The sequence below is a fragment of the Malus domestica genome, chromosome 06 (genome assembly GCF_042453785.1).
Source record: "Malus domestica chromosome 06, GDT2T_hap1".
Lineage (NCBI taxonomy): Eukaryota > Viridiplantae > Streptophyta > Magnoliopsida > Rosales > Rosaceae > Malus > Malus domestica.
This window is the reverse complement of record NC_091666.1, coordinates 33,917,005-34,190,871: the sequence shown is the minus strand read 5'-3', so window position 1 is coordinate 34,190,871 and position 273,867 is coordinate 33,917,005. Positions and strand designations below refer to the sequence as shown.

General features: G+C 38.9%; 38 protein-coding genes, 8 long non-coding RNA genes, 2 other non-coding genes and 1 pseudogene across 71 annotated transcripts in view; 28 read left to right on the top strand and 21 right to left on the bottom strand.

The window, feature by feature from the left end:
- Positions 1-2,462, top strand: part of LOC103438063 (actin-interacting protein 1-2-like) — a 3,536-nt gene extending 1,074 nt beyond the window's left edge. Inside the window, exons 3-6 of the mRNA XM_008376604.4 lie at positions 1-12; positions 140-562; positions 708-1,115; positions 1,714-2,462. The exon at positions 1-12 is cut by the window's left edge and continues 175 nt beyond it. Of these exons, the coding sequence (XP_008374826.1) occupies positions 1-12; positions 140-562; positions 708-1,115; positions 1,714-1,971 (1,101 nt within the window). The 3' untranslated portion in view covers positions 1,972-2,462. The remainder of the gene's footprint in view (positions 13-139; positions 563-707; positions 1,116-1,713) is intronic.
- Positions 2,463-2,740: 278 nt separating this feature from the next.
- LOC103438064 (uncharacterized) lies at positions 2,741-5,029 on the bottom strand. The gene is made up of 7 exons (XM_008376605.4): positions 4,609-5,029; positions 4,334-4,403; positions 4,032-4,087; positions 3,797-3,872; positions 3,642-3,678; positions 3,252-3,366; positions 2,741-3,173 (listed from the first exon to the last, which is right to left on the bottom strand). Exons 1-7 carry the CDS (start codon positions 5,010-5,012, stop codon positions 2,930-2,932), a joined length of 1,002 nt encoding a protein of 333 aa, XP_008374827.3. The 5' UTR covers positions 5,013-5,029; the 3' UTR covers positions 2,741-2,929.
- Positions 5,030-9,340: 4,311 nt separating this feature from the next.
- Positions 9,341-10,085, bottom strand: LOC139196727 (uncharacterized). The gene is made up of 2 exons (XR_011581839.1): positions 9,720-10,085; positions 9,341-9,628 (listed from the first exon to the last, which is right to left on the bottom strand). It is a non-coding gene; the product is annotated as an uncharacterized lncRNA (long non-coding RNA).
- A 1,793-nt stretch (positions 10,086-11,878) lies between these two features.
- LOC103438060 (beta-glucosidase 44) lies at positions 11,879-15,987 on the top strand. Its single transcript, XM_008376601.4, has 11 exons — positions 11,879-12,320; positions 12,450-12,508; positions 13,275-13,350; positions 13,432-13,503; positions 13,767-13,854; positions 13,991-14,243; positions 14,330-14,445; positions 14,532-14,749; positions 15,118-15,149; positions 15,245-15,347; positions 15,609-15,987. Exons 1-11 carry the CDS (start codon positions 12,074-12,076, stop codon positions 15,884-15,886), a joined length of 1,542 nt encoding a protein of 513 aa, XP_008374823.1. The 5' UTR covers positions 11,879-12,073; the 3' UTR covers positions 15,887-15,987.
- A 6,359-nt stretch (positions 15,988-22,346) lies between these two features.
- LOC139196952 (uncharacterized) lies at positions 22,347-23,478 on the top strand. Its single transcript, XM_070823317.1, has 2 exons — positions 22,347-23,108; positions 23,329-23,478. Exons 1-2 carry the CDS (start codon positions 22,347-22,349, stop codon positions 23,476-23,478), a joined length of 912 nt encoding a protein of 303 aa, XP_070679418.1.
- On the top strand, positions 23,479-24,186 carry LOC103438237 (uncharacterized). The gene has a single exon (XM_008376761.3). The coding sequence runs from the start codon at positions 23,479-23,481 to the stop codon at positions 24,184-24,186; it is 708 nt and encodes a 235-aa protein (XP_008374983.3).
- Positions 24,187-25,730: 1,544 nt separating this feature from the next.
- Positions 25,731-28,086, bottom strand: LOC103438059 (small ribosomal subunit protein RACK1). The gene is made up of 2 exons (XM_008376599.4): positions 27,055-28,086; positions 25,731-26,080 (listed from the first exon to the last, which is right to left on the bottom strand). The coding sequence occupies exons 1-2, from the start codon at positions 27,934-27,936 to the stop codon at positions 25,982-25,984; spliced, it is 981 nt and encodes a 326-aa protein (XP_008374821.1). The 5' UTR covers positions 27,937-28,086; the 3' UTR covers positions 25,731-25,981.
- Positions 28,087-29,336: 1,250 nt separating this feature from the next.
- LOC103428321 (peroxisome biogenesis protein 3-2-like) lies at positions 29,337-33,322 on the top strand. The gene is made up of 7 exons (XM_008366427.4): positions 29,337-29,688; positions 29,958-30,122; positions 30,233-30,423; positions 30,561-30,691; positions 31,734-31,861; positions 32,233-32,460; positions 32,759-33,322. Exons 1-7 carry the CDS (start codon positions 29,675-29,677, stop codon positions 33,006-33,008), a joined length of 1,107 nt encoding a protein of 368 aa, XP_008364649.3. The 5' UTR covers positions 29,337-29,674; the 3' UTR covers positions 33,009-33,322.
- A 617-nt stretch (positions 33,323-33,939) lies between these two features.
- Positions 33,940-36,582, top strand: LOC103428322 (pre-mRNA-splicing factor SPF27 homolog). The gene is made up of 7 exons (XM_008366428.4): positions 33,940-34,471; positions 34,573-34,748; positions 34,858-34,941; positions 35,409-35,478; positions 35,565-35,698; positions 35,783-35,841; positions 36,359-36,582. Exons 1-6 carry the CDS (start codon positions 34,214-34,216, stop codon positions 35,835-35,837), a joined length of 777 nt encoding a protein of 258 aa, XP_008364650.1. The 5' UTR covers positions 33,940-34,213; the 3' UTR covers positions 35,838-35,841; positions 36,359-36,582.
- Positions 36,583-37,440: 858 nt separating this feature from the next.
- Positions 37,441-39,258, top strand: LOC103428357 (uncharacterized). Its single transcript, XM_070823316.1, has one exon. The coding sequence runs from the start codon at positions 37,441-37,443 to the stop codon at positions 39,256-39,258; it is 1,818 nt and encodes a 605-aa protein (XP_070679417.1).
- A 730-nt stretch (positions 39,259-39,988) lies between these two features.
- On the bottom strand, positions 39,989-45,416 carry LOC103438058 (ABC transporter A family member 10-like). 2 transcript variants are annotated; one of them, XM_008376598.4, is made up of 17 exons: positions 45,281-45,416; positions 44,988-45,175; positions 44,522-44,873; positions 44,212-44,294; positions 43,972-44,113; positions 43,352-43,764; positions 42,825-42,987; positions 42,597-42,722; positions 42,398-42,481; positions 41,924-42,267; positions 41,620-41,820; positions 41,407-41,516; positions 41,197-41,281; positions 40,969-41,097; positions 40,746-40,851; positions 40,556-40,644; positions 39,989-40,449 (listed from the first exon to the last, which is right to left on the bottom strand). In XM_008376598.4, exons 2-17 carry the CDS (start codon positions 45,150-45,152, stop codon positions 40,147-40,149), a joined length of 2,895 nt encoding a protein of 964 aa, XP_008374820.3. In that variant the 5' UTR covers positions 45,153-45,175; positions 45,281-45,416; the 3' UTR covers positions 39,989-40,146. The 2 variants fall into 2 exon arrangements, with proteins under 2 accessions (XP_008374820.3, XP_070680319.1); XM_070824218.1 differs by lacking the exon at positions 45,281-45,416 and having other exon boundaries at positions 44,988-45,215.
- Positions 45,417-54,946: 9,530 nt separating this feature from the next.
- Positions 54,947-60,827, top strand: LOC103438057 (ABC transporter A family member 2-like). The gene is made up of 16 exons (XM_070823861.1): positions 54,947-55,438; positions 56,105-56,336; positions 56,439-56,608; positions 56,728-56,913; positions 57,006-57,101; positions 57,181-57,387; positions 57,502-57,661; positions 57,739-57,965; positions 58,583-58,700; positions 58,805-58,881; positions 59,151-59,240; positions 59,323-59,466; positions 59,543-59,848; positions 59,928-60,008; positions 60,108-60,284; positions 60,388-60,827. Exons 1-16 carry the CDS (start codon positions 55,070-55,072, stop codon positions 60,664-60,666), a joined length of 2,919 nt encoding a protein of 972 aa, XP_070679962.1. The 5' UTR covers positions 54,947-55,069; the 3' UTR covers positions 60,667-60,827.
- A 1,140-nt stretch (positions 60,828-61,967) lies between these two features.
- Positions 61,968-62,178, bottom strand: MIR159D (microRNA MIR159d). Its single transcript, NR_161587.1, has one exon. It is a non-coding gene; the product is annotated as a microRNA MIR159d (primary transcript).
- A 2,899-nt stretch (positions 62,179-65,077) lies between these two features.
- On the top strand, positions 65,078-71,931 carry LOC103438054 (uncharacterized). Of its 9 annotated transcripts, none has more exons than XM_070824213.1 (19): positions 65,078-65,254; positions 65,703-65,744; positions 65,859-65,927; positions 66,433-66,489; positions 66,648-66,743; positions 66,907-67,018; positions 67,362-67,407; positions 67,564-67,635; positions 67,745-67,807; positions 67,908-68,062; positions 68,186-68,250; positions 69,252-69,402; positions 69,849-69,954; positions 70,056-70,191; positions 70,689-70,753; positions 70,859-71,023; positions 71,170-71,242; positions 71,331-71,416; positions 71,617-71,931. In XM_070824213.1, the coding sequence occupies exons 1-18, from the start codon at positions 65,251-65,253 to the stop codon at positions 71,396-71,398; spliced, it is 1,545 nt and encodes a 514-aa protein (XP_070680314.1). In that variant the 5' UTR covers positions 65,078-65,250; the 3' UTR covers positions 71,399-71,416; positions 71,617-71,931. The 9 variants fall into 9 exon arrangements, with proteins under 9 accessions (XP_070680314.1, XP_070680313.1, XP_070680316.1 ...); XM_070824212.1 differs by having other exon boundaries at positions 71,509-71,931; XM_070824210.1 differs by having other exon boundaries at positions 65,113-65,254; positions 65,856-65,927.
- A 1,435-nt stretch (positions 71,932-73,366) lies between these two features.
- On the top strand, positions 73,367-77,323 carry LOC103438056 (loganic acid O-methyltransferase-like). The gene is made up of 3 exons (XM_008376594.4): positions 73,367-73,667; positions 74,038-74,700; positions 76,807-77,323. Exons 1-3 carry the CDS (start codon positions 73,425-73,427, stop codon positions 77,125-77,127), a joined length of 1,227 nt encoding a protein of 408 aa, XP_008374816.3. The 5' UTR covers positions 73,367-73,424; the 3' UTR covers positions 77,128-77,323.
- Positions 77,324-84,388: 7,065 nt separating this feature from the next.
- Positions 84,389-86,274, top strand: LOC103438049 (loganic acid O-methyltransferase-like). Of its 3 annotated transcripts, none has more exons than XM_008376585.4 (4): positions 84,389-84,527; positions 84,639-84,716; positions 84,886-85,560; positions 85,827-86,274. In XM_008376585.4, the coding sequence occupies exons 2-4, from the start codon at positions 84,645-84,647 to the stop codon at positions 86,154-86,156; spliced, it is 1,077 nt and encodes a 358-aa protein (XP_008374807.3). In that variant the 5' UTR covers positions 84,389-84,527; positions 84,639-84,644; the 3' UTR covers positions 86,157-86,274. The 3 variants fall into 3 exon arrangements, with proteins under 3 accessions (XP_008374807.3, XP_008374804.3, XP_008374806.3); XM_008376582.4 differs by having other exon boundaries at positions 84,394-84,527; positions 84,615-84,716; XM_008376584.4 differs by having other exon boundaries at positions 84,398-84,527; positions 84,631-84,716.
- A 1,692-nt stretch (positions 86,275-87,966) lies between these two features.
- LOC103438050 (loganic acid O-methyltransferase-like) lies at positions 87,967-89,883 on the top strand. The gene is made up of 3 exons (XM_008376586.4): positions 87,967-88,091; positions 88,209-88,880; positions 89,005-89,883. Exons 1-3 carry the CDS (start codon positions 87,987-87,989, stop codon positions 89,335-89,337), a joined length of 1,110 nt encoding a protein of 369 aa, XP_008374808.2. The 5' UTR covers positions 87,967-87,986; the 3' UTR covers positions 89,338-89,883.
- Positions 89,884-90,038: 155 nt separating this feature from the next.
- Positions 90,039-91,823, top strand: LOC103438051 (loganic acid O-methyltransferase-like). Its single transcript, XM_008376587.4, has 3 exons — positions 90,039-90,301; positions 90,525-91,181; positions 91,319-91,823. The coding sequence occupies exons 1-3, from the start codon at positions 90,197-90,199 to the stop codon at positions 91,658-91,660; spliced, it is 1,104 nt and encodes a 367-aa protein (XP_008374809.1). The 5' UTR covers positions 90,039-90,196; the 3' UTR covers positions 91,661-91,823.
- A 2,927-nt stretch (positions 91,824-94,750) lies between these two features.
- LOC103438052 (loganic acid O-methyltransferase-like) lies at positions 94,751-96,460 on the top strand. Its single transcript, XM_008376588.4, has 3 exons — positions 94,751-95,059; positions 95,145-95,801; positions 95,910-96,460. The coding sequence occupies exons 1-3, from the start codon at positions 94,967-94,969 to the stop codon at positions 96,243-96,245; spliced, it is 1,086 nt and encodes a 361-aa protein (XP_008374810.3). The 5' UTR covers positions 94,751-94,966; the 3' UTR covers positions 96,246-96,460.
- Positions 96,461-101,443: 4,983 nt separating this feature from the next.
- Positions 101,444-104,028, top strand: LOC103438053 (loganic acid O-methyltransferase-like). Its single transcript, XM_008376589.4, has 3 exons — positions 101,444-101,576; positions 102,795-103,442; positions 103,547-104,028. Exons 1-3 carry the CDS (start codon positions 101,481-101,483, stop codon positions 103,877-103,879), a joined length of 1,077 nt encoding a protein of 358 aa, XP_008374811.1. The 5' UTR covers positions 101,444-101,480; the 3' UTR covers positions 103,880-104,028.
- A 2,028-nt stretch (positions 104,029-106,056) lies between these two features.
- LOC108173597 (uncharacterized) lies at positions 106,057-107,537 on the bottom strand. Its single transcript, XR_001790285.3, has 2 exons — positions 107,072-107,537; positions 106,057-106,346 (listed from the first exon to the last, which is right to left on the bottom strand). It is a non-coding gene; the product is annotated as an uncharacterized lncRNA (long non-coding RNA).
- A 166-nt stretch (positions 107,538-107,703) lies between these two features.
- LOC103438235 (loganic acid O-methyltransferase-like) lies at positions 107,704-115,123 on the top strand. The gene is made up of 3 exons (XM_017333014.3): positions 107,704-107,828; positions 113,545-114,204; positions 114,597-115,123. The coding sequence occupies exons 1-3, from the start codon at positions 107,754-107,756 to the stop codon at positions 114,927-114,929; spliced, it is 1,068 nt and encodes a 355-aa protein (XP_017188503.2). The 5' UTR covers positions 107,704-107,753; the 3' UTR covers positions 114,930-115,123.
- Positions 115,124-115,307: 184 nt separating this feature from the next.
- Positions 115,308-118,308, bottom strand: LOC103438048 (ATP synthase subunit beta, mitochondrial). Of its 4 annotated transcripts, XM_070823860.1 has the most exons (9): positions 117,577-118,308; positions 117,325-117,400; positions 117,119-117,207; positions 116,661-116,778; positions 116,470-116,573; positions 116,226-116,384; positions 115,802-116,130; positions 115,523-115,668; positions 115,308-115,445 (listed from the first exon to the last, which is right to left on the bottom strand). In XM_070823860.1, exons 1-7 carry the CDS (start codon positions 117,655-117,657, stop codon positions 115,873-115,875), a joined length of 885 nt encoding a protein of 294 aa, XP_070679961.1. In that variant the 5' UTR covers positions 117,658-118,308; the 3' UTR covers positions 115,308-115,445; positions 115,523-115,668; positions 115,802-115,872. The 4 variants fall into 4 exon arrangements, with proteins under 4 accessions (XP_070679961.1, XP_028959919.1, XP_028959918.1 ...); XM_029104086.2 differs by having other exon boundaries at positions 115,308-115,668; positions 117,577-118,283; XM_029104085.2 differs by having other exon boundaries at positions 115,308-115,668; positions 117,666-118,254.
- A 629-nt stretch (positions 118,309-118,937) lies between these two features.
- LOC103438047 (uncharacterized) lies at positions 118,938-120,540 on the top strand. The gene is made up of 4 exons (XM_008376581.4): positions 118,938-119,357; positions 119,558-119,740; positions 119,830-119,889; positions 120,107-120,540. Exons 2-4 carry the CDS (start codon positions 119,720-119,722, stop codon positions 120,392-120,394), a joined length of 369 nt encoding a protein of 122 aa, XP_008374803.4. The 5' UTR covers positions 118,938-119,357; positions 119,558-119,719; the 3' UTR covers positions 120,395-120,540.
- On the top strand, positions 119,121-119,719 carry LOC139196951 (uncharacterized). Its single transcript, XM_070823315.1, has 2 exons — positions 119,121-119,357; positions 119,558-119,719. Exons 1-2 carry the CDS (start codon positions 119,121-119,123, stop codon positions 119,717-119,719), a joined length of 399 nt encoding a protein of 132 aa, XP_070679416.1.
- Positions 120,541-122,290: 1,750 nt separating the features above from the next.
- LOC103438045 (glutathione S-transferase U8-like) lies at positions 122,291-123,244 on the bottom strand. Its single transcript, XM_008376580.4, has 2 exons — positions 122,936-123,244; positions 122,291-122,719 (listed from the first exon to the last, which is right to left on the bottom strand). The coding sequence occupies exons 1-2, from the start codon at positions 123,242-123,244 to the stop codon at positions 122,363-122,365; spliced, it is 666 nt and encodes a 221-aa protein (XP_008374802.3). The 3' UTR covers positions 122,291-122,362.
- LOC139197145 (uncharacterized) lies at positions 122,407-123,423 on the top strand. Its single transcript, XR_011582279.1, has 2 exons — positions 122,407-122,548; positions 122,656-123,423. It is a non-coding gene; the product is annotated as an uncharacterized lncRNA (long non-coding RNA).
- An 803-nt stretch (positions 123,424-124,226) lies between these two features.
- On the top strand, positions 124,227-128,164 carry LOC103438044 (cyclin-dependent kinase D-3). The gene is made up of 8 exons (XM_008376579.4): positions 124,227-124,572; positions 125,151-125,449; positions 125,540-125,648; positions 126,173-126,298; positions 126,784-127,019; positions 127,107-127,412; positions 127,690-127,824; positions 127,914-128,164. Exons 1-7 carry the CDS (start codon positions 124,468-124,470, stop codon positions 127,745-127,747), a joined length of 1,239 nt encoding a protein of 412 aa, XP_008374801.1. The 5' UTR covers positions 124,227-124,467; the 3' UTR covers positions 127,748-127,824; positions 127,914-128,164.
- Positions 128,107-131,141, bottom strand: LOC103438043 (protein DETOXIFICATION 16-like). Its single transcript, XM_008376578.4, has 7 exons — positions 130,521-131,141; positions 129,574-130,118; positions 129,362-129,448; positions 129,199-129,255; positions 128,695-129,052; positions 128,509-128,595; positions 128,107-128,388 (listed from the first exon to the last, which is right to left on the bottom strand). Exons 1-7 carry the CDS (start codon positions 130,815-130,817, stop codon positions 128,329-128,331), a joined length of 1,491 nt encoding a protein of 496 aa, XP_008374800.1. The 5' UTR covers positions 130,818-131,141; the 3' UTR covers positions 128,107-128,328.
- Positions 131,142-138,449: 7,308 nt separating this feature from the next.
- LOC103438042 (beta-1,2-xylosyltransferase XYXT1-like) lies at positions 138,450-140,571 on the top strand. 2 transcript variants are annotated; one of them, XM_008376577.4, is made up of 3 exons: positions 138,450-138,812; positions 138,923-139,135; positions 139,223-140,571. In XM_008376577.4, the coding sequence occupies exons 1-3, from the start codon at positions 138,665-138,667 to the stop codon at positions 140,395-140,397; spliced, it is 1,536 nt and encodes a 511-aa protein (XP_008374799.1). In that variant the 5' UTR covers positions 138,450-138,664; the 3' UTR covers positions 140,398-140,571. The 2 variants fall into 2 exon arrangements, with proteins under 2 accessions (XP_008374799.1, XP_008374798.1); XM_008376576.4 differs by having other exon boundaries at positions 138,452-138,812; positions 138,923-139,150.
- Positions 140,572-142,488: 1,917 nt separating this feature from the next.
- On the top strand, positions 142,489-144,215 carry LOC103438234 (beta-1,2-xylosyltransferase XYXT1-like). The gene is made up of 3 exons (XM_008376759.1): positions 142,489-142,627; positions 142,739-142,957; positions 143,065-144,215. The coding sequence occupies exons 1-3, from the start codon at positions 142,489-142,491 to the stop codon at positions 144,213-144,215; spliced, it is 1,509 nt and encodes a 502-aa protein (XP_008374981.1).
- A 460-nt stretch (positions 144,216-144,675) lies between these two features.
- LOC103438041 (DExH-box ATP-dependent RNA helicase DExH3) lies at positions 144,676-152,701 on the bottom strand. The gene is made up of 19 exons (XM_008376575.4): positions 152,063-152,701; positions 151,533-151,687; positions 151,367-151,454; positions 150,911-151,156; positions 150,582-150,677; positions 150,295-150,483; positions 149,991-150,150; positions 149,781-149,911; positions 149,263-149,436; positions 148,912-149,184; positions 148,418-148,612; positions 147,988-148,191; positions 147,710-147,779; positions 147,473-147,621; positions 146,868-147,176; positions 146,434-146,493; positions 146,165-146,317; positions 145,961-146,071; positions 144,676-145,800 (listed from the first exon to the last, which is right to left on the bottom strand). The coding sequence occupies exons 1-19, from the start codon at positions 152,501-152,503 to the stop codon at positions 145,306-145,308; spliced, it is 3,699 nt and encodes a 1,232-aa protein (XP_008374797.2). The 5' UTR covers positions 152,504-152,701; the 3' UTR covers positions 144,676-145,305.
- Positions 152,702-153,904: 1,203 nt separating this feature from the next.
- On the top strand, positions 153,905-155,915 carry LOC103438040 (T-complex protein 1 subunit delta). Its single transcript, XM_008376574.4, has one exon. It carries the CDS (start codon positions 154,136-154,138, stop codon positions 155,738-155,740), a length of 1,605 nt encoding a protein of 534 aa, XP_008374796.3. The 5' UTR covers positions 153,905-154,135; the 3' UTR covers positions 155,741-155,915.
- Positions 155,916-156,983: 1,068 nt separating this feature from the next.
- Positions 156,984-160,036, bottom strand: LOC103438039 (probable protein phosphatase 2C 8). Its single transcript, XM_008376573.3, has 10 exons — positions 159,616-160,036; positions 159,402-159,510; positions 159,021-159,057; positions 158,866-158,910; positions 158,595-158,647; positions 158,232-158,393; positions 157,910-157,993; positions 157,545-157,634; positions 157,405-157,452; positions 156,984-157,295 (listed from the first exon to the last, which is right to left on the bottom strand). Exons 1-10 carry the CDS (start codon positions 159,909-159,911, stop codon positions 157,185-157,187), a joined length of 1,035 nt encoding a protein of 344 aa, XP_008374795.1. The 5' UTR covers positions 159,912-160,036; the 3' UTR covers positions 156,984-157,184.
- Positions 160,037-161,801: 1,765 nt separating this feature from the next.
- On the top strand, positions 161,802-167,295 carry LOC114825416 (nuclear poly(A) polymerase 1-like). Of its 2 annotated transcripts, none has more exons than XM_029104083.2 (12): positions 161,802-162,511; positions 162,622-162,699; positions 162,878-162,985; positions 163,600-163,662; positions 163,759-163,920; positions 164,050-164,163; positions 164,265-164,327; positions 164,417-164,746; positions 165,239-165,403; positions 165,497-166,531; positions 166,793-166,866; positions 167,023-167,295. In XM_029104083.2, the coding sequence occupies exons 1-12, from the start codon at positions 162,395-162,397 to the stop codon at positions 167,066-167,068; spliced, it is 2,355 nt and encodes a 784-aa protein (XP_028959916.1). In that variant the 5' UTR covers positions 161,802-162,394; the 3' UTR covers positions 167,069-167,295. The 2 variants fall into 2 exon arrangements, with proteins under 2 accessions (XP_028959916.1, XP_028959915.1); XM_029104082.2 differs by having other exon boundaries at positions 161,866-162,511; positions 165,230-165,403.
- Positions 167,296-167,732: 437 nt separating this feature from the next.
- On the bottom strand, positions 167,733-169,159 carry LOC139197238 (uncharacterized). The gene is made up of 2 exons (XR_011582450.1): positions 168,662-169,159; positions 167,733-167,798 (listed from the first exon to the last, which is right to left on the bottom strand). It is a non-coding gene; the product is annotated as an uncharacterized lncRNA (long non-coding RNA).
- Positions 169,160-170,046: 887 nt separating this feature from the next.
- Positions 170,047-172,370, top strand: LOC103409785 (uncharacterized). Of its 2 annotated transcripts, none has more exons than XM_008348575.4 (2): positions 170,047-170,286; positions 171,515-172,370. In XM_008348575.4, the coding sequence occupies exons 1-2, from the start codon at positions 170,125-170,127 to the stop codon at positions 172,058-172,060; spliced, it is 708 nt and encodes a 235-aa protein (XP_008346797.1). In that variant the 5' UTR covers positions 170,047-170,124; the 3' UTR covers positions 172,061-172,370. The 2 variants fall into 2 exon arrangements, with proteins under 2 accessions (XP_008346797.1, XP_070680310.1); XM_070824209.1 differs by having other exon boundaries at positions 170,059-170,282.
- A 686-nt stretch (positions 172,371-173,056) lies between these two features.
- On the top strand, positions 173,057-175,446 carry LOC103438036 (uncharacterized). 2 transcript variants are annotated; one of them, XM_017332696.3, is made up of 3 exons: positions 173,057-173,351; positions 173,823-174,376; positions 174,913-175,446. In XM_017332696.3, the coding sequence occupies exons 1-3, from the start codon at positions 173,184-173,186 to the stop codon at positions 175,052-175,054; spliced, it is 864 nt and encodes a 287-aa protein (XP_017188185.1). In that variant the 5' UTR covers positions 173,057-173,183; the 3' UTR covers positions 175,055-175,446. The 2 variants fall into 2 exon arrangements, with proteins under 2 accessions (XP_017188185.1, XP_008374791.1); XM_008376569.4 differs by having other exon boundaries at positions 173,059-173,351; positions 174,933-175,446.
- A 6,338-nt stretch (positions 175,447-181,784) lies between these two features.
- LOC139197144 (uncharacterized) lies at positions 181,785-185,488 on the bottom strand. The gene is made up of 2 exons (XR_011582278.1): positions 182,387-185,488; positions 181,785-182,199 (listed from the first exon to the last, which is right to left on the bottom strand). It is a non-coding gene; the product is annotated as an uncharacterized lncRNA (long non-coding RNA).
- Positions 185,276-185,455, bottom strand: MIR156AB (microRNA MIR156ab). The gene has a single exon (NR_120864.1). It is a non-coding gene; the product is annotated as a microRNA MIR156ab (primary transcript).
- Positions 185,489-195,320: 9,832 nt separating the features above from the next.
- LOC103420411 (uncharacterized) lies at positions 195,321-211,157 on the top strand. Its single transcript, XR_011582277.1, has 4 exons — positions 195,321-195,568; positions 196,759-196,956; positions 210,368-210,597; positions 210,701-211,157. It is a non-coding gene; the product is annotated as an uncharacterized lncRNA (long non-coding RNA).
- Positions 211,158-222,327: 11,170 nt separating this feature from the next.
- Positions 222,328-224,997, bottom strand: LOC103444619 (uncharacterized). The gene has a single exon (XM_008383575.3). The coding sequence runs from the start codon at positions 224,995-224,997 to the stop codon at positions 222,328-222,330; it is 2,670 nt and encodes an 889-aa protein (XP_008381797.3).
- A 167-nt stretch (positions 224,998-225,164) lies between these two features.
- On the bottom strand, positions 225,165-226,004 carry LOC139196950 (uncharacterized). The gene has a single exon (XM_070823314.1). The coding sequence runs from the start codon at positions 226,002-226,004 to the stop codon at positions 225,165-225,167; it is 840 nt and encodes a 279-aa protein (XP_070679415.1).
- Positions 226,005-228,232: 2,228 nt separating this feature from the next.
- Positions 228,233-229,022, bottom strand: LOC114825415 (uncharacterized). Its single transcript, XR_011582276.1, has 2 exons — positions 228,752-229,022; positions 228,233-228,488 (listed from the first exon to the last, which is right to left on the bottom strand). It is a non-coding gene; the product is annotated as an uncharacterized lncRNA (long non-coding RNA).
- Positions 229,023-234,647: 5,625 nt separating this feature from the next.
- LOC103428356 (galacturonosyltransferase 8-like) lies at positions 234,648-236,244 on the bottom strand (annotated as a pseudogene).
- Positions 236,245-246,452: 10,208 nt separating this feature from the next.
- Positions 246,453-250,566, bottom strand: LOC103438034 (geranylgeranyl transferase type-2 subunit beta 1-like). The gene is made up of 11 exons (XM_070824208.1): positions 250,363-250,566; positions 250,088-250,141; positions 249,796-249,946; positions 249,562-249,678; positions 249,273-249,339; positions 248,990-249,138; positions 248,487-248,653; positions 248,301-248,399; positions 248,097-248,172; positions 247,743-247,839; positions 246,453-246,791 (listed from the first exon to the last, which is right to left on the bottom strand). The coding sequence occupies exons 5-10, from the start codon at positions 249,293-249,295 to the stop codon at positions 247,745-247,747; spliced, it is 609 nt and encodes a 202-aa protein (XP_070680309.1). The 5' UTR covers positions 249,296-249,339; positions 249,562-249,678; positions 249,796-249,946; positions 250,088-250,141; positions 250,363-250,566; the 3' UTR covers positions 246,453-246,791; positions 247,743-247,744.
- Positions 250,567-253,708: 3,142 nt separating this feature from the next.
- LOC139197237 (uncharacterized) lies at positions 253,709-254,783 on the bottom strand. Of its 2 annotated transcripts, none has more exons than XR_011582448.1 (4): positions 254,650-254,783; positions 254,456-254,530; positions 254,084-254,125; positions 253,709-253,938 (listed from the first exon to the last, which is right to left on the bottom strand). It is a non-coding gene; the product is annotated as an uncharacterized lncRNA (long non-coding RNA). The 2 variants fall into 2 exon arrangements; XR_011582449.1 differs by having other exon boundaries at positions 254,084-254,109.
- A 2,056-nt stretch (positions 254,784-256,839) lies between these two features.
- On the bottom strand, positions 256,840-259,359 carry LOC103438032 (lipid phosphate phosphatase 2). Of its 5 annotated transcripts, none has more exons than XM_070823068.1 (8): positions 259,137-259,359; positions 258,334-258,699; positions 258,154-258,241; positions 257,933-258,042; positions 257,758-257,851; positions 257,469-257,657; positions 257,259-257,344; positions 256,840-257,179 (listed from the first exon to the last, which is right to left on the bottom strand). In XM_070823068.1, exons 2-8 carry the CDS (start codon positions 258,550-258,552, stop codon positions 257,060-257,062), a joined length of 906 nt encoding a protein of 301 aa, XP_070679169.1. In that variant the 5' UTR covers positions 258,553-258,699; positions 259,137-259,359; the 3' UTR covers positions 256,840-257,059. The 5 variants fall into 5 exon arrangements, with proteins under 5 accessions (XP_070679169.1, XP_028960126.1, XP_017188393.1 ...); XM_029104293.2 differs by having other exon boundaries at positions 256,840-257,201; positions 257,285-257,344; XM_017332904.3 differs by having other exon boundaries at positions 257,038-257,179; positions 257,285-257,344; positions 259,137-259,358.
- Positions 259,360-262,039: 2,680 nt separating this feature from the next.
- Positions 262,040-265,036, top strand: LOC103438031 (RAF-like serine/threonine-protein kinase PRAF). The gene is made up of 2 exons (XM_008376568.4): positions 262,040-263,381; positions 264,014-265,036. The coding sequence occupies exons 1-2, from the start codon at positions 262,198-262,200 to the stop codon at positions 264,903-264,905; spliced, it is 2,076 nt and encodes a 691-aa protein (XP_008374790.2). The 5' UTR covers positions 262,040-262,197; the 3' UTR covers positions 264,906-265,036.
- Positions 265,037-273,867: the final 8,831 nt, after the last annotated feature.

Here is a 273,867-nt window from a genome sequence, read left to right as displayed (position 1 = left end):
GATGGTAAACAGGTAGAACATTGGATTGTTCATTTAGTCACCGGAACTGTATTATAAAGATTGCAACTTTGTGTCCTTTTGTTTTGTCTGTGTTATAAACTTTCTTTGTGTTTGTTCCCTGATTGAATGTGCTGATTAGGTTCTGACTGTGTCTGCTGACAAATCGGCAAAAGTATGGGAGATATCTGAGGATAATAATGGGAAGCTGAAGAAAACGTTGCCGCCTCCTGGATCGGGTGGAGTGGATGACATGCTAGTTGGGTGTCTGTGGCAGAATGATCATATTGTTACGGTTTCTCTCGGAGGCTTCATTAGTATATTCTCAGCGAGCAACCTTGATAAAGCCCCTCTACTGATATCCGGACACATGAAGAATGTAACTTCATTAGCTGTTCTAAAGATTGACCCAAAACTTATATTGTCTAGCAGCTATGATGGTCTCATTGTTAAATGGATTCAAGGTGCTGGATATGGTGGGAAGTTACAAAGGAAGGAGAATTCTCAGATAAAATGTTTAGCAGCTGTTGACGAAGAAATCGTTTCATGTGGATTTGACAATAAGGTGACAAAAATTGTATACTCTTTTAGTCTCTCACAATTCAACAGTATATTCTTTACATTTTATTCTATATGAATACTGTTTTGCCTTGTTTGGGTTCACCTTATCTCAGTTTCTTTCCTCTTGCATTTTTCTTATGACTACCTAGGTTTGGAGAGTTCCTCTCCGCAGTGATCAATGTGGAGATGCAGAGGCTATTGATGTTGGAAGTCAGCCAAAGGACATAAGCCTTGCCCTTCTATCTCCTGAACTTGCTTTGGTTTCAACTGATTCTGGAGTTGTCATGCTCCATGGCACAAAAGTTTTGTCAACTATTAACCTTGGATTCACTGTGACTGCATGTACTATATCACCGGATGGAAGTGAAGCCATCATTGGTGGGCAGGACGGTAAACTGCATATGTATTCTGTAACAGGTGATACACTTAAGGAAGAGGCTGTTTTGGAGAAGCATCGGGGGCCCATTTCTGTCATACGCTACTCTCCCGATGTTTCTATGTTTGCATCAGGAGATTTGAACCGAGAAGCTGTTGTCTGGGACCGTGCCTCTCGAGAGGTAGTGTGCTCACTGTCCTCAGGCACTTTTTTATTTTCATCATTCTAATATTATAACCATTGTTCCGGTATTATTGACATTTATGGTGAAGAAGGATAAAATAAGACGTGTTTTTGTTTGTCAATGCATGCATGTGTAGAAGTTTTAGATGCATGCATCAATCCCTTATCAGCTGATCTTCTTTGTTTAACCAAATTTAGTCAAAATCAAACGGATGATTTGTAAGAGATATAAGTGTGATACAGGCAAATTGATCAAGTTCAACTGATAAAATCTATATCCCATTCGCTCTTGTCAGCAAGTATATCTTTCTTGCCAGCACACTTGTGACTTTCGCATTTGAGTATAGCTTATGAAATGATAGATGTGCATATTGGAATGTCAAATAAATGATTATATATCTTTGCAAATTTTGATGAGAACTTGGAACTTGATTTGTTAATAAATTAGGTAGTTGTGATGTGATCTTTCATCTTACCATAAAATTACGTTCAGATAGATTATGTGGTTGCATATGGGAACTTTAGAATGACTCCTGCCTGTTGGCTATCGTTGAACTTATTCATAGTAAACATTGTGCTTTATTTTCTTCCTCCAGATCAAGCTTAAGAACATGCTGTACCATACTGCGCGAATAAACTGCCTTGCTTGGTCTCCTGATAGCACGATGGTTGCAACTGGATCTCTTGACACGTGTGTTATCATATACGAAGTCGACAAGCCTCCAGCAAGCCGTACAACCATTAAGGGTGCAAACTTGGGTGGGGTGTACGGCTTAGCTTTCATTGATGAGCACACTGTGGTCAGCTCTGGTGAGGATGCATTTATTCGTGTCTGGAGGTTGACTCCGCAGTGAAGAAACACGGAGGGCTTCTTAGTGTCAAGGAAAGAATAAGAAAGATGGGAGTGTTTTTTTTCTTCTTCTGGATTTCATGGGTTTGCGAGTTTCCATACGACGGAAGGATGAGAAGGATACTTTCAATGAATTGTCAAGTATCAAGAAACAGTCTCTGTCGTCTGGTGCGTCACAAACGGCAGTTCATAGGCAAATTGGCCGTCTTTTTCCATGGCTCATGACCTTGCAGCTTGGAGTTGGTGGTTTAGTGATAAAAGTAGCAGCGAGTCGACCAGGTGTGTTGTTTTTCCTCGCGTGTCTAGTGTTTCCGCCGGCCGGCCAACGATCGGGCATGGGATTATCAACTGCAGAATCAGAAGATCAAGCTAAATTTCAGCTGTGTTTCTTTGTTTTTCACCTCTTATGAATCCTTTGTTTGCTTGGTTTTTGTGTGGGGAAGGTTCAAAGTATTTAATTATTTTTTTATTTATGGAATTACATTTTGTCATCAATTGTGCTCGGCAATGTGTTAAAAGGTTGAAAAAATTGGATTCGATGAGGATTCAACGAATATTGATTCTGAAATGATCAAAATCAATTATTGATGACAAATCAATAAAAATATTGATCACGATGGTCAAAAATTGACGATAAATCAATAAAAATTTGACAGCACATTGACAAAATTCAGAAAAGTAATCATTTTATCAATTAACATTTTTACTTTCATCATTTCAATCAATTTGTTCTGATAAAATTGGAACGATACAGAGAAGATTGTTTCAATCAATTTCCCTTAAAATTGCGAGATTGCTATTTCCAAATATGATAAAGAAAGAAAAAACGTCGTACATATTTAACGATGCTGGCTCCAAGAAACCAACATGAAAATAAGAGTGCAGGTACAAAAAATTAAGACAGAGAGACGTCCTAATGTCGTAATGGCAATGCGTAATCTAACACAGCTACAGACTCGAATTCATCGTAGTTCGTCGTGCATCACTCTTTCTAGTGGTTCCTCCACTTTATGAGCTGCATTGCCATAGGCCTGTGCATGATTTACGGCATCTTCAACAGCTCCAGGTCTGAGTTCTGCTCGCCCAACCATACCAGCCTTAATGGCAGATGTGACCTGCCTCTGCAGCGCCAGTAGACCAATACGCTTTGAAACGACATATAGAACAGCTAAAGAAAACAAGAAGAATCCTAGCACAAGTATCAACCTGTCCAGATAAAATTCAATGTTAGAATCTGCAGATGTAGATAATAGTTCTATGACAAAGGAAATTTTGCTTCTGAACCTGTCAATGACATCTTGTCGTTGCATTGTTGAGAGTAGGTTTCTGGTTCGCATCAACAATGAACGGTGTCCCTTGTATTCACTTTCAGCCTTCTTCAGTACTCCAGTAGATTCCTCTGCACAAACCGACATATAGTATTTATCTAACGATGGAAAACAACCTTTCGAAATCAATTGTGATACTAACATTCATATTTCAAATATTGCATACAAGCAGAATGGTCGTTCTAAATGGACCTAGATCAATGACGTATACATTATGTCTTTAACGTAGACAGTCTCTAAGGCACGTTGTCATTAGATAAGCTGTTCAAAGAAGTATAAAAAATTGCAGTGCCACACTCTAAGCACATACAAACTAATTTGACGTAGAAGAATGAAAGAAACTCACCGAAAGTCATGAGTGTGCCAGCACTTCGTTCCACTTCCTACACATGAAAAAATAAGAAAACCAAATATTTCATCCCACCAAAAGACTCATACAACAGATTCATAAAGATGTAAGCAATAAAGTAAATCGAAAAGAAAGAAAATACGGCAACTAACCTGAACCATCAGCTGACGAGTACGGCGAAGGCTCTCTGTGATGCTTTCTGCGGCAGATGTCATTCCAGCTTTTGTTCTGGAGAAAACCAATAAATCAAAGGCTTTTAAATAACAAATTCATCTAACAGTACGAGAAAACTGTAGTCAAGCTCATCAAAATTTTGCTCCAGAGTGAAAGCAAAAACAAAAATAGATACCAGTTTACTGAAAGCCATTTAGAATATTTGATACATACTGTAAGTTGCGTCTACGAATCGTGGACTCTTCTCCACCTCCCAAAAGAAGTTCTCTCTGCAACAAATACAGCTAAATCAATCACAATTCGTTCCAAACATCGTTTTCTCAATAAAGGACAATCCACCAAGAACCATCTCGTTTTGTCTCACATCAAGGGAATCAAACAGTATCCACATAAAAACAGTTTAACCCGAGGACTATACGATCTAGCGCACAACGATTCACAATGGTAATGTGAAGCATTATCGTCCAAGAGATTCATAAACTACCCGAAATTAGTCCAAAAAAGTAGTTCAATACCTCTTTCTGAGCAGCTTTCCTCATGTTAGCCTTTGCTTGCAAATTTGCATTCCTCAAACTCAACCGCAAACTGATCAGAAAAACCACAAAAACTAGAATTACCAAAAAAAATTCAATATTTGCATTTCAATTGAAGAGCTTTAATTTACCAAAAAATATATTAAAGAGCTTAGTTCGTCGCATTAAATTGAATAATATAACTGAACTGAAAGAACCCTAAATCAAAAATTCAATTCCTTGACTTCTACAGAAACGTAAACTGAGAATTCGATTACCTGTGGGATCGATTTTTCCAGGATTCGAGCAAGGCCTTGGCGGATTGGACCTGATCGTCGGTGGGCAACTGGGGAGCGAACAGATCGAGCTTGAACTGCAATGAATTGAGCAACGACAAGCCGTCTTGTGCGAGCCCGTTCATCCTGGGCAGCGAGTCCTTCTGCGACACCATAGTAGCAGCTCCAGTAGATTCACCGTACTCTTCGATCGCCTTTATTTGCTGTACGACGTTACTGTACGCTTCGTCCCACTCCTTCTTCGCCTTCTCCACCTCCTCCTCCACCTTGTCCATCGGCGCTTCCGATCGGTTTCGCCGGATCAGGGTGGGAAAAAAACGCGAGAAAATGATGATTGGTTGCTGAGAAAAATTAAAAATGAGATTCAGTTTGATTATTTCAGACATGAAACGCACAGCTTTGTATTATATCCTCAAAAAGTCTTGCGCGCCGATTTAAAGCCCGCCTTTTTTGGTATGATTTGGGCCGGCCCACTCCATCCGGCGGGATCAACTTAAGTTGGGTGACCCCCGGGCCCCGACTCACATCCTCATGAGCCCAATACACTCCTTTCCTTTTTTTTTTCTTTTGTGTGTGTGTGTGTGTGTGTTGGAATGATCCCAATACGTTAAAAACCCCAACTATTGGCTTCTTACATACAAAGTGTCGTTCTTTTACCTGCAAATCACAGTCGTAAATGTAAATCATTAAAATTAGCAAAAGAAATTTTTTTGACATTCTAAGATCTGGTTTGGTACTGAGGTAATTCTGAAAAAAGTGGGTATCAAAAAAAGCTGGGAGCTTTTTTGTGTTTGGTAAATATTCAGCTTCAGCTTTTTTTTCACAGTTTTGGGTAAAAAAAAGCCAAAAAACACAAAGCTGCAAAATCCAGCTTTGAAAAGGCGGCTTTTTTTTCACATATGTTTTACATAAAAGTTTACCAAGCACTATAATACTGCTTTTTTTTTTTTTCAAAAGCACTTTTACAAAAAAATTTACCAAACACTCTGTTGCTTTATTTCACAGATGCTTCTTTTCACAGCACAGCAGAAGCAGTTTTTTTCAAAGCACAGCAATACCAAACCAGTCTTAAGTCAAACTGAGCTCTGTTGATAAAGTAGAACGACTTCTTTCATATAAGGAGCGAGTATTTCTTGTTAGGAAATAGCAAAACTCGTTTTAATTTAAGTGCAACACTACTCAAAACGTTTAAGCTTTACCATATGAAGTAGTTTGCGATGTACCAAGTCACATCTCGATCCAAGCCCCTATCACATCTCGGGCACGACTCCGCCGTAGCACGATATTATCCACTTTGAGCCCCGACCACGCCCTCACGGTTTTGTTTCCGGGAACTCACACGAGAACTTCCCAGTGGGTCACCCATCATGGGATTGCTCTCACATAAACTTGCTTAACTTCGGAGTTCTGATGGAACCCGAAGCCAATGAACTCCTAAAAGACCTCGTGCTAGGTAGAGATGAGAATATACATATAAGGCTTACAAGATCCACTCCTTTAGACGATGTGAGATGTTACATACCAAGTATTTTATTATTATGCTATTAGTGATTTCACCTTTTGCGCATTTGTTTCTTCACATCTCTTTGGTGCGAATGATTCTGACACACCACTTTTCTCTTTCTGCACTCATCGGTTTAGAAAATGATGCGGAAAATTCACCTTTTTAAAATCTCAAGGGCCTAGGAATACTGATGCACTTAGTTATGGAATTTGTTGTGTTCCTCTCCATGGTCAATTATTGAAGCATCAAGTAGGGAGGTTGTCATCTTAGAATCCAAAATTCAAGTTCACGTGCTTCCACAATGTATGGTGAAGAAATTATTCACATACTTTTCAACCATCCCTCAATTGGGTCTCCTTGAAAACGGACAACTGTCTACAACACCAATGGCCAATCTAAGATCCTGCCTCAAGGATGAGGATCTTAAGAATCCTCATATTCTAGCTGTTCATCGTATATCGTGCGGTCAGTTTTCGTTAGGTACTATTTGTTGTTTAATTTTAAATAAAAAGATTCAAAATAATTTCTGACTGTATGATGTACGATGAACAACTACAATGTGAGGATCCCTAAGATCCCCACAATTTAGTTTCGGATGAGATCCAAATGCCTGCCGCAAATTCTACACTTTGTCATTCACTAGTCACTAGCATGTTTGCATAGAGGAGCGTCAAATCACTCTAGATACAAAACAAACAAACACATAAGGAACTATTTGAAAGTGTTTTTAGTGAAAATATTTTTTTTAAACCAATTAATAGTTAAAATTCAAGTGAACCTGAAAAAAACACTTAAACTCAAGATGTACATAGCTGATGTTCTTATAAGAAATATTTTAAACGCTTTTGGAACCAAAAAAATATTTTTTCTAAAAGTACTTTCAATCATTTTAAAAGAGAAACAAACTCTGAGTAAAAGCAAGAGGAATGATCTAAAAAAAATCAAAGAACAAAATCAAGCATTACTATAAAAAGAATTGATAACCACGCTTCTTTTTTCTCTTAAGCATTCTTGTTTATTTTCGATCATCAAATTGAATAATTTAAATGAAATCAATGAATACAATTTGGAAGAAAAAAAAGTATGTTACTGTCGATTCTCTACTGAAAAGCTCCACAGTAGCGACTTTCTTTTTACACCCTTAAGTGGTGGTCGGGCCCTTCGTATAACTAGGGACCAACGGTTGGGTTCACAAAAATGAATACGTACAGGGTCCATAACTTTATGTCATTTTAAAAATGACATTGGAAAATCGACATAAAAACATAAATGCAAAATAAATCACCTCCAATTTATGCTTCTGTTAATAGTTGATTGAATTTTTGTGTGTGGGAATACGTAATTTTGCTGACCAACATAAGATGTTCACCAATGCCAGTGTAATGATGAATGTTTTTACTTTTGACAAAATGATCATGGTAGTATGTCACTATCTCTTCAATTATTGTAGTTTTCATCTTTTTATACTAGCAAATTTTGACTAAAATGATTCCCTAGGTTTGAAAGAAATACTAATGAAACATTTTTATAGTTAAATTTTTTATTATCTCATGTTTTTTTTTGTAAAAATTTATAAATTAGCATGAAAATTAACATTAAATTGTGAGATGCATGCAAAGTCTAACTTTAAGAGAATTTTCTTAGTATTTCTTTTGCGTATATACTATGAAGCTACTTTAATCTCCTACGATAAGATTTCTTGATTTTTTTTGTTTTTTTTTTTTGGTCAAAGATTTCTTGATCTTAATCAAACGTTTTAGAAATTAGAACCACAACCCCACAGTGTCCTTTCTGGTAAATTCAATGCCTAGATATCACAAACAGAAGCACACTGCTGGTCCAAATTGTCAAGTTGCCTGCCGACGCATGAGAAAGACAATCCAACTTTACTAATCTACCCTGCCTTTCATTAGTAAATGACAAATCATGTCTACAACTCCATACGTTACTTGTCCTAATCAATCCTTAAATATTTTATCTGTTTCTGATAGTATAATATTATCCTCTTTAAAGGACGATGCAATTTTCGATGAAGCGCCCTGCTGTCTACTGATACTTTTGCTAAATGCTGATTACTTTAACCATCTTCAATTAGCATATGTTAGGCTTGAATTATTTTAAATTTGAAGAAAGTTGAGAGTAATCTTAACTTAATACATTGCGTGTGATGAATATTAGAGCAATATCAAATTTTAAGTACACAATCAAATTCGAAGGTAGTAAGAAGCTCTAGCTGATATGTTGTTAGAAAGAGGAGAATGGGGATCATATCAACTTTAATGTGTGGATAAATAATGATTATTTTTCACCACTACGGTAATGCGTCATATCCATCGATATTACAATTTAAAAGTATCAAATATCAACTTTGCCATCTTTAATGTAGAAGCATTGAGTGGTGAATAATTATTGGGATGAGTTGCGGATTAAGTCGCTCTTTTTAAGATATTTCGCGGCTCTACCCAAAGTGCGCAGGCAGTTCACAAACACCACGTCGTCCCCAGGTGTAACATCCCACATCACCCAGAGGAGTGATCCTTAAATGTATATTATCATCCCTACCTAGCATGAGACATTTTGGGAGCTCACTGACTTGAGTTGATTTATACCATAGGGAGATGGGGTTGATAGATGGAGGAAAGCAAGATGTCATGGTGATCAACCGCGAGATGAATTTGGGAGACGTGGTGGGAAGTGACGACCTCCTTCCCTCTCCAACCCCCCACTAAAAAAATGAGATACAGAGGGAGGAGAGAGTGCTCTAGAGTCTTCCCCATTCTTTTTTTTTTTTCTCTTCCTCCCCCCTTTCTCCACAAAAGTTGCATAAAAACTGCTTCGATCAACCAAGTTTAGGCTCACTTTGAAAGCACAAACCTAAACGAAATGGTACAAACTTAAATGGTTTTTGGAGGCTTGTTTTGTGCACTTTGAAATCATATAATATTGGTAGCGAAAGAAACTCTGAATGGTAAGTTATTCCAACTATGAAATGGAGTTCAAAAACTGGAATTACAGAACTTGCTGCTGCCTGGCAGCCCTGTGACTCAACTTTTGGACATGATTTTAATCTATCAAGACTCAACGCAGTTAAGTGAAATCATATGGGTTTTGATCATGGACATGTTTATTTCCAAAACACATAATATTAGATCAAAAGGAACTCCCAAGGACATGGAAATCAAGAGCCAAAGTAGGCGACATGAAACATAGTTTCTCTCCGCAAAATGAATAAGTTTCCTGTAATTTAGAATCCATACTCGTTTAATCAAATTTACAATTTCAGAGCACTTCCCAAACTATCAAGGAATCATATTTAACTTCTATTTCAATGTGTTAGCTTACGTATAACATGCTTAATTCTTCCTCTTTTAGCCAAAGTCTACAAACAATTCAATAAAATTAAAGTATATACCATTTCTTGTTCTTGTCCTGCCGTCCAAAGTCGTTCATCAATCTCCACTTAGCTATTAAGCTCTTGAATCAATGTTACCACCATAACTCCTCATCAAGAACACCAAAAATTCAAGTTAAACACATAAATCTCAAACTTGTGGGAAAATAAAACTTGAAATTCGAAAGATCCACTTACATATCCTGGAAGCGCATGAAGAGATGAGTATTATTCCCTCTTGGGTCAAGACCTATCTCCAGCGAGGTTAGCCGGAGTTGGCGAAAAATCCACAAAAGCCGTCGAAGCTTCTAGGCTTCAAAATATGGGCACGTTTGATTCCAGCATATGGGTTTGGTATCAATTTGAAGAGCGCTTCGCTACGAATACATAGGCTTCGACTGTGTGTGATTTCATTGCCGTACGAGAAAGTTATGATTCCCTGAAATTTTTGGAGTGAAGGAGAATTAAAGGGTAGAAAAATCAGCAGGCCTCCTGGTTTTTCACGCAGGAAAGAAGAAAAAAGGAAGTCCTTGGCTTCCAGAAAGTTCCACTTGAATTTACTAAAATGTCCATAACTATACCGTTATAATTCAGACTCGCAAACGGTTTTCGCCTAAACATTCGTGGTTTCAAGATCTATTAAAAAATATAAATTGTGACCTCAAAATGTCTACAAATTTTAAATAATTAATTTCCAAACTTCAAACTTCGTAACTGGTTTAATTAAAATCTAAATTCAAACAAATTAAAATAAGTTCTCGAGAAATAATATAAAATCTCAATAATACAAATACATAGATTATAACAGTGAAATCCAAGAACGGGATTTCACATTCTTCCTCCCTTAAACAAAACCGTGAGGGAATGGTAAGCCCAAAGTTGACAAAATGGTATTAGAGTCAATCCCTGGCCGGAAGTGTACCGACGAGGACGTTGGGCCCTTAAGGGGGGGTGGATTGTAACATCCCACATCGCCCAGGGGAGTGACCCTTAAATGTATATTCTCATCCCTACCTAGCACGAGACATTTTGGGAGCTCACTGGCTTCGGGTTCCGTAGGAACTCCGAAGTTAAGCGAGAAGAAGGCCAGAGCACTCCCAAGATGGGTGACCCATTGGGAAGTTGCTCGTGAGTTCTCAAAAACAAAACCGTGAGGGAATGGTAAGCCCAAAGTGTACAATATCGTGCTACGGTGGTGGAGCGGGCCCGGGAAGTGGTCGGCCCCGGGCCGGGATTTGACAAAAACTCTGAAGTTAAGCGAGTAAGGGGCCAGAGCACTCCCAGGATGGGTGACCCCACTGGGAAGTTGCTTGGGAGTTCCCAAAAACAAAACCGTGAGGGAATGGTAAGCCTAAAGCGGACAATATCGTGCTACGGTGGTGGAACGGGCCTGAGATGTGGTGGACCCGGGCCGGGATGTGACAAATTGGTATCAGAGCTAATCCCTGGCCGGAAGTGTGCCAACGAGGACGTCGGGCCCCTAAGAGGGGTGGATTGTAACATCCCACATCGCCCAGGGGAGTGATCCTTAAATGTATATTCCCATCCCTACCTAGTACGAGGCCTTTTAGGAACTCATTGGCTTCGGGTTCCGTAGAAACTCCGAAGTTAAGCAAGAAGGAGGCCAGAGCACTCCCAGGATGGGTGACCCATTGGGAAGTTACTCGTGAGTTCCCAAAAATAAAACCATGAGGGAATGGTAAGCCCAAAACGGACAATATCGTGCTACGATGGTGGAGTGGGTCCGGGATGTGACACCAGGATAAAACAGCTCATAACCTTCTTCCTTTGATAATTTCTTTCTTGCACAATGAAAGAACTTTCGAACTCACACTCTTTTTATATGTTGCTTTAGAACTCAATTTTTAAGAAAATATATATGCTATTGTTTCTTTGTATATTTTCTTCCATACAGGGAACCTATATATATATGCAAAAAGATAAAATATACGTTGCAAGTTTGACAGAATCATGGACTTGAAAATCTTAAAGAATCAAAGCGGACGAAATAAAAAAAGTAAATATTCTAAACGGAACAAAAAAAATGAATGAGGACCTGATCATCTTCTCTATTTAGAGAAGAAATTCAATCCAATTATTTAATGTGAGAAAGTTAGTGAAGAAGATTACTCCTTATCAAAAGATAAGATTAAAAATCAATTTAGATTATATACATTTAATGATTGTAATAAACCAAAATATAAAAACTACATCGGACAAAAACATAGCAATTAAAATATTTAAATAAAAACATATTTACTTTATTCCAGCGTGACACTAGATTACCTTTTTCATTATTGAAATGTGGATGGTCCCAATGCATGTAGATGTAGCCCCATGCAAGGAACAAGTGTGATGTGGATCCGGGGCCACAGTTCCACTCCATATCCGTTTTTGAACGTTTCTTTTAGGAAGCAAATGAAAATTATATTCAGCTCATCACTCATTCTTCACTCTCACTCACTCTTCTTATCTATAAAAACGACACTCTCCTCTCAACACCGTACTCTCTCTCTCTCTCTAAATTTCTTCTGTAGCTGTGCTGCTGGAAGATGAGTACTCCTTTGTGCATGCTTCTAGGTTTTCTTGTGATACAGTGCTTCGCGCATGCGGCGGAGCACAATGGAGCTTCAGTTCTTGAGCCGGAGAGTGTGAAATTGGACACAGGTGGGCTGAGCAGAGCCAGCTTCCGCAAGGATTTTGTGTTCGGAACGGCGACGTCCGCTTACCAAGTTGAAGGCATGGCCAACAAGGAGGGTCGAGGGCCCAGCATTTGGGATGCATTTGTTAAAATTCCCGGTAATTACATGTACCGGTTTTATTGAACAAATTTGTTTATTTAATTTCAGTTTACAGTACTATCAGAAAAATAATAGTTATATTTTTTTAATTTTTTTTGTTGAATATTTATTTTTTATTTGGATATAGGAATTATTGCAAATAATGGTACAGCAGATGTTGCTGTGGACCAGTATCACCGATACAAAGTAAGTTTGTTTTTCTCCCATCATAAATTTATCGAAAAAAAAGCGGCGCAACAAAAACGGTGTATTTTTTGGACCGAAACATTAAGGGTTTGAGTAGTGAAAATAGACTTTTTGCAAAATAAAGATAGATGTTCTAGCGAACTTCGCAAAAGTAAGGAGTTTTGTTTACTTAAGGTTGCCATTTTAATTTTATCGAAAAATAAAAGCTACAGTATTTTGTACGACAATTTATAAGAAAATAGATTATTTACAGTATAACTGGTGGATTTTTCATAATTCTTTTATTATTTTCTCTTTCCGCTTTAATTGATTTTTTATTTATTTACAAATTAGAAAGAAATTAAAGAGACTCATCTGCCTTTTGATGTATTCAACCTGCATATGTTGAAGCAGTTGTAAAAAAAACAGAGGATGCATGACAAACATGCACAGATCTAATGACCAAACCTCTACGGTTTCACAACAACCTTCACAAGTGTAAAAAAGCATAGGTTTAAAACACGACCAAGACATTACTTGTGATATCTCAATCTAATCACGCACTACATGCGTGTTAACTTCTTATGTGATAGGGCGTGATTAGTTTAAGATAATGGTGCAGTATTAATTGTTCAGTTGAATGAAAGTCCTTGTTGTGACATAGAGCAAAAGTGCCCGTTTTAAGTTTCAAACACAAAACCAAAGCAAATTCAAAGTAGATATTGATTGTGGTAGATTTTTTTAGGTCTGAAGTTAGGAAAATGAAAGTCTGGTTTTGTTGCGACAGGACGATATTGATCTCATGGCAAGCCTAAATTTCGATGCCTATCGATTCTCAATATCATGGTCCAGAATTTTTCCAAGTAATGATCTTAATCTCTTTCATGCCTCTTTCATTTCTCAAATTTATTTTGTTCTAAACTTCTGTTTCTTAATTTATGTAGATGGCACTGGGAATGTAAATTGGAAGGGAGTTGCATACTACAATCGGTTAATTAACTACTTGCTCAAAAGAGGTAAATGCCGTGAAACTTTTGGAACGGAGAGTTCTGATCATCTAGCAATGTATGACATACATTGCTGATCAAATGGTGGTCTTTATCATTCTATGCCCTGAGGGTAAAAAGTGAAGATGTCGCGTTTTTGTGGTTAAAAGCGCTGATGTATGACATGCATTGCTGTATGATAGAATTTTCTGTACGCTAAGATGGCGGTTTGAAGTAAGAACTACAATTTATGCAGCTATGGTCTTTGATTTTTATGTCTTGTTGTTCTGTAGGCATTACTCCATATGCAAATTTATATCATTATGATCTTCCCCTAGCTCTTGAGAAGAAGTACTTGGGATTGCTAAGTGACAAAGTGGTGTAAGTACTGTGAAAATTCTATCAAACTTTATCGTCATCCAAGATCGTATTTTCGAATAAATTGTTATACAAAAAAATGTTATGACAAACTAGCAAGAGTAGTACTGGAATCTGAGATGTGGTTCAATTTTGGCAGGAAAGATTTTGCTGATTATGCAGACTTTTGTTTCAAGACGTTTGGAGACAGAGTGAAGAACTGGATGACCTTCAATGAGCCTAGAGTGATTGCTGCTCTTGGATATGATAACGGATTCCATGCTCCTGGACGATGCTCCAAAGCATTTGGAAATTGCACGGCTGGAAATTCAGCAACCGAGCCTTATATTGCTGCTCATCATTTGATTTTGTCACACGGAGCTGCCGTTCAGAGATACCGCGAAAAGTATCAGGTAAAAGAAACTATTTTGTCTTAACATGCTGCTTTATATTTCTCCTTTGCAGTCTTCAAATGAAATGAGTAATGTGCATTCTTCAGAAAATACAAAAAGGAAGGATTGGTATTCTCTTGGATTTTGTTTGGTATGAGCCTCTTACAAGATCAAAGGCTGACAACCTTGCAGCTCAAAGGGCCAGAGACTTTCATGTTGGATGGTAACTATACGAAATGAATTCTATTCTCTGAAAATTTACAACAGAGAAATCATAACTAAAAAAATTGTTGGATTGGATTTTCGTAGGTTCATCCACCCGATTGTTTATGGAGAGTATCCGAAAACAGTCCAAGAAATTGTTGGTGACAGGCTGCCTAAGTTCACCAAAGAGGAGGTTAAGATGGTGAAGGGTTCAATGGATTATGTTGGAATCAACCAATATACTACTTACTACATGTATCACCCAAAACCATCAAAATCAAATGTCTTGGGGTACCAGCAGGATTGGAATGCAGGATTTGCTTGTAAGATGTTTTCCTCTCTCTACCTTAGATGCTTGTTTGAGGTTGCTTTTATAAGGAGTACTTATGCTCATACGCGCTTATGCTAGAAGTGGTTTCATTAGATACCAGTTGAAATTTTCTTTTAAATCCAAGTGTTTTCACAAAAGCAATTTGAAGTACTTTATGAAGAAGCATCTAACAAGTGTTTTTCCATAAAGTGCTTCTATGAACCCAAAAACACTTCTAACTCTTTTCTGCCAAATGCATACAGAATTGCTTTTGATTGTCAAACAAGTGTTCTCTCTTTCCAGAAGCAATACCAAGCTCATAAAGTACTTCTATAAACGCAAAAACACTTCTAACTTGTATGTATTTCATGCAATTTGCAGATGCAAAGAATGGAGTGCCTATTGGTCCTAGGGTAACTTAATTATGATCCAATCACAATAGTTCCTTTCACTTCAAATTTTCAAAACTATAGCATTATTCATTGAAGATAATTTGAACATTTTGCAGGCATATTCTTATTGGCTGTACCAAGTGCCATGGGGTTTGTACAAAGCTGTTATGTACATAAAAGAGCATTATGGAAATCCCCCAGTGATTTTATCTGAAAATGGTAGCACTACAAGAAAACTATAACTAGTTACTGATTAGTTTTCATTTTTCTTTCATAGTTGTGAAAGACTTGGTGCGATGGCAAGTGCCTACGCCCATGAGCGGTAGGTCTCGGGTTCGAGACTTGGGAGCAGCCTCTCCATAAATGGGGATAAGGCTAGCCGACATTCACCTCTCCCAGACCCTGCGTAAAGCTGGAGCCTTGTGCACTGGGTACGACCTTTTTTTAGTTGTGATTCGGTTGGTGTTCTTCGATTTGCAGGAATGGACGACCCTGGCAATGTGACACTTGCGGAGGGATTGCGCGACACGACAAGGGCCAACTTCTACAGGAGTTACATAACTCAACTGAAGAAGGCAGCAGATGACGGAGCCAATGTGATGGGCTACTTCGCTTGGTCGTTGCTCGATAACTTTGAATGGAGGCTGGGATACACTTCCAGATTTGGCATTGTCTACGTAGATTTCAAAACCCTCAAGAGATATCCAAAGATGTCCGCAAACTGGTTCAAGAAGCTACTTACCAGAAACAAGCATTAGCTTGCTTCGGGTCCAAGTTTGGAGAATAAAAATGTAACCTTTTGAGTTCTCTGCAGCTGTAACCTCCATTTCGATCAAGAAACCTAGCAAGTATTTTGGTATCTCACATTCTCTATATTTCTGGAAAATTACTATAATTTGCTTCAAACTCGAGTGATAAACTACTCTAATCTATGAGGGAGGACCTTCGAACTCGGCTATAAGCTATGTGCTCTAATCTATTTGGGAGGGAATTTAAACTGGGGTTACCAAATGAGAGGAGTTGGATTCGAGTATAAAGGTATAGAGACACTACCTAGTCAACTATGACCTAGAAGGGATTTTAGAAAGGAAACCCATAAAGCTCTATGACTAATACAAACACCCAAACACTTTTGTGGAGAATCATCAAACGCAACAAACAAATGTGCCGATTCCTTTACTATCAAAGCCGAAGACCATCCACCTCGTGAAACTCCTCATGATCTTAATTTGTTCAAGATCAAGTGGTGAGTTTTGGTTTGGAAGATCCAATTTCAATCCCTTAGTTTTTGGAATAGTGGAATTTTGACCAAATGATAATTAAATTGCTCTTTTTTGGAATTTGGCCTCATTAATTTGAATGGAACTCCTCATGAAGACATGTGTCACGTCTGGTGGCCCATTTTACCTTGGTGAATCATGTGCCACGTGTATTTTGTGTAGGCACACGACTCGTTCTAGTCAATTATGACTAGTTACATGGTCAAACTTTGAATTTCGACCAACAAAATTTCAACGTCTACAAATGCTACCAAAACCGCTTGCTTGTCTCCTGTAGGAGGTGTAGCTTGGAGTCACTCTTGATCTTTTTTTTCTTTTTTTTTCTATCCACTTATCTATCCCAAGAATATCTTGTGATTGACAAATCTTAAAATTTGATGTTGACATTGTACGTGTGCTTGACATTTGCAAAACCTGTGATTTGGAAATTTGGAAGTCATTCGAACTCTTTGAGTCTTCAGTGGATATGTGGATGCCAGACTTTGCTTTTTTCCCTCTCCATATTTTTCCTAATGGAATTGTAGTAAGGGTTGGAGTCTTGGACATTATGGTCGTGCTTGTTGATGCCATTCTCCAAACAGAAAGAAGATCTGTATAATCAATGTGATTATTTCCTACATACTTTATGCCACTTCGACACTAAATATCAGAAATTTAGATTGTAAGAATCATGAATTTCCATCATTTGGGGATTATTTATTTATTTATGATTTTTTATCCAAAATATCCCTTGAGTAAGAAAAAAATGACAAAATATACCCTCAATTTTGTCAAATCATTTTGACTCATTGTTTATTAAATTAAGAATATTTTTGTTATTTTGATCTTAATTTAACATAGATTTTTGAAATGACCAAAATGATTTACGATAGACAAATTCATAGACTATTTTTATCGATTTCAAATCTCAAAAAGACAAAAGTAAAAAATTATGTCAATCTCAAAGACAATTTTAGCTTAAAAAAAAGCCTTTATTTATTTATATAGGGCTTCCGAAAGTAAAGTTGGATTTGTTTACATATTGTTTACCGCCCCCGGTAACCCTAAACCCTAAACAGAAGATCGAAAAGGCAAATTGTTGTCGTGCGTGCGTTTATGATGATGATGAAAGTCGCAGTGAAAGTTGGGAAAATCCTCTCCCCAGTTGTGGTCAGAGCAAGTAACAAAAACCTCACAGCAAGAATTGCTTCTCTTTCCACCGCCACCGCCACCGCCACCACCTCATCCTCCTCCTTTGGTAACAACCCCTGCGTTGATCTGTATTTGGAGTCCTTTAATGAACCTTTTGACGACCATGAAGATATGTATTCCGATTCCTTGACGGATCCCTTTGGCTCCTGTGACCCTAACAAATGTCTGAAGTCATTGCTCCCGCTGGCCTGGTCCCACGATTCCCTTACTACCCTCAAGCTCATTTGCAACCTAGCAAACCGCTATGGAACAAGGGAAAGGGAATTCTTCCACACGACGCTGGTTTGGCTCCACAACAACCACCCCAAAACCCTAGCCTGCAACATCGAGGCTATTGCAGGCGGAGAACGTTCCCAGGTTTCTTTTGGCAGTTTAAGGGACTTCGTCATTATTCTGTACCGGCTTCTCCTTCCAGAAGGAGGCAGCCACAATAGTGTCATTGATGTTGCCATCCACAAGAAGGGTGTTCTTGAAAGGTACGAGCGTGACCCCAATTATCAGTTTTTACACAATCGTGTTTCGGATGTTTTTGCGGCCGACTTTAGGTCTGATTTTGAAAAGTTGAAGAAAAAGAAGCCCAATGAGAAAATAAATTGTGATGATTTTAGCAAGTCAAGTGCGCCCTTTGTCCTTGGACCCATAGCCAGAAACGGCTACACGTCCTACAATTACAATGCCAGCTGTATTGCTGTCACTACTATTCCACTGTGTGAAAGCATCGCGAGGAAGGTTTTTCCTCGCGGTGAGGAAGAGAGCGAGAACGAGGTTGATTACACACATAGAGTCCTGAATCGGCTAAGTAAAGAGGTTTTGGAGCCGGTGTGGGAGCATAGTCCATATTTTTGGGTGGGGTAACGTGAAAGCCGGCAAGTTCAATACTTCGGCAGATGTTCTTCTTCCCCATAAGATCATCTGCTCTGAACTTCAATGGAAGGCAATGGTGGAGGACTTGTCTAACAAAGGCAAGTTGAAGAATTGCTTGGCTGTATGTGAAGTCACGGGAACCTTGAGTTGGGTGTCGGTGGCTATGGGGCTATTGGTGTCTCAACTGAGTGATCACGAGCCCTGGAAAGGAAAGGTCATCCCTTTCACTCGTAATCCTGATAAGCTCCATCTCATACAAGGCAATGATCTCGAGTCTAAGCGCGCCTTCTTGAGCGACATGAAAGGCCTTGGAGATAGCACTACAACTCAAAAGGTGCTTAATTTGATTCTCCAGGAGGCCTTGAATGCTAATTTGAAGCCGGAACATATGATCAAGAAGGTGCTAGTTTTTGCCCACTTGGACTTTGATATGTCTTCCAGCCACGCGGATCACTGGCCGATTACTTATCAGGCAATGAGGAGCAAGTTTGAAGAGAAAGGCTATGTGGTGCCACACATAGTGTTCTGGGACTTGTCTCATGACAACAAGATCAAATGTTCACAACTATCAGGGATGACCACCTATAGTGGCTACTCCGATGATTTCCTCAAGTTGTTCTTGGATAGGGACGGGGATGTCGATCTGGATCATGTCATGGAAGCAGCAATATGTAGAGAAGAGTACCAAAATCTGGTTGTAGTCGACTGAGTACTACTCAATCGTGATTGATCATTCTTTTAGTTAGTTCAAGTCTTTTAAGTTATCATTTCTTCGGTCTCTGTTGGCTTTTTTCTTAATCTTTGTTCTTCTATACCTCTGTATGTTGGCACTTTTTTTAACTTTTGTGCTTGATCTTCATCGTTGGATGATGGCTTTTATAACTATTTTCGTTTTCGAAAAGAAAAAATGACAGTAAACATAACATTTTCGGAGAATGTTAGCAACCTTTCTTTTTTGTTCCTTCTCATTTCTCCCGTTTATCCTCTACATGTCCATTTTTTCTACAAAAGGTTAATTAAGTTTTTAAATCATTAGTTAATAAATGATTTAGGCTGAAAACACTTCATTAATAACTACGTTCACCACAGAGGAGGTTAAGATGGTGATCGGTTCCAAAGGATTATATTGTAAACAACCAATAATTTATACTGCAACCTAAGTTGCAAAATTTGGGGATAGGCTATTAAGTTTGCAATTTTTGAAATTTGGCAATGCACAAAATTAAGAGAAAGTCTGAAGATCAAGGTGAAACAGAAGCCCAGGGAAGATTGAAGATTAACCAAAATCACTAAGACATGGAACAAAATCAAACAGAAAACAAAAATAAATTGCAGGGAAAGCGAACCAGTTAAAGCAGAGCTAAAACCCTAATCACTGGAGTCGAGGCTACCGCCATTCCGAATCAAATTCAGAGTGCTAATAATTACATGTAAGACCACCAACATTAGAGCACTCCGTAATATATTTTAACGATCTGATCGCGTCTTCCCTCAAGTATTATGTCTAATCATCCAAAACAGAAACCTTATGACCGTTGGATTAAATGATAATCATTTTGTATTTCTTTCTTAACCGTATTTGTCTATTTTCTTCACTACAAAAAAGAAAAACAAGTCATTTTCAAAGAGAAAGTAATCACCAAATGGGTGTGGGATAGAGAGGGGGAAGCTAGCCAAATGTGGGATTCCATGGCTAGTTGTATCCGAAAAGTAGCAAAAGGGGTATTAAGAGAGTCTGAGGGCTTTGCTCCACACCAAAAAGAATCTTGGTGGTGGAATGAGGATGTACAAACAAAGGTTAAGGCTAAAAATGAATGTTGTAAAGCCTTATACAAGGATAAGACCGATGAAAACGGTGAAAGGTATAGAATAGCGAAGTAGGAGGCGAAGAAAGCTGTGAGAGAAGCTAAGCTAGCGGCTTTTGACGATATGTATAAGCGACTAGATACCAAAGAAAGAGAGTTGGATATCTATAAACTAGCTAGAGTAAGGGAACATAAGACAAGGGACCTAAACCAAGTGAGGTGCATCCAGGATGAGAATGGAAAAGTTCTTGCTATAGAGAACGCGGTCAAAGACAGATGGAGAGGTTATTTTCATAATCTTTTCAATGAAGGACGTGAAATGAGTACTTCTTTGGGGGTGAGGGGAATTGAGTAACACAGAAAAGTGTAAAAACTACTCCTTTTACTGCCAAATTAGGAATGAAGAAGTGGTTATAGCTCTGAAAAAAATGAAGCATAGAAAAGCAGTGGGCCCAGATGATATACAGATCGAAGTGTGGAAAGTCTTGGGAGATACAATTATAGCATGGCTCACAGACCTTTTCAATATGATTTTGAAAACGAAGAAGATGCCAAATGAGTGGCGAAAGAGCACTTTGGTGCCTATCTACAAGAATAAGGGCGACATACAAAATTGCATGAACTATAGGGGTATTAAGCTAATGAGTCATACAATGAAGGTCTGGGAGAGAGTCATTGAGTTACATCAAGGCTCATCTTTAAGTCCTTACCTTTTTGCATTGGTAATTGATGAGTTAACGGGACATATTCAAGATGATATTCCTTAGTGTATGCTTTTCTCAGACGATATAGTGTTGATAGATGAAACTCAGGAATGGGTAAATGCGAAGCTTAACCTTTGGAGATAAGTGTTGGAATCTAAAGGTCTTCGCCTAAGTCGGTCAAAGACAGAATATATATAGTGCAAGTTTAGTGCAAATGGAGGCCTAAATGAGTTAGGGGTGAGGATCGGAGACCAGGAAGTACCAAAGAGCGACTGCTTTAGCTACCTAGGATTTATCTTGCAAAAGAACGGAAAATTAGATGGAGACCTCAACCATATAATACAAGCTGGATGGATGAAGTGGAAGAGTGCATCTGGCGTGTTGTGTGACCGTCATATGCCACTGAAACTCAAGGGAAAATTTTATAAGACGACAATAAGGCTGGCGATGATGTATGGCACGGAATGTTGGGCGGTGAAGTATCAACACGTACATAAAATGGGTGTAGCGGAGATGAGGATGCTTCGTTGGATATGTGGGCACACGAGAAAGGATAAGATTAGGAATGAGGATATCCGAGGTAAAGTAGGAGTAGCCGAAATTGAAAGAAAGATGAGAGAAAATTGGTTACGGTGGTTCAGACATATGCAACAATGACCTACTAATGCTCCTATTAGAAGATGCGACTACGAAACAGAGGTCCAGGACCGAAGGGGCAGAGGAAAACCTAGGAAGACTTTGGAAGAAACTCTAAAAAAAGACTTAGAGTACTTGGATCTAACGGAAGACATGACACATAACCGAGTGCAATGGCGTTCTAGGATTCATATAGCCGACCCCACTTAGTGGGAAAAGGCTTTGTTGTTGTTATTGTTGTTGTAATGATCTATGAATGATGATATGAAATATAGATAGTTCAGATCCTTGTAAAAAGGTTACGAGTAGGCCTTACAAACTACAAAACGTGTGTCAAAAGAAGAGTATCCCTTGATTCGAAGTATATATACATATATTAATATACATGTTGCATGCGGCATAATATCTTAGTGGATTGAAATGTTGGGTATCCACCCATGCGTTCCGGATTCGAAACTTCTCCTCACTAAATAATAATAAAATCTGAAAAAAAAAAAAAAAAAAAAACCACCCTCTATACATTTGAGAAACCCAATAAAGAGGAAGAGGGGAGAGGACTTAGGGCTACGAAAGTGTAAAATTTCCCTAACGCCACTCTTTGCTTTCCTCATTATTATTGTGGTACGCGTCTCTAGGGTTACGAAAGTGTAAAATATGGATTTGTTTACCGCCTCCTGGCAACCCTAAAGCTAACAGGCGATCGACGAGGCAATTGTTATCATGATGAAGAGAGTTGCAATGAAAGTTGCCAAAATCCTCTCTCCAGTCGTGGTCAGAGCAAATAACAAAAATCTCACAAGAAGAGTAGCTCCTTATACATCTCTTGTTGCTGAATCATCAGTATCCACTGCCACGGCCACCGCCTCATCCTCCTCCTTTGGTAAGAATCCCTGCCTTGATCTGTACCACGAACTCGCGACGGCACCAAAGTCTTGTAAGAGATATCTAGACCCAATATTGCTCACGCTAGCCTGGTCCCACGATCCCCTTACTACCCTCAAGCTCATCTGCAACCTAGGAATCAGCCGTTATATCACTATCTTGGACAGCGGCTGGGAATCTTTCCACACAGCGTTGCTTTGGCTCCACCAAAACCACCCCAAAACCCTAGCCTGCAACGTTGAGGCTATCGTCGGCCACGAACATTCCGATGCTTCTATCGGCTGTTTGCAGGACTTTGTCCTGATTCTGTACCAGCTTCTTCTTCCTGAAGGAGCCAGCCGAGGTGATATTTTGTACAGGAGCACAATCGATGTCTCCATCCACAAGAAGGGTGTCCTTGAGAGGTACGAGAGTGACCCGAATTATCAGTTTTTACACGATCGTGTTTCGGATGTTTTTGCGGCCAACTTTAGGTCTGATTTTGAAAAGTTGAAGAAAAAGAAGCCCAATGAGAAGATGTATCATAATGAGTTTAGCAAGGCAAGTGCGCCCGACGTCCTGGGACCTCAAGCCAGGTACATAGGCAAGTGCGCCCGACGTCCTGGGACCTCAAGCCAGGTACATACCGTACGGTGCCAACAATACCGAATACGGCGCCAGTGTTGCGGTCGCTACTACTTTTCTGTGCGAAAGCATCGCGAGGAAGGTTTTTCCTTGTGAGTTGGACGTGGAAAAGGACGAGGCTCATTACACACACATAGTCCTGAATCGGCTGAGTAAGGAGGTTTTGGATCCCGTGTGGAGCATGGAGTATTGTCCACGTTTTTCGGTGTGTAAGGTTAGGCAGTATCTGGAGGACGTGAAAGCCAGCAAGTCCAAGATTGCGGCAGATGCTCTGCTTCCGCATGAAATCATCCGCTATGTGAATGATCCTCATGCAGATAACATGCATGATGTAAAATATTATTCCGATGTGGATGATTCCTAAATGGTTGATCGTCCGGATGTTGGGGACGTAGCTAAGCTTCAATGGAAGGCAATGGTGGACGATTTGTCTAACAAAGGCAAGTGGAAGAACTGCTTGGCTGTATGTGAATTCTTCACGGACCCTTCTGACGTGTCCGAGGCTGGCGTGCCCGAGGCTATGGGGCTATTGGTGTCTCAACTGAATGATAAAGAGCCCTGGAAAGGAAAGGTCATCCCTTTCACTCGGAATCCCAAACGGCTCCATCTCATACAAGGCGATGATCTCAAGTCCAAGCTCGCCTGCTTCAGAGGCACGGGCATCAGCGGAAATAGCGCGACAACTCAAAAGGTACTTGATTTGATTCTTCAAGAGGCTATGAATGCCAATTTAAAGCCAGAGCAGATGATCAAAAGGGTGCTAGTTTTTGTCCGCATGGACTTTGATATGTCGTCTATCCAGGCCGAGCACTGGCCGATCACTTATCAGATAATGAGGAGCAAGTTTGAAGAGAAAGGCTATGCAGTGCCACACATAGTGTTCTGGTACATGTACTCCCGCGACAGCGACATGGTCGTATCTTCACAAGTATCGGGGATGACCACCTTCACAGGCTACACCGACGATTTCTTTAAATTGTTCTTGGATAGGGAGGGAGATGTCAGCCCTAATCATGCCATGGAAGCAGCAATATGTGGAAAAGAGTACCAAAACCTGGTTGTAGTCGACTGACCACTACTCAATCTTCATTGATCATCCGTTTTCTTTAGTTTAATTCTTTTTACGGTGTCTTTTTTTCTTTGTTTTTTCTCTCCGTTGGATTTTTACTTTTGTGTTCGATCTTCATTGTTGGATGATATCTTTTTTTTCCAAAAGAAAAAAGTTGATATTTAGTAAAATTAACTAAATCATCCTCTAGTGTTTGATGAAGATCATCTTTGCAAAAGATTAACTAAATTGTAAATCATTTAGAACTCGTTTGAATGTGCTTTCAAAATGACTGAAAGCGTTTTTGGTATAAATATTTTTGAAAACAATCCTTAATAATAATGCTAGTAAATTCTGAAAAAAACACTTTAAAATGCTTCTTTAAAAAAACACATAATAAAACAGTTTAAATGCTTTTGAAACTTAAAAACATCTTTTTTCTAAAATCGCTTTCAATCATTTTAAAAACACATCCAAACGAGCCATTAGTCATCTAACTTGCTATCTAATTGTTTGGGCCCAAAATAATAGTTTGGGCCGAGGGTAGGATCACTCTCGGCCCAGGAGGCCGGGCGGCAAAAGGACCATGGATCAGTCAACCCGTGGGAGTCCAAACCTAGGGCGGTTAGGACGAATCCTAGTGCAATGGGGAGTCTCGACGGGATCGGATATCCAGGAAACTAATCCAGCTTAGCTAAGGACTAGGTTCATAGTCCTAGTAGGTGTAGGACTGGTTGAGGTGATCCGGAGAGGGAAACCTAGTCCGAGTAGGATGTAAACTCGGACTCAAGGTTCAGTACTATAAATAGGGGACGCTGTGCATCAGGAAAGCCCCCTGCAAATCAATACAAAATTGCCCTGCGCAAACTCTCACAACTTGAGATCTTTTCTTTTTCCTTTTTTCGCTGACACATCTTCCGTTGGCATCAACAGCACTGTGGAAGCAATCGGTGATATCTTAAGTCGGCATAGATAGCTCTGTCACCGTAGAGTCAGTCGGTCTTGCAGTATCTTCCGTTGGCATCAACAGCACTGCGGCGAGAACGATTGATTACCTATCCAAGTCTCGGTCGAGAAGGGTTTCTGAATCCTTATTGGTCGAGGTCATCTCATTAGCCTTTTCGGCGAAGTGAGGTGTTACAGTTATTATATTCGGCACGTTGAAAGCCGAATTCAGTTCGTGAACTTCGTAAGAATAGCAGCCTTGTCTTCAGGCTCGAGAACCCAAGAGGCCGAGACGTGTTCCTTTCTCGGCCGCAATCGCAAGACGCAGAAGTCAGTAGCGCGACCCAACGCAACATCAACAAATTTACTCCTCGGCCGAGCTCGGCCGACGAGTTGGCACGCCCCGCATTCACCGAATGACGTAGTTAGCTCATTAATTACTCGGCCTGCGCGCCACGTAGGCTTTGTAGTTTTTAGGGTCAACACTAATAAATAGTTGAACCAAGTTATTTAGTTAAACAATGAAGTGATGGCAACGTTATTGAACATCGATTAGGAAATATTCAATTTCTAAGAACATAGTTCATTCACAAAAGCTAGTGATGTTGAGGATGGACGGGAGATTCGACATTCAATAATTCATGCCATTCAGCCAAGGCAGTAATCAAGTAAATATCACAACTTAATTTGGAAACCGAAACTAAAATAGCTTGGCCTCAAAGCCAACATTGTCAAACAAAATGATTCAAATCCACCAGATCCAACATAGCAAAAACCCTAAATAAACATTTAGACCAACTACATTTCAAGAAGGTAACTCATTTGTCCTCGAGAAGACATGACTTCTGGCAAATTATCACTCAAAACTTCTGTTTCAACGACCGATACCCCAGACTCTGATAACTCCGTCGGTGTAGCCACTGAACAAGGTGCTGCCATCAGCGCTCCAGTTCAAACTCGTACAGTAGATAACCTGCAATTCAGATCACAAGTTAAACAAACCAAAACAATTAAAGTTCAAGCATTACTAATATGTACAAAGATTACGAACCAAATACAACCAGTCACCAAATGAAAACGCTAGTAATCATAAACCTACTATCGACTGACAACTTAATTATGTCTATGAATGCAGTGACGCAAAGTAAATACAGGCCGGAACACATTGTCAAGCACTCACGCAATGGAGTTCCTTTCCGCACTTTAAATGCAATAATGAATAAAAGGTCGTACCCAGTGCACAAGGCTCCCACTTTAGGCAGGGTCTGGGAGAAGTGAATGTCGGCTAGCCTTACCCCCATTTATGGAGAGGTAAGGCTAAACAAATATAGCAAGATTCGAGCAAAACACCAACACTAAACAAATATAGCAAAAACGAATACCACCAGAGTCAACAATACCAAAAGAACGTAAGTTCCATATTATGAGTTTGTAACAGGGGAAGAAAATATGACATCGCACAAAGCTCAGAGGCAATTCCAAACAAAACAGCATCATCAATTAGTGAGCAATGTGACTTTTCTTCAAAGAAAATATTTGTCGAAAGACTCAAAGCCAAGCAAAGCAGAAACTCTGTAGAGCAAAGTCAATGTGTATATAGGGAAGAAATGGCCAAGACAAAAACGATAATCTACCCTATAATCGATAACAGCACATATCAAATGCAAATTGCAACAAACATAGGAGCATTGTACCAACTATTTCGCGGTCAGCTACCATACTACTAATATCAATAAAACAGTTAAGATAAATAACATCTACGCACAATCGCTACATACCGCATTTGTGATAACAAGATTAGAGAAACAACAAATAGACGATATAATCAATAAGCAATTTCATCGAAACCCGAAATCACATTACAAAAGCAAATCACAATACAAAAATGAAAACAAGATATAGAACCAGTAATAAATCGAACAGAGCGAAAAAAAAAAAGAAGTATACCTTCTTCTTGTATGAAGTAGCAGCATGGGTATCCTCAGTCTTCTCAGCCTCAGTCTTCAGATCGACCTTCAACTCCTCCACAATGGACTTACTCTCCAAGTCCCAAATCTTGATGCTTTGCTCGGTTGCGGCACACAGCCAGTACCTGTTGGGACTGAAGCAGAGAGCGTGGATGATGGAGCCGGCCTCGAGATGATACAGCCTCTTGCCCTCCGCCAAATCCCAGAGCAGAATAACTCCGTCTTTGCCTCCGCTGGCGCACAATGAACCATCAGGAGAAACCGCGACGGTGTTCACATACCCATTGTGGCCCTCAAGGGTGTTCCTTAGCTTGCAGTTGGACAAGTTCCAAACTTTCACAGTCTTGTCCCACGAGGCCGAGACGATGGTGGGCTGCATCGTATTGGGGCTGAATCTCACACAGCTGACCCAATCACCGTGCCCATCCTGGTCCTGAATGGTGAACTTGCACTCACCGAGAGTGTTCCAAAGCTTGATCGTGCGGTCACGGGAAGCCGAGACGATCTGACGGTTGTCAATGGAGAAAGCAACAGACAACACATCCTTAGTGTGACCAACAAATCGGCGGGCGGAGACGCCGAGGGCCAAGTCCCAGAGGCGGAGCTCGCCGTCCCAGGATCCAGAGAGGGCAAACTGGCCGTCGGAAGAGAGAACAACGTCCTGGACGAAGTGGGAGTGCCCGGTGAGCCTTCTGCGGGGGACACCGTAGGTCTTCTCGTCTTTGTTGAGGTGCCAGAGGATGATGGACTTGTCGCGGGAGGCGCTGACGATCATCTCGGAGTTGTCGATTGGAATGGCGATGGCCGTGACCATGTCGGTATGAGCCCTCATGGTGCCGCGGAGAACGAGATTCTCACCCATGGTTGCTGGTGGTGGTGCGCGGCGGCGGGTGTGCTAGGGTTTTCAGAGCAGCGGGAGGCGTACGAGAGCGTGGAGAGGGAAAAACGGGAGAAAAGAAGAATATATAGGTGAGAGAGATAGGGTTTTGAGAGAGATGAGCCAGACCCAAAAACAGGGGTGGGCGTGTGGGTTTGGGTTGCTTTAGTTTGGTGACCCGGCCCGGTGTAGACGAGGCCCAATTAGATTCTAAAGTTTGGATCTAGTCTTGAAGACCAATTAGATTCTAAGGTGGGGCTTTATATTCTTTACTGGAAAATTTTATTTGAACCCATTTAACATTTTTTTTAAATTCAATTTACTCTCTTCAACCATATTGTTTTTTTTTTATTAAAGATTTAATATATCTTTAATCCCAAATTTATTACCTAAACTACCCTCTCAAACCCCAATTCAAAATGTAAAATTATATTTACACTCATTCTCTTTATAAAATAACATATCTAATTGATTTTTTTTTCTTTTCAAAGAGGTGTCATTTGGCCCTCTATAATTGCATATGCCATATAGGACTAGCATTTCCATTGCTGCTTTTTTTCTTTATGCTACCACAACCCATCCATGGACTTAGGATACAAGAGATCATTCCATATACTTGAATTTGCCAAGAGAATGTTATGCAAGCTCCAGTTCAATCCTTTTTAAATCGAGCATTTTCATGTGTTTTTTAAGATACTTTGAAGTGATATAGGACTGTGTGTTTTGCTGCTATGTTAATAAACAAATAAACAAATTGGAGCTATTTCGAATAAAAAAGGGTGCAAGACATGCCACCTGCTAGTTCGTGACTAAGGTTGTACAATCTTTATTTGCATCAAGAATCAAGTTTTATGTCTTTGCAATACTAATTAAAAGTATTTGCACTGGTGTTTTGGGGCGCATACGGACAGCAGAGAAAAGCAAATACAATATCATATAAAAAATATGAAATTTAATCCAAAAAAGAAGCAAACAAACAAAATATCCATAAATCGAGTCATACCGTAGTTGGAGGATTAAAAACTTCAAAATCACCATTCATCAATAGAAAAACTTATTTTTCTCTATCAAAGCTAACGTAGAATAAACAAAAGGTGATGCTAGGGTTTAATTATAGTATATGAGTCTATTGATAAATTTGATTTTTATTATTAATTTAATTTTGTACATAATAGTAATTATGCAATAGGATAAAATAAACGATTAACATTTAAAATTTAAATTATGTGTAAAAAGAAGTTAGACGAGTTTAAATAAAAATTTTCTTCCCTATTAAATTGGAACTAGGTACAACAGTGTGTTGGTTGTCCCATAACTAAAATACATTAATAAGAAAATACTGATGTCCCATAACTAAAATACCTAGAGAGTGGTTATTTCGTGTCAACGTATTATTTTTTTACGTAGAAAATTTAAGTATTTAAATTATCGCATTGAGAAGGAGACTGCTAAAATATAATATTTTCTTCTACGTATGATCGTATCCCACCGGTAACAAAAAAGGTAAATAAATAAAAATCAGCAGTTCAAATTTGTTTTTAACTTTTTTTATTGGACAATAAACTTTGTTTTTAATGCACCGCTTGCGGCTCCGCCCGAGAAACCACCGCTTCCAATTTCTATCGTTGCCCGTTTCCGCTCGGAATTATCTTCTCCGAATCATCTTCCTCGGAAGAGCTTCACTGCACGCTGATGGAGGTTTGCCTATCATAGCACCAAAAAGATGCTTTCTTTAAGGTTAGTTCTTCGTATTTTCCACTTTTTTTCATCTGGGTAATTGTTGTTTTCCTCTAATCTTGCTTCAGTTGTTCGTTTGTTGGAGATTTTCTTTGTTTTTTTTCGTGGGTTCTTACGTTTTGTTGGTATATTTCGATGTTAGTAAGTTAAATAGCTTGTACTTTGCTTTAATAATTGTTAAAATTTTCAATTTGGTAGCAATTGAATCTTGTATGTTCACCCACTTGGCCACTGCCTGCCTTTGATTTCGTGTGCCGGTTTGATACCAGGGGATTTTGGAGAAGGCATAAGAGGAAGGTTTTGGTTGCAACTGGTGTTTTAGGAAGTGGGTATCTTCTGTACAAATTATACAATGCTCACAGGCAAAGGCTTGCTGACCTGGAGACTGAACTCGAGCATGAGCGAGAGAAAAACGATGAGCTCATCAAGGCTCAGTTAAGAGAGATTCCCATTTCATTTTTGAGTAGTCGTATATTTTGTTTTCGATTCTTCAACTGGTTATTAGTTGGGTTCTAACGATATTGTTTTATGGTCGCGGTCATAGAATGCAGGCCCATTTTGAAAACATACAAAGAATTGCTGATACAACTACACTGCCGCATGCTATGTACTATTTAAGTAGTCGGATAGCGGAAGAGTTGGACCTTTCTCACCTTACTGAGAGGTTAATGCAAGTGAAGGGGCAACCGACATCTCAAGAGAAACTTGAGTTATGGGATAGACTGAAAATTCTAAGTATGTTTCTGTCATTCCTTGGTATTTATATATTTAGCATGTTTCAAGACCATAGTTTATGAGTTCTCTTGATTTGACTAAAATAAAGAGATTTATAGTCCGCTCACCTTCTACTACTGTTCTTGTATTTTTTGCAGGTTTCACGAGAATGGTGTTGTCGCTGTGGGCAATGACGATCCTTAACTTATATATTAGAGTTCAAGTCAATATATTAGGGAGACATTTATATATTGATACTGCACGAGGTCTTGGGAGCTCTCTTTTAATTGTAAGAGCTATTTCCTTTTCCACTGTATGCCAATGATTTCTACTCAAAATAGTTATTTCAGCAGAATTGATGGTGGAATTGTGTTTACTTAACTGCAATACCAATCTAGACAGCATTATTCTAAGTTTAAGTAGTCCAATGCAGCTGAAGGTTTGGACTTGCAAATTGTTGATTTATTTGGTTTGCAATGTATTGATGTGCCTACTTTATTACGTAGTATGAAATATCCTTGCCGAGTTTTACATTTGGTCAAGCAATCGTTAAAGGTTGAATTCATTAGTATGACTTTGAACTCTTACTTTCTGAATGTATTGCTGGAAAAAGTAACCTCAAAAGTGTGCGTATGCTTGTGAGTGTTACCAAACTTGGATATTGACATGTAGAGTATGTGTATCTTCTATGTTCATTTGAAGGCTATCCTATCACCAAAAATTTTGTTTCAAGGATTGTATATGATATAAAAGTGATTCAAATTATAGTTTTTTAAGAGTTATCATTTATCAAATATGGCATCAGTTTTGAATGTCACTTGTAGAAGCCTTCGTTCAGGATTAGGGATACCTAGTATTTTGAAATGATAACTAGGGTGGTGGTTGAGTGAACTCATCTTCACCGTTGTTGGGGAGATGTTATCGTTATATTGTGGGAGAATACTTCATTAGAATAAGTATAGTGAAATCTACACATAGTTCTATTTGAAGAGGTGGGATCCGTTTCTGGGCAGTAAGGCAGGCTGGATATCAATGAAACAGGTGGAGGGGTGCATGGTTATATATTTGAGAGATCAAGTTCCTGTTAACACTGCTTGTCAAAAACTAATATTATAGCTGATTGCTGCTTGGTGGCACTGTGATTGATGTTTTCTCACTAAAAGTATTGTTACTTTTGTTCATTTTCCCCAGGCCACTTGATAGACATTAGTGTTGATTTGCAATACCACTCACATCAGGCATGCTATGAAGTGTACTTTGGACGATACGATTGGTTTTGACATGTTACTTTAACTTCTCTGAATGCAATATAATTGTTATTATGTTAACAGGAGGATGCTGATCTCATTCATAGGGATGACCAGCAGAAGTTTCTCGCAAGTTCTGATTATCTCGCCAGTAATGCCTTGCCTGCTTTAATTTCAAATATCCAGGCAGCAGCAACAGAAGTTCTTAATGGGTAAAGCTTTGTCTGACCCCCTATTAGCATGTTGTATATTAGTCTGAAAAATAAAGTCAGGTTTATCTATCACTTCAGTGTTTTTCCTGAATTTTTCTTCTTAAATGCCGTGGTCCATGACAAAATGTCCAGGCTTTCGATAAAATGTCAATAAATGCTTAATACTCAGAAACTACCATAAGTTTGTCACTGCCCCCAAGTTTAATCTTGACCAGCTTCAATCTCTTATAGCACTGCGCGACCGAGAAGCTAAGGGACCTATATGGCTGAAGTTGCAGACTTCCGCTGAAAGAATGTAGCCTAACTCTGCCAGCCAAACTTGTTGACTATTAGAGGTCTTACTAAATAGTTTGGACGCTTTTCATTCGCAGAAAGCAGCTAAAGGATTCTTTCAACACCACAGTTCTTCATGCAACTATCATGGAAATACTTGAAAAGTTCATGAGCACAGGAGATCCCCATCACTGGGTGAACTACTTGATGCCTGAGGATGCTCGTTGGCATGAACTAGCCACTGCCTTCAGCAATGATAACATACCTCTTCCAGATGTCACCAAATTTGACCAACTTATGTTGGAGACACGGGCAGTAATATCAAGGTACGTCTGCGATGGTAGGGATGCAGCTTATGCTTATTCAAAAGTAACATCAATCGCACAACTCCTTTGCATGGAATTGCAAGTTTAAGATACAACTCCTATACATCGAGTTCCAAATCTCAACATTACCAACCGCAGTAATACTGATTTTGGTGTTACTTAATTCTATCATGCAACTTTATCTTGTTATTGTTATTCCTCGAAGGATCTTCCTGACTTTTTCTTGAGTAGTTTTTTGTTCCACTTCGGAAGGTGAAATTTGGAAGTCACTCAAATCTTTTCTGTCTTCTCTTTGCAGTGCTGAATTCAGGAGTGTTGCCGATACAGCGTTGAGAGCAGTGGTGGATACCGTGATAGAAGATATGAATGCTCAACCTGGAGGAGGCAGTCTAAAGTCAGGAATTCAACTTGCCAAAGTTTTAGCACGGGTTGCACAGACGGGTCCTTCGGTCCTCGAAGAATCAAGCAAGTTCATCCAGATCATTCTGAATGTACCACAAGTTGAGCTCTTTTTCACTCTCATCTACTCAAACATGAAAATAGACTAGAGTAGAGACTAGCGGCGGACCACATTATCAGAATTTCGGTTTTTAAGTAGATTTTTGATGCGTTACAATCAAATCCGGCAGCGGAAGAACGTGCTAATGATTTAGGGGCGTTCAAGTTGTCAAAATTCGAAAGTTTTAAAGGAATAACAGAGAAAGATGTGGAATGTTGCAGTGTAATTTAATCGTTGTACTAGTTCTTCTTCTATTTCTAATTCCACATCTCATATTTGTTGTGCTGTGCTGTAATATCTCTTATATCATGTAACATGGTCAAATAGTATATGCTTGCTCTATTAAAAAGCGCTTTTCCAAAATCTGGTTACGATTTATAAGTGCTTTCAAAATTTTCTTTTAAACGATGGTAGTAGCTTTTTTTGTTGCCTATAAGTGCTTCTAGCCATTCCACCGGTAGACCTTAAGAAGCCCTGAATGGAAAGAAAAATTTACAGACTGTATACCCTTTGAGATGCCACGTAGATGGGTCTTTTGACATTTGACTTGAACCAAAAGACCAAAGCATAGGAAAGATATCTTTTCCGGATCTCTTCTATTAAGGTTATCGGATCAAGTGATCTGGACCTTTCAAATTTTATCCAATGGTAAAAATCACAGCTTTTAAGAGGTCAAAACATGTGAGCTGTTGGATGAAATTTGGAAGGTCCGGATCACTTGATTTGATGGCTTTGGTGAAAAAGATCCGGAGATGATTTCTTTCCCAAAGTATAATTTGTCATAATTTCACCGACATTCCATTAGTGGAATTTTGTTGAGCCCGTTTGGAAATGATTGTTTCAGAAATACTTTTGTTTATCAATGCTTTTTATTAAAAACTTAAATGTTCATTAAAGAATCACTTGAAAGTGCTTCTTGGAAAAGCACGGAATAGGTGTTTTTTTTTACAAAAACACATAGCAAATGAATCCTTTTATTCAGAACAAATAATATCGAAAGCGTGTTTGGTTGTCGGAAAGATATTTGTTATCCCCAAATCTTCCAAACGTGCATGCCCTAAATCATGTTTCTGCCCCATCGAAAAACGGGTTCGGGTTCAAACGCTGCGTTTAAGTAACAATTCAGTTCAATTCACAAACACAAATCCCCCAATACTCCACTATCCGGGGTTTGCCAAAACAAAAAAAAAACTCCACTATCTGCGTCTCTGAAGCTCATTAGTATTACACACAGTGACCTTCTCGGGGACAACAATGGTGGACACCAATGGCAACGGCGGCAGCCATGAGGTCCTGATGCTTGAAGCTCCGCCGCCGGAAGGTCCGGCATGGCCGGGACCTCTAACCAATGCCGAAACCATCGACGCCTTGCCCTACATCGACGACGACTACGCCAACCCCGACGTCAAGCGCGAGGTCGACCGCATGGTGGAGGAGGAGTTGCGGCGCAGCGCCAAGAAGCCCGCCGATTTCCTCAAGGAGTTGCCGCCTCTTCCCAAGCCCAATTTCAAGGTCAGTCCCCAAATTCCTAGGGTTTCTCTCTTTTTAAGGGACTGTTTGGCTGCGTAGATAAGGATTTTTTTGTGCCTGACTTGTGGAATTTGAAATTGCAGGATCATCCGATGCTGGCTAGGGAGTACGAACGGGTGAGAGCGTCGCGGCCTCCGGTGGCGATTGATTTTTCGAGAGACAAAGTGGAGCCGCCGCCGGTGAATAAATTGAACGATGAAACTGCTTGGAAACTTGCTCTCCAGAAATCTCAGTGCTCTCTGCAGCACCAAGCCGTCAGGTAATCTATACATACAGATTTGCATATTTGTATAGGCAGTGTATATGTAGTATGGATATGTATATGTGAGTTATGTTTACTGTTGATGAAATGAGTGTCTGAATTGTAGGTTGGAGAATTTGGAGCTGATTGACAAGTATGGTCCTGAAGCCTGGATTCAGAACAACAATCGATTGCAATCAATTTTGTCGAGGTTTGCCCGTCAGATTTCATATGAAAAACTGCAATATTTATAGTTACCTCTTCATTGTGAATCGATTCATTCCATACTTGCCGCATTAGTAGTCTAGTAGTACCGCCCCCTTCGGGACTGTGCACCCCACATACATATGACACTGCTTATACCTGTTCACATACATAGTTCTCCCACATGTACCTATGCACATTGCACACACACGCATTTGAATGTATGCATTTGCACAAATTAAATTTTGCACATGTGCTTTATCAAAAGGTGTTCAACAATCTGAATTGTCTCCAGTCAGACTTTCTGTGTAAATGCATTCTGAAATGTTACATGATGTACTTAATTTTGCATTTAAAATCGATATTATTGCTGAAAGTTCTAATTTTCATGTGCAGTACTTGATAATTCTTTGAATAATGCATTTCATGATGCTTGACGTAATGTTATGTGTGTTATGCGTTTTTATTTTTCAGAATGCAGAAATTAGCTCAGGAGCAATATCAAAATATTGAAACAGTGAATCGTGAAAGAAAACATCATCAGGTGATTTAACCTATCTGCCTGCTGACTTTGTACTATTTCGATCGTAATGTTACTCTGATCTGATAAATTTACTTCATTGATGACAGCAAACCACTGCGTATGAGCTCAATGCTTTGTCTGCTCAATGGAAGGAGCTTTGTCAGAAGAATATAGAAATTCAATCTGCATGTGTTAATCTTGAAAACCATCTTGAAGGATTGAGGAGGGAAGCAGCCGAAAGGTTATCCACCTTTTCCTGTCTGGTGTGTTTTCTCTGGCACTCATTTTATTATTTTGGTCACTAATTAGCTGTTACTCACTTCAGAGGATGGAACCTGGAAGCCAATGCAGAAAATGGTTCTCTATTGAACGCTGAATGAGAAGGTATGCTTTTGCAGCTAATGCCATTTGGTTTAGCGTTGATGCTATAACTCTGCTATCTTGTTATACGATGCCATGCAATATTCTTTTACTTCACAGGATTTAGAGATGTTGTAATCTTTTTTAACCCTTTATCGAAACTGTATTCCCAATTCCTCTTTTGGGTTTAATTTTATTTTGAAGAATTAGTTCCTAGTGTTTGCGTTTCTACCCATTTGTGTGTTGTCGAAATTAGGATACTTTTCCTTTGAGGACAAGTCCCGAGTTATGTAATGCATACATGTCCAGGCATTGCCTATACGAATATATGATTATATGCTTTTATTATGATGAGTCGTCAATTCTTGAAGGGAGGATACGATAGACTTAGTATGATCTGCTTCATGGAATCAGTATCAGGCGGCTATATAAACCAGAGTTTATTCGAAACTAGACTTTATCATTTCTGTCCTAGACTACGTCATGATTAGCATTGCGGTGCTATTAGTTTTAATCGTTAAATTTTGGGTTTTCTAAACAGGATTTGGACGAAGATCTGGCAGAAATTGAGGTACGGGAATATTAGCGTTGATTCGACAACTATCAGCATGCAGCTGGATTGATCTTTGTTGTACTTTCGATGAGCGGCCCTTTTGTTAACGCATGTTTTCGGTTGGTATTAATGCGTTGAAACTGCTTATAACTATGTTCACAACTTCATACATTATCCATTTTTTGATGGCGTAGCCAATTATTTCGAGCTCACCATAGAATGCAAAATTACCCCATCATGATCCAATAGGTCCTACTTTATGCGAGAGCTGTTCTAATAGGAGTAATGTTTAAAATACCCATGAAATTGTCGATGTTTCTATCAAAATATCTGAAAAATCAAGGAATTGTCAATCAAATCACTGCTCGAAACCTATGATTATATTTTATCATCAATCCAATCACCATACACATTTTTCTTTTTTCTTATCAATGAATGTATCTATCTCTTTACTTGTACGACAGAGATGCATGCATACATTGTCTTACATTCCATTATGATACATGATAATTCAATGAAAGGGGTTTAAATGCAAACTTCACCCTATATGCGGGAAGATATAAGAAAATTAATAAATTTTGACGATATTTACCGATTTACTATAGAAATTTTGTTGAAATCTATTGAAGATTTCGAACTTTTGAATTCTTTTGAGAAAATTTTCTCTATTTTGGACTAAAATTTGAATGAAGAGATATACCAGTAGATATACGTACACTGTTACAAATTTCCATAATTTCCTTCGAATAAACCGATATCAGTATTGATATTTTCATAAATTTGCTTACCAATATTTCTATTTATATTGATATTTTAACACCGAGTAGGAGTACTGTACAAGAGAATTTTAAGTAATAGTTAACTCAATTATGTCATTTGTAGGACATTTCTCAACAAAGCACGAGATCCCACGCAACACATAGGATCCCAATTTCCTGTGTTGTCTTTCTTCTTAAAGTCTCGACCTAAATAAGTAAGATCCTTGGCGCGCAAGTAAAGCAAGACAACCCACATTAAAATCTAGGCACAAACATAACATCGCCCGGCCCCCCAAAATATTCACCAAAAAAATGGTTCTGAAAGTCATGAAAGCTGCATCAAAAATGGCGAAAACCCTCCCTCCACGACTTTCCAGTCCAAACAAAATCCATCTCAAAAACATTTCGCAACTCTCTCCGGTCGGATTTTCCGACCCGAAACTCGGAACCCTTTTCATTCACAGAGAAGAAGAAGACCCTGTTTTCATGGTCGCAAATTTCAACAACATCATCACTGATCATCTTTTCAACGTACTCCATTCGGATTCCGATTCCGATTCCGATTCCCCGCAGTTCTTCATTCCCTCCTCGTACAGCAATCCCTGCCTCGATCTCTTCTTCCACGTGCTTGTCCCCCATTCCGATTCCTACTCCCATTCCTACAGGTATCTCAAGCAGCTCCTTCCCTTGGCATGGTCACACAGTCCACTGACCACCCTCAAGCTCATTTGCAACCTCCGAGACTTGTCCAACGATCTCGGAAAGGCTGACGAAGAGGCCTTCTATGCTGCCGCCTTTTGGCTCCACCAGCACCACCCCAGGACCCTTGCCTGCAACCTCGCCTCCATTGCCAGTGAGGGAGAGTTTGGCCGCTCTGTCGGGCTTATGCAGGACCTCGTTGAGATTCTGTATCGGCTTTTAGAAGGGCAAGACGTTAGGAGGAGAAAGAAGAAGAATAACCAGCACAACCACCACCGCCAGGAAAAGGCTGCCGCAGCTGCGGCCAGGAAGAAGGCTGTGGAGAGGTACGAGAGGGACCTGAATTATCGATTCTTGCACGACAAGGTATCGGATCTTTTCGCGAAGCAATTGAAGTCCGACATTGAAAAGTTGAAGAAGGGGGACATTTGTGAGATAAGCTCGGTGCCGTATTTCTGCCCCTCCGTGGATTCTTCCATGGACCGCGCCACATTGCTGTGCGAAAGCATTGCGAGGAAGATTTTCCCGCCAGAATCTTCGCATGGTGGATGCAGAGTCCGAGACCGCCTTAGGAAGGAGGTTTTGGTGCCGTTGACGTTCGCCTTGGATTATTCTCAGGGCTTTGATTCTTCGGCAAAGCCCTGCGCAGTTAAGGAGTACTTGGAGGAGGTGAAAGCCAGTGGCAAGGCCAAGATTGCGGCATGTGCTCTGCTTCCGAATGAGATCGTAGAATATGTGAATAACCACGGTGTTGGGCAAGCAGCAGAGCTTCAGTGGAAGGCAATCGTGGAGGCGAAAGTAGGAAAGCTGGAAAACTGCCTGGCTGTGTGTGATGTGTCGCCTTCTTCCATGGTGGGGATCTCCGCGGATGTTTCAGTTGCGATGGGGCTGCTAGTGTCCGAACTGAGTGAAGAGCCGAGTTGGAAAGGAAAGGTGATCAATTTCAGTCCGAATCCCGACCTGCATTTGGTACAAGGCGATGATCTTAAGTCCAAGTGCGCGTTTGTGAGGAGATTGGACTGCGGTGAGCATATTGATTTGCGGAAGGTGTTTGATTTGATTTTGGAAGCGGCTATGAATGGGAATTTGAAGGCGGAGCAGATGATCAAGAAGGTGTTTGTGTTCACCAATACATACTTTGATTGTGCGTTGTTCAATAGTAACAATAGTACCCGTTGGGAGAGCAATTACGAGGCAATACGAAGCATGTTTAAGGAGAAAGGGTACGAGAATGCAGTGCCGGAGATTGTGTATTGGAAGGTTGACACCCTGGTGGCGCCTTGCACGAAACCAGGGGTGACCATCTTCGGCGGCTTCTCCAAGGATTTACTCAGGTTGTTCTTGGACAATGACGGGAAAGTTAGCCCGTACCATGTCATGGAAGCAGCATTAGCTCCCAAAGAGTATCAAAATCTTGCTGTAATGGACTGAGTACTGATTAGTTAATGCGAAATCATCATCCGTCATCACTCTAATTCCAAGGCGCATCGAATGGTTTAACTTGAGAGTTCTAATCACCAAAGCATTTTACGAACGCTCAAGTTCGATCCCTCATCCCCGATAATCATAAGTACACGAGTTGCATAACCAATGCTCAGAGCTCTTCTTCTTCGCGATCTTGCTTGAGCCTCCCATGACTTTCTTGACATTCTTCTTCTTCATCATCGTCTTCCTCTTCTTGCATTCCGAACGCGCCAAATCAGTACCATTTCCGTCCTCTTCACACATGCTTTGGCAATCCCTTTTCAAGGAGTTACGGATAGTCTGCATCATTTGTTCTTCCTTGATCAAAAAACGACTGGCCGCAGCCAGACAGTCGTACTTTCCCATACGTACATCGTAATCACTTTTCGTGCTCTCGAAGTATTTGCAATCGCTTGATTGGGGAGAGAGAGAGAGAGAGAAACTGAAGGGGGGGGGGGACACTGATACTTTCGAGGGCTCCTGTCTCTACAGTTTCCTTGCGTGCATAGTAAAGCTTGGGTTTCGGCAAATTACACCGAAATATTTTGTGTGAGCTCGGTGCATTGTACCGAACATTTCTTGTGCCTGGTGACTTTAATTTCATGAAAATTTCAAACAGTTTCCTCTTTTTTTTTTCTTTTTTTTTTTTTAAATTAAAAACAAAATCTCCTGCTTGAAGTGGTTCACCATCGCTTGCTTCCCAAGTAACATAATCATGCATACATTTTAAAATTTATACTAATCTCTGTCGAATTATATAGTTAATCAGTATATAAATCTAACAGCATACATATTGAAAACATCTTCTAATAATATTCAATAAATTATATTACATATTAATTAACTAGGTCGAGGTTATGAAAGTGTGGCGGACGATGATCCTGCAGTTGTAGCAACCTTGATGAACACATCCTCCAGAGTAGTGTCAGCCACACCCCACGCAAACACCGCGAACCGACACTTCGCACACGCGACTGTGCGGAACACATCTGCAATTCTAACCTCATTTTTGGGCAGCTCAAACTTCTGCGTCCCTGAGAGCCGGTATGTCTTGACGGCGTTTGGTGACATGGTCCTCACCATCCTCTCCACTTCTTCCTCATGATGCCAACTCGTTGTCATCGTAAAGATATACGATCCTCCATATCTGGCCTTCAGCTGCATTAGAATTAAGTGAGGTGAGAGGCATGTAACATGTAACTTAAATTAAGTGAAAGTGATTAATTTGAGATTTAAATTAGGACAACAAATTGCATTTCGCTACCTCCTTTGGATTTCCTATGCACTGCATCCTGCCATCTACGAAAATCCCCAATCGATCACATAGAACCTCTGCCTCTTCCATGGAATGTGCTGAAATGTACAAGCTTTTGTAAGTGAAAAGAAAGAAACACATATATAGATCGAAAATTAGTACATTAAACATGTAGTTGATACTGCGGGATAGAGATTACTGGTTAGGATGATTGCACGATCTTGTTTCGCAGACTTTATAACGTTCCACAGATGGTTTCTTGAAGCCGGATCAAGTCCAGTACTAGGCTCATCCATGTAGACAACCTACAAGTATACAGGAATTTGCAAAACACAGTGAGTGCAGTAAGTAGCATTATCTTGGGAAAACATATCGAAAATGACAAATCGAAGCAGCTTAAAGAGATGAGAACCAAGACATACTTTGGGGTCACCTATCAGCGAAATTGCAACGCTAAGCCTTCGCTTCATACCACCACTATACTTCCCGGCTTGTTTGTCAGGAACCCCTCCGTGAAACAGATTGACACTCTTCAAAGATTCTTCCACCGCCTTCAGCAACCAAATCAAACCATGGAGGAATTAGTCCTCCTACCTAGCTAAAAGTATCAACAGATTTGGATTCTACAAATTTTCGATATGTTGACTTACTTGCATTAAGGCAGAACCTTTTAGGTTCTTAAGTCTGCCATAAAATAGGAGATGCTCCCTTCCAGTCAGTGTTTCCCATAGAAGGCTAAACAACATCCACGAAAACAAGAAATTCATTTGCATCCAAGTAAATATTAAAAGAAAAAAACCATGAAATAAGAGTTTTTTCTTAGTTTCTTGACACATAAGACAAGAATTGCTCTAGCTTACTCGTGCTGTGGACAAAATCCCATGCTGCTATATATTTTGTTCATCTGCGTCCGAATGTCCATACCATGAACATACCCCGTGCCAGAGGTTGGTTTGGTGAGACCAATCATCTGTGGAATAATCGCGCAATGATCAATCAGAACACTCGTAACATGATTTTTCGTGTAATGTATAATGATAATCAAGGACTGGAAAGAAGTAGGGTGCACTCACCATACTAATAAAAGAGGTCTTCCCTGCACCATTAGGGCCAAGCATGCCAAAGCATTCACCTCTAGGTAAGGCAAGAGAACACCCTTTCACTGCAAATTTATCAGGGTTTCCATCTCTTCCTGGGTACACCTTTTGGAGGTTGTCACATACGATTGCGTGACTTGTATCCCGTTCCACTACCAACCTCTCAACCATCTCGATCTGAAAATTAGGAAGAGTTGGAAGCGGAATTTGTTTATATGTGTACAATTCATTGAGGTACCATAAGTTTTCATCTAAGTTAGAGAGAGACAAGAAAAGTTACCTCATGACAAACATCCGGTTTCTCCATCTGAATCGAACTAGATCCCTGCCCTTGCATACTAGGCCTCCGAATAGATGGAAGTTTCTTCTTCCTAAACCTTTGCAAGAAAACAAAAGGACTTTTTCCAGATGATACAAGTTGGTCAATGCAGTATGCAACAAGAAGCACCACAAACCACTCGATAACCATGATAATCAAGACCTCTCTCATCCCTTTACTCCCGTCACTCAAATCGCCCCATCGCATCCCTACTTTTTTATATTGGATGGGGTACTGTGCAAACTCGTAGAGTCCACGATACAGAGAGAAGCCAGGATACAGCTCTATAAGGATGATCACACGCTCTACGTACATGAACACGAAACATTAACTTGATAAAGAGTTGAGGTTATGAAAAGTATAGACAAAATCGAACAACATAAAACATAACTACACAACAAAGTCCTTGAACATTGCACAAATATTTCAACTTACTAGAGACGGATTCATCTTCGATAATGCTTCGAAATAGATTGTCTGCCAAAAGCCCAGTTCCGAAGACCAAAATGTAACCAATAACTGCGATCATCAAATCGATCATGGAAATCATGTCAGTTTACTCATCTAATAAGACAAAAATTAAAACAAAAATCTCTAACCAACTGCAAATAAATACAAACAAACAACATCCAACCTGTACAAGCCTTAACATTGGAAAACATCGAAGCTACTAGAAAAGCCACTGCAATTTGCAAGTTCAGATAGATGAAGTAGAAAACAAACTGGATGCTGTAGTCATTGATTGTGAAGAACTTTAACCCTGTAAAGAAGTAAACGAACTTCGATTTGTTAAAGCGACTCAGAGTGAAGAAACAGTTGCCAAGTAGTGAAGAGACAGTTATATACATGTAGATATAAGTACCTATGATGGAGCCAACTGCAATAAAAAATAGCATGTAGATTGAAGAAACTGTAAGAAAGTAAGCATAGGAAATCATCCAATATGGTGCATCACCAAGTCCATGCATTTTCATCATGATTCTCAGGTTTTGTTGTTTCTCATAAACCAGATACTTCAACACAACCTTCACCATCAACAACAAAATTGGTGAAATCAATTAATTAGCAAGCATCCATGGCATTAACAGAAAGCATTTCGATAAAATAAAAAATATAAAAACGAAGAAGAACACAAAAGAGCTATGTGAAAAGTACGGGACACTCTGTATTTTAGTCCCACCAACCTCACACGATCTCACTCAGGCGTGAGAATTGCCCTAGTCACGTAGCCCTGTTGAACATCTTATCATATGTAGTTAAAATTTTGAGATAAAATTTTGTCGTCTGAAGAGATGGAGCTTAGACAAGAGGGTTTACGACGTGAAAACAATTTAAAACCTCAAGAATTGAGTGTCAGTGTAACTAAAATCGATGAAAAATCATACTTACAGGGAAGAGCAATAAAATGATCCAAGTATAGAAGAGTGGACCAATCATAGAGGGAATATCTAGCATCGACATCCTGGCAGATAAAGGCTTGGGAAATTCTTTGACAAATTCGAACAACATTTTGGTGCTTGATCCTTTTAAAAACTGAAGGTAGGCATTGGATGCCAGATTCAGGGAGCGCCCAACCCGCAGCGTGCTGCTCTGGTCGTCATCCAGGTAGCCATCGTTTAAGCTTGAATTGTACCATACGGTTACGTCAAATTTGTTGTCATCGGAGTTGGAGAAATCGTAGGCCGCAAGTATTTCGTTAACCTTCCTCTCTGGATTGCCCTTTGGGTAGCCTTCGTATAGCTCATTGTTTATCTCAGATGAAGATTTACGCCATAATTGCAAAGCTTCAACGCATCTAACCTCTGCATATTAATTCAAGAGAAATTAAGTTAGACAATTGCATGCATGAAAACAACAAAAGTTGAAGTGCATTTGCACAAGTGATGAATATGCAAAATATTTTGTTTCTCGGATGATTCAATGCCGCTGATCGTGTTGACTTCGTCCAGTGGTCAATGCGATCCACGGAGAGATAGTAGCATTGGATGCATAGAGATAGAGATATTCACCTAGGTTAGACTCGGATGATGTCGATCCATATGGTGGAATATAGATTGTAGAGTTTGGGGAGCACTGCCGCTGCACTCTAAAAAGTGGATCATCGAATGCAGGATCATAAAAGTTGGGTGCGCTAGGGAGATCATACGTTCCCTGCACATTTAGAATACACATAAGTTCATAGAACAAATTAATTGATAACATGAAATTAATTAACAAGTAGATGGAAATAAAAAATAAAAAAAACATACCATGACATTATTGACTAGATAATCCATAACATCAGAGGAATTCAGAGGGAAAGGATCATTTGGAAACATATTTCCAGCCAAAACTATCCAAATTCAGCAGAGATTAAGGTTAGTATTTGATCGATTAGATGAGGAAAAAAATGAGAGAAACTTGCGACGAGGATGACACAGTAGAGGAATTCCAAACTAATATTGCAGTACTGTGTTTTATTTTCTAATGTAAATGTGAACCATCGATTTGAAATACCGTCGCATTGACATCATGTTGCAAAGAAGTTCTTCCCCGAAAAGTTAAATAAAAAGCACATACTTTGTCCGACAGACTGGTTGTCGCCGGTGACAAGCACAGTGAGAGGGCAGGTGACGTTGTTCTTGCTGTTCCGGCATGACGCGTCAGGCAAGTCTGTGAAGGGAAGAATCGAGTCGCTTCTCACGGCACGAAAAGCGGCATTGGAGATGTATAACAGCGGAGCCCATTCTGGTGGGTTAGGAATTGGACAAGGGCCTAAACCACTCCAGTCTGTATCGGTATGACTGCCGTCACACTTGTCACCGCCACCGCTGGCTTTTGCTTTGTTCAACGCAATTTGGATGCCAAGCAAAATCAAGCAGAGCAATCCAGGTATCAACACCAACGATATATTCGAGCACATATTTCGTTTCTGCAAAATAATCCATGTATAAAAATATAAAATTTAGAGTAGAATATCGCTCGTGTAAAATATGAAAAACGATAAAAAAATGAAACTAGGGCAAAAACTGAGAGATGTGTAGACCTGAAAAGTTAAGTTCTTTCGGAGCAAAGCGTTGGACTGAGCCCAGAAGCTCGCACGGCTGCGGCCGCTGCCGCGTGAATGATCGGCCATTGATGGCGGAAACCCGGGGAATTCCTCTAACTTGGCACTCAAGGAGCACGAATTCGATATGTCTCTGGCCACCATAGACTAAAAGCTCAGTTCAAAACCTGTCAAAGTTCCAAATTATTTTCGAATAACCACTGCATAATCCAAATTAATTAGCACTAATATAAATGAATATTGGAGAACTAGAAACTAGCAAGTTTACCAACCAGCACTAGGTGATCAAGTGACTGAGGACGAATTTCATACTCGTATTACAGACGTCACATTTTGGGTTAGATTCCTAGCGCTCGTGAATCACACAATAGGTGGATTGCCATAACCAAGTCACCCACTGGTCCTTCTTAAAAGAAGAAAAAGAAGGGAAGTAACAAGTTTACCCTTGACGCGGCTTATAAATTGTTGCCAGTTGCCGCCCTTCCCTATTTGTTATGTTTTTTAATTATTGAATTTTGGGAGTTACATAAATATGGAAATAATAATCTTGAAAATATTAATGAAGGGAATCAAAATAAATGGAACACGTCATATGGACTTAGGAAAAATTAAGATTAAGATTAATTAGAGTAGGATTATCCTAATCAAGGGTTAATGATGTATTTGTGTAGAAAATAGATTAGCTAGAGAATTAGAGTGGCACAAATGGAAATTAACCAATTAATTAAGAGGTCGTGTAGTTAAATATAGATGGCAATTAATTTTGGGATTTTTCCTGGAAATTACATAGGACGAAACAAATCCTAAATTTGTGATACTCCGTCATTCTTGATTAAGACACATATGATTTTCCACCATTTTATTATTGCATCCAGCTCAGCCTCTCTATTTCTCCACCATGTTACTCTTGTGTGGTTGGAAGAGCCTTCGGATTTTCTTAGGGATATTTTGTTCTTTACGCTTTGTAATTTTCACTTAAATTGTTCATTTGAGGGTATGTCCTTTTGTTGTGCATGACATTCTTTTTCTTAGGGATATTTTGTTCGATGACACTTTGTAATTTTCACTTATATTGTTCATTTGAGGATATGTCCTTTTGTTGTGCAGGATACTCTTTTTCAATTCGACCAATTTGAAATTTCGGCAAGGTTTTTATCGAGACCTATTAGCACACTATTCTTATTTTGTACATATTCTGATTTGCTTAATTAATATCGTACATTTTCTTTAGATGGAAGTTTTTTCTCCAACAAACAATAATAGCCGTTATTCATTACGTATAAATGAAAAAAATTACATTTTTCGTAAGAAGTGATTTGTTGTTGTTGTGTGAAAAATAAAGAGACCATATATCACTTTTAGTGAAATTAAAAAAAAAAAAACTACACCTACATAAACAGTTGTTAGAGCAGTGTGTTGGATTTAAACTTAAATTTGAATTTTTCTTAATTCAGATACAACAACAACAACAACAACAAAGCCTTTTCCCACTAAGTGGGGTCGGCTATATGAATCCTAGAACGCCATTGCGCTCGGTTTTGTGTCATGTCCTCCGTTAGATCCAAGTACTCTAAGCCTTTTCTTAGAGTCTCTTCCAAAGTTTTCCTAGGTCTTCCTCTACCCCTTCGGCCCTGAACCTCTGTCCCGTAGTCACATCTTCGAACCGGAGCGTCAGTCGGCCTTCTTTGCACATGTCCAAATCACCGGAACCGATTTTCTCTCATCTTTCCTTCAATTTCGGCTACTCCTACTTTACCTCGGATATCCTCATTCTCAATCTTATCCTTTCTCGTGTGCCCACACATCCCACGAAGCATCCTCATCTCTGCTACACCCATTTTGTGTACGTGTTGATGTTTCACCGCCCAACATTCTGTGCCATACAACATCGCTGGCCTTATTGCCGTCTTATAAAATTTTCCCTTGAGCTTCAGTGGCCTACGACGGTCACACAACATGCTGGATGCACTCTTACACTTCATCCATCTAGCTCGTATTCTATGGTTGAGATCTCCATCTAATTCTCCGTTCTCTTGTAAGATAGATCCTAGGTAGCGAAAACGGTCGCTTTTTGTGATCTTCGCTAAATTGCTCCGGTCATTAGTGTGGATAAGTATATAAATGGATAGAGATAGGAAAGCAAACACAAGATGTACGTGGTTCACCCAGATTGGCTATGTCCACGGAATAGAAGAGTTCTCATTAATTGTGAAGGGTTTACACAAGTACATAGGTTCAAGCTCTCCTTTAGTGAGTATAAGTGAATGATTTAGTACAAATGACATTAGAGTACAAATGACATTAGGAAATATTGTGGGAGAATGATCTCGTAATCACGAAACTTCTAAGTATCGGAGTGTGGTATCATCTTGACTTGCCTTATCTGTCTCATAGGTAGATGTGGCAGCTTCTCTGGAAGTACTCTTCCTCCATCCAGGGGTGGTATCTTTAACTGGTGGAGATGCACAAGGTAATGTATCAATTTCACTTGAAGCTTACTTGTAGTTTCAGGCTTGGTCAAGCGCGATACAAACCATGTAGTAGGAGTCCCCCAAGTCGCCGAGCTAGGGGATTTGCTGAAAGAGGTGACAGACAAGGTAAGCAATCAGAGCTCCGGCTGATTGTTCACCTTCTCCCCATCTTGCAGCAGCATGAAGGATAAAGAGAAGAAAAATGAGAAGAGATGATATGGGATACTTTTGCTTTTGAAGAAGTAACTTTCCACAGGCTTATTCTTGAACTGAGCTGGAGGGTTTTCTGGTTTCCTCCAGAGTATAAGGCCGACTGAAGAATTTGAGGGTCAAAACAAGTCCATCAAATCTAGAGTACGTTCGACCCTGCTGATATGGGATACTTTTGCTTTTGACAAAGTAATGGATGGATCGGCACGTGTGCTGTTACGCTTGTCTCCACATGCTTCCTTGTATCCTTCGCACTTGCCCTATCTGTTCCTCAAGCAGATGTGGTATCTTCCCTGGCAACATAAGATGTTGAAGATGAGTACTCGAGAGCAATGCCAGGTAAGTAATCAGGTAAGGGGTTCCAGGCTGTCAGTTCCTGGCTGGGAGCTTGATTTCAAGTGCTGACTGATTGCTCTCTTTCTCCTTGTCTTGCAGGTAAAAACAAGGCCAAAGGAAAAGACAGGGAAAAAACATGATATGGGATACTCTTGCTTTTAACCCTGATGATATGAGATATTCTTGCTCTAGTATAGCTTGTTTGCAGAGGTATTATCGGGGGGAAAGAAAGCTGAATATTTCGAAAGGCTTCGTTGGGAGTGCCCTCTCAGATATGAGGAAGGGTTGAGCATTTTTGCAGGTCTGCCTGTCCGTTGGGGATGGAGGTCGACATATATAGGAGTCTCCCTAACAACAAGTAGTAATGCTATTCCTTTACCCTGCTTGGTCATAGCACGGTAGTGGGAGCTGCCAGCTTCACATGTTTTAACTCTGTCAGAGCACTTTGAAAAAGTGGTATGTGCTCTCGAGATTCGGAAGGCGGTGCCTCTTCGATTTTGGAGTAAGCAATCTTGTTGGGAGTGTTTTCTCAGATGTGAGTAAAGGTTGGGCATGTTTGCTAGTCTACCTTGCCACGAAGCACGGAGGTTGACATACAGGGACTTTCCAATTATCCAGCAGTGGTACTGTTCATTTACCCTTGTGGGTAATAATATGGTAGCTAGACCTTCAAAATTTATGTGTCTAAACTTTGTTAGTGCTGTTTCTTTGCTATTCTTTTACCTTTCTTGGTCAGAGCGATGTAGTGGGAGCTGCAAGCTTCACGTGCTCAACTTTGGCAGAGACTTTGACAAAGTTATCTGTGGTACCCATGAGCTATTGTTGCGTGTGGGAAGTGGGTGATTGAACAGTAAGATTCATGTGCTTTCTACTTCACCAGAAGTCTTCGACAGAATGCCCATAATTTCCGCAAAGCTGAGTGTGCGTGTGACAGGTGCTGACAAGGCTAGAAAAGAAGGTGCCTCTTCGATTTCTGAGATCGGCCCTCGTGGTCTCTGAGCAGCCCAGCTTTTGAGAAAGCGAGCGCCTCTTCGATTGATTCGGAGAACGATGCCTCTTCGATTTTTGAGAAAGCAATCATGCTGGGGGTCTGGCTCTCGAGATTCGGGGAGCAGTGTCTCTTCGATTTTTGAGAAAGTAATCATGTTGGGAGTCTGGCTCTTGAGATTCGGAGGGCGGTGCCTCTTCGATTTTGGAGCAAGCAATCTTGTTGGGAGTGTTTTCTCGAATGTGAGTAAAGGTTGGGCATGTTTGCTAGTCTACCTTGCCACGAAGCACAGAGGTTGACACACAGGGACTTTCCAATTATCCAGCAATGGTACTGTTCCTTTACCCTCTCTTCGATTTTTGAGAAAGTAGTCATGTTGGGAGTCTGGCTCTCGAGATTCGGAGGACGGTGCCTCTTCGATTTTGGAGCAAGCAATCTTATTGGGAGTGTTTTCTCGAATGTGAGTAAAGGTTGGGCATGTTTGCTAGTCTACCTTGCCACGAGGCACAGAGGTTGACACACAGGGACTTTCCAATTATCCAACAGTGGTACTGTTCCTTTACCTTTGTGGGTAATAATATGGTAGCTAGACCTTCAAAATTTATGGGTCTAAACTTTGTTAGTGCTGTTTCTTTGCTATTCTTTTACCCTTCTTGGTCAGAGCGATGTAGTGGGAGCTGCAAGCTTCACGTGCTCAACTTTGGCAAAGTATCTGTGGTACCCATGAGCTATTGCTGCGTGTGGGAAGTGGGTGATTGGACAGTAAGATTCATGTGTTTTCTACTTCCCCAGAAGTCTTCGACAGAATACCCATAATTTCCGCAAAGCTGAGTGTGCGTGTGACAGGTGCTGACAAGGCTGGAAAAGTAGGTGCCTCTTCGATTTCTGAGATCGGCCCTCGTGGTCTCTGAGGAGCCCAGCTTTTGAGGAAGCGAGCGCCTCTTCGATTTCTGAGATCGGCTTTCGTGGTCTTTGAGCAGCCCAACTTTTGAGAAAGCAAACACCTCTTCGATTTATGAGATCAACCCTCGTGGTCTCTAAGCAGCCCGGCTTTTGAGAAAGCAAACGCCTCTTCGATTTCTGAGCAGGCGCCTCTTCGATGTCTGAAGCTCCGTCGAGTGCAGCTTTTTATAGGGCTGGCATTAAGTTCCAAAGCACACTTGAATCTCCACCAGTAGAAGCTCCATTCTTGCACTTCTAAGATCTTGATTTGTCCGACCTCTTCTCTCTTCAATACCTTTGAAAATGTCTGGCCCCTCCGACCGTCGTTTTGACTTGAACCTTGTTGAAGAGGCAGCCCCGCCTTCTCCAGACAACATATGGCGCCCATCCTTCGTCTCCCCTACTGGTCCTCTTACCGTTGGGGATTCCGTGATGAAGAATGATATGACCGCTGCGGTGGTGGCCAGGAACCTTCTCACTCCCAAAGATAACAGACTACTTTCCAAACGGTCTGATGAGTTAGCTGTTAAGGATTCACTGGCTCTCAGTGTTCAGTGTGCAGGTTCTGTGTCTAATATGGCCCAACGCCTATTTGCTCGAACCCGCCAAGTTGAATCATTGGCGGCCGAAGTGATGAGTCTCAAACAGGAGATTAGAGGGCTCAAGCATGAGAATAAACAGTTGCACCGGCTCGCACATGACTATGCTACAAACATGAAGAGGAAGCTTGACCAGATGAAGGAAACTGATGGTCAGGTTTTACTTGATCATCAGAGATTTGTGGGTTTGTTCCAAAGGCATTTATTGCCTTCGTCTTCTGGGGCTGTACCGCGTAATGAAGCTCCAAATGATCAACCTCTGATGCCTCCTCCTTCTAGGGTTCTGTCCAGTACTGAGGCTCCGAATGATCCCCCTCAAATGCCTTCTCTTTCTGGGGCTCTACCGACTGCTGAGACTTCTCCTAAGCAACCTTTGTGAAGACTCCATCTTGTTTGTTTATTTTGACTCATGTATATGTACATATTTGTAGCTTATCGGGGATATCAATAAATAAGTTTTCCTTCATTTCAACGTATTGTGTTAAATACACCAAAGCCTTCTTCGCTAAGTTCTTTGAATTTTCTTTTGTTGAAGCTTGTATGTTGAAGCTTTCTGAGTGGAGCATGTAGGTTGGGGTAGTGTTCCCTTAATTTTTCGAGTGAGGAAAACTTCTCGGTTAGAGACTTGGAAAATCCAAGTCACTGAGTGGGATCGGCTATATGAATCTTAGAACGCCATTGTGCTCGGTCCTGTGTCATGTCCTTCGTTAGATCCAAGTACTCTAAGTCTTTTCTTAGAGTCTCTTCCAAAGTTTTCCTAGGTCTTCCTCTACCCCTTCGGCCCTGAACCTCTGTCCCATAGTCGCATCTTCTAATCGGAGCGTCAGTAGGCCTTCTTTGCACATGTCCAAACCACCGTAACCGATTTTCTCTCATCTTTCCTTCAATTTCGGCTACTCCTACTTTACCCCGGATATCCTCATTCCTAATCTTATCCTTTCTCGTGTGCCCACACATCCAACGAAGCATCCTCATCTCCGCTACACCCATTTTGTGTACGTGTTGATGCTTCACCGCCCAACATTCTGTGCCATACAGCATCGCCGGCCTTATTGCCGTCCTATAAAATTTTCCCTTGAGCTTCAGTGGCATACGGCGGTCACACAACACGCCAGATGCACTCTTCCACTTCATCCATCCAGCTTGTATTCTATGGTTGAGATCTCCATCTAATTCTCCGTTCTTTTGCAAGATAGATCCTAGGTAACGAAAACGGTCGCTCTTTGGTATTTCTTGATCTCCGATCCTCACCCCTAACTCGTTTTGGCCTCCATCTGCACTGAACTTGCACTCCATATATTCTGTCTTTGATCGGCTTAGGCGAAGACCTTTAGATTCCAACACTTCTCTCCAAAGGTTAAGCTTTGCATTTACCCCTTCCTGAGTTTCATCTATCAACACTATATCGTCTGCGAAAAGCATACACCAAGGAATATCATCTTGAATATGTCCTGTTAACTCATCCATTACCAACGCAAAAAGGTAAGGACTTAAGGATGAGCCTTGATGTAATCCTACAGTTATGGGAAAGCTTTCGGTTTGTCCTTCATGAGTTCTTACGGCAGTCTTTGCTCCTTCATACATATCCTTTATAGCTTGGATATATGCTACTCGTACTCCTTTCTTCTCTAAGATCCTCCAAAGAATATCTCTTGGGACCCTATCATACGCTTTTTCCAAATCTATAAAGACCATGTGTAAATCCTTTTTCCCATCTCTATATCTTTCCATCAATCTTCGTAAGAGATAGATTGCCTCCATGGTTAAGCGCCCTGGCATGAACCCGAATTGGTTGTCCGAAACCCGTGTCTCTTGCCTCAATCTATGCTCAATGACTCTCTCCCAGAGCTTCATTGTATGACTCATTAACTTAATACCCCTATAGTTCATGCAATTTTGTACGTCGCCCTTATTCTTGTAGATAGGCACCAAAGTGCTCGTTCGCCACTCATTTGGCATCTTCTTCGTTTTCAAAATCCTATTGAAAAGGTCAGTGAGCCATGTTATACCTGTCTCTCCCAAAACTTTCCACACTTCGATTGGTATATCGTCTGGGCCTATTGCTTTTCTATGCTTCATCTTCTTCAAAGCTACAACCACTTCTTCCTTCCGGATTCGACGATAAAAAGAGTAGTTTCTACACTCTTCTGAGTTACTCAACTCCCCTAAAGAAGCACTCCTTTCATGTCCTTCATTGAAAAGATTATGAAAATAACCTCTCCATCTGTCTTTAACCGCGTTCTCTGTAGCAAGAACCTTTCCATCCTCATCCTTGATGCACCTCACTTGGTTTAGGTCCCTTGTCTTCTTTTCCCTTGCTCTAGCTAGTTTATAGATATCCAACTCTCCTTCTTTGGTATCTAGTCGTTTATACATATCGTCGTAAGCCGCTAACTTAGCTTCTCTGACCGCTTTCTTCGCCTCTTGCTTCGCTTTTCTATACTTTTCACCATTTTCATCGGTCCTCTCCTTGTATAAGGCTTTACAACATTCCTTCTTAGCCTTCACCTTTGTTTGTACCTCCTCATTCCACCACCAAGATTCCTTTTGGTGTGGGGCAAAGTCCTTGGACTCTCCTAATACCTCTTTTGCTACTTTTCGGATACAACTAGCCATGGAATCCCACATTTGGCTAGCTTCCCCCTCTCTATCCCACACACATTGGGTGATTACCTTCTCTTTGAAAATGGCTTGTTTTTCTTCTTTTAGATTCCACCATCTAGTCCTTGGGCACTTCCAAGTCTTGTTCTTTTGTCTCCCTCTTTTGATATGTACATCCATCACCAACAAGCGATGTTGATTAGCCACGCTCTCTCCTGGTATAACTTTGCAATCCTTACAAGTTATACGATCCCCTTTCCTCATTAGAAGAAAATCTATTTGTGTTTTTGACGACCCACTCTTGTAGGTGATCACATGTTCTTCTCTCTTCTTAAAGAAGGTGTTGGCTAAGAAGAGATCATATGCCATTGCAAAATCCAAGATAGCTTCCCCATCCTCGTTTCTCTCCCCAAAACCATGGCCACCATGAAAACCTCCATAGTTGCCTGTCTCCCTGCCCACGTGTCCATTTAGATCTCCTCCTATAAATAACTTCTCCGTCTGAGCAATTCCTTGCACCAAGTCTCCAAGGTCTTCCCAAAATTTCTCCTTCGAACTCGTATCCAACCCTACTTGAGGTGCGTACGCACTAATCACATTGATAAGTTCTTGTCCTATTACAATCTTGATTGCCATGATTCTATCTCCTACCCTCTTGACATCTACAACATCTTGTGTCAAGGTCTTGTCCACGATGATGCCAACACCGTTTCTCGTTCTATTTGTGCCCGAATACCAAAGTTTAAACCCTGAGTTTTCTAGATCCTTTGCCTTACTACCAACCCACTTAGTTTCTTGTAGGCACATAATATTTATCCTTCTCCTCACCATAACTTCCACTACTTCCATAGATTTTCCCGTTAAGGTTCCTATATTCCACGTTCCTAAACGCATTTTGCTCTCTTGAACTCTACCCTTCTGTCCTAGCTTCTTTACCCTCCCCCGTCTAATAGGATCAAAGTACTTCTTTTGTGTGTCCCGTGTAAAGTTGATAGGAGCATATGCTCCCAAACAACTTTGAGTGGAGTCGTTCGAAAAGAAGTTTCTACGGCCCCCTTGCTCATTTAACACTGCATCCGGGTGCCGATGGAGATACAGCGACCCTTGCTCACTTATCACTGTGCTCGGGCCACACAGCGCGCCACTTACGGGTGACGCCCTAGCTTTAGCGCGATTTTGTTCTGGATTCATTTTCATAAGGATTCGACGTGATCATGGAGTGCCGGCTGTCGACTACCTGACGCCCCCCCCCTCCTCCTTTATCCGGGCTTGGGACCGGCAATGTAAAATTACATAGGCGGAGTTAATTTTTCTTAATTCAGATGAATCCAAAAAATTTTAAAGCACTATGAATTAGATGAGATTATTTTATATGACAAAATAATAATACCGGTTATTCATTGAACTTAAATATGAATTTTTCTCACAGATGAATACAAAAAATATAAAAGCTCTCAAAACGAAAGTATTTTATTTGACAAACAATAATAGCAGTTATTCATTGAATACGAAAGAGAAAAAAATTGCGTTACTTTTTTTTTTTTTTTGTCGAAATACGTTACTAATTAGAAGTGATTCATTTTGTTGTAAAAAATAGAAATCATTGATCACTTTCAGTGAAATTCTGTAAAATACCAACTTTGGTAAACGAGTAAAAGCACTCGTACACAAAAACTCGGCGAAAATCCCGTTGCCGCCCGAACGCGGCAGTGGCAAACCCGTAAAACCAAGCCGAATCCAGCACTAATCTGGTAATTTCACCCCACTTCGCCTTCCCAAACGGGCAAAACCGCGCCTTTCCAAAAACAGAAGATAAAAACCGTCACTCTTGAGCGGAAAGCAATGAAACTCCGCCTCTCTCACTTCCATCACTAAACCCGAGAACTCACGTTCGGGTCCGGAAAACCCGAACCGATGGCTTTGCGGAGCGGCTTTCCGCTGCTGTTCCAGCAGTACAAGGCGCTGCTGAGGAAGAACCTCCTGATCTCGTGGCGGAGCAAAAGAGCCTCCTTTATCCAGCTCTTCGCCTCCTTCTTCTTCATCGTCCTCATCTTCTTCATCCAGGAGGGCCTCGAGGCTCGCAACAAGAAATCCGCCGACTTCCGGAGCGTCAGGGACCCCAAGCCTCTGGTTTCGCCGCCGATTCCGCCGTGCGAGCGCAAGTACTCTGTTGAAAAGCCGTGTTTCGATTTCGTGTGGAGCGGAAATGGGAGCGCGAGGATTAGTAGTATTGTCAGTGGGATTATGGCGAATAATCCGGGCCGGCCGATTAGGCCGTCGAAGGTATGCATGAGTTCGGATTGTTGCGTTGTGTTTGGTTACCAAGAAAGTTGAGGAAAATGCGGTTTGCTTTCTTTCTTTTCTTAGTAAACGTTTCTGCTCATAAGTGAATTTGTTAGATTTTTTTTAATTGGAAATTCATTGAAATTTTGATTGTAAAACCAAGTACTTGTTGAGAGTTGTCCCACATCGGTGAGGGACAAGGTTTGCTATGTGCTTATATGGTCTTGAGCTGCTCGCCTGCTCTTCATATTCCCAATTGGTTTTATGGTGGAACCCAATTTCATCAGTACTTTCTTAAGAAAGCGCTTCTACGACGAAAGACATATAATTTGTTTTCAGAATCACATTTGGTTCGTCATAAAGTGATTGTAGCCCTTCCAGAAGCCGTCTTAAGCCACACCGGCAATGTGATGGCATTTAGTTTACCTTTTGTTGCATAAATTTTGTTCAATTTATTCCGAAAACAGGAGGAATGCGTGGAACTTTTGTTCCACAAACTAAAGATGTGAGATTTCGAACTGTTCAGATTTGGTTGTTGACAAGTTCGACTAGTTAGATTTCATCGTTTTAGGCACCTCATAGTGAGGCAGTTTGATTTATGTTGTGGTCTGCGGGCTAAATTGATAGTGTTAGATTGTTCGTAATGAGGTGGTTTTACTTGTACAGGTCAAATCGTTTGGAACGAAAGAGGATGTAAATACATGGCTATTTAATAATCCTCTGCATTGCTCAGGAGCCTTGCATTTTGTGGAGAGAAACGCCACTGTGATCAGCTATGGCATACAGACCAATTCTACTCCTGTTAAAGCCCGGGGGCGATATGAAGATTCGACATTCAAGTTTCAAATACCGCTTCAGATTGCTGCTGAGCGTGAAATCGCTAGGTCTCTGATTGGAGGTACTATGTCTTGTTTCTCATATTCCTTTTCTGTTCGTTGAAAAAAGCTTCGCCTGCATTGTTACCATCATGACCTTAACATGCGTATAATGATATGTTCAGTTCCAAATTTTAGCTGGGATGTTTCACTCAAGGAATTCGCACACCCTAACCGGGAGGTTTCCATTGATTTGGCTCAACTATTACCACCCTTCTTTTTTGCTGCTGCCATGTTCAGTTTTGTGTTTCAAATGTCCTCTTTGATCACAGAGAAAGAACTAAAGCTTCGGCAGGTAATTTGGGTTTCTTCTTTTCCCTGCCGCGGAGTTCATTGTGTTTGTGTATGGCTAGTTTTGATTTCGTATATGCAAAATCAGGTTGTTATTCGTGTTTTTGTTCTTTTACTTTGCAGGTGATGACAATGATGGGCCTTTATGATACTGCATATTGGTTCTCATGGTTCACATGGGACGGAATTATGGTACTATTGTCATCACTTTTCACAGTTCTCTTCGGAATGCTGTTTCGATTTGATTTTTTCCTAAATAACAGTTTTGCAGTCGTATTCCTTGTCTTCTTCCTTTTCCAACTCAATATGGTAAGAATGTTTCAAGCAATTACTTCTTTTACTTTATTTCTACTATTTCCAATCTAGTAATCTCTGATCCACTTACTGCAATTTGTTGCCAGATTGGTTTTTCCTTTCTGCTGTCAACCTTCCTAAGGAACTCATCTTCATCCACAACTGTCGGTTTTGCGGTGTTTATTGTCGGCTCTATAACCCAGGCAAGACTTCCCTGATTCAAGATTTATAGATTGGGGTTTTTCTCGTAATACTAATAACATATTCCATTTTGTCTTGCAGATTGTTACAGCGTTTGGTTTTCCCTATGATTCAACAGACTTCAAGATGAAATATCGAATACTCTGGTCATTTTTCCCACCTAATCTTCTTGCCAGAGCTATAGTATTACTTGCTCAAGTAACAGCCAATCCACAAGATATTGGGATTAGCTGGAGTAGAAGGGCCAAATGCCCGGCAAATGACTATAGTGATTGTCTTATGACAATTGTAAGTAAACTCATTGATCCTAAAATTGAAAAAATTACCAAATATTTTATAAGTTCTTCGAATGTTTCATCCACCTTCCTGTTATTTCTAAAATTTTCATTTGAACTTTGACAGAATGGCATTTATAAATGGCTGGTGTCGACATTCTTCCTCTGGTTTATATTGGCTATCTACTTCGATAATATCATTCCGAATGTATCTGGTGTGAGAAAATCAGTGTTCTACTTTCTAAATCCCGGATACTGGACAGGGAAAGGTGGAAACAAATTGAAAGGTAAATACGACTGAAAGTTTGTGGTTGAGTTTCTCTTGTTGCATGGTAACTTAGCGGTGTTTCCTTTCTATTCATAGAGGGTGGCATATGTAGTTGCATCGGTTCAGCTCCACCAAAGGAGCATCTTACTCCAGACGATGAAGATGTCCTTGAAGAGGAGAACCTTGTCAAACAACAAACTAAGGAAGGCACAGTTGATCCGAACATTGCAGTTCAGATACGAGGTCTTGTAAAGACATATCCCGGTACCTTCAGTATTGGCTGTTGCAAGTACAGGAGAACTAAGCCTCACCATGCTGTCAAGGTAATCGTATCTGCCCCTTGGTTATCCTCCCTTGTTTTTTACCAAGTTATGTCTTATGAATTCTGTTGATGCACAAAATCCGGAGGATCTTGGACCAACGTAAATCCGGCCGTGAATCACACAAACGCACAAGAACACAAATATGTATCGTGGTTCACCCCAATGTTTGGGCTACGTCCACACTGATGTTGATTCCATTTCACTGTATGAATGTATGGATTACAATAGATCGGCAAGGGAGCTCTCTGTGGATGCAGCCCTTGCCATTTTGCTCTCTGTTTGGATGAGAGGGTATTGCCCTCTATTGTTGTGAGGGTTCTGAGATGTGAGACTCTCTGGTGAAGGTCAGGCTCTCTCTTAGTGAAGGTGAGACCTCTCTTATGAGGGTGAGGGAGAGTCCCTTTTATAGAATAAGGGCTCTCTCCCCTTTTACATTTGTCATGGGCTTAGGGATGATGCCCAAAGACGAGGCCCAAAGATGAGGCCCAATATATGGTACTAACAAATTCTATTTTTTTTTCCTGGTTGTGCCAGTTGCAGTATATATATTTCAGCCTTTCAGGTTTTTCGTAACGAAATAATATAGTAGCAACTGATTTATTTTGAATAACTTTCAGGGATTGTGGGTGAACTTTGCGAAGGATCAGTTATTTTGTCTACTTGGTCCGAATGGAGCCGGGAAAACCACTGCAATCAGTTGTTTAACTGGCATCACACCATTTACTGGAGGAGATGGTAATACTGTAGCGTCATTTTTCTTGAGTTCGTTGATTGAAAAATTTCTCACAAAGATGATCCCAATACGGAAATGTTGAAATAGTAAACTGCTTTGTTAACAGCTTTGATTTATGGAGATTCCGCCCGGAGCTCTGTTGGTATGGCAAATATTCGAAAAATCGTAGGATTTTGTCCGCAGGTGCTCTCTCTTTCTCTCTCGGTCTGTCTCATAAGTACATATGTTTATATAGGCATGTTGTCTTGGTCACCGTTGATCAAGAGCTTTTGTGGTCTACTATCAGTAAATCAAAAGGCGAAATCGGTTCTCACTGTTCTTTTTCAAGAAGACCATGTGTGTGGTAACCTGAAATTTTCAAAAACATACAAGTTACATAGTTTTTACCGCGTTGCAGCAACTCATTCGAAAACTTCGACTTAATTTTGTTTGTAAATTATCTCTATTGATAGTTTGATATTCTTTGGAATGCGTTGTCTGGGCAAGAGCACCTCCACCTTTTCGCTAGTATTAAAGGCCTCCCCTCAGCTTCAGTAAAATCAGTACGTGCTGCGCTAACTTGAATTTGGTTTTTCACATGAGGATTCTTCTGTTCTTTTTAAGATGAATGCTCATCGAGTGTAGGATGCTGAGAAGTTATTGGCAGAGGTGAGACTCACCGAGGCAGCAAAAGTCAGGGCTGGGAGTTACAGTGGAGGAATGAAACGTCGCCTGAGTTTTGCAGTAGCCCTTATTGGTGATCCGAAGTTGATTATCTTAGATGAACCGGTATGGAAATTTGTATTTCTCCCTTCATTAGTACATCTGCTATCTCTGTTTTTCTAATTTAGTTTATGATCTGTAGACAACTGGTATGGATCCGATAACAAGGAGGCATGTATGGGACGTCATAGAGGGGGCGAAAAGAGGCCGTGCAATTGTCCTAACCACTCACTCGATGGAAGAAGCTGACATTTTAGGTGACAGGATTGGAATAATGGCGAAGGGTAGGCTCCGTTGCATTGGAACTTCAATCAGGCTGAAGTCGAGGTTTGGAACTGGTTTTATCGCCAATGTGAGCTTCAGCGGAAGCACGAATGAACAAAGGCCTCCAAGCAGGGATGCAGTTGCTACATCTCACCATGAGGCTGTGAAGGAGTTCTTTAAATGCGTACGTTGGTTTTGAACTATTCGAACTTCTTTCATGCGTATAACACATTAGTTTCTAACCTGGGAAAAGTTTTATGCAGCATTTGGGTGTTGAACCAAAAGAAGAGAACAGGGAATTTCTGACCTTTGTTATTCCTCATGATAGAGAGGGGCTTCTGACGGTAAACATTTCATCGTCTGGCTAAAATTCTTTCATGCTACGTAGCATTAAAACCGTATACATGCAGAGCATTAAAAATTCTTTCATAACCTTTCAACAGAATTTTTTCGCGGAGCTCCAAAACAAAGACAGAGAATTTGGTATAGCGGACATCCAACTTGGGCTTACAACTCTCGAAGAAGTGTTCTTGAATATCGCAGGGCAGGCGGAGCTAGAAGCTGCCACGGCAGAGGGGAGGCTGGTCACTCTCACTTTAGCATCTGGTGACTCAGTTCAGGTAAACACAAAACAGTTCGCAATTCGATATGACATGCTTGCAATAAATTTATTTTTGCGCGATTCAACACGACTAGTACGTTACATACAACATAATCGTGCAGATACCGGTAGGAGCTAGGTTTGTGGGGATTCCAGGAACCGAGTCTGCAGAGCATCCAAGTGGTGTTATGGTTGAAGTATTCTGGCAGCAAGATGATTCAGGCGCCCTCTGCATTTCCGGCCACTCTCCGGAAACCCCAATACCTCCTAATGTTGAAATAACACCGTCACGCACAGACTCGGTCAGCCAGGGTCGGAGCCGGGGGCAGTCCCGACCAGTTCAGGGGATTGTGATTAACCCTGACCAAATTAGTACAAGACATTCTCGGTCGAACTTCTAGTCATAATTTTGCAGAACATTTATTTTTCACTTAAACAACAGTAGTAGATAGCCTTTAAAGGCAAAGATATAATTTTCGATACATTATGTTTAAATTAAAGTAAAATTATCGCTTGTATGAAAACATTAAATTGAATATAGTACTTTACTCTTTACATGCAACTCCTCAGGAAAAAATGCAGATAAAGATCGCTGAATTTTTCGTGTCATACTTGGAAAGAATCTATAATAAAAAATACTTGAAATTAACGAAAAACCTAACGCAAAACCAATCCCAGATGTTTTCCAAAACAAGAAATGGCATCTTGCGACTCACGAGATCGAAGAAATGGCATCTGCGTCCCCAAATGCTTTTCCAAAACAAGTGATTATCACACCTTTTTCTCCTCATATTTACTTTCTGCCTTTAAATTTAATAAATCAAATAAACGAACAATACTCCCCGTAGAATCGTTTAAGAAGTATACTCCTCGAGCAGCTCGAGAAATTCTAAATTATGTCTGTATAAAATCTTAATATCAAATAGATCCATAAAAACTTTAAATTCATTACAATATTGATTTTAATTTTTAAGTACGCTACAAATAATCAGGTTGTCCGGAAGGAAAAGGTGTGCAGAAATAATTTTTCTTTAGCAAAACTACTGGTACAATTATTAGAAAACAACGATTATATGCCCAAACGTATATTATAGCAACTGCATTAATGATCCAAAAAAAAAAAAAAAGCAACGGCATTGATACAGTGCCCTGAAATTAACAGTAGTTAAACCCAAAAAAGGGAAAAGTTTAACTGCTAGAACATATATACGGGGATTTTCTAGGTTGTGTATACAGTAAATATACTATACATACACAAAGATCCTCGTGAGATCCTTTGTCGTCATAACCCCGGGCTTCACAATTCACATCCTGTTCTTTCATCTGGTACACGTCATATATATATATATACACATACACATCGGATCATATGCTAAAATATTTATATATAGATCTCCAGAGTCATCTGGTATTTTTTTATATATATATACACACACATCGGATCATATACTAAAATATTTATATATAGATCTCCAGAGTCATCTGGTATTTTATATATATATATATATATATATATATATATATACACACATCGGATCATATACTAGAATATTTATATATAGATCTCAAGAGTCATGAAATATATAGATCTATCGACTGTAAAAGTTCATGTTTAAAGATAAAGCAATTAGAATCATAAAACATTTGGAATTTAAAGTATGTAAAGAATCAGTGGAACATCAGCAAGGTGAAACGGAAAGAGCGAGAGGTGTAGAGCTCCCTTCAATCCAAAAAAAGAGGCAGCGTACAGGTAATGCAGCTCCTGAGATATGCAAGCCACAACCCTATCATCCCTTCGGTCGATCCGATCTGATCTAACATAGGATAAATAGTACTGTGGGATCCATAGCTCAACAGCTCTATCCACCCAGCATAACCTTCTTTTGGACTTCAAGGAGCTCCAATCCTTAACCCTACCTACATATACATACATACATACATACATACATACATATAGTTAAATATAGCACCTTACTCATCACTGCTGAAAAACCCTAGATAGCAGCGTGTAATATCCAAAAACTCAGAAGAGCTTGCAAGGAAGAAGATTCAGATCAGACAAAAAAAAGCGAAAAACATTATATATAAACATATACAGCAGCAAGAAATCAAAACCCTAAACGAAAACATGTACTTCTCAGATCATCAGAGCCAAATCATGTAGTTTCATATCACATATGAAGTTAGATCCATGCATTGAACCTTCATCGATCAAAATCCCAGATGTTTTCCACTAACTTGCATCTATCTCAAAGATCCAAGGAACCACACAGAGAAAATTAAATAACTAAACCTACCCACATATATATATATATATATATATATATTCAACCGTATTTGTATTATATTAATATAAAGATTAATGATTAATAAGATGTGGCTAGCTACCAAACGTTCAAACCAAGCCTCTAAAATTCAAATAATGGACAGACAACGGGGACAACGGGGACGCGTGAAATATGAGGAAGGGCAACTTTTATATTAGGTTTAGAAAAAGAAGAAATAATAGTGAAGGACTGGAGGGATAGGGTCTCGGGAACCGGCCTCTGATTAGATTCCCTTCCCAGATATAATTAACACGAATCACGTACCTTGTTTGTCTTAAATAAGGAACGAGTGGATCACTTCGAGATGGCAGTTTATTTATTCAAGATTAAACTGACTCATAGAAATATTTTAATTTCTTTTTAATTACGATCGTGTAACTTATTAATGCAGTAATTTTGTTTTTAAGCGTATCTGTATTTTATATTAAGGGAAGAAGAGTTTGATAAAATCATACAATAAGCAGCCTAATTTGATACCGAATATGTTATCTACAAGATTCAAACTTTAAATATCTCGTTTTTAAGTAAAAATAAATATTACTAAATTATATTATAATATGACACCAACTGAATCCAAAATCTGTCACGTGAAAAACTACACGAAATTCGACCTTAACTTGAAAAGAAGAAGTTCGGGAAGCTGACCGACACGTGGCGGTGCTACGGGAAAATACAAAAAGTCTGAGGTGAAATGGGTGGTAGCTGTTAAGTTAGGAATTCCATTGTGATCAGACAAAAGCGACGTCGATGTGACGATACAGCTCAGCCTCGGGCCGGTGGGACCATCTGCTTTGTGCGCAAGTTATCCCTGCTTCGTGTATGCTTGTTAACGTGCGCCTCGTTAATCTGATTTTTGTCATACTATTCCGATTCCGCCTCGTTACAAGTGATCCGTCAGATGGCAACGTCCAAATGAATTATGGTGAGGGCTAATGTACACGAGCATAACCACAAAATCCACGGCCAGATCTCACTGTCCTGAATTAGGATTACCTTATCTATTTGTCATCTAGCTTTTATTTCTTTCATTTTTATTTTTTGACTCATTAACTAAAAGTTCGCTTGAATAAGTATTTAAAATGATTGAAAATGTTTTTGATGAAAAATATTTTTAGAATTAATTATTAGTAAAGATGCAAGTAAATCTTAAAAAAACACTTAAATTGCTTTCTGGAAGAAACACATAATTAGTGCTTCTTGCATAAAGCACTTTAAGTGCTTTTGAAACTAAAAAACATTTTATCTAAAAACGCTTTAAGTCATTTTAAAAACATATTCAAACGAGCCCTAAAATAGTTATTGTGATTGACATAACCTTATTCTAATCTATGAGATTTAAAATTGATAAAAATAATTCATGAGTTTGTCCTCAATTTTTGTCAAATCATTTTCGCTTATTACGTATTAAATTAATGATATTTGTATCGATCGTCATTAACAAACTTTTTTACTAGATGACCAAATGATTAATGATGGATAAATTTAGAAACTATTTATATTAATTTCAAATCTTAGATACTAAAATTGATCCTAACTAATAAGCCTTATTTTTTATTTTTTAATTCATAAACAAAAAGAATAAAATTTTAAAATATTAACGAACTGAGCCAGGCTAGAAGTAAGGAATGAAGAGACCACAGTCTAATCAAAATAATGGATTGGGCCGGAGTCAGATTTATATACATTCACCCAATTGCTATCTGCATTCGGCCTTGGGCCCATCTTTGGAATTGAACAATATGGCCTGTTGAAGAAGCCATCAGACCAAGGGTTAGCAACCCAAATAAAGAAAATCTTTAAACCTCTCGTTCTATTTTGTTTTTTATGCACTAAAGTTCGAATACCCTTCAACTGTCAAAGAAAGAAAACAAATTATCCCTCTTCCTGTAGTAATTGATGCATGTTAGCATAGTTAATTAGAATATCGCTCATATTTATTTTTTTTTCAAATTCATTAACTTCGAGCTAATTCAAATGTTGCGTAACAATGTGTTTGTTTCGTTGCACCGAAGTTTGATCTCCTCCGTATTATAGCTTTCAGAATATTAACTTTTCAAAGTTTGATTACCAAGCTAAAAACGCTCTTCTTGTTTGATTTTAAAGGCTTTAGATGTTTTCAAACTTCTCTTTTAATTAATTTCTTTATTTTCTAAAAAAAATGATCAAATTTAAAAAAAAATTCAAAAAATTCAAAGGAAAACTAACGAAAAGTTTTTAAAAACTTTAGTTATAATGAAAATGACAATATAAAGGTGTAAGTGAATAGTATCATGAGTGATTTTTTAAGGTAAAAATATCATTTTCGTTAAAAGTGAACAGTACCGAAAATGTTTTGTTAAGATTCTCAAAAATCAATACCAATATAATCGTATTGAATGAAAAATAAATTAAAATGTAAAAAATCATTAAAAAAAAAAAAAAACCCATTTGTTGGGTTGCAAAATTGGGTAATTTTGCACCAAAGAGGTACATAACGAACCGGGTTGGAGCCCAAACCATAAAACGAAAAGCACATTGATATAGGTACGCTACCAGTAGATTCCAGAAAGTACGCAGCACAAGTGTTCACATTTTATCACTCACTTCCTTCTTCGCTCGCCCGCTCCTCGTCAAAACCCTAGCGGATTGCTACAGAATCTCACAGAAGTCTCGCCATCCATGGGTACGCAACTCTAAATCCTAATCCTCTAATCTAATCATCTGTTTAGAAATCTCGGTTCTTGAAATTTCTCGAATTTTCGTGTCCTTTCTTTCTAATTTTTAATTTTTGGAGATTGTTTTTTTTCGGCGATTAAGCTCCGGTAGATCCAGGCGATTGTTTGGCGATTTTATGAGCTCTGATTTGAATCTTTTTTGCTTGTATTCTAGTTCGTCAGGAGTTTGGGAATTATTTTTTATCTGTTTCGATTCTCCTTATTTCTGGTAATTTGAGTGAAGGAGTTCAGGATAAAGTTTAGCGATCATGGCTCTTATTTGTGATGAATTATTCGAAATTAATGAGAACGTTTGGTGTTTTTTGTTTCTAAACCAAAATGGGGTGTTAGTATTTGACGTTGTGTTGAATTTTGAGATTTGATTATAATTACTTAATTGAATTCTGTGAATGGTAGATATCGAGGAGGAAATCCGATCGTTACAGCTTGATTCAGCAGGTAAATCTAAAAGAGAATTTGAATTATTTGTTTTGGTTAAGATAAATGATTATGATGGCTGTGCTATGGTAAGTTTTTAATTTCTGAGTCGATTATTTGGTTAAAATGTAGCAGAAGATAATGGGGTTGTTAATCCGGACGAAGCAAAGCCGGAAGTAGAGAATGATAATAAGATGGAGGAAGGTTGGTAGTATCGTCGATTACTTTATTATGTTATTATTTTGTTGAGTAGAGGTTTGGGTTGAGAGGGCATATTTTGATTGTGCTTTATTAACCTGTGATATGCTTACCACTAAATGCTCCTAGCTACTGCTTATAATGAGTAATACTACGAAGCCTAGAGTACCATTAAAATTGAAAATTTGGCAGGTACAAAATCACTTTCAGTTACTGGTTAGATATATCAAGAAAATGGTAGCATGATTGACGATGCTTGTTTAATTTTTCTATTGCTTTTGTTTACCCACTTCACATCTTGTTGGTTCAACTTATTTGACGCAATTAACTTGATATGTAGACTTAAATTTTATTCCTTTCTGTAATTTTCTACTTAGATTTTGTACGGGATCCTTTTGATGGGAAGTAGGGCATGTATTTTTAGATGCTTTTGCCTAGTAATTTGGCTTGATGGGAGATAGATATAGAAGACTAACTCTATTTTTCCCTCCAAATATTGTAACAATTTCAGATTCCAGGGAAGAGATTCATAAACAGTCTGATAAGTCAGTTGTAGTTGAGCATAAAGGTACTATTGAAGCTCAGTCCGTATTGGTTTTTGTCTATTATTATGTCTTTTGTTTTTTGTTTTTAAACAATAACTCTTACTACATCACACATAAGTTGCCGTGCCAAATTCTATTCCAATGTTCTTCTGGGAGATCAATGTTTGGCCTGAATTTGCAGGGAAGGAGAAGGAAACCCCGGATCCAGAAGAAGAACATGATGACATGGAATTAGATAAGAAGAGGCACTTGAATGTTGTTTTTATTGGCCATGTTGGTAAGTTAATTTTTATCACGATGTTTCTTTATCTATAAAATCTCGTTTTCGATTATTGTCCTGCCTTCATAACTTAGAACTATACACTTGCTGGTTGCCATTAATGTTCCATTTTGTTGTGAACCCAAACGGGGCTTCATATCGTGTCTTCTCTTGGTTGCAGATGCTGGAAAGTCCACAACAGGGGGCCAAATACTTTTTCTTAGTGGTCAGGTTGATGATCGTACAATCCAAAAATATGAAAAAGAAGCAAAGGACAAAAGTAGGGAAAGCTGGTGAGCATATCCTACCCCCTTGTCACCGAGATCCTAATCTTCCCTCAAAATATCAGTAACTTTTGACTTTAGCGGACACATGCAGATAACTAGTTAACAATTTCACAATCTAGTGAGGTTTGATAGGTTTTCACAACGTTAGAACATTTCTTTAGTGGTATCTCATAATGTTCTCTCATTCCTTCTCTTGGTTTTCTTAATGTGTTGTTCAGTTGAAATATTTTTTTTTAGTTCACAACTGCATTAACGCATCATCTGATGCAAAAATGGACCTTACTTATGCTGCATGAATTTTTGTGTTTTGATCACTGCCCATTGACTATGGTTATGTCATATCTGCTAGGTATATGGCTTATATTATGGACACCAATGAAGAAGAGAGAGTTAAGGTATGGTTTGATTGGTTTGAATACAAAGATGCTGCAATGTTATTGCCTATCTTTAAGTCATTGTCAAATGCTAACTAATTATGCTTACAACATCTAGTTTTGCCAAAAGAACAGCTTGTTGGGCTCTAATTGTTTTTTTGGGATATCTTATTGCAGGGTAAAACAGTTGAAGTTGGGCGGGCCCACTTTGAAACCGAGACATCAAGATTCACGATTTTGGATGCACCTGTAAGTTAATTTTTTTTCATGAATCACAAGACCTCACATTTTTTATTTTCTTGGACAATATGGTTTGGTTTGTTTTGGGTGATTATGAGTAGTACATGTTTGTTAACAGGGCCACAAAAGTTATGTTCCAAATATGATCAGTGGTGCATCTCAAGCTGATATAGGAGTACTGGTGAGTTACATCCGTGATGCTTAATTACTGCATCAATCCAGCAAAGGTAAATTTTGCATATTTAATAGCCTCTCGCTTTTCTCCTTCTCTTTCTGTTTAGGTAATTTCTGCTCGTAAAGGAGAATTTGAAACCGGGTATGAGAGGGGTGGGCAGACCCGTGAACACGTTCAACTTGCTAAGACATTGGGTGTGTCCAAGATGCTTGTTGTTGTAAATAAAATGGATGAACCCACTGTGAACTGGTCAAAAGAAAGGTACTTTACCCTCAGTTGGAGCGATATTTCGGATCTAACACCCTCCCTCTCTTGTATGTGCCCCTACTCCTATTGATTACTGATTAGTGATTTGTTATGCTTTTAATTTAATTATTTCTCCAGGTACGATGAAATTGTGACAAAAATGGTACCATTCCTTAAAGCATCAGGCTACAATGTGAAAAAAGGTACATGAATTATTTCTTTGAAAACTTATAGATATGTTATTTTATGGTTTTGGTATTTGGGAAGTCATATGTTAGTTTCTATTTTCTCTTTGTTTGGGTTAATGCCATCGACTTAGTAATTATGCTGGATTTCTGATTTAAGTTGTAATTTATACCTTCGGGGAATAGGTCAGAATCATTTTACTATTCTCAAACCATGATGACACTACGTTCGATAGAAGGATTGAAAAAAGGGACTAAAAACATCTCCAAAGGAGATGTCAAAATCCTAGGTGGAATGCCACTGTGCATATTTGACATCAAAAGTCTCTCCAACCGAAGTGTTATTTGCTAACTGGATTTGAAGACTTTGTGATTTGAAGTCAAATTTGACATCAATGTCAAATTTATTTTTAATTCATTTTAATGGCGGGTCCTTTATTCCACTAACATTTCAACCAATAAAAATTTTGTTTCAACATTCTTTTAATAATTACAACCATTTAAAACTCCATTTAAATAATAAAATAAAATTTGACAATTCGGTTGGAGAAGTACAAAATTTGACATAAGGCTTCAGATTGCCACATCAGCCATCGTTTGTAATTTGACATCTCCATTGGAGATGGTCTAACAGTCATGTTTTCCTTTGTTTGATATTATCAGAAGAATCAAGGAACAGTTGAATAGGCAACTCCTTTGGCCTGCAAAAGCTTACTCATATCTCTGAGAGATTGGAGAAAACAAAAATGGAACCTTTTATTTCAATGAAAATATGTATGATCAAGTCAGTACATTAAAATAGGGGTATAATTGAATCATGATTTTGTGCTTTTGTTTCTCTTGTTTGTGCATATGATGCCCTTTCTGTCACAGAAGTAAATGTTATGTTAGTGGATTTCTTCTTTCATTTTGATTTTTTTCTTTTCTATCTGAACTGATAATAATGGTAGTTTTGAGGCACTGTTTTTATTATGGTGTATTGACATAGGATGCCATTGGTTTCCACTTTGCCTTTGCAGATGTGCAATTCCTACCTATATCTGGCCTGATGGGAACAAATATGAAAACCAGATTGGATAAAAGTGTATGTTCGTGGTGGAATGGTCCCTGCCTTTTCGAAGCCCTTGATTCTATTGAAGTTCCTCTACGAGATCCTAAAGGTCCATTCAGGTACGTGGTCTGTTTTTTAACCTTGCCCTTGAACATCTTAAGTAAGCATCTGTATTGAATCTATCTTTTTTCTTTGAAGCAGTCTGATTGATGTACGTTTATATTTTTTTTCACTTGTTGAGGAGACATTTTCTGTACAAAATATTCTTTTCCCTTGAAAGGTACCAACGGTTACTAATTAGTGCACTCTGGTAGGAAGCATTATATTGTCAGTTTGTATGTGAGGAGTGGCTTGTACTCTAATTTCTTTACAATGTCAAGGTATTGTTTGAAAATGGAATTTCGGTCATTGGCACCTAGTGAAAATATACGGAGGGTGGATGATGAGGTGGGGATCATTGGCTCCCTAGAGATTTAGTAAACTGTCAGAGTAAACAGGAATTGGTGATTTATTGTTAAATGTATTCTCTTTAAATTTCTTTAATCCCCTGAATTCCTTTCTGTAGGATGCCTATCATAGACAAATTCAAGGACATGGGAACAGTTGTTATGGGCAAAGTGGAATCTGGGTCCGTGCGTGAAGGGGATTCATTGTTTGTCATGCCAAATAAGGTTCCTTCCTCTTCCTTTCAAATATTTTTTTCCTTTATAATTTTATCTTTTATCTATAAGGATTTTATACTAAAAATACAATTTAACACATTCGTTTGCAGGTCCCAGTGAAAGCTGTTGCTATATACATTGATGAAGATAGGGTGAAACGTGCGGGCCCAGGTGAAAATCTACGGGTTAGATTATCAGGCATTGATGATGAGGACATATTGTCGGGCTTTGTTGTGTCGAGTGTTGGTAAGTTCTATTTCACGGCGTTTCACTGGATTCTTTGTCCATTCTTAAGAGTTTTCAAGTATTTTATTCCTTAAAAGTAAAAAGTTGCATTGCTGCTGCATGTTCGTTTTTTCCCCTTTAAAGTTTGAAGCAATTATCTTTATTTGTTTACAGAAACTGTCATTATTTATTTTATTTCTTTATTTATCAGTGGGGGGTGGGGGGATCAAACTTGGAACGTCTCATGACATGGGAAAGAGAAGCACCACTAACTACTAGCTAGTTGGCTTTTATTAATTTTTAAGTGAAGAGATGTAAGAGAAGTGAGGACAAGAGGAGGGAAGATGGATGGAAATAAAAATAAGGAAAAAATTGAAAACTATTTGAAACTATTTTTGGTTCATTTTTGTTTCAAAAAATCAGGTATTGTATTATTTTATCTCTCCCTCCCTCTGTTGTCCTCAATGTTTATGTCATATATGTTTGCTCTTAATATACTTTTTTTTTTGTTAATGCAGCAAAGCCAATACCTGCCGTTACAGAATTTTTCGCCCAGTTGCAGATTCTTGAACTGCTTGACAATGTAGGAACTCTCTCTCTCTCTCTCTCTCTCTCTCTCTCATATGATCTTGGTTGGTGAACATGTGTGTATTTTATTTGAAGCCCTCCATATATTTCTTCTCATCAGGCAATTTTGACGGCTGGCTATAAAGCTGTCCTGCATATTCACTCAATTGTTGAAGAATGTGAGATTATTGAGCTTGTAAGTCAAATTGATCCGAAGACGAAGAAACCTATGAAAAAGCATATTCGTTTTGTCAAGAATGGTGCCATTGTTGTGTGCAAGATTCAGGTATGTATCGTCGTAATTTTGTAATTAACCCCCCCTAAAAAAAGAGAGGTGGTAAAAATTTTTGAACGTAATACAGTAGAGCAAATGATTTATGGACATCTATGTTACTCTTAGTTCACTTACCTTGGGCACATGTGCTCCTGCAGGTCAGCAACACGATATGCATTGAGAAGTTTGCGGACTTTCCACAACTTGGGAGGTTTACTCTTCGTACTGAAGGTACTAAATATCTTGCCTGGGCCCTTCTCTTTATACATCTAGGATGTTTCTGGCATGTTGTAGTAAAGGTTATTTCCACGTTCTGCAGGAAAAACTATTGCAGTTGGAAAAGTGATTGACCAACCATCAAATTACCGCAACAATTCAAGTGCTTAAAACAATTTTGGTCTGAAGGTAAGGCTTTTCGAATGCTATTTTCCCGCATACGTTGTCTCTCTTCCAAATTTTATAATTGTGTTTGCATCTAACTGCCCATATATTAACAGATTTTGCTACCAGCTGCTTTTGCATTTGCATCCAACACTTACTCAGTTCTTCTGTATTTTGGAATATTTCCGATCCCATGATAACCTAATGCTTGTTGATTGGTAAAGCTGGGTGAGTAGGACGGACTGCGCGGCAGCTTGATGGGTTTGAAGTCAGCGCAGCATTACCTACAACTCAAATTGTATGGACTCTGATACCGGGTTAATATAGTTCGTAGATTTACGCAGTCATATAGTGCTCTGGAGTGAGCTCTTGCAGGGTACGGCGACATTTTTTTAATTCGAAGGGTGTAAAGTAGTAGTATTGAATCGAGCCTCCCATTACTGGGTTAATAGATCTCGATGAAATTTCTGATTGATCAGTGGATTTTATTTCTTCTTTGTACCAACTCCGTAAGATCAGTCGATTTCGTTAGGTTTAAATCAAGTGAAGTCGGAGAGCCGTCTCCTATGGTGTGGAACATCGTTGGATTTCGGGGAAGAAATGGTGGGAGTGGACATTAATTTAAGCTACGTCATGGACGACTCCTATCTTGTAGCATCTTCGTGAGCGTAGATGCACCGGATCAAGGCGTATGTTGAGAGCCCTCGCGAAAGCGCGATGTTTTTGGTTTTTTTGATCTCACCCGACGCACCGCGAGGGTTGTCATAATCAGGTAGCTCGGCGCTAGTTTTTATCTAAATCATTTTCCGAGTGGTTTAGGATAGTGAATTATTGAAGTGGGTTTTTGGTTGGGAACCGGATCCAAATAAATTTGTAGCCGTTGGGTCAAAATTTTACAGTCTGGATCTTTTGACTGGGAGGCTCGATTTATTTGGGTCCGGAAGGGATACGGTTCATTTAGATGCTTGGACAAAGTAGAAGAAGGTTCTCTTATGACTAGCACTGCGCACTACCCATGATGGGTTGAATGGGCGAGGTCGGCTATTGGATTTTGCGTCATTTGCTTCACGACATAACTTGTCGTACACGACATAACTTGTCGTACACGACGACAGAGGGACTAAGTGTTTTCCACTCTATTCTTTCTTCTTGGGGTTGTGAAAGAGGATAACTGACACGCACTCGGATCTATAGAAATCTTACGTCTTGGTCTTAAGAGATAGAGGGAAAATATCTGAGAAAATGAGAGACGAAGATTGGTTAAAAGAAAGATGCAAGAGAGTCAAGAATTTGAGGTTTTGAGGTGTTAGTCGATTTCCTCCCCTGAATTTGTCATTAACGTCCATTTTTCTTCTTGAATTTTAATTTTAGTCAATTATCATCATGAACTCTTATAGTTAAGACAATTTTTCTTTTGCCGATGTATTTACGAATTTTTCCACTATGTCTGGTCACGTGGATATTACATTTTTTGTATATGGAATCCTACGTAAACTGAAGACTAAAAATAACTTGAAATTTATTTATTTTTTTTCCATTTCTCAAGATTTTGTTTAATTCGTTCTCTTTACTCACAAAGCTTCATTCATCTCTTCTCCTTTGAGAAGAAGAACGATATTCATTAATAATGAGGGAATACATACAATGCTAAGAATAGGGTTGCACGTTAAGGGCCTCAATAAAAACTTTGTCGCGGATTTCAACTCAGTCAAAGGGAAAAAAAGCATTTTGCACCAAATTACAAGATGGAGTTGCTATATCTGGCGGTTCTTCAAACCACATCAAAGGTTTGGTTATTGTCAAGCTATATCTTGCCTTGCGTCCACACTTATGTTTATTTTTATCTTTTGAATTGATTGAATAAGAAGACTAAAATAGTATCTGATATGATTTAAGGGAAGTGTTATTGTCATTTCAAAAATCTCATTCTACACTCCTCACAAGTGTATTTTTCTTTCCAAATATAGAAAGTTTGGAGTATAGAATGAGATTTTTGGAATGTCAATAACAATTCCCTAATATAATTTTCATCATGTCATTTGTGGCTAAATCCACGGAGAAAACCAAGTATCATTATACATACATATATCTATATATATACATGTTCACCTCCAATGCTTCAGTAGTTCTAAGCATTCTCTCAGTGACTACTTCATTTCCGAGAGAGAGAGAGAGAGAGAGAGAGAGAGAGAGAGAGAGAGAGATGGAAGATGAAATATTTCCTATGATGGGAGGAGATGGCCCAAACAGCTACGCCAAAAATTCTAATATACAGGTATGCCTCCGGGCAGTCTCCGGCGAATCGAGTCATGCTAACAATTAACATGCTAGCTACGAATTATTAATTTCTCATGTGTTTAAGTATCGATCATCAAACACTAGCTTTTCGTTTGACTGTTGTGTTTTCTCAACCATTCGGATCATGCATAAATACTTTACAAGACACGTACATAACTTAATGAAGTGAACATGTATGTATGAAAATCTGAGCTTAGCCAAGTTTGTTAGGGTTTGTGCTCCTAATCTGCACCAAAGTTCGAATTCTCTTCTCAATAGTTTAGATCAATGGAGTACAGAATGTTTCTTCAAAACTTATGTTGACTATTAAGAAACTAACTATTGTGTTAATTATCAATTTCTTGTAGAGAAAGGCAGCTGATGTTATAACGTCCGGAAGATTGGTTCCAGCAATATTCGAAAACCTCGACATTGAAAATCCGCAGCAGTCTTCCATTTCAACTTCATTCCGGATAGCCGATTTGGGGTGTTCGGTTGGACCCAACACATTCATTCAAGTCCAGAACATAGTTGATGCAGTAGCTCAAAAATATCAGCACACAAGAATTCAAGTACCAGAATTTCATTTATACTTCAGTGACCTTGTTTCGAATGATTTCAACTATCTTTTCGCCACTCTCCCCCGAGACAGGCAGTATTTTGTGGCGGGTGTCCCGGGCTCTTTCCATGGAAGGCTCTTCCCTAAAGCCTCCCTTAATTTTGTCTACTCGGCGTATGCTCTTCATTGGCTTTCCAAGCTTCCTCAAGAACTACGTGACCCGAAATCGCCTGCATTTAACAAGAAGAAGATTTCGTATGGCAGTGCGCCTTATGAAGTTGGCCATGCATATTCAGTTCAATATGCCAAGGACATTGAGGCATTTTTTAGCGCTCGAGAGCAAGAGCTTGTCCCCGGAGGATTGATGGTGCTTCTGATTCCGGGGCGTCCCAATTCTACGCTTCCGGCGGAGAGTTCTCCTGCCCCGGTTTTTGAATCTTTGGAGTCTACTCTTTCTGACATGGCGAATGAGGTAACATTTTAATAAGAGAATTATATTAGTACTTTAAAAAAGGTGATCTTGCATTCTTTTTCCCTTTGTTTTTTGGTAATGCTATAGGGAGACTAATTTTGTAAATAAAATTTATAAATTAAATGATGTCACTCATAAGAAATAAACACGTTAATCAACACTTAAGTAATAATTCAATCACCAACTTCAATATCATTATAAATTTAGTCTTCTTAGCATTATCTTTTTTTTTTTTTTTACATGTGATCATTTGGACACACAAAATTGATACTATTATTGACACTCTCTTATACAAGTGAGTTGCATGTGGGTCTCACTTTTAGACTTTGCCATCAAGTATATTAGTTTTGTTTTGAGTTGTACGTGGGACTCACTTGTATTAGATTGTGTCATTAAATATATCAGTTTTGTGTATTCAAATAGTTTTATTGTTTTTTTCATTACAAAAGAGTGCAAAATGATTTTTTTTGTAAAAACTCTAATAACAGTTTGTTAATTATGTGTCCACTATCAAAAGAATAATATTAGCACCCCCTACTTAGCATCTCTAAGATGCTGTAAAACAACCAAAACACCATTATAGTAAAATGAACGGTCACTTTTTAAATTTACAGAGTAATTATCTGTATTTTTTTTAATTTTAATTAAATTGTTATATAACATATAAATAAATATCTATTTATACTTTGAAAAAATACATATTGTGTTGGAATACATAAATTGCAAAATAGAATGACATATAGATTAAAAGTATTATAACATATTGAAAACAGAGGGAACAAGCATAGAATAAGTGCTCATTCAAGTATTGAACAAATCTCGTACAATATATTGAAAAATAAAGTACAAAATGAAAGTAATTTATTTTCTGTCTAAGTTAGAGTCGCGACCTAGGCGGACTAAGCAGGTGCCTAGGTAGGTATGGGCGCCATTTCTTAATTTTCAAACAACTAGGGATTAATCGGAGCCGTGGCCAAGCGTCTAATCCTAGGTAGGGTTTTTAGAACAGTGGCAATTATTCATCAACTAAATATTAATAAAAATAAAACTCAAGGGGTGGACCCTTGAGCAAAGAAAAAATGAAGAGAGAGAAGGTTTTTTAGAAAATGAGTAGGCTGAGTTTGAATTGTTAATATAAATATTCAAAGTTTGTTAAAATAGAGAGTGATGTTGGTGATAAAAAGTTAAACATAGTAGCTAAAATAGTTTTTTTTTTGTACACTATTCACTTGCTAGTTTAACAAAAATTTTGTTAAGTTTTTTTTAACACTGTTCACTTGCTAGCTTAACAAAAATTTAGAATTTCTCATGAAGATGGTGACGCAACATGAAGTGATAAAAAGGTTACCAGCGTAATCCCTTATAGAACAAAGTCTAGAGTCCACCAGAAAGTTGAGAAAATTCCAAATGATAATTTGATAATTGATTGAAAGATGAAAGATGCTTACAAATGAGAAGCCAAATGGCTTAAATAAACAAATTACAACCCCCTGGGGCATCTCAAAAGACTTAGGTAATTAAGACGAAAACTAGAAGACAGATAATAAAGCCCTTGGAATCCCAAAAGACAAATAATAAAAAGTTCCATTTATTAGTAAACTGTTGTTGTTGACAAGTTTCTACAAAACTGCTTTTGTAGTTGAATTGAACACCACTTCTATGACCGCGTCACAGTCCCAATTCTAACACCATAATATTTGTTGTTGCCTTTTATGTCGCCATATCGAATGAATCCAATATTTTCCAACTTTAATTCTTCTTTTTCAAAATTTGAAACATTTTATTTTCTTTTTCTTTCTTTGTTGGAAGTGACCCGTATCTGTCATGGTTACTCATTGTCATTTATGAACTTTCAGTTTGGTTTTTAACTCTTTCCAAACTTATCATTTTTTTGTCTCATAGCTAGTATTCTCAACTTGAATGGACGAAGGTAACCTACTTTGACAGAAAAATTACAATAGAGGCAAATTTTAATGTTTTAAAAGATTGCGGGGCATGCCAAATTGAAATGGAGAGGGCAAATCGAAAAAATACACTAAGTTCATCGGGGGCATTGCTAATATTGTATTTATAACGGTCTATTTGGTGATAAAAAAATTTGTGCAGGGGTTAATATGTGAAGATAAATTTGAGTCATTCAACTTGCCCATCTACTGCCCATCCGTGGAGGAGCTGCGAACCCTAATAGAGGAAAATGGTTGCTTTGATATACTGAAGCTGGAGCTCCAACCTCCGATGTCTATCAGCTTGCCTAGCGTGCAAGAATGTAGAGCTGGGATGGAGACCCTTCTCCAAAAACACTTCGGGGACGAAGCTAATATAGAACCGCTTTTTGATCGGTACTCGAAAAAAACTACTGCTGGAAATGTTGCTGAAGATGGCATGGCTGTTGGATTCTTCGTCCTTCTCAAGCGCAGATATCTTTGATTGCGTAAAATGTGCATGCTTATAGTTATAACCTGCTTAATTGGATAGGAAGTAAAAATTGACGACTCTTTTTCCATTCAAGGTGTGGATGGTTGCATGAAAACAAAAGAAGTAATGCTAGGTAGATCAATTGTTTAGTTTAAATTTGTAAACTATATGATTTGCCCATAATAGAAAATAAGCATGTTCATCAACACTTATAATTAGAAAAATATTTTAAAATGCTAGGTATTCAAGCGGGTATTTTACGTGTCATAATATAAGTAGAGAGAAACATAAAACAAAAATATCATTTTCTTTATTTGTATAAAGACGTGAAGTACCGCTTAAAAAATCTCTCCCATATTTGTTGGTATGACGATTGGACACCTAGGTGTATACGAAACTAGAAATGAGACACAAATGAGACACGTAATTGGGGACAGCAGACCCCTGGCCATGTTGTGGGTGGGGTGGTTAGCGCTTAGTAATTAACCTTCCGTGAATAAAAATATAATTTCAAAGTCATTAAATGTCTTGCTTTTTGTGTAAAAAAAAAACTAATGAAAATGGCTTAAAAAACTTTGAGTTTAACAATAAGGATAAAATAAAAGGTAAAGTGAATAATACTATGATTGACTTTTTAGTGTAAAAATGTGATTTTTCGTTAAAATAAACAGTATCAGAAGCTTTTTGTTAAAGTTAAAAAAAAAAAACTTGAACTTGACATTTAATAAAATAAAAATGTCCAAATTTAAAAGTTAGCGCATAAATTATTAGCATTTTTTATGAGGTCTCTTTTTCTTAATTGTACTGTATAAAATAATTAATAATATAACTCTAATTTTTTAAATACGTAGTCCTCAAAAGATCGGGGATATATTTGACTTTGATGAAGCTTTGAAAAGTTATATTATTTCTGAGATAAATAAATTAGAAAGTAACAAAGAGATGGGAGAGGAAGTGCCTCACAACTAATGCAAGTACTATTTTTCATGATGAGTTCTGCTAGTGCTCAGCCTTGTTTCATAGAGGAATTACTTTTCTCGATTGATTTTGTGGCAGCTTCGTCTTGCGTAATCGATTTCATGGCAGATTCACTTTGCTTGGCTTGTGGTAGATGCTGATCGCAATTGAGGCGGCTTTGGGCGTGGACGGTCTTGATAGGAGTATGGCGTTTCAGTTGCGGGTTGCGTTGGGTCACTCTCTCGCTTTGTCGACGAGATATTTTATGTTTGATTTGTCGTTTGGTTTGATTTATTGTGTGATGGTTCTGGATCCGGTTCATAAAGCTTAGGTTTTGGGAGCTTATCTATCTTGTTAGTTAGGTGTAGATCTCTTGTTGACGTTGGATTAATAAGCTTGGAATTTGATTCCTGGGATGTTCCTCATCAATTAATTAATGAAATTCTCACTAAATAAAAAAAAGAGTTTTCTAATATTTCATGGATTTTAAGTTGATTTTGCTTTATTTAATTAAATATTTTAAACCTTTGGATCTAATTTATTATAATCCTGTGACTAATATGCATTTGGTCCTTACATGTCCTCAAAATGACGATCTTAAGAGAACACAAATGTATTCTTCATTACATGTTGTATTCCCCACAAATATATCCTGTCCAACTAATAATAGAGATAAAAATAAAGGTTTGACAGCTACATGCTTTAATTCTCTCTTACTCTTACAGATTTAAAAGAGAACACAGTGCAACACTTGGTCACAAATCCAAACAGTAATCTAGAATTAATTCAAGCTTAAGGAGGGGTAAAGTTTTTGTTATTCCCTTCTTGTTTCTTGTGTTACGAGGAGTAGGGTTTTTGTCATCCATAATTAGATGTAACTTTTTTTTCTTCATATTAATAAATTTATCTCGTACCATCAATATTTAGAAGAAAAAAAATATACGTGGAGATAAATCAAAACATACTTGAGCACATAATGACAAAGAAACCTAAATCTTAATAGTAACTTAGAACTCTCTAATTCGACAAACTCTAAATAATTTATCCAACATATATATATATATATATATAATAACTTAGAAATCCCTAATTCAACAAACTCTAAATAATTTATCCAACAAATATATATATATATATAGGGATGTGATGTTCACACACTATTTTTTACTTTTCATACACCCTTATAATTTTCGGTCATCGAATAAGATGCAACAACAACAACAACAACAAAGCCTTTTCCCACTAAGTGGGGTCGGCTATATGAATCCTAGAACGCCATTGCGCTCGGTTTTGTGTCATGTCATCCGTTAGATCCAAGTACTCTAAGTCTTTTCTTAGAGTCTCTTCCAAAGTTTTCCTAGGTCTTCCTCTACCCCTTCGGCCCTGAACCTCTGTCCCGTAGTCACATCTTCGAACCGGAGCGTCAGTCGGCCTTCTTTGCACATGTCCAAATCACCGGAGCCGATTTTCTCTCATCTTTCCTACAATTTCGGCTACTCCTACTTTACCTCGGATATCCTCATTCCCAATCTTATCATTTCTCGTGTGCCCACACATCCCACGAAGCATCCTCATCTCCGCTACACCCATTTTGTGTACGTGTTGATGCTTCACCGCCCAACATTCTGTGCCATACAACATCGCTGGTCTTATTGCCGTCCTATAAAATTTTCCCTTGAGCTTCAGTGGCCTACGACGGTCACACAACACGCCGGATGCGCTCTTACACTTCATCCATCCAGCTCGTATTCTATGGTTGAGATTTCCATCTAATTCTCCGTTCTCTTGCAAGATAGATCCTAGGTAGCGAAAACGGTCGCTTTTTGTGATCTTCGCTAGATTGCTCCGGTCATTAGTGTGGATAAGTATATAAATGGATAGAGATAGGAAAGCAAACACAAGATGTACGTGGTTCACCCAGATTGGCTACGTCCACGGAATAGAAGAGTTCTCATTAATTGTGAAGGGTTTACACAAGTACATAGGTTCAAGCTCTCCTTTAGTGAGTACAAGTGAATGATTTAGTACAAATGACATTAGGAAATATTGTGGGAGAATGATCTCGTAATCACGAAACTTCTAAGTATCGGAGTGTGGTGTCGTCTTGACTTGCCTTATCTGTCTCATAGGTAGATGTGGCATCTTCTCTGGAAGTACTTTTCCTCCATCTAGGGGTGGTATCTTTAACTGGTGGAGATGCACAAGGTAATGTATCAATTTCACTTGAAGCTTACTTGTAGTTTCAGGCTTGGTCAAGCGCGATACAAACCATGTAGTAGGAGTCCCCCAAGTCGCCGAGCTAGGGGGTCTGCTGAAAGAGGTGACAGACAAGGTAAGCAATCAGAGCTCCGACTGATTGTTCACCTTCTCCCCATCTTGCAACAGCATGAAGGATAAAGAGAAGAAAAATGAGAAGAGATGATATGAGATACTTTTGCTTTTGAAGAAGTAACTTTCCACAGGCTTATTCTTGAACTGAGCTGGAGGGTTTTCTGGTTTCCTCCAGAGTATAAGGCCGACTGAAGAATTTGAGGGTCAAAACAAGTCCATCAAATCTAGAGTACGTTCCACCCTGATGATATGGGATACTTTTGCTTTTGACAGAGTAATGGATGTATCGGCACGTGTGCTGTTACGCTTGTCTCCACATGCTTCCTTGTATCCTTCGCACTTGCCCTATCTGTTCCTCAAGCAGATGCGGAATCTTCCCTGGAAACATAAGATGTTGAAGATGAGTACTCGAGAGCAATGCCAGGTAAGTAATCAGGTAAGAGGTTCCAGGCAGTCAGTTCCTGGCTGGAAGCTTGATTCCAAGTGCTGACTGATTGCTCTCTTTCTCCTTGTCTTGCAGGTAAAAACAAGGCCAAAGGAAAAGACAGGGAAAAAGCATGATATGAGATACTCTTGCTTTTAACCCTGATGATATGAGATATTCTTGCTCTAGTATAGCTTGTTTGCAGAGGTATTATCGGGGGGAAAGAAAGCTGAATATTTCGAAAGGCTTCGTTGGGAGTGCCCTCTCAGATATGATGAAGGGTTGAGCATTTTTGCAGGTCTGCTTGTCCGTTGGGGATGGAGGTCGACATATATAGGCGTCTCCCTAACAACAAGTAGTAATGCTATTCCTTTACCCTGCTTGGTCATAGCACGGTAGTGGGAGCTGTCAGTTTCACATGTTTTAACTCTGTCAGAGCACTTTGAAAAAGTGGTCTGTGGTATCTGGCTCTCGAGATTCGGAGAACGATGCCTCTTCGATTTTTAAGAAAGCAATCATGCTGGGGGTCTGGCTCTCGAGATTCGGAGAGCAGTGTCTCTTCGATTTTTGAGGAAGTAATCATGTTGGGAGTCTGGCTCTCGAGATTCGGAGGGCGGTGCCTCTTCGATTTTGGAGCAAGCAATTTTGTTGGGAGTGTTGTCTCGAATTTGAGTAAAGGTTGGGCATGTTTGCTAGTCTACCTTGCCACGAAGCACAAAGGTTGACACACAGGGACTTTCCAATTATCCAGCAATGGTACTGTTCCTTTACCCTCTCTTCGATTTTGAGAAAGTAGTCATGTTGGGAGTCTGGCTCTCGAGATTCGGAGGACGGTGCCTCTTCGATTTTGGAGCAAGCAATCTTGTTGGGAGTGTTTTCTCGAATGTGAGTAAAGGTTGGGCATGTTTGCTAGTCTACCTTGCCACGAAGCACAGAGGTTGACACACAGGGACTTTCCAATTATCCAGCAGTGGTACTGTTCCTTTACCCTTGTGGGTAATAATATGGTAGCTAGACCTTCAAAATTTATGTGTCTAAACTTTGTTAGTGCTGTTTCTTTGCTATTCTTTTACCTTTCTTGGTCAGAGCGATGTAGTGGGAGCTGCAAGCTTCACGTGCTCAACTTTGGAAGAGAACTTTGGCAAAGTTATCTGTGGTACCCATGAGCTATTGTTGCGTGTGGGAAGTGGGTAATTGAACAGTAAGATTCATGTGCTTTCTACTTCACCAGAAATCTTTGACAGAATGCCCATAATTTCTGCAAAGCTGAGTGTGCGTGTGACAGGTGCTGACAAGGCTAGAAAAGTAGGTGCCTCTTCGATTTCTGAGATCGGCCCTCGTGGTCTCTGAGCAGCCCAGCTTTTGAGAAAGCGAGCGCCTCTTCGATTGATTCGGAGAACGATGCCTCATCGATTTTTGAGAAAGCAATCATGCTGGGGGTCTGGCTCTCGAAGATTCGGGGAGCAGTGTCTCTTCGATTTTTGAGAAAGTAATCATGTTGGGAGTCTGGCTCTCGAGATTCGGAAGGCGGTGCCTCTTCGATTTTGGAGCAAGCAATCTTGTTGGGAGTGTTTTCTCGAATGTGAGTAAAGGTTGGGCATGTTTGCTAGTCTACCTTGCCACGAAGCACAGAGGTTGACACACAGGGACTTTCCAATTATCCAGCAATGGTACTGTTCCTTTACCCTCTCTTCGATTTTTAATAAAGTAGTCATGTTGGGAGTCTGGCTCTCGAGATTCGGAGGACGGTGCCTCTTCGATTTTGGAGCAAGCAATCTTATTGGGAGTGTTTTCTCGAATGTGAGTAAAGATTGGGCATGTTTGCTAGTCTACCTTGCCACGAAGCACAGAGGTTGACACACAGGGACTTTCCAATTATCCAGCAGTGGTACTGTTCCTTTACCCTTGTGGGTAATAATATGGTAGCTAGACCTTCAAAATTTATGGGTCTAAACTTTGTTAGTGCTGTTTCTTTGCTATTCTTTTACCCTTCTTGGTCAGAGCGATGTAGTGGGAGCTGCAAGCTTCACGTGCTCAACTTTGGCAGAGAACTTTGGCAAAGTTATCTGTGGTACCCATGAGCTATTGTTGCGTGTGGGAAGTGGGTGATTGAACAGTAAGATTCATGTGTTTTCTACTTCCCCAGAAGTCTTCGACAGAATGCCCATAATTTTCGCAAAGCTGAGTGTGCGTGTGACAGGTGCTAACAAGGCTGGAAAAGTAGGTGCCTCTTCGATTTCTGAGATCGGCCCTCGTGGTCTTTGGGGAGCCCAGCTTTTGAGAAAGCGAGCGCCTCTTCGATTTCTGAGATCGGCCTTCGTGGTCTTTGAGCAGCCCAACTTTTGAGAAAGCAAAAGCCTCTTCGATTTCTGAGATCAACCCTCGTGATCTCTAAGCAGCTCAGCTTTTGAGAAAGCAAACGCCTCTTCGATTTCTGAGCAGGCGCCTCTTCGATTTCTGAAGCTCCGTCGAGTGCAGATTTTTATAGGGGCTGGCATTAAGTTCTAAAGCACACTTGAATCTCCACCAGTAGAAGCTTCATTCTTGCACTTCTAAGATCTTGATTTGTCCGACCTCTTCTCTCTTCAACACCTTTGAAAATGTCTGGCCCCTCCGACCGTCGTTTTGACTTGAACCTTGTTGAAGAGGCAGCCCCGCCTTCTCCAGACAACATATGGCGCCCATCCTTCGTCTCCCCTACTGGTCCTCTTACCGTTGGGGATTCCGTGATGAAGAATGATATGACCGCTGCGGTGGTGGCCAGGAACCTTCTCACTCCCAAAGATAACAGACTACTTTCCAAACGGTCTGATGAGTTAGCTGTTAAGGATTCGCTGGCTCTCAGTGTTCAGTGTGCAGGTTCTGTGTCTAATATGGCCCAACGCCTATTTGCTCGAACCCGCCAAGTTGAATCATTGGCGGCTGAAGTGATGAGTCTCAAACAGGAGATTAGAGGGCTCAAGCATGAGAATAAACAGTTGCACCGGCTCGCACATGACTATGCTACAAACATGAAGAGGAAGCTTGACCAGATGAAGGAAACTGATGGTCAGGTTTTACTTGATCATCAGAGATTTGTGGGTTTGTTCCAAAGGCATTTATTGCCTTCGTCTTCTGGGGCTGTACCGCGTAATGAAGCTCCAAATGATCAACCTCTGATGCCTCCTCCTTCTAGGGTTCTGTCCAGTACTGAGGCTCCAAATGATCCCCCTCCGGTGCCTTCTCTTTCTGGGGCTCTACCGACTGCTGAGACTTCTCCTAAGCAACCTTTGTGAAGGCTCCCTCTTGTGTGTTTATTTTGACTCATGTATATGTACATATTTGTAGCTTATCGGGGATATCAATAAATAAGCTTTCCTTCATTTCAACGTATTGTGGATAGTACATCCCTATATATATAGTCCCTTATTACAAACAAGCTAGTAGTCTAGCTACTACAACTTCGCCGCCCTAGTTCAAAGATGACATGCTTTGACTTTCATGAAATATGAAAAGTCGTAGTGCGACATACGTACGTGCTTCTCCTTCATCTCAGGATGAAATGTTGATTAGTCCAAGAATAAAAAGTATAAATAAGTTAAGTAGGGTGAGAGATATGGTACTACTGAGCTGCGCATGCATGTAAACCCTTTGGAGCAGGTACTTTTGCCCTAGCTAACTAACTGGTTAAGTTCAATCACCAGTTTCCTTAATTCAAAAGGTATTAATCCTGTACGTTATCGGGTTTTTCTTGTCGCCAAATTTGTCATCTTATCACGAGTACTTGCTAATTATCTCATTAATACAGATTAATTTCTTGAAAGTTTTTCAGAGAAGGATGGATCAAGAATCATTTCCTATGGCTGGAGGAGACGACCAATACAGCTACAGTAAAAATTCCGGTGCACAGGTACATGTTTCCTACCCTAGTTAGTAACCTGCAGATGCTGCTGACCGGTTCTGTAAATGCATAGCTAGCTTTGCTAGTTGTATGTTTGAAATTTGTACTGTAAAGTTTTTCACACTTATCAATTTAGTTAAATAATTAATTAGGGGTTGATTAGTTATTTACCGTGCAGGGGAAGGCAGCCGATACTGTCAAGGGAATGCTGATTGATGCCATACTTGAAAACCTACACATTGGAAATCATCTGTCACAAGGAAATGTTGTTTCAAACTCATCATTTTCCATTGCTGATCTAGGTTGTTCTGTTGGCCCCAACACATTCATCGCGATCGACAATATTATGGAGACTGTGACACAAAAATTCAAGAACGAAGGCCAATCTTCTTCGCTCCCGGAATTCCATGTCTTCTTCAACGACCATGTTTCAAACGATTTCAACACTCTCTTCGTCAACCTTCCCCCGAATAGGCAATACTTCGCAGTTGGAGTTCCCGGATCATTTTATGGAAGATTGTTCCCCAAGGCATCCCTTAATTTTGTTTACTCTGCGTACTCCGTCATTTGGCTTTCTAAGGTACCTGAAGGCATAGCCGACTTGAATTCACCTATATTAAACAAGGGAAGGATGTACTATTCGAATGCGCCTGTTGAAGTTGGTCACGCATATTCAGTTCAGTATGCAAAAGACATGAAGTGTTTTCTGGATGCTCGAGCGGAAGAGCTCGCTCCTAGAGGCTTACTGGTGCTTCTTGTTACCGGTCGTCCGGATGGGACGCTTCCAAGGGAATGTTCTTGTGGCCCGCTTTACGAACGAGTTGAATCTTGCCTTATAGATATGGTAAATGAGGTAGGTAATCGTCAAATTTTGGTCCCATTTATTGGTCGTTTGAAGGTGCAGAACCGTGACTCAAATTTTATTGATCGTAGTCTTGGATTAGTTAATCGCTTCAGTTTTAGGTTTAGAGTCAAATGAAATACTTAAAACCCAGAATAAAAGCTCTAAGGGTCAATTCTATATCCTAAATGATCAAACCTGCCAATAATGTAATTAGTGGTAGACCGTTGACCCGTCTTTCTGAAATCTTAACACTTAAATTTGTATGGGCATTGCAGGGGTTAATAAGCCAAGACAAACTGGACACTTTCAACCATCCAACGTACAGCCCATCAATGGAGGAGCTGAGTGAGCTAGTACACGAAAACGGGTGTTTTGAGATTGCAAGACTGGAAAAGCAACCTCGGGCGTCCCCCTCTTATAGTACAACAGGAGAGGTTAGAGCCGGCATGGGAAGCCTTCTCACAAACCACTTTGGCTCTGAAATTTTAGATTCGCTTTTCGATCGGTACTCAAAAAAAATCGAAGCACAACCGCGTCCGGTCCTCACTGCTGGTGTTGATGATATGGCTTACACATTATTTGTCGTTCTCAAGCGAAAACATTGAGAAAATAAAGATACGTTGTCCATATTCAGTTGATCTGTTTTATGTTCTGTTCTTAGTTGTTGCTCTATTGCTTTCGTTGTAACTTGTAAGGAATAAAAGTTGGTGGTGGATTTGTTAATTTCTCTTCCACGTTGAAGGTTGGATTATGAAAACTAGTTATTGAGATTGTTATATAATTGAAAAATCTGAAGGCAATGGTGTTGTGATTGGCTCATATTTTGTGCTGGCAACGATGAAATGACCTGTGTTTGCTTTCGGTGGAAATATCACATGGTGTGGGCTGCATGAAAGTTGCAAACAAGTGCTGCAAAGTAAAAGCAAAAGTGGACAACAAACCAAATGCCTTTCGGCTAGTAAACTAAACAAAGAAAAGTTTGGTGGACATCATCATGAGTAAAGACACAATGCTTATGCTTGTAAGAAAATAGAAAAAGAGGGTTGCTTTTACTTTAATGATTATGAAGAAATGTGATGATGGCTTGTCCTTTATTTAATGCAAGGAAATGCTTGCATTATGTGTGCTTGCCGAGGGAGAAGGTCTGCATCAGGAAAGCATCCAAGGAGATGGTTAGAGCATTTGGCTCTACCATGAGAAAGGTTGAACATGGGTTGAGAGAAAATCAAGAGAGCTTGAGTGAAAAATATTCTAGTGAAAGAACTCTTGGGGTAGAATGAGGCTCTTAGAAAATTCTATAAGTGGGTGTGCAAGGGATTCGGGATTGAGTTATGTTGATTTAACTCATGTGTATCTTGTACTGTTATTCTCATAGTGAAGAACAATATCTCTCCATGGACGTAGGCAGGATTTTTGCCAAACCTCGTAAATTTCTTAGTATCTTTATTTCTTGTATTTTATTTTGTTCAACTGAGTGTGATTTAGTGAGGTTGTAATCTGAATCTCGTTTTCACACTAACGAACGGGCCAAGGCACAACAAATGGTGGTTGAGGGGATACTCGAAAACCCTAAACCAACACATTCATCGCAGTCAACATCATCATAAAAACTGTAACACAAACATTTCAGATCGAAGGCTAGAAATCTTCCCTACCGGAATTCCACGTATACTCCAACGACCAAGTTTCAAATGATTTGACTACTCTCTTTCACCACGTTCCCCAAACTTCTCGAGCGCAAATATTGATTAGAATGCGCATTGGGCAACTGTCTGTCTCGATCTTCCCTTCGGCTTGGGCAATGCGTCCAATTTGTGGTCGGAATCATATAACAAACAACAGTATGGTCTTTTTTTCGCAAATATTGATTAGAATGCGCATCGGGCAACTGTCTGTCTCGATCTTCCCTTCGGCATGGGCAATGCGTCGAAGTTGTGGTTGGAATCATATAACAACCAACAGTATGGTCTTTTTTTCTTTTATGTTTGGCTCATATTTTGCAATAGATGCCGCCTGCCGAGAGTTTGATGCTCAACCGCGGCGTAATGTTGGTTAATTAGCAGTTGTCCAATGGTTAAATTACGTAGTTTATGTTGTCTGCCTCTCCTTTGATGTTGCCTATAAGTTAAAATTCTACCTGGTAAAGTCAGACGGAACAGAATATGAAACAAAATGGATGAATTCCAATTGTGCAATGCTAGCAGTATAAAAAGTAAAAATTGGTAAAAATTCTTCCTTTTTAATTCATCGAATCGAATGGATTTCTGTCCTTGTCTTTAAAAAGAAACAGCTGACTGGAAAACGACGAAAAAATTGGTCATAAACAACGATGATTAGTCTTAATTAATTTAATATCAAGCAGCTGAACTAGATATGTTTATTATTTATAACAACCCCCAGGGGACAATACGTGCCATTACTCCAACCGCACGAAAATGGAGAGAAATAGAGAGATGGCTGCACCAAAGGAACTAATTGAAGCATTTCCAATGAAAAGTGGAGATGGTCCCAACAGCTATGCCAAGAACTCCACTTACCAGGTTCTTCTTTTGTTAATTTTGTGGACTGATGAATTTTCGATGTCTTTCTATACAAATTATGGTTCCAAAACAAAGTAACTGCTATATAATCATGCCTCACAATCTCTGGTTTTGCAGAGACAACTAGTGGATGCTGGCAAAGAAATTCTAAGCAAGACAATTGCGGAAAAGCTCGACGTAGAAATCTTGTTATCTTCCAATAGTACCTTTCGCGTTGCGGATCTTGGTTGCTCTGTCGGTCCTAATACATTTTCCGCGGTTGAAAACATACTTGAAGCTGTAGAGTTGAAGTATCAAAGCCGAGGGCTGAGTTCTCAAATCCCTGCTGGATTTCAAGTCTTCTTCAATGATCACACCTCGAATGATTTTAACATGCTATTCCGCTCCCTCCCACCAAACAGGCGGTACTGTGCAGCGGGCGTACCTGGTTCTTTCCACGGTCGCCTATTTCCTAACGCTTCGATTCACTTTTTCCACTCTTCTTTTACCATTCATTGGATGTCTAGAGTGCCGAAAGAGGTTGCAGACAAGAACTCCCCTGCTTGGAATAAAGGACGAATCCATTACCTAAATTCCACGGACGAAGTAGTAAGGGCTTACGAAGCTCAACATGCCGAGGACATGGAGTGCTTCCTCCATGCCAGGGCACAAGAGATTGTGCATGGAGGACTGATGGCACTTACCATTCCAGGCCTCCCTAGCCTCCCTCACGAAACCTCTTATCCTCGTGCAGCGCGAAACGGGACTCATCAACTAGTAGAATCTTGTCTTATGGAGATGGTTCGAAAGGTAATGAAAATATGTTGTGACTTCAAACATTATTATCCCATATTTAATATGTGATAGATGAAAAATTGGAAGATGAAATATCTTTGATTGAACTTTACTAACATTCTAGTTTTCCCTTCTGCAGGGCATGGTTAGCGAAGAGAAAGTAGATTCGTTCAACGTGCCGATATATTATATGTCTCTGGAAGAATTGGAAGCTGCTGTAGAACTCAACGGATGCTTTAACGTGGAGAGAATCGAAAATCTGCCATTTCCACAAGGCAGTGGCTCCATTGGCAAACTATTCATATCTCACATCAGAGCTGCCATAGAAGGGCTTATCAAGCAGCACTTTGGCCATGAGATTTTAGACGAGCTCTTCGACTTGTGTTGCAAGAAATTCGAAGAGCAACACCTCGAGTATGCGTTAGGGAGGCCGATTATCTATCTTGCTGTGCTTAAACGCAAGGCAAATTGATCGTTACGGTGTCTCCTCCTCGCCATCACCAGCCCTCCTCTCTCTTTCTTCAAACCCCCACACCAGATTAGTTATCATGGTCGTCGACTCGTCACCGTAGAGAATAAACGCTGATTCTTCCAACTTGTAGTAATTATCGGTCAAGAAATTGAATTAAACCTATCAAACAGAATTGGAGTCAAAGAATCACATTTGGTTTAATTTTTCATTAAGAATTAATTTTCAATGTTTATTTAATTGGTCACATCTGGAAAATTTGGTGGCCTGGTGGCCTGGTGGCCTAGTCACTTACTCGTCATCAATTAACAGCACACTTGACGGAAAGAGTAACAAAAGTATGAATATGTGAACAAAACGTAACTTTAGGTATAAAAATGAGACGAGAAGAACTAAAGGTAGCAAAAAAAGTGTAAATTTCTCGATACTTAGCTCAAGTGGCTTGGAAGGACGAGATGGAAATGTCGGATTCCCCTTGTATAACCGAAAATTCGCTGCCTGCAAAATATATTAAATCTGTAGCAAAAACAAAGTGTGAATTTCACGATACTTACCTCAAGTGGCTTGGAAGGACAAGATGGAAATGTCGGATTCCCCTCGTAACCGAAAATTCGCTGCAGGAGCGAGATACTCTCTAGCCTGCAAAATATATTAAATCTGTTTGAAAACCTTTGGATTTACATATAATTGCATTGTATTTTATTAAGCTAGCCGTCCAATTTGTCTTACACTGCTTCATTACCATTAACTATTAAATTTACTTTTAATTAATTTGTTTCTGTGTTTTGATTATCTCTATATATGCCCCTCAAGATACGATAATGACATAAAACCCCACTCCCAGAGAAAGAAACTGTGAGAGATGGCTGCAGCTGAGGAGGAAACCAGTAACTTCTCTGAACCCGAAGCACATCCGATGAGCGGTGGAGATGGTCCCAACAGCTACGCCAACAACTCAACTTTGCAGGTAATGAGGATTCAATTTCTTGTTTAATTGCGAAAACCGTTCTTTTGTAACGCTCATTCTGTTACTCAAGATTTTGATGATCTCTTGCGAAGCAGCAATTAACAACTCCGATAATGGTTTCATCTCAATGTTTACTAAGATTGACGCATTTTGTGTATGGTTATATTAACATGTAGCAAATAGATTAAAAAATATGTTGACGGGGGTTTTTGCACTTTTGCAGAAAGGAGCCGTGGATTCTGCAAAAGAACTTATAAGCAAGGCAGTTGCCGAAAAGCTTGACACAGACGTGTTGTTATCTTCTAACACCTTTCGCGTTGCCGATTTGGGTTGCTCGGTCGGGCCAAATACTTTTTTGTCTGTTGAAAACATACTCGAAGCTGTTGAACTAAAGTATCAAAGCCAAGGGCTGAACTCACAAATCCCTGAATTTCAAGTCTTCTTTAATGATCATACTCTCAATGATTTTAACAAGCTCTTCAACTCCCTCCCGCAGAACAGGCGATACTATGCTGCTGGCGTGCCTGGTTCTTTCTACGGCCGCCTATTTCCTAATGGTTCTATTAACTTTTTTCACTCATCTTATGCCCTTCAGTGGCTTTCTAGAGTACCAAAAGAGGTAGTGGACAAAAATAGTCCGGCATGGAACAAAGGAAGAATCCATTACTCAGATTCCACTGATGAAGTCTTAAAGGCTTACGAAGCTCAACACGCTGAGGACATGGAGTGCTTTCTAAATGCCAGGGCACAAGAGATTGCAGAAGGAGGATTGATGGTACTCATCATTCCAGGCAACCCCAATACTCTCCTTCATTCAAATTCAATGGGACATGTGACCTTTCAACTTATAGGGTCTTGCCTCATGGACATGGCTAGAAAGGTAAGCAATGATATGTGTTGTCATATGAAATAACTTCTATATAACTTAACAAGCAACAACAAGAAAAAATGATATTTCAATTATTGCGCTGCGTAGAATTGCGAAAGACATTTCCTTTATCGCTGCTATGTGTGCAGGGAGTAGTGAGTGAAGAGGAAGTAGATGCATATAACATACCTCTGTACGCCATGACTCCCCAAGAACTGGAAGCTTCTGTAGAAAGAAATGAACTTTTTAACCTAGAGAAGTTGGAAACATTACCTCAAGTGCCGATTCCTCGCACTGTCCCTTTAACCCAACTCGCATCACACGTAAGAGCTGCCTTTGAGGGAGTCATCAAGCAGCATTTCAGAGAAGAAATCTTGGATGAGCTCTTTGACTTGTACCTTAAGAAACTTGAAGAACAACCCTCTATCCTTACAGCGGGGACTTCAACTGCAATTAACTTTGTGGCCGTTCTTAAGCGGAAGGCAAATTGATGCGATGAAGTTTGGTATTTGTCAAGCTACAGTTAAACTTCCTTTGCCTTAAAAATTTGTTGGATTCGCCTTGTGAACGAAGAAATCGATGCTCTTGTTTAAATGATGTTTGTAAACCTTTGCCTCTAAATATAATTGATGGTATTCTATTAATTTTCTCCAATGGTCACACTCCAAATGATTTTAACATGCTCTTCCAATCCCTCCCTCTGAACCGGCAATACTATGCTGCAGGCGTACCCGATCTTTCTAGGTTCATATATATCCCAATGCTTCCATTCACTTTGTTCACTCTTCTTATGAAGAGTGAAAAAAGGACAAATCTTTTATTCTAATTCCACTGATGAAGTCGTAAGGGCTTATGAAGCTCAACATACTGAGGACATAGAATGCTTCCTGCATGCCAGGGCACAAGAGATTGTGAATGGAGGATTGATGGTGCTTATCATTCCAGGCCGCCCGAATGATACCCCTCGTACACTTTCTTCGTTAAACCAGGCTCATCAACTTCTCAGGTTTTGCCCCATGGACTTGGCTAGGAAGGTAAGAAAATGACCCCCTGATCTAAGATTGATTATATAACACCATAATGTATCCGACGGAATGACTTCTATGTGTTTTTCCTTTATGCAGGGAGTAGTTGGGGAAGAAAAAGTAGATCCCCTTCTTTTAATCTACCTTTGTATTACATGTCTCCCCAAGAACTCGAAGCTGCTGTGGAGAGAAATGGTTGTTTTATCAGAGACTCAGAGAGAATGGAAAACTTACGTCGTGTCCCAGCACTTGACAATTTACTAAAATTAGCCAGTTACTTGCATCTCATGTTAGAGCTGCCACTGAGGGACTCGTGAAGCAACAATTTGGAGACAAAATCTTAGACGAACTCTTTGACTTGTATCGCAAGAGAATCGAAGAGCAACCATCCATCTTTGAGTCTGGGAAGGCAATTAACCTTCCTGTTGTTCTTAAGCGCACGAAAAATTGATTTGAACACACTTTTGTGGCATTCGTCAAGCTGTCAAAAGACTTTCCGATTACAGTGAATCATCTATCACATCCGCAACGCATTGATAAGCCAATCAAAAGTTATGCTTCAGTTAATGCTAGACATTGATCTCCTCTAGAACTTTCGACTTTTAACATCCCTGTGCATTCTATGCATGAAGTTCATGTCACGTATTGACTTTTGCACATGAATCCGTGTTAATGATTTGGGATCAATGACTAAAATATCGGCAAAATATCGCCGATATTATCGTTTTTCAGAGAGACCGATATTTTCCCACGTATCCCCCTAATTGTCGTCAAAATATCGCGATATATTCGATATTATCGAAACAATCGTCGTGGCTCCGCCGTCAAAAATGTAGTCGAGGCTGCGTTGTTGCAGCTGCCCAGATCTTTCTCTACAATTCAGGCTCAGACCCAAGATCTGCGCCTCCGTTGTCGGAAATGAAAAATCCATTTTCTCCGGATCCCAAAACCCGCTCGAGTTTGAATCAAACTGTTTGATGGATCCCCTTGCCTGATGGTGGTCACCGGGAGGTGAGAAAGGGAAGAGGAACGGTCCACAGGTGGTGATGGTGCTCTCCGGAGTGTGCGCCACTGTGGTGCTCGGCGGGTGTGGGTGTGGTGGTCTGCGCTCCGGGGGAGAAGAAACAAGGACATGAATGAGGGAGAAGGTTCGAGGGATTGGGGAAGGGGGAAACACGGGGAAGTGGGGTGTGTGTGTGTCTGTCTGCTCTGGGAAGAAGACTTGCAGAAAAGAGATGGGGGGAGAACCGGAGATGAATGAGGAGAGGAATGAGGGAGAATGAAGTGGTCTATGCGTGTGTGTGTGTGTGGAAGTGGGGTGTGTGTGTGTGTGTGTGTGTGTGTTATCCGAGAGAAGAAAACAAAATCCAAACCTGCTTTCAAAATATCCAGCCCACGTGTCAGTGATCGTGAGGTTTGGTCTTCAATATATTCACCCTGCTTTTTGAAGCTATTGGAAATGTCTTCCATTTTGTTCCATCGTGAGGTTTAGTCTTCAATATGTTGGACCACCTCCCGGATTTATGAGCCCCTTCACTGGTGAGGCAAACTTCACGCATGCAACACAGGATGAGGACCATGGCAGTAGGCGGGCAGGACTAGGAATTAGTGTCATAGAGAAGGACTATACTTGTAGAGAAAGAGGCAAGGGGACTTTGTCAAGTCAAGAAGATGACTTGTTATCTATAACGTCGGACTCTGTTGGAGTGGGAAGTAGTAACTATGGTTATACTCATAACCAACCATTTCCCTACCCTTTATATCCCATTCCTGTTGGGATGGAATCGAGCGATTCATGGAAAGAATCTGAGACTCAATCTTCAAATGATTTTGCTTATGGACAACATCAACCAATCTCGGATCCATATGGGTGGCATGTTGACAATTACATGCAAAATTATTTTGGGGATTTATCATTTGATGACTACTCTTCACAATACACTTACTATACACATAGAGATGATGAAGATAGTCAAAATTTTGAACCTCATAGAAACTCTATGTGGTACTAAGTCACTCATGTATCTTACCATGCAATGTATAAAATGTAAAATATTATACTAATTCATTATATATAAATGATTATGGTGTGTTTAAATTTCTTTCATTAATTACTACATATTTTCTACACTCATAATGTTTGCCAGCTCGCTGTATAATCAACTTAAATCAGTTAAATCCATCATGCAATGCATTTCCTTCTAATTTTTTTGTGATAAACTAATAGATAATTGACTAAATAAACATTCTGCAAAGTTTCAATAAAAATTTCCAAGTTTTTCTTACAATTTCCATGGTTTTTATTCAATTTTTATCGATATCGATAATATCCCGATATTTCCATAGAAATTTCCGTGTTTTTGAACTACCAATATTTCCGATATCATCGATATTTAATACCTTGTTTGGGATACAACCACTGTGACGTACCTGTTGTAGGTAAGTCCACGTGGTATGAGTATGGAGAAGCAGTCCAGGGACGGAGACGCAATTCCATCCAGGAATTTTTCAATTGCTAAATATACCATAGATAAGATATTATTCGATTTTATGCATAAAAGTCTTTAACAACAACAAAAAAACATAGAAAAAGTTGAATAGTTGGTCTGAAATTGCATCACCACCATGGACTTTTGCAGTTGTACTTTCTTCTCCATTTCTTAATTAGTTTTGCTGTCTTTGATTGGTGTCAAGTAGCAGTGATGATGCAATACAAATATACCAAAACAACATCTCCCCTCCAAGAAAACACAGAGAGAGAGAGAGAGAGAGATGGCAGCACCGGAAGCCAGCACATTCTCAGAAGCATTTTCAATGAAAGGTGGAGATGGCTCCGATGGCTATGCGAAAAACTCAACGTTCCAGGTTCTTTTATAGCATTCTTAGATTGTATCTATGTGTGTATGCGTGTGTATTTATGTATGTATAAAAGTAATCTTCTGTTGTGCAGAGAGGAGTTGTGGATGCTACCAAAGAACTTCTAAGCAAGGCAATTGCAGAAAACTTCGATATCGAAATCTTATCATCGTCCAAAACCTTTACCATTGCAGATTTGGGTTGCTCTGTTGGTCCTAACACATTTTATTCTGTCCAAAACATACTCGAAGCCGTGGAGCACAAGTGCCAAACCCAAGGGCTGAATGCTCAAATCCCAGAATTTCAAGTCGTTTTTAATGACAATACTCCGAATGATTTTAATACGCTCTTCAAATCCCTCCCTCAGAACAGACGATACTGTGCAGTGGGCGTGCCTGGCTCTTTCTACGGTCGCCTATTTCCTAATGCTTCTGTACAAGTTGTTCACTCCTCATATGCCAATCACTGGCTTTCTAGAGTGCCAAAAGAAGTAGCGGACAGAAACAGTATGGCGTGGAACAAAGGACGAATTCATTACTCAAATTCGACCGATGAAGTACTAAAGGCTTATGAAGCTCAATACGCCGAGGACATGGAGTGCTTCTTAAATGTCAGGGCACAAGAGATTGTGTACGGAGGACTGATGGTACTTATCATCGTAGGCCGCCCTGATGGTACCCCTCATTCTCTTTCTCAGGCAAATATGACCTTCCAAATTTTAGGATCTTGCCTCGTTGACTTGGTTAGAAAGGTACACAAATACGCAATCGCGTAAACAGTCTAATATGTTATAAATCAGAAACGGAAGAGAACTTTGTATCCGATTTTACAATAATTGTGCGTTTTTTGTTTAATGCAGGGAATAGTTGATGAGGAGAAAGTAGACTCTTTTAACGTACCTATGTACTGCATGTCTCCCGGAGAAGTGGAAGCTGTGGTAGGACGAAATGGATGTTTTAGCATGGAGAGAATAGAGAACTTACCTGCTTTCGTGCCCCCGGACAATGTCTCTAAAGCCAAACTGCTTGCAACTCACATGAGAGCTGCAATGGAAGGAGTCATCAAACAACATTTCGGAGAAGAAATCTTAGACGAGGTCTTTGACTTATACCGCAAGAAAATTGAAGAGCAATCCTCAATCTTTGATGCAGGAAAGTCGATAAGCTTTCTCGTTGTGCTTAAACGCAAGGCTTAGAGATTGGAACTTATATTATGTTTGGAATCATGGGATAATCTTCCCATTAGCTTCTAAATGTAGTTTCCACCGTTCTGTTTTTCAATTCCTGTAGTAATCTTCATAAGCGTTTCTACTGTTCTGTCTTTCATGGGGTGATTTTGTAGGAAACACGTCTGTTCACGACCGTTTCTTCAATTTCCTAATTTCATACAAACACGTTGAACCTTTCACTGTGTTTACACTCAAAATATACCTATTTTTACTTATTTGGGCAATTTGGGTAAAATATGGTATTTGAAGGATTAATGTGCAAGAAAGCTAAATTGGAAAGATATTTGGTTGCAAGTGGATGGGTTTGACATTATAATATTGTTTTTCCCATTTGTTTTGGTGGTGGAGGTTTGCCAAGAAAGTTGTTTAATCAAAGACAAATGCATGTTTTTTCATGCAAGTGGATGAGAATGCACCATGAGAGCTTTCGAACAAGGAACATGTGAAAGAGCCAACTTGCTTCTTTTAAATGTTAGTTTATTACAAGTGGGAAAACATGTGATGAAAGTATGTGGTAGAGATGCAAGTTTCCCTTTTAATATTATTTCTCCATGCAAGTTGGCAAATGAAATACAAACTGCCCAAGTTTCTTTCGGGCAGATGCAGTGTCTTCAGCAGGGGGTTTCCTCCAGATCTCTATTTAAAGGAGCCCAAACACAAGGATTATAGACACTCAAACAACCAAACAAATACAAGCACAAACTCTGCTCAAACCAAATTGGCCAAAAACCTTCTTTTATCTAGTTTATTAGCTTTGCTGCTCACTTGCGGTATCGATCTCATTTGTAGCTTTTATGTACTAATTTCCAGTCATATAAATTACAAGCAATCTACAATATTAGTCATTCACTTTCCTTTGTCATTTACATATTGTTCTACCTCTCCATATAAGTAAAGTCCTTATTTTTAAGGCAAAGAAAGAACCTTGATTTGAGCAACTCCCACTCAAATAGGCACAATCTCTTGATTTGAAGTCAAAAGGCGCAACCTCAATCATTTAAATCCCATCTACTAGCGGCATCTAGTAGTGGCACGCCCGCACCCACCAATCTCGTATGTGAAGTAAATCATCGGCTTACCCGCAAGGCACCATGGCGGATTTAGGGAGCAAACACACTGAAAATCTACCTAACTGCTTCACCAAAAAAAGCATCTCACAAATGCTTCTTCAGAAAGCGCTTCTTACACCAAGTGACACGCCCCGACCCTGATATTCCCGAATACCAGGATAGACACGTGCTGGCCGACACCCGAGGGTGACGAAAACCATTAATTGATACAAAAGCTAAGAATAAGAAATAAATAAAGGTTATGAATTTAAAAATACAATGAATTAGAAATTTAGGAACGTGCTCAGAGCATACAACTAACTAGAGTTCTAAAAGAATTAATATAAAATTGAATAAATAAAAAGATGAGGGTCCTACACCGAGAGGACTCGAATATGCCAATGCGAAAACGTTGATGTCGGGATCGTATGCCTAGATTCTAAATCCTGAAAGGGGGCGCAAAACAAGGGTGAGTGGACCAAGTTCATATATATACATAATACAAAAACAGTTATGAACATACTAACCCCTAGGTTTATATATAATGAAAACTATTAACATAATAAGTGATAGGTTTTTCTGAAACTCTAGCATGCCAAAATATCTCAAAAGTCATATCGCAGAAATCAAAACAGTAAACGTCCCATAAATCGTCTCGTAAGCGTGGTATGATGCTAGAAGGATCATTGAATAAATATAACTCCCGGCCCAATGCCTGCTCTGTGGTCTCTGCGCCCGTAGTCAGAGATTACCAACTCCTGGCCCAATGCCTGCTCCATGTCCCTCAGCCCGTAGCTAGGGATTATTTCTCTCGGCTTATCTGCCAACACCAGATCCTCGCCCCAGGCGGCATAGTGTCCACTAGGTACGCACAAATAGTTACGCCTCTCATAAATAACCACTTTATAGTATAAAGTCATCTATTGTCTATACTATAAAAAGGGGTTTCGAAAACATGTTCTAGCATCCTATCGTCATCCATCAGATAGTCTACCAGTTTATGGTTTTTATAGAAAATACTATATATTAAAATATAGCTCAAAATAGGCCAATAATTAATTCCTCACCAAAAACACGAGACGAAATCAATATATTTAATAAACAGGCTTAACATAAAATCAAATCATAAACTCGTAAGCATGCTATTCATTTATGTAATTAAACTATAAAATCATGTAATTTTAGAAGGGGTCCACTCACAATACTTAGCCGTCAAAAGCTGCGTCACTAGCGAAGACAGAAGCGTCACAATAATTGCCCCTAAGCACATAAATAGCACATTTAGTCAAACGATTGAATTTGGGAAAACGGACATTGAAAATGGGTTCAGGACGTCGAATTACCCTAAGAAGGGTCTTGGACGAAAACCCAAAAAGTCAACGTTGACCGGGGGTCAACGGTCAAACTAGGTCAAATGGGTTTGAGGCTTGAATCCGGATTAGGGTTTAGGTTAAATAGGATTATGATATATTGGGTTTTGGTTTTAGATAGGCCTAGAAATAAAAAGGGTAGTTTGGGCTTAATCCCAAACCCACACACAACACACACACATGCTGCACAACACACATGTACACGTGCATAGCACACATGCACACTTACACACACACACAACATACCACACACGTGCACAACACATGCACACACACACGGTAACACGCACACACGTGCATACATATACACATACGCACATACACAATCATACATACACACACACACACACACTAAATATACATACACACACACGGACACACCACACAACACACACAGCCCAAACACACCCACAAGGCACGGCCCGCGGGCCTAGTTACCAAAAACCGGGCTTTAAGCCCCAAATAAAAGGAAAAGACCCTTAGGCCTGGTGCTCACCGGAGCTTCTACAGCTCCGACCAACTACACCCTAAGCTCTTATTTATGCATTAAATTAAAGAGAAAAGAGAGGGGAGTGAGGTTATACCCTTGGTTTACCTTGGAACGGCCGGTGGTGTTCAAAATTCGGGTTTGGGTGCCCACGGGTTCGCTGGGTTTTCCTGGGCTCCGTCAAGCCTCGCACGTTGAGAGAGAAAGGGACGACGAGATGATAGTGATGTCCTCGAGCAGCTGTGGGTGTGTGTAATCACGGTGCAAAAGAAAGAGGGAGGGATGAGAATGTTTTCAAGTGACAGAGGGATATAGAGTACATAGATAGAGAGAGAAGTCCCGAGGCTTACCTATCGTCGAAGCAACGAGGAACTCGCCGAAGGTCATTTTCTCTGCTTTCACCAATCACGCTGCGACGGAAGAGAGACCAGAGCAATGCTCGATGATGATGTTCTCGAGTAGAGTAGTTGCAGGTGTGGGTGTTCTCAGGTGTGGGTCGAAAGGTGAGAGATCGGGGAGTGAGGAAGAGAAGATTTCGAGAGAGAAATAAAGGGGAGAACACAGGGAAGGGCAAAGATGAGATAGACCGGGGGACAAAATAAAAGGGGTGGGCCCTTTGGCTCACCAATTTAGGTCCAAACAATTATTTTAAAATAAATGGGGTTGGGGTGTTTCACCAATGAGCACTTTTAGCTTTTTCTCCGACTTACACTATGCATGAAGTTCATGTGTCGCATAGTTAAAGCTTTTTACCTTGAATGCATGGATTAATGTCACGTATAGCAGCTTCTCATCCGTCACACTCACCAGTACATATAAATTACACACACACAGAGAGAGAGATAGATGGCAGCAGAAGAGGAAGCTAGCAAGTTCTGTGAAGGTTTTCCGATGAAAGGCGGAGATGGTTGGGACAACTATGCCATGAACTCTACTTGCCAGGTTCATTCTCATGAACTCTACACTTTACTTATTAGAACGAAGAAATTAACGACACTTCTTTATCTTTTGAGTTGCTTTCCTAGATCAAGGCGATATTTTGAAGGAAGAACAAATTACAAGCAATTTTCCTTCCTTGAATGTGATTTAGATTTGCTGTACCTTAATGTCTTGATTTGAGTTTAGTTAGGTGTGGCCCTTTTTTTCTATCCCAAAGTTCGGGTAATACTAGGGAGACCAATTACTTAGACTAAATTTTGTAAACCATGTGACATGGTTGTTGATGACTCTCGCCCTTTTCCCTCTCACTAAAATCATAAAAACCCTAACTCTCTTTGCCGCCAACTCCTACTTTTGGGTGTGGTCGATGGCCCTTCCAGCCTTCCTTTCCAACTCCAACTTCTCTTCCTTCTCTGTTTCCCTTTTAGTTTATGCCTTTCCTTACTTTTGATATGTGCTTCAGATTTCCTTGAGCTTTGTCCCAATTCATCTAAGCTTGTCTTAGATATGGGCTTTCACGCCTTTCTCTTGCTTTGATGCTAATTTCCATCATGCGTCCTCAACCACCACCCTTTGCTATTCAATCCGGGTGCTTTTCCTTGGCCATGCGCTTGGGTGTTGGGTGGATGTTAAAATGCTATTTGCACTCTTCGGTAGGATTATGGGAGCGTTCACTGTGCACTCGCTCACTTCCATTTTTCGTTGGTGGTGGCCTTGCGTTGGAGGCACATTTGACTTGGTGGTGGATGCTGGTTTCCTCTCTGATTTTAGGATTTTATTGTTATTTTTCAGTTGGCTCCTTTTAGGCCTTTCTTTTGCAATATTTTTCATGTTGGGCTTGTAATAGATTGTGGGTTGTCTTTTCGACCATCTTTTCTTTGTACTAGTTTTTTATTTAATGGAAATAACTATAACTAAGTTTGACAAAAAACAGGACATAAAAAAAACAAAAAAAAAAAGAAGATGAGAAACAATTAATGTAAAAGAAAAGAGAATTATTACTTGACACTCAAAAAATTTCATGTTGCTATCTAAACTTTCTACCATTAGAAAAACTTGCCAAAGGACAAACATATTAGAAGTTGATTGTTTAAAAACAAGATAAAAATATAAGGGTATTAGAGGAATTAGAGTATTTGGTCCAGAAGGTGAAGTGGCTATTTAGAGACCCGTTGGATTACATCAAATAAATCCGAACGGCTCAGATGAAGAGAAGAGGAGAGAGTAGGAGGATAGGAGGAAAGCCTTAGATCTTGCGAATTGGATCTGTCACTGTCAAAAGAACAAGAAAACGACCATCTTTTCACTTTACAAGTTTGGAGCAGAGACAGACAGAGAGAGAGAGAGAGAGAGAGAGATGGCAGCAGCACAAGACAGCAGTGAATTTTGCGAAGCATTTCCAATGAACGGCGGAGATGGACCCAACAGCTACGCCAACAACTCCACTGTCCAGGTTCTTTTTTACTATTTTTATTTTTACTTTTATTGTAAGTGAAATAGATGGAGAGATGGGGTTGGTCAGTCCATAGTAAAAAAAATTTGTAGAAATTTAATGTGACTAGCCAAAGATTTAATCTTTTCGTAGAAAGTCTTAATCTTGGAATTCCATTCATGAAATATTTATATTTATATAAAAAAGAGTTCTACGATATTAAGACGGCGTTTATTTTATAGTGTGTATGAATGTGATGTTGAAGTTTATCTTATAAAGTGTAGAATTATTAGAGAGACAAGCAATACGGCCCACTTTCAACAAGATAGATATTGTCCTTAATTTGATAATTACCATCTGCATAATTAGTCAAGTGTGCAATTTTATCACCAAAAGTCTCGATATTAGTTGAAATGAGATTGAGATATCTAAACTCTTATTTGTTTCTTTCTCTAACTGATGTGGGATTTTTGACATAAAGTTGTTTCTATATTAAAGAAAATGTAGGAGGTTTGAAAAGGATTTGGATCCCATCCGGATCCAAATTGTGAGGATCCTAGGGATCCTCACATCAGTACATCGTACAGTCAGAAATTATTTGACTTTTCTTATTTAAGGGGGGTGTATTCAATTAGGATTTTGAGGGATTTTAATTCTTTTAATGAATCTAAGGGTATTCAATCAGGAATTTAAGTGATTCTCTGAAATTCAATGTGTATTCAATCAAGATTTTAAGATAGTTTATGAAAATCCTTAGAAATCCGGGTGTATTCAATTAGAATTTTAAAGAAGTTTATAACATTCCAGGTGTATTCAATTAGAATTTGATTTTAAAGAATTTGAGAAAGTTGAGGAATTAGAGGGAATTGGAGAGATTTCGTAGTGTATTTTGAGCATCCACAAATCTCACCTCCCCCCAAGAGATTTCGAGGGAATTGAATCAAAATTTTACATGGAATCTCTACAAATCAATTAAACTCCATAAAAATCCATGGATTTATAAATCCATTAAAATCTCTCAAATTCTCAATTGAATACACCCTCCTAAAATTAAACACAAATAATATGTGACGAAAACTATCTGTACATTTTGTTGGTTGTGTGAATTGCAGTCCAAACCGAAACTAATTTACTCCTACATCTACAAATCTATTTGTAATTAGTGACTGCTAATCAGATGGATTAGGGAAATTATGAATCCCTTAAAATAAAATTAACATGCTCAGTCTCTATTTGTAGGGAAAATATGTGGATTTTGCCAAACAACTTACAGTCAAGGAAATTGCAGAAAAGCTTGACATAGAAATTTTTCGATCTTCCAACACCTTTCGGATTGCGGATTTGGGTTGCTCCGTTGGGCCTAACACATTTTCTGTGGTTGAAACCATACTCGAGGCCGTGCAGCTCAAGTATCAATCTAATATGATGAATTCCCAATTCCCCGAATTTCAAGTTTTCTTCAATGATCACACTGCGAACGATTTTAACACGCTCTTCAAATCCCTCCCTCGCAACAGGCGATACTATGCAGCCGGCGTGCCTGGTTCTTTCCATGGTCGCATATTTCCTAACGCTTCAATTCATTTTTTCTACTCTTCTTTCACAGTTCATTGGCTTTCTAGAGTGCCAAAAGATGTAGCGGACAGATACAGTCCTGCTTGGAACAAAGGGAGAATCGAATACTCAAATTCAACCGATGAAGTAGTAAGGGCTTACGAAGCTCAACATGCTGAGGACATGGAGTGCTTTCTGAATGCCAGGGCACAAGAGATTGTGCGCGGAGGACTGATGGTACTCATCGTTCCAGGCCGCCCCAATGGTACCCCTCATTTGGCAAGTGCGACCTTCCAACTTTTAGGAGCTTGCCTAATGGAAATGGTTAGAAAGGTAATACTAGGTGAAAGAAATTTGAGAATTTTATGTCACGTATTTGAGTTCATGATTTTTCTTTGTTGAGTTGCGCTATATGTTGATGTTCTTCCTCAATGCAGGGTGTTATTCTGGAAGAGAGAGTAGATTCTTTCAATGTACCTATGTATTTCACGTCTGCTCAAGAACTGGAAGCCGTTGTAGAGCAAAACGGATGTTTTAGCATAGAGAGAATGGAACATTTGCCTCACATGAACGTAGATGACAGTGTCTTGGCAAACTTTGCATCTCATCTGAGGGCAATCTTGGAGGGACTCATCAAGCAGCATTTCGGAGAAGAAATCCTAGACGAGCTTTTCGACTTGTACAGTAAGAAGTTTGAAGAGCAACGGTTTATGATTGAGTCAGGGAGAACAATCCAGTTTTTTGTTGCGCTAAAACGCAAGGAAATTTGATTTGAATGTGCTGTTGTGAATGTTATAATTTATGAACCTATAGCTGTATTTTCTTTGCTCATTATTATGCTTGGCGTTTTATTATGACTACCGGACATTTTGCTTATTTAAATTTGTAGAACAAAAGTTTGTATCGAATCTTCACCTGCTATTTATTTTTCCGTCGACCATTATCATATATATAATAGTTTGATGTGTTGCATTTTAGTGTACCACATATGCTTAACCTCTCAAACAACATGGATCAAAACTAAGAATCAAAAAGTGAAAAGGGAAGTCACTTAGTACTAACGGTCTAGTGATATTCCTCTTCACTTATAAGTGAGAGGTCTTAGATTCAATTATTGCCAAATGCAAATTTGAACCACATTATTGCTAGTCCATTGTGAAGCTAAGCACACTCCATTCCCCTTAGAGTAGATAATATCGTTTATTAAAAAAATAAAAATAAATAGTGAAAAGAGAAATGTTTTACTCTAGAAAGAAAAGCAAGAGATAATATCGTTTATTAAAAAATATAAATAGTGAAAAAAGAAATATTCTACTCTAGAAAGAAAACCAAGATAAAATGGTAGAGTTCCAAATGATTCTGTAAAAAAAAATGGTTATGTTGTTAATTTGTTATGCTTGGCGTTTTATTATGACTACCTCACATTTTGCTTATTTAAATTTGTAGAACAAAAATTTGTATTGAATCTTCACTTGCTATTTATTTTTCCGTTGACCATTATCATATATATTAGTTTGATGTGTTGCATTTTAGTGTACCACATATGCGTAACCTCTCAATCAACATGGATTATTACTAAGAAACAAAAAGTGAAAGGAGAAGTTACTTAGTACTACGGTCTAATGGTATTTCTCTTCACTTGTAAGTGAGAGGTCTTAGGTTCGATTCTTGTTAAAGGCAAATTTGAATCACATTATTGCTAGCCTATAATGAAGCTAAGCCCATTCCCTCCTCCTTAGTGTAGATAATATCGTTTATTAAACAAATAAATAGTGAAAAGAGAAATGTTCACTCTAGAAAGAAAAGTAAGATAAAATGGTAGAGTGCACATTCCCTCCTCTTTAGTGTAGATAATATCGTTTATTAAACAAATAAATAGTGAAAAGAGAAATGTTCACTCTAGAAAGAAAAGTAAGATAAAATGGTAGAGTTCCAAATGATTGTGTCAAAAGAAAAAAAGAAGGTTATATTGTTAATTTGTTATAATATTTTGCCAAAAAAAAAAAAAAAAAACGACTCTAATCTAATTGTCGTTATAAAGTTCGAGTTCCACTAATGCATCGAAGATGTTAGAGTGCACTCATATACAAAATTATATTTTTCTCAATAAAATTTAAAAAATTTAGAATTACACTTTGTCACCTCTACTCTTATAACAGGTAAGTGGGCTCTTACTTTTTTTTTTTTTGGAACTTTAACGAAAAGCTTTCGGTACTGTTCACTTTAACGAAAAACCACATTTTTACACTAAAAAGTCAATCATGATACTATTCACTTTACCCTTTATTTTGTCCTTATCATTAAAACTCAAAGTTTTCAAACCCTTTTCATTAGTTTTCCTTTTTTTTTTTCCGACAAAACGTTCCTACCATGACATCCCCTCCTGGAAATGAGAATCTGCATGGGTTGGCTTCGAAAATTGCATGACCAATCCACCACCACCTCTCGCCATAAGCAACTGCAGTTGCTCAAGATTAGGTTTTGACTGCTCTTGACTTCGTTCAGCGAACATGACTCCCAGCTTTGGGACGCGAGATTCCATAGCCTTACACGAAGCGAGACGCGTCATACAACGAGGAAATGATTGAGAGAAATCAAACAATTGGCTGATACCAATGCTATAACCCAACCCCGCTTCTTTCTCAATTGCACAACAACTTGTGTTACAGAGAAGATCTCTATTACAACTATTATAAAATCAACAACGCTTTTCCTCCCTAATCTGCCTATTTATACAACATATACTATTAATATGATGCTGACACGTGGCATCCTAACAATTTCACTTTTGCACCCCAAGAAAAGTTTATGGTAACTTTTAACATTTAGATTGTCTAGTAGATCTCAAAAATACTTGCACAGAGTTACAACGGTTAGTTTCCTCAAATATCTTTGATTGACAAACATATACAGAGAGATATAATTTAGGTATCTGTTTGGGTTCATATAGAGAGAATTGATTTGCAACAAATAAAGCATTGGAGAAGATAAATTCAATTTATACAAAAAAAGAATGAGATAGTTGCATAAGTATTGAACGAAAAATTCGTGAACTAGTCATCGACTTTTTATGAAACTATCACATTCCGTTCAACTATGTGTTGGGTTGTGAAAGTAGCACTAAACTGCAACATGCTACACGAGACCGGCAAGTAATAATGGTGAATCCTTTCGTTCGAAAAAATTTGTTGTCTCACCGAGATATATCTCTAGTCGTATTGCAGATTATCTTCGTCCCTTTAGAACCAACAAAAATTGCAACTCATTAATACAAAATTTAAATAGATCGAGAGCAACTAACTGGTTATAACCCTTTCGTAAGGAAATCGAAATACCCCGACCCGAGTACTGAAAAAGAGCACATACAAAGTCTAGTTCTTATTTAATACGACAAAAGCATCTCTTGCCTATATCTAAACTCTGAAAAACTCAAATAAACTCAAATGAAATCAAGTCAGGTAAATGAGCATTTCTCCGTAGCCTTGAACCGTTCGAGTGAAAAAAAAAGAAAAAGAAATTGTTGACGGTCAAGTATCAGGTAAACAAAATCAGGGACTTCTCCCGAAAAAAAAACGTTTATTTGCACATACAAGTTATGCGTTCTCACATACTTAGGTGTCAACAATACTTGCTGAGAGAGTTGCAACCATTGTTTCCTCAAACATCTAAATTTTTTTATTAAAGAAAACATCTATATAGGATATATATATATATATATATATATATATATAGGTATAAAGTATTGGAGAAGATAAGTCAAGTGATACAAATTATTTTGATATAGTTTGATTAATTTAGCAAATTTCATACTTAAATTAGAAATAGAGTAAGAATTAATACGTGACATTTGAATTCTTGCCAAATTATTAGTAATTGGACATAAGTCCTTGTTGTTATATGTTGATTTAAGTTGGGATTCGTGTTTTGCACAAATTAAGTCTACAATAACAGAAATTCTTTACCGTTACGTGTGACACGAGTTTTGCTTGAGCTAAGAACGCACAATCCTCTTCCATAGCGCCCATTCAGATCAACCTCCCTGAGCGTCACCTTTGGATCAGCCTACCTGAGTATCCCCTTCGAACGACAAACGACGGACGAATAACGCTCCGCGCCGCCGATTCTTAAGTAACTCAGGTGGCAGCACAGTTTGTTGTAGGCAGCATCTTAACGCTCCGACGGACGAATAACGCTCCGACGGACGAATAACAGTCCATACAATTTGGCTTAGATTTGACAAGTTTGAGCAACAACATCCATGACGCACGCGATGACGACATATAAAAGTTTTCTAGACTTGTCGTGCCAACATTTTATTCCCTTTGACCAAATTTGACCACGTAATGGCTATATGCATGCTTAAATTTATGACCATTTTCAAATGTTCAGATGTAATATATGATTTTGTAAATTATTGTAGTTTAGTGATTGGTTGTTTTAATTTCGGGTAAATTTTGACGACTAAAGGTGATGCATGCATGTGCTCATTTTAGTCTATCAATGTCTTAATTAATTTTCATTAAAAAATTACACTTTTGTTCTTTCTTTTTACTGGTCAAAATTTTCCGAGTGGTATAAATAGGGGACTTGATCAGGAGAGGATCAACGATTGATCCACAAGATAAGACAGAGAGAGAGAGAGAAATGGCAGAATTGGTGGCGTATCCGATGAACGGTGGAGATAGCCTCTACAGCTACAGCAAAAACTCAGCATTTCAGGTGTGTTAATTGTTAAGTTTTCTTAGAAATCTGATATATATGTGAATTGGATTTTAGAGGAAGCTGAAAAGACAGAGAGAATGAGAGACAAAGTTTTCACAACTGCAACTCTGCAACACAACAGAGAGCAACGTTTCATTCATATTCATTCCTTCCTTTTACATCAGCCATCATAACCGTTCAATTACATGAGCCAATGTGATTTTGACACATGGCAGAACAGAGCATATGAGCCATTGAAAAGATACCTGATCTAAGATCATAAACTTGGCATATGAGCACAAGTTATCACAACATAAAACAGCTACTCAATAGAACAAAGATAAAATAGATAAGTAAATCATTTACTAACTTGAAATTAGTAAGCAATTTACTTTTCAACACTCCCTTCTAAATTGTTAACTGATTTCACACCCAGTAAACTTCTCAATTTGTTGAATCTGTCTTTGGGAAGAGCCTTGGTAAAGATGTCTGCAATTTGCTCTTCACTCTTGCAGTAAATCAGATCAATGGTACCTTCTTGAATTGCATCTCGAATAAAGTGAAACTTCCTGCCAATGTGCTTGGTTCTTTGATGAAACACAGGATTCTTGGACATAGCTATAGCTGAAGTGTTATCACAGAATAGTGATGTTGCTGCAGCTTGCTCTTCTCCAAAGTCCTTAAGCACAAACCTAAGCCAAATGGCCTGAGATGTTGCTTCAACTGCACTAACATACTCTGCTTCTGCAGTTGAAAGAGCTACACTGTGCTGCTTGACTGAAGCCCATGAGAATGCCCCACTTCCAAATGAAAAAGCATACCCGAGGTGCTTTTCATATCCTCCTCAGATCCACTCCAGTCACTATCGCAATATCCAATCAGCAAGACAGATTTTCCATTCAAATATTCAATTCCAAAGTCAATTGTTCCTTGAATGTACCTTAGGACTCGTTTAGCAGCTCCATAATGTTTCTTGGTAGGCTTGTGCATAAATCGTGCAAGTACACTAGCAGAGAACATAATATCTGGTCTAGTTGCTGTTAAATACAGAAGACTTCCAACTATTTTCCTATATTCACACTCATCTGCAGGTTCACTTCCATCTTCTCTTCTCAATTTATCAGTTGCAACCAATGGAGTGCTCACTGGTTTGCAATCTTTGAGCCCAAATTTATCCAAAAGTGTTAGAGCATATTTTTTCTAATGTATAAATATACTCCCTTCAGTTTGAGTTACCCCCATTCCAAGGAAGTGATGAAGTAAACCCAAATCTGACATCTCATATTTGCACATCATTTTAGCTTTGAATTCTTCCATCATTTCTGCATTGCTCCCTGTGTACACAATGTCATCAACATAGATTGACACGATCAAGATGCCAACACCTTCCTTGCTTCTCACATATAAAGTTGCTTCACTTGAGCTTTTGTGAAATCCACAGTGAATTAAATATGTATCAATTTCACTGTACCAGGCCCTTGGTGCCTGTTTTAGACCATAGAGAGCCTTTCTCAGTCTATAAACCTTGTCTTCTGCCCCTTTAATCACAAAACCATCAGGTTGATCAACATATACCTCATCCTCAAGAACACCATTCAGGAAGGCTGATTTAACATCTAATTGCCACAGTTTCCAACCTTTCTGTGCAGCTAGTGCAATGAGTGTTCTAATAGTATCTAACCTTGCCACTGGAGCAAAGGTTTCATTAAAATCAATCCCTGGTTTCTGTGTGTAACCTTTGGCTACAAGTCTTGCCTTGTGTTTTTGAATGGAGCCATCAAGATTCAACTTTGTTTTGTATATCCACTTCACACCCACAACAGGTTTACTACTAGGTCTGTCAACTAATTCCCATGTGGAATTCTTTTCAATCATCAATATTTCTTCTGTCATAGCCTTTTTCCAAGCATCATCTTTGACTGCCTCACTGAAATCTTCAGGTTCAATGATGCTCATGTTGCATTGAGCATATACTTCACTCAAACTCTTCCATTTCTGTGGAGTATGATCATAACTTTCAGAGATTGGAACTGGAGAATCAAGTGAACCAGGTTCTTGAGATGCTTGCAGGTCTCCAGTTGATTGTGATCTCAGAGGAGACTGCATTGACTGAGGTGAATCACTTGAGTCTGGATCACACTCAGATATCCTTGGACTTATTTCATCATTCCAAGGACTAGGAACTTGAACTGATTCATTTGTTTCCCAGTCCCATATTACTTTCTCATCGAAGATTACACTTCTTGATAGTTCAATCTTTTGAGTTCTCAAGTTGAAGATTCTATATCCTTTTTCACAGTTTCCATATCCAACAAATACTCCCTTCTCACCAGTTTGCTCCAGTTTGTGTCTTTTCTGTGAAGGAATGTGTATATAACACATGGAACCAAATATCTTCAAATGTTTGACACCCGGCTTCCTCCCACTAAATGCCTCAAATGGAGTTATGTTGTTCAGAGCACTTGTTGGACATCAGTTTTGCAGATACACAGCTGTGTTGACAGCTTCAGCCCAAAACTTAAAGGGAATCTTCGTTTCAATCATCATAGTTCTTGCCATTTCAATTATTGTCCTATTCTTTCTCTCTGCAACACCATTTTGTTGCGGAGAGTAGGCAACAGTCAATTGCCTTTCTAATCCCATATCTTCACAGAACTTTGAAAACTCTAGAGAGGTATATTCTCCACCCCTATCACTTCTGAGTTTCTTGATTTGATAACCACTCTGCAGCTGAACCATGGATTTAAACCTTTTGAAAATGTTGAAGACTTGAGACTTGTGTTGCAAGAAAAATATCCAACACATCCTAGTGTGGTCATCAATAAATGTGAGAAAGAATTTGTTGCCTCCTAGAGTAGTTATCTGCATTGGGCCGCATATATCAGAATGAATAAGTTCTAGAGGTTGTGATGTCCTCCAAACTTTTCCCTTGTCAAATGATTCCCTGTGACCCTTCCCTGTAGCACATCCAGAGCAAACATGCTCAGAGACTTGTAGTCTAGGTAGGCCCTGCACCATTTCCTTCTCTTGTAGAAGCATCAAACTAGAGTAGTTTAGATGTCCATATCTTCTATGCCACAACTGAGCTGATTCTTCAACAGTTGCTCTATTAGCCATATGAGGATTAACATATTCCAAACTTAATGGAAAGCATCTGTTTCTTTTCATGGGAACACTTGCAATTAGATCTTCCATCTGCCTATCTCCATAAATATCAACCATGTAATCACCAAACACAAGCCAATATCCATGTTCTACCATCTGCCCTACACTCAATAAGTTTTCATCCAAACCAGGTACAATCATAACTTCTTTAATATACCTAGTCACACCTTTCATCTCAATCACCAATGTGCCTTTGCCTATTGACTGCACTAAATCTCCAGTGCCCATTTTAACTCTACACCTCACATTCTTATCAACATCAATGAGCAAGGATTCATGAGAGGTCATATGATTGCTACATGCACTATCTACATACCATATATTCATACTTCTTCCAATAGTAGCAGAATGGCAGGCATAAAACATGGTTGCAGATTCTGTTACCTGATTCGCATAGTTTACAAGTTTTCCAGACTTGTTTGGTTGATCACAATCCTTGATGAAATGACCGAAACGATTGCATCCATGACATTTCGGCTTCCCTTTAAACCAGCACTCACCATAGTGCAGTTTATCACAATGCTTGCATTTTCCCTTAGACTGATCAGATTTTCCTCCTTGATCATATTTGCCACCTCGATTAGCAAGATTCTGAGGTTTAGGATCCCATTTCTTTCCCTTTGATTTCCAATCCTTCTTTGGTTTAGAATTACCAAACGAGAGATTTGGTTGGGTTCCTTTCGAATTCAGATTCAGAGTACTGAAAGCTCTTTCAATGGTACTTTCAGCATGCCTATCAAGGCGTTGTGCAAACCCTCTCAAAGCTGCAATCACCTCTTGTACCTCTATAGTTTCAATATCCTTAGTTTGTTCAATTACATAACAAACAGGATCAAATTCCTTAGTTAAGCTTATGAGTAATTTCTGAACTAATCGTTCTCTGGGTAAATCTTCCCCATAACCCTTCATCTGATTTACCAACTCGAGAAGACGAGTGAGATACACAGACAGAGTTTCATCATCCCTCATCCTTGTGTACTCAAAATCACGGCGTAGACCCTGCAACTTGATGGATCTCACTTGCTTATCACCATGAAATTCCTGATGTAGTATGTCCCAAGCACCCTTTGAGGTCTCTTCGTTTGAGATTCTGGGAAAGATGTCATCCGAGACAGCTCCTTGGATTATACCCAGTGCCTTAGCATCCTTCATTAGCTTGTCGCTCAGAGAAACTCTCTCCGACTCCGATGAGCCTTCATCTCCAATCTTCTTATCCTTCGATTCTGAAATTTCAAACCCCTTTTCAACTAAATCCCAGATTCCATGTGATTTGAAAATAGTTCTCATTCAGATCTTCCAAAATTCATAGTTGTCACCATTGAATATTGGAGCCCGAAGATCACTACCACCAGATCCAGCCATTTGAGACTTGAATCGACAAACTGAGTCGGAAATTTCACGTTGGATTTCCGAGCACAGCACTCACAGATCTTACGCCCCGATTCCAGATAGAACCTGAGCTCTGATACCATGTTAAGTTTTCTTAGAAATCTGATATATATGTGAATTGGATTTTAGAGGAAGCTGAAAAGACAGAGAGAATGAGAGACAAAGTTTTCACAACTGCAACTCTGCAACACAACAGAGAGCAACGTTTCATTCATATTCATTCCTTCCTTTTACATCAGCCATCATAACCGTTCAATTACATGAGCCAATGTGATTTTGACACATGGCAGAACAGAGCATATGAGCCATTGAAAAGATACCTGATCTAAGATCATAAACTTGGCATATGAGCACAAGTTATCACAACATAAAACAGCTACTCAATAGAACAAAGATAAAATAGATAAGTAAATCATTTACTAACTTGAAATTAGTAAGCAATTTACTTTTCAACATTAATTGTCACAGTGTTATGCCCTATATCTTTATCGAATGATACGTGTAATGTGTTATATTATTACCAGTGCATGCCATTAAATAGGGATATAAAATTCTGACTATTCAACTGGTGGGGATCGAAGTATTATCTTTTTTACTTTATCTTTGAAAGATAGAAAAACTTCAATGCATATCGTTTTCATAGAAACAAATTGTGCCACATTCTATGTCAATAATGTCATTGGGAAAGATAGTACTCACTTCAGGGACGGAGGCAGCAGAGGCACACTAGGGGCAGTTGCCCACCACTAAAGTTTTGTGCAGACGAAAAAAAAAAAAGACGCTTGCATAACTTGAATTTATCACATTAAGTAGTTTAGTTAAAATTTTCACATAATATGTATAATAAGCTTATTATTTGGAAAAATGTCTACAAGTTGGCTTAATGAAATTTGAGAAGAAAATAAAAGCAATGAAATTATAGAAGAATCATGATTTTTTTTCCTCAAGTCTAGAGGTTAAGGTTGCTGCGCTAAAGAAAATTTCTAGCTCTATTCCTGACTCACTTGATTGATGGATAATAGAATTTTAACGTACAAGATGCACTAGATTTAACAATAAAAAAATTTCGACGTACAAGATACACTAGAGGGCAGTATAATTTTCACTCACATAATGGAAGCTTGTTTCACGTTGACGAGGAGAAAATAACTCAAGCTTCTCTTCTTTTTCTTTTCTGTAGAGAAAAGCCATAGAAGCTGGCAAGGAACTGATCAAGGAAGCAATTTTCGAAAAGCTCGAAAACAAAATCATCTCTTCGACGAACGCCTTTCGAGTCACGGATTTAGGCTGCTCTGTCGGGCCTAACACATTCCACGCAGTGCAAAACATACTTGATGCTGTGGAGCAAAAGTGTCAAGGCCAAGGACACAATTCTCATCAGCTCCCTGAGTTCCAAGTTTTTTTCAACGATCACGCGTCCAACGATTTCAATGAGCTCTTCAAATCTATGCCTTCGGACAGGCGGTACTACGCAGCGGGCGTGCCGGGTTCTTTTTACTCTCGACTTTTCCCCAAGGACTTTCTTCACTTTGCTTATTCTTCATATTCCCTCCATTTTCTTTCGAAAGTCCCGGAAGAAGTGGTGGACGTGAACTCGCCGGCTTGGAACAAAGGGAGGATTCATTACTCGAAATCGGCAAACCACGTCGTTAAGGCGTATGAAGCTCAGTATGCCAAGGACATGGACTGCTTTCTGAGTGCTCGAGCACAAGAGATTGTAAGCGGCGGGTTGATGGCGTTTGTCGTCCCCGGCCGCCCCAATGGAATCCCTCATGCTGAAGTTTTCCTCAACAATGCGAAAGAACTCTTTGGATCCTGCCTCATGGACATGGCCAAGAAGGTACGAAATGATCAGCTCAGTGTATTTGCATCATAGAACTTAATGTAGAGCTTTCTATGTAATACGTTGCCTTAAGCGCTGTTTGGGATTGCTTCTAACAGAATTAAAAGCGCTTTCTGACATTCAAAAGCACTCGTAGTTGCATTTGACAAAAAAAAAAAAAAGTGTTTATGGCTCAGAGAAGCATTTCCTAGAGAAACGTCCACCAGATTCTTCAGGAAACACTTCCAAATGTTTTTTAAGGAAGCACTTAGATTTGTAATAAACATTTTAACGTGCTTATGATAAAAGTACTTCTGGCTTATGAGCACAAGCTCTTTCTAGAGAAGCGATTTGCCTTGTTATTTTAAACCGGTGACTAATTGACCTTGGTATTTTTGTTTCTCGAGTAGGGTATCATTTCTGAAGAGAAAGTGGACTCCTTTAACATACCACAATACATCGCCTCGCTCGAAGACGTGGAAGCGATTGTGAAAGCTAATGGATGTTTCAGCCCAGAAACAATGGAAATCTTGAGCGGGGAAAAACCACAGCCCAAGGCATTCGCCACCGGAGTGAGATCCGGGATGGAGGGAATGATTCGGAAGCATTTCGGGGAGGAGATTGATCTGGATCATCTTTTTGACTTGTTCCGCAAGAAACTCGAAGAATCCTCCTCCGTCCTCGAATCGAAGAAATTTGTTAGCTTGTTTGTTGTACTCAAACGCAGATCAGCGACTGAGTAACAACAAACAATGCAACTAGTCGTTTGAAGATTTGAAGCTCCTCTGAAAGAATTTTAATTTGTAGCTTGAATTAGGAAGATCGTGAATAAAGAATGTACTTGTATTAGTACGTCAATGCAATTTTAAGATTAAACACCACACGAGTGTTTAATCACGAAAGAAAAATAAAATGATTTTTTTTTTTTCCGACTCAACTTTTCCCACATTTTCTCACCAGCCAAACAGATTTTCAGAGCGGAAGAAAAACCAACTCAATGAGTAAAGGTGCTAACTTACCACTTTGTTGAGAGCCGAGGATGCAGGATCGACCTTCATCCATTCGAGAAAGAAACCCTAGAAGCAGCTGAAAGCTTGGACCGACACCGGACGAAGAAAACCTTTGGTGTGGAACTCAAATGGTTATAGATAGATAGATAGATAAATAAATACACGCAAGTGCATACCTTATTGGACAAAAAAAAGGGACCTAATAGAATATGCCCCTTCCTGAATTCTCTTCCTTGTACAACCCTTAACCTACCAAAAATAATTCCCGGAATGACGAATCTATATATCTCCGAAAAGAAAATTTTGTAGCTCTTTGGTAATGTAACCTTTTAGAGAAGAGCCAACGTAATGTGAGTGATTATGCAGCTGAATCCTTAGCAATCTTCTCCACCTTGGCAATGACTTCTTCAATTCCGCCAACCATGTAAAATGATTGCTCAGGAAGGTCATCATATTTCCCATCCAAAACTCCCTGTAGAAATGAAATCCCGCAACACAACGTCAGAGAGTTGTAGGGCTAGCACATAAAGGAATCGGTTCTAGAAAAATCAAGGTGATGACTAATTCAGGACCAAGACAAAAAAGGAAATATGGAAGATGTTCACCTGGAAGCTGGTAAAGCTCTCCTTCAACTCAACATAAGGAGCAGACGAAAAAGCAGAAAGTCATTCCTGCTTCATAATTTAATGGAAAATAGAAGACTGCATACTTGTCGTGACAGCACAGTGGTGGCATCAAGATGGGCAAAAGTGGTTGCAGGAGCCGGATCTGTCAAGTCATCAGCAGGCACATAAATAGCTTGAACAGAAGTAATGGAACCCTTCTTGGTTGTAGTAATACGCTCTTGAAGGCCTCCAAGATCAGTAGCTAAGGTAGGTTGGTAACCGACAGCAGAGGGGATACGACCAAGCAAGGCAGACACTTCTGACTTAGCCTGGAGAGAAGATAAAGAAAAGGGCGGTATTTGGTCAGAAGAAGTTGAAAATATATCAACTGAAATGTGTGTGTGTGAGTGTAGAGAGAGCTTACTTGAGTAAAGCGGAATATGTTATCAATGAAGAGAAGCACATCTTGTCCTTCAGCATCTCGGAAGTGCTCAGCCACAGTAAGCCCTGTGAGCCCAACACGAGCACGGGCACCAGGAGGTTCATTCATTTGTCCATAGACAAGAGCACATTTACTCTCACTCTGCAATACAAGGGAGCGGAATTGAAAATAACATAATGCGAAGGAAAAGTAGGAAAGTTAGTACGTCATGTTGCAGTAAGTTAACCTGCTGATCTCCAAGCTTAATGACACCACTTTCCATCATTTCTCTGTACAAATCATTACCCTCTCTTGTACGTTCTCCCACGCCAGCAAACACTGAGAAACCACCTGCAGAAGGAGGATGAAACATTTTATAACCCGAGATATCATTACTCAACAGAGAAGATAGTTAAAAAGCATCTAAATGGAACCAACCATGAGCCTTGGCAACATTGTTGATGAGTTCCATGATAAGCACGGTCTTTCCGACACCAGCACCACCAAAGAGCCCAATCTTTCCTCCTCTTTGGTAAGGCGCAAGAAGATCAACAACCTTGATAAAGGTTAGACACAAATGTTATTTGTTTCGGTTGATGCTGAGATCACTTAATATGCAGAAAACAAAGAGCATACTATTATACAAACCATATGATAGCAATAGGACAAGTTTTCTTTTCAAATTTAAACAATACTACTACTTTACAGAAGAAAGTCTCTCTTCGAATCTGTTGCAGTCTAAAAATAGCCATGACAAACAAAAATAGACACCGAAAACCTTTCCAGAGTTTGGCAATCCGAATGTATGCATCCCCAACATTTAGCTTGAATTTTCGACTTTTTTCTCTCTCTTAGCATCTATTTATCTATGGATGGGAATTACACCGCCAATATACCTTAATTCCAGTGACAAGAATCTGCTGCTCAGTAGCCTGTTCAACGAAAGCCGGAGCTTCTCTATGGATGGGAAGAAAATGATCGGTCTCTGATGAATCGAAAGCAAAACAACATTCATTTACAACATTTATAACTTAATAATATTGACAAATTATACAAATGCAAAACAAATTAAAAAAAGTTGAGAGCTTCAGCTGCTGCTTACTTATATCACCCCTCTCATCGATCGGCTCTCCGATAACGTTCATAATCCGGCCAAGGGTGGCTCTGCCAACACGCACCTATTCCACACAAATTTTAGATACACAATTCATAAATTTCCAATACCCCATTATTCAAAAGTTTCAAAATTTAATCAATAAATTCATTTTTTAATACAAAATTAAATAAATAAACTCTTAAACACGAAAAAAAAATTGAATTTTGAGAAATAGAAAGCCAGAGAGTAGGATCTTGCAGTGATGGGAGAGCCAGTGTTGAGGACTCTCTGACCTCTAACGAGCCCTTCGGTTCCATCCATGGCAATGGTTCTCACCATGTTCTCACCAAGTTCTCACCAAGGTGCTGAGCCACCTCGAGCACCAATCGGATCGAGTTATCCAGGACCTCGAGAGCCGTCAGGATCGGCGGCAACCCGTCGTCGAACCGAACATCGACGACGGCTCCGATCACCTGGCAGACCTTGCCGACGGCGCCCTTTCCGGTGAAATCATCTGTGATTTTTTCACTCACTGACGGCGAAGCGGGCGTGGGAGGCGCGGTGGCTGCTGCGGCCGATGACGTCGAGTAGTGAGCGGCGCGCGAGAGGAGGTACCCCGACGGCCGCGTGAGGGGGGATCTAGGGGTTGCGGGTCTTGTGGCGGAGGCGGTTCGGCAGAGAGAGGTGCGTAGGAGAGTGGAGAAGAGCTTGCGGGAGGAGGACATTGTGGTGTTTTGGTAATTTTGATCGGAAATGAAGGTTGTTTTCTTTTGTTTTTGTGAAGGGTCAGCTGGCGGAGGAGATGACCGGAGCGGAAGCGTCGCTCATTGGGTGATCGCCACCTGCGATGGTGTGGTTGGGCGGAGGAGGCGGAGCAGGAGGTGGAGATGGAGAGGCGGAGACAGTGTGAGAGCGTGAGAGTGAGAAATATGTGGATTTTAACGTTGCTTCTCACCTGGAAATTTGGAGTTCGTTTTACTTTCGCGGGTTAAATCCGTTTTCTCCGATCGGGTCGCACATATATTCCATCTTTCCCTTCAATTTTCGTTAAAGTTCCTTTTTGATAATATGCCATATACATTTTATTTGAATTCATTATTCATTATTTTGTTAATTCACAAGAAAAATTATTCGAAGGAGACAATTATTTTTTAGTATCAACTTAATTACAAAAAAAAATTATGCATCAAATATATTGATAAGTCACATTGAACTATCCATAATAATAATTTGATTTGAATTCATCTTTTGTGAAATCAAAATTAAAAACGCTCACTAATAAATGAAGAAAAATATTACTAAGTCGTAATATTAAGTGTCAGTTTAACTACTTAATTGTGAATGAACAAAAGTGAAAATATTGACGTGTCATCCTTGCAATCTTAAATTTTGAAAATAATTGTTTTTTTTCCAAAATTGTTTTAAAATATAGAAATCTAATCCACTTGTAAAAAAAGTGAATGAAAGGATCAACAAATCCAATCGAGATCCTCTTGAAATCTCTGCGTTCGGAAGCCAAAGACTCGAAGATCCAAGCCGTTGAAAAGTGAGATTCGAATTTTAAAATTCAAATTCATCTAACGATGATAAAAATGATGGTAAAACATACACCATATTGAATGGTGGTGAGCAAAAATGCCCTATTTTTAATTTGGGTGAGGTGAAAGGGGCGTAAAATTTAAAATAAGTGGTACGAATTTTCTGAGTTCCGAAAGATCAGGAGAGAATCTCGACAGAATGAAAGACCCAAAAGAGGGAGGAGTTGTATGGTACCCCATAGGCACATAGAGAGTGCAGCAGCAATGGCCTCAGCCTCACACACAGTCACAGCAATCTCCTACTCCTTGGCTCTCAATTCTTCTCAATCATTTCTCAGACCCTCAAATCTGCCCCTCCAAATCCCACCTCAATCCAAGCCCACACATCGCAATCCCATCCTCAAATTTTCCACCACAAGAACCAGAGCAACCGTTGATGGCGGCGAACAAAGCGCCACCGCCACATCTCAGCTTGCCCAGGAACCACCACAGCCCACCAAAGTATGCTTTTCTCATTATTTTTTCTTTCAGTTGCAAAGATTAGCTAAAAGCGTTTTTGGACAACCAAAAACGCTTTGGACTGCATCATCAGCAGAAAAACTTAAAAGTGCTTCTTGAGTGAAGAAGCACTTCTTAGGGAAGCACATACTAATGAAAGAACTTATATTTTGATTAAGTTATGCTGTTATTGTTGTGTTAAGGAAGTGGAGGAGAGTGTGAAATTGCTCAAAAATGCCGCCAAAACAAGACGGGTTGCGAAGGAGGAGGTTCTGTCCGCTCTATCGGTCATTGAGAAGGGAAAGCTCGACCCTTCCGGGTTTCTTAACACGCTTGGCGGAACAGAATCCCCGGGGAGAACATAGATGCTCATATTTACTGCTGAGGTTAGTGTAAAGCTTTCACCTGTGCCATAACCATGTTTAATCTTTCGCCTTTTATATCAGAAATGAGCATTGTTTTGTGGTGTTTGCAGAAGGAATTGAAGGGCGGTCGCTACTTCCCTGTTACCGCAGTTCAGCGATTTGATGCTGCTGTAAGTCTTTTTATCTCTATTACGATCACTCGTGCCTAAATTTTGTAATGAGCCATCTCTTTGCAAAGTTGCTTGGATATTATTGTTGTTCAAAACTAAATAGGTGCTTTTATAAGTTCTCATCGTCAATAATAATCGGAAAACACAGGCACGAGTAGCATTTTCCTAGTTGCATTTCAACTTTTTGAGGCTAACAAATGTCTGCCGGGGTTATCAGGGAAAGAGAATTGAGAACGGAGTGTATTTCGGGCCATTTGGATGCTTAACATTTGAAGGAAGATTTTCCTGGAAGGAGAGAATACTAGCCTTCGTCTTTGAGTCCATCCGGATAAAAATTGGACCTTTGAAAACCCTAGAGATCGGTCTAGGCCAGAAAGACGACAGAGAGCCTAGCACGAAGGATCCATTCTTTATATGGTTTTACATTGATGAAGAACTAGCAGTTGGCCGAGGCAAACGTGGGGGAACTGCTTTCTGGTGCCGTTGTCACCGTGTAATGACTTAATTTTTGTTTCAGTCAAATATAGATGTTAGATTCACCTTTAAGGATCATATTATACATACACATATGTACATATATCGGGAAATATCAAGGCTGCGTGATGCTTCGTTTACATTATTTTAAGCCGAATCTGTGATCATTTTACTTTAGGTGTTTCTTCTTTGACATCATTCGGCATTCTGGTGATACCGGATGTAATTGATTAGATCTTTTGCCATCGGAATACTCTCTTTGTGTCAAACAGCTTTATGCCTGCAGATTCTTCTAAGAACTTGAGCCAGCTGTTAGGTAAAGAACCCACCACTAAGTCTAGGAAACCAATGATTTCTCCTCCGAATAATTTCTTGCCTTCAATGAGCTTGTTCAGAACTTTGAGTGATTCTTGTGCTGCCTCCAAGGGTTTCTCTTGTTCATGCCTCTTTGTACGGCTAGCAGTCCATGCACTGATCACACAATGAGTTCCATAGTGTTTGAAAAGCTCGTTCGCTTCTCTTCTTCGATATAATGTATGTATAGTTACATGTATAAGCATTCATACATATATATATATATACACACATATACGTGGAGTGCAGTGTGATGTTGTTTGTTTTCCTTCTCGTTGACCTACTTTGCCCAAAATCGCACCATTGTTTTTTCGAATGGATCTTCTGGCAACAGTGGGTTCTCTCTCCATGTTTCATCTCCCATTTTGAAGTCTGCAAATTCTGAAATCGAACCAAGTTTTCAATCTTTTGAAGCATTGGTCTGAAGGCGGGATTTCGAAAAGCATCACATTTCTTGCAGAGAAAGTTGTAAGTCAATCAACTCTCATGTTTATTACTCAAAAGTACTGTTTGGTAAGCTTAGATAAACTTTAATCTCACCTAATCTGTTGAACTTTCAAACTAAGCAAGTAAGGATAGAATTTGTTTCTTGCATCACGACCAATTGAACCCTCTTCTAGAAATGCAGTGATGTGTGTGACGCTTATGAGTAGTCAATACTTCTACCAAACTTTCCTTCTTTATCCCAAATTTGAACCGTCCACTTATTCCCTTCCTCGGTTGCTTCCTAAATTCTTTCGCTATTGTCTTTAGATTTACACAGTTAAGTTTCGATATTAGGTTAGTTGATTTTACAGCTTCTTGTTCTAAGTTTTGCTATAATATGCATTTTGTACCTGCTCTCTGTGGTTCATTAAACTCGCATTAGAACCGAGCAGCGAGCTATGTCTTAATGGAAGATCATCTAAATTTTTCCCTCCACATCAGAATTTCGGAGTGGTTTTGATACAATGTGGTGCTGCAATGTGATGATTGTTTCTGTTTAGTACATGATCGTTGTTCCGTCACATGATAACGTTAACTGAAATGCTTCTCTCTTCGTTGTTTCATTTATTGTAGCAGAATACATAGACAAGAGGAAGACTCATAACAGTAATCAGATCCGGAGGTGAAGAGATTGAGCACGTCATTGTGGTTTGTTGGCGGATATGGAACGAATGTAATTGATGTAAGACTCATGTTGAGTTGTCAATTATTATGAATCGAATTACTTGAAAGACAAATAACTTGATCTTCAAGATATTTGGCTTTTAATGTGATTCAATATTGGTTGGCAAGAATCATGGAACCAAGATATATTTAGTTGACTAATTGAAACCCTAATTAAGTAAGACATATTGTACATGCCTTGGTGGGACAACATTAAGAATAAATGGTGATTTGGTGTATTCCTCTAATTACTATAATAGGCGGAATTAGGAGAACCCTAATCACTATATTAAGGGTGTCCCTGCTTTCACAAAATACACGTTCCATTCCGAGCAAACCCTATTATTGCTGGAACACTTCTGCTTGTTGAAAGTAGAAGACTCCTTTGTCATCCGCAAGAGCTATGTCTTCCGTATTCCAAAGATAAGTAAATTGTAATTGATTTATTGTAATTTTGGTTTATCAAATCTGTGATCCTAATCTCTTGTTGTTGTTCTTATGATTTCAGAAATATCTTACAATTGATGGCATATTGGACGTAGGCGACAAACGCCTCTCTAGCCGGAATGCATTCTTCAATGAGTGGATTGTGGATGAAGTTCTGACCCCATTGGTGGAGAGATGGAAACATCTCTGCTTCAAGTACCTTGTTGCCTCCAGCTTCTTCCACACCACTTATCCAGTAAGATATCCACCCCAATACTAAATCTAGATACCCTATTTGTTCTCCGCCGAAAAACTTCTTCCCTTCGATCTGCTTCTCAAGAAGTGCTAGTGATTCTAACGCAGACTCTTTCGCCTTCTCCTGCGCTTCGCCTTCTCCCGTGCAAGCTGTCCACACTGGAGGCACAAGCTGGAACGTGAACATGTACAAGAAAATTAGTTTCAAGTCGGGAAAGCTTAAGAGATTCTCTCTCTACCATATAGGATCAAACACAGGCTATCTGCACTCAAAACTGAACGTTTTATAAGCATGCATGAGGCAAGAAAATAGAGTGTTAAATTAGCTAGCCGCGCACAAAAAGCATAGCCGTATCACTTGCATACATGTTTTGCACAAAAGGAGTACCTTTTCATCGTTGAACTTGGCCCAAAATCGAGCTGTGGCTCGGTCATATGAGTCCCGAGGCAGCAACGGGTGCTCCTTCCATGTCTCCTCGATGTACTCGAGGATCACAAGTGACTCGACAACGACGTTGTCACCGTGCACAAGCACCGGCACCTTCTTGTAGATGGGGTTGTACTTGAGGAGAAGAGGACTCTTGTTTGCCAAATCTTCTAATATGAACTCATACTCCACACCCTTGAGCTTCAATGCCCACTGAATCCTAGAACTGAAAAGGCTTTCTTTTGTTGCAAACAGCTTCACACCTCCCATTTTCTACCACACCTTTCAAATTTGTGTCAATATTTGCTTGTACCAACTTTTTGTGTTTATAAAGAGAGAGGAGAACACACTCTTTGACTAGTCATATCCTTAGTGGTAGATTTTGTATCTTGGATCTTATAATTTTTTTAATATAAGCTGAAAGCGAGGTTCGAACACAAGACCTTAAATATTGAACAATTCAACTTCAGATTCATGTCCAGATATAATATTACTATTTTTATAGTGGCGACATTGGAGATGGAAAAATCAAACTTAGACGTAAATACACCCTTAATCACTTGAGCTTTGTTTGTCGAAATATCGACAAATGATATTATTGTTTATCCATGTCACATAAAAGATAATAAAGCTACTTGGGGAGTGAGGCTAACCGATTCTACCACATGGATATTCCTTTGAGAAATGCTATAAACTCGGGAGCATTTTTGCTCACCATCATAGTGAGACTCTACTGATGTATGCTCATCATATATCTAAGCATTTGTCATGTGTATTTTCACTTATTTCTAGCTAATTTTCATGTTAAATATTACTTTTTCAATTTTGAGAAAAAAGTTAACCAAAGTTAAGAGGAAGGACACATGATAATAGATTAGGTGTATGGTGACCACCCATCAAAGTTTAGGGTCGTGAGCAAAAATGCCCCACAAGAACTCTGCCACCTCATCTTTGGCACAATATTTATAATGTTGGCACGAAAATTAAGGGTTTAGACAATATACTGTCAACTGGCAGATAGTTTCTACTTTTGACACTATCAAACATGCCATTCATGACATCATTGCTTACGCACATACGGGCAGCGGGTAGTCGGGTCTACTGGGCTACATATCTGTTGCCCAAAAGGTTTGGATATAATCTTGGACTTCCCTCAGCCCAAACCCGAATTGTAATATAGAACAAGTCAAAAGTCTAAAATACCCCCAAATAATCTTCAAAATTAAAAAGCGAACCACTTCCAGTGAAAAGCAGAATAATAAATAAATAAATAACGTTGAAATTGACGTTGCTTCTACGCGCTCTGTCTCTGTCTCTCTGGGGCTTCAACGGCTTTCTCGTCTGCGCCAAATGCTAAAACCCTAAAGAATTTTCCCGAGAAAATGATTTTCCCGGAAAATTCTCAATTGTGTAGAGAAAATTCACCCAAAAACTTCACTGTAAAAACGTAAATTGAATTAAACTTCAGTGAGGTGATAACTCGGAGAGTGACAATGGCAGAGGTCGATCTGACGAAGAAAGTGGCGGATAGGTATCTGAAGCGCGAGGTTCTTGGTGAAGGTACCTATGGAGTCGTCTACAAAGCCATTGATACGAAGGTAAAAGTCCTACCATTTCTCTTCAGTTGTGGAATTTTTGTCAAATTTTGAAAATTTCTTTTGCTTTGTGTAATCTTTCGACTTTTCTGGGTTGTGCATTTTTCGTGTTTGTGTGTATGTATGTGGAATTTGGTTTTTAAGGACTTGTTTGTTTGCTGAGAAAATTGAGTTCTGAATGTGAAAAGAATTTCACTTTATTGGATGTAATTATATAACATTATAGCTTAAAGTTTATTTATTTATCTTTTTTTTAGCTTTCCGCTGTACTTAGAAACTGGGTTGCAATCGATTTTCAGTGCGGACACCGAATACTTAATCGCCTTTGAAATGGAGTTCTTCAACACAACGTTGCATATACTTCTGTCGTTAGAAAAATGGAAATTGTTGTTATACTGACCCATAATCTGAGAATGGTTTTTCACCTTTCTGAGCTACCAAATGAGCAACTAACGAATCGGTATTCTTTTGAAGTGGTTTAAAGTTTCTTTTTCTTTTGCTTATAACTGAATGCACCGTAATAAGGTTGATGAGTAGTCTCTATCGATTCTGATTTCGGTTTCAATACATTCCTTGTGCAGACAGGACAGACAGTTGCTATTAAAAAAATTCGGCTTGGAAAGCAAAAGGAAGGGGTGAATTTCACAGCCCTCAGAGAAATTAAGCTGCTTAAAGAGCTGAAAGATCCGAACATAATTGAGTTGATTGAAGCATTCCCTCATAAAGGAAACTTGCATCTTGTATTTGAGTTCATGGAAACGGACCTTGAAGCTGTTATACGTGATCGGAATATATTCCTATCACCAGCTGACATAAAGTCATACCTTCAGATGACGTTAAAAGGACTTGCTGTTTGCCACAAGAAATGGGTTTTACACAGGTAGTCCTTTTGTGTCTAGAAAGCCTTCTTTGTAGATAATTATTTGGTTGTTATTATTTGTCTGAGATGTGTGCTAATTGTGCTTTGCAGGGATATGAAGCCTAACAACTTGTTGATAGGACCTAACGGGCAGCTTAAACTTGCAGATTTTGGTTTAGCACGAATATTTGGGAGCCCAGATCGCAGGTTCACTCATCAGGTATGTTTCTCCTTGTCTTGATGGTATTTTGAGTTAGATCTCTTTACGTATAATTTAATGCTTTTTACTGAAAGCAAACCTACTAAAGTGCCACTGCTTGTCCTGGGCACTGTGAGTTTGGTTTGATGCCAGTCTTCACCTGTCTCAGAAACCTCCTCTCCATGGTGGTATTGGTTGCTATGGTATCCTTGTGAGAGATATAAAACAAGTCTGGTGGGTATTTAGTAAATTGTTTAGAATGAAACACTTTCGAAATGGCCTTAAGATGTTAAGACTCCTGTCTTAATAGTTTTTCGATAGGTTGTACAACCACCAGTATATATGACCCTTTTTTCCTTTAAATTATTAATAGACGGCGGATTTGCTTGGGAAATTATATTCAAATATCTGCTAATTTGGTGCATTCCTTCAAACTCTACAAAGATGGTGTTTATTTTATATACCACTAAAAAGTGCATTTTCTTTCAGTGATTTGCATGCTTTTAGGTTCAAGCTCTTTATAACACCTTGACACATATGAATAGGTCTTTGCCCGTTGGTATAGAGCACCTGAGCTGTTATTTGGCACCAAGCAATATGGACCTGGGGTAGATGTTTGGGCTGCGGCTTGTATATTCGCTGAACTTCTCTTACGCAGACCCTTTTTGCAGGTAAATCCATATTTCATAATCGTAGTGAAACTCTTTTTATGTGGTTCCCATTAGCCAATATGTTTTTAGTGCTGTTATGGTTTTTGTTTTTTGTGGCTTATGTGTTCATGTTTTCAAATTCTTATTACAAGTACTCGTTTCTGGCAGTGGACAAAAAACAAACATGAGTTTGTTAGATATTATTTTACGCCAAGAGAAAAATCCTGTATTGGGTTACATCTTCATGAGCTCATTGTAATAGCCACCTCCAATTGTGTCTGACTTTTGAGATTTTACTTTACTACACATTTCTGTCATTTCTGCGGAATGTTTCTCCAGTTAAACATTTTACTGGATATTTTACTGACGTCTTCAATAAATCAACTTTGATCACCTTTGTCATGTGTAATTTTGTTATTGCTCTCCATGGGCCATGCATAAATGAAGTTTATACTGGGTGCACCTTTTTCTGACTATATATTGGTTTGATTTGAAATGTTTAATAGGGATCAAGTGATATTGATCAATTAGGAAAGATTTTTGCGGCTTTTGGGACTCCAACACCTTCTCAGTGGCCTGATATGGTATACCTCCGGGATTATGTGGAATACCAATATGTTCCAGCACCCCCTTTGCGTTCATTGTTTCCAGTGGCTGGTGATGATGCCCTGGATTTGTTAGCGAAGATGTTTACTTATGACCCCAAAGTTAGAATTTCCGTACAGCAGGCATTAGAGCACAGGTATTAGACTCTAGCTATTCAGTTGAGTATCTACACATTTTTGTTTTCTCTTTTTGATCTGTATGTGATATCTGTGGTACTCTTTAGGTACTTTACATCTGCACCTCTTCCTACGTATCCAGACAAGCTTCCTAGACCTGCTCCAAAGCGGGAATCTAAGGCTTCTGATTTTGATCCAAATGATGGTCCTACTGTGTTATCACCTCCTCGAAAATCAAGGAGAGTGATGCCAAAGCGTGATGGTTTTGAAGGAAATTCACATGTTGATAAGATTGATGATCGTTTCGGTGAAGCCAGACATGCTGCTGGTGAAAATACAAGCAGGAATGAACCAATGTCAGTTGATTTTTCTATCTTTGGAGCAAAACCTCCAACTAGACCTACTATTAATAGGTAATACACTTTATACATGTTCTTTCCTAATGCGTTTAAATTTCTGTACTCTCTCAAATTTGCTTCACAGTTGTACACTTTAGCTTGAAGTGATTTCAAAACCTCATAATACGATAACAATATAAAGTATACGAAACCAGATTCCAAAGGATTGGATTCTAGACTTAGCATCATCTCTCTTGGAATCAAACGGTCCAAGTGTATCCCGGTTTATGTGTTAGCTGTGTTATTGAGTAGAGTGGATTTTTTATTGTTTTCTTTACTCTTTCTTCTGCAGTGCTGACAGAACACATCTAAAGAGGAAACTAGATCTTGAATTTCAACATCCCGAATAAGAACTTTCTATGCACAGAATCATATATCTTATTTGTTTGAGAGGTGTAAGATTGCGGCGGGTCTCCACATTAATGAGGTATGTTGCTAATTTATGAAGTATATCTTCATTTCATTTTTACTTCTGCTTTCAAGGTTCTCAATGGCTTTCGTTTGTTGAAATTATAGGGAGGAGATTCAGTGAAGTCGAAGATAATCACGATGCAGATAACTATGTTTGGAGGTGTAAAAATAATTTTGATGACATTAAACCGAAAATTTGTACCTAGTCCATGTAAGGCTAAATTTTGAGGGCTTGTGTTGTGTTGCTTCATTTTTTCCTGGCCTAATTCTTGTTCATAAACCGAAAAGAAAACGCATATTTTGAATCATTTTAGCAAAAATGAATTCCTTGCAGGATAGGAATATATATTCTTGAATTTCTTCATATACAACAATGGTTTATTAATCAGCTGCATATTGTAAAGCATATCGAGTTGCACCACCATTGACACCGGCAAGATTTTTCCGGAGGTTTATTCATTACGCGTTTGCACCAAGCTTACGTGGAATCTGTTGTCCGTCGTAGTTCAGCTTCATGACACTATGTGACTACGTCCACGGGAACTGTTGATTCGTACACTCTTTCTGTAGCCTTATTTGCCTAACCAAATCCAACGATATATCAGTAATAAGAAAACATGATGAAGAGGAAAAGTATAATTTGTGTTTCGATCGATCGATTGATTGATTGATTGATTGATTGATAGAGAAAGAATGTAACCTCTTTCTCCCAGTTCGTGCGTATGGTTACGGTAAGAAGCAACAACACTTGCACAATCAGTGCGCAGATGATCCCCAGCCAGAGCCCCTACTCAAAACAGTTTGACAGACAAAGTTATATGGAAGGGAAGGAAAAGAAGAAAACTGAAAAACCCTTTTCGCTTCGTCATTTTTTTGTTCTCCTTACCTTTCCACCAACATGAAGGACGAAAGCCATCAAAATAGCCAAAGGAATTCCAACTAAGTAGTACGCCCCGAGATTCACATACGCTCCAATCTTCTGCCAGCCACATCCTCTAGCGGTACCCGAAAGAACACACTGGAGGCCGTCTAGAAAGTTGGATGTTGCAAGTATAGGCATCATGGTTGCAAGGTAATCGATAACTTCTCTTTCGTTGCTGTAAGCGTAGCCCCAGAAGTTGCGTATCAGTATCAGGACCGATCCCACCAATATACCCTCGGTAATGGCCATGACTAACACAACACACACTGCTAAGCGCGCTGTTTCTGGACGCCCTGCTCCTAATTCATTGGAGACGCGAGTGCTGCACGTCACAGAAACAGAACAGATATGTAAAGCCACGTTTTAATCTCAATGCCGGTCTTAACTTTCGAGTGCTAGAAAATATTGCCATGAAAGTTGTAAGAGCTTATTGACTTTATAGTTTAGATGTGTCATAACATAGCTCACCTCACAGCAGAACTGAGTCCGAAAGGGATCATCCAAACCATTGCCGCTGTATTCAAACTGGAAATCGATGTATTTGATAAGTAACAACGTTAAAAGTGCAGGATATATCATCATCTAGAACACGTAAACTATGGAAGAGCGATCATCACAGTTAGGAACTAACCTGATAGAAAGCACTGAGGTTTCCAACTCCGGGTTTGGAAGAAGACCGGATAGAAGAACAATCATTTCAAACGACCACATTTCCAAGCTGTTAAAATTCATGGTCAACTGCATTAGGAGCTTCGACTCTCACAGAACATATCTTAGTAGTACAAAAAATAACGTATGTAGCAACATTTTGAAACGTCAAAAAAATATAAATGAGAAAATTACCAAACCATGACGGCTGAAGGAACAGCAAGCCTAATGAATGTAGTAACGTTCTGAAAAGCCTCCTTCGAAAAGCCTGTCCAAGTTTTCGCACATGATGAAGAGAACTTGACATAAAGCGCCAATAATAACACATTGATCCAAAAGGAGATTGAAATTGCCAGGGCAGCTCCCCTGCCTCCAAGTCCGGATTTAAACACAAGAACCCAACAGAGAGGGATGTGAAGTAAAGCTGTAACCGCAGAGCTCAGCATCATCGGGAACACGATGTTTTGAGTTTGTAAGAATCTGACGAGGCACTGGAGGAGTCCGTATGCGAAAAGGGAAGGGATCGTGAAGTGCGCAAATTCCCCAGCTTCTGCTGCAATGGCAGCATTTTGGCCTAGAGCTGTTAGGATTGTTTTTGTGTTTGCGGAAATGATGGCGAGAGGTACGCAAACAAGTGAAAGAACAAGCATTGCTCTCTGCATGTGTATGCCCATCAGACGGTACTGCTTTGCACCATAGCACTGGCCGGATAATGTGTCCAATGCGCTTGACATTCCCATCTGTTTAAATCGAAAACCGAAAAGATTATCAGAAACTTATAGAAAGATCAACTAGTTTCAACTTGGAAGAAGGGTTGTATCTTCAACACAAACCCTAGTATCCATAAAGCTAAATGGGGGTGTAAGTCTTAACACAATTGTACCCTAGTATCCAAAGTATGAAACTCCAAGTCACATATACTATAAAATTAAACACTTTTCCATTTGAGTGAACTTCTGTAGAGTTAATCTTTCAGTGATGACCTAAAAAGTACGAGCGGATTGGACAATCATGCATATTACAACACTGTGTTAAGTGGGTCTAAATAGTGATTATCGATTAGCGCGGTATTAACTTACTATCTGGTAAGCGCTAAAGCGATACTGAACCAATAATCATAGCTGTAGAGGAGGCAAACTTACCAACAAGCTGAAACCGGTGACGGAAGTGAAGGAAAGGGCCATGGTAGCACCGGAGAGAGATAACTCACCAAGGTGACCTACAAACATAATAGCTATTATCTGTGTAGAGTACTGCAATAAGCTCACACAGATAAGAGGTCCTGCTAGCCATATCTGCTTCTTCACTTCTTCAACTATTTCCTTTCTCTTAAATCCCTTTATTCCATGGTTATTTCTCCCAGTCTCCTTAGTTACATCTTCTTCGCAAGCTTGAATCAATGGCGAGCTTAGAGATGGTTTGTTGTCTTCTCTCTCCATTTTCTGCTTAGCTTCTTGAGAGAGAGAGAGAGAGAGAGAGATTGTGTGTGGCAGAGGGGAAGAAAGACAGTAGATTGGATTATGTTACAATGGAGTTGAGGATCTTGTTTCTTTCTTTGTTTTTTAGTACATTACATATTATAGCAAGGTGTTCGTCACCTAGTTGGTTGATCACAGTTGAAGTTTTGAGTTCGAATCCTCTTTCAATATATTTATATAAAATGTTCATTTATAATGCAAAAATATCAATCATAAACAAAAACACTTGTAACTACTAATACATTATCGAATTACATTCACAAAAAATAATCGAAAAAAAAGAAACGAGAAAGCATCTTTTTTATAAAATAGTTGAATCTTCTTATAATCAACCCAATGAAAAGGTGCGCGTGATGCTATTTTTTTTTTTTTTTATTTTATGTAACAAATGATATTATTTACACTAAATGAGAATGAATGAGTTTAGTTTTACAATGGGCTAGCAGTAAAGTAGTTCAAATTCGCCTTATAAGACATCTCGCTTACAAATAAAGAATAATACTACTAGACCGTAGTACTAAAAAAAAACTATGTAACTCGGGTCCCTCAAGAGTTAAGACCTAGCTCGTTGATTGCAGTGAGCAAAATGATATAAACAAAAAAGATCTTGTGATAAAATAAGAAATCATGATAGTAAAGGGGTGGATTTGTAATTAGGAAAAATAATAATTGACGTGAAAACAAAACGACAACATTCGGCGGCTGGCAATTATTTCAACATGACGAAAAGCAATGCAAGGCTCCTCCCTACTAAAACTATAATTGTCTTCTTGTTAATCTAATCTTCTTTTTCATAATATGAATGGAATATATTGTTTTTTTTTCTTCCACAAATGAATGCAATATAATGTTAACAACACAAAAAAGTTAATAATTGGATCCCTGGAAGATACACGCATTTTCTTTCGTTTGCAAATAATATATCTTGACTAAATAAAATCAACGATTAGAATTGTTCAATTTGTTAATCTTCATTTGGAGATCAATCTTATAAAAAAAAAGCCATTCGGATTGAAAATCATTTAATAATCAAAGCATATCAAATAAATGAACAGTTAATCATGAATATGTTACTTGTATTTAGACCGTTTTATTCTATACATTTAAACGACTAAATAATTTTTTATTGAAATAGTTTTTGCAATGGTAATCTTCAACCGAAGATTTAAAGATTAAACAATTACGATTATAAAATTTATATAATTAAAATACGTTATTCATAAGATGAAATAGTATAATTCTCATATCCCATCTGATAAATCTATTTGGCAGTAGTAGTCAAAATTACCACGACATCTTGGGTTCAATAGCTTCAATTGGGCCATCAGAGTCCCGACAAAATCATAAACAAAACAACTTGTGTTTCTGAATTTGTCACTGTCCATTACAAAAAGATTCTTTTATATCGATCTCGTCCACACCAAAACATAAACACCAACTAGAAGACCCAAAACATGGACAAAAAAAACCCACAAATGATTCATATGTAAATGGAAAAGAAAGAGAAAGATGCATGGAATGAAGAAACAAATACGTTGATATAGTACTAGTCGACAATTTAATTCTACATCGTAATTAAGTAGACGGATACATGCGATGATGAATAATCTAATTTACATTTACATATTTTATTTTTTCTAACTGTCTAATTCACATATGTACATCTCAAAATAACGACATTCTTAATAAAGGTGATCGAAAATATTTCAAACATAATCAGTAGTTTGATTCATTGTATGTTAGACTTGGGATGCACGCAAGTATTGTATGAGACTTTCTTTCAGTCAAATAAAGTGGACAATGTGTATGAATTTAGCCTTATGTAATGTAAGTAACTACGGATTTGGATCCTCGCCAGATCCCCTTTCTGGAGATCCTAAGGATCAACACACGTAGACCGTTGATTAAAAATCATGAAGTTATATATTTTTTTCTTTTTTTATATTTTTCAGGCAAAACGAGGCTACTTTATTTTAAAAATATAAAAAAGTATTTAATTGAAGCCGCATAATTTTTTATCAACGGCTCACGTGCATTGATCCATAGGATTCCCAATAGAGGATCGGCAAGGATCCAAATCCAGTAACTACAAAAGCTTTGTGACTTTTTCTAGTCCTCTTGTCTCCCTCAACTCGTCCTAATAAATCAACTTATTAATCCATACTTTCCTTGACCAGTCCACATGGCTGACTAGACACCACCACAGAAAAGACAAACCACTTCTGCAAAATTGAAATTTGCAACTAGTTTATCTTTATGGCTTTCGACCCTACACTTGACATTCGGAGAATTCAATTCTCAGATTTGAATTCTAAATCGTTTCACGTCACATGTCTGACCATTTCATAGGTAGGAGCTCCATGTATTTGGTCTCACCCAATCACACGATGACACCTTTCAGTGTGGTGCCCTATACGACTGACGCACACAACTCCTCCTACCATCCCCTCCTTGAAGTGAAATCGAGTTATAAAGGCCTAAGACACATCAAATGTGCAGCTTCGTTTGCCTAAATGTAAATGGTATGGGCTAGTTGTGTTCTTTCACAAGGCTGATTGATGGGTTGTCACTTGAGATTTGATGGTTGGACTTAGTTGAACTCATACTAGTGTCCCTCATCCATACATTTTTGTTCTACTTGGCCCATAAAAATGGCATTGGGTTGTTAACGTTGATGGTCTCAAGAAACAAATAAGCCCAACTACCAAAAGTTTACAAGAATTTGGAATAAAATTCAATTGAAACTTAGATGAAAATCGATAGAAGTGGTCTCTGAGATGACTTTTCACATAACTCATCACTTTGATATCTGAGATTTAAAATCTATAGAAGTGATTCATGAGTTTGTCCACTTTCAATCATTTTGGTCATTCCGTGAAAAATCTCCGTTAAATAAGGACCAAAATGACAAAGATACCCTTAATTTTTTCAAATTATTTTGGAGTATTATTTATTAAATTGAGGGTATTTTTATCATTTTGATCCTTATTTAACATAGATTTTTCACGGAAGGATCAAAACGGTTGACGGTGCATAAACTCATGGACAACTTCTATCGGTTTCAAACCTCAGATACCAAAATGAGGAGTTATGCCAATCTCAGTTATCAATTTTGCTAAAATCCCAAAAGAAATTAACCAACATTAACAATCCGAATCAAGCATATGGGAAGATTATATATGTAGCCCAAATGTAACCTCGCAGTTGTTACAATAACATCAACATTAAGTCACAATAGGAATGCGATCATGGATTTTAAGCGGATTCGACCTTTTAAATTGTCAAATATATTTAGCAGATGAATCTGAATTAGTATAATCATGTAACTAAGATGAATTTGACGCTTACTAGCTCTTAATTTTTATTTATTAGGTACTTAGACGTTCATTAGCCCTTAAACTCAATCAGTAACAATTTTGTTTCATTAATTAATTTTTTTTTGTTGTCAAATGTTTCATTAATTAATTAATGCAATATTATTTGAAACAAACTGAAGCCATTGCTTGTTTTTCTCTTGCTAGAAGTTAGACTTTGGCAAACGAGCCATGATTGTCATGTTGTGTCATACTGATTAAATAAACAAATTGTGTCGTATTAAATTTATTATATTAACGAGTTTTTAACAGGTGATCCAATAACCAGCCAACTCATTACCATGTCGTATCGTTTCGTGTCGGGCTAATGAATCAGCAAGAAATTGTCATGCTTAATGTCTAGACCTGACAAACGGATCGTTTACGTGTCATACTGTTATACTAACAGGTGACCTGATAATGACCTGATTCGTTTGATGGGTTCTTAACGTGTTACCCAATAACGACACCTGACTCATTAACGATTTAACCTGAACTAGAAGTAGGTGGCCATACAAATAACGGATAGCACTTGAAGTAGGTGGCCATACAAATGTTGGTAATTAATTAATACAATACTATTTGAACAAAGACAAATTGAACTAAATAATGTTTTTTTGCAGTACACAATTGAATTCAGTGTTCACAACGACCGTGTACGAGCAATGCACCAGATACTCGCCATATGGAGGAGGCCTTACCGTATTTCATTGTCCAAGTCGTAATCGAACTCCCACCGATTCTTTAATTTCAATTTTTCGGTCAGGATGATATAATCATGCCTATAAAAAATAATTTCCGCATACTTATTCTGTTTTTGAAAAATCATGTTTATTTTTGTGTCTATAATTTACTTAATCTAAAGATAAAAATAAAGTGTTTGGATTTCACTTCCTCCTATAGTTACTGTTTTGATGAATATTGTTTTTGGTAAGGAAAATGACATGATAATTAAGGGCCAAGATTAGCCCAACTTGTCCATGGCAATAAGGCAGCTCTTTCTAATTAATTAGCCATAATACTATCATTAGGCCCCTCGCCAATTGTCATTATCGAATAATACGGTGCAATATATAATTATATTATTCTTAATTATAGGCATCAATTTTCCTACTACAGTAGCATAATAAGCTTGAGTGCTAAAGGTTGTGAAAGCTTAATGAAAATTGCTTGGAGGTGACTTTGACCAATACCAAACAAGACTCGTAAGCAGACATCACTGATTAATAATACTAATCATACTTATTAACAAAAATAGAATAGGAGCAGACACGTTTGGTTGCTGAAAGAGTGATCACTCTATGGTTATCACTGTAAATATGGTTTTATTGAAGATTTTTCTAGCCAGTCGTTCGTATGTGCATAATGGTGAAAAAGTTAAGATTCCATCATAAAATCAATTGGCAATAGGGGAAGTAGTTCACTTACTTATAAGTAGATGCAATGTCACTTCTTTCCCCGACGTGAGATCGCTTTCAACACGTCCCCTCATGTGTTACAAATTTTCAAGTTTAACACCCGGACAACAAGAATTGGGTGATGTGGAGCACATGTAGCCTTTGGACTTCAGACATGAGACAACATGCTTTGATACCATGAAGAAGTTAAGGTTTCACCATAAAATCAATTGCTAATATGAAAAATAGCTTAATTACTTATAGGTACAAGGTTCTGTTTTTTATTCGATGTGGAATTCATACTCTTATCAACTGTTAATAACACATATTCTATGATGAAAGAAAGACAATGTTTCGGAGCATACTTCTATCGTTATCGAAAAGAATGTACTTTATTTACTAAGTGTACGTAGTTTAAGAACGAGTACGTTGCTTTCTTTCACTATAATTTTAGCGAGACAGACATCTCCGCCTCCTCTTTGGCCTGCAAATGTCCTAACGGCCACACGTATATGCATATGCATGATTGAAGTAATAGTATGAGCTTCTTGTTATTGCTACTGTTGTTATACATTTGGAAACATTTCATGAAACCCTATATAGTTTCTGTTGTTGCTAGTGAAAGAGTAGGCGACGGAAGCAGAAGAGGGACAAGGGAATAGGAGACGACGGCAAAAGCACAAACAAAGTTGGTTTCACGTACGTTAACATTGTTAGGTTTTAGGGTTCTTTCTTTTCCTTATTTTTAATTCTTTTTAATTGAATAAAAATTCAGAACATTTCAAATGAAGTGGCGATCCACTTAAGATGTCATCTAAAATGGTAGTATTACTCGTTATATATACAACTTGCTACATTAAACTCTTACAATTATCTTAAAAATGAAAACATATGAGATAAATCTATCTTGTGAAAAATAGCTAACGAATCTTACATGAATATATAAGAAAGTGAACTACTCATTCATTATCAATTGATTTTGAAGTATAACCTTAATTTCGTTCGTGGTATCTGAGAAGAATTACACCGAGGTATGAAGCTCATCAACGGCCACAACTACATGTACACGTTGCATGGGATAACATAATACCCTAATTACCCTTGTGCTGTATACGTGCTACCTAATATTGACTTGGGCCAGAAAGGTCAAATGGTTGTTGTTGGGTGCTCAATTTTTTCAAGTGTGTACAAGGCTTAATCAACACTTATGCTCAATACGACTAATATATAATTATACCCACTAATATTATCTTAAATTTGAAAATGTCTAATCCTTTGGAACTTGAGGCCCGCAGGCTCAGAGAGTGGTTGCATAATTGTGTTGATAACAATCCGTTAACAACTCCTATTACTTTCTGAAAATATATATAAAACGTGCCTAGAAAAAAGCATACATTATTTTATGTGTCACACGTATTCTCTTGAGAGAAAACCAATTTAAAAATACTGAGTCCTCTAACTCTAAACCTCATCATGCTGCCCACCCAAATAGAGAGACAAAATGTGTAGTTAAGATGTCCTTCTCTAATCTCCCTTACTGGTTTTATGGATGCCTCAGCATTTCCCACGGCTCTAGACTTTTGAACTCCTCACCGACAAGAGGTTTACACTATGATGATTTAGTTATTAGCACTTAATGATATTGGTGATCCATTGACAATCCTCTTAAACTTGGTTTAGTTTTTATTTGATTTCTTATGAACGGAAATCATTATATTGAAAATTAGTGAGTAAACTTGGTTGTAACTTATAAGCAAACAATCCGTATACAATGTTGATTGAATTTTCTCATGTGCGTTGTTGGCACCTGTGGGCCACACTAGTACTGTTATGCCTGCCATTTTGCGCTTGAGTTTGAATAATTCGTTAATTAGAATAGTTCAAAATGTAATTATGCTTATAATAGGAAAAAAAACACTAAGGTGAGTTGTTGCCTAAATGATTATGTTAATTGCATTTTTTTGTGATATTGATTAATATTCTATATAATAGGTTCACTTCACCAAACCCTATATCTTATTGGGGCTAGATTCGTGACACTACTATTTTTACACAATTTTTAACATACGGTTTCGTGGGGCCAACTTCGTATTGTATTCCAACGGTCTGAACTGTCTATCTTTTAGAACATCATTCATAGATCACCCTTACCAAAATTAGTGAAGAAAATAAACAAATATGGTTATACAAAGAAACTTTGAACCATTAATCAAACGGTCATATGGTTTCAGATTTGGATAGTTTTTTTATAGACATGATCTTTGAGGGAATACCTAAAAGATAGGCGGTTTGCATCGTTGAAATACATTACGAAGTGGGCCACAAAAATTTGTCAAAAGTTGTGTAAAAAAAATAGTGCCACCGATCCATCCCCTATCTTTTTTAGCGTGAAATTTTTTATCTTTTTGGTTTATGAATCTAAATAAAGGAGTTCAAGTAAACCAATTTCAAAGTTACAATTTATCTCAAAATTATAAGCATATTTTCTTCTTTCAAATGCAGGATAAAAGTCATTTTGATGGGGTCGCTTTCATCTTTGCAATTGCACATGCAGTTGAACTTAGGGCTACTAGTAGTGACACACAAGTAATTATGCAACCTAACCACAATATCCTAATTTCTACAGTCGTAGTTGGTTGTTAGCTTTCAATTGAAGCTGGAATCAAGGGCCGGCGGATTATGGCATTACAAATATAAACAAGAATTATGAAACTCTAGCTCATAACAAATATTATGCCAAAAGAAAAAAGGATTTTGTTTCGAGTACAGTCAACCAAGATGTCCTTTTCATATCTAGTTTTTTTTTTTAATTTGGAGAATCTCATAGACTTAGAGAGAGAGAGAACAAAATCGTGGGGGTGCAACAAGTCATAGAAAATTGCACCTCAACCTCCTTCAATTGCTATACAAAATGGCAACCAAGTAAGTCTTTTGCTTCACAATTCACTCAACCTCTCATCACAAGTAACACTACTAGATCTTCTCCGTCTTGTGTGCGAAATGCCATTTCGCATTTCGAGTACATAGAGTGTAGCATTACATTGATCGAAAAGCGAAAATGGCGGTGATGTATGATTCGATACTAGCCCGAAGCTTTAGTAAGCACGAGCAGAAGAAATTGAGATATGGAGCATTCGTTTGCTGCTTGCTCATAGCACTGTGCTTCTGCACTCTGCTGAAACCTAATTTGAATCCTCTACCAGCTTGTATGTACATTCATGCATTTTTTATATATTTTCAGCATTATTTCTATGTTAACTTTATTTTTAGGTGACATATATTAGTTTGTAATTTAATTTTCTGGATCATGTCACAGTGAAGTTGGAGAGATCAGTTGGTGTCAAACAAAAGATATTGGCACTCTGGGAAACAAACAGCACTCAGCAAGTGATAAAAAATGTGCTAGAATTTCCGGAGATAAAAACCGAGGAGTTTGAAAATTTGAGTGATCAAGTGTTAGCAGATTCTGCTGATTTGCAGCAAAATGCAAGCATTCTCACTAGTCCCATTGAAAGCAGCATGTCGGTAGGTGAGGAGACTAAGAGTAAGCACCCTTCCTCCAATACAGCTGGTACAAACATAAAGAAACCATTAACTAACGCGAACATTTTTGCAGTTGTGGAAGTTGTAGAGGAGAATTTGGAGCCACTTTGCAAAACTGAGGAACCAAGAACCGAATACTGTGAGATCATTAACAGGGATGTTCGCGTAGATGCAAACTCTTCCTCAGTTTTTGTTGCTTCATCTTCTCAAATTTGGAACAGGTCCTGGACTATAAGACCTTATGCTCGAAAAGAGGACAAAACTGCGTTGGGCAGTACTCGAGCATGGTCAGTGAAACCAGTACAAACTGGTGCTCAGCTCAATATCCCTCAGTGTACTCGAGATCATAGCGTTCCAGCCATCTTGTTTTCTACTGGAGGATACGTAGGAAACCATTTCCATGAGTTCACTGATGTGGTGATTCCACTGTTTATTACTTCTCGAAAATATGATGGAGAAGTTCAATTTCTTGTTTCAGATATGAAACCATGGTGGATTGCAAAGTACCAAGCAATACTAAAAGGACTGTCCAAGTACGAGATTATCGACATTGACAAAGAAGATGCAGTACATTGCTTCCCAAGCGTAACCGTTGGCCTTAAACGACACGAAAAGGAGCTGAGCATTGATCCTTCAAAGCATTCATATTCCATGAAAGACTTCAGAGAGTTTCTAAGAAACCGTTACTCGTTGAAAAGAGCCAGTGCAATCAGAATCAGAGAAAATCGTCAGCGAAAAAGGCCCCGGCTTCTGATCATCCCAAGAAAGAGAACAAGGTCTTTCACGAACACAGGGGAAATTACGAAAATGGCTAGACGCTTGGGGTTCAAGGTAATCGTCGCAGAAGCTGACATGAACTTGTCTAAATTTGCAGAAGTAGTCAACTCTTGTGATGTGTTAGTGGGAGTTCATGGAGCTGGCCTCACAAACCTTGTCTTCCTTCCAGAAAATGCAATTTTGATTCAAATACTTCCAGTCGGACGGTTCCAATGGCTCGCAACCAACTACTTCGGCAAGCCTTCGGAGGGTATGAATCTCAAGTATTTAGAGTACGAAATAAGCAACGAGGAGAGCACGTTGACACAGCAGTACCCGCTTGATCACCCGGTTTTCACCGATCCTTCATCGATCGGAAAACAGGGTTGGCTAGCGTTCTATTCACTCTATCTGCAAAAACAAAACGTACATCTTAATGTCCAAAGATTTAGACCTACATTGTTAAAAGCTCTTGAGCTTCTGCATCAGTAGAGAGACGTCATTGTTTGATTTCTGGAGGAAACAAGGTCCTCTTGAATATTTATTTCGTTTTGTTTTCGTTTCGTGTACTTTTCGTAGCAAAGAATTCGATGTCATTGATTCATAATCCGCTCTTGTAATTATTTGTTCAGAAATATTGGAAATTAGGGAAAGATTTGCGAAGCTTTTGTAAGCGTCGGTGAACATTTGTTAGAGTTCCTTAGTCCTTATAATCTCTTTTTTCTTCATTTTATTTTGTTTTATTTCAAATTTATTATCTTTAGTCAGTCTTCTAATCTGAAGCAGGACATAGATAGCATAGTTATTATTTAAGGAAAACTAATGAAAATGGCTTGAAAACTTTTAGTTTTAACGAAAAAGACAAAATAAAGGGTAAAGTGAATAGTACTATATTTGACTTTTTAGTATAAAAATGTGGTTTTTCGTTAAAATGAACAGTACCACGGGTTTTTCATTAAAACTTCTTCAGTCAGTCTTCCAATCTGAAGCACGACATAGATAGCATGATTATTATTTAGGAAAACTAATGAAAATGGTTTGAAAACTTTGAGTTTTAACGAAAATGACAAAATAAAAGGTAAAATGAATAGTATTAGGTTTGACTTTTTAATGTAAAAATGTATTTTTTCGTTAAAGTGAATAGTACCGCGAGCTTTTTGTTAAAACTCCCTTATTATTTATCCTCCTTTTGCTTAAGCAACAAAAATTGTGAAATAACTCATTGTTTTAATCAGTTTTGTGGACTACTACAAACGTCATCATAAGACCCATTTTTGTATAAATTTTGTTGCATCATAATTTTAAAAAAAAAATTAGAGGACCGTTTCAATTGAACGCCGAACTAGTATTTTTATTGATTATATTTTGTTTTAAAGTTAAAAAAATGAAATAAAATCCTTTCTAACACAATAAAATGGGCAGCCAGCTTTCAATGTGTAATATTTTTCTTACCGTGGGAGCAAACTAATAGTTTTTTAATCGATTTTAAGAATTTTTTACAAAATCTGTTTTTATGGAACTTTCACCCCACCATATATATCACGGAACTCCATATTTTAGCCATGCTTGTGTTTTTTATTGGGTTTTTATTTATTTATTTATTTTTTTGTTTGTTTGTGTGTTTAAGCTTAAAAATTCAAGAAAACTAGTATTGTTAATCAACAAATGGTAAGAACTTAAAAATCACATTTTCCATTAAAACTCGAAGCAATAACTCATTGTTTTAATCAGTTTTGCAAATTTATACAGAGTAAAAGTGATCATTAAACCTATTTTTGTAGAACATTTGCCGCACCTCAAGCCTCTTAAAAATGGTGAAGGACATTTCAAAGACGTTTTGATCGACAGAACTCAGTTCTGGATATGTTCTTGGGCCGCTAGTATTTTCCATATGCAGAAAACTGAGAAGATTGCAAACCAGCCACAAGAAAAACAGATGCAAACTACACCGATTTTTTTTCTTTCTTTTTTTGAAAAGAGTACGATATTCATTAAGATAAGAAGACTTACGTATAAAAAGAGAGAATATGGTGCATAAATGGGTCTCGATAAAAACCTTACCGGGGCTACACTAATTGTATCACTCTTTTCGTTCACTTGAGATTTTAACTTGCCCAAGCCCAAGTCGAGTTTTTCATACAAGGGGGGATGGTGGGGATCCTGCAAGATTTTTCATTTAATTACTACGAGTATCTCGAGATTTTTTAAGTTGATTCGTTGTTTCCGGTTGAGATATGAGCGTTCAATGACTGCTACGTTAGGATGCCTTCCATATTTACTGTGTCTCGATTCGTTTCTGTTATATAAGGGATTTTAGATATGCTGTTATCTGAATTTACTTATCTCCCTTTTTAGTTTGGATTAGTTAGCTTTCATGAACATGCCTATAAAATCAGGTTTTCGACAGAACTGCTTGTATTTGAATTGACCATAACGTTGTAATTTAGCGTCCCTCTTCGTATTTGAGCTTCGATCTCCTCCTACATCAGATTATCTTTTTCATCAAAGTTTAAGGCATGCTTATGCAAATGGGATTTTAGCATTTTCAATAGAGTGTATAATTATATCAAAGTTGAGCGAAAAATGAAGCCCGATTCGATACTTGCCAGAAACGTTTTTCGCCTTCAGCAGAAGAGGTTCCGATATGGAGCATTTGCGACACTCTTACTTATAGCAGTATATTTTAGTGCAGTTCTCAAACCTAGTTTGAATCTATCAGCTTGTATGTAGATTATGTAGATTAGCCTACTCTTTCTACCTTGCGTTGCAAGAAAGTTGGAATGAGAACGCACTAACATGATATGTTTGGTGTGTAACTCTCGTTTACTCGCAGTGAAATTGCAGATGTCAGTGGGTCTTGGTTGGGACGTGCTGCAAGTCCAACAAACAAACAGCTCTCAGCAAGTAATCGAAAGTGAGCAGCTTAATCAGAAGATAAGAGCGGAGGAATTGAAAAATGCAAGTCTTCAAGGAGAGGATTCTGGTGTACAGAAAAGTGCAAGCAATCCCACTATTCTCATTGCTCGAAATGGTTCAGAATCAGAGACAAACAGTAAGAACATAACATGATTATTTTGTACTAACTGCCGAAGGGATTGAAGTTAATTAGGTTGATGATCCAAGAAAATTCACCTTAGACAATTTAAATTCATCTTGCAGTTTCAGAAGTGACGAAGAATTTGGAGCCAATTTGTGATGTTTTGCAGCCAAGAACTGATGTTTGTGAGATCAGCATGGATGTTCATGTTGATGGTAATTTGTCTTCGGTTTTCGTTGTTTCATCTCAAGCGGACATGCTGGCAGGGAATAGCTCCTGGACGATAAGGCCGTATGCTCGAAAAGAAGATAAACAGGCGCTGAATCATGTTCGAGAGTGGTCAGTGAAACGAGTGTCTGATGCTCAGCAGGAAATCCTTCAATGCACCAGAAATCATAGTGTTCCAGCCGTCTTATTTTCAACCGGAGGATATACAGGAAACCATTTCCATGAATTCACAGACATGGTCATTCCGCTGTATATTACTTCTCGAAAATATGATGGGGAAGTTCAGTTTCTGATTACGGATAAAAGAAGCAGGTGGATCGAAAAGTACCAATCAATACTAAAAGGGCTGTCCAAGTATGAGATTATTGACATTGACAAGGAAGATGCAGTGCATTGCTTCCCAAGCGTAACGGTTGGACTTAAAAGACATCCAAAGGATCTGAGCATTGATCCTTCGAAACATTCATATTCGATTACTGACTTCCGAGCATTCTTAAGAAAAACTTACTCACTAAAGAAGGCCAATGCAATCAGAATCAGAGGTGGTGGCCGGCATAAAATGCCCCGGCTTCTCATCATATCGAGAAGGAGCACAAGGTGTTTCATGAATCCGAGACAAATTACTAAGATGGCTAGAAGCTTGGGATACAAGGTAACTGTTATGGAGGCTGACAGGAACATGTCAAGAACTGCAGAAGTTGTGAACTCTTGTGATGTGTTAATGGGGGTTCACGGAGCTGCCCTCACAAACATTCTGTTCCTCCCTGAAAATGCAGTTCTTATCCAAATACTTCCGCTCGGAGGGTTCGAATGGCTTGCAACAAACTACTTCGGAGAGCCATCGAGGGATATGAAGATCAAGTATTTGGAATACAAGATCAGCAGAAGCGAGAGCACGCTGAAAATCGACCCGAATAAGAATCGAATACGAGGATGGCAAGCATTCAAGTCAACTTTTCTGAATGCACAAAATGTAACCCTTAACGTCAAAAGGATTAGAACCACTTTGAAAAAAGCCCTTGGACTTCTGCATCAGATTCAGTAAGCCCTTGTTTAGTTTCGAGAGGCAGCAGAGGCCTCTGCATACTATTACAATTATTTCCTTGCTTCTTTTCCGTACTCTATTTGTGAAAATCGATCATAGTATTCAATGCCGTTTAGTTAAAAAATCGCTTTTTTTTAATTTATTTTTTTATTGCTTCTGACAAAGCGATATTCTAAAGGAAGTTTTAACGAAAAGCCCACAGTACTGTTTATTTTAACGAAAAACCATATTTTTACACTAAAAACTCAAACCTAATACTATTCACTTTACCCTTTATTTTGCCATTTTCGTTAAAACTCAAAGTTTTCAAGCCATTTTCATTAATAAGCAGGAAGGGTGAAACTTGACGGGGGATCCGAACTTGAATGTCTCGGCCCACCGGCCTAACAATTGCCATTGCTAGTAAAGAGTTTATGGTGGTGATCAACCAAACACAACCTATCATGTTTCGCACAACATCTAGAATCCGAAATGTAAATTTCTATATCATTTATAACACCGCAAGGACAGTGTTCAACGAGTTCGATGGTATTACCAGCCACAGGGAGGCCAAACCTGACCAGCCAAGCTACAAGTTCTAGCGCAGGCACGAGGCAAACTCCGCCATGCTGTGTGTCTAAAATTAAAACAATAAGCTGTTGCTTTACCGATGCAACTCTAAGACTGCGCTCTACCGACATGAATATATACAGGATGCAGCTCCTTGACCCAGCAGTAGCCACGGGTCAGTGTGATCCATTAGCTGATGTAAAAAGAAGTGTAGAATAATCTGCTACTTCGACAGAACAAGGTACATTCTTCATACCCCATGAAGAGTGTGCCTCATCACCCGTTTCCAAAAATATGGGCGCATCTGCCGATAAAGAATGTTCTATATCACCCCCTTTCCAAATATGGATCTTCAAACGCCGTAACTGATCACAGATTCTACAGAATGTAGCTTCTATTCTGAAGGTAGATCAACGGCCTGGAAGATTGATGTTCAATATTTATTCATCCTAACCTTTCAAGTTGGACTAGCCTCGGGCAGCTCTTTGCCGCTGATTGTGCTTTTGATTGTATGCTTCCCTCCATTTATGACGAGCAACCCTTAACCCCACTTGGCACTATCAAATGAGGTCCTTTTCTGGCTTGTCTTTCTACTTTTCTTAAGAAGCATCGACATATGGTCAATATCTGTGGACGAAGAATGGTTTTCTCCCTTCAACCAGAGTACAGCTTCTGCAGCTGCATCTTTCTCTGCTTCTTTCTTACTATTGCAAGGCTTCCCTACAAAGTTCAACCCATTGAAGATCACTGTGGAACGGAACTGGTTGTTTTTCAATGGTTTTGTTTTGTAGGTGGGTATATCATGCCCGGCCCTGGTGAGCAATGTTTGCAGGTGATTTTTGTAATTATTGTTCTCCGCAACTTTCTTCGTGGTGCCTTTTAAGTTTGGTAACTTCTCTTGTGTTGCCTTCATTGAGGGCACTGGCACCTTGCGACCAAATACAAATCTACCCTCACATTGATCCTCTGAGACCAGTAATCTTAGAGCCGATAGGAGGTTTGTATGTGATTGCATATCCAATTTGGGATTCAGGAGCTGCTTGCAAAGAATGCATCCCCATGTTAGCATTTTAGCAACAAACTGAGTGATTGTTCGTGTGTACATGCGAGAAAGTGAGAGAGAGACAAGGGGAGAGACAGAGAGAGAGTAGGTCTAGATTCAAGTGATAAATTTAAGAGCCGTGACAAATACAAACCTTATTATGAATCAGTTCATCAAGCTCCTTCTTTAAGCAAAGATATGTATCTGCTAATGTGGGATTCATGAAAAACTCCAAGTATCCTCCCAACATCTTCAAGTGCCCATTCTACCAAAAGCAAGCAGGAGTATTTACTACTTTTTCGTCAAGAACACACAAAAAGTTACCAATCATATTCATATCCAAGATCAATAAACTTACCAGGCCACCCATGGAAATGTTGCCCCCGAACAAAAGGAGCACAGAATCAGATATACCAGTTGAATCCCGGAGAAAAACCGAATTCACTTTCACCTTTTCGTTGAAGACTAGCCATGGATATGGAATTTTGGGTATGCTTCCGTTGACAGAACTCTAATAGATCGATCATAAACAATAGAACAGAAAATGGGTCATCATACGCAATTAGAACAGGAAACTTTAAGCAATACAACAAGGAAACATGAATTCAACCAAAATAAGAAACTAACCGAGTATAGCATCACTTGTCCATCTTCCTGTGTTTTAAGCATAATCGACTTCTCTTTGTTCTGTAGAACGTGTCACAACAAATACAATAGATGAGAAAAGACAAGCCATCCACAAGCAAAACAGATGCAAACAAAATCAGAGGCCAGTCATTCAGAAATTCAACTTAATCTGAAGAATCATGACCCCTTTATCACAGTTTTTTGTAAACTTAACATATCTATTGGAGTATCGAGTCGATTCAACTAAATGTGAAGATTACAACACCCTCTATCACTCTGTTTTACTCACTTGAGCATATCAATCTTTTATTTGCATATTGTACACAGTGTAAAAGAGGCTATTCCCACAAACATAACAGTTTCTTTTCATGTGATAAAAGAAAATTAGAACATGAAAAATATACAAACATTATAAGAAATGCATAAGAACTTACCACGACAGAGCATATTCCAGGAAATAATCCAGCACAGATGACCGCTCGGACAAGATGCTCATCATGGCTCCATGTATTGCAGCTTTCTGTATTATGGTCAGCCAGACCTGCATCCTTGAGCAAAAAGAAGAACTGCTTCCGAAGAGAGTCAATGGCTTTCAGAGTTTGTACAGAAAGAAAGTTTCTCCAGCAGTACTCATAGCCAGATTGTGTTCTTTCAGCACTTCTCCAACCATCATAAGCTCGGACAAGAGCAAGATGATCACTGTTATCATGAGCAGAGAACTGTGCTTTTGCGGACTCTGCAAGCTACACAAGTTGAAAATGACATGGTTACTACTACTGAACCTATGCTTGTCAGTTTCCCAGGAAAAAAAAAAAAAACAGGAAGAGAACTGTGCTTAGGGAAAAAGACTAAATAACTGATCGCTGTCAACTTCTTCGCATATCGAAAAGTATAAAAGTCGACTTACTCAACTACAAGTATTAAGTCGGGGAAAATATCAGTTTCTAATGACAAAGGAATATGATGGCGTGCAGGGGACGGGAGACACCATTATAATATGCAACAGAAAAGTGTAACAGAAACACTATATCATACTTACATCCTTCCTGTCATGCGGCATAAGGAATGGGTCTCTCATACTAAGGCCTGCGACAACAGTCATTACTGGATCCAAACAGTTGAAAATAGACCCCAATATGAGCATTTTTCCAAGTTTAGGCTCAACGGGAAGCACTGACAGGTGACGTCCTGCATAGCATAAAATCACCAGTTAATCTTTCTGACTTGCAAACAAATCAACACACAACTTAAAACAGCTTTGATAATCATTCATCACCTAACACTGTCAGATCCTCATAATCATCTAAAGCCCCAATGATCTTTAAATACTCAACAGCATTTTGAACCTACAAAACAAAACAAAACAAAATTGTGAGGACTGATACGAAGATATGCATAGATCACACTGTTAAGAATAATTATACCTTAGTTCACACATTTTTTTGCCAAATATCTTACTTCACATGTTAAATTTAGAGATCGTTGCATTACAAGACTATCACCTCCCATGCAAGTATTATAAAGAATAATCGGAGTACTCGCATAGAAATTTACCGACAGAGGTTCCGGCGGCTGCAAGGCCTTAGATAGGAACTCTGAAATACTTCCAAGTTGTAGACTTTTGATTTGTAAACATAATGATTGCAATGGAGTCCTCAAAAGTTCAGGCAACTGATAATCAGCAAAGGCATCATATACACATCTGGGGTAGAGATGGTAACACTCGCCAGGTTGAACACGACCAGCTCTGCCTCTTCTCTGCAGATTAAAGGCATCAAATTAATATTGTAAACGAATGTATTAAATCTCCGTGTAAGAGGGCAACTTGAGTAAAAATTTGAGTACCACAAAACAAAAATAATTGCACAGTTTAATTAAGAAGCATTACAGTCGGTACAAACTCATGCATTGCAACATATCAGAATATCCAACCATGAACTAGAGAAATAATCAAATTGATACAGAAACTGTCAGACTGTCTTACTTGCCGAGAAGCAGCCTTTGAAATCCAGGAAGGAAGCAAACAGGGAGTGTTATTTAGTGCATCATATGATGTCTCTTTCGCCTTTCCACAATCAACAACAAAAACTACATCATTGATAGTGATACTAGTCTCAGCCATGTTTGTAGCTAGAACTATTTTCCGAACACCATCTTCTGGCTTATCAAATATCAATTTCTGTTTACAAAAAACAACAAAAAATTAATTAATAAAATATAAAGCCAGTCCTTGAACTACAAGAAGAAGAATAACAACCCAAAAATAATAGAGTTCCATTTAAATTTTCTGAATGATAGCATCAAAAGATTCATTGAACAAATATGAAGCTGTAAGGAATTATTGGTTTACTCCTCAGTACAAGAATCCTCAGAGAATCGAGAAAGTCAAAACGCTCTTTCTCTAGTGTTTTTCCATCACCAGACCATAGTAATATCTGTATGCAACAAAAATTACATAAAAAAGAACAGTGACATCACCTGCTCAGAGCTAGGCATGGAACCATGACATGCCAGCAGTAGGACCCTGCTAGGATCTCCTAATAGGGGATGAGCTTGGAGTTGATCCTTCAAGGAGTTTATGTCATCCCAACCCGTCATAAAAACTAAAATTGCGCCAGGCCGTTCTTTCCTGACTATGTGTAAAAGAAGACTCTCAATGAGGTTAAAACCAATAGAGTCAGGATTCCAACAGGACAGAGACTCCTGAGTCCTTGGACTATACTCCCTAAAGTCGGCAGCTTCAAGTACATCCTGTTCAAAAGGGCCAAAAAGAATTAAATACAACCAAGGGATTGAGATGAAACTAAATAAGACACAAATTTTCTATACCTCTACGGCAGAAGCAATTTGGCTCTTCCTCTTTTTTAAACCTTGAGCTTGTTTCTGCATTTTCCACGACTTTTCATGACCATAATCATCAATCTGATTATATTGATTTAACCGATACCCAGTCATTTCTAGAATGTTCTCCAGAAAATGTGTTCGGACTGGGTAAGTAAACCCCTGTAAATAGAGCAATGCCCAACACCCAAATCAAATATGAGTTCAGTATACCTTATGCTGAGAAAATGACATCTCTACCAATGGATAAAGAAATAAGATAAAAACGTAATCGTGAACAAATGTAGCTGAATCAAAAGTGGATTTACAGAAGGAATCGGGAAATACTTTGTAATTGCAAGACAAATGGCCCCCGGAATCACCTAAGATCATGCTATATTGACATAAATGCACAATAAAGAGCATAGATTGCTAGATGACATTTTGGGTACATGGAACAGATAACTAAAAGAAACAAAAGTTAATTAAAAAGCCATAAAAAATAAGACCTAGTTCCCTGAACTTACGGGAATATGGATCGTTGGAGCACGACCAAAGTAGGAGGAGAAAAGCTCAGCATTTAGGGTGGCACTCATCAAAATCAACCTCAACTCTGGCCGGCGAGGGAGAAGTTCTTTCAGAACAATAAGTAGAAAATCTGAAATAAATGCAAGGCTATGCTTAACACCACATTAGAATACCAATCAGCAAATTTACTTTCCAAAATTGAAAATTACCTTCATTCATTCCCCGTTCATGAATCTCGTCAACAATGACGTGTGTAACACCTCTCAACTTTCTGTCAACAAGTAATCTCCTTAATAATATGCCTGTGGTGCAAAAAAGAAGCCGGGTGTCCCGCCCTTTCATCCATTCAAGCCTAACTTTGTAACCAACCTATTACCATAGGGAGAGATTTAAGTTCAAATCAGCTAGAAACAAAGATAAATGATTAACAACCAAGTGAAATAAAACAAGGGAGGAAATAAATTAAGCCTAACATTTTGAAGATAAATCTACGTCACCAAAAAAGTAACTTACAGATTCCCCCAGACTCTCCCCTCGTTCCGCAGCTACTCTTTCAGAAACAGCCATGGCAGATATCCGTCTAGGCTGGGTACAAATAATACTGCAGGAAGCTCCGCGATCAGCTTCAATCTCAGATTCTAAAATGTACTGAGGAAGTTGTGTAGTTTTACCACAACCTGTTTCGCCGGAGACAACTACGACCTGCTCAACATAAATTTGAAGAAAAAAAAACTTAACTATGCTGGCGAGCAAAAGCAATCGTCCGTAACCAATTATAGAAATAATAAATTATAACTCACCTGATTTTCTGATACAGCTTTTAACAGTGCATCTTTCTCCTTATATGCAGGCAGACTTTTACGAAGCTCAAGCATCTTTTGACCTTCTGGCGATTCCTGTATAGGACTTGACATGTCAATATGAATGTTTTTATAAGTCTACAAATCTACTATAAAGCTACATGAAGATGAACAAAAGCTGCATCACAAAGTCAAACTGTAAAAAGACACAGAAGAACAAAAATAGACACAATGCATTGTTTCCTACATCAATTAATAATAACTAACAAAAAGAAAAAAGGATCAACTTCCAGCCTGAATAAAGGTTACAAAAAGAAAGGAAAAATAACCTGCCAATGTCGTTGCCTATTATGCAGTTGCAAGCTTTTCCGCTGAAGAATTTTCTCCATGGCATCTGTATTCTGTATCAAGGGCTCCTGCTGCTCATAATGACCTCCATCATTAGTAATGCTTCTATTACTGTTTGATCTTGACAAGGAAAAGTCTGACAAATTTCCTTGGCTCATTGGCTTTTGAGATAGGTAGGCTTTGAGATGAGCATCTACTTCTCTATGAAGTCCAAAAGGTAAGACAACCTATACACGGTTCAAAAAGTTTAGAGCAATACATTGGATCAAAAACCTTGTAACTTCAAATAACATGTACACCAAGATTAATTAACTAATTCAGGCCCCACATCATACACTACAGAGCAATTGTTTCACAATTTTCAAAGGAAAGAAGGTCATCCATTTCTTTCCATGCATGATTTAAACTAAGTTGAGCATAAACATATAAGAAAGTACCTCTCTTTGTGGCCGCTTATCATCAAGATCAGGTCTGTAATTGGGCTGAGGAACTTTGCTAAATACTACAACTCTAGAATATTGACGGCTGCTTGAGAAAATCAAGGATCAGAACAACATACAAAAATGGGCACAGAATAACTGTACATTTGCGAAACTGACATACCTATACAAACCCATCCTGCTTGCCAGTGCTGAAAGATGATCAAAATCGCGTCTATCCTTTTTTTCCCTGGACACCAATTCTTGCTCGTCTTTGTTGCGAAGAAGCATGGTTAACTTCCATCTCCATTCATCAATGTTATCAAGGGTCGAACCACCCTAAGCATATATTAACAAGTAAAAGTCACAACCTTTACATTTAAGCAGAATGATAAGAAAATAACAGGTTTCAGCTCTGCTTAAAAAAAGTGCTACTTCATCGGTTGTTATTTCAAAGTCCGAAAAAGTTTGATGCTTCAAAACCATGTACTGATATCTAAGCTCTACGGTCTAGCCTACGTGCTTGTTTGGACAGCATCATGGGAATTCAAATCCACTTTCATTGGCAGCTACATTGCATTTCGACTTCAGAAATCGATAAACTATGAGTTAAAAATGAAATCTTCATTTCCTAGAGCAATTAAAAGCAACTCAACCAAGGTTCCCAATTCAAGTAATCAACATTTTTAACAAAACGGGCAGAGCAGAACTAACCTTTTGGCGCTGAGACGACCCCAATTCGGCATCGGACTCCTCACTCGCGGAGGCGTCCTGGTACGCAAACCGCCCATAGCTTAAATTCTGCTGGTAAAACGGCACCGCCGAACTCCTCAGCTGCTGCCTCTGCTTCCAATCCAGCTCCGCCGCCCGAGACGATGCCTGGCACGTGACGTCCCCCGCGTACCGGGGCAGATAATAGCACGCATTCCAATTCCGGGCCGGAGCAAGGCAGAGCGAGTGGTGGTACCGGCTGTTCATCATGGAGCATCGCAGTAGCAGCGACGGCCTTATCAAAGCTACGTGGTGGCGGTGGCGGTGGTGGTGGTGGGTTCCGCGTAGAGAGACGAGAACGGGGGTGGTGGAAGTGGTGGAGTGTTTGAGGGACATGGTGGTGGTTCGGAATATATAGCACTGGAAGAGGGCGGAGTACGGCATGGTTGAGGGTTGGGGTATGTGAGAGATGCGGTTATGGTGGTTGTGGGGTTTTGTCAGTTGGAGCAGCTAGGGAGGGGAGGGCGCCATTTTTGCAGGGATTAGGGTTTTTGACTGGTGACGATGTGGGCGGGGGTTTGTGTTGGTTGGAGAGAAGCGGCGCTCATGACTCTGGAGCTGGACTCTGTTTTTTCTTTTGTCTATTAAAAGAATAAATAACTAAATAAATAATATTACAGTCCAGCCCTCCAAAATAAAATAAAAATTAAATATTTTTTTTTCCTTCACATGTTTCCGATTTGAACTTCATGGTGCATTGTGCGATAATAAATTATTTGATTTTTTTATTTAAAATTAAATACATATAATGTTTGATGAAAACTAACCGTACGATATACGATATATAGTTAGGATGTATAAATCTTTAATATCCCCACAAAATAGATCCGAGGAAGATTCACTTCCGTTTCAGACTACTAATATAATCATTTATCAGTTTAGAATGCGAATCTAAATATGTTCTTCACGTCTAATATGGGTGGCATTAATATGAATGAACCAATCTAATCACACTTAAATGTTTCAATTCGATATGCGGATATGAGTTTTAGTAAAAACCTATTTAAATTGAAGCGGACAGACTACCTGTTTATTTATTTTTATTTTATTTTAGTATTATTAAGGGGAACAGGAGAACTTGAAATTATCATAATAATGTTGGATAGGGGAAGAATAAGTTTCGAACATGAGACGTATGAGTAAAAATTCGACATTTTATCCACTAAGATATGAGACCGTATGCAAAACTATTTTAGTTTACATGTTTATTGTTTTTACTGGCTAATAACTCAATAAAAATGTTAAATTTTAAAATGAAATTGTGAGTTATTGCAATTTGACTTATGTATATTAGTTAAATTTGATTAACATAACGAGGATTAAAACAAAATGCCTTACAAATACCAGCACAACTAATTATAAAATACAAAGTCTTCAAGAAAAATAATTTACATTAGCCTTCGTCACCTTCACAATAATGAAACCAAGTAACCACATCGAAGAATAATTTAATTTGATTCGTTTTCTCAATAATTTTTGTTAAAACCGAATCAAATCAAATTAATTTGAATGTAATTTCATAATGAAAAGCGATTAAATTCGAACCGTACCCATACCCAACCCAAATACTCCCTCCCAAGTTCCCAACAAGGAAATTTTTAATTATAACAGAAACATAAGTGGTATACAACGTGTTTTAATAGAAGTGGTTGGAGATTTCATTTGTTAAGTTATTAATTTTTTAACACACATATCCAACCATTTGTACAGTAACATGTAGTGTACCACCGTGTACCGGTCATATTGAAATATCTCTCCCCCAACATCCCCAACAAGGTCATTTTCGTCTAATTACTAGATCCCTCCTCTCTCTCCCTCTCTCTCTCTCTCATAACCTAAAACCCAACTCCCTCTACTTCTCACTCACTCTAGGGTTTCCATTCTCTCTCTACCATTTCAAAAATTGGAACTCAGAAAAACCCTTTTTCCTTCGCAAGTTAGCGACTTTTACCCCGATACCCTCCACCGCACTCTGAAATTTCAGTTAGGGTTAGGGTTCCGCCGATCCCAGCATCCATGGCTTCCCCGGCAGTCATCTCCCAACCGCGCTCCTCCAAGACCGAGTCTTATGTCGATAACAAGCGCAAGGAGGACGTCCGCCAGGCCAACATCACCGCCGCTCGCGCAGTCGCCGATGCCGTCCGAACCAGCCTGGGACCCAAGGGCATGGACAAGATGATCTCCACCGCCAACGGCGAGGTTATCATCACCAACGACGGCGCCACGATTCTTAACAAGATGGAGGTCCTCCAACCGGCCGCCAAGATGCTTGTCGAGCTTTCCAAGTCCCAGGACGCAGCCGCCGGTGACGGCACCACTACCGTCGTCGTCATTGCCGGCGCTCTCCTGAAACAGTGCCAGGTCCTTCTGTCCCACGGCATTCACCCGACTGTGATCTCCGACTCTCTCTATAAGGCCTCCACCAAAGCCGTCGACGTCTTGACCGCCATGGCCGTCCCCGTCGAGCTCACGGACCGTGATTCGCTTGTCAAGTCTGCAAGCACATCGCTCAACAGCAAGGTGGTGAGCCAGTACTCGACTCTGCTCGCGCCGATGGCCGTGGACGCTGTGCTCTCCGTGGTGGACCCCGCGAAGCCAGAGGTGGTGGACCTGAGGGATATCAGGATCGTGAAGAAGCTTGGAGGAACCGTGGACGATACTGAGACGGTGAAGGGACTTGTTTTCGATAAGAAGGCGAGCCACGCTGCTGGTGGGCCGACAAGGATGGAGAACGCCAAGATTGCTGTGATTCAGTTCCAGATTTCGCCTCCAAAAACCGATATCGAGCAGAGCATTGTCGTCTCGGATTATACTCAGATGGATAGGATTTTGAAGGAAGAGAGGAATTACATTCTGGGTATGATTAAGAAGATCAAGGCGACCGGTTGCAACGTTTTGCTGATTCAGAAGAGTATTCTGAGAGATGCAGTTACTGATTTGTCCTTGCATTACTTGGCGAAAGCGAAGATCTTGGTGATCAAGGATGTGGAGAGAGATGAGATTGAGTTCATCACCAAGACTCTGAATTGCTTGCCCATTGCGAATATCGAGCATTTCCGGGCAGAGAAATTGGGTTATGCTGATCTGGTTGAGGAGGTTTCACTTGGTGATGGGAAGATTGTGAAGATAACGGGGATTCAAAACATGGGTCGGACCACCACTGTGCTGGTTCGCGGGTCAAACCAGCTGGTGCTAGATGAGGCGGAGCGGAGCCTGCACGATGCTCTGTGTGTGGTGAGGTGTTTGGTGAGCAAAAGGTTTTTGATTGCAGGTGGCGGTGCGCCAGAGATTGAGCTGTCGAGGCAGTTGGGGGCGTGGGCTAAGGTGCTGCAGGGGATGGAGGGTTATTGTGTGAAGTCGTTTGCTGAGGCGCTCGAGGTTGTTCCCTATACGCTGGCTGAGAATGCCGGGTTGAACCCAATTTCAATTGTGACTGAGCTGAGGAACCGGCACGCACAGGGAGAGATCAACACCGGGATTAATGTGAGGAAGGGGCAGATTACCAACATCTTGGAGGAGAATGTGGTGCAGCCATTGCTCGTCAGCACAAGTGCCATCACTCTGGCTGCCGAGTGTGTGCGGATGATTTTGAAGATCGATGACATAGTTACAGTAAGATAGATTTGGATACATGATATTTTATCTGTTGCTCATTCGAGGCGGATTTCTGTTCCGAATTTTGGTACTGGTTCTGGATGTTTACTTTGGATTTGAACTTTGTTTTCGTGTTTGTTAGCGGATGTTATGTAACCTACCTTTGCCCGTTTACATTCATCGAATCTGTTTGTTGTGTTAAGGTTTTCGTGCCAATATCGAGTTCCTGCGCACAAATTAGACTCTAATTTATTGAATTTCATTGTGCATTGCTCTGTGATTTGCCTCCCGTGATTTTTTGTTCATTTCTTGCGTTTGATATAAGTTTTCGTGTTTGAGTTTGCTTGGACATAATTCAAAATGTCGAGTAGAGTTTGAGTTTCTCCGTTTTGGCGTCACGAGGGTGGAGTTTTGATTGAGGTGTGTGAGTCAGTTGATGGATTGTCTTGCATCACTTTCATTCCGCCTCATCCTCCTGCAACACAAAATTATAACCTCTCCATCTCCTTCTTCCTCCTTGTTTCCATCCGAGAGCATTTTTGCTCCCTTTCCGTCCCGTCCCATCCCGTCTGCATACCAAATGATACTTAAGGTACCGTTTGGTACGTGGGACGGGATGGAACGGAGCGGGACGAGATGTTCCGTCTTACGTTTGTTGCGCCTAAAACACGGGACGAATTTTGGATGAATTTTCGTTTCACCTCATTCCCCTGGACGACTCGTTCCATATCCGTGGGACACAAAATTATAATTTTTTCATCTCCTTCTCCCTCCTTGTTTCCATCCGATAGCATCTTTGCTCCATTTTCGTTCCGTCTCATCCTGTCCTTGTTTCCAGCCGAGAGCATCTTTGCTCCCTTTTCATTCCGTCTCATTCCGTTCTGTCTCGTCTGCATACCAAATGATACCTTACACCTCTGTCTATTGCCCGAGGGTGCGCGGGATCGGATAATCTGAACCGTTTTTTCTTACTGCATTTATAAGATGCCCTTCCCTCTCGCTTTTACCCTTGTTGTTAACTTTTTCGGGTTCTAAGCACAAGAATTCATTCCATCGCATTGGTTCAGTTCCTCTGCCGATTTCATATTCCAGTTCGCAAAAACAGTCTCTGCAACGACCGCTGTAACCGGGAACTAAATCAAACCGAAGAATGTAAATGATGCGAGCAAGAGTTTGCAGGATACCTGTGTCGAGGATTCTTTTTCGACACAGGAGCCTGCAAAATTGTAACCTCAAGAGCTGGAAACTCAAGAGCATGAACTGAAAAATGTTTCGTCCAAAGAAAAGTGTTCATCGACAAAATTCCAGAATACATTGTTAGCGCAGTACAAATTTTAATACATCTAGCAAGTAGGTCTGCACCAAATATCCGTAGCTGTATTTTCGAGTTCTTAACAATTCAATGGCTACTTCACGACTGAGCAACTAATCAACGGTGGACAACAATTTCGGTCACTTACAACCAAAGAAACTACTTGTGCCTGAACGCGATTATGATCGCGGTGCAGTTATCTTTACAGCGCCTCTCTCGCACAGCTTCTTTTACAAGACGACGGCTTATAGTTGCAACAGGTAGTCCCTCCTACGGAAACAATATGTAACGTGCCGTTATTTCAGAGAACGGAGATAAGTTAGTGATCTAAATGAACCGTATAAAACGATGGGCATCAAGTTTAGAGCATTGCTCTAACCTTCAACAGTTTCTGAACAAAATCAACAGCATCACTTGGTCCAATTACCTGAAACAAGTTTAGAGCATTGCATCGTTACAACGAAATAAAACATAGAGAATAAGATCCGCTAGAAATTGGAACCGGACAAAAAACTATACCCCCCAGAGGCCGTCGCAACCAAGAATTATGAAGTGCTCTCTTTCTGTAAGGTCAAAAGAATGAATGTCCGGGGTTGCAATAACGCCCACCTGCAAATTACAGAGTTCATAGATATATCATTTCAATCATCTTTTTGTAGACAGATGGAGGTAAACTTAAAGATTTTACTGCATATATACAAAAGAATAATGATATAATTTTTCTTTCCGGACAAGATTCGAATTTACAATAACTTGACAAATATACACTAACAACAACACAGGTTTTTACGTATTTAAAGAATACAGAGCTAAATACATATTGTTTTAGGCCAGAGTCAAAATGTAAATACAGGGCAGTGTGTTAAAAGAAGAGAAAGTAGAACCTTTTTGAACTGGCGATCTCCAAAGGCCCTAGAAACTTCAAGGCGCCCCTGTAGTCGTCCATTTGAACTCACATTGCCACCAGCCTGATGACGATCAAGCATGTTCCAAGCAGGAGGGAGTTCATAATGTTTCATGTAAATTCAGATAGAAGTATATATGAAAAACAAATGAAGAAAACTGACGAGACAACCCTTTTGGAAATAAAACATTTTTCTCTATCTCGTGTTAACCCTAGTTTGGATAGTACAAAAAAAACCTAAAAAAAGTTTAACTCAATTCAACAAATTTGTACTCCCAACTTTACGTATCCACAGCCCTTACCTTCTGAATACGAGCACGCTCCTGTGCATAGATGGCTTTGTGTTCCCTTGTCAAAACAATCGCCTTCAGGGGACATGCTTCATTAGAACCATTTTGCAATCCCTCAACAGGAGATGATCTTGCTACCACTGCTTTTGTATCCCCAATGTTAGCAACAAAAACCTAGAACCATCCAGTAGCATTACAAATCGAATTGATAGGGTGATCTACCAGAAATTTGCAACTGTATCCTTAAATGATCGCAAATTACAGAAACTAGACCAAAGAATGCAACAAAGTGATGCTTAATGCATCATACCACATATATACAAAAAGGCCTCCATTCTTCAAATTTAGAAACCGATTTCCATATTTAGTACTTACAGTTTTTCCTAATATCCAAACACATACAGCTGTAGCACCATCCTGCCACCCCCCTAACGGCAAATTAAAACCAACATGAAACCTCAGAAGATAACAGGAAAGCATTAGTTCATGAAATGGTTCTCTACGATCTATATGCGCAGAAAAATGATGGATAAACAGATAAAGCATATGAGAAATAACTATTTGAGATGCAATCGTTCTAGTGCTCAAACAATCAAGGCAAGAGAAAGTTAAAATCCAAAATAGAGAATGAAGAATAAATCCGTACCTGCAGCACTTTCTCGAACAAGAGACTCATCAGTTTTCCGAAAACCTAAATTACGGGAAACAATTCAAATAAATACGATGAACTCAAAAAATTCACAGCTGGATCGAAGCACTGTATAGGATAAGAAATAAAAAGACTCGAATGGAAATTTATACCGTCAAGTATGGCTTTCTTGGCTGCTTTTATATCCAACTGCAAAATAATAGATACAATCACACTTCAAGGGAAACAAAGTTCAGGCGACCACAATGTCGATGCAGTAAGTCAGGCATTAACATATATATTCTAATGTGCATGGCAAGAATAGTTACATCAGTCAATGATAACCAGCAATCACATTAGCACATGGATGAAATTAAACAGGAAAACCGACGAAGCTCCTAGAATTGTTTCATAATTGAATTCAACTACCAATGCATCGGAGAAACAATCCAACAAGTACAGTAACCATGGAAGGTGATCATGTCAATCTGCTATAAAGTATCAACTATCAAGTGCTTAAACATGTATACAAAAATCAGACCAAGCAAACACACCAACTCACGTGGTAATCCGGCCGAAAGCACATTCGTATTCAGATGCTTCTGAGCATACTCCGCAGCCAATCGACCTCCATGCCCATCATAAACTGCAAAATGTGCACATCTGACCCCCAATACAAAATCACAACCAAAAAAATCCAAACTTTAAGCAAACACAAAATCAATTACAATAAAAGAAACAAACAAACAAAGCATTGGAATTTAAAACCTCAAATTTCCGGGAAAATCCTCGCCGGCGGCGTCCAAGAGCACAACCCAAGCGTCCTCCATGGCGTGCCTCAGCCCCTTATCCTCCGCAGCATCGGCCTCGATTTCAAAACCCATTTCCCCTTTGCTCATATCAACTTCTGGGTCTTGATCTTCTTCCGTTTTCGACTTCTTGGCAGCTGAAATAGCATCGCTGGAATCGCTTTCCCGCTTGTTCTTTTGCTTTGCCGCGGCCTCCGCCTCCTCTCTTGCACTCTCGTTCGTCGGGACTGGATTGGCGGTTTCGGTTTCAGTCATCGTGTGGAATCAACGTATAAAACAAGTGGCCACTGTAACCAAGAACAAGGAAAAAGATTGTTTGGTTGCTGAGAAAATATTTGCGCTTGACCAAATTCACGATTCAAAAGTTGCGGCTTTAAGAGGAATCGACGATGCAAATTAGAGCTTCAAGCCATCGACCCATTTTAGTATTAAGTTTCACAGATTACACCCGCAATTTTCTACTTTTTGTGTATTTGACCGCTCTAAAACTAAAATATACAATCAAACACCTGATAGTTACAACAGTTACACCTATTAGGTACCCTTTGTTACGTGGGACGGGATAGAACAAAATGCTGGGACGAAGCATTTCATTCCACGTTTGGTTTGCCTAAAACGGGTGGAACGCGCGGTTCCACGGGACAAATTTTGGGTGAATTTTTGTTCCGCCTCATCCCTTGGAACTACTCGTTCCACATATGTGGAACACAAAATTATAACCTCTCTATCTCCTTCTTCTTCCTCCTTGTTTCCATCTAAGGGCATCTTTGCACCCTTTCCGTTCCGTCCTATTCTGTTTCGTCCCATCTCGTTCCATCTGCATACCAAACAATACCTTAATGAACAGACGTAACAATTTTGCGGAAAAGAAGTAAATGAGTGTTATTGTGTCAATGACTATTTTGGATTGATAACAACCCAACAGGATTCTTTGTGAGGAATCACGAATTCGTAAATTATGTCCGTTTATTGTATATCACGCAGATAATTTACATCAGGTAATGATTGTGTTTAATTTTAAATAAAATAATTTATGACCGTAAGATGTACGATGAACGAACACGATTCATAGATCTTTGAAATACTCACAAAGAGGATCCGAAAATGATCAGAATTCCATAACAATACGTTTAAATGTTTAAAGGGTTTTTATCACTAATGGTCCTTGACATTGATCAAACACATCATTTTGGTCCCTGACATTAAAAATCAATAGAAATGGTCCCTGACATTGATCAAACACATCACAAATGGTCATTCCGTTAAAAACTTTTTGGCCAATTTTCAAAGCTTCGTAACTCAATCGTTTCTTAACAAAATTCGACCCATGATATATCAAAATGAAGATAGGAAAGTGTAGAATAACATTATACCTATTTGGAAACCCAATGATTGCCGGAGATGGCCGGAAAATAGCCTCAAATGTGACTGGTCCGCAAAAAAAACTGGAAAACTCGCCTGAAATGGGGTAAACTTTAAACATTCATAACTTCTTCAATAATCAACGAAATCGAGTGATTCAAAAATGAAAATCATACTTCTCAACGAGACTAAGAGAATGGTAGCTTTCTTGATGGCTAACGCATCGTAGTTTGTCCGGAAAACGACTCGAAATTGGCTAACTCGAAAATGGTTATCCAAGTTTGAGCCATTTTCCGGTCAAACCACGATAAATTAGCAGTCAATAAAGGTACCATTCTCTTTGTCTCGTTGAGAAGTATGATTTTCATTTTTGAATCACTCAATTTCGTTGAGTATTGAAGAAGTTATGAATGTATAAAGTTTACCCCATTTCAAGCGAGTTTTCCAGTTTTTTCGCGGACCAGTCACATTTGAGGCTATTTTCCGGCCATCTCCGGCAATCATTGGGCTTCCAAATAGGTATAATCTTGTTATACATTTTCCTATCTTCATTTTGATATATCATGGGTCAAATTTGGTTAAGAAACGATTGACTTACGAAGCTTTGAAAAATGCCCAAAAAGTTTTTAACGGAATGACCATTTGTGATGTGTTTGATCAATGTCAGAGACCATTTCTATTGATTTTCAATGTCATGGACCAAAATGATGTGTTTGATCAATGTCAGAGACTATTTGTGATAAAAACCCATGTTTAAATGTGGTTTTAAGATGACTGAAAACGTTTTTAAAAAATAATTTTTAAAATCTATCCGTATAAAAGCTATTTGTCTCCACCTCAACCCCCCGGCGCGATTGTTCTAGGCTCTCTTCTTCTCGAAGATTCTCAGTCTCCGCTAACGACCGCGGTGGAATACCCACACCGACGATTCTGAAAAGCCGGACACTTTTGGTGCTTCCGCTCAATTTCTGGGTGTCAATCGGTGCTGTTTCTCCTTCTCCGCCTTCTAGAGTTAGGGCTCAGGGTTGGAAATTGGTGAATTTGTACATTTTGTATTACGATATCAAAATTCTAGGGTTAGGGTTTGTTCAATTTTTGAATTCTGTTTTTCTCTTCTTTGTAGCTTTTGGGGATTATACCCAATACCATGTGTAACTGAGAATTACTTGATTATTATTTTTTGATTTGTTTGTTTACGATTTAATTATTTTGGAAAGGAATAAAAAAGAAAAAAGAAGAGTAAAAGAGTGCAAAAATATCATCAATAAAAATTTGTTCTTGACTGCACCATCCCAATTCCCATGACCATCCCAATTCCCATGTTTTCTTATATATAAGTATATGTAAAAATAATTGAACTTTCATTCACATTGTAAATGGGGAGCCCTGCATTAAGCAACCGAAATAACGGGCAGCGGCTAGGCATTACAGAGCCCATTTCTCTGGGCGGGCCGACGGAGTATGATGTGATCAAAACTCGAGAACTCGAAAAGGTTGTGGTTTGATTGATGTTTTTTATGATTCATAACTGAATTTTGGGTGTTTAGTTGAGGTTTTGCTGAATTTCGGTTTTGCTTTTGTTTTTTTTTTTTGTGGGTTTCAGTATTTGCAAGATGCTGGATTGTATGAGAGTCAGGAAGAGGCTGTGGGTAGGGAGGAGGTTCTTGGCAGGCTAGACCAGGTTGAACTATTTTTTTTATGTTCCTGCTGTTGTTATTGCAATGTTCGTATTTGTGATTGAGCTGATCAGTTGCACATTGTCGGTTCGTGTTTAATTATTTCCTTTCTTGATTATATATATTTGATATTGTATTCTCTCTGATTATAATGTTTAATGCTGGTGTTGAAATCCAAGTCAGATTGTGAAGACGTGGGTTAAAACAATTAGCCGGGCAAAGGGCTTGAATGAGCAACTGGTGCATGAAGCAAATGCTAAGATTTTCACCTTTGGTTCATATCGGCTAGGGGTATGAAGCCCTTTCACTCTTTCCTTCCCACTCTATGGATGGTTTCTGTGTTTGCAATTGTCCGTTAATGCCTGACTGTAGGAAAGTTATATCTTAGACACCTTTAGCAGTGCTTGTAGATTGTAGATGCAAAGCATAAACTTCTCTTGTTGTTCGACATTGTCTTGATTTCAGTTGTGTTACTGTCGTAATTAAGTGACACTGGAACCCTATCCAGAAGCATAGACTTTCTCTTTATAGAAGAAACTGTTTTATCGTTCTCTCTCTCTCTCTAAAGTCTTTGTAACTCTTGATGTGTTCGTGGTCTCGAATTGTTAACCTACAGTTTCTATATTATAATAATTAGCAAGATACTTGAAACTTGAAAGAGTTGTTGTTCACCATTCTTGCTTCCTGTTCTCTATTTGTGCCTGATTTGTTACATCTTGATTGAATTATTATGGGTCAGAGTCATCTTGTCTCAGCCCTTTACTTGATAAATTTTGAGGCTTGTTGTAAATAATGCTATTTGGATGTGGAATCTGTGATGTTATTCTATGTTAGTTTTTTTTATTTTTTCCTCATTCTGAGCTTCACATATTCCTTTCTTTTTCTCATTTTCCCCTTATTGTCAGGTTCATGGCCCTGGAGCAGATATAGACACACTCTGCGTTGGACCTAGACATGCAACTCGAGAAGTATGATCAGCCTTACCTTTTACCGTGCAATAAGTTCTACTTATTTTCGCAGCATCACTTAATCAACTTTCAGTTTCTTTTATGACTTTGGTGTAGGGAGATTTCTTTGGTGAGCTTCATAGGATGCTGTCTGAGATGTCTGAAGTGACAGAGTTACATCCTGTTCCTGATGCTCACGTCCCAGTTATGAAATTCAAGTTCAGTGGGGTTTCAATAGATCTTCTTTATGCACAGCTAGCACTTTGGGTTGTTCCTGAAGTAAGTGTTGCCTATATGCTTGAATGTTTATATTAAACAATCGAACACCTTGTCATCTTTTAACTTTGCATGCATTATTCCATATAAATTATGGTATCCTTTCTTTTCAACATTTTCCATTCGGAGCAGGACTTGGATATATCACAAGATTCAATACTACAGAATGCAGATGAACAGACAGTTCGTAGTCTCAATGGCTGTAGAGTTACAGACCAAATTCTGCGTTTAGTCCCTAACATTCAGGTTCTCACCACCAATGACTAGCTTATTTGCATATGGATTTTTGTTTGAATCTGTTTAGCATCTTTTTGCTTCTCATCATGTATCTGAACTTTGGATTGCAGAGTTTCCGCACTACATTGAGATGCATGAGGTTATGGGCAAAGCATCGTGGTGTTTATTCAAATGTATGGTGGGGTATTGCTGATGTGCTAGATTATTCTATAACTCACACAGTATTATTTTTTCTTATTATGTGTGTTTCTGTCATGAGCAGGTTACAGGTTTTCTTGGTGGTATAAACTGGGCAATTCTTGTTGCTCGCATATGCCAACTTTACCCGAATGCACTGCCTAATATGCTAGTTTCTCGGTTCTTCAGGGTATATACTCAGTGGCGTTGGCCAAATCCAGTCATGCTTTGTGCTATTGAAGATGGGTTTCTTGGACTTCAGGTTTGGGATCCTAGAAAATATATAAAGGACAAATATCATTTGATGCCTATAATTACTCCGGCTTATCCCAGCATGAACTCTAGCTACAATGTGTCTGCAAGTACTTTGCGTATCATGTTAGAGGAGTTTCAGAGGGGTAATGAAATTTGTGAGGTATGATTCTCCGTTCAAGTTTTGATATCTTCTTTCCCAACACAAAACATGTAGGTTCCTCATTGATTTGTATTTTGTAATCATTTGGCCAAGTGGAGTAGTGATATTCTTGTTCTTAGTAACTAGGCTATACAACGTCTAGTTTTCATTTTAAATGGTTGATTTTTCATTGGCATTATACCAGTTCTTCTGTTTGCGTTGAGCAAAGTTATTCCAATTTTGTATGTTGCTCAAGGGCTATGGGAGGTTCTGCTATTTGCAGTCGTCTGAGTTTGAATCTATATCTGGGTCCTTTGTAAGTCATCATGACCATGGGTTGCAGCTATTGGGCTAGATGTTGGTCTGTGTCAATGATATCTGTAAACGAGTTTAGTGGGGGAGTTGTATCCCTTAAAAACAAAATCTGCAAAATGGGAATATTGTCCCATTGTCAAACACACACACACTCTCTCTCTCTCTGTTCCTGAGTTTGATGTTTGGTAGTTCCTGCAGGCTATGGAAGCAAATAAGGCTGATTGGGATACCCTTTTTGAGTCTTATGCTTTCTTTGAAGCGTATAAGAATTATTTACAGATAGACATCGGTGCAGAAAATGCTGATGACTTTAGACAATGGAAAGGTTGGGTTGAGTCTCGTCTCCGTCAACTAACCCTGAAGGTGAAACTATACCTTTTACTTATTCCCCCCCTCCTCCCCTTCTCTCTCTCTTTCTGATCCTTATTCATCTGCTTGTGTTTGAAAAATCTCCAGATTGAGAGGTACACAGACATGCTGCAGTGTCACCCACATCCAGGTGATTTTTCAGACAGATCGAGACCTTTTCATAGTTCTTTCTTTATGGGCCTGCAACGCAAACAAGGAGTTCCAGTCACTGAAGGCAAACAGTTTGACATAAGAGGAACTGTCGAGGGATTTAAGAATGCTGTCAACCTTTACTCATTATTGAAGCCTGGAATGGCGATCCGTGTATACCATGTAAAACGCAGGAACATTCCTAATTTTGTGTTTCCTGGTGGTGTTCGACGTTTGCGCCCATCTAAATTTACTTGGGACAGCAGGCGGAGTTCAGAACTGAAGGCTTCTGGCAATGCCCAGGCAGAGAAATCGTGCGAAGGAAATGGATCAGATAGTGGACAGAAGAGAAAGCGGGTGGATGGTAATTTAGAGACTGACTCAAGGGATGCCAAGTCTTTACGTCTCTGCAGTGGGGAAGGTAAAACTGATTTAGATGGATCAGACAGTGGACAGAAGAGAAAGCGGGTGGATGATAATGTAGAAACTGACTCAAGGCATGCCAAGTCTTTACATCTCTGCAGCGAGGAAGTTCGTGAGGCTAGCCCTCCTATCAGCAATGTCAGTTCGCGTTCCACAAAATGTGACAGTATCGATGCAAACAAAAACCACAATAATAACGTGAAATTTAGCATAGGGAAGATGGAAAACCCCGCAGACATTCCTTGTCAGAATGGTCAAACTGAAGTATCATCGAGGTGCAATCCACCAGTCGATAGTCTATCTTCTGCTGTGAATACATCAAGTTCTAAAGAAGAGGCACTAGAGAAGATTATGGTTGGTCCATATGTTTCCCACCAAGCTTTGCCGGAAGTAGATGAGCTTGAAGATGATTTGGAGTACAGACTTCAAGTGAAAGACTTTTCAGGAAATATGAAAGGCAGTCGATTGGAGGCTCTGGAGGAGAGTGTGTCAATTGCAACACCAGTAAATTATAGCAACGGAGCTGGTCCTTCCACCGATTTATATAATGGGGGATTAGAGGAACTTGAGGTAAACACACAACTTTTGTTTGTGCTCTTATTTTTCAACTTCCAATGTTTTCATCTCATCGTTCATTTACGTTCCACTTCCCTCGTGGACTGTTACATTTCGCTGCATATGAAATATTTTCTTAAGGTTTTTGTTTGGTTTTCATTTTAGAACATCGAAGGGTGAAACTGATCTTTCTACTTTATCCTGTGTCGTTATCCGCCTTGGTGTTTATTCATTGAAGCTTTAAGTCATTTATTCTTTATGTTTTAACTTTTGAAGCCTGCTGAACTTATGGCGCCACTCTCAAACGGAACCCCTTCTCTGCCTGTGGCTCAGAGAAAGCCGATCATCAGGTATTCATCGATTCAAATCAAAATCTAGTACCATTTCATTCTTATTATACGTGATTGATTCAGCACGCCAGAAATTCTTCGAAAAACTGGTACATTAGTCTTCTTTCGAGTATCGTTTGTGTCTCGAACCTCGTTTTCTTTTCCTTTCATTTGCAGGTTGAATTTCACTTCATTGGCCAAACCTGCCGGTAAAAGCTCATAAAACGGATGTTCAATGCCGAAATCTTATGTATACTGTGAATTTTTTTCCCTCGACTTTTTGTAATAACAGTATAAGGCTTTCAAGTTCTTACTTATATGCATCACAATTGCGAGAAAAACTTGTGTAAGGACATCCTAATTATGTTGTTCGTACACCAAGTTCAACTCTACAAGTAGGGATTCGAACTTAAGAGTGGACGCACTCTTAGAATCAACTGATTTTACTCACGTTTTCTTTATTTTAAGAAGTTCAAATGAAAAAAATATATATATTTATTGATTCGAATTAATTATTAATAATCAAATTTAATGTGATACAATGTAGGGTAAATTTTAATGTGAGAATACGAGGGAGGTTGTATGCTGCGGTCATACACAAATTTCTCATAATTAGCACGTGAAAATTATATATTTGCATAAATGTTAAAATGGTTCATGTGTTGTAGTTTTTTGATTAATTTAGTTCTCGTGTTTATCTATGTTTCATCTTAAAAATTCATAAAATTATTATAACCTATTATATAAAAAAAAAAAAAGACATGTTTTGACACACCCCGTTCCGAAGGAGGGCATGCTGGCCGTCACGTGAGAGTGACGTAACCATTTGCACAGTACGGAAGCTTTAAGATACAATTTAAGTTGATACACCCGAAGGTGAGTCCTAATTTTGTCCAATCTGTCAGAACACCGTCGAATTCCTCGTAGTCACCACACCTTTGTGATTCCTGAACCTGGAGGGGCGCAAAACCAAAATTGAGTGGGTCAGTAAAACAATTCTTTTCCAAATCCAAACATTTCTCAAAACGTTGTAACCCCTCTCCGTAAAACCTGTATACTTTCCCAGAAATGTAAAATATAAATATACATATATATTCTCAAAACTTCATTTTTACTATCTCAACTACATTTTTCTTTACAAATATGCCATGCCATGTCTAATTCAACAGTTAAGTATGGATGCATCAACAATAATCATATCAGGTGCAAGAAAGTAATCAACCGGAGGCCCTCTACTAATGGCCCTGTACGGTTGAACCTAGAGCTCAAAATCTATCACTCTCACTCTGCCGGAGTCACCTCTGTGACCTGTCCGGCCTTCTGCACACAAGTTACGCTCTAGTGCTTCTCATAAATCATCTGTGCACATAATCTAAGGTCACCCACCAGTCGGAATCTCACTAACATTCTCGGGACTGGTCTGTCGTACCCACTCCGCGTGGACTGTACGACTAGCATCTACTTGGATCCAAGGCGAGCGTGCGATGCGGTGAATACTATAAGCACTAAACTATGGTGCAGGATTTGAGCTCAATATACATCAACATCATCATAACAGAAATAAATACTCACCTGTGCGTCCACCGCACCATTTCATACATATGCATCATAAATCAATTCTTACATGTGCGTCCACCGCACTAATTCATACATATGCATCATATATTAATTCATGCATGGCATTTCAACTCACATTTCTATATACTTTTCATATCAATTCTATGCATGGTATTTCACTTCCCGTTTTTCCACATAACTCATATGCATGGGAAACGTCAAGTATATATATATACGGAAAACAAAACTGCCCACTCACCTGGAGTTCGTCCAACAACTCCCTAGCACCACACATCAAGGCGTCATGACGATCGCCGCCTTGCACAACACCTAGTTCGCCGTGGTTTGGCCGGAAACTGCCTCGAAAGCCTCAGAGGTCGCCGGAAACTCGACTCCTAACTCGCCGGGGATTCGCCGGAAAATGCCTCGAAAGCTCCGGCCAAACTTTGAACTTGTCGATCTCCGTATTCTTACGTCCAAAAACTTCCAACCAAGCACTCCGAGCTTCCTTGGGACTTCCTTAAGCTCACTGTGAGCTTGTTTTAGCCTGAATTTAGTACCCACGTGATCGTGAAGTTCTCAGGATTCCAATGGTGGTCTCAAACTTGACGTTGGTGGAAGTTTTAGGGTGTTTTTGAAGTTGGTCAGTGAGTTCGAAGGAGAGAGAGACAGAGAGAGTGAGAAATCGTGAAGGAGGAGAGAGAGAGTGACAAGGTACGGGAATTGGGGAAGGTTTTGAGGGATGTGGGATCCCCGTGTCCAACTCAATCTCAATTTCAAACTTTTAACATAGAGTCTTGGTTTAGGTTTCTAAAACCAATTAATATTCTAATTCACCAAAGTTTAAGAACCTTAAGTAAAAACAAGTGTCCAAATTACGTACTTTAGTCCCGTTTAGGGACATTTTCGTAACTTCACGTCCTCGGAATTAAAAATTCCGGGACGGGCTGTGACATGTTTCAATTGGAACAGAAAGAAATATTATTTCAAATTGAGAGAGAAAAAATAAACAAACTTACCTTGCCATCGGCCTTGTTCTTGACACAACCCCCAACACTAGCCACACACGCAGACAACTCGATGAACCATCCCTAGATCCACCTAGAATTCACCTATCACCATGCGAGTTCCATCATCGTAGTCCCAAGAAAATTAACCCGAACCACCTCACATTCAACTGTGTAATCGAGAAACTGATCATAACTGAGACAGCCATATAATACCATTTCTCTTTATTTAATTTTTTTTGAACAACTATTCTCTTTATAAAATTAAAATTTAAAACACAAATAAATGAGAAATAACACGGATAAAAAATAAAACTTCCAATTTGAAAAATTATTAAAGTTGTGACAAAGAAAAGAAAAGACGTAACATTAGGGAAGAGGTCGGGGAAGATGGAAGAAAGTAATTTTTTTATTTTTTAATATTTAAATTAAATAGATATTTTATAAATTATTTTATCATAATTTATAAAAAATTTAACCAAAATTAGATGAAATGTCTAATCAGATAATGGAGATAAACACAAACAAAACAAATTGTCTAAATTAAAAATGAGGAAACTAAATTAACGCAATAACTAAAAAACACCATTTTAACATTTAAGCCAATAAATATTACCCGTACAATTGTTGTCAAAACTCTATTACGCTCTGACTCTGTTCCACGCTTATCCATTAAACTTCATATTAATTATTTTTAGAGAGAGAGAGAGCGGGGATGGAAGCGGAGCAGGTGGACTATGTGCTAGTGCCGCTGGGTCTGCTGGTGCTGGGTGCATACCACGTATGGCTGCTGATCACCATCCACCGCCATCCTATTCGAACCGTCGTCGGCCTCAACGCTCAGTCTCGCCACCAATGGGTCTTATCCATCATGTCTGTGAGTCACTTCCCCACCTCTCTCTCTAGAATTCAATTGGTTTTGAACTCTTTCTCTCTCTCTAGAATTTCATCCCATACAAAGTAATGAAGGAAATCCCTTTTTGGGTTTTTGGGATTTAAGAATTAACATGATTATGATATTACTTTTTGAGCTAATATCGAGACGAAAAGTGATTTTCGTACACCATTTTTCTCTCGTGTTGCGGTCCTCTCTTGAATCAAGGGACGAAAACAAGTAAAGATTTTTGCTTTAACTTGGGAATAGTGTTGTTCATGGCATACTCCATGCTTGTGATTTTCAAGATTCCAACTTTAGTTAAGATTCTTCAATTTAAGCATTAGTATGTTGAAGGATTCATGTGCCATAGTTAGGCTGATCTCTGGGCTCGACCATTTTGATAGAATTGTTGGTGATTCGTATACTTTTCGATCAGTAGGGAAAGTTTCTCCTTCAAGTTCAGATATTTAGGGATCTTTTGGTAGCTGAGATTGGGTTGAATTGGATAGCAAACATAAAGGGGTTGTATTCAATTGAGAATTTTAGAGATTTTAATGGATTTATAAATCCATGGATTTTTATGGAGTTTAATTGATTTGTGGGATTCCATATAAAATTTTGATTCAATTCCTTTGAAATCTCATGGGAAGAGGTGAGATCTGTAGATGCTTGAAATACATTATGAAATCTCTTCAATTCCCTCTAATTCCTCAACTTTCTCAAATTCTTTAAAATCAATTTCTAAGAATGTTATAAACTTCTTTAAAATCCTAATTGAATACATCTGTATTTCTAAGGATTTTAATAAACAATCTTAAAATTCTAATTGAATACACCTTAAATTTCAGATAATCACTCAAAATCTTGATTGAATACCCCTAGATTCATTAAAAGAATTAAAATTCCTCAAAATCCCAATTGAATACACTCCCCAAAATTTGAGGCAGGATTAGAAAAGATTAGACATGATGGGACGAGAATCTAGTTTCTACCTTCAAGTGGACACACTTTCTTCATTGTTTTCTGCAACGTAATAATTTGAATATAGTGAGTTATCCAGTCCAATCCAAGAAATCAAACGAGCCTCGAAGGTGTATTTGAAGCTAGATGAGATACGAAATTTCCTGCATCTTTCATGTCTTACAGAATTTAGTCATGTTGTCTTTGATGGATAAAAGTTAGTCAGATCATAGAGTTAACTCCTCTCCATTAATTCTAATTTGATCAGGACCCCTTGAAGAATGGTGTTTTGGCTGTTCAAACGATACGCAACAACATAATGGCGTCTACGCTGTTGGCAACAACAGCCATCACTCTCAGTTCTCTCATCGGCGTATTTGTCAGCACTACATCAGACTCCGGCAACACAGCATCCAGATTAATTTATGGGAACAAGAGTCCGCTTCTCTCTTCAGTCAAGTACTTTTCCATCTTGCTTTGCTTTCTCGTTGCCTTTCTCTTGAATGTGCAGTCTATTAGATACTATGCACATGTTAGCTTCTTAGCCACTGTGCCCACATGGAAAGGCCAGAAGGATTACCTTGAGTATGTTGCGCGAAACTTGAATCGCGGAAGCTATTTTTGGTCCCTCGGATTGCGAGCATTCTACCTCTCGTTCCCTCTCTTCCTCTGGATATTTGGTCCCATCCCCATGTTTGTGTGCTGTTGCATTATGTTATTTGTTCTGTATTTCTTGGACACAACCACCAGTTTTACTAGACATCTTCACACTAATTCCATCCGAAGAACTGATGATGTCGAATCAGTTGGATAATCGTCGTCATAAGTTCTCGAAAATTGCCTTAATTTTAGTTTTTATACTGTTTTATTAGAAATTTAGAATATTTGCAGGGTGTTATGGATCCTCTATATATTATGTGTAATCGGGTATGTAGTTAACTATTAAGATTTATTGGAGGTTATGGGAGGTTGCCGAGCGCAGTAGCGTTATAGGATTCATACAGCTAACCCCAATTAGTGGGATAAGGTTTTGTTGTTGTTGGAGGTTATGAGATCGTTTGTAAAATAAATTATTTGGGGGATTTGATTTAATCTGACCTGAAGAAGTATTTTTGTTTTCTTTTCTCCCAGTTTTATTTAAAAAAAATTCAGCAGAACAATGATTTCATGTCTTATTTTATGTAAGTCGAACATTTGTCATGCATGCTGCAGTGAACGTTGGGTTATCGGAGGATGCGCAGAGTTGCCGCACCTTGAAAACCTTGCACGGGCTTATAAAGAGTTTGGCTACTTTCGTTACTCAGTGTTTATCGTGGGGACGATAACTGGTACACCAAATGCGCGTCCTTCCCGGTCTCTCGTACTAGGGAAAGATTCTCACAATGCTCTAACGTCCACACCAGTATAGACCAAATTGTCTAGCAACATTTTGAACCTAGCTCATGTACTGATTTAAATGGCAAACATCCAACTGTTATTATCCGATTTTAGAGTGGAACTTCAACTTTATTCAACATAACAACCATATAAACATAAATGACGTGCTGTTTGTTCTACACTTGAGTTACACCAGTTTATAAAGATAATGTGTCCGTCTCCTTCATCGAAATTGATTAAAGTAATTTAGACCATAAAAAGGGACCACCTCTTTGTTTATTCAACCAACCAAATAAAATAAATCGGCAACCAACTGACTGGAGTAACGTGACCTTAAATCACATTCAAATAAACAAAACGTACCACTTGTCGTTTGTTTTGATCGATCATGTGGCATTTGTCCTTTATTTATCAATCGTATCGAAGATCAGATCCAATGGGATCTGAGACATTATTAGTCCCAAACGTTGACATAATTCTATGGTTGTTCTGGTTTGTGTTCTGTCGTACTTTGCCCTTAACTTGTTTTCGGTTCTCAAGACTGGAAATTGAGGAGGGATATGGGATTGGATAGCTTAAACTTGAACTATTATCTGGTGCCGGCGGGACTGTTTGTGCTGGGAATATACCACGTTTGGCTACTCATCACAGTGCTATACAATCCCTCACGAACTGTCATTGGCCTCAATGCTGTGGTTCGCACGCAATGGATCTTCTCCATGATGACTGTTAGTCCCTCTCTCTCTCTCTCTCTCTCTCTCTCTCTCTCTCGTTTAGGGGTTCTAAAAGCGAAATAAAAGTGCTTTTAGAATGAGTAAGCATTTTTTAGAGATTATTGGCAGAAAAAGAAAGGAGCTTCTGGGTTAGTGCATATGTTTCTTTAGAAACTACTTTCCCTTTCCCCCTTCTTTATTTATGTCTTCTGTCTTGAAGCGCTTTTAGAATAGCTAAAAGAAAAGTATAAGTGCTTTTAGAATGACCAAGTGTTTTTAGAGGAGCTTCTAATTATGTTTAGCATAAAGAGTATGTAAGAAAACAACTTGGAAGTGCGCTTTTCCAAGAAGAACATGGACCATATTAAAATTTGTGCTTCCAGTAATAAGCACTTACCAGCAAGAGTGCTTTCTAGAGAGAGAATTTCCAAACGGTGTTTTGATTTGCATTGCCAAACCTCAAGAAGTTGAGTCCATGAATTTCAGGACCCCTCGAAGAATGGAGTTTTGACGGTACAAACATTGCGCAACAACATAATGGCATCTTCCCTTTTGGCAACAGCAGCAATCACTCTTTCTTCGGTAATCAGCGTATTCGTGAGCACCAGTTCGAGTTCCGAAAGCACTTCAACACAAAAACTTTCGTCTCTCCCTCTCTCTTCAATCAAATACTTATGCGTTTTGCTGTGTTTTCTCGTTGGATTTATCTGCAATGTGCTGGCCACTAGATACTTTGCTCATACCAGCTTCTTGGCTACCCTGCCAGTATGGACAGACAAAACAGATTACGTTAAATATGTTTCGGTAACTTTGAATCGAGGGAGTTACTTTTGGTCCCTCGGATTGCGAGCGTTTTACCTCTCAATTCCTATGTTTCTTTGGATCTTTGGGCCAATTCCCATGTTTGTCTGTTGCTGCCTTATGTCAAGTGCCCTCTATTTCTTGGACACTACCACCAGTTCAACACAACTTGTTCTCGGCTCTTCACTCAAAGAAGAAGGGGAGAGAACCAATGATGTGGAATCAATAGTTCAATCATCGTAAGTTCTCTTCGATAGTAACTGTTATAATTCGGAATTCTTAAGTCAATATTGAATATAACAGATTCTATTTATTTTGTTTCGATTATGATGTGTGTGTTTCTATACTCTGCATGTGTTTGGGTGTCTGTTCATATGCGTTGCTTCTGTTTTTAGGCAGAAATTCATGCATGTCTTGTATTGTTATGTTCGGTGTTAAGAAAATCGTAGTCTAAGGCGAAGAAATTTGATGAATAGCAAAGTTGAAACTTGAAACCAATGTATTCACTTGAGTGCGGAGTTCGTGTTATATTTATGCAAGTTCTGTTGTTATGTTCTTAAGCAATAGTCTTGATTCCCCTCATACGAATGCTCAAATGTTGAATAATTTTCATATCAGATCGTACATTCTGCAGAAAAGAAAGCGCCTAAGAAAAGATATCGTATGATTTTTCACACCGTATAGGCTATTAGTAGGTGCCATTTGAAAACAAACTTGTTAACTTGTATGATTTTCCTTAAACATAAGTAACTCTTAGAATGCTTAATCTAAATAGGTGCTGTTCCAAATTCTCAGGGAAAACTCGGGCCGTGAGGACTTTACTCACCTTCGCAGCCCCCTACTTACTGCCGATTCAGCTTCTGCCTCTTAATGTTGCCGGACAGTCTGCAATATGTTTCTGTGTTGCTGGTTGCTAAGTGTTTCCCTCTCCCGTCTCTGCGAGCATTGCGTTGGCTTGAAGGTTCGCCTTTATGTTTTCGCTCGGCAAAAAGGTGCTATCTTCTGGTTCTAATACAGTGAGTCCTGGTTGTATTTCATTTTCATGAGTTCAATAACTCATCGGTTGGTACAACCAGGTCGAGAATCCTAAACCACGCTTCCTACTCGAACCATCCTTACTGCTTCAAACAAGTAAGATTTTTTTTTCTTCTTGTAATTCATTCAGCGAATCATCGTTCGCTGACAGGCTAGAAAATAATAAAAAAGGCTCTGGGATGTAAACATTTCATACTTTTGAGTTTTGAGATCATATCGCTGTATAAATTAATCGAAATAAAGTTTACAAGCACGATGCACGTTGTCATATTAAGATATATATTTGCACAAACAAGACTAAGGTATTTGCTCAAATTTGTGAGAAATTCGGCTAATGAAGTCCATGGACCGTCATGGACTTAGAGTCAAGTGATGACTTGTGCATGGACTTAAGAGTAAGGGCCGAGCCAGGAGTTTTCAATGGGGCGGGCTATCTCATTCTTTTGCTAGTGAAGTTGGGCTTTGAATATTTTGGTAGACTATATATGTGTGAGTTTAGTGTTGCTATGGATTCTACTTCTGCAGAGGGATACACAATTCCGGTTGCTGAATTCGGCAATGGGAGCCTCTGTTTACACTGCAGTATATGTAGCTTTTGCTTAAATGTTATCTAAATTGCGTGGAGTAGGATTCGAATTTGAGTGTAGATGGAGGAGCATACTAGTTTAGTCAACTTAGATAAGTCCATATACGGATAAAATTATGTAATTATTTGTAGTGTCATAGCCGAATTATGAAGCATGCCTTGTGGTTAAAAAGAAGAAAAGGATGGTTCATGGATGTAACTTAAAAGATAGCTTTACTTTGAACTTGGACAATTTTGGAATGTTCATGCTAGCTGAAGCCAGCAGCAAGCAGACATAATTGTGGAATGATGGAGCACTTGTCATCCCTACCATATTGCAATAATGCTTATATTCCATTCAAATACGTAGACGACATAAATTGAGTAACGTGAAACACATGTGGCTGTTGAACTTGACTCATGTTTTGATCCATGAAGAAAGTTAAAATTTCTAATATGTATATATATATATATATATATATATATATATATATATGTAATTATGTCGTTAACTTTCATATACCAACAATTATTTCATAATGCATTTCAATAATCAAAAGCGTTTATATTTTAAGTTTTCATTTAACGACAAAATGAGGGAGGGTCTAATCTTAAACGGGATAAAATTATATGGAATCTGAAATAACATCGTGATATCTTGTCATATATGGAATCTGATGTCTGTGAGATTGGCAGGAACCCTATACAGTACTGAGAGGATAAGGTACCCCCTACGATTAGTTGGCTAGCTACTTGACTGTGCCTATAATATTTGAAGTTTTAGCTCCGTGTCCACGTTAACATTACATAAAAGATGAAACCTGCAAGTGGTTTTCCTTTTATTACATACATATCTAGCTATGTCTTCAAATTGATTAGTTCCCTGAAGTGATCACGTGAGTAAATATGTTTAATTTTTTACGGTTAGTTTATAAGTGCTTTTAAAATAATTAAAACCGATTTGAATAAAAAAATTTAAAACCAATTCTTAAAAATTCACAAGTAAATTCTGCAAAAACACATAGTACTTCCTATAAGAAATATCGGTTATATGTTTTTTGCAAGAAGCATCTTAAGTGTTTTTAGAACTCAAAATTTTCTCTAAAAGCACTTTTAGTCTTGTTAAAAGCCCCTCTAAACAAGCCCATAGTGTTAGTAGTAACCCTAAATGTCTATATGGGTTATGATAATTGCGAGTGACTTGGCTCCACAATGGACACTTGGAGTTCCTCCTCAATTCACGTTGTGGCAGATTTACAAAAATTCGGCCTTATGAGGAAAACTATTAATAATATAAATCACTTTGCAATGATCATCTTTGCAAAAAATGAATGAAATATGAGACCATTTAGTCATCAAATAATATAAAAACAGATAAACGAATTCAACAAAAACAATATCAACCGTCTACCTATTTGCTATAGTTAATTGACTAAATGATCATATTGTTTATTAATTTTTTGCATAGTGATTTATAATATAAACAATTTCGACCATAACAACAAAATTCTGAATCAACCACGAAGTAAATTGAAGAGGAACTTCTTATCTATCTTAAGCAGCCAAATATTCCTTATTTATAATAACGAATCAAATATCTGACATGAGGGATGAGAAATTTGTCAATGTGCTTAGAACAGACTCGGAACACTAAACATCATAATACAAGTGGTTGAAATTTTTTTTAAGCTTCCAACTACTTATATTTTGACTTTGTATATCAGACTATATTCTCAGCACACTAAAAAATTTCTCATGAGGGATCAGTACAATCTAGTAGCCACAACATGCATTCTAACCCGTATAGTCCCCCGAGACAAAGACAATATGAATGGTAAGAGGACCAGAAAAATACCTTTGCTAGGCAATAAGTTGGCCAGAAAAAGCTAATTGCATGAAACAAATACCTTTGAAGAAAGCATCCACTTCCGAGTTCCTACCGAACAAAACGTTACAATTTTGCATCTATACTGACTACAGGTTGTATCCAAACTGATAGATCATATATATATGAGTACGCTCTGATGATTAAAATAGAGACGTCAATGCAACACGATTCCCAAGCTAATAATTTATCACACAACATTATCATTATATCACGAGTGGGCTAGCTAATCTATATAGGGTTATGTAACGTGTTGTATGAAACATTGTCCTTCTCTTTTCTCACATAATGCGATTAATTTGCATACATTCTAGAACAAATGACACGAGGATTTGTATGTATACATTATATTTTGGGGTGTGCTATCCATACACCTCAAATTACTTCCCACACACCCATTGTTAATTTCTGTCCGTTGATCTTCTTTAATTCATCCGATCCGACGGCCGAAAATTAGAAGGGTGTGTGAAAAGTAAAATGGGGTGTGTAGATATCACACCCCTATATTTTCTCTCACTCCTAATGTGATTAATCACATGCATCTATAGAACACATGACATGAGGATTTATATGCATACATGTATGCAAACACCTAGGTAAATTTTCACGCCTCCGTAGGTAATTTGAGGGGGGGAAAAAGAGGGACATGTACAACATGTTGCATGCAAGTTGTTCAGCTATGGATTATTGTTCTATTTTGGGATAAGCCAAACTCCCAACCCTTTAATTACATCTAGTGAAAAGAAGACGTGCACACATGTGTGACATTGTTATTGATCAAGTTGTTCAGCTATGGATTATTGTTCTATTTTGGGATAAGCCAAACTCCCAACCCTTTAATTACATCTAGTGAAAAGAAGACGTGCACACATGTGTGACATTGTTATTGATGCAGCAGACAAGGTCTTTAATGCCAGGTCAAGTGTGTTTGGAGTAGAAATAAGAGTTGTCCTTTAGAAATTGCCAAGTTATTGTTGGAGATTGTAAGAGTCTCATAGAAAGTAGGAGTATTTTATTATTGTAAGCCTTTATAATTCTTGTGCTAAAAGGATTGTCGGTGAGACTTTGAATGTAATTGAAAGCTTCTAGCAAACACTTTGCTCATTCTATTTTTTGGTTGAGTGAGTCCTAGTCTCCTGCCTGGTTGAGTGATTCCCAAAGCTACGATCATATTTGTTCTCCACTCTTTTTGTTGGCTTCCTTGCATTAAGTGGCATTAGAGCGGGTTTTCAGATTTTATCTGAAATCCTGGTAGTAGCGCTGAGCACATCATCTATGTTCGTCATCAAAACTGACTTAGTTCCCGTCACTTTCATCTGAATAATTACGTATCATCGGGAAGCTTTGAGAGTCTAATTTCCAACGTAACAGACCGTGCATCAAACCGAATTTTGTGTGTGCAGATATCGGCAAACACCACAGAGCATCAGTGCTGTCGCGATAACAAAATCAGTTCTCTTGCGGGTCAGTTTTCGATTTGGTTAAGCATTTCTCGACTTGATGCCATATATCATTTGAAAGCCCTTCTAGTCTAGTTTCTAAATTCTCAAGAGATTCCTCAATCCATTATTTCTACAAAACAATATCTTCAATTTACTAAAGCATGTTGCTGCCTCCAGTAAATGAGGTTGGACTGGTTCTAAATCTCAATCTTCCTCCAAATTTTGATCGTTGTCCAGATGGTTCATGTGAGATTTGTTGTGCATGTATTGAGGTTGAAAAACGTTCCAACATGGAGTTTGGCACGAAAGGGGAACATACAGAAAGCAGTGATGTCATCGATAACTTTGCCGAATGGGATTCCACCCCGATTTATGATCAATACGAAGGTGATGAAGATGTGGTTGAAAAGTTCCATGGACAACTATATAATGGAGTACAAGCTCTTAATATCCATAGCATTCATGATCCATTTTGGGACAGTTTCGATGCTCAAGATACGAGAGGAGAGCTCTTTGATAGAAGAATTTTTCAACACGATTTGAATTCTCTTGGCTCATTTGAAGAAGTGATTTGGAAGCACTATTCCAAGATGATTATTTTCAAGAAGAAAAGATTAATGTGTGCATGGATTATAGGAACTTGGAAATTTTTGATGCTAAATTGGGTATTGTTGAACATCTTTGTTGGACATCCAAAAGATCGAAGAAAAAAAAAAGGTCAATCGAAACTCGTGGATGATTTTTTTTCGAGAAAAGGAGATTGATGCAACAAACAATTAAGGTCTCTGATGCCAGGTCACGTGTATTGGGAGTAGAAATTTTAATTAAGTTGTCCTTTAGAAATTGTCAAGTTATTGTTGGAGATTGTAAGAGTCTCATAGAAAGTAGGAGTCTTTTAATATTGTAAGCCTTTATAATTCTTGTGCTAAAAGGACGGTCGGTGAGACTTTGAATGTAATTGAAAGCTTCTAGTAAACACTTTGCTCGTTCTATTTTTTGGTTGAGTGAGTCCCAATCTCTTGCCTGGTTGAGTGATTCTCAGAGCTACGATCGTACTTGTTCTCCAGTCTTTTTTTTTTTGGCTTCCCTGCGTCAGTTATTATATTCAACTCTACAATTAATGTGTATAATACCTAATGAGAGAGACGCTATTAGTTGCTTGATATATCCATGAATGTGTCTAGGCAATTTTTCATACGACATGCATGTGGCACACACCTAAGCAATGTTTTATACAACATGTTGCATAACCCTATGTGTACTAGCTAGCCCACTTATGTATATGATATATTGAGAATGAATCATATTGATGGATGAGGAATTTTGCAAGAACTTATAAGAGGTTAGGTTACTTCTTATATTGTAAATTAATTTTATGGTGAAAGTACAACTTCCTTCATGATATTAGAGCAGGTTGGTCCACGTGTGCGTGTAAAGCCCAACCGCCACACGTGCTCCACGTTACCCAATTCCTGTTATCCACATGTTTGACTTGAAAATTCGTCACACGTGAGAGGTCGTGTGAGGATGTGAATGTGGAATGAATCCCATATTAATGGAAAGAGGAACTTTGCAGGGGCTCACAAGAAGTTGGGATACTCCCCATATTATCAATTGGTTATGGTGGAACCTCAACTTAGTTTATGATATTACAGCAGATTGTCCCATGTGTGAAGTCCAACGGCCGCACGTGCTCTATGTCATCCAATTTGTGTTGTCCATGTGTTAGACTTGAAAACTCGCCACACGTGAGGGAGTGTTGATAGTGAATTCTACATCAAGAAAATGAGAGACCTTGCATGTGCTTATAGTAGTTGGACGACTCCCCATATTGCCAATTAGTTTATAGTAAAACCTTAACTTTCTTCATGATATCAGAGCATATTGTTTGTGTGTGAAGTCCAACAGCCACTCGTGCTCTATGCCACCTGATTTATGTTGTCCACTTGTTGGGCTAGAAAATTTGTCACACGTGAGTGAGCTTGTTGAGAGTGAATCCCACATTTGGAGAATTGAGGGACCTTACATGTGCTTATAAATAATTTGGCTACTCCCCATATTGCCCAGTTGGTTTTATAGTGAAACCTCAACTTTCTTCATGGTACCAGAGCAGACTGTCTCATTTGTGAAGCCAAACGCCACACGTGATCTACATCACCTAATTTGTATTGCACGTGTTAGGCTTGAAAATTCACTACACATACGAAGACTTGTTGAAAATGAATCTCACATTGATAAGATGAGAAACCTTGCAAGAACTTATAAGGGTTAAACTACTCGTTATACCACTAATTAATTTTATGGTAAAACTCCAACATTATTTTTTTTTATGATACACGAGGGGAGAGAAACTACCAGCTGCTGGACACACTTGTGCATATATACATATACATATATATATATATATATGCGTAGGCAATGTTTCATATAACATGTTGCATACCCACAGGCATACTGGATAGCCTGATAATGCTGTATGACACGTGACTATACATGTGAGAAGACAAAGATGTATTGTTACACAACATGTTGCAGACAAATTTTTCTGTCTTCTCAGTAGAGAGTGATCATAATCAAATATTTCAAGGAGGGTCATTCGATTGTTTTTGGATAAGTTCCAAGTCCCAAACCTTTTATATCATCCAATGAAAAAGAGGTCATGTATATGTAAACGTGACATTGATATGGAAAGAAATGTTAAAGGGGATTTTTTAAAGGGGTTTTTCAAGAATTTTTTAATACTTTACGGTTAATGTCAATTCATATACTAATATTATAAAATAAAACTTAAAAAAATAAAGTATACAGAGGCTCCCAGCATTTCTCTTGACATGTACAACTATAAGAAAGGACAAAGTAAAGCCGCGCGCAAGAGACTAATTGGGGCATATCGATCGACAGGACGCTCTTTCCCTTTCTTTCTCTCTCACGTCAAGGTCTAATTGCATAGTTGGAAGACGCACAGTTTTATCGTAACATGCACTTGAAGAAGTGAGGTGGATAGAGACAATAGGTCAGGCTTATTGAAGCTTGTGTTCTTCTTTTTTTCCTTCTTTCATTTCGGAGATCAACAAAGCGTGTCATTCGCCAACCACATCCACATGATCGGTCAAGCCATGTAAGAAGATCATCCCACTGGGCAATAGATAGACATAACAAACTCAAGAAATCAACACTCTTTTTATTATGTTTCGGGATATCCTATATTAAGCACTAAGTAACATTTTAATGTTAAATTATTGGTCATGACATTTCCAATTAAGAATCCAACAATTAAAAACTTAAAAGAGTAAAAAATACTCCAAAGCATACAAGACAATACCAATGCATGCTTGCCTCGAAACTCTTTAGCTGTGCGATACATATTCGCTACTCCATCTACATAAGTAATCTTTTTCCACTTCAGTACTCTCTATTTCCATGGTAAGAAGGAAGATGGTTGTCTTTTGACTGGCTATACGGCTATAGCTATATAAATGACAAACACACACAATTGAAGGGTATGTGCAATGGAATTGTAAATTACAACTTTACTTTTAGTAACATATTATATTCCAGTGGATAAGAACTATGAATTTGTCACTCATTATTTATTTTTACTTATTAATATTCATATCACATCAACGACAAGTCATCAACTTTCTTAAATAAAAGTCATCATGCCTAAATTTATATGAAGCAAAAGATCAATTCATGAGAAGTCGCTTCATCCTCTGTCGTGTTTTGACTCTTGGTTCATATCAAATCAAAGAGAATAACTTAACCGGCATGATTTGCAAACACTATGAATACTAACTACAATTGGACTAAGTTAAGGTGAATCTGATATATACAATCATTATTATAAAAACCTTTGCTCACTCACTAGCTTAATTATAAATTGAAATCTGCTTCTCTCACTTGGAGATTTTGGATACATCCAACTAGAGGCAGAGCCATGAAACGACCAAAGATGGTCCTAAGATTACTTGGCCATTTTTTTCACGCAAAAGTTTAGTGTAATACTTATAATTTTACTGTTTTTTCCTAGCCTCAGGGCCTCAATCTGACATTTATTTTATTTTATTTTCTTTCGTTGGGTTTGATTTGAAGTTGGTGGCTCCTATAGGGTTCAAACAAATCCATTTTTTGTGAGCTTTGAGGAGGTTCAGGCATGAGAATTAGTGGAAGAAAGTTAGAGAGGCTTGGGGTTTAGGTTTAAGGAAGAGGATGACAAGGACAAAGGACAACACCATACCAGACCCAAAACGATAGTGGTTGGTTACCACTTGGCAGAGTAATTTTTGTAAGATTAAGCATTTCATATTGAGACTAGACTAAAATCTTGACTCCTCCAGTGTGTCCAATCTCCTTCATAGGATTTTGTTCTAGAAGGAGGAAAGGGTTTCTAGTACCAAGAAGCATATGTACATTGAAATGTTAAGAACAAATATGGTTTCACAGTTGCTAGCTGTTTGGACGTTTGAAATTCTTAGTAGTTAACATATATATTCTTTGGTGAGATACTATGGCACTAATATAATTACCTGAATAAGAAATAAATCATGATCAAGTAATATTGACTCAGACTTAGCGTCTCTTGTCTTAGAAATCTTTTGCAGATGCAGTATCATGATAACCAGAGACTCAAGCTAGAATTATTTGTATAACACCAAGAGGTAGGTAAATATTAAAAGAAGAAATAGGTAAATTCATTCCTCAATTGCTTGCGTTTAAGACTTTTTATGTAAAAAGCCTCATGAGGAATATGGACAGTAGATGCTAGAAATCTCAAGAACCATTAGCTTGCTTCCTTACAAGTTACAACTCAACCATATTAACCACAAAAACAAAACAGAAAAGTATTAGAGGGGTCATAACCTCTATGGATATGTTCAACTTGAATCAGCCACTAATTAATAAAGACCGAATTAACACCACCATTAAGTGGTGGTAATGCAATGCTTGCTACCGTATTTATTACTGTTAGGTAAGTTTAAATTTTGAGATATGTGTAGTAAATAGACACAAATCTCAAAATTTAAACTCACACAATAATGATAAATAGGGTAATTGATGAGCAAAAATATTCCTAATTAACACAGGATCAACATTAACTCATAGAAAATATGTGCTAAAGCTGCTGTAGCATATGCAAAATGAATGCAGTGACTGTGTACCACAATGGCAAAATGCATATTATGCCTAATATATATGTAGAGAATCTGCGAACTTTCTTACAGATCTCCATCTTTTTTACAGCAAGCTCTATAAAGACATCAATTCCCAGAAATGGAAGATGAAAATAAGAACAAGCTGCTCACTCTTCACATATTTGCACTAAGAAACAATGATTTCTCTCTTTCTGGTCTAACAAATAGCCATCCTACAGCTTAATTAATTACCTCAACAATTAATTCTGCCCCTTCTCAAACAGCTCAAGCTTAAGCTATTACAGTGGTTCTTTTAGTTAGTCCACATCTGGAATTCTCAACAAAATCAATATATGCAGACTGCAAAATTAAACTTCTCTCCCTCAAAGCAAATAAGTAAAATCCTTCTCCCTCTATAGACAAGAACCGCCTGATTCAAATATCTCTAGGCAGCTGGGATATGTATAGCATCAGATTGTTCAGGCATTATATTCTTGAAGAAAACAAACTAATTATATATGAAATTAAGAGAACAAGAGAAAAAAAGAGGTGAAAGAAAACCTAGCTATATCCGGTTTTAGGGGTATGAGATATCTGGCACCAAATCACTGGATCGATCTCATATGTAGAATTCAGACCTAGCTTAGCCATTGGAAAATTTTCAACCAAGATAATGTGAAAATTGTTGTTGCGATCATGAACTACACATTGACGATTGAAAACTAAATAAACAAACTTACGCATGAACAAACCCCATAAAATACACACACACATATATATGTGTATATACTTATAAATATGTTTATAAGAACCTGTGTTCCTGCGGCTCTGATAGATCTGCTTGCCCAGTACTACTACTTCAATCAAACCTGTAAAACATAAGATCCTACAAAAGAGGAAAAAGGAAAATCCAACTATATATACAAGTCAGATCCAAAATTGAGAAATCAATAAATTGATGAATATATACCCAAAATCAGTTCAGATTAATACTGAAATTACAAAATCTAAACAATATATAAGCAATTGAAAGGGAAGCATATATCAGCTGATTAACTAGTGAATTAGATTAATATGGGAGGTGCACGGGTGTGGAGAGAGGCAAGGAAGCTAGATATAACGAGGTGATGACAGAAGCATAGAGAGCACAAAGGAGTGAGATGCATAGTCAATTGCAAGTCATCCATCTGTGCTCTCTATCTTCTGTCAACAATGTATCATCACTCCCTGCTCTTTCTCTCTCCCAGTTCCCCACTCCTTACCCTAAATTTAATATTATAATAATGTTTAAATAATAGAGTTGCAGACATAGAAGATACTTCAACAGACCTCCACCAATGGTCCCTATTTATAGGAGAACACTCTAGTGATAATATTCACTATTCTATAAATAAATTTTAAATTTTAAATTTATGTCTTGATTACATATATCTTAAAATTTAAATTTATAAAATAAATAAGATGGCAAGCAAAAATATTCTTCTTGGAAAAGAATTAAAAAAAAAACTAATGAAAAGAGTTTGAAAATTTTGAGTTTTAATGATAATGACAAAATAAAAGGTAAAGTGAATAGTACCATGATTGACTTTTTAACGTAAAAATATGGTTTTTTATTAAAGTAAACAGTACCTGAAGTTTTTCGTTAAAGTTCCTATTAAAAAAGGCAGATACACATAATCCTAGTTTTAGCAACTCGGTCACAAGGGTACTAATGCTTCGAGTGATTTTTTAATGTGTCTAAGATATTGTTATGTGCAATATAATATTAAATTAATATTTTTTTTCATTGGTAAATTTTGTAAATAAGAGATTTTAAATTTAATACTTGTGAAATACGACTTTGATACTAATTTAATCACTTTACACCTTAGAGCATCTCCAAATGAGATGTCAAATTATACACATAAAATATAACAATAAAAAAAACCACACTAATATTCTCCAACCTAAATGTCAAATTTTATGTGGCGATGATATGAATTGGCAGCAAAAGTGGTTGCTGTCAAATTTGACAACATCTTCAAATGTTTTTTTATTAATTATCAAATGTATTTTATTAAATTTTAATTAGTTTAATCATTTATTATAATTAATGTTGAGTTGACCGATGTAATTATCCTACTTTTTTCTTCTTCTCAATCAAGGAATGTGAACATATTACTGATTAAACTTTAAATGTCCTTTATTAAATTTTAATTAGTTTAATAATTTATTTTATAAAATAATAAAATAATAATTTAATTTGATATATTTGTTGGAGAACAAAACTTTAAAAGATGTCAAAAAACAAAAGAAAAGAAAAACCATTATAAAATTTCTCTTAATGGCAAAAAAGAAAAGAAAAATCGTTACAAAATTTCTCTTAGTGGCAAAAAAGAAAAGAAAAACCGTTATACGATGTTATTATTCTACTAAAATTATAAGTTCATTTATCTTAAAAAAGTAATATATAACTCTATCACCCATCCATATCATAACAAATAAAATGATACATCACCTGATAAATATTTTCAATCACCCATCTATATCGTAAATGAAATAATGCATCCCATGACAAGTATATTAAGTACACAAATTTACTCCTATAGTACATATCTCTAAGTAATGGCAGTCTCACTATCACTCATCTACTGTCTACTTGCAACCGTTTCTCACGAGATAAAATCTTCTAAAAAGTACAACCAGTAGTACTCTTCAATATTTGTAACGTGCGGCTAAACCCTGCATATCCCTTGCTATATAGTAATAGCCAGTGATAGTGATCAGCATATCTTAACCAACCCAGTGCACAAATTTTGATGAACGAAGAATATACTCTAGTTGTTGAATGAGTAGCGTTGAATGAGTCAGAAATCTTTCTGTACTATTTCTTTGTAGTACTGATATATCCTAACAGCATATATGCATGCAAAATTTATTTGATTTGCCCCCATGTGCACTATGGATTTGCCATAATCCTTGGAGATCATGGTTGTGCCAACCCATATGGCTGTGGTCATGAAATCCTTGGTCATGATCATGACTCTTGCATGCATGATAACTCTAGTTGTTATGTCTCACATCTTGGTTTGATTAATGAATGATATATGTTATGGAAAAAGTAATTTCACAAGCTGATTTTTCTCTCTTACAACTTTTTGTGTTATTTTATCTTTGATTTGAATAAATGAAAAAATTGAAAATAAATAAATAAATAAGAGCCAATAAATGAAAAAAAAAATGCATAAATTATTTATCATCTGTTATATGTGTGTGTTTCACAAGACGAACAAAGCACAATTGAGAGAAACAGATAATCAAATACAGTATCAATTAGTTCGAGTGGTTGAAATAGAAACATCATGAGAGTTGTCCTGGACAAATCAACCTTTGCAAAGTCAATTATAGTATATATACGTTTTTTTTTTTGGAAAATATTATAGTATATATACTTTAGCTACAGAAAAAGTGACGTGCTTGAATATAACTTGCTTTTAAGAGAAAAATTCAAAATAAATTAAGAGAAGTGTTATCCACATACCTATTTTTACTTTTTACATATCCTCTTAATTTTTTTCTATCGAATTAAATAAATTGAAAGAAAGAATAAAAACTAACAAGAATGTAAGAAAGATAAAAAAAAATATGCAAATAGCATTGACTGAAATTAAAATTACAAATGCCTGAATTTATTCTTAATCTTATGACAGGAACCTTTGAAGCTTCAACTTTTATTTGGATAGATCCCAACCACAAGATAACCATCTAGAGCTGTGTAGAGGTGCATGAGTCCATTGTCACCATCACCTCGATAAATGATGAGCGACACTGTGAGATGTGAAATATTCACAATCTAGATATTAATATATATTTTCATGCAGTATTTATTAAAATATAAAAGATCATTTATGGTTAGACAATGATCAATAAGATTTTTGTATACTTGTGCCGATCAGTACGTAAGATCTTTTATATATGCCATATTTTATATTGGTTTCACGTCTGACTTACAATTATTATTGTTAAGATATCATGACATAGCATGTTTCAATTTTTGCTGCTCTTGTTTATTGATTTTCATATCTATGTAATAGTATTTTTTGAAAACTATACGGGTTTTACGGAGAGGAGTTATTTTGTTCATAAAGATAAATACATTTTCAAACGCTTTGTTTTTGCCCACTTACCCTTCTGTTTTGTGCCTCTTCTGGTTCTAGGTAGTTGTTCATCTTTGGTGGCTCACGAGGACTACACGGCCGTTATGACATTTCCATAAATAAAAGTAGGGATCTTCTCTCTGTTTGTATAATTAGTACGTAGTTAGTTTGACTGGACTTTTGTTTTACCTGTGCTCTGATATGTGTGTCTTATACTTGATCACTTTCACACACTTACATATTATCTCTAATTAAATAAGTTTAGTTTTGGTTTTTATTTATTCGTATTTTCTTATTATTATCATTTCTGTTGCGTATTTGGCTACGTTTCCCTCATATGACGGCCATCACTTCTCGACTCCGGTCGGAGTGTGTCAGTTTGGGCAGTCCTACGTTCTTCGTATGTGTTATAAGTCCTAATCATTTTTTATCTCTTATTTATTAAACTACTTTGACTAGTTTCTCTTGGCTACTTATCCTGCCTTTGTCTTGTTGAATCATTTGTTAAGCCTCCATATGGTAGTTTTTTTTTGTTTTTAAGCAAAGCGATGGATTTCATTGATAGAAGAAAGGTACAGAAGAGGAGGCAAGTCTCTACTCAGGGTTACAGTCTTCAAACAGAACATTTATAATAAAATCTGGTGGTTCTCAAACCATAAGCAGGGGCTGCTAGCTAGAAGAAAGATTGAACCAAGCAGTCGGTGGGTGACTTCATAGAACCCCAATGATCCCCGAAGAAAGAGCTTTTAAGTCTTCCCAAGAAGTTCAAGGGGGGACAAAATCAACAGAAGAAGCTCAGCGCTCGGGTGATTTGGAGCGATTCGCTTCGCTGTCTACAATAACATTCTGAAAACCCCTAGAAAGCTCTAAAGTAAAACCCTCTCTGACGTTTACCAAAAAAAACAAAAAATAAAAACACCCTCTCTGACCATTAATGCCTCCATATAGTAGTCATGCTCAAGGAAAATACCAAAAAGACATTAGAAAATTTCATGTGTAATAATAGGCGTAGTTGCATACATTGGTCTTTATGTTCCAACCAAATTATCTCGCTCGAAATTTAATGAATTACTTCATTAATTGACTGCCGAGATTTAACTAAAATTTGTTGGTTTCGGTTTTTTGACAAAAAATAAAGTTACTAGTACTTTTGTCATCTCAAATTAAATTAATTCAACTTTATATAAGCAGTTTACTAATCTAATAACAAAAAATTTATATAAATAAAAGAGCCCAAATACTGCATGGTCATGCAGGACGCAGAACCACGGGTCCAATATTTAACTTGTCGTCACAGAATTGAATATAGAAATATACAAGCGCGCGAACACACTTCTCTCAAAAATTCTCTCCCAAAAAATATTCAATTTTCTATTTGATAAAAAATATATGGACAATCCAGCTATATTACATAGGATGCTGCTATGCACATACCCATTTTACTTTTCACATATTTTTCTCAATTTTCAGATGTCAGATCAAATGAATTGAAGAATATCAATTATAAAAACTTAACAAAAATGTGTAAAAAGTAAAAATAAGTGTATAAATAATACTATTCATTATATGTTTATGTGTTCAAAACCCTAGTGCCATGCAATATACCATAGTCCACTTCCACATGCCTAACTCCACGCCCATCGTAAACATTTCATAACCCTATTAGCTACCTCTACTTCTATTAATTACTTCGCGGTTTTTAATTTGGCTTATTTTTAGTTATGCTATTTGAAACTCGATTTTGATCTCATTTTGCCTCATGTAACTTAAAAGTCATCACTTTATTCACTGAAATTTAAAATTCGTTCCACTTTACTATGTTTATGGTTCTTCTGTTAAATAGCTGTAACAGTTGTTGATGTGGATGGGTAATAATGTAATATCATAGGCTTATTTTTATCTACACCCTCAAGAACTCGATTTTTATCCTATTTTGTCATCTAGAACTCGATTTTGATCTCACTTTACCTCCTGAAACTCAAAAGTCATCATTTTATAGATCTTCATCATTAACTGTTGAATGTTAACGCACAATGGCGACAAATTTGATTATAATCTCCACTATAAATCTGATTATAAATCTTCACTATGCGTTAACATCCAACAGTAAAAAAACATTAAGTTAAAAGAAGAAATTAAGAATTGAAATTTTGAAGGGTTGCTATGCTTCAGTTACAAAGACCTGAAAAAAAAATATATAAAAAAAGTTGTTCTGCAACTCAAAGTGGTGAAGTGGGATCAAATGGAGCGAATTTGATAGAAAAAACGGAAACATAGTAAAGTGAAGCGATTTTTGAGTTTCAAGGAGTATAGTGGTTACTTCTGAATTTCAAGGAGCAAAGTTAGATCAAAATCGAATCACAAGAAATGTAGCTAAAAATAAGCCTTTTATTTTCTTTCAGGTGCAGTTATTAAATTCTTGGCGTTATTTCATTTTGGTATATATGTCCTTTTTTCCTTTTTTTTTAAAAAAAAAATGATTTTTACATATATTTTTTAGCCGTACAGGAAATGGCAAGAATTATGAGAAGATGTAAAGAAAACAAAAATAGAGTAATGATATCAACATACTTATTTTTATTTTTTACACGCTTCTTTTAATATTTGATCCGTCGGATTGAGAGAAAAGGTGAATGCGGGGTTGGCCTTCAGTTGGGGATAATGTGGCGGGATTGGCCTTGGGTTAGGGTTAACGTGGCATTGATTGCAACTTGCCAAGAAGCATCGAGAGGAAGGTGATTTCAAAGCATCGATCAACACACAATCCTCATCCCTCCTCTTGTCTCTGGACTCAGATCCTCTCCGGATCATTTCCGTGGGGATCCTCTGACCGATTAATCTCATCCGTTGATACTAATCCTTATGGAAATGATCCGGAGATATCAATCGTTGGAAGAGAGAGAGAAAGAGGTGAAAATAATTTGGCCGTTGGATTTGTACCAACGGTTGATATCAATCGGTCAAGAGGATCTTTACGGAAATGATCCGGAGAGGATCTGAGTCCCTTGTCTCTGTCAGAGTACCCACATAAAGTGGACACCCATATGGGGCGGTGCACTGCAGAGCCACCTCTCCATGATAACACGTGTGGACACCCCGTTATCTAAGGCTCCAATTAGTTAATTCTCTCAATCTCCTAATTAATCTTTCTCTCATTCCTTCCCCTTAGTTTCTCTCCCATTCTCTCTTCTCTTGCCTAAACAGCTACGAGCAAAATCTTATATTGATTTTTATATGAAGATTAGAAGAAGAAAAAAGTAAAGTGTGATGAGAAAAAATAAATAAAAAAATAGGAATAAGAAGAGAGAAAATCATATCTCGTTTTTCTGTCGAATAACCCTAAAAGTCTTGACATGCCTACACTTATATTATATATTTGAGAATAAGAGAAAAAGAAAGTAGGACCTACTAGGGCCACATTTGGGAACTGAATTATTCTTTCGAATTTGAGCTTTCCCCTTTTGGTCTGGAGGCGACGGTGATGGGAGATTTTTTTGATTGGCCAGCTGGGAGGTTCTGCATGTTCGGCCTCTAGAACATTTTAGAATCGTCTCTCAGTTATTATTAATATCCTCTCTTATCGTTGATCGTTTGACTGGCCAGATGGGAGGTTCTGCATGTTCGGCCTCTAGAACATTTCAGAATCGTCTCTCAGTTATTATTATCCTCTCTTATTGTTGATCATTTGACTATTCTTGGAAAACTGTTGAATCTTTATGCGAGTATATATGTTTTGTGTTGTCTCAGAGGTAGCGTTTGAAGCAGGCTACGCTGTCAAAAGGTGCAAAAGTTCATTATCTTTTTTCAAAGATATTACATTGAAAGAATGGATGAATAAATGAGAACAGATGAAGGATGCCAGGAAGAATAGATATGGAAGATATGCACATGAAAATAATACAAAAAATTTCTAAAAAAAAAAATCAATTTTAAGCAGTTTTCTTTCCTAATGTTTTGTTTTTATTTTGTATATAGCAGTTTATATTCAGTTTACAGTTATCCTTCCTCCTTCCTACCACACTACCTCCCCATACTCCATTCCTTCACCTGCTCTCTCATACATTCAAGTTCGAATTTACTGTCTAGTGTAGTTTAAAATTAAACCTTTCAAATATTACCCACACCTTCTCAAAAGTCTTCTTTCCTTTTTTTTTTCCTTTTTACTGAAAATATGACTTTAGTCTTTGAAACTTAAGTTTCTCCACATAAAACCCGACATAAGTTTTTTACTGGAATAAAACTCATTGACTAGATTCCACATCAGCAAATTCCTTAATTATATTTGGCTTTACACATTTAAAATTTTTCAATGCCCAAAACATTGATTTACACAATTAATTCCATACAAATTGTAAGGGAAAATTAATGATTTTACAAAAATAAAAAAATAATAAATTCATTGCATAATATATAATAACAATAAAACATGCCTAATAAATGTATTAATACATGCTTAGTTAAGTCAATAAAATTATATTTTACGTATAAATGTAGATAAATTATTTCACACACACACACATACATAACAACAAAAAAAGCATGCTTGACATACATAAAATTCATGCAAAATAATTTACCTATATAATAAAGCAAACCCAAATATATGCAAAATAATATACCTACATAAAAAAATGTTATTATTTTATTCAATACTAGTTTACCTATTATTTGTACATATAATAATAAAATGTGCCCAATATATATGATGATACATACAAAATAAAATACCTACATAATGAAGAAATGTTATTTGATTCAAAATTAATTTACTTACAAAATAAAGCAATTGTTTTTTTTATTCAAGATTAATTTACCTATTATTTGGACATATATCTTATAATAATAAAATGTGCCAAATATATGTAATAATACATGGAAAATAAATTACCTACGAAATAAAATAATGTTATTTGATTCAATATTAATTTACCTACAAAATATATGTTATTTGCTCATCATAAATTTAAATATACGTATATTAATTAGTTTAATATGTTTGATCATATAACTGTGCATGTATATGTATATGTATATGTGTGTGTGTGTGTGTATATATATATATGTGAACGTATAGTAACATTATATACATAGGTAAACTATATATGTGTATATATATATATATATTGAACTTATGGTAGTAATATATACATTGGAACGTATATATGTGTGTGTTTGGGATAATAATATGTGCAATAATTATATTTTCATTGTAATTAAGGTGAGTAATAACATTTATTTATTTTTATTTTGAATATTGCGGTACAAATTGTAAATATTTTGTAATTATAGGTCAATTACTTCTATACTTGGCAGTCATTTTTAAATTTGGGTTTTATTTAGATATTTATAACTAGGTGGGTTTTTATCTAGGAAATAAGAGTTGTAAGGGTTTATATCTAAATAACCCTTTTTTTTACAGCACATTATGAAAAGTAAAAGAAATAAAACAAGAACCATTAAGAAATGGGCAAATATATTCCTTTGTTCAATTCAAGGATATGATGTTGTACAAGTTTGATTCAGTTGTATCATGTCAATGGAAAGGGATGGACTAGCATATGTTTTTGATTTGGCAATAACAAAATGAGAAAGGTTAAGTCAGACTCTCTCAAAATTAGAATTCTCCATGAATTTTCTTTAAAATATTGTTCCAAAAACATGAGATGACATAGATCCATATAAAGACTTTGAAAGGGTCCCTTAGCATCTCTCTAACAAAATATTGGCCGCCGTAGGCCTTGGCTAGCAACCACACAATTTTGTTACCAGATTTCCAAGGAGTGAAGATTAATAAGGAAAAAAATACTAGAATAAATTATTGCATTAGTTTAGAAGAAAAAGAGCCCAAGGAGTGACATGATCATGATGTAGAACATAATAATTGTGAAAGAGATGACAGCAGAGAACGCAATAATTGTGAAAGAGATGACAGCAGAGAACGCAAATGCACAATTGGCCTTATGGTTGTCGGAGTCGTTCTGTTGTGGTGCCGACTTGCATTATTTTGGTCTTTTGGAGATTAGCTAGGTGCATGCACCTGCAGCAACTGGTTCCATGACTTTGACGATCATCTTCTGGCCTTTCTCACAATGTCCAGCAACCCCACTGATGAAATAGAACAAATCGGGTCGGTTGAGTATCACCACACTGAAACCATCTTTTGAGAAGTAAATCGGGTGATCCGAATTGCATTTTTCATAATCGTCCTTGGTCACTACCAACACTGAGTCTGTTTTTCTTGTAACCCAAAATACATATTACACAATACAACGGTATATGATAGTACTATAATAATATTTGTAGCTACAACACCATTATATTGCCAAGTAAATAAAGTACTCACAGATAGTATCATCAACCTTGAACCTTTTTTTGGAGGCCCATTGGTGGTACACATCTTGATCATTTTTTGATCTGGGGACCTCCCATCCATTGCTCTTGTCTCCTACTTCAAACTGAGTACAAGTTACAAAAAAGACTTGGATGCTACAAACAAGAAAAAAAAGAGAGAAATACTTTGGAGGAGTCCACCAAGTTTGGAATATTGTTCTCGAGAGAGCTCTTCGCTTAATTGGAAGAATAAAAACGTAATGTGTATGAGCAAGTTAGGGCACCATATTGGATTCAAAAGAGTGGTCGATGAAGTTGATGATAAGGTTTGTTACTGAGGAAATAAGGGGGTTGTCAGGATTCTTAGGAGTCAAAGGTGGAAGTGGGGGAATTTGGATTTTGGAGGCTATCCTTTTGACTTTGTGTAACTATTTTTCAAATGGCAGCTGAGGGAGTCAATTTTTCTCCCGGTTTTTATTATATATTCTATTCATAATTTCTTAGTTAATTTTACATATCGTGACTCATGTGGTGTCTGAGGTAAAAAATCCATGCAAATTCAAACCTAAAGAGAATAAAACTATGAATATTCCCCCCAAATTCATGATAAATTAATCTTATTTTTTCTTTATTTCTTTTCATGTCTATATAAAAAGGAGTGTGCTGTTCCTAGATGTGCGTGATAGGGTTTTGAGGGAGTGCGAGTTTGATAGGGTTTGTATGTGCTCTGGATTATACGATGAGAAAGATGGCTGTTGTTGTAGTTTTGGCTATGGTTTTAAGCTTGACTGTGGTGTGTAATGGAGGTGTAACGAGCACTTTTGTAAGGAAAGTTGAGAGTACTGTCGATATGCCTCTGAAAGTGATGTCTTCCAAATCGCTCCAGGTTATAATGCACCTGAACAAGTAAAATTTCCCTCCCTAGTCTCTCCTTTATCTCTCCATAGTCAATTGTGAATTTTATGAAATTGTTTTTTTGCTAACGTTATAATATTATAAAGATAATTTTTATATCTTGATTTTGTTTTCTTGTTATGGTCATTGTTTTAAAAATCAGCCTAGATGCTCTTGGACGGCGATCGAGGCCGTTTTTTCTTTGCATACTAAATCTATCTCGTCTCTTAAAAAAAAAAAAAAAAAAAAATCTATCTCGTCTTTGGTAGCCATCGCATTTGTTGTCTTCACAGCTAACACATGAGAGAATTTTATTTTTATATTTTAATGACAAAACAAAACCCAACTTTTTTTAAAATGTGAAAACAAGGCCCAACAATATGGGCTTACAAAATGTTATAAAACTAATAGGAAAAACTCTAAAATTTTACACATGCACTCATATTTATAATATTTCTACTAATTAATGAAACTCTTTTTGTCAACCAAAGAGAATGAACAGACAAATTAGTCTTCTATCACAAAAAAAAAAATGATGGGCAATAATGTAATTTCTTTGGTCCAAATTTTATTGTTTTTTATTGAAGCTTCACCTACAGGTGATGTTAAAATACCTTCAATATTAAAAAAATAAAAATTAAAACAAAAAAAACCAGAAACAAAAACCTCTCACTCCCCCCCCCCCAACGTTCTCTCTATCTCCCTCTCTCCCTCTCTCCTTCTCATTTTCTAAAAAAATATGTTCATACACACAAAGTGTGTTGGCAAAAACTAGTATATAATTAATGTAATTAAAAAAAACTTAAGCCCCTAGGTGCTAGGCCTTTACGACTACCACCTGGTGAGTTTTAATAAACAATATTACATACACTAAGGACAAGGAGGTAAGCTACTCACAATGGGCTAGCAAAAATTTAGTTCAAATTCACCTTTGAAGAGAATCGAACCTAACATCTCTTACTTATAAGTGAAGAAGAATACCACTAGACTAGTACCCAATGGCACCACCTAGTGTTTTTTAGAACATTGTTTATGACATAACTTCCAATTGAACTTTTCATCTCTTTTAAGAGCCTTTACTTTTTACGTAATGGATTTGCTTCATACATTTTGTTTTCTTTTTTATGGAATTTATATAACATGTCCACTTCATATTTCTAAGTTTGTCTAATTGCATTATTTGTGTGTGGTTTTGATTTAAGGTTCATATAACACAAGGAAATCAGAAGGGAACGGCAATGATTGTGTCATGGGTCACTATGGCTGAACCAGGTTCTAGTGTAGTAATTTTTTGGAGCGAAAAACATAAGCCAAAGAAGGCTGAGGGCAAAGCCAAACAATATAAATTCTACGATTACACTTCTGGTTACATTCACCACTGCAACATCAGAGGATTAGAGGTAAATTTCAATAACCCCTTATGTTTTGCCTTTTATTTATTTGTTTTTTCAGCCTTAGCGGCAACTTTCCACAAAATTCATATCCTTAATCTTTCCCATAAATTAGAATAGTTTATTCAGATGCAGGTGTTTGGCAATTTTTTGATTAAAAATACATTTATATTTTCATCTAATTATTATTATATATGTTTGTACCATACTTGATCAATCCCGAAACTACTGAACACCGGTCAACGTTATACCGTCAAGGACCCAGAAGAGTTTCCCTCCAACCAGGAGGCCAATCACAGCACGACACGTGTCGACATCAGAAGCCAATCATAGCGCGACACGTGTCGACATCAGAAGCCAATCACAACACGACATGTGTCAATGTCAGAATGAAACTAGAAACTCTCTTCTATAAATAGAGATCATTCTTTCACAATATTTCCTAATGTCATTTGTACTAAATCATTCACTAGTACTCACTAAAGGAGAGCTTGAACCTATGTACTTGTGTAAACCCTTCACAATTAATGAGAACTCCTCTATTCCGTGGACGTAGCCAATTTGGGTGAACCACGTATGTCTTGTGTTTGTTTCCCTGTCCCTATCTATTTACATACTTGTCCACACTAATAACCGGAGTAATCTAGCGAAGGTCATAAACTTAACACTTTCTGTTGTACCAAAGTCCTCACTGATTTTGTGCATCAACATTTGGCGCCGTCTGTGGGAACGACACTTATTCCCACTCTCTTCCGCTTTGTTAAGCTGGTTTCCACCATTCGTACACTCTTTTTTGACCAGGCATCCTTCTCCAACATGGGGAGCGAAGGAAGCCACATCACACAGAATGACACCCCTCTTGCACCTAGTGTGAAGCAACGAAAGAAAAAAGGAAAGAGGGTTGCTCTTCAAGCTAAAGTCGATGAGCTAAAAACTCAAAACAACAAGATAGAAATGAAGAATGAGGTCCTCCAGGAGCAGTATGAGAAGCTCTTTGAGACACTCCATGAAACTATATGTACTCAAACACGTGAGCTTGTTGCCCCTGTGGACATCAACCATCATCTGGGTGCCCCCAACACGGAGGGTCACCTTCCTTCGACATGGGTATCCCTGATAAGGAGCGAGCTAATCATCAAAACATTGATCAACATGAAACTTCTCTCAACCCAGCTACTTCGACCCGAAGCAGGAGAAGTGGAGGAAGACATCTCCTTGAGAAGGGTTGGAAGGATCGAAAGCCGTTTATCGTGACTGCCGATACTTCCTAAAGCAACGTCGAGAGAATCCCCTCCACATATGCTCGAAGATCAATGACCCAAGGGTTTCTGAAAGACTCGGTCCCCTCCCACCCAGGCCAGCTGCCAATCTAGGGAAGGAACGACATGTCCTAGAGGAACATGAAGGTACAGGGGACTCTGAGGTATTCCGACAGACTCGCCCTAGAAGTCAGTACGGCGAGTCCAAGGAAAAATCACACGCCCTTGCTCAAACTTTCCTACTTCCAAAAGGCGATGAAGACTTACGAAAGAAAATCCTAGTGGTACATGACTCCACTCAAGACCCCCTTGTCCTACAGCTTATTGAGGAAGTAAACAAGTTGAAGGCCGAACGTCAGACCAAGATACCTGACTGGAACCAACCCAGGCATGACCCTCTCACAAGGAGAATCCTCGACACCCCCTTTCAAGCGAAGACAAAACAAAAGCTTGATTTACAACTCTATACTGGAAAGGAGGACCCAATTGAACACCTTAACCTCTTTGAGTCCACCATGGCATATTGGATGCACACCGACGAAGAGCGATGTCTTCTTTTCCCCTTTACCCTATTTGGCGGAGCTCTAAACTGGTATTGCCGTCTTCCACCTGAGACAGTAAACTCATTTGAGGAACTGAAGAAACTGTTTATCTCTCAACACATCTTCCAGACCGATCGCAGATGACTTGTACACTATTAGCCAGAAGCCAGACGAGTCACTACGAGAGTATGCTGGTCGTTTCAGCTATGAGTATTCTCGCTGAGCTGAGGCAGATGACAAGACCGCCCTCAAGGCCTTCACGGCAGGCCTACGTGATTATTTCTTCAAGTACATGATCAATGCCAACACTTAGAAGACTTATTCTGAGGTGATGACATATGCTTACAACCATGCCTCTGCCGAGGCAATGACGTATCAAGGGAAACCCCCCACAACCACCCTTTATCAGCAAGTAGGGAGTGGAGGCTAGATCCAACCAAATGAGAAGACCTCGACCTTCCAAACGGCAGCGGTGCCTTCCCCTGCCTTACTTAATACTTTGCCAAGTCAACATACATATCAATCTCAGGGCAAAAGGAAATATTTCCATTTTCACCAGTCTCATTTTAGTAAAAAGAGTAAGAAACACTACTGCGATAACCAAGGGTATCGCCATGATAATCCCCGACCTCAGGCAGTTAACATAGTGGGTCAAGCACGTGTTAGGACAACCCATACCTTGAGGTATGAGGCATACACACATTTAAACGCCACATGCGTGGCCATTTACCCCAGCATAGCACACTTGATACCGAAGCCAAAACCGAGGCACCCAGATTACAAGCCCACGAAGAACACGGGTACGTTTTGCTGCTACCACGAGCATAACGGCCATGACGGTAAGAAATGTATCACCCTTTGTGATCATATTGAAGTTTTAGCACGTGAAAGAAAAATTGATCAGTTCCTCCTTCACCCTCCAAGGGGTAACCGTAACCAACGCCAGGTAAATGTGATATATTCCATAAGTGGTGGCACACCCATATCTAAATCTTCCAACAGGGCCATGAAAAATAGTGAACGAGCTTTAAGGTCTAGCCACAAAATGTTTCACGTGGAAGACATTAGGGGAGGTAAGTATCAAAAGCCTAACTGGGATCCAATATGTTTCTACCCTGAGGAAGAAAGAGGTATCATGTACCCTCACAACAACCCACTGATCGTGGAAGCTCACATAGCCAACTTTGAAGTACGACGAATCCTGGTAAACACGGGGGCTTCGGTCAATATCATGTTTGCTGAAGCTTTTAGGGCACTTAATGTAGCTGAACACTTGCTCGACCGCTCGATTTCCCCTCTGATAAGCTTCTTCGGTGATATCGTGCAACCTTTGGGGAACATACACTTACCTTTCACCATTGATACATGCCCTTACACAGCTACCATTACCACTAACTTCCTGGTGGTTGATTGCCCAACGGCATACAATGTCATCTTCGGACGCACATGCATAAATGATCTCAAGGCCATGGTATCCACACATATGTTGTTGATGAAATTTCCAACCCCCTACGGCAATGGTACATCAGAGGAGATCAACTTAGTGCACGATCATGTTACAACACTTCGGTCAAGCAACAGCACCAGCCTGTGCCCAAGGAAACCCTTTTCTATACATGACCAAGTCATAAAGACCAGCCCAGACGAAGCTAACTTGGATCTTCACGGTGACAACAGTCAACCTGACGATCTTCTAGATGACTCTTTCACCCAGCAAGCACAACCCGTTGAAGAGTTGGAGAAGGTCTCTATCTCAAAAGATTATCCGGATCGCATGGTGAAGATTGGTACCACCCTGTCACCACCTATTCGGTTGACATTGATCTCTTTTTTGCAAGAGAACACTGAGGTATTCGCCTGGTCATAGGAGGACATGCCATGCATCTCTCCCGATATAATCTGTCATCGCTTAAGTATTGACCCCAAGACCAAGCCAGTGAGACAGAAGCGAAGATCTTATGACGCTGAACGGTATGAGGCAATGAAGGCAGAAGTTGAAAAACTCAAAGGCATATGCTTCGTCCGTGAAGTCAATTATCCAACGTGGGTAGCAAATGTTGTCTTTGTTAAGAAGAATCCGACCAAGGAAAGTCTCCTGCTCCAAAAGGTCTTGTGGAGAATATGTGTCGATTACACCGACCTAAACAAAAGATGCCCGAAGGATAGCTTTCCTCTTCCTCTCATAGACAGACTTATAAACTCTACGGCAGGATGTGAACTCCTGAGCTTCATGGATGCTTACTCAGGATACAACCAAATCCTCATAAACCCTCCTGACCAAGAACACACAGCCTTCACTACTGACAGGGGACTATATTACTATAAAGTCATGCCATTCGGCCTAAAGAATGCAGGAGCGACTTATCAGAGACTGGTCATTTCAATGTTCGTCAAACAGATTGGGAAGAGCATGGAAGTTTACGTTGATGATATGCTAGTCAAGAGTAAACATGCTGACCAACACATCACCAACCTATCTGAAACTTTCACCATTCTGAAGAGGTATCGAAAGAGGTTGAACCCCAACAAATGTGCCTTCGGTGTAGGCTCTGGCAAATTCTTAGGCTTCATGATAAGCCAACGAGGCATTGAGGCTAATCCCGAGAAGATCAAAGCAATCATCGACATGAAGGAACCGGTAACTTCAAAAGACATCCAGAGCCTTACTGGCAATGTGGCAGCCTTAACTAGGTTCATCTCTAAAGCCATCGACATATGTGCTCCTTTCTTCAAAACACTTAAGGGAAGCAAGAAGTACATTACATAGATTGATGAATGTGTTGAGGCATTTAAGAACCTCAAAGACTACATGAGTAAAGCCTTTTTGCTCTCCAAACCTAAGGTTGGTGACACTCTCATTATCTATGTGTCGGTATCGACTTCAGTAGTAAGTTTCGTTCTCATTCGAAATGATGGTAATGTCGAACGGCTTGTCTACTACGCTAACAAGGCCTTACAAGATGCGGAGACACGATACTCCAACATTGAGAAATTAGCTCTAGCATTGGTCATGTCTGCTCGAAAACTTCGCCCTTACTTCCAAGCACACTCCATCATCGTGCTTACCAATCATCCTCTTCGACAGATACTCCAAAGTCCTGACACTTCCGAGCGAATGATCAAATGGGCGATAGCATTGGGTGAGTTTGACATCTCCTACCAACCAAAGCAAGCTAAGAAGGGCCAAGCAGTGGCAGACTTCATCGCCGACTTCACATATCCTGTTGACATTGTTTCTACGCCTAAAGAAGTGGTTTCATTACCCTCGGAAGCTTAGAAAATAGAACCAACAACCCCAGCATGGAGTCTATATGTTGATGGCTCATCCAACCAACAGGGTTGTGGAGCAGGACTAGTCCTTACAACCCCTAACAAAGTGGCGATGGAGTATGCTCTTCGTTTCAAATTCAAGGCGTCGAACAATGAGGTCAAATATGAAGCCCTCCTAGCAGGCTTACGTTTGGCCAAACACCTTGGGGTTAAACGAATTGATATCTTCAGTGACTCCCAATTGGTGGTTAACCAGGTCACCAACAACTTTGACGCTAAGGATAGCTCCATGGCAGCATATCTGGCACAAACACAATTGTTGCTCAAGCACTTCCACTACTAGATCACCCAAATTCCTCGAGTGGCAAACAGTCATGCAAATGCTTTGGCTCGCTTCGCCTCAGCGGTGGAAGACAAGATTGGGAGAAAAATTCAGGTCGAATTGTTGGCAGCACCAAGCACCATGGCTGTAGAAGTGTGCAACTTACAACAAGGAGATAGTTGGATTATCCTGATTTATAGATTCCTTCCTCATGGCACCCTTCCAAATGACAAAGTCCAAGCTAAGCAAATTTGATACAAGGCTACATGTTACTTGATCATTAATGACCAACTATACAAGCGGGGTTTTAACCTACCATACCTAAGATGACTTACGCCTGCAGAGGCGGAAACTGTTATTCGGGAAATACATGAAGAAGTCTGCGGAGATTATGCTGGATCTCGATCCCTAGCACACAAGGCTTTTCGCCAAGATATTACTGGCCAACACTCCACCAAGATGCCATCAAAATATCCCGCTTATGTGATAAGTGTCAACGCTACGCAACTATTCCTCACTCATCTCCCGAGCCGCTCACTCCAATGATCAGCCCTTGGCCCTTCGCCCAATGGGGACTTGATTTGATCGGCCCAATGCCTGCAAGGAAAGGCAAGGTTCGCTATGCAATCGTTGCAGTTAACTACTTCACAAAGTTGGCTGAAGTAGAACCCTTGGTAACCATTACTGAGGAAAAAATAGAAGACTTCGTATGGAAAAACATCCTTTGCAGATTCGGCATTCCCAATGCGATAGTCACTGACAACGGGCGATAGTTCGACAACAATAAGTTCAGAATGTTCTGCTCTAAGTTCAACATCAACTTATGTTTTGCCTTCCCAGCTCATCCCTAGTTTAATGGACAAGTTGAAGCCATCAACAAAATAATTAAGCGAACTTTGAAACTAGCTTGGACAAGGCTAAAGGTTGTTGGCCAGAATTTGTACCCCAAGTTCTTTGGTTATACCGCACTTCGTATAGGACATCAACAGAAGAAACCCCATTCTCACTTGCCTTTGGTACATTGGCAGTTGTCCCAGTTGAGCTTGAGCAAGCAACGTTCCGAGTCCAAAACTACGTGCAAAGCGAAAATGACAAACAACTTACCCTTAACTTAGATCTAGTCGAGGAACATAGAAACCAGGCTCACTTGAGAAATGTCGTCTACAAGCAGTGCATCTCCAACTACTATGACTCAAGGGTCAAACCTAAAGTGGAGGACTGGGTATTGAAGAAAAGATTACTCTGCAACAAAGTCCTAAGTGAAGGAACACTTAGTCCAAACTGGGATGGACCGTTTGAAGTTGTTGGCATCAGTCGCCTTGGCTCCTATAAGCTTAGAAGCTCCGATGGTGGCCATCCATGGAACGCTGATCACTTGAAGTACTATTACAAGTAAACTCACATTGTACAAGTGTTAAGCTTCAGCCGTTCGACATCCTATGTAACGAAGACTATTTGGCATGAATTCAATAAAGAGGTGATTTAGACAACTTGATCCTAATCCTCTTACATTCCTAGTAATGAAACACTCGGGTTTAAAGCTTCAACATGAATGCTTCCAACATAAAACAAAGTCTAAGTATATGTCAACAAGACTATACAAATAAACGAACAGTTTCACAGTATATTCGTTCAATCATACATTCCAACACATTCATACATAAGCCAACTGTGCTTTGAAAGGGTTCAACATATTTTGTGTCATTCGACACTTGCTACAATGTGCCTAGATACCTTGCCTTTATTCTCACCAACCAGGTGATGAAATGTGAAGAAGGAACTCACCTTCATGCCACTAACTAGGTGATGAAATGTACAACCCGTACTCTCATTCATGCCACCAACCAAGTGATGAAATGTACAACCCATACTCCAATATCATTTGGCAACTTGCCACTCATGCCACCAACCAGGTGAAGAAGGAACTCATATTCATGCCACCAACCAGGTGATGAAATGTACAACCCGTACTCTCCTTCATGCCACCAACCAGGTGATGAAATGTACAACCCGTACTCTAATATCATTTGGAAACTTGTCATTCATGCCACCAACCAGGTGATGAAATGTACAACCCGTACTCTCATTCATGCCACCAACCAGGTGATGAAATGTACAACCCGTACTCTAATATCATTTGGCAACTTGTCATTCATGCCACCAACCAGGGGAAGAAGGAACTCACCTTTGTACCACCAACCAAGTGATGAAAGAAACTCATCATTCATTCCACCTACCAGAAGACGAGTGGTACAACTTGTACATGTGAACTCCTAGCATTCACAGATAATAAAAAACCCTCAAGCTTGACAACTCAACTAGGGAAGCACTTATGCCCAACAAAAGTTATAGTCACCAACAAAGTCTTATTGCAAGCCAACAACAACTTCAGTGCATGGCATACGAAGATCAAGCTATCCAGCTCTCTTGCATCTGCTTCAAACATTTCTCCTCTGTAACAATGCAAACACTACAACTCGTAGAAAGCTTCACACACTCTTGATCAAGACAGTAAGAAGCAAAACCAATTTATGTTGCCAACAAGAGCTTTATCAAATGAGTTCAACCACAATTCTCGAAAGCTTCACACACTTTTGATCAAGACAGTGTGAAGCAAAACCAATTTATGGTGCCAACAAGAGCTTCATCAATGGAGGGCAACCACAATTCTCAAAAGCTTCACACACTCTTGATCATGACAGTGTGAAGCAAAACCAATTTATGGTGCCAACAAGAGCTTCATCAAAGGAGTTCAACCATAATTCTCAAAAGCTTCACACTCTTGATCAAGACAGTGTGAAGCAAAACCAATTTATGATGCCAACAAGAGCTTCATCAATAGAGGGCAACCACAATTCTCAAAAGCTTCACACACTCTTGATCAAGACAGTGTGAAGCAAAACCAATTTATGATGCCAACAAGAACTTCATTAATGGAGGGCATTCACAATTCTCAAAAGCTTCACACACTCTTGATCAAGACAGTGTGAAATAAAACCAATTTATGGTGCCAACAAAAGCTTAATCAAAGGAGTTCAATCGCAATTCTCAAAAGCTTCACACACTCTTAATCAAGACAGTGTGAAGCAAAACCAATTTATGGTGCCAACAAAAGCTTCATCAATGGAGGGCAACTACAATTCTCAGACCTTCGAAGCAAATTCAATTTATATGGTTCATCCAAACCTTCGACTACTACAAGGTGTGGCTTGCATCACAATCTCTTGCTCAACAGTGTGGAAGCAAAATTTATATATGTTGTCTCTCCCACATTTTCAAATTTCTAGTTTCCCAAAAAAAAAAAGAAAAAAAAAAGGGAAATTCAACAAAGCTTCATCAATGGAGGACAATTACAAATTCTCAAAAGCTTCACATTATCTTGATCAAGATAGTGTGAAGCAAAATCAATTCATGGTACCCAACAAAAGCTTCAACTCTAAAGCTTCACCAACAAAAGTTTCATCAGTGGAGGACAACAACAAATTCTCAAAAGCTTCACACTATCTTGATCAAGATAGTGTGAAGCAAAATCAATTCATGGTACCCAACAAAAACTTCAACTCCAAAGCTTCAACTCCAAAGCTTCACCAACAAAAGCTTCATCAATGGAGGACAACAACAAATTCTTAAAAGCTTCACACTATCTTGATCAAGATAGTGAAGCAAAATCAATTCATGGTACCCAACAAAAGCTTCAACTCCAAAGCTTCACCAACAAAAGCTTCATCAATGGAGGACAACAAAAAATTCTCAAAAGCTTCATACTATCTTGATCAAGATAGTGTGAAGCAAAATCAATTCATGGTACCCAACAAAAGCTTCACCAACAAAAGCTTCAACTCCAAAGCTTCACCTACAAAGCTTCAACTCCAAAACTTCACCAATAAAAGCTTCATTAATGGAGGACAACTACAAATTCTCAAAAGCTTCACACTATCTTGATCAAGATAGTGTGAAACAAAATCAATTCATGGTACCCAACAAAAGCTTCAACTCCAAAGCTTCACCTACAAAGCTTCAACTCCAAAGCTTCACTTACAAAAGCTTCAACACAAAAGCTTCACCCACAAAAGCTTCAACACAAAAGCTTCACCTACAAAAGCTTGACCCACAAAAGTTTCACCCACAAAAGTTTCACCCACAAAAGCTTCAACACAAAAGCTTCACCTACAAAAGCTTGACCCACCAAAGTTTCACCCACAAAAGTTTCACCCACAAAAGCTTCCCCCATAAAAGCTTCACCCACAAAAGCTTCACCCATAAAAGCTTGACCCACAAAAGCTTCACCTACAAATGTTTGACCCACAAAAGCTTCACCTACAAAACTTCAACACAAAAGATTCACCTACAAAACTTCAACACAAAAGCTTCACACTATCTTGATCAAGATAGTGTGAAGCAAAATAAATTCATGGTGCTCAACAAAGCTTCAATCTCAAAGCTTCACCTACAAAGCTTCAACACCAAAGCTTCATCTACAAAGCTTTAAAATATATATATATATATATATATATATTTATTTATTTATTTTTTCGGAATTTCGACAATTCAAAAATTCGGAAATTCAAAAATTCGAAAAATCGAAAAAAAAAATTTCGAAAAAAAAATAAAAATTGCCTAGGCTTCCTCTTCTTTGGGCCTAACAACTTTCATAACAAATATATGTGAAGAAGGAGTTTTGGGCTACCACTTAGAAAGGAAATGCCTCATTCGTCAACTCCCTCGACCGGAAACTTGGGGGACTCCTACCATATGCTACTGCACTTTGACACTCGGAAGTCTCACGACCACTCAGTGACTTGGATTTTTCAAGTCTCCAAACGAAAAGTTTTCCTCACTCGAGAAATTAAGGGAGCACTACCTCAACCTACATGCTTCACTCATAAAGCTTCAACATACAAGCTTCAACAAAAGGAAAAATTCAAAGAACTTAGTGAAGAAGGCCTTGGTGTATCTAACATAATACGTTGAAATGAAGCAAAGCTTGTTTATTGATATCTCCGATACGTTACAAATATATACATATACATGAATCAAAATAAACAAACAAGAGGGAGCCTTCACAAAGGTTGCTCAGGAGAAGTCTCAGCAGTCGGCAGAGCCCCAGAAATAGGAGGCACCAAAGGGTGATTATTCGGAGCCTTAATACTAGGCAGAACCCCAGAAGGAGGAAGCACCGAAGGTTGATCATTTGGAGCTTCATTACGCGGTACAGCCCCAGAAGACGAAGGTAATAAATGCATTTGGAACAAATCCACAAACCTCTGATGATCAAGTAAAATCTGACCATCAGATTTCTGTAGCTGGTCGAGCTTCATCTTCATGTTTGTAGCATAGTCATGTGCGAGCCTGTGCAACTGTTTATTCTCATGCTTGAGCCTTCTGATCTCCTATTTGAGACTTATCACTTCAGCCGCCAATGATTCAACTTAGCGGGTTTGAGCAAATAGGCGTTGGGCCATATTAGACACAGAAACTGCACACTGAACACTGAGAGCCAGAGAATCCTTAACAGCCAACTCATCAGACTGTTTGGAAAGTAGTCTGTTATCTTTGAGAGTGAGAAGGTTCTTGGCCACCACCGCAGCGGTCATATCATTCTTCATCACAGAGTCCCCAACGGTAAGAAGACCAGTAAGGGATATGAAAGATGGGCGCCATATGTTGTCTTGAGAAGGCATGGCTGCCTCTTCACCAAAGTTCAAGTCAAAACGACGGTCGGATGGGCCAGACATTCTCAGAAATGATGAAGGAGAAATGAGGTGCAATAAATATCTGAAGTAAGGGGAAATTTCCTACAAGCAATAACTCTCTGAATGTATTCCTTGCACACAATTGGTGCCCTTATAAAAGAAAGGGCAATATGGTTATTGATTCAAGACACCATTTTCCACACGCAACATCAGCTCATCGGTTACCACAGATAACTTTGCCAAAGATCTCTGACAAAGTTTAGACACATAAATTTTGAAGGTCCAGCTACCCTACTATTACCCACAAGGGTAAATGAACAACACCATTGCTTGATAACTAGAAAGTCTCAATGTGTGTCAACCTTCGTGCTCCGTGGCAAGGCAGACTGGCAAAAATGTCCAACCTTTACTCACATTCGAGAAAACACTCCCAACAAAATTGCTTGCTCAAAAATCGAAGAAGCACCGCCTTCCGAATCTCGAGAGCCAGACTCCCAACAGGATTACTTTCTCAAAAATCGAAGAGACACTGTTTTCCGAATCTCAAGAGTCAGACTCTCAACATGATTACTTTCTCAAAAATTGAAGAGACACTGCTCTCCGAATCTCAAGAGTCAGACTCCCAACAAGATTGTTTTCTCAAAAATCGAAGAGGCACCATTATCTGAATCTTAAGAGCCAGATCTCCGACAAGATTGCTTGTTCGAAAACCAAAGAGGCACCGCTCTCCAAACTTCGAAAGCCAGATTTCCTTGGATAAAGCTTGTCTGCAATCTTCACACGAAACATCAGTTTTCTAGATACCACGGACCACTTTTTCAAAGTGCTCTGATAAAGTTAAAACACGTGAAGTTTGCAGCTTCCACTACATTGCTATGACCAAGAAGGGTAAAGGAATAGCATTACTACTTGTTGTTAGGGAGACTCATATATATGTCGACCTCTATCCTCCACAGCCAGGCAGACCTGCAAATAAAAAAAATGCTCAACTTTTCTTCACATCCGAGAGGGCACTCTCAGCAGAGTCTCTCGAAGTACTCAGCTTCTTTTCCTCCCAAAAATACCTCTGCAAACAAGCCACACCAGAGCAAGAGTATCTTATATCATTAGGGTTAAAAGCAAAAGTATCTCATATTATCTCTTCTCCATTTGCTTCTCTTTATCCTTGTTGCTGTTTACGACACAAGGAGAAGGAGAACAATCAACCGGAAGCCGAAGTCGAACCTCTGATTCAGGTTGCTTGCTTGGAAGTCTGATTGCTTACCTTGTCTGTTACCTCCTTCGGCAAATCTCCTAGCTCGGCGACTTGGGGGACTCCTACTATAGGGTTTGTATCACACTTGACCAAGCCCGAAACTACAAGTAAGCTTCAAGTGAAATTGATACATCACCTTGTGCATCTTCATTGGTTAAAGATACCACCCCTGGATGGAGGAAAAGTACTTTAAGAGAAGATGCCACATCTACATATGAGACAGATAAGGCAAGTGAAAATGATACCACACTTCGGTACTTAGAAGTTTCGTGATTACTCAATGGCTTAGATCTTGCAAGTCCCCAACCGAGGAGCTTCCCTCACTCGGGAACTTAGGGGAACACTGTTTGTACATACTTGACCAATCCCGAAACTACTGAGCACCGGTCAACGTTATACCGTCAAGGACCCAGAAGAGTTTCCCTCAAACCAGGAGGCCAATCACAGCGCGACACGTGTCGACATCAGAAGCCAATCATAGCGCGACACGTATCGATATCAGAAGCCAATCACAACACGACACGTGTCAATGTCAAAATGAAACTAGAATCTCTCTTCTATAAATAGAGATCATTCTCTCCTAATGTCATTTGTACTAAATCATTCACTAGTACTCACTAAAGGAGAGTTTGAACCTATTTACTTGTGTAAACCCTTCACAATTAATGAGAACTCCTCTACTCCATGGATGTAGCCAATCTGGGTGAACCACGTACATCTTGTGTTTGCTTCCCTGTCCCTATCCATTTACATAATTGTCCACACTAGTAACCGGAGCAATCTAGCGAAGGTCATAAACTTAACACTTTATGTTGTATCAAAGTCCTCACTGATTTTGTGCATCAACAATACATGTACTATGTAGTATAATACCATATATTACTATAAAGTTGGAATTGGTCAATCTGAGAGGCAGTTTTGGTTTGTAACTCCTCCTGAAGCTGGGCCAGATGTCCCTTACACATTCGGTCTCATGGGTAAGTAATTTTTTAGCACAACAGAATGGGGTTAACTTTTTACTTTGTGATGTAAATTGTTGTTTATTCTGAAAATAATTAATACTGGGTTTAATATTGCAGGGGATTTAGGTCAAACCTTTGATTCAAACAAGACACTTGCTCATTACGAAGCAAATCCAAGGAAAGGGCAAACGGTTTTGTTTCTTGGGGACTTGTCTTATGCAGATAACCACCCAAATCATGACCAGGTTAAATGGGATACATTTGAAAGGTTTATTGAGAGAAGTGCTGCTTATCAACCTTGAATTTAGACTGCAGGAAATCATGAGATTGATTATGCCCCAGAAATTGTAAGCATCTCATAATTCAGAAGGTTTAGAGCTTAGGGTTTAGGGTTTAGGGTTTAGGAAGTGCTCGTTTATCTAAAAGAAGATTTGACACTTTTTGTTGCAGGGTGAAATAAAACCTTTTAAGCCTTTCCAGCATCGGTATAACACGCCACATAAAGCGTCGGGAGTACTGCTCCCTTCTGGTACTCAATCAAGAGAGCTTCAGCACACATCATAGTCTTGTCTTCATATTCATCATATGGTATGGATATCTATATGGTGTGCTTTCTTTATTAATGTCAAATGAACAGATATGGCATGATCTATAAAAATATTATGATTATTATCGCAATACAAATAAAGTCGGAATTTTAGTTAGCTCTGGTTTTCATTGTGTTTGCCTTTTTTTTTTTTGCTGCATTTCATGGCACTTGACATTTAGTGTACTGTTAATCAAAGCTAGCTTATTCATCTCTACGTCATATAAATTGTGATATTTCAGTCGATTCTAAATTGGTAGTGAAATGCTCGGTTCAACGATTTCGTTTAACATATAAATCATAATTTCCTTTTTTCTTAAGACAAATACACTCCTCAGTACCAATGGCTGGAGCAAGAGATCAAATCACAATTTATGGATGGAAATAGGATTGATGTAATATTAGGTTTCCTTTATGGATGGAAACTCTAACTTTTAGCCTATATATATATATATATATATATATATATAACACCGGTCCCTATAAGCCCTAGAACACACAACATAATGCTTCCCATAGAGTAGTTGTATTCAGCTAGGAGTTTATAGAAGATCTTGGTGTTGTCGTGCCATGCCTGTTTTCATGTTCGACTTTCATGGCCGCCGTTGGAATCAGGTCAGTCACTCATTCTTTTGTGTTTTAATTGTATAACCTTATAAGACTAACAATTGGTATTGGAGCCGCTGGTTATATGATTAAAACCTATTAAGAAAAGTTGATTTTAGAGATTGAAAGCAAACAGCTTAATCAGTAATTGATATTTGGATAAACGTTGAAAGTCTACCAATCACACGTGCCGCTAATGTTGTTCTTAAATTTTTGTGAGCATGTTATATTTGTTCTGACCTTACATTGGAAAACTGAAGAAGGTCCCCTCCACTTAGCGAGCATAACAGAGTCATCTACCAAAGTAAAACGGTTTGTCTCATTGAATTTGATATTCTTCATGATGGCCTATGATATTGTACTTTGGTTGGTGTATATATTTAATTGGATCCTTGAAAGCTTAAATTGGTTATAAGATTAAGATATATTAGCATAAGTGATGTGCTGATTATTGTCGAGCATGTAGGTACATTAAATACCATGTTTTAGTTAAGCATGTCACGAATATGGATCCAATTCTTATAAATTTTGGCAGCATGTATATCCGAATGGGCAATTGGTGTATTTGAATAAGAACTAATTTTATCAATTTTATGACGTATATGTTTGATCAGGTCATATTAGAACCAAGGTATAAAATATCGATGATATCGGAAATATCGGTAGTCCAAAAACACAGAAATATTGATAGAAATATCGGGATAATATCGATATCAATAAAAATTGAATAAAAACCACGGAAATTGTAAGAAAAACTTGGAAATTTTTATTGAAACTTTACAGGATGTTTATTTAGTCAATTATCTATTAGTTTATCACAAAAAATTGGAAGGAAATGCATTGCATGATGGATTTAACTGATTTAAGTTGATTATATAGCGAGCTGGCAAACATTGTGAGTGTAGAAAATATGTAGTAATTAATGAAAGAAGTTTAAACACACCATAATCATTTATATATAATTAATTGGTACAATATTGGGAGGTTTTATTTAGGATATTAAAAAAAAAAAAAAGGAAGTGAATAAAATGATAAAGAATAATGTGCCGAATTTGACACTTTAAATTTCTTACACATAAGCATGCGTCTAGGCGTTGAAGTTCCAAATTATAGTATATCAATTAACGATTGAAAATCAATACGTTGAATAAGACTAAACTTTAATTTGGATGCCGATTATGTTTTTTCAAGTTTATATAAAGTAAAAGAATTGAATTTTGGAAGCCAGGAGTGTGTCAATTGTTTTATAATTCGTCCGAATATATATATCAAGTTGCTACTCAACGTAATTTGAAAGTATATCTAGTGCAAGGACTTTTTTTGTTAATAAGCAAATGGTTTGTAGCTTTTTTTGCTAAGCAGTAGAACATATTATGTTTGTTTAATCTTTAGCATTTGATCGTTGTCCACAAATATAGGATAGAAGGCCCTAAATTAGATCTGGCTCTTACCTAGTTGGAGTCACAAGTTCACATGTACCAGCCCTCGCGGCAAAATGTTTTGGTTTCTGTAATCGCTAGAATCCCACATCGCCCACGCGAGGGCAGTGAGCAAGCAAACAGGCCTATAAAAGCCACACTCCCAAGCTGAGAAAAGCAAGCCTTGCTCGGCCCTTTTGGCTAAGATCAAGTGTAGTTATCTGTTGAGACTTCTCAGCATTTTTTAAGTATTTTTGGGTTTTGATCTCGCGATATTATTGATAATATCGGGATATGTTGCCTAAATAATGCATTAAAATGCTGAAAATATCGTTTTCCGATATTATCGCGATAATATCGACGAAAATATCGATATATTGACGATAATTAAGTGGATAGGTATGAAAATATTGTCCTCTAAAAAAAACGATATTATCGGCGAAATATCGATATTTAAAACCTTGATTAGAACTAATTTGGTTAAATCCTAAATATAATGAGCAATTATAAATTTAGGGTATTGCGATTTATCTGAATTGTTGGCTACAACGAAGGTATCATGTTTGCCATGAATTATACTCTACAATTGCTATGCTAATATGACATGAAACAATTGCATAAGTGGCAGCAATTGTTTGATCAAGCAAGTACATGTAGGTTTAAAAATCAATTGATTAGTCAAATTTTATTGCCACCAATAGTTCTGATAAATGACGATAAAGAAAATTTGATTACTCAGTTAATTAAATTAACTAAGACTGAAGACTGTGGCATATTTCAAATTTTCTACTTCTATTTTCATGCTAATATTTTGGTTGGAATGTTTTAGTATGTACTGTCGATGTATTCTCAAGTTGTGTAAGAATATGTACATATTTACATTTATTCTAACCTTGCACTGGAGAAATTTTTGAGATCCCTGTACATCAGCAAGTTCGATGGGGAGGTTCATATATACCGACATATGAAGGAATTGATGTATGGAATGAAAACATACAGTGGAAAAGACATGAAGGCATTAACATATGGATGTTAAGGTTCATATATATACATTGGCATATGAAATCCTGGTATAACCTTTCCTTTTGGTCTCTTCGTTTAAACAAGTGCTTTACAGTTTCTTTTAACTAGCAGCAGATCGTTAAGTAATTTTTGCTCCAAATGTTAAAGTTTTAGATGGGGGCTCCTTGACGAAATAAACCAAATATGTGGAAATTAGTATGTTTGGGAAAAGTTGAATTTTTAAGGCATACCCAGAAGCATACATATAAATGTGCATATATATCTTGTTTGTTCATGGCTATTTTGTTAGTAGTACATGAGTGAACCTATTGGCTGGCCTCATCAGCTCCGGCCGTAGTTTTTAGGGTGAACAGACGCAAATGGGACACTAAGCACCCCCTTAGATGCCTCACGGACAAGTTTTGGAAAACACCCCAAATCCTTATTGCTTCTGATTTCCATGGGTAAAATAAATTCGTGCAAATCAATTTTTTGTTGTCTTATATGATAATGTGTGGGACATATATACAGACTGAATTGGATTGCCATGTTATTGGTTGTTGTGGGAAGTAATCAATACGGATCAAATTTTAAATTTGCAAACATGTAGCAAAATGGACATATGGCGTGTTTTTATAAAAGGATTGGGTGGTTATATATTGCTTTAAGCTTGAGATGATCCCATACAAGACACAAATATATGTATAATCTGGCAGATAAGCAATAGTTATGTAGTACTTTTGTTGCTTATGGTCATAGTGATATTAACACGTAAGGAATATATACAATTTTGCTTTCATATCTCAGTATAGTCAATTGTATATGACTAGTTAATTATGAAATTGATGCATAACTTGTGAATTGACTGAGAATGGCAGAAAGCATCCGGTGGCAAGAGCAAGAACAATATACAAATAAAATGAGGGTTGTAGCAATTATGTGACAATTCTCATTTGTATTTTATCTATTTATTTGAGAATTGTGGTTGGTCATGTGATTATAAATATGTTTATAAAGAAGTGGTGAACATATGAAGGCATAAGGTATGTATTTCATTCAGAGCATGTGACTAAATTGATAAGCATAAGTCTTCAAACTTGTATATAGTTTATTAGTTTTTCCCATGCCTAAAGAATTTAAACAATGTTTTGATCATTCAAATTTTATGTGCCATAAGGGGAGAAGAAAAGAAATTATTCAAGGCTAATGTATGGTATGTATTGGAGATGTTTCTTTTGGAAGAAAAGAATTTTGGTAGTTCCTTTATTTAATTTGGTATTTACAAGGCTAATGCACGATTTTGATGCTAATGTTTTAGGAGCCTTGTACTACGGAAAGAAAGGTACAAAAGAAAAGGAACCCGTTTGACTTAAGAAAACATTTGAGCAATTTAGTTTTTAAATTAAAGGAATGTATTGTTCTTTTGCATTACATAAAGTATTTCTATTTCAAGCAATTGACTCCGTAATGATAAGTATTGACATTCTTGCGGTGGAATAAAACTTGTTCTATATGTGATTAATCTTTTTCAAGTATACTGTCAGGTTTCTTGAGATTAATTTAATGTCAAAGGGAGTCATGAAGGAATTAGTGCCATTTGTTGGCAAGACTCGAAGTTCGAATCAGGTTATCATAATTTTGTCACTTACAATTAATTAATCCATGTGACTTCTTGTATCGTTTCAGGGCAGACTTGATCAATGCCCTTTCAACTAAGCGTCGCAACGGCTTAGTTGATATTAGACTGTGTTTTTGAGTTACTTCGGTCAACTTTGCATCTTAATTAGAATAAAAGGGATAATATTCTTGCCTACAAGTGTGGATTACTTCTTTTAGTTTAATTAAGATGGCATAGTATGAGTTTTATTTCACAGAAGTTGTGAAAACCTTCATCTTGCCTACAGGTGTTGAAGTTTTTCATGAAGGAACTTTTGTGACATAAAATCTAGTACTAGAAACTAGTTAATTTTCTTGCCTACATGTGTAAATTAATTTAGTTTCATGAAGTTTATTGGGATAAAGTTCCATGCCATTGGTGACAAATATTTCCACAATGAGCCCCATAAAAGGTTGTGGTTTGAAGGCATGGAAATCGGTTGCATCATGATGTATTTTGTATCTCTTCATGAGACTTGTTGATGCAAAGTATTGGACCCATGAAGGTTAATCAAGGATTGCTAAGGTACGCATTGTTTAAGTCTTATGCTTGTAAATCTTTTCAATTTGAATTATGATGTTGGTTTAGAGGATGAAATTTAACTACTAAAGTTTTCTTTGGACATCGAAATTGAAATGATATGAAATTGAATTTGTTATGGATGCATAAATTCATGATAGATGCACATAATTGTTTCTGGCAGATTGCGTGTCTTGATTTAAATCGGGTGAATGACACGTCTAAGGTCACCAAATGACCTGAATTTTGGATATGTTCAACATATAGATGTCTAATATGTGTCTGCAAATTTTCGTAATTTTCTACCATATATTTTAATTATGGTGAATTCACTAGTAATCCATGCTCGTATAGACAGTTACTGGCAGATTATGTTGGTTTTTTTTTGAGACGTGACTTTAGACTACTATTTTGATCCAAAATGGCTCTATATTTTTATTTTATGAAGATTAGTATGTCTATTTTGATCATGATAAATTTGGTAGCAATCAAGCTTATAAATTAATTATGATTAATTCTAAAGTAAGTGTAACTCGTTGCTAAAAATTCTGTTTGACAACTTTATGTTGATTGTAATATCTATTTTATGATGTCTAATATATAAGGCAATTTTATTTAGGTACATCTTTGAAAGAGTGTTTGCCCAAGTGGGAGAATTAGTGAACGAAAATTGGGCTTCACACTCATTAACTTATTTGCAAGTATAAACCCTGAAAACTTAGTGGGAGTTGTTCTAAAAATTTTGAGCATTAAGTGGACTTGCATGAATCTATTAAAGCGTTATTCTATCTTCCATGAATTTGTGTTACTCGAATGTCTATAATATGTTTAAGTTGCACGAATGGATACTTGGTATATGCGTACGTTTTTCTGTTATTTGCAATCATTTGGATTTCTTGGTTCATCATTTGTTTTGAGGCTCATAAGGACTTAGCATAAATGTGGACTTATTGATACATACAGGATGGTTGTTGGATGCATGTTTTGTGTAACAATGGTGAATGCTTCCGTGCTTATTTGTACCTTTCATTGAGGTAATATGCATTCATTGACTGAGTAAGGCTATTCCCAAAGTCATATTTTCAAGGATATGATTTAAGTATTGATTTGCAAATTAAGTAAGGATGTTGCAGATCAGTGAAAGTTTGAGTTTCGTGTTAGTAATGCCTTACATTTGCAGATGACCTATAAGGTATGTATAGAATCCATGTATACATTTTAATCTCCAGTTGGATTCATTAAGTCACATTTTTCGTGTGCTAGTTAATTATCTGATGAAATATATATCAGATATCAAGTTGTTATCAAATTGCATATTAAATGGCATGGCATGGTTTTTGCACTACCTCAGTTGTGAGGGTTTCAATCTTGCCCGTAGGTGTTAGAAATCACTATAAAAGTAACTGGTATGGTGCATAGATCAGTGTCAGAAAAACATATTAATTCATCTTGCTCACAAGTGTTGAATTAATTTGTTTTATGAAGTTTTTGGGATATTTTACTTGGACATGTGCCTATTTTGGTATTTTCAGTGGTGTCCATTGGCTACAAACATTGTTTGTCTTGTTATTGGTCTAATGAAAGTGATGCATGATTGTTTTGGAGATGTATTCACACCTGCAAGTTATGGTGGTTTCATTAGATGAAGGATATCTGCATTGGCAGATTTAAGGCTTCGAAGAAGCATAAAGTGTAACTTGTGTGTTACAATAAGGTGGACCTGAGATGATACAAAGTAAGACATTTTGGTTAATTTAAAGGTAATTTACTTTTAAAGTTTCATCTCTTGATCATAATTTATGTTTCATATGAATGGGGATCTTAGCATGTGTGATTATGAAGGTTTTGGGTTGTGTCAACCCTACAACCTTGTTAGTTCCATGTTAAGAAATGCATTTGACAAAAATTGCATTAAAGACGAGATGTAATCACTGTTACATGGCCACTAAAGTGACAGTAGTCTCCAATCTCAAGTATAAACGTGAATATTACATTTTGTAGACCAAGTGGGAGAATGTTGGATTTATCCAATATAAATCAACCTTTAAATGGTCTACTACATGTAATAGGATTGTAATATTAGAGAATAATGTTAATTGTGATTTGATCTCTTAAAAGATATCAATCCTATATAAGGTGTCTTATATTGGAAATAGGATTTATGAAATCCTTAATTGAATATGATTATGATACTTGACTTGGAGGCTAATAAAGTAAGTTTAGGTTTCCTTTATGGATGGAAACCCTAACTTTTAGCCTATATATATATATATAACACCGGTCCCTATAAGCCCTAGAACACACAACATAATGCTTCTCATAGAGAAGTTGTATTCGGCTAGGAGTTTATAGAAGATCTTGGTGTTGCCGTGCCCTGCTTGTTTTCGTGTTTGACTTTCATGGCCGCCATTGGAATCAGGTCAGTCACTCATTCTTTTGTGTTTTAATTGTATAACCTTATAAGGCTAACAGAGACACCATGGCTGATTGTTTTAGTGCATTCCCCATGGTACAATAGCCTTACAACTATCATATAAAACAGGACATTCTGTTCAACAGATGGATCCCTTCTATCGAACAGTTTTGTTTTTCAATAAAAGCCAACTGTATTTAATTTCTTCTCTACAAGTAAAGCATGTGTAATTCAGGAGCGTGTATCAAATATTGCAAACAACATTGAAAATGGTAAGTGCTCTCCGGTGAAAGATCAATCAGCACCTGTCTATATTACAATTGGTGATGGAGGAAACATTGACGGCTTAGCAACCAAGTAGGCATGCATTATAATCTCTTTAAAATTCAATTAATGGCTTCCTTCCTACTTGGCTAGCATACAATTGCATATTTAATCTATGAAATTTTTTCTATTATTGTACAGTATGAGAGAGCCACAGCCAGATTACTCAGCTTATAGAGAGGCCAGTTTTGGTCATGCCATATTCGACATCAAGAACCGAACCCATGCCTACTATAGCTGGCACAGGAACGATGATGGAGCTGCAGTAAAAGCAGACTCTATGTGGTTTTTCAACAGATACCATCATCCCGTTGATGATTCCACAAGTCCCCAATGTTGATCGTAGGAACTTAAAAACCTTTTTTATTAGCTCTTATTCTCTAGAATAGTTCCTAGCTAGATGTATATCTTAATCAAGATTAGAAATTTTCTTCTCCCTTATATTTTTCTTTCCATGCACTTGATTTGGATAGAATCTATTGATCTTCTATAGGCTTACGGTTAGTTCACATAGATGTTTGTGTTATTTTTCTCTTCGGATCTCTTTCTACCATTGAACTTGCTCACCTCACCGGTGTCAAATTCGACCGTATGTTTTCAGGTTTATGCAAGTAATATTTTATTTTAAACTAATTAATTAATCTAAACTATGAGGTAAAAGATTTGCTCACCTCACCATGCATAAAGGAGAACATCCGCTCCAATTAACCTTATGTTTAGTTACAGAAACTAACATTACTAGATAATAAATAAACTTGATTCTAATAAACTTTTGCACAAAATAAGCGTAGACGACCTTTTTCTTAGAATGATGTATCTATACTCATGGAAAAAAACTTATGTGGGGCTTAACTTGCCACTGGACTTCGCTTACAATCCACTCAAAACTCACCATGTGGCTAATTTTAAATATAATCTTTTATATTTAAAATTTTCATAATTATTTTTTCTTCTAATAATCTCTACTAATTAATGAAACACTCTTTGTCAACCAAAAGAGGGTGAAAAGACAAATTAGTCTTCTATCACACAAAAAAATGATGGGCAATAATGTAATTTCATAAGTCCAAATTTTACTGTTTTTTATTGAAGCCTCACCTACATGTGATCTTAAAATACCTTCAATATTATAAAAAATAAAAAATAAAAAACCTCCCACTCCCCCCACGTTCTTTCTCTCCCTCTCTCCTTCTCGTTTTCTAATAAAATGTGTTCATAGACACAAAGTGTGTAGGCAAGTGTTCTTCCTCCCTTTTTTCTTCTTTCCCCCTATTTTTTTCTCTTCCCAAATTCCCCTCCACTTTGTTTTGCCGTAGGTCTTCACTACTCTCTCCCACTTCTTTCTCTTCCAGTTTTGTTTCTTGCTTTCCTTAAAAAAATTAAAAAATTTGCACCCACTCCAATTTTATCATGGAAAGCAACTAAGAATATTTGGTAGAGATGTACTTTCTTGAAAATAGAAAGCTACTATGATCAAAACAAAGTGAAAGATAACAAATAGGTTATGAAAAAATTAACTCGATAATTTGGAGTGTGCACTTTTGTATTTATAGAAAGGAGTAGGGGGAGGGAAAGCAAAGAAATTTTGTGAAGAAAAAAGTGCAGAATTTCATAAAAAGCAAGAATCACAACTGGGGGAGAGAGAAGGACAAAAAACAAAGTAGAGGGAAATTTGAGAAGAAACAAAAAGGGAGAAAGAAGAATAAAAAGGGAAAGAAGAATAAAAAAAGGAAACATTAGATTGATATATATAATTTATTAATTAGTAAAAATAATTATGAGAATTTTAAATATACAAAAATGATAAAAGATTATATTTAAGACTTGCTATGTGGTAAGTTTTGAGTGAATTGTAGAACCAATTAGCGAAGTCCAGTGCCAAGTCAAGCCCCATACAAGTTTTTCTCGTACACATGATATGAGTACGGAGTTTAATTTTCAACTTTGGTATGAGATCTATAGATTACTTTGACATTTAACTGGCTCCAATTTATTCGTTAAATTTCAATTCCTTATTAAGTTCTTCGGTGCACATCCAAATCAACCGTTATTCGTTAAATTCCTAATCAATTCGTTTAGATGTGCTTTTAAAATGATTGAAAACGCTTTTGGTGAATATGTTTTTGGAACCAATCCTTAGTAAAAATGCAAGTAAATTTTGAAAAAAACACTTAAAGTGCTTCCTGGAAGAAACACATAATTAGTACTTCTTGCAGAAAGCACTTTAAGTGCTTTTGGAACCAAAAAATATTTTCTCTAAAAACGCTTTCAGTCATTTTAAAAACACAACAAAACGAGTCATATTGTGTACATGACTATAAGTCTAGATTCTTTCCATACTTCAACACTCATTTGTCAATCCAAACAATGTAATTTTATGTTTGTTTGTGGTTGCTCTCTCTTTTAATCTGCAAACTGCAAACACACTTTTGATTATTTTTTTCTCACTCCGGTGTCTCCCAAGTCAACCTCACTCCGGAGAAATATTTCCTCAAAAATTGCTTTTCAGACGCGATCCAAATGCATATATACGATTCCTAAATACACATATACAAATCCAACTACAAACTACAAACAAATTAGTTATACGAATCCAAAATACGGGGACTACTTAAACTTTGCTTTTTTTTTTTTTTTTTTTTTTTTTTTTTTTTTTGAGAACCTCGGCGGTACGAGGGAAATTTATTGATAAGAAAAAAGAAGATACACCTAGACAGGGGGGGACATAAACCTAACCCCTCATAGAACAAGAGAAAAGAAATACAAAAAAGGGGGGGACATGCACCTTACCCCTTTTGAGAAAGGAAATACAAAAGAGGGGGGGACATAGACCGTACCCCTCTTGGAAAAGAAAGTACAAGGAAAAGACTGGGCGGACATAAGCCCAAACCCCTCTATAAAATACAAAAGAGGGGGGGACATAGACCGTACCCCTCTTAGAAAAGAAAAATACAAGGAAAAGACTGGGCGGACATAAGCCCAAACCCCTCTATAAACCTAAAAGGTAAAACCTGCAAGGCAAGCTGCAAAACAAAAGGGAATCCGAAAATGTTAGGAAAAGAAAGGAGAACACACATCAAGAAGAGGAGACAAACCTGTAGGTTGGCATGCCCAAGAAATCTGAGTGCAGAGGAGGAAGGATCTCTATAGGGGGGGTGGAATGCCAAACAAGAGAAGATGATAGAAGCCCTAAATTGGCTAATTTGTCAGCAACAACATTCCCTTCTCGAAAAATATGAGAGCAACGAAAGACCATGTTCTGCAAATGGAGAGTACAATTGTTCCAGCGTGTCTGGAGAGACCAAGGGGGAGAGAAAGATCCAGAAGCAAAACATGATATTACACTAGAAGAGTCGCTTTCAAGCCATAAATTTTTCCAGCCCCGCGCGTGGGCCAATTCGATAGCAAGGATGACAGCATGGAGCTCCGCATAGAAAGAAGTACGATGGCCCAAGCTTAGGGAGAAACCACCAAGAAAATAACCTGTAGAGTCACGAAAAACCCCGCCACAGGCCGCAGGACCCGGATTACCTTTAGCAAGGCCATCAGTATTCACTTTAACCCAAGAAAAAGGAGGGGGAGCCAAAGAACAGGGACAATAGAAGGAGCTTTACAGGAGTTAGGCGATATTCCAAGAGAAACTAAAAGTTGCCTATCCAAAATGCCTCGTACATGGCCAGGGGTGAGAGCTCCAACCTGCCTAATCCAGGCCGAGGTGGAGCGGCAGAGACGAGAGAGGGAGGGAGGTTTGCCTTCAAACTTCATTTTATTACGCATCTTCCAAATAGCCATTAGTAAGAAAAACCCTGAAGCTATCCAGACATTGCAAAGATGTGGAGAAAACTGCTTTGACAGAAAAACAAGCCATAGATCAGAGATGGAGCCCGTAGGTGGTATAGTAGTGCCAAATTGGGTAGCTAGCCAACGCCAAGCACATTGTGCAAATTCACAGCTAGAAAATAAGTGGTCAATAGATTCAGAATTCTTGTGACATAGTTGGCATATTGGAGCCAGCGGGATGCCTCGGCGCTGAAGTTGATCCTCCGTTGGGAGCTTGTTGAAGAGAATCTTCCAAACTAAAATAGAGTAACGAGGTGGGATGAAAGGACGCCAGATAATGGAAGCCCAACTCTTAACAGGAAATCGATGACGAACAATTTCATAGCCATCGGAGAACGAAAAAACACCAGAAGTAGAGACTTCCCAAATTAAAACGTCCTTATCCTCATCAATTGGAAGAGGCATTTCTAAAATCTCTTTAGTTAGGTCTGGGAAAGTAGAAGAAAAAATAGAAGGAATAACCCATTTTCCCATACGAATAATATTTGAGACCTTAGTACGAGATAAAGAAGGAGCAATCTCTGTTGCACCAACGACGTCCACAATAGGCTTATCCAGCCATTTATCAACCCAAAGGGAAGTAGTAGAACCATTTCCAATCACCCAACGACAATTCTGAAACAAGATATGAAGAATGGATTTAATACCAGGCCATATAGAAGATCGCTTATAACTACAAGAATATAGGCGACCATGAAGCTTGAAACGTTCCCGAAGATAAATACTCCAAGGGGAATCAGTAGTAATAATAAGCCATCCAAGCTTTAAGAGAGCAGTAGTGTTAAGAGAGCCAAGATCACGCAACCCCAAACCACCTTCATTCTTTGGAGCACATATCTGACGCCAAGAAACGGTAACAGACTTCTTGGAGGTTACGTCACCAGACCATATAAAATTGCGAGCACATCTTGAAAGAGGCCTTAGCAAGGAAGAAGGCCACTTATAAACAGAGAAGCTATGCAAGAGCATACTTTGAAAAACTGATTGAGTGAGTTGAACTCTTCCTGCCATAGATAAAAGCTTCCCCTTCCAACCAGTTAACTTAGCTTTAGCTTTATCTGCCAAGGCTTGAAGATAACTCCTTTTAGGCTTGCCACAGAAGATTGGAACTCCTAAGTAGACAAAAGGTGCTTTGCCTTCTTTGAAACCCAAGTAACTCTCAACCACAGCTTTGCGATGCCTTGAGGTAGAGCCCAAGTAGAAAGTACTTTTTGCCTTATTGATAAATTGACCAGAGGCTCTACAATATCTATCGAAGAAACCTTGCAAATTACGCAGAGTGACACCATCACTTCTACAGAAAATGAATAAGTCATCTGCATAGAGAACGTGAGAAGGAGAGATACAACCTTTTGGAGCAAAAGTTGGCTTAGTAAGCCCATCAAGTTGAAGACGACTCAGGCCCCTTGATAACGCCTCCTCAGCTAGACAGAAAAGTAACGGAGAGAGAGGATCCCCTTGGCGCACTCCTCGGGAACAAGAGAAAAAACCATGCGGGGAACCATTGATTAGGATGGACAATTTAGCAGATCTTAAGATGGTAGAAACCCAGTCTATAAAACAAGTGGAGAACCCAAAGTTAGTAAGCACCCGCAAAAGAAATGACCAATCTAGAGTATCAAAAGCCTTAGCTATATCAATTTTGACTCCCATATTGCCACCACGAGTTTTTTTGTCAAGCACATTGAAACATTCTGAAACAAGGCCAATACAATCTGTGATACGACGGCCAGGTATAAAAGCAGCTTGATGCGGGGAAATAATGCGTTGAACAACATGAGAAAGACGAACTGCCAAAATTTTGGGAATAATCTTAAAGAGAAAGTTTGCCAAAGCAATAGGTCTAAAATGAGTCATGGAAATAGCGTCTTCCACCTTCGGAATCAAAACTAAGAAATTACTATTGGCATTGGGGTATAACCAATTTGATTGAAAGAATTGCTTCACAAATTGAATAACGTCAAAGCTGACAATATCCCAACAATGGTGATAGAAAAAACCTGGAAAACCATCTGGCCCTGGCGCACTGGAAGCACTTAAGGAGAAAACTGCCTCCTTAATTTCCTCATCAGTAGGTAAGGCAGATAAGAGATCATTTTCAGAGTCTGTGACCATCGGCTGGATGACTTCACAAACCACATCAATACCTGAAGGGGTGAAAGAAGAGCCGAACAAAGTCTGATAGAAATTAACAATATGGTTCTCAATTGCCAGCGGGTCAGTAAGAAGATTGTTTCCATCAAGAATACAACTGATATGAGAGCTGGATGATTTAATACGAGCATAGGCATGAAAGAAAGAAGAATTTCTATCCCCTTTAGTTAACCACTTAACACGAGCTCTATCTTTCCAAAAAGCCTCCTGCATTTGGAGAGACTCCATTACTGTAGTCTTGGCGACAATCTCCTCCTCGAAAAGATCATTATTTATACCCTCAGTTGAAATTCTTTGTTGAATCATAGAAAGATTATGCCGAGCATTAGCCACTCTATTATGGACGTCACCAAAGACCGAAAAATTCCATTGGCGCAAGCAGGTTTTTAGAGCTTTCAATTTTTGCAGAATGATAAAATAGGACAACCATAGACAACTGTATTTCTCCAGCAATGAGTTACAGTTTCTCGAAAAGATGGATGTTGAACCCACATTGATTGAAAACGGAAAGGACGATGACCATTGCTCAAAACTCTAGAACCAGAGAAGATAAGGGGGTTGTGATCTGAGACTACCTTTGGCAATGCTATGCAGTTAGAGTGGGGCCAAGAATCAAACCAACTAATATCACACAAGGAGCGATCTAACCTTCTTTCAGTGCGACCACGTGACCTCCAGCCATTAGACCATGTAAAGGCTGCCCCAGATGTGTTCAAGTGGGTAAAGTTACAAGTGTCAGACATATTCCTAAACTGAGCGCATGAAGCTTGGGACGGTCTGCCTCCTCCCATCTGCTCGTGGGCGCCCAGGATAGCATTGAAATCACCAATAGCCATCCATGGAACATGTGTTTGTGGGCGCAGAGAGATAAAATCAGCCCACAAGTCTCTTCTTTTGATAGGTGAAGTGCTTGCATAAACAAATGTGAACTGGCTCGGGATATGGTCAAAAGTACAGCGAACCGTAACCTGTTGATCCGAGATAGAGATAACTAAAGGGTCTGCACAAGCTGAAGATGTTAGTAACCAAAGGTTGGGAGCAAGAGTTCCTCTAGAATTAAAAGTAAGAGCAGATAGATTTAAAGAATCCCAATAAGCAGCTGAAATAGAATTAAAAGTCACCATAGGCTCTGCAATGCAAACCAAATCCGGGTGATGCAACCGACAGATGTTAGAGAGCTCCGTCCGAGAGTCATCGTTACCAATGCCACGGATATTCCAGAAGAGAACCTTCATTTATAACGAGCTGGTATTCCTCGGACCCTACTTGGATATGGTTTATCAGAGGGTTGATTAAGATTGGCAAGCTGCTTTTGTTTTTTCCGTTGACTATTAGATAACACAGGAGTAAAACCATCCATATCACAGCCTTCAATGTGATTGACAATATCGAAGACATCTTTAGCTAATGTCGCAACATGTTCAAAACCAGGGGGAATGCTATGGTTGTCATGAGGATCCTGCATGCCAAAATTATTTGGGACATCTGTGTTGCCCAACTGCTGACTATTATGAGCTACCGTCTCGACCTGCTCAAAGCCAGGAGGAGAGCTAGAGTCGTCACAGAGATCATGTGGGCCAAGATTGTTTGGGACAATGGTGTTGCCCAAATGCTGACCATAAGAAAGACCATTCAGAGGATGTGATCCATCTGGAGACAGCGATCCGGTCATAGAATTGCTAATATGCGAAATCCCAGGGGATTGAATACTAATATGCGTATCAGCGGTGTCAGTCTCTGGTATGACATTACCAGAAACAGCTGGCGTTATTCCAAGAGGAGACTGAAGAATGGGCTCAGCATTACCATCATCCGCTGCCTTAATACCTGCAGGCAACAATTGATCAACCTGTTGAAGAGGTTCAGGTTCAGAAGCATGTGACCCACAAAAGACATTAACCGGTATTGTTGTATCTTTTATGGGACGATATTCCATGTGCAGTTGGCTGCGAGAGTGATCTCCGGTTTTGTTGTCCCCCATGTTACCACCCTTTCGCGTCCGGCTACGAGAACGACCTCTCGACATCTGTTTAAGTTGTCTGCAGCTATTAGCCAAGTGCCCTATCAAACCACAGTGACTACATTTGGGCGGTAAATTTTCATAAACCACCTCAACCGGGAAGCCATGACTTTCTCTTTCAACCATAAGAGATGTAGGTAAATCATCTGCAAGATTGACATCAACTAATATGCGTGCATAATAACCATATTGCCTTTCCCTTGTAGCTGAATCTAGTTGCAAGGGAGTGCCGACCCCTCTCGCAATTTCCATCAAGTGTCTAGGATGCCAATATTCCTGACTCAAACCAAAAATTTTGATCCATACCTGAGCATGAGTTTGAGGGAGAACATCACCTGGTTTAAAATCTGGCGTCCATTTTGATAACCTGAATAAACCAGTAGCAAGAGTACACGTACCGCCACCCCATGCCCGTCGTATATCATCTTCCTTATTGAAATGGATATCAAAATAACCTTTACCTATAGGAACCAGGTTCCATGGTGCAGTAGGGCGCCATGCATCTTCTAAGCAAGATTTTAGAGCACCGGTCTTCATTGGCGTAGAACCATTTTTTAGGAGCAAACGCCCAAGGAGGTTATTTTGAAACAACTTCAACTGTTCTTGGTATAGATCCTCGCTAATTTTGACATATGTTTTGTCCCCACGCACAACCGGAGTTGGAAGTTGGCTGAGATGGACGTCTTCAATTGGGATGGAAACGACAGAAGCAAAAGTCCTTGCCTTCAGAGTTGGTTGAACGGGGGGCATATTAGTTGTCGGCATAACCGTCTCTGCAAGAAAACCCCATGGACAGACGATATTTGTGCCCATGATAATTCAGTTTAGAGTTGTCAACACCATAAAGTAAGGTTGAACGCCGAATATCCTTGGGCGGTTGAACGCAGAATCACCTTGGGCACCCTGAAAAAAAAAAAAAAAAAAAAAAAAAAAAAAAAAACGCAGATTCTCTGGAGCAATTCGTCGAGCAGGTACAAGGCACCACAGCCAAGCAACCAGAGGCAGATCAAGCTTCCGGCAGGAGGAGGTGCTAGTACCGAAAAGAGCTTTCAGATTGACTGGGGCAATTCGTCGAACAGGTACAAGGCATCCTTTAGCAGAGAAACAATCTTGGAAATTTGGAACAAGGGATGGTTGCTGTCGATGGTTCAAGAGTTGGTGATCGTCGGTTGCGGGGGCAGGTTCAGAATTGCAACGATGATGATGCGGATTCTTTTCAACGTTTCTCCATTTTTTGCTGCTATGCACGAGGTCTCAAACTCGCATACTTTGCCACTCACCGGCAAAATCCTTGAAAGCCAGGCTTTTTGCTTTTAGTAAAATAGCTTGCTTTGTTTTGAAAAATGCAATTCGTTTTTTCGGGAATGGTGGGATTCCAGTGACGATCCCAGATACGAGAAGGGTTGCTGATTCTGCATATCACATATATAATTGGACAAAATATTAAAGGGAGTCAACAAACTTTTTGTGCAAGATTATAATTGAGAGTTTTCCTTCAAGGTCCACTAAAAAGATGGCGTTTGAGAAAATTAAATCAATCAGAGTGCAGGTGGAGGAGTTAGGGGCGGATCCCGCTCAGGTGGGAATTGATGGTGCATCTGGTTTCTTGCTGGAGGAGGGGGGGGACTCGGATTCGTTTTGCGGCCTAATTTTCTGTGCTTCAAATCTGTAGCCAAAAACACATGATATAGCCCCCAATCTGTAGCCAAAAAACGTTGATATTCTTTTTTATGAAAAGCTACGATATTGATAAGATGTCGATAAAAGGATACACCATAAAAAAAAGTGAACTTTTGAAAGAAAAAAAACTCTTTGTCGGGACTTTCAAACCGCAATCAAAGAATAAAGAGGCCACCATTACAGAATGAAAGAGAAAAAGATTCAATCACTCAATAGAACTATCCTCAATCAAGATGTCAAACAAAATTAGGAATTAAAAACAACACCATGTACGGTACAAACCTGCAGGAACTTGATGACATTGATTAACGGCCAACATGGATGCAATGAATATGAGTATAGTGAAAAAGCGGAGAAAGGAAGATAGACCAGTCATCTTATATAAACTTTTTCTTTTAATTGTGGAGTCTGTGATCTTAATTCTCTGATCGTTACGATCAATATATTTATATCTACCTATTATAAATTTAAAATGATGTTAATTAATTTGGATTAGGTCGAGTCAATGCATAATTTAACGGGTTCGAACTCACACCATCATGCAATGGTTCAATTCCTTTACACCACTATAATAAAGGACCACTTGCACATGGAGGGTTTCTTGTTTTCAATTAACTAGTCGATTTTCCAAAATATAAAATAGATATAAAATAGATTTTTCATCTCAAATTTACATTAGTCCATTGAAAATGCTCTCATAAGTTGACTTTCTTTAATGGAGGCACTTCCGTTGTAAAATTAGACTTTGTTTAATAAGATGAAACATACCGCTTAACTTTTCTCTTTTTGTATTTGTCTTGCAGCTAGAATCAGTCAAAAGACCATTTTTTGTATTCACATCTTATCATTTCTCAGAAAATTAAGTTTGTCCGCTTGCTTGCTTGGTGCTAACGTCTAGAGTGTAGACCTGGTTACGTTTAATTTATTTATTTCAACATTTTTTTTATATATATGTTGCAGGGAGTTCTCCATACTAACTTCAGAAATAGTTATGTTTTTTCAAATTAATAAATCAAAGAGCAAAATCAGAAAATTCTGAAGAAATGGAAATTGTTATTAGCACTTCAAAAATCTCATTTGACATTCCAAACTTTATATAATGAGAAAGAAAAATACACTTGTGAATAGTATAGAATGTGATTTTTGAAGTGCTAATAACAATTCTCGAAGAAATAATTCTAGTGTTGGGTCTTCATAAGTTGTAAGCCCAATCATGACATTAATGTCATCATAAAAGGCTTGAATTGAAGGTTGTTCACGTCAGAAATTTGACAAAACAATTTACAAGTTACCACAGTGGTAAAAGAATTGTGTCTTAGCATCTCGGTGTGGATTCAAACCCCGTGACTCCTAATCTAATATCTAATTTAACGAAAGTATTAGGTTCCATTTCTATTTATATGATGTCTTTTTATGATAAAATACCCATCTCTTGAGCTATAATTAATTAAATTGAAGACAATATTAGTGTTGGATAATTTGGCCCATCTCTCCAACTCTTTGACAAAGCTAGTCGAAAAGAAGAAAGAGAAGGGATGTAGTTGTGAACACGGAAAATTCCTGAAACGAAAGAGACAAGAACAACGTGCACAAACAAATATTATGTATTTGATGATTTTGGGTTACAATCTCTCTCTATTTTGATCCTCTGATTCGATCTCCGTAAGGTGTGTATTTGTGGATGTGCGATTGATCCAAAGGGCCGTTGGGCTTGATCTAAGGATGAACGTTCTTCAAGGGCCGTGGACTTGATCTTGAAGGTGGATTTGAGCGGATCTTCAAAGGGGCTTTTGGGCTTGATCTTTGAAGAATAGTGATGAACGGATCTCCAAGGGCTTTTGGGCTTGATCTTGAAGAACGATTGGACGGATCTTCAAGGGCTTTTGGGCTTGATCTTGAAGAACGATTGGATGTGTGGATTTGTCGACGTTGTTGATCCAAAGGGCCGTTGGGGCTTGATCTTGGATGAACGGATGATGAACGATGGTGCTTTCTTCAAGGGCCGTCGGGGCTTGATCTTGAATTGGTGGATGGTTGATCCAAGGGCCGTCGGGGCTTGATCTTGGAAGAACGATGAACGAAGAACACTTTCTTCAAGGGCCGTCGGGGCTTGATCTTGAATTGGTGGATGATTGTTGATCCAAAGGGCCGTTGAGGCTTGATCTTGGAAGAACGATGAACGAAGAACGAAGAAGGCTTTCTTGATTCTTCGGGAACCTAGATGCTTGAGAGCTTCGGGGTTTCAGAGCTTCAGAGCTTCAAGGTGTAATATGAAAAATGGTTTTCTTAAAATGAATGAAATAGGCTTGTATTTATAGAATTTTCCAAGGCCTAATTTTGAATATAATATCCCAGATGAAATAAGTCGTTTCTGCCAGGTGTTGACACGTGTCCTATTTGATGACTTTTCCAACTCATTTCAATTTTCGTTGAGTCACACGCTACGTGTAAAATTTATGTAATACATGAGCGTTGACACTTTGATTTACCGGTCAACATTTATTTACGAAATTTCGATGTCTACAAATGCCCCCACTTCAAGGCACGTCGTATACATGTGCTTGTCACGTGTAGGAGATGCGTTTTTGAAGTCCCTTACTGTAGATGTCGATCCAAGGGCCATCGAGGCTTGATCTTGAATTGGGCTGGAGATTTCTTCAAGGGCCGTTGAGGCTTGTTCTTGAACTTTTGTTTGAAATTTCTTCAAGGGCCGTCGAGGCTTGATCTTGAAGGTTGAAATTGGGCCACAAGGAGCTTCATGTGGTAGATGATCTTTGGCTTTGGTAATGGATGAATCGGTACGTATTTTGTTGCGCTTGTTGACTTTCCACAGCTTTGATCTTGAACTGGGTTGGAGGATTTTCTGGATTCCTCCAATTGTTGATTTTCCACAGCTTATTCTTGAACTAGGTTTTGATTCAAGGGTGGTAGACACTTAATCTTGAATCGGACTTGTGATTTCCTCAAGGGCCGTCGAGGCTTGATCTTGAATTTGGTTGGAAACTTCTTCAAGGGCCGTTAGGGCTTGATCCTTGAAGGTTGACTTGAACACATGACAAGCAGGCACTAGGTGAAGGTGACGACTTGTTGCTCTGTTCAATCTTTCTAATTCACACCTGAGCAGTTTGGTCAACGGTATGATCTTCAAGATTGATGGGCTTTTCTTCCAGTTGGTGACTTGATCTTTAAGGATTTGATTCAAGGGTGGTGAATCGGCACGTGCAGCCCACAACGCCTAGTAAGTCGACCCAAGAATTTGAGGGTCAAAACGAATTCACCGTCAGAGTGATTGCAACTTTGATGATATGAGATACTCTTGCTTTTGAAGAAGTAGAGGATGAATCGGCACGTGCTTGGTTGCACTTGTCTCCACATGCTTCAAGGTATCATCTTCATTTCCTTTATCTGTTCCTCAGGCAGATGTGGCATCTTCTCGAGTTCTTCATCTCAGACTCTTTCCGCCGAGTTGACTGAGCATGCTGCATTCTTCTCTGCTTGTTTCTTCAGGCAGATATGGCAGCTTCTCGAGTTCTTCAGTTCGGACTCCTTCTGCTGAGTTGACCGTGCAGACCGCATTCTTCTCTGCTTGTTCCTTCTGCACCTTGTCTCCACATGCTGCAAGGTATCATTTTCACTTGCCTTATCTGTTCTTCAGGCAGATGTGGCAGCTTCTTTGAAAGTACAGCAGCAGTGCGAAACGAGTACTCGAGAGCAGTGCTAGGTAGGCAATCAGGGAAGGGTTCCAAGCAGTCGGTTCCTTATCCGAGTTTGAGTGGAAGTTCCGACATATTGTTTTCTTTATCCTTGTCTTTGTAGGTAAGAACAAGGACAAATGAAAGGACAGGGAGAACGCATGATATGAGATACTCTTGCTTTCTACCCTGGTGATATGAGATATTTTTGCTTTGGAGTCATTGGCTTGCCGAGGTACCCCAAGGAATAAGGAACACTGAGTGACTCGAGAGGCTTCGTTGGGAAGACATTCTCAGAGATGAAGAAAGGCTCTGTATGTCTGCCTTGCTATGGAAGGTGAAGGTGGACAGTTATAGGAAGTTCTTTAATACCTGTAGAGGTACTATTCTTTTACTCGTGTCGGCAACCGTTGGATGATTGAACAGTAAACTTCACGTGCTTTCTCCTTCACCCAAAAATCTTTCGACAAATTGTCCGTGATTTGCGCAAAGTTGAGTGTGCATATGACAGGTGATGACACGGCTGAAAAAGACTGGCGCCTCTTCGATATCTGGGATCGGCGCTTCGACAAATTGCCCGTGATTTTCGCAAAGCTGAGTTTGCGTGTGACGGGTGCCGACGCTTCTGGAAAAGCAAGATGCTTCTCCGATTTCTGAGCTTGCCTCTTCGATTTTTGAATGGCCTCTTCGAATTCTGAGCTCGCCTCTTCGATCTCTGAAATCCCGTCGAGTGCTGATTTTTTATAGAGGCATGCTGTTCGTTTCAAAGCACACTTGAATTTTTCTTGTGAAAACTCCCTTCTTGCACTTCTAAGATCTTGATTCGTCCGACCTCTTCTTTCTTCAACACTTTGAAAATGTCAGGACCCTCCGATCGTCGTTTTGACTTGAATCTTGGTGAAGAGGCAGTCCCGCCTTCTCCAGACAACATATGGCGCCCATCATTCATATCCCCTACTGGTCCTCTTACCGTTGGGGATTCGGTGATGAAGAATGATATGACCGCTGCGGTGGTGGCCCGAAACCTTGTAACTCCCAGAGATAACAGACTACTTTCCAAACGGTCTGATGAGTTGGCTGTTAAGGATTCTCTGGCTCTCAGTGTGCAGTGTGCAGGTTCTGTGTCTAATATGGCCCAACGTCTATTTGCTCGAACCCGTCAAGTTGAATCATTGGCGGCTGAAGTGATGAATCTCAAACAGGAGATTAGAGGGCTCAAGCAAGAGAATAAACAGCTGCATAAGCTCGCACATAGCTACGCGACAAACATGAAGAGGAAGATTGACCAGATGCAGGAATCTGATGGTCAGATTTTACTTGATCATCAGAGGTTTGTGGGTTTGTTCCAGCAGCATTTGCCTTCATCTTCTGGGGTTGTACCGCGTAATGAAGCTCAGAATGATCAACCTTTGGCTCCTCTTCTTCCTGGAGTTCCGCCGAGTGGTGAGGCTTCAAACAATCAACCTCCAGCGCCTCTCATTTCTGGAGCTCTGCCGAGTGGTGAGGCGGCACCTGATCGTCCTTGAAGATCCCCTCTTGTAAATTTGATTTGATTTGATTTGTTTTTTTTTTTTTTTTTTTTTTTTTTTGTAAGGTATGTATAATGCAAATTTATGCAAAATTTCCAGAAAAATAAATAAAATGGACCTTCAATTTCTCTCTATGCATTTTTTTTTTTTTTTTTGTTTTGTTTCGTTTTTTTTTTTTTATTATTTATTATTTTTTATTTTTTTACAATTTTTTTCTTTCTGCACATGGTGCCCATGCACCACCAGAAACTTTTGATCTGCCATGGGGTTGTACCCCATCTTTGATCCACCATTCCTCTTTTTCACGTGGTGCCAGATGCACCACCACCTTTTTTTTTTTTAATTATATTTTATTATTATTTTTTTTCTGTATAAATTTGGACGATGGGTAGATGAATTTGCAGGGAGCGGAGCAAGAGTGCAGAAGGAGCAGCCATGGCGTCGTCGGTGCCCTTGATGACAGTTCTGGCGCAGAGGTTGGTGTCCAGGATCAGCAGCGCAGCCGATGAGGAAGACGGCGATAACTGGGTGGCCATGGATTCGTGGAGCACGCAGGAGGAAGGCGAAGGCTGAGGCCGTTGCGGCAGAGACGGCGAGGATGGTTGCTGCTCCGATCGGGGGAGGTGTTGACGGGGGAGATGCAGTTTAAGGAAGAGCTTCTCGGCCGGCTAGTCGTTTGACAGCGGTCTTTGAAGTTGGTGGCAGCTGCGAGGCAAGGATGAAGACGACAGAGATGGAGCATGCACCAGTGAGGTTGTGGCTGTCTACTGCAAAGGAGGCTGCCTTGCTGCGCTCCGTTGCACTCTCGCCGTCCGCTGCACTACTGGACCGACATGCAGCATCATTTTTTTATTTTTTATTTTTATTTTTTTATTGAAATTTGATTTGCAGGGGGAGGGTGAGCAGAAGGAGCAGCCATGGCAGAGGAAGACAGTATTCAACTCCCAAAGTCGCATTTTAAATCGTCAAGTGAAGTTGCAGCTGCAGTGAAGGAGACAGAGCCTTTGGTGGCACCATCACCGTCGGAATCTTCAGAAGTGACGGCGTTTGACGGGGACGAAGGTTTGGAACCGAAATAATGCACGGCGAAGAGCGAGGCTCAAGGCAGTTCAAAGAAACACATTCCTCATGTGCTGCTTGCTGCTTGCTGCTCCGCTGCTGCGGCTGCAAAGACATCGGAGAAGTAACACTGGCCGTCATCGCTACCGTCATCTTCTTCTGAGTGGACTCTGCTACGATGATGTTCTACATGATCATGTGGCGCCGTGTATTGATGATGATGATGATAAGTGTGATGATCATGAGGGTGGTAATTGTTGACGGCACTGGGCTGGCCCGTGGCATATGGTGAGTTGCAAGTTGAAGGCTCGATGAAGGAGAAAACGCCAATTGGGCTTCCTGGGCCTGTAGGAGCTTCGCCGTGAGAAATTCGAAGACGAACCGACCGATTTCTTGCTTACTGATCTTTGCTTCCTAAGGATATACGGGTCGGTTTCCAATTTCCGAAACAGAGACTCGCGCCCGAAGAAATTGGATAGATCCAAGCCGCAACAGAAGATCCGATTCTCGCCGACGTAGAAGATGGGGTTCCTGCACTTCATGTTTGTTGCGTCTTTGGTTGCATTCTCGAGCTTATTTTCAAAGTAAAACGATTGCAACTTTGCATTCTCTAATTGCTTTAGCACCGGCACATATGAAGAATTCAAAAACTTGTAATCCTCCACAGCCTTCACTTCAACATGTGACCCATTATAGTCCTTGCTCTTAAACATAACCTGCATTGCTCCGAGGTTCATCTTATCAGTCACGACATGGGACACATGTATGGCTTCTTGGCGTTCTTCACGGCCGAATTCACCACCACTGATGCTGTAATCACAGTATCCGAAAATATAGCACAATGATATAGATTGGGATCCTCAATTTCCGGTGGGATCGGCTTCCCTTCATCAGTGTACTTATCCGGATGCGTAATTCGCTCCTCCATTAGCCGCATTGCCACACAATGTAAGCTCTCGGGGATTGATTTCGCGGCAATCAAGCTCGAGAAAGCCCCTTGCTTCTTAGCCTTCGTCAGCTGCTCATTCACTTGGAAAATGGTGTCCTTCAGCTTCTGAATCTTGAGCTGGTTATCGAAAGACTCTTTCGCTTCAGCAATTATTTGTCTAGTTACTTTGATTCGCTCATTTACTTCCTTCTCGAACTGCCGCAACACCGATTCGTCGATGTTGAGAGCGTCGGATTCGAACAGAGCGCGATAGGCGGGCTTGTTCATGAGATCCGAGTAGTTCCGTGAGAGATCGACGAAGACCCGAACCAGCTTCGATTTCTCGAGCTTCAGCTTCCGCGCACAGCTCGCGTACGCTAGGGCTAGGGTCCGGTGATCGTCCGCCTGCTTCCGGATATGGTCCAGTCGGGGCATCAGTGGATCCGATTTCAGAGCCAGCACGGTCCTTCTCGTCGATCCAAATCCACCAAATGAACCGGAATCGAAACCCGAGTCGCATAGATCGGAGGAGAATGAGGGTTTTGATAGGCGGGTTAGGGCCGCCATGGACGAGAAGTAGGAAGATCGCCAAGAAGTAGGAAGATCGCCAGGACTACCGGGGATCTACGAGACGCCATGGCCTCCAACTGAGGGAGAGAGAGAGCAGATGAGAGGGTGTGTAGATCTGGAGGTGCTTGAAGGTCAAGATTGGGTTGGTACCTTTTGTCATCAGTCTAAATCGACGGCGGCTTCACCAGTGGGCTCGCCGACCGACTCGGTCTTGTACATTTTGCACTTGTTCAAGTCGATCGAGCTCCATGTACTCCTGCGACGGCATGGCTGCTACTTCTTCAATAGAGGGGAGGAAGATCCGATTGGGTGTTGAGGGAGAGACGAGTGAAGATGGGCTTTGAGAGCCGGGCCCGGATTTGGTCTATGGTTTTGAAGGGTCTGGGCTACATCTAATGGCATCAACCGGTTCTGGGCTCCTGGGCCTGTGCTCGATGACGAACCTGTTGTTCGTCTGCATGTCCTTCTGCTGCTGGGCCGAGACGGACATTCTGGGCTCCTGGGCATGTGCTCGATGACGAACCTGTTGTTCGTCTGCATGTCCTTCTGCTGCTGGGCCGAGACAGACATATATATGTTTCCCTTTTTTTTTTTCTTTTTTTTTTTTTGAAGAAATTGTAATTTAATTTTGTACAAAGAAAATTGCAAATTTTCTTAACAAAATAAATTTGTAATAAAATTGACCTTTTTTAATAAAACATTTATTCTCTTTTTTTTTCTAAATACATAATAACATATGTATTCATTTTTTTTTCTTCGAAGAAACTGTAATTTAATTTTGCACAAAGAAAATTGCAAATTTTCTTAACAAAATAAATTTGTAATAAAATTGACCTTTTTTAATAAAACATTTATTCTCTTTTTTTTTTCTAAATACATAATAACATATGTATTCATTTTTTTTTTCGAAGAAACTGTAATTTAATTTTGTACAAAGAAAATTGCAAATTTTCTTAACAAAATAAATTTGTAATAAAATTGACCTTCTTTAATAAAACATTTATTCTTTTTATTTTGATGTGACTGAACTCGAAAAATTTGAACATTCGAGCTGCCTACGTACCCCTCCAAAGAAGAGATCAAGTCATAACGTAGTTCAAATACATACATATTTTTTTTTTTGGTATTTTCTTTTTTTGTGCCGTTTGCAGTTTCAGCTCGTGCAGGCGATGAGCGTTGGTGTTGCCTTTTATGCTCATGCAGACCAGGAGCGTTGTGCCATGCAGTTTCAACTCGTGCAGGCGAGGAGCGTAGTGCCATGCAGTTTAGGCTCGTGCGGGCGAGGAGCCTCGTGTCCTACAGTTTAGGCTCGTGCGGACAAGGAGCTTTGGTTCGTGCAGTTTAGGCTCGTGCGAACAAGGAGCATTGGTGAATTTGTCAAGTAATTTTGGAGAGGCGTTCCTCACAATCTTCATAGCAATGAGCCTTGACCGAGTGATTGAAGAAGTCTTCAGGAAAGAAATCACGCATCGTGATGGGGATGGATGATCTATGTGTCGAAATTTCATCATCTTCAACACGTTCATGTTGCTTTGAAGGTTGACAAGAGCTGCTTTGCCCCCTTTCCGATTGGCGGACATGTGGAGGAGACGTATGCTTCTTGTACAATTTCTTAGGAGTGACTTGAGTCCATCCTTCAACTTTGCTTGTCTTGGACGATGCCTCAAGCGGTTGAGGTGAAAACTTTGAGTCGGAAGAGCCAGAAGTGAAGGTGGTATAGTTTGACTTCACCACATCGTCAAGATCTAACTCGATGATTCCTTTCTGAGCCAGCTTCATGATGAGATCTTTCAGCACGAAGCACTTTTCTGTCGAATGACTGATGAAGCGGTGGAATTTACAGTATCTTGGACTGTCAGTACGATTCATCTCTTCCGGCCGTCTGCACTCAGGCAAACTGATCACCTTCTTGTCCAACAGGTCATCTAACATGGCAACTACATCAGAGTCGGGGAATGGATAAATCTTCTTCTCAAGCTCCTTCAAAGTGCGTCTACGCATCTCTTGATCACGAAAAGCTTCGGTTTGAATCGCCTTGCCTCGTGTGGAGATTTTGACGGGAGCTGTGTTGACCGTCATCGCTTCCTTGGTGGGTTTCCATGCGGCCTTTTCCACCTTTGTCCCAAGAACTTTGTCGTTCTTGTAGTCGGCGATCGGTTCTTTCTTCCCATGATGGGCGATGCTCAACTCCATGTCATGGGCGCGAGTAGCCAATTCCTCGAAGGTCCGCGGTTTAATGCCTTGAAGGATGTATTGCAAACCCCATTGCATGCCTTGGATGCACATCTCGATTGAAGAAATCTCGGAGAGTCTGTCCTTACAGTCGAGGCTTAGATTACGCCATCGGTTGATGTAGTCCATGACTGGTTCTTCCTTCCATTGCTTCGTGCTCGTCAGCTCTAGCATGCTCACAGTGCGGCGGGTGCTATAGAAGCGGTTGAGGAATTCCCGCTCTAATTGTTCCCAACTGTTGATGGACTCAGGTTCTAGGTCTGTGTACCACTCAAAGGCGTTTCCTTTCAGCGAGCGCACAAACTGCTTGGCGAGGTAATCCCCTTCGGTTCCTGCGTTGTTGCAAGTTTCAACGAAGTGGGCAACGTGCTGCTTTGGGTTTCCTTTTCCATCAAACTGCATGAACTTTGGTGGTTGATAACCCCTTGGCATCCTTAGGGCATCAATCTTCTTGGAATAGGGCTTTGAGTAGAACAAGGAGGTATGTGAGCTCCCTTCGTACTGTGCCTTGATGGTGTTGGTGATCATCTCCTGCAGCTGCTGGATAGAAAGAGATCCCATGAGTGCCGCTGCTTGGTCTGGCTCCGGCTTCCCATCGATTTTCTTCACCGGGGGTTCTTCGTCTCCGCCAGCTCCTCCCTTTAGTGGATCATCCTCTAGGTCGGGTTTATCGCCGTCCTGCGCCTCCAGTCGGTTGACTAGTGCTGCAATTTGCAAGTCTTTTTCTTCTACAGTTCGGGTTAGCCTTACGATTGCTTCATTCATTTGAGTCAGCTGCTCATCGATTGAAGTTGCTCCAATGGTCATGACTTGCATGGCTGCACTGCCGCTTGAATCGGCATCGGAGAGCATGGATTCGGAGTATTTCCTTGGGCTTCCCCCCCTTGGTGCCCTTAGTGAGGCTAAGGTGATCAAAGGCTCGTGCCTTGGGTGCTCTTGTTCCCTTGGCGGAGTTGATGCAGAGGTGAAAGAGGTGGCAGAAGTAGCTCTTGCCATGCTTCGAGTCATGATGCCCAAAGTGACACCAGTTGTGGGAGCAGTTTGAGCCTTCCTTGATGCCATTAATTTTGGAAGTGTGTTTGGTTTCCTTGAACGGAGAAAGAGATGAGAGGTAGAGATTGTCCCACTGGGCGTGCCAATTTGTGAACACGGAAAATTCCTGAAACGAAAGAGACAAGAACAACGTGCACAAACAAATATTATGTATTTGATGATTTTGGGTTACAATCTCTCTCTATTTTGATCCTCTGATTCGATCTCCGTAAGGTGTGTATTTGTGGATGTGCGATTGATCCAAAGGGCCGTTGGGCTTGATCTAAGGATGAACGTTCTTCAAGGGCCGTGGACTTGATCTTGAAGGTGGATTTGAGCGGATCTTCAAAGGGGCTTTTGGGCTTGATCTTTGAAGAATAGTGATGAACGGATCTCCAAGGGCTTTTGGGCTTGATCTTGAAGAACGATTGGACGGATCTTCAAGGGCTTTTGGGCTTGATCTTGAAGAACGATTGGATGTGTGGATTTGTCGACGTTGTTGATCCAAAGGGCCGTTGGGGCTTGATCTTGGATGAACGGATGATGAACGATGGTGCTTTCTTCAAGGGCCGTCGGGGCTTGATCTTGAATTGGTGGATGGTTGATCCAAGGGCCGTCGGGGCTTGATCTTGGAAGAACGATGAACGAAGAACACTTTCTTCAAGGGCCGTCGGGGCTTGATCTTGAATTGGTGGATGATTGTTGATCCAAAGGGCCGTTGAGGCTTGATCTTGGAAGAACGATGAACGAAGAACGAAGAAGGCTTTCTTGATTCTTCGGGAACCTAGATGCTTGAGAGCTTCGGGGTTTCAGAGCTTCAGAGCTTCAAGGTGTAATATGAAAAATGGTTTTCTTAAAATGAATGAAATAGGCTTGTATTTATAGAATTTTCCAAGGCCTAATTTTGAATATAATATCCCAGATGAAATAAGTCGTTTCTGCCAGGTGTTGACACGTGTCCTATTTGATGACTTTTCCAACTCATTTCAATTTTCGTTGAGTCACACGCTACGTGTAAAATTTATGTAATACATGAGCGTTGACACTTTGATTTACCGGTCAACATTTATTTACGAAATTTCGATGTCTACAGTAGTATCAGACCAAAAAAATATACATATTCAAATGAGGACAGCTCAACTCCTTCAGGTTAAGGAGGAGTTCCTCTTCAAAATACTTTGTGACCTATTTACAAAACTTCAAGATTGTAATCATTCATATAATAAATCATTATGTAATCATCTCTACAAAAAATCAAAGTTAAGATTGTTTAGTCAATGGTGACAAATAGGTAGATAGTTCATAATGGTTTTATCGAATCCGCCCATGTGGTTTTTACAGTTTGATGATTTAATAATTTCAGTATTAATTGATTATTTTAGAGATGATATTTAAATAGTGAATAGTGATTCATAATATGAACAGTTTCAATCATAAACATGAAGTTCTGTAGACAAGCCACAACGTACTTTAAGGTGGGGTTTCTTCTCAATCCTTGAGGAGATAAGTCTTTCTCTGTTCAAATTGAGGACTAGTCCAAGTCACGCTCGTACCTCTTAAGGTCCTTGTAATTACCTTGTTCAATAGTGCAGTAGAGAATCTCGGAAAGGTCATCCATAATCCCAACCGATCGACTCGGTATTGCGGGTTAGAGTCCGGGTTGGTTCTTGTGGAGCCAAAGTACAGATCAAGGCAGGGGTCACTGAGTTTTTTTCGTCTTGGTGGAAACCATGGATTGGTGGAGTTGTTTGAGCTTATGATATGGAAGAGCTAACATTTATGATCTTGTGAACTGTGAAATGCTGACATTGTTTTTCGTTGCTTTCACAGTTGAGAGTGTCTGTTTTTAGAATGTAAAAAAGAATTCATCAACATCGAAGAAAGAAACTGCATAAACCCTAAACTAATCTTTGAAGAGAGGAGGTTCATGCTTAGTGACGGGCCCAAAAAGGACTTTGGTATACAAACTCTAAGGGATGAGAGCACTATCTATATAAACTATTCATAGTAGCAATCAAACAAATTATTCTTAGGTTAGGTATAATTTAATTATTTTTCTACTTTGTTCTCTAATGACTAATAAAATAGTCATGACTTGAAACCTAATGGGAAGGTCTCTACATCGATCTGTTGCTTGGAGCATAAGTAATGCACAAAATTAGGGATTAAGAAAGGTATATGCACAAAAGCTGGGATTCTCGTGAATGTGCACAAAATAATGCGTCAATCAAAACTTTGCTAATCCTCAATCTTCGCTGATTAATTAGTTGAGTACTCATATTACTAAACAAGTAAACAAGAACAAAGAAAGATGATTTTGGCACACAATTATGTTGCCGTGAGTAGTAATTAAAGGGTATGTAAATATGTTGTAAATATTAGGAGTCCTTTATTAGGAAGGATATATGTGTGCGTCCTTTATTGCTTATTGTTTCCTTATAGAACAAGGATTGTATCTTGTATATATATTTCAGTTATGCAATACAATGAAAATTAAGCCGTAAAATTCTATTAAAATTCTGTTTTTAGAAAACTTTTGAATAATTACCGGAAATTTTGTTTGATTAGGCTCGAGATGTATACGTAAATAAGCAGAATTACACCAGAAAACGATTTTTTTTTGTTTAATTACCTGCACAAATTAAATAGAGGCAGAAGGCAAAGGTGAAATCATTTGCTCGTATATGAGTTCCACATACGCATGCACATTATGCAATTAAACGAAACAAAACCAGAACAAAAGAAACTAAAATTTATTAAAAAAATAAAATTTGTAATAGGTCCCAAGAGTACTTATTCATTTGTTCCAGACATAGTATCCAAACAAAAATAATGGATACCATATACGTATTAGCTAGTACAAAGAAATAATTGAGTACGTAGCTAGGTCGGTCGACATCTAATGATCAACCCTGACACAAAATTGTTTGTCCAAATTAATACAAGGAGTGAACAAAATTATTTAGTTATTGATCATCTGGATGATCAATAGTAATACGGCGTCGGCTGGGGATAGTACGATGAACTATGTCCATAATGGCCGTGTGGGTAGTATGATGAACTATGTCCATAATGACCATTATAATAACCATCCATATAATTATATGAATGATCATAATAACCATTGCCATTTCGAATATTGCTCTCGCCGCCATATCCATCATAGTAGGTACATTGATCTCCCGTCCTGACCCAGCAGATTTCGGCTTCTTTCCCGGCCTTCACTAGCCTTCTCAGTAACTTTCTGGGGTCTACTTTCCCAGAAATATATGCCATACCTGCCTCTGCATCTACATTGTATGATGCTCCTAATAAACCATCCAAACACAAACTAACATTTCAATTTCTGGCCGATTGATGAGATCAGTGCGTACCACTGTTTGTGCCGATAAAGGAAAAAATGGTTTGCTAAATTAATTAAAGCGAAACTTAATAAAGAGAGTTAATATACCTTGGATCTTTTTCAGCATTTTCGTCAAGCACTTGTGCCATCCACCAGTTTTGGTATCTACTTTCAATCCACAAGTCTGTGAATTAAGAGACAGCCCAAAATGAATTATTTTCAGGACAAAAGAGGTTGAATAGGATATTGAAGGGAAGGTGATTTATTCGCGCTTGTTTGTCTCTGGGATTTGAGTTGAATAAAATCAAAGAAGAAAAAGTATGTGCGGAATCATTTCCGTATTGAAATTATGTTATATATCATACCATGTAAGTACGAGACTCCATTGCAGACAACTTGATTCCAACACCTTCACGATAGGAGTGCTTAGAGAGAGAGAGAGAGAGAGAGAGAGAGAGAGAGAGAGAAGGGTTTTCTAAGGAGAAAAAGAGGCAGGCTCGTGCTAGGGTATATAATGGTTTTGAGACAAGACGAGAGTGTGGTATTTATAGAGCTGGGTGATGGAATTTTTACTGGTCATTTATTAAGATATAACGATCATATATTTTTAGATTTTTCCTTCTTTGTTTAAATATGTCGGTTTTTTAAGATTAAAAGTTAACAATAATAACGGTGAAGGTGAAATCTTGCCTTCTGAAGTTATAAAATACACATTTCACAAAAACAAAAGGAAAAAAACGAAAACTAATTAAAAGAACTTGATATTTTTTAGTTTTAACGATAAGAACAAAATAAAGGGTAAAGTGTATAGTACCAGGATTGACTTTTTAGTGAAAAAATGTAGTTTTTCGTTAAAATGAACAATATCGAGAGTTTTTCGTTAAAGTTCCTAAGAAAAAATTCTGGAATTTTAAAGTAGAAAATTGCAGAAAGTAGAATTTAGAGCAAAAGAAAGAATAATCTTATGATATTTTCCTCTTTAGAAGAGTAGTAACGCATATAAGAGCTTCAGAAGATCTCATTTCATTTATGCATATCAGTGACTTCTAATTACATTAATTATTCTTAACTTACCAAATCAAATAAAATAAAACCGAACCGAAGAGACAGCGTCAGTCTGTGTTTGTATTCGATTTTACCCATCATTGATCTTGTATAAATCAAAAACTCGAATAAGATGACCTTTTTTGCCTTCTGATTTACCAATGGAAAATTTTATTTGAACCCATATAACCTCTTTCTATACCCAACTTATACTTTAAACATGAAATATATTTACTATTCTATTGCATAATTACTATTAAGTACAAGATGAAATTAACAATAAAAATATAATTTATCAATAAACCCACCCATTAATCAAACCATAACGATCACGTAATCTTTCGCTTACGTTCTTTCCTGGGAAAAATCATAAGACGCTCTTATAGACCTTTATCATCATCATCATCATCACTACCACCACCACCATCCACCAACCGCACCACTACCATCACCATCACCATCACCATCTCCAACACTACTCATCACCTGCATGAAACCTGCTTTTACTTCTGCTACTACTGCTGCCAAAACAACAAGCAGCAGCTGATCAAGATCAACACCTAGTTCTAAATCAATTGTTTTTCTTCAATTTTAAATATCCATTTTAATTAAGTAATTAAAGTACTTTTAATTCTTTAATTAACACATTCATATGTTACTCATGTTTAATTAGTAGTCTTGCTATGTAGATGCACTGTAAACATGTGACATGATAATCATTGCACTTCCTTTCATTTTGTTTGTGCACTATTGAGTGTTTATAATTAGTCCTTTGATCTTATTATTATTTTATTTTATATATTCTGAAAGAGTTTTCATTTCTCAGTTTCTAACTTCCGTGCATGCTTGCTAGCTGTTATTCCCAATACTGCAAGTCGGCTTGCAAAATATGCATGCATTTGTTAAACTAACTAGGGTTTGATTAATTGGGTTTGACTCTCATAGTCTCATGGAAACCATGTTTAATTAGATTTATGAATTTAAATAACATGGATCTTCATGAGACTGATCCGGGTAGCTTCTAATGTGAAAACATGGGTGTATAAATTTGCATATTGAATTGAGTCTGTGAGTGTAGTATTGGTAGTAAATTTGGGTTTAAAGAGAGATTAATAGTTTGATAAAAAATAATATGAGTGTAAAGAGTAAGCTGGGTGTAGAGATAGGTTATATGAGTTCAAATAAAATTTATCTTTACCAATTTCTCGGAAACAACTCTACTTGTCATACGTAAATCTTACAAATAAACTTATATCTCAATATTATGCGTAAAAATATTACAATAATTCATAATTCGCGACAATTAATTCATTATCTCCTTAGGATGTTTCTTTGGTTTCGGAGAAGATGCTGCCCTAAATTAATTCATATCTGCAAATTATATTAACTCATATATACTATTTCAAAAGTCACTAATACTACATATATAGGTATTTTTCTTCATTTATAAATGAAAGATCTTAGGTTCACCTCATAATTGTTTGGACCATCGATAGTTTGACACGTTTTAATTTGTTTGTCTAGGGTTTATATGACCATATCTGATACAATATTTCTGCATATTTGTTGTTCACTTTCTTTTTAATATTTTTCTTTTTACATAAAGAGAGAGATTCTTGCTCGTTTAGTATCAGAAAAAGTTTTAACTATTAAATACTAATTTGTATGAATTTCTGAGAAAATTGAAGGAGAACGTCAAGATGTCGCAAATATTTGAGATATATATTGCACTAGTTCGTATTCTTGTGGTTTTTTTATTATTTTTTTTTATATGAAAAGTAACATTCATTGAGCAATAAAAAAGGTTACATGTCAACCTAAACTACAATGGGGAATTCATATACACAAAAGCTTAGCCCAATAAGCAAACAAACAAAAACCCTAATCTCTATCCTCCAAGGGTAGAATGCAGCACCTGCCGCCTCGAACGGCTTGCCAGTAGCCACCAAGGTAGCAACACGAGAGAAAATGACTGAGTGGTCAATTCGATTAAGACATTGCAACACAAAAAATTTCGAACCCGCAACCAAAAGCACACCACAACCAGATTTTATCATTGAAAACACTAAACCAAGAGATGGTCACTGCATCCAAATCCCCTTCACATGGATAGAATTAGAATGTGAGGCTAAGGGAGTAAGTTAAATACCCTCACTTTGGCTGAAGCCAGAGAACGCTTGGCCTCGAGGGAATTCTAACATGACGGTCGCAGGCTGGAGCAAAGGATGAGGTGGGGATGGATTATGAGGCAAGGAGGTAGAAGGAAAGGGTGGGAGAGTTGGAGGTTTGGGTTTGGACCGGAGGAGAGGGAGGGAAGGGGCATGAGGCCCAAATCCGAGACAAGTCCAGAGGAAATTTGAGACAAAGCTCAATGAAAACTGAGATAAAATCCAGGAACAAATTGAGATAAGAGTGAGATAGAAGAAAGAAGGGGAGGGAAGGAGGTGAAAAAAGGGGTTGTCACCAGCACCAAAGCCGAAGGCTAAGGCCGGCAGCTAGGGCTCCATTTTGTTTGGGTTTATGCACGCTTTCTCCCTCACCACTTTTATAAAGATTATACATGAACAGTACCTCTCCTATATTTGTGTTGAATATCCTCTTTAACAGACTAATGCGCAAGCGTGGTGCCAATGTATCAGAACAGTTGATCAAAGGGACCACTAACTAATACAGCAATAATTTGATTAGTGACAATATATATTTACATGTAAATAGCTAATAAATTGATATACATTAATCTGATAGCCTGATATCATCTTGCAGTCGGAGCCGGTGAAGGAGTAATTGGGGTATCAGCCCCACCAGAAACACAACTCTTGACCTCATTCGGAATGCGGAGGAGGAGGTGGGCTTGGCAATATGTGATTTCCTTCTGCTTTCTGCAGCCTCATATCTGCAAAATTTTCCATATATATATTATACAGACAGTAAAATTGGATCCCAGCTAGTGCATATATATATATATATATATATATATATAAGGGTTCTCCAAACAAGCCTATGAATAAGAATATATGCTACGAAAATACCAACCTGCATTAGCCTGCACACTCAGCTGCATAGCCAAATTAGTAGCTAGCAAAGCAATAAGCAAAATGAAATGAAAGAAAGAAGAGACTCGCATATCTCTTAGTGTTCGTTAATTTCTTTGATTTGTCAATCCCCCACTTCTTTAATATATACTCTTGCTGATCAGTCATGACTCATGAACTACCAGCTAGCTACATTCCAAAACTTTAATTTGATGAAAGCCCATAACAATATTTTACAAATGCCTTGCAGTTCACATGTCAATACTTAGTTCTACAACAAAATATACAGTATATCTCTAAGGGTGACATTGAAATATTCTTCCTTGTATGTTATATGTGATGTCTCCATCGCAGCTGATATGTATACCTTTTTTATTTTTAAGCATATATGTAGTTTGGGACTTGGGGGGAAAAACTCAAATTGCATATAAACAACCGATGATTGAATAGTTTGCGAAGAAATAAAAATATTTAAAGAAAAAGACTTCTTAAAAACGGATTGGCCGAGATCTCCGACAAGAAAGTCAACAAGGGAAACCGCGTACTAACAAAAGGAAATAAGATCACAGACCAAATTATGAAAACCGTGTGGTAATCAAATTATTATTGCAACCAAAGTATAATGTTTTTTAAAGTAGCTGAATTGACCCATCAAAATAAACACAATAGAGACTAGCAATTAGCATGCAGACATTTTCAATTAGTTATTTACTGCATCTCAATAGGCAGTTGAGAATTTGTGACATTATACGAGAAAGCACAAAGGCATTGAATTGCAGCAAGAGATGCAAATCGGAATCCTGTAAACGAACCTTTATTTGCCCAAGATAATCCTATTCACAACATCAACTGGCAAAGCATAAGCTGGATCTAGGGCCTTCATCCCGGGATATTCAAGAAGGGAAAGTCCTGCATGAACCTTAATTAATCAATACCCTGTAAGCATGAGACTCAACTAAGAACATAAATCTTCTCATATAATCACTTTGAAATTTTATCCCAACTATAAGCAGATCCTAGCAATCCGTCTGGATGAAGTTGGAAGCTCATAAGCTCCAACTGCACATCAATTATAATCATCCAGAAAGGTTACAATGTAAAAGATGCCAAATAATTAGGCAAAGAATTGAGGAAAACAAACAAAGGTGATGCCAAAGCTTATATACCAGCTACACCAAAGTATGTGTGGTAGACATCAACAGCATCGTCTGGTCTGTCCGAAATTCCTCCATTTTCAATGTCCTGCAATATTCAGTGATTGCCCAAAACATCTCAGATAAATTGATTGTTACATGAATAGCATTTGAATTACGGAAATAAGATAACAGGGATAATCCAAATGTACATATAGCTTGTTAGGGTAATCTAACCTGGCAGTCTAAAATGAACTTGACAAGCTTTTCCTTATCAATCCAATGAACTCTGTCAATCATGACCAAACTAGAAAGAACCCACCATGAGTAGCAGACCTGAAACGAAGTGTAAATGCAGTAAGGATGGGTACAAGATTGCTTACTGAACAAAATTGTTTCAATTAAAAAAAATTTAAAACCTACATCAGGAAGTTTCTCTGGACGGCCATTAAGGCCTCCAGGTTTAGCTTTTGATTTGATAAGAATGTCTCCAGAATTAACTTGCCGCTCACATAACCACCACCCAAGAAGGTCTTTGTCAATATGATGTAGAGAACCCGTAATAGCAAGAGCACCCACACAACAGAAAACTGCAGTCGGCATGGGCAGATCAAAGTTTAAGTGAGTCTAATTTAGGCATCCAGATAGTATAACTGAATAAATATGCCATTGCTGGATCAATTGTGGATGGTTTAAGCAAAATTAAGAATATTTTCCTAGATTTGGGAGTTTGACTGATAATTCCATTAAAGACCAGTCATTCTTGGATTGCATCTCTTCTCAGACCACGCAAGTTATATTGACGATCAATTCCATTGGGACAGATGAAATGCAAGAATGATTGCTATTTCCGTTGAAGAGAGAAAAAGGAAACACCTAATCAGAAACAAAAACTTCACACAGATACTATAGGGTAAATAACATACTTTGACCTGCATGAGACTCCGCACCAGGTGTGCATCCAAATCCGCCATCATGATTTTTACAACTTACAATGTAGTTCACGGCCTTCTCCACATTGATTTTGTTCAATCGATGTAGTAGCGCGAGACACAATATAGCAATGTACGAAAACCTAAAAGAAATAAAATTGCTTACTTTCTCTTTCGTTTCAAGAAACAGAAAACAATTTGTTACTAAATCATGTTTCGAATAAAGAGCTGGTAACTTCAACAAATACGAGATGCAAAGGAAATCGAAAATGACTACCTTGTATCAATTTCACCCCACATGTCCCCGGAAAATGATCCATCTTTGTTTTGCAGTGCAGCAACATCTGAGTTGAATATTAAGTTTAGCAAAATTTTCTTATTTCTCTTTGATTTAATTTGTTTGTCTAATCAATAAATGCCAAAATACTACAAATTGAGCTATAAGCAGCCGCTTTACACAAGAATTACCGATTATTTGATACACCAGCATTCACCAAATGAAAATGCATGCATTATGAAATGAAGGTTCATTTCAAATTTTACAAACAGATGTGCTAAAAGGATACAACTTGCAACCTTGTCGACATCCAGAACATCAATCTTGTTAAACAGGGCCAAGACCTGCACAGCGCTTAAGGTATATAGTACATGTGGATCGTGCCCAATGTTACCACCAAACCCACCTACATGTACGAAGCTGTATCAAGTCATCATTTGGTCTCGAACTCAAAATCAACAAACAACCAATAACGAACAAAATTTAGTGTTTTTGAGCTAAGAAATGTATACAATGTAACAACCTGAATCATGCTGACACTGTAGGACCCACTAAACAATCTCATCGACATCGACAACCTGAATCTTTCCGAGAAGATCCAGAGTTGTCAAGCCCCAGTATGCCCCATTCATTCTTAGATGCTCCATTGCCACAGCCTCCAAAGAGTCCTTCTTCTGAGTACAGTATCACCATGTTAGTATTATACATACATTATAGACACACACACACACACACACACAAACATATATGTATTTATACACATGTGTGAGGGAAAAGGAAATGTTTTTTTATTGAATTTTGATTAAAAATCAGACCTTTTCGACTGAGAGAATGAATTGAACATGTTTCTCAGCTGCCAGCTCTCCCATCTGTTAACAAACATCTCAAAATTAAGCAAAGCCATGAACTTTAGTAAATTGGTAATGGGGGTATGCTAATACTAATTAAAAACAAGATTAATCAATCTAAATCCAAGAAATATGAAGTTTAATGAGCAATATTAATGTTAAAATCAGTACAAGATAAATGGAATTCAATGAAATAAGTGTCAGCTAACACACGAAACAATTACCAATGGAAATAAAATTACCTGGTCTTGGAAAACCCGATTCAGCTAATAAGAAGAAGAAGACGAAGATCGATTAGGATGCAGGAGGAGGAGGAAGAGACGACTGAAAAAATAAAGGAGTGACGAACGCAGAGAGTGCAGAGAGAAGAGATGTGGGCTGGGCTGCTGCGGCGTGGGATTTTGGACTTAAAGAGGGACTAGTACGAATTTGTGTTTTTGTGGGCTGAGTAATAGTGTGCAGCATATACTGCCTGTTTGAGACGGCTTCAAAACATGGTTACAAATGCACTTTGACAAACTTGAGCACTTTTGAGGTTTGAATACGTTGATAGATTAATATAGAAGCGATTCTAGTAATAGAAGCGTTTTCTAGAGATATAAGACTCGTTTGGAAATACATTTTAATGGTTGAAAGTGTTTTTGGGAAAAATATTTTTAAGTTCCAAAAGCAAATGAATTGCTTCTTGCAAGAAGCACCGGTTATGTGCTTCTAGTATGAAGCACTTCAAGTGCTTTTACAGGTTTCACTTACATTTACATTTTTTCTAAGAACTGATCCCAAAAACATTTTCACCAAAAGAGTGTGCAACTATTTTAAAATCACTTCCAAACGACTTTTAAGTGTTTTTATATAACACTTGAACTTTTAATGAAAAAGTTTGTCTATAAAACCAGTTCAAGTAAAAACGCATGTAAGCAGAAGTACTTTCTATGTTAGTATCCCAAACCAGCCCTACGGATCAATCTCTAATATGTTTCTTTTGGATCACATTTTATCTAGCATGTTTTTGTTGCGAACTTTATAGTCTGATTCGATTAAAATATATGATTGTGGAATGCATCAATGCTCGAAGAACTCAAAGGCCTCTGAGATCTCAGGGGCGACTATGTTTTGAATATTCTTCCTTACAATTATACATATAAGCAATATGGTATGATCCCGTCCCTTTCACCGCGTGTGTTCATCATACTTGCTGGATATATATGTATATGTATATATACGTACGTTACGTATAAAAGCAATTTTTAAAAATACTGATAAGTAAAAGAAAAAAGAAATCTGAAGCAGAAGAAGACGGCACTTGGTTAGCCGATCCGTGACAAGAAAATCAGCAAGGAAACTGCGTTTTCTAATAAAAGCAAATAAAACGGAAAACCTACAATACATGCATGGCAATCTTATCCCCTTATTCCAACTTATTAATCTTTAATGAACTAAGCAACTAAGCTTAATCACTACATATTAGTTGCATTTGGCGCTTAAAGCATAGCAGTTAGAAAATTAATTAATGTTGTGAAGAAATTCAGGCAAAATTGTTGTTGTTTGGGATTGGAAGCTGTGGAGGAGGAGGAGGAGGAGGAGGAGGGTCAGCCGGAGGCGGTTGTTCAACAGGAGGATAAGGAGCAGGTACTCTCATGCCCGGCTGTTGGTTTGCAAGTGGTGATTTTGGACTCAAAGGAGTTGGTGACCGCCGTTCTCTCAGTTCCCTAATTATATTCATATCGTGATGATCTGCATCACCATGCAACACTTCAATGTAAAAAATAAATAAAACTTGTAAGGAAGTTGAATAATAATGGATAGAGTCGATCATATATTTTACCTGAAAACAATTTTTTGCACTCTCATTTTTTCTACTACACCGAAAAAAGAGAAAGAAATGGAGTGTGAAAATTACGACCCTTATCATGTATACCTGCTGCTGTGACCAAACCTAGCTGCAGAGTGAACATGGCAGCTGCAACTAGAAGATGTAAGATATTTTTTGGAAAGCAAAACGTTGACAAGAGTCTTGATGAATCTCAGAATTTGGTCCTGCATTTCTGCTCACAAGGTATATTACATACAAAAGGTAAATTATATATTTACCTATACACAAGCACAAAACTTTAGAGAAAATGTTTCTTTGAAAATCATCAGGCCAAGTGTACATGTAATGTAATTGTAATTAGTCGCTGATTTTCAGAAAGTTTATCAAAAAGAATCAACATGATATTGGATTTATTGGAGTGCTAATTAGAATTTCAGGAACATAAATATATGCATAATACATAATCAAGTAAAATATCACTAATCTAATACAAGAGCCCTAATCCAAATCAACATACCCACAAACTAAAACTTGTCCTTAATTTGATTAAGTAGAACTTTTAACGACTTCGGAGCTGAGAAGTGAGGACTATGGAGCATTTATAAGTAGGAATTTCCACCGTTCAACTGCACAACATGTTCAGCAAAGCTAAGCATTACTTCCACATAAGCATCTCTACACCTTTTCAGAAGCACGATGGACGACATTATCTTCTGTGGCAGTTTAGATATCCCTCTCCTCTTTGTGTACTTGAAGTTGAGATCACTGATCTGTCTTTGTCTCAACACAACTGCACTCTTCTCATTGTCCTCTTCCTCGTCATAAGCTGTTACAAAATTGTCTAGTCTGCGGTAAGGGCATCCTCTAGAACTAGACGAAGATATCCTCCTTTGGTAGCTGTACCACTCCATGCTAGCTTGCCTAAACTTCGTCTCCCCGCAGTTGATATGAGGATGTGAGAGACGGAGAGGGATATAATTCAAGGCAAAGATAGATCTGTAAAACAAGTCACAAATGGAGTTGAATGACTCGTGTAAGTTATAACTAAAAAAGTAGGTGTGATTGGATTAGAAATAGACCAAAAAAATTATTAAAGATGAGTAAATATTAAGTTGTGTAATTCATATCCATCTAGAAAACTTCTTGCAGCAACCAAAGTGAGTAGCAGTTAGCCACGCAGGAATTGTGATGTGAACACGATTTTAGGCAAAGTCAGTAGCAGTCATGCAGGAATTGTGAATGAACACGATTTTAAGCAAAGTAAATAAATTGGAGGAACTTAAAGTCAGCACTTAGCCACGCAGAGCATGTGATGTGAGTTGGGCGGTTGCTTTCTATTGTATGTACTTACCAATCAACATCCACCGTGTTTTGGAAGATTTGTTTTGATTATAGCTACAAGTAATAAATTGGTTTGGCGGATAAGGCAGGGTACTCGCCACTTTACACTTGAACTCGATCGAATCTATTTCACTACAACAAAAATGGCCACTGCGCACAATAAATTATATGTGCCCCTTGAGGCCAAAAAGCACCAACAATTGTGCTCATAGACTAATAGCAACAATGCAGCTACTATCTTTGTGTATGTGCACTCTACGGGCGTCACCATTGCTAAAAGAGCACAATAGTGTATTTGTGCCAAAGAGGCAAGCACAAACAGTGGTCCATTTGTGCCCCGTTCTAACAACTTTTTCAGATAAGCTTTTCCAGCCATGTTGGCACTTATATTATAATTGTGCCAACATGAATTAATTAATAAAAAAATAAAAAAATTGAAAAATTGAAACTAAATTGAGGAAATGAAAAAAAATTAAATTTTCATGAAATGAAGAAAGCCTACAACCATGAAACCAAGTTTCACTTTCTGAATCTCACAAACATATATTGTAATGTTACATATCTTCTCTCTAATACCAAAATAAAAAATAAAAAAAACTCGAAGGCAAACATTTTTGGACAGATGCATCTTCCCCAGCAGGCCTTGCACCTCATCAACTCTTTGCTGCTCCAAAAACGAATTAACCAGATGACATGCAGTATATGGACCCTCACAGAAGTCATGAATATCAAATGCAAAGGTAAAGAAAAACCACACAATTTACAAGAGCCAAGAAAATGGAGGGATAAAGAAAGTAAGAAGGGAATACCTTTGGTTCCTCGTGAACTTGGGATCCTGAAAATATATAAAACTAAAACAAAATAAACAATAACTCAGATCTGAAAATATATAAACTCAAATACCAAAAAGAACCACAAATTTGTATTCCCTTCTTACGGAAAGATAAGTATTTTAAAATCTAATTTTCAGCTTTAGTGAAGTCTTTCATCTTTCCATACGGAAAGATAAGATTCAATGAGCTGTTTAGTTTCTGAAGACTGCGGGTATTGGTATGCAATCAGTTTCATAACGATTAATAATTTCAACAACCTGACAGAAACATCATTTTCCTGATCAACTACATGTAGTACTAGAAAAAAAAAACAGATTAGGCAGAGAATTGGGTTTAAATCAGCCATACATCTCGAGAAGCAAAAAGGGAAGCAACTCCGATGGGAATGAATACAGTGCTTACAAGCACGAATGCTGAGATCTCCTGCAAGAACAAGTGCGCACACGCACAACGAGATAAGGCAAGAATTCAACTAAAAATCTAACACGCGAATGTGGATGGCCTGACTAAGGAGATATCAAATACAATACTATAAAACCTACTCATCGTGGCGTGAGAATTGGCTTACACGCTGGAAGTTCCTGCTAAGTAAATCTTGAATCTGAAAAGATCAAGTTTACAACATTTTTAGTTTACAATTGATAGAAAGGCTACTAAGAATCAGATGAAATGCAAAAGAATCATATGAAATGCAACGGATGACATAAAGTCGGCTTTGTCCATGCCGACCTAGTCCTGCACCTTATCAAGTGAACCAACGGAAAAACAATGGAAAAGCTTCCTCTACATATCAACATCTTAGATTACATAATTTCAGATTTCAAACATTGGCTGAAATCACTCATTATGTATTCCCTTCTTTTAGTTGCTGTAATTGGCTTGTTTGCCTCGGGGTAGGCTTCTTTGTAATTTTGGCATCTTTACCCGGATAATACATTATCTTGTTCATCAAAAAAAAAAAAAAGAAACAACTTCACACCTGTTGTGTGTTGTGCGCATGGTATCAAAACGGAGTCTCGCATTTGATTGCTCGAATTTTAACTTATCCTATTACCTTATGAAAGAAATTAAACATCATCTTTCAATTAAAAATTTAAAAAAAAAAAAAAGGCATCCTATCTTGCAATATTGCTCATCGTGTTTCCAGAAAAAAAAAAAATCGCAAGAACTCAATAATTTTTAAAACTTCTTTTCCAAATTATAAAAGCTTCCTAGTAAATTGAAAATATTCATCATGCAATGCACTCCTAACTTTTCTCCTTTCACAATATCTTGGGGAAGACGGAGTCATAGAGAAACTTTTTCTCTGGGAATGAGTTGTTTTCCGTACACATACAAAAGGATACAAATTATTCTTCAGCTTGATTGTAAAAACTTTATATATTGCTTTCAAGCTAAGAACTGCGAAGCATTAGTCTTCTGATACAAGTGAACATTATATGCCATTATTCAACTGCACAACACGTCCAGCAAAACAAAGCATCATTCCCACATAAGCATTTCTAAACTTTTTCAAGAGCATTATCGACGATTTCACCTTGATTTGTAGCATCGGGGTCACTCGAATTTTCCCAAACTTAAGACGTTTCCCCATTGAAACCATCGCGTTTTGCTCATTAGTAACCGCATTTCTTAGTCTGCGGTAACGCCTTCTCCTCCTGTACCTCTTCATGTTTCCGCAGAATAAGGTCATCTGCATTTTTTTCTGAGAGAGAGAGAGAGCTACATATGGCAAGGCAATAGATATACATGTACATACATATATATATAGTATGTGATGAAGACGAAGATGAAATGCAGTTATTTATGTCACAGACAAATAAGGTAAGGAGTTTAAATTGTTGAAGGAATTTATGAGAGCACGCATGTGCAGCAACTGTAATGATGTAAATGGAGCTCTCTACTTGGGGTTGCCAGCAATCACCAATTAACAACCAACTGTTCCATCTAACGTCACATTTTTATTTGTTTTCTTTGACTTTGAGAGTTTTTTTTTCCCTTCTAATTTCTTCTCGTAGGGCTCATAATCAAGAACTTCACATGTCAAAGTACCGACGTATTTATTCATTGTTTTCTTTGACTTTGAGAGTTTTTTTGTTTCCTTCTAATTTCTTCTCATAGGCTTATAGTCAAGAACTTCACATGTCAAAGTACCAACATATTTATTCACCAAAAGAAAAAAAAAGACTAACAGATTTATATGAAAAGAGAAACACATTGCAATATTTAGAATAAAAACACCAAGACTTGGACCACGTTTGGGATTGCTTTTGAAGAGAGTAAATGCGTTTTTCTTCCAAGTAACCGTGTTTCTCACGTTTGACAAAAGTGTAATGTTAGGGAGATTAAATTTGTAGATTAAATTGTGTAAACTAAACTATATGTAAATTAATGATTGAATTATTACTTAAACATTGATAAACGTGCCCATTTCTATAGATGGTACATCATTTAATTTGCAAATTTTGTCTACAAATTTAAGTCTCCTTAGCATTACCCCTTGACAAAAACTTAAAACTTTTTCTAAGTCATAAAAGTGCTTTATGGAGAACCACTTGCTAAGTGTTTCTTCAAGAAGCTATTCCAATTCTTTTTTTCAGGAAGAAGCTAGATGTTTAATAAAAAATTTAACCTGTATCTAAAAGAACGTTTATCAACATAAATGCTTCTTGCTAAACCATTTACCAATAAACAAATCCTTAGAAAGTTCAGACTCTTGACTGTTGATGAACTTGGAAAGCAAGACATTGTAAAATTTTCATTGAATAAAGAATGATGCTAGGAGCTACACATACAATATGGAGTCGTTGAATGAAGTCCCGCGTCGCGTATTTTATATATATATACAGACCTTCTATATGATTTCTATTTAACATACAAACTCAACTCAGTATCTTCTCCCTTCTTCCAGTAATTAGTGGACTAGCGGACTCGAATCTTGGGGACTGAAGTCTAGACTCTCGATATCTGTTCTTCGCATCCGAAGAGAGTTGACCCTCGTGGCCGGAGACACGGACTCGCCAACATTCCTCTCTGCAGCCAGCATGTGGAAATACGCATGAGGTGCCTACCCTGCAAATTAAAAAATAAGAAACTAAACATGTAAACATGAAAATTAGGTCAGCATTGCTATCAGTTGATGAAAACGAACATATTTACATAAGATAGCTGACACACCATCCCGCTGGTTTGGGAGAGGGAAGGACTGCAAGTAAAAAATCGAAGCTATGACAATTCCTGCGCTTAAACAAATTGAACGTTCCAAAAGATGGATTATCATCTTTTAACTTTCTACATTATGTTTTGTATTCAGTGGAAGGTCAAGGAACTGAAAATTGTATCATTGCATTTAGTAGCAAACCTATAAGACCTCCTGCAAAGACATCCTGCCAATGATGCCAGTAGTCATCCACATGAGAGATTCCCACCAGAGCAGCACAGAGTAACGGAAGAATAACAATACAGAGCTTTGCAGAATGGCCTCTACGATCAAACACTTTGATCTTCCCGGACAAATACCATGCAAGAAAACCAAGACCTGCAAATGAAACTGCACAATTGACAATTGCAAACCGAATTAGGCGTTGTCTTTTTCAGCTGCATAGCCTTAAAAATGCACGACGCACAGAAAGAGACTGATGATTTGATACCTGAAGTATGTCCACTAGGAAAGCTTTTATGTCCTTCCTTTATAATCTTCTTCTCTCCAGTGCAGACACAATTGTTAGTGGCAGGATCATATATCTGTAAACGTGATTGACAAAGAGTTCAGCATAATGCAGGACAAGTCCTTATGCTTACAACCAAAGAAAAGTTGTCACCTACACCTATTCCATTAGGGAAACACCGCCAGAAGAAGTTTGGACGCGGGCGGCCAACAGCATCCTTGATTGCATCCGTTATTACAAGAGTTATGAGAACAGAATAGAAAAGACCTATAAGTTGAAAAAGTAATCATCAACCTACAAAAAGAAAAGGGTTGTGCGGAAATCATTTTCCAAATAAAAACCTAGTATACAGGAAGCCTATAAGGACACAAGCAGTACCCAATATGGCATGGTGCAAATCATAAACATCCTTTCTGCAAATGTAGTACACGAGAAAGATGGCGACAGGCAAGAGTACTGCGTAAATCTAGATGCAGGAAGTGAAGATATAGTCAAGTAAAGTATTCAGTATTCTATGTAGGGTAGAAAGAAAAGAGATGGTGAGAAACTGATACATACTGGAACGGCCCAGAAGGGAATGGTGTCTTTCTGAAAAGGGTATTTGAGATCAGTCATCATTTCTTTGCCAACGAAACGATGAAAAGGCTCTATAAGATTCAAAGTTACATCAACCGCCGCGAGAAGCAGAAGAATTAACCAGTCATACTTGTGCAGTAGTTTAGCCACTTTGACTCCATGAGATCTTAATGTGTGAGATCCTAACTGCATCTCGGGCATCTTCTTTCCAACTGGAGTGCGAAACCAATTCAAAATGATCTTTCGGAAAGGAGTGAGCTACACGGCCAGGTTGAATAGAAGAACAGGCACAATTGAAGAATCAAATGTCATTAGCTTAACTGTTTTCTTTTTCCCAAAGATAAGGACCTGAAAATTACACATTTGAAGGATCATATGAACCTAGTAAGTTGTCCAATCCAATTCAATCCTTGGTACCAAACGAGGACTAAGAATGATTTTTGAGCTTGTTAGTGTGACAACGATATCAATGACGTGAAAATGCCAATCCATTTTTGATGCTCAAGCTAGGGTTTCATGAAAACTATCTGATTAAAGTTTCACAATAACAACTTGTGGTTCAATTCAAACTGCCATTTAAAATTCTTATTAATCAAAGAACGTGAAGCCTACTTTTTCACAAACCCTAGTTTGTGTGTGTGTGTGTGTGTGTGTATGCATATATATATATATACAACACAATTCTTGAAGATATGCATGAACCCTAGTTTTCATACGACGTATCATATTTTCCTAATAAACATTGTCCTATATACATTGGATATAGAGAGACTGGGAGAGATTACCGTTGATAGAGAACTGTGAAGAAGAAAATAAGCTCCCCAAGCCTCGGGCTCCCTCATCAATGGCGCGATTCAAACAGAAAGAAAGGGAGATAGAAGGGCGGCCGGGCGGCCGGGCGGCCGGGGTCTGTCAAAAAAATAGAAAATAAACCTAGTTCATCTTATTATCTTAACATTTTGTTCAAATGATAACTTCAGTCCTCGTCCTTCTCCTTCATTTAATTTCATTTGCTATAAAGTTTATTTTCTTTTTTGTTGTTGTTGGATAATCTCCTTTGAATATGCATTAATAAAATAAGCCAAATGTATGGTCGAAGAAATTTTGTTTACAAATAAAAGTATAGCAGCTGAGATTAATATCAATATTCGAAATTACGGAGTCGACTAACTTAAACTTGATTGCAAAAGAAGACACATGGCTCTAACTTACATAATCCACATTTCATATCCGCCTTTTGTGAGTTTTATTAATTACCACGTGATTTTTTCCGTGTATAAATAGGTTTGACATAGAGAATTTCTTCTAAATAATATAAATGTATTAATTTTTCCCTTGGGAAATGTCCGCTTAATCAAATTCCAAAACCATCGAGTTGATCAAGTTCTCCATAATTCTCACCCATTGCTACCTCGTGTATAATCTATTATTTCAAGTACCATAAAGAAGTGGTAGATTCAAGAAATATTATTTGAGAGTCAGTAAGAATAGCGCGCAAATTGGCATTTCATCGAACTTTTGTAAGCCTGAGGTCATTTGCCAAGTCATATTGCATGCATGTTGACAAATGTCAACATTTTCCGAGTCAGCATGTCAACTGATGTCAGCAACTTTTGAGCAAGCATGTCAACAGATGCTAACCTATGCCAAGTGAGCCTATCACCATATGCCCATAGCACATACTAAGGCATGAGGCTAGCAGCTACCCAATCAGTGTCCATAGAGGTAATTCGTCGAGCAGTTAGAGGGCAGCTTTGAAGAATATCTCAGATTTTCGAAGTATAGCACCTAACTCTTCCATAAACAATTTATGAGCTTGGGAAAACTCAACTCACATTCTTGTATTATATTTGCTCAAAACAATATAATATAGAAGTTTTGACAGTAATTGCACACTGGAAAGGCCTCTGATTTCCTTAACCCAACACATGGATGCATAATATTTGACAATGGACACACTACTGCAGACAATTTTTCACATTAGTTTGCTAAAGAGAAATATTACAATCTAAAGTAAAAGGGATACTAGTACTAGTCAAAGTGAATCTAGTTTCTTGTAACAAGCTAGCAAAAAAACTTTCATGCAAAGATGATGTTGCAAGTAATTGATATCTTGAGTGATCAATCATGTTAAAGTTGGCTGGTGAATCAAATTAATAATCTTTTGTTTTTTAATTTTGTCTGTGTTCCTTTTGCATGATGACGTCATGTAAGAAAATTAATATCCACAACAATACGTGATAAATTTGATATACTATCATTGTATTATCTTTGGTATAAGATTCTCTCCTATGATAAGTATAAGTATATGTATATGTAATTCATATATATATATACACACACATTGAGATTTAATATTGTCCACACTCCACACCACATTGTTCTCCCGTATTTGCTCTCTCGTGTTCTGATATTGCGATACAGCCCTTCTCGTATCTGAAGGAGAAGCAAAAGGATCATTTTAAAGCGAAATTAAAGGGTTTTGATTTCATCAAATCAAATATAGATCCAAATCCAATCCCACCACCACCAGGGTTTATAAACTTAGAATAAATCATGCACAAGTTCCTACGTAATGTGCATGTGATTGGTCCGTTTCTCTGTAAAGTTCATGTGCTTCAGTGAATGGGCTACGCGTCAAAATTTCAACTCTCTCCACGCACAATTGAGATAGGAGTGTGCTATCCATACATTCGTTTTTATTTTTTAGTTTTACACATCCCTTATTAATTTTTGTCATTTGATATTTTTCGATTTATCTTATCCGACTACTGAAAATTAGAAGAGTGTGTGAGAAGTAAAAAGAGGTGTATGGATATCACATCCCTTGAGATAATCTTTGTTGTATCCGGAGCTAACGAACTCTGAGATTTGGAACACTCATTTTAAATCCTACGGTATTCATTAGCTCATTTTACTGATCTACCTTGCACAATCAAAAATCTTGATCTCTCGTTCTCTCTCTTCAACAGCAAGAATCTCCAAATCCTTGGACTCAGCCGAACGTAAATTCCAGAGAGGACCTCGACTCTTCCACGCGTGCATAGGAGCAATATATTTCATTTTCTTTTTGTTTTTTCTTCAGATTTAATTTGAGTTTGACCAAACTGGACCTTCATTTGCTTGCTTAAACTTTGATAAACTTTTGTGTTGCATCTACCAAATTTACTAATTACCTGTATAATTGTATTTGCAGAGATAAAACCCATTTACTTGGTTTAATCCCATGAGTGGTGTATAATTAAAGGTTCTCCCTTTTGTCTTTGAAATCTCTTTTGTTAGAAGCAAAACATAGGGGACAAATCATGTAATCAGCCCAAGGCAGGGGTCAAATCAAGCATTTCATTGAATTCATACTCAAAGGTGATCAAGAGACATGACTTAGACCAGGTTGTGAGAATAGTGTGACCATTCTTTTACATTCGAGTTTAATTGTTTTTTATAAATTTAATAGTGTAGGTTGGTTTATAAAGATAGTGTGTCTGTCAAAGTCCTTATATCGATTCAAATCTCTCTTAAGAGTAAATTGAAAGACTCGGAATAATATGTTGAGGCTCGCACTCAGAATCCAAAGCTCTTTCCTATAAATCAATCTTTCATGTTAATTTGTCAAAATAATGTGTTAGCACTCGAGTTCAAGTCTCTCTCCTCTTATATAATAGTATTATACCCTAACTTAAAGAAACTCTGAAAGTGAAATAGACAACACATAACATACCTCAAGAAGCACAAAGACTCTCTTTACCTGTTCAATGTCAATCAAGTCAAAAGCAGAATAAGAGACACCGACTTTCAAAAAGCACAAACAGAAAGCCCCAAACTTTCATTTCGCGCAGCCACAACCAAATGGATCCACTGCCACTACCGCCTCTCCCCACCACAGTCACCACCACCGCAACTACGGCAGCCACTAGCATGCAACTCAATTACCCCGACTCCGTGGACTCCTCCCCTCGCTCCCGCAATGCCGACACCTGGGACGACCCTCTCCCTCAAGTCCCCGGCGCCAAGCTCCGCCTCATGTGCAGCTACGGCGGCCACATCATCCCCCGCCCCCATGACAAGTCCCTCTGCTACGTCGGTGGCGAAACCCGCATTATTGTCGCCGAGCGCCACTCCACTCTCTCCGACCTCTGCTCCCGCCTCTCCCGAACGCTCCTCAACGGCCGCCCCTTCTCCCTCAAGTACCAGCTCCCCAACGAAGACCTCCACTCCCTCATCTCCGTCACCACCGATGAAGATCTCGACAACATGGTCGAAGAATACGACCGCACCGCCTCCGCCTCCCCCCACAAACCCTCCCGCCTCCGACTGTTCCTCTTCTTCGTGAAACCCGAAACCACCGCGTCGATGGGTGTTCTGCTCGACGACGCAAAGTCCGAGTCTTGGTTCGTCGACGCGCTGAACGGGTCGGGTCTTCCGAGGAACCTGTCGGATTCTGCCACCATGGATTGCTTGCTGACGAGGAGTGAGAAATCTTGCAATGATTTAGAGGCGCAAGGCGACTTCTTCGGAGACAACAACAAACAGGGAAACAACGTTGTGATGAAAAATGTTGATAATGTGGTTGTCCATGATGTTCATTCGATCAATCAAGAGTCCCCATTTGTCGAGAACAGTACTTCGTCATGCGGGTCGTCTACTTCGTCGCCTTGCTTGTCGAATTTGCCTCCGATTCGGGTTCGAATGGACGAAAATGGGGCAAGATTGATGCAGGGTGGTAACAGGGGTGTTGGGATTGAGGAGCAGTTTGCTCAGATAAGTGCTAGTTATGCTGCTGTTGTTGCTGCTCCGCCGCCAATGGTGGTGAATTCGGGTGCTTTGCCACCATCTGGGGGTCAGGTGATGAATGCTTCAGGTGTTTCTGGAGAAAATGTGAACAGGCTAGATGATGAAAGATCATCGGATCAGAGTATGCCGGTCGGATTTCGTAAGCCTCCCCTGCCATTGCCATTGCAGCCCTTGCAAGTTAATAAGGCTGGTGGCGGCGGCGGAGGTTATAGTTTACCTTCACCGGACTCAGTTACAAGGTATGTGCTTTCACTGTTTGTATCAGATATAATTTTTGCAAATGTGGGTTAGGTCAGTGTGCCCGCTCTTTTTGCAGCTAAGTTTGAATTCTCCGATATATTAGAGTAGTTTACAATATTGTTTTTAAAAAATAAAATAAAAAGATGATAGTTTCTTAGTAATTGCCATGAGTGTGACCATGTGCCTCTCAACATTTAGATGTAAAGCTTGATGAGTGATTTTACGGTAATACTGAGAAATTTTAGGATCCGACCAACAACAACAACTAAGCATTATCCCATTAAGTGGGGTCGACTTTCTTTTAGGTGACGGAAACGTCTATCGTACGCAGCCTTACCTTACCCTTGTTTTGCAAAAAAGCTATTTCCACGACTTGAACCTTTGGGTCACAATAGAGCAATATTTATGTTGTGCCAAGGCTCGCCCTCAAATTTTAGTAACGAACCAATTTTCTAATTTTATTTTACACAAGCGATATTGGGAGGGGGAATCGACTAGAGAATTGAGTGTAGGGGCTAATGCTTTTCATAACTGAGCTACAAGTCGCTTGCATTTTTCCAATTTTTGTTATTAGAGTTTGGAGATAATAGTTGGATAAAAATGGGTTATAATGTTTGTCCAAATTGTCCAGTGATAGTAGCATTACATCTGCCAACTCTCTCTCCAAACCAATGTACTACCAAGAGCAGATTCAAGCTGCAAACAGGGACAACATCAGAGGTCCTGCTAGCCCTAATACACCCGGCGATGCTTCCGATCCGGGATCTCAAAATCAAGTTCAGCAAGTCCAGGATTCCAGGTACGCTATCCCTCCACAATCAGATCAACAGCAGCAGCAGCAGCAACTGCAACAACAGCAGCAGCAGCAACAACAACAATTTGTCCATGCCAGCACACATTACATGCACCATCCCGCCGCAGGCCAAGTGCCAATGCAATCTTACTACACAATGTATGCGCCGCCGTCACAGCAACAGCCTCATCACCAAATGGATCACCAGCAGTATCCAGTCTATTTGATGCCTGTTGCACAGTCACAACAGTCCTTCAATATCCCTATGCAACCTAACATGGTTGACACGAGCGTGGTTGCCTCAAGCCGCTTTACATCCCCAAATCCTGGTTCTGCCGTTTACAAGGACAGTAATATCCCACCCGTTTATCCCACAATGACGGCTTCACCTGAAGTGTCTGCAAGTGTTTACAAAACGGCTGTGCCACAAACTCCAACATTAGTCCAAATGCCTTCTAACCAATACCAGCAGCAATACATGGGGTTCTCTCAAATGCATCACCATCCTTCTCAGTCCATTGCCATGCCTCCGTCTGCAACTGCTAATTACTCTTACGAATACGCAAATCCTCAACATGAACAAGTGTTCTACACACAGCATCAGGCCGCCCCGTTGCCTCCTCAATACCAGTCTATGACTCCTGCAGCAGCTGCCGCAGCAGTGGCACTGTCAGAGGAATCGAAACACCAGCTACCGGCATATTCAGCAGATCAGACCACACAACCATAATTCATTAGGCTAGAATTACCTTAATGTCATTGATTTGCTCCTTTCTTTAATTGATGGTTATATTATTATAGACGTTGCTCCTATGCATAGAATTTGATATAATAAGGGGAATAGATTTTCTTATTCTGTCATATTTTTATGGGCTATATATTAGAACTGCTGCCTTATGTTGTATGAATGCTGAGATTCATGTCAGTGAATACTTGCTTCTCTCTACTGATCCACTAGGTATTCTCGTCAAATGGGACGGACTTACATACACCTCTCGGATACATTTGTGGTGTCTCAAGTCTACAATGTACATAACAACTGGGTTAGCATGGCAACTGAAGAAGGACTTACATACACCCATGGAATGCCACTGTAGTAGTGTCGCACGGGAATGGTACACTATCATGTGTTTTACTTTTCTCAAGTGACGTTGTGAACACGGAAAATTCCTGAAACGAAAGAGACAAGAACGAACGCGCACAAACAAATATTTGTATTTGATGATTTTGGGTTACAATCTCTCTCTAATTTGTCCTCTGATTCGATCTCCGTAAGGTGTTGATTTGTGGATGTGTGATTGATCCAAAGGGCCGTTGGGCTTGATCTAAGGATGAACGTTCTTCAAGGGTCGTGGGCTTGATCTTTGAAGGTGGATTTTGAGCGGGTCTTCAAGGAGCCGTTGGGGCTTGATCTTGAGGATGAGCGTTTCTTCAAGGGCTTTTGGGCTTGATCTTGAAGGTTGATGGATGAACGGATCTTCAAGGGCTTTTGGGCTTAATCTTGAAGAACAGTTGGATGTGTGGATTTGTTGCTGTTGTTGATCCAAAGGGCCGTTGGGGCTTGATCTTAGGATGAACGGGTGATGAATGATGAACACTTTCTTCAAGGGCCGTCGGGGCTTGATCTTGAGTTGGTGATTGTTGATCCAAGGGCCGTCGGGGCTTGATCTTGGAAGAACGATGAACGAAGAACGAAAAAGGCTTTCTTGATTCTTCGGGAACTTGGATGCTTGAGAGCTTCGGAGTTTCAGAGCTTCAGAGCTTCAAGGTGTAATATGAATTGGTCCCCAAATGAATGAAATTGGGCTTGTATTTATAGAATTTCCCAAGGCCTAATTTTGAATATAATATTCCAAATGAAATAAGTCGTTTCTGCCAGGTGTTGACACGTGTCCTATTTGATGACTTTTCCAACTCATTTCAATTTTCGTTGAGTCACACGCTACGTGTAAAATTTATGTAATACATGAGCGTTGACACTTTGATTTATCGGTCAACATTTATTTACCGAAATTTCGATGTCTACAAATGCCCCAACTTCAAGGCGCGTCGTATACATGTGATTGTCACGTGTAGGAGATGCGTTTTGAAGTCTCTTACTGTAGATGTCGATCCAAGGGCCATTGAGGCTTGATCTTGAATTGGGCTGGAGATTTCTTCAAGGGCCGTCGAGGCTTGATCTTGAATTGGACTTGAGATTTCTTCAAGGGCCGTTGAGGCTTGTTCTTGAACTTTTGTTTGAAATTTCTTCAAGGGCCGTCGAGACTTGATCTTGAAGGTTGAAATTGGGCCACAAGGAGCTTCATGTGGTAGATGATTTTTGGCTTTGGTAGTGGATGAATCGGCACGTATTTTGTTGCGCTTGTTGACTTTCCACAACTTTGATCTTGAACTGGGTTGGAGGATTTTTTGGATTCCTCCAATTGTTGATTTTCCACAGCTTATTCTTGAACTAGGTTTTGATTCAAGGGTGGTAGACACTTGATCTTGAATCAGACTTGTGATTTCTTCCAGGGCCGTCGAGGCTTGATTCTTGAAGGTTGACTCGAACACATGACAAGCAGGCACGAGGTGAAGGTGACAACTTGTTGCTCTGTTCAATCTTTCTAATTCACACCTGAGCAGTTTGGTCAACGGTATGATCTTCAAGATTGATGGGCTCTTCTTCCAGTTGGTGACTTAATCTTTAAGGATTTGATTCAAGGGTGGTGAATCGGCACGTGCAGCCCGCAACGCCTAGTAAGTCGACCCAAGAATTTGAGGGTCAAAACAAGTTCACCGTCCTCAGGCAGATGCGACATCTTCTCGAGTTCTTCATCTCAGACTCTTTCTGCTGAGTTGACTGTGCATGCTGCATTCTTCTCTGCTTGTTTCTTCAGGCAGATGTGGCAGCTTCTCGAGTTCCTCAGTTCGGACTCCTTCTGCTGAGTTGACCGTGCCGACCGCATTCTCCTCTGCTTGTTCCTTCTGCACCTTGTCTCCACATGCTACAAGGTATCATTTTCACTTGCCTTATCTGTTCTCCAGGCAGATGTGGCAGCTTCTTTGGAAGTACAGCAGCAGTGGGAGACAAGTACTCGAGAGCAGTGCTAGGTAGGCAATCAGGGAAGGGTTCCAAGCAGTCGGTTCCTCACCCGAGTTTGAGTGGAAGTTCCAGCATATTGTTTTCTTTATCCTTGTCTTTGTAGGTAGGAGCAAGGACAAAGGAAATGACAGGGAGAACGCATGATATGAGATACTCTTGCTTTCTACCCTGGTGATATGAGATACTTTTGCTTTGGAGTCATTGGCTTACAGAGGTACCCCAAGGAATAAGAAACACCGAGTGACTCGAGAGGCTTCGTTGGGAAGGCATTTTTGGAGATGAAGAAAGGCTCTGTATGTCTGCCTTGCTATGGAAGGCGAAGGTGGACAGTTATAGGAGGTCCCTTAATACCTGTAGAGGTACTATTCTTTCACTCGTGTCGGCAACTAACGCGTGATTGAACAGTAAACTTCACGTGCTTTCTCCTTCACCGAAAATCTTCGACAAATTGCCCGTGATTTGCACAAAGTTGAGTGTGCATATGACAGGTGATGACGCGGCTGAAAAAGACTGGCGCCTCTTCGATATCTGGGATTGGCGCTTCGACAAATTACCCGTGATTTCTGCAAAGCTGAGTTTGCGTGTGACGGGTGCCGACGCGTCTGGAAAAGCAAGATGCTTCTCCGATTTCTGAGCTTGCCTCTTCGATTTTTGAATGGCCTCTTCGAATTCTGAGCTCGCCTCTTCGATCTCTGAAATTCCGTCGAGTGCTGATTTTTTATAGAGGCATGCAGTTCGTTTCAAAGCACACTTGAATTTTCGCTTGTGAAAACTCCCCCTCTTGTACTTCTAAGATCTTGATTTGTCCGATCTCTTCTTCCTTCAACACTTTGAAAATGTCTGGACCATCCGACCGTCGTTTTGATTTGAACCTTGGTGAAGAGGTAGTCCCGTCTTCTCCAGATAACATATGGCGCCCATCCTTCATATCCCCTACTGGTCCTCTTACTATTGGGGATTCGGTGATGAAGAATGATATGACCGCTGCGGTGGTGGCCCGGAACCTTGTCACTCCCAAAGATAACAGACTACTTTCCAGGCGGTCTGATGAGTTGGCTGTTAAGGAGTCCCTGGCTCTTAGTGTGCAGTGTGCGGGTTCTGTGTCCAACATGGCCCAACGCCTATTTGCTCGAACCCGTCAAGTTGAATCGTTGGCGGCTGAAGTGATGAGTCTCAAATAGGAGATCAGAGGGCTCAAGCATGAGAATAAACAGTTGCACAAGCTCGCACACAACTATGCCACAAACATGAAGAGGAAAATTGACCAGATGCAGGAATCTGATGGTCAGATTTTACTTGATCATCGGAGGTTTGTGGGTTTGTTCCAACAACATTTGCCTTCGTCTTCTAGGGCTGTACCGCGTAATGAAGCTCCGAATGATCAACCTTTGGCTCCTCTTCTTCCTGGAGTTCCGCCGAGTACTGAGACACCACCTGAGCAATAAAGACTCCCTTCCGTTTGTTTGCACAAATTTTTTTTTTTTTTTTTTTTTTTTGGTATGTAGAATGCAATTTTATGTAAAAATTCCCAGAAAAATAAATAAAATGAACTTTATTTCTCTCAATGCAATTTTTTTTTTTTAATTTTATTATTTTTTATTTTTAAATTTTATTATTTTTTATTTTATATATATTATGTACATATACTCTTTTGTTTTTTTTTTTTTCTCTTTTTCTTTTGGCCAGACGCACCAAAGATCCCTTTTTTTTTATATATATTTTGCCTTTAATTATCTTTTTCTTTTGGTGCTGGATGCACCAAGTTCCATCATCATTTTTTTTTTTTTTTTCTTTTTGCACATGGTGCCCATGCATTACCAGAAACTTTTGATCTGCCATGGGGCTGTTCCCCATCTTTTATCCACTATCCCATTTTCTATTATTATTTTTTTTGTATAAATTTCGATGATGGGCTGGGGAATTTGCAGGGAGCGGAGCAAGGACGAAGGCGGACGGAGAAGATGGTGCTTCGAGCTTTACGACCGGCTAGTCGTTTGACGGCGATCGTTTTGAAGTTCGAGGGAGGCCAGGCGCTGCGGTGGAAGGAGTCGATGCCGAGAGCGCAGCCCAACTTGCTCCGGGTGTGCGCACCATGTGCAGCAGGTGGGGTTTGGTGGAGATTCAGACGACGCGGCGACAGAGTTGGCACCACCTTCCAGCATCTCGAATGTGGAGCTCTAATGGTGAAGAGGGGTTGGGCTGGATGTCGCAGAGACAGCGGAGATTGATCCTTGGAGAGCCTGAGCTTCTTCCTGCACGTCTTGCCATCCTCTTCGTCGCTGATGCCACGAGAGCCGTCTCTCTCGAGGTCGAGATCCTTGCCGTTGGCGTCTCTCTCGCTCCGCCTGCTGCTACTCTCGACACGGTGCTGTTGGGGGAGGATGATCAGCTAGGGAGAAGAAGATGGGTTGCTGCTTCCATTGCTGGGCAGCTGAGGAAGAGAAGTGGAGATTCAGACGGTGTGATGTGTTCCCCAAATTAAAGATCCGGTACGGCGCCGCTCCCTGCTTCTTCCAGAACAACTTGAGTGCATGCTCTCCTTGAGCTTTCCTAGCATGCCCAGCAATCAAAGCATTCCAGGACACCTCATTCTTGATGTCCAAGGCGTCAAATACCAACTGGGATTCATCCATATGACCACGCCTAGCATACATGTCCACAAGAGCAGTGCCCACATAGACATTTGGAATCAAGACCGTACTTAAAGCAATAAGTGTGAAGCTGCATGCCATGGTTGTTATCAGAGACAGCGCCAGAAGCTTTCAACAAGCTAGACAAGGTGAACTGGTTGGGTTCCAGCCCCTGGCGGAGCATCTCAGGAAACAAAACAAGGGCATCCTGAGGTCGATCGTGTTGAGAATAGCCAGAAATCAAGGCAGTCCAAGTGACCAAATCATTGTGAGGCATTTGATTGAACAGGTTGCGAGCATTGGTCTCGGATCTGAGATGAGGAGGATAAGGATGAGGGCAGGCTCTCGAGCATCTCGACATGGGTCGTCGGTGCAATTGCAGAGGCGGAAGAAGGTTGCCGCAAGGCGTTGAGCTGCTGCGGCTGTTGTTCTCACGGCGGAGAAGAAGAAGGTGGGCAGGAGTTTGGCGAAGCGCTGCTACGGGAGTGGAATCGATGATGGCATTGGGCCGTCCCGTGGCGTGTGGTGAGCTGCAAGTCGAAGGCACGGCTGTCCGACTGAGGAGGAAGGAGGAAAGTAGTGGAGCCCCGATGGAGTGACTCGAGTGGGAGTGATTGGGAACCCAGAAGAGGATTCCAGATCCTTGGGAAAATGGAAATCGACCCGGAAAATGCTCCACGAACCGTTGTCAATGTCAAAGAGCGTGAAATACCAAGCAGTAAACAGAAAGCCTGCACTGGAGCTGTGAGGAAAATAGTGAATAGGCTTCCGCTTGACTGACGAGAGGAACAGGATGACAGTCTAGAACAATACTGTATCTCAAAGGCCTGATATTCATAAAAGCTGTGTCAGCTTTCAAAAATCTAACTATTTCCTGAATCACCAGCTTCCATTCTTTAAAATCAGTTTCCTGGAAGGTCCTCTTGCACTTCATCAACCAAGACTCTGAGCTGATTGAGCAGCTGCTGCACCATCTCTCGTCGATTCAAGAGCAAGCACACCATTAAAAAAAAAAAACCTCGAAACAAACCGGAGCTGCTTGTTGGCCAAGCTCAGGTCCTGAAACATGCCCTCCTTGAAGTACTCTCTGCTGAGAATCGCCTCGTAGAATATGTACGCCTCGGAGAGGTAGCTTGCCTCGCTGGTCCTTATGTACTGCCCCAAGTAGAGCTGCGCAATTCGCGAAGCGATCTCGCCAATCTCCGATCGCCGACATCGAGAGTAGGGTACATTGAAGTTGAGGGAATTGATCGGGGCTTAGCCAAGAAAGACTTAAACAATACACTGACTGTAACAGCAGTGAACACAGCCTTAGTGTCTTCCGAGCAATAATTCAACAACCGCGACAAAAAACCGGTCCTCCCAATGTCTTTCTTGGAGAGCTGCGAGGCTTCTGCAATGTCATCGACACACAACGCTCCACCTTTATCCACTTCCTTCATTATCGACACCGGGACAGACTCGTTGCAGAGCAACCACTTTGAGACCTGTAAAAAAAATATAAAAAAAAGCATGACCGAACCGGATTTAAACGGCGAAATCCCCAAACAGGCCAGAGCCGAAGAGACGCCGATGGCGATAGCCGTTGACTTCAGAAGCGAGATCAAGCCCATCACGATCGGGCTCTTGCAGCTCTCGCCCAGAATCTCCTCGGTGAGAGCGGTGTATAATGACGGCAAGGGCTTAACGGCAGCCGTCGAATGCTTCGAGCGGGAAAATTGGGTCTGGTAATTGCGGACGGGGACGGCGGGGTCGAGATCAGGCTTCTGGTTGGATCCGAATACCCAAGACCGAACCCAGCATTCCTGAAATCCTCGACAGTTCCCCGCGAGGAGGCTTGCTGAGGATGCTAGGTTTTGGGCCATATAGCCGGAGAAGCTGAGGGTTACGCGGATAGCCATAAGTACGACTTTGATTAAGTTGGTGAGGTAGGGCTGCAGGAGAGAGAGAGAGTGAGAAAGGGAGCGAGTGAAGCTCGCGAGTCACAAGCAGGTGGATTTGGAATCGCCATGGGTCGAAGACCGCATCGGTGGAGATGAGATTGAGCTCGCGGATGCTGCTAGCGGATTTGTAGCTGCTAGTTTTCGGCGATTCGCCGCACCGGAGAAACTTGTCAACGTCAGCGGCAGAGACGAAGGGGATGAAGTTAAGATGCAGGTCACGGAATGAAGTGGAAGGATGAAGGATTTAGGACTTTCGGAAGATGGGCCGGGGCCTGATTTGGACAATAGGCTTGGGCCTGGTCACTGCCATTGGGTTTGGACGACCTCCTTCTGATGGGCTGGCTGGATAGAGACATATATATATATATATAATTATTTCCTCTTTTTTTTTTTTTTTTTTTTTTTTTTTTTTTTTTTTTTTTTGTGAATACATAATAACATATGTATTTACTTATTTATTTATTTATTGTAAACAAAGAATAACGTGTGTATTCCTTTTCTCTTTTCTTTTTTTTTTTGGTAATAAAATTTTCCTTCTTAATAAAGCATTTATATATATATATATATTTATTTTTATTTTTATTTTGATGTGACTGAACTTGAAATTGAATGCTCAAGCTGCCTACGTACCCTTCCTAAGAAAGAGATCAAGTCGTAACGTAGTTCAAATACATACATATTTTTTTTTTTTTGGTATTTTCTTTTTTTGTGCCGTTTGCAGTTTTGACTCATGCAGGCAAGGAGTGATTGAAGAAGTCTTCGGGTAAGAAATCACGCATCGTGATGGGGATGGACGATCTATATGTCGAAATTTCATCATCTTCAACACGTTCACATTGCTTTGAAGGTTGACAATAGCTGCTTTGCCCCCTTTCCGATTGGCGGACTTGTGGAGGAGACGTATGCTTCTTGTGCAATTTCTTAGGAGTGACTTGAGTCCATCCTTCAATTTTTCTTGTCTTGGACGATGCCCCCAGCGGTTGAGGTGAAAACTTTGAGTCGGAAGAGCCAGAAGTGAAGGTGGTATAGTTTGACTTCGCCACTTCGTCAAGATCTAGCTCGATGATTCCTTTCTGAGCCAGCTTCATGATGAGATCTTTCAGCACGAAACATTTTTCTGTCGGATGACTGATGAAGCGGTGGAATTTACAGTATCTTGGACTATCGGTACGATTCATCTCTTCCGGCCGTCTGCACTCAGGCAAACTGATCACCTTCTTGTCCAACAAGTCTTCTAACATGGCAACCACATCAGAGTCAGGGAATGGATAAGTTTTCTCTTCAAGCTCCTTCAAAGTGCGTCTACGCATCTCTTGATCACGAAAAGCTTCGGTTTGAATCGCCTTGCCTCGTGTGGATATTTTGACGGGAGATGTGTTGACAATCATCGCTTCCTTGGTGGGTTTCCATGCAGCCTTTTCCACCTTTGTCTCAAGAGCTTTGTCGTTTTTGTAGTTGGCGATCGGTTCCTTCTTCCCATGATGGGCGATGCTCAACTCCATATCATGGGCGCGAGTGGCCAATTCCTCAAAGGTCCGTGGTTTAATGCCTTGAAGGATGTATTGCAAACCCCATTGCATGCCTTGGATGCACATCTCGATTGAAGAGGTTTCCGAGAGCCTGTCTTTACAGTCGAGGCTTAGAGTGCGCCACCTGTTGATGTAGTCAATGACTAGCTCGTCCTTCCACTGCTTTGTGCTCGTTAGCTCTAGCATGCTCACAGTGCGGCGGGTGCTGTAGAAACGGTTGAGGAATTCCCGCTCTAATTGCTCCCAGCTGTTGATGGACTCAGGCTCTAGGTCCGTGTACCACTCAAAGGCATTTCCTTTCAGCGAGCGCACAAACTGCTTGGCAAGGTAGTCTCCCTCCGTCCCCGCGTTGTTGCAAGTTTCGACGAAATGTGCAACGTGCTGCTTTGGGTTTCCTTTTCCATCAAACTGCATGAACTTTGGTGGTTGATAACCCTTTGGCATCCTTAGGGCATCAATCTTCTTGGAATAGGGCTTCGAGTAGAACAAGGAGGTATGTGAGCTC

Coding starts and splice junctions, on each gene's coding strand:
- LOC103444619 (XM_008383575.3), bottom strand. CDS start 224,997: ATGGAGTCTCTCCAAATGCAGGAGGCTTTTTGGAAAGATAGAGCTCGT.
- LOC103438043 (XM_008376578.4), bottom strand. CDS start 130,817: ATGGAGAGAGAAGACAACAAACCATCTCTAAGCTCGCCATTGATTCAA. Junction 129,053..129,198: donor GGACTCAGTTCTGCTGTGAG/GTGAGCTATGTT, acceptor TGTGACGTGCAG/CACTCGCGTCTCCAATGAAT. Junction 128,596..128,694: donor TCCTTCATGTTGGTGGAAAG/GTAAGGAGAACA, acceptor TGTTTTGAGTAG/GGGCTCTGGCTGGGGATCAT.
- LOC139196950 (XM_070823314.1), bottom strand. CDS start 226,004: ATGAAGGTTCTCTTCTGGAATATCCGTGGCATTGGTAACGATGACTCT.
- LOC103438058 (XM_008376598.4), bottom strand. CDS start 45,152: ATGGTGGCCAGAGACATATCGAATTCGTGCTCCTTGAGTGCCAAGTTA. Junction 42,723..42,824: donor TGCAGTTGGCTCCATCATAG/GTACTTATATCT, acceptor ACTTCTTTACAG/GGTTAAAGTTCTTCACAATC. Junction 41,517..41,619: donor AGACCTCTTTTATTAGTATG/GTGAGTGCACCC, acceptor ATTATTCCACAG/ATGATTGGTCTCACCAAACC.
- LOC103438059 (XM_008376599.4), bottom strand. CDS start 27,936: ATGGGTGAGAATCTCGTTCTCCGCGGCACCATGAGGGCTCATACCGAC. Junction 26,081..27,054: donor CTACTTCATACAAGAAGAAG/GTATACTTCTTT, acceptor TCTGAATTGCAG/GTTATCTACTGTACGAGTTT.
- LOC103428321 (XM_008366427.4), top strand. Junction 30,424..30,560: donor GGATAGACTGAAAATTCTAA/GTATGTTTCTGT, acceptor TATTTTTTGCAG/GTTTCACGAGAATGGTGTTG. Junction 32,461..32,758: donor ACACGGGCAGTAATATCAAG/GTACGTCTGCGA, acceptor TTCTCTTTGCAG/TGCTGAATTCAGGAGTGTTG.
- LOC114825416 (XM_029104082.2), top strand. CDS start 162,395: ATGGGGAGCCCTGCATTAAGCAACCGAAATAACGGGCAGCGGCTAGGC. Junction 162,700..162,877: donor TTCTTGGCAGGCTAGACCAG/GTTGAACTATTT, acceptor AATCCAAGTCAG/ATTGTGAAGACGTGGGTTAA. Junction 162,986..163,599: donor TTGGTTCATATCGGCTAGGG/GTATGAAGCCCT, acceptor CCTTATTGTCAG/GTTCATGGCCCTGGAGCAGA.
- LOC103438052 (XM_008376588.4), top strand. CDS start 94,967: ATGGCAGCACCGGAAGCCAGCACATTCTCAGAAGCATTTTCAATGAAA. Junction 95,060..95,144: donor CGAAAAACTCAACGTTCCAG/GTTCTTTTATAG, acceptor TCTGTTGTGCAG/AGAGGAGTTGTGGATGCTAC. Junction 95,802..95,909: donor TCGTTGACTTGGTTAGAAAG/GTACACAAATAC, acceptor TGTTTAATGCAG/GGAATAGTTGATGAGGAGAA.
- LOC103438047 (XM_008376581.4), top strand. CDS start 119,720: ATGCTCATATTTACTGCTGAG. Junction 119,741..119,829: donor TGCTCATATTTACTGCTGAG/GTTAGTGTAAAG, acceptor TGGTGTTTGCAG/AAGGAATTGAAGGGCGGTCG. Junction 119,890..120,106: donor TTCAGCGATTTGATGCTGCT/GTAAGTCTTTTT, acceptor CGGGGTTATCAG/GGAAAGAGAATTGAGAACGG.
- LOC103438060 (XM_008376601.4), top strand. CDS start 12,074: ATGAGTACTCCTTTGTGCATGCTTCTAGGTTTTCTTGTGATACAGTGC. Junction 12,321..12,449: donor TGCATTTGTTAAAATTCCCG/GTAATTACATGT, acceptor ATTTGGATATAG/GAATTATTGCAAATAATGGT. Junction 13,855..13,990: donor TTGCTAAGTGACAAAGTGGT/GTAAGTACTGTG, acceptor CAATTTTGGCAG/GAAAGATTTTGCTGATTATG.
- LOC103438048 (XM_029104085.2), bottom strand. CDS start 118,043: ATGTCCTCCTCCCGCAAGCTCTTCTCCACTCTCCTACGCACCTCTCTC. Junction 117,208..117,324: donor CGATGAGAGGGGTGATATAA/GTAAGCAGCAGC, acceptor TCGATTCATCAG/AGACCGATCATTTTCTTCCC. Junction 116,574..116,660: donor CAATGTTGCCAAGGCTCATG/GTTGGTTCCATT, acceptor CTCCTTCTGCAG/GTGGTTTCTCAGTGTTTGCT.
- LOC103438031 (XM_008376568.4), top strand. CDS start 262,198: ATGGATCCACTGCCACTACCGCCTCTCCCCACCACAGTCACCACCACC. Junction 263,382..264,013: donor TCACCGGACTCAGTTACAAG/GTATGTGCTTTC, acceptor CAAATTGTCCAG/TGATAGTAGCATTACATCTG.
- LOC103438041 (XM_008376575.4), bottom strand. CDS start 152,503: ATGCCGTACTCCGCCCTCTTCCAGTGCTATATATTCCGAACCACCACC. Junction 149,185..149,262: donor AAATTGCTTCTGCCGTAGAG/GTATAGAAAATT, acceptor CCTTTTGAACAG/GATGTACTTGAAGCTGCCGA. Junction 147,622..147,709: donor TGAGGATCTGACAGTGTTAG/GTGATGAATGAT, acceptor TATGCTATGCAG/GACGTCACCTGTCAGTGCTT.
- LOC103438237 (XM_008376761.3), top strand. CDS start 23,479: ATGGTTGATCGTCCGGATGTTGGGGACGTAGCTAAGCTTCAATGGAAG.
- LOC139196951 (XM_070823315.1), top strand. CDS start 119,121: ATGGCCTCAGCCTCACACACAGTCACAGCAATCTCCTACTCCTTGGCT. Junction 119,358..119,557: donor AACCACCACAGCCCACCAAA/GTATGCTTTTCT, acceptor TGTTGTGTTAAG/GAAGTGGAGGAGAGTGTGAA.
- LOC103428322 (XM_008366428.4), top strand. CDS start 34,214: ATGGTGGACACCAATGGCAACGGCGGCAGCCATGAGGTCCTGATGCTT. Junction 34,942..35,408: donor TTGCAATCAATTTTGTCGAG/GTTTGCCCGTCA, acceptor TTTATTTTTCAG/AATGCAGAAATTAGCTCAGG. Junction 35,699..35,782: donor AGGAGGGAAGCAGCCGAAAG/GTTATCCACCTT, acceptor TACTCACTTCAG/AGGATGGAACCTGGAAGCCA.
- LOC103438056 (XM_008376594.4), top strand. CDS start 73,425: ATGTCATTTGTGGCTAAATCCACGGAGAAAACCAAGTATCATTATACA. Junction 73,668..74,037: donor CCAAAAATTCTAATATACAG/GTATGCCTCCGG, acceptor AATTTCTTGTAG/AGAAAGGCAGCTGATGTTAT. Junction 74,701..76,806: donor TTTCTGACATGGCGAATGAG/GTAACATTTTAA, acceptor AAATTTGTGCAG/GGGTTAATATGTGAAGATAA.
- LOC103438036 (XM_017332696.3), top strand. CDS start 173,184: ATGGGATTGGATAGCTTAAACTTGAACTATTATCTGGTGCCGGCGGGA. Junction 173,352..173,822: donor GGATCTTCTCCATGATGACT/GTTAGTCCCTCT, acceptor CATGAATTTCAG/GACCCCTCGAAGAATGGAGT. Junction 174,377..174,912: donor GAATCAATAGTTCAATCATC/GTAAGTTCTCTT, acceptor TAATCTAAATAG/GTGCTGTTCCAAATTCTCAG.
- LOC103438039 (XM_008376573.3), bottom strand. CDS start 159,911: ATGACTGAAACCGAAACCGCCAATCCAGTCCCGACGAACGAGAGTGCA. Junction 159,058..159,401: donor CCGGATTACCACGTGAGTTG/GTGTGTTTGCTT, acceptor ATTATTTTGCAG/TTGGATATAAAAGCAGCCAA. Junction 158,394..158,594: donor TTTGGATATTAGGAAAAACT/GTAAGTACTAAA, acceptor GGATGGTTCTAG/GTTTTTGTTGCTAACATTGG.
- LOC103438054 (XM_070824210.1), top strand. Junction 68,251..69,251: donor AGGCTACAATGTGAAAAAAG/GTACATGAATTA, acceptor TTGCCTTTGCAG/ATGTGCAATTCCTACCTATA. Junction 71,243..71,330: donor GTTTACTCTTCGTACTGAAG/GTACTAAATATC, acceptor CACGTTCTGCAG/GAAAAACTATTGCAGTTGGA.
- LOC103438042 (XM_008376576.4), top strand. CDS start 138,665: ATGGCGGTGATGTATGATTCGATACTAGCCCGAAGCTTTAGTAAGCAC. Junction 138,813..138,922: donor TTTGAATCCTCTACCAGCTT/GTATGTACATTC, acceptor ATCATGTCACAG/TGAAGTTGGAGAGATCAGTT. Junction 139,151..139,222: donor GGTAGGTGAGGAGACTAAGA/GTAAGCACCCTT, acceptor ACATTTTTGCAG/TTGTGGAAGTTGTAGAGGAG.
- LOC103438051 (XM_008376587.4), top strand. CDS start 90,197: ATGGCTGCAGCTGAGGAGGAAACCAGTAACTTCTCTGAACCCGAAGCA. Junction 90,302..90,524: donor CCAACAACTCAACTTTGCAG/GTAATGAGGATT, acceptor GCACTTTTGCAG/AAAGGAGCCGTGGATTCTGC. Junction 91,182..91,318: donor TCATGGACATGGCTAGAAAG/GTAAGCAATGAT, acceptor CTATGTGTGCAG/GGAGTAGTGAGTGAAGAGGA.
- LOC103438040 (XM_008376574.4), top strand. CDS start 154,136: ATGGCTTCCCCGGCAGTCATCTCCCAACCGCGCTCCTCCAAGACCGAG.
- LOC103438064 (XM_008376605.4), bottom strand. CDS start 5,012: ATGTCTGAAATAATCAAACTGAATCTCATTTTTAATTTTTCTCAGCAA. Junction 4,404..4,608: donor TGGAAAAATCGATCCCACAG/GTAATCGAATTC, acceptor TTTTCTGATCAG/TTTGCGGTTGAGTTTGAGGA. Junction 3,679..3,796: donor CTCGTCAGCTGATGGTTCAG/GTTAGTTGCCGT, acceptor TTTCATGTGTAG/GAAGTGGAACGAAGTGCTGG.
- LOC103438053 (XM_008376589.4), top strand. CDS start 101,481: ATGGCAGCAGCACAAGACAGCAGTGAATTTTGCGAAGCATTTCCAATG. Junction 101,577..102,794: donor CCAACAACTCCACTGTCCAG/GTTCTTTTTTAC, acceptor CTCTATTTGTAG/GGAAAATATGTGGATTTTGC. Junction 103,443..103,546: donor TAATGGAAATGGTTAGAAAG/GTAATACTAGGT, acceptor TCCTCAATGCAG/GGTGTTATTCTGGAAGAGAG.
- LOC103438235 (XM_017333014.3), top strand. CDS start 107,754: ATGGCAGAATTGGTGGCGTATCCGATGAACGGTGGAGATAGCCTCTAC. Junction 107,829..113,544: donor GCAAAAACTCAGCATTTCAG/GTGTGTTAATTG, acceptor TCTTTTCTGTAG/AGAAAAGCCATAGAAGCTGG. Junction 114,205..114,596: donor TCATGGACATGGCCAAGAAG/GTACGAAATGAT, acceptor TTTCTCGAGTAG/GGTATCATTTCTGAAGAGAA.
- LOC103438234 (XM_008376759.1), top strand. CDS start 142,489: ATGAAGCCCGATTCGATACTTGCCAGAAACGTTTTTCGCCTTCAGCAG. Junction 142,628..142,738: donor TAGTTTGAATCTATCAGCTT/GTATGTAGATTA, acceptor GTTTACTCGCAG/TGAAATTGCAGATGTCAGTG. Junction 142,958..143,064: donor TTCAGAATCAGAGACAAACA/GTAAGAACATAA, acceptor TTCATCTTGCAG/TTTCAGAAGTGACGAAGAAT.
- LOC103438050 (XM_008376586.4), top strand. CDS start 87,987: ATGGAGAGAAATAGAGAGATGGCTGCACCAAAGGAACTAATTGAAGCA. Junction 88,092..88,208: donor CCAAGAACTCCACTTACCAG/GTTCTTCTTTTG, acceptor CTGGTTTTGCAG/AGACAACTAGTGGATGCTGG. Junction 88,881..89,004: donor TTATGGAGATGGTTCGAAAG/GTAATGAAAATA, acceptor TCCCTTCTGCAG/GGCATGGTTAGCGAAGAGAA.
- LOC103438049 (XM_008376585.4), top strand. CDS start 84,645: ATGGATCAAGAATCATTTCCTATGGCTGGAGGAGACGACCAATACAGC. Junction 84,717..84,885: donor GTAAAAATTCCGGTGCACAG/GTACATGTTTCC, acceptor TTTACCGTGCAG/GGGAAGGCAGCCGATACTGT. Junction 85,561..85,826: donor TTATAGATATGGTAAATGAG/GTAGGTAATCGT, acceptor TGGGCATTGCAG/GGGTTAATAAGCCAAGACAA.
- LOC103438034 (XM_070824208.1), bottom strand. CDS start 249,295: ATGTGGGGTGAAATTGATACAAG. Junction 249,139..249,272: donor TGGGGTGAAATTGATACAAG/GTAGTCATTTTC, acceptor TATTTCTTTTAG/GTTTTCGTACATTGCTATAT. Junction 248,654..248,989: donor GGAGTCTCATGCAGGTCAAA/GTATGTTATTTA, acceptor TGCCGACTGCAG/TTTTCTGTTGTGTGGGTGCT.
- LOC139196952 (XM_070823317.1), top strand. CDS start 22,347: ATGAAAGTTGCCAAAATCCTCTCTCCAGTCGTGGTCAGAGCAAATAAC. Junction 23,109..23,328: donor GTCCTGGGACCTCAAGCCAG/GTACATACCGTA, acceptor TCGGTGTGTAAG/GTTAGGCAGTATCTGGAGGA.
- LOC103409785 (XM_008348575.4), top strand. CDS start 170,125: ATGGAAGCGGAGCAGGTGGACTATGTGCTAGTGCCGCTGGGTCTGCTG. Junction 170,287..171,514: donor GGGTCTTATCCATCATGTCT/GTGAGTCACTTC, acceptor TAATTTGATCAG/GACCCCTTGAAGAATGGTGT.
- LOC103438044 (XM_008376579.4), top strand. CDS start 124,468: ATGGCAGAGGTCGATCTGACGAAGAAAGTGGCGGATAGGTATCTGAAG. Junction 126,299..126,783: donor TACGCAGACCCTTTTTGCAG/GTAAATCCATAT, acceptor AATGTTTAATAG/GGATCAAGTGATATTGATCA. Junction 127,413..127,689: donor ACTAGACCTACTATTAATAG/GTAATACACTTT, acceptor TTTCTTCTGCAG/TGCTGACAGAACACATCTAA.
- LOC103438032 (XM_029104293.2), bottom strand. CDS start 258,552: ATGCCCGAGATGCAGTTAGGATCTCACACATTAAGATCTCATGGAGTC. Junction 258,242..258,333: donor TTCCCTTCTGGGCCGTTCCA/GTATGTATCAGT, acceptor TCCTGCATCTAG/ATTTACGCAGTACTCTTGCC. Junction 257,345..257,468: donor CTTTGCAGGAGGTCTTATAG/GTTTGCTACTAA, acceptor GTTTAAGCGCAG/GAATTGTCATAGCTTCGATT.
- LOC103428357 (XM_070823316.1), top strand. CDS start 37,441: ATGGTTCTGAAAGTCATGAAAGCTGCATCAAAAATGGCGAAAACCCTC.
- LOC103438057 (XM_070823861.1), top strand. CDS start 55,070: ATGGCTTTGCGGAGCGGCTTTCCGCTGCTGTTCCAGCAGTACAAGGCG. Junction 57,966..58,582: donor AGCCTCACCATGCTGTCAAG/GTAATCGTATCT, acceptor AATAACTTTCAG/GGATTGTGGGTGAACTTTGC. Junction 59,849..59,927: donor TGAAGGAGTTCTTTAAATGC/GTACGTTGGTTT, acceptor AGTTTTATGCAG/CATTTGGGTGTTGAACCAAA.
- LOC103438045 (XM_008376580.4), bottom strand. CDS start 123,244: ATGGGAGGTGTGAAGCTGTTTGCAACAAAAGAAAGCCTTTTCAGTTCT. Junction 122,720..122,935: donor CCAAGTTCAACGATGAAAAG/GTACTCCTTTTG, acceptor TTCACGTTCCAG/CTTGTGCCTCCAGTGTGGAC.